Source organism: Elgaria multicarinata, chromosome 3, assembly GCF_023053635.1.
Source record: "Elgaria multicarinata webbii isolate HBS135686 ecotype San Diego chromosome 3, rElgMul1.1.pri, whole genome shotgun sequence".
Classification (NCBI taxonomy): domain Eukaryota; kingdom Metazoa; phylum Chordata; class Lepidosauria; order Squamata; family Anguidae; genus Elgaria; species Elgaria multicarinata.
In genome coordinates this window covers 51754894-52014196 of record NC_086173.1, presented here as the reverse complement: position 1 = coordinate 52014196, position 259303 = coordinate 51754894, and the positions used below count along the sequence as shown (strand labels likewise).

Sequence of the window (259303 nt, the reverse complement as noted above, 5' to 3'; positions counted from 1 at the left end):
TGAGGTAGAAAAATATAACTTCTCCCCAAAATCCACAAAGAAAAATGTTATCTATTGAAGACTGCCTGTCTAGATATCACTTTTAGCATGGTGTAAATTTCTTCCATGGAAATAAGTGCTGCCTACTTTTCAAAAAGGAATTAATAATTGCCCCCCCATTTTAAGATCCGTCTGATTGCCAGACACTTTTCAGAAGTGGAGAATCCCTCATGGAATTACCCCCCAAAAGACGCAAGGCTCATCCCCCTCAGTTGCAGTGTTTTTAAAAGTTTTTAAGAACCCCACTTCTAATGGAATTTGTTTTATTGGTCATGATTTGTATTATTGCTGTGGCTCTAGAAATGTTTTATACGTCTGAATTATATTTTAATGTATCGTTTCTTGTATTTTAAAGTTTTATAGTATCATTGTATTTTTATACTTAAATACTTTGTTCACACTTTGGGTAGCCGCAGTCCAGAAAAGCAGCTGCCAAACATCAAGGAATTGGTCTCTCACTTTCATTTGAATTTTGAATACATTGCATGTGTGTCATTGGGGACAATGACCCTAATCTATATTTTGGCACCTTACCACCTGTGTCAGATTTAGTCCTATAGTAGGAGACAACGCTGGTACCCATGTTCCCAGATTAGAGACAGGAGCAAGATATTCTTCCCCTACCTTCCTATCTTTTGTTTGCTCTACTGCCCTCTTTCCACTCCTTTAGAAGCAGTAGAAGAGCACCTAACTGTTGCTAGGCAAAAGTCTCTCATATCTACATGCACCTCTTTTCTCCCAATCCTGGCAGGGGAAGGACAAAGATATGGGGTGAAAAGGGAAGCAACTGTGTCTTGAAGATGACTTTGTTTATTAGGTATGTGAGGACCCATCATTGCCCCTTCAACTTTCCCAAAAAATTAATTCCTGACCTTATATATATACATATTTCCTTGACAGGTATGGTTACTAAAATAACTGCAGGGAAAATGTTGCTCATAGGTTGGGTTTGAACCCTGAATCCCTGGCTTAGGAAAACAATGGTTTACTTATTCGTGTTTACTAATTTCAACAGTATAGATTGGGGTAGGCCACTTATTGCCTTCCAGAGGTTTTGGCCTATAACATCCATCATCCCTCAACATTGGCTTTGCTGGCTGATGGGAGTTCTAGGCAAAAAATTCTGGCAGTGGGGACCAGAAGATTCCCACTTCTAGTATACATGTTGTGTGTCTTAAACAGGAACATAAAACATGCTAAACATCACACCATACTTCCAGACAAGTATGTTGCCTGCTCATAAGCTCTTCCAGCTGCTTTACTTGCCTTTTCCAGTGGGAGTAGGGTAAAGCCTGGAACTGCCCAACCCTCTTCATGTTTATTCAGAAGCACGCTCCGCTGAGTTTAGTGAAGTTTGGTCCCAAGTAAGGACACATGGGGATACAAGATTTGCATGGCCACTACAAAGAACTCCAAACCAAACAAACCCGTATTTGCAAGCACAAGATTGTATATCCAGAGACAGATGATGGAAATTGTGGTCCAACACAGCTAGAGGGCACCAGGTTGGGGACAGCTCATCTAGCCTCTGCTTGATTATTTTCCAACTTCCTCTCTGCTAAGGTGTTATAAGTAGTAAACCTTAAAAGTCCCGTTATCACTTCATTCACTTGTCAGGGCCAAAAGTCTGGCACTCCAGCAGATGTCATCGCTCTTATTCTGAAAAAAATTCGAGAGCTGCATTCCTCCTTCACTTTACCACTGAAGGCCTCCTTCTAAGTCATGATCTGTTTCATATGTGCCTTGGAATGAAGATATAACTCAGCTCTTTCCCTTACTTGGGCAATGGGTCTCATTCAAATAAGCAAAACAACTTGATGCTGGTTCCGTGTAAGTTACCCTTTCTTCAAGTTAGCTTCTTGCGTTTCAAATTACTTTTAATATGGGGATTAATACCCATGTTAGAAAAACATATTCAATTTAATGTCAGAATGGCCATACCATTATTAATACAGGTTGGAGAATTCAGATTTTTCTTAGTGCAAAACGGAGTTCATGCAGGTTCAGAATTGTGCCAGAATGGCCTTTAAGACATAGAAAATAGGCATTTTCTATTATTGCTCTTCAGAGCCTTTCTGGAGCCTGTTCAGCTGTGCCAGATAGCGTCAGACGTTTTGGTTCCAACTGACAAGGACCAAAACATCTGGAGCTATCTGGCCCTAGATGGTACATAACACACTGGGAGTGGGGGTATTTTCCATTATAGTCCTCCTAAAGCCAGGATGGGCAGACTTCATTGCATGCAGGATCTACTTTGGTTTTTTTTTCTAGAACCGTAAGACCTACCAACCGGACCCGGGTGCAAAACAATGGCCCAGGTTGTGCCGATATACACTAAGAATTAAGTTGAGCTACATGAGCGCTCCTGAGCACATGCTCAGCCCAGGAATCACAAAACCAAGCTCACAAAACCCCACTCATGTTTATGCCCCCATACATACATACATACTTTTTCAGCAATCTAATTCAGTGACGGGGGTAAGGTGGGGGAAAAAGCTTTTTAGTTGTTGCAAGACAATTGGGAGTCACCAGAGATCTACCAGGAGATCCCAATCTGCCTTCTGCTCTTCCCTGCTCCAAGTCACCATTGCCTTAAAGTATCTAACTGCTAAGTACTAGTTGTCAGATGGCTTTGCAGCCTGCTGTTAGCCAGAAAAGCAGGATTTGAAAAGCAGATACATTGGGAAATGAACAGATTCATTATCCATATTGCCTGTATATGGAGGATGTGGGGGTCAACTGTAGCTAAGGACACATGGAGGAAAGTGGTGCTGGAAAATTACAGGATTGTGGCTCAGCAAGTCCAACAGGAGTAACTTGTTCACACTAGTACATGCAAACAGCTCTAGAAAAAGCTGGCTGTGTAAATATAGTCTTACGCAGCAGTTTATCTTTGCATACATGGGCAGATAATCAAAAGCCCACAAAACAGCACTAGGCCAACAGCTAGGACTAGAGGGCAAATGAAGGAATAGAGCTGTATACCTGGATATGCTGAATAGGTAGGAAATGGATGAGAACAGATTACAGAAGAGAACAGGGAAGACACACATGAGGCAAGCAGTAAAGTTCTTTGTTGTGGAAAATGAGAGTCTTAAAAAGCGGACAAAAACCATGCTTATGATAGCTGATCATGAGAAAGCTAACCATTGCCGTCAGTATGCGTTTGCTGAATCTTCATAGTCCACTAGTTAACCTTAACAGTTTTAGCGAAAACATCCATACCTATTTCATTAAATGCAAAGAGCAGCTTTTATGGCATAGGTTTTACTTTTCCACAAAGAACTCATAAAAATCCACGCCCCCCCTCCCAATCCAAGGAATAAAACAGTCCAAGGAAGGTGTCCCAGGCCACCTCTGTTTTCTCCTCTGGTTAGTTTAGTCAAAGTCCATACGCCTGCTTTGCTTTAGGGAAGAGTGCTGTTTTTTTTGTCGGAGACGTTCACGGTTCATTTTTTCCACCCTAAAATAAAAAAGAGAGGTAGATAATGATGTCTGTAAAATTATTCTTTATTGTTATTCTGACATGGAGCTGCCAAATTATTCTTTATTGTTATTCTGACATGGAGCTGCCCTTAACTGGTTTTTTTTTAAAGCTACAAGTATCTTTGAACAGAATTTCTGGCATCCATAGCCTACTTGGAATAACACAGTTATTTTGTGGGGCTTCCAGATCCATAAAACAGGAAGCCTTTTGATACATTCACTTTGCAAGGGATAGTTAAAGCCACCTCCATTTTAATTAACACTTTGATGGTCCATCTGTTACTGTTTATGTGCCACTTCTCTGAAGTTCCGCTCCGTATGAGTGGTCATCCCTGTCCCCTCAAATATAATAAAAATGGAATATAGTCTTTTATTCCTTTGTCACCTGGCCACTGCATCACATTGGTCTCCAATTAGTGCCAATAATCACAGTTCAAACACACTCACTAACCATTTGGTGCGAAAAGGTTAGTGGCCTAAGCATGGCTTTTTGTGTTGTCGGAACAGGCCCATTGTGTGTAGCAACTCTCAAGGTGACCTCAAAGAGTTTACCATACAGCAGCAAGCGTTTTACTTTATTTTCTAGTAGCCACTCTGCTTTTCCTCTAGTAAATATCTTCTTTCGATTTGGGCCTGAGGTTTGAGTGTGAATTTCTGGTGATTCCAAGAGAGGCTTTTCTCCCAACCTGCCTAGCCACTTTGCTCACCTACCTATGCTTACCTATGAGCACCAACAGGGATGTAAAACAAAAATAGGCTGCCTGCCCGTGGTGATGGGAGGTCTCAGTTGGTTGCTATCTCATCCCAAGCAGACAAGTAGCTCATAGCTCTGGAGTCTTTCAGCACAATGTAAGAGAGGGAAAGGGGGTGGCGGCACCATTCTACTGATCAGGAAAAAGCATACACAATTGGCCCTCCTCAAAAGGCAGTTGTGGTATAGCGAGTTATCACAAATTTATACCAGATGCTCATTATATAACATTAACATTTCAAAGAAGCAGCAAAATATTACACAGCCAAGGTATGTCTGTTCTAAGCCCAAAGTAGCTTTGACTTTCACAAAGAAGTAGTACCCACTATATTTCATGCAAATACAATATTTTGAAAAGTGATAACCTTTCTAAGAAGGAAAATTCAATAACCCTAGTTCAGGTATATATATCCCAATCCCAGAGGTCTTGTGCACTGTAATACATATAAGGAGGTCCTGTACAAAACAGAAACCCTCATTTATTTCAGTGCAAAGAGCTCTGCACAAACAAGGAATGTACTCATAGATCAACTCCTTCTATCAAAATGAAGCCACAGCAGATGGGAGAATTTGCATTTAATGTGCAGGTTTTTAAAATGCAAAAAAGTGCATGGGGTGGATAATTAGCAGATCACAGCAGGCATGGAGGGGGAGTATTATAATATTTGCCCTGTGGGGAGAATCGCCCCATTAGTTCATATAGGACCACAACAGGAAAGAGTTAAATTCCCCCTGCATTGATCATGATCAACTCCCTGCCCCCAGCGGATACAATCTGCATAAAAATAAACTCTGCACCTCAGATGCAAAGGCTCAATTTAAGATCACCTAGCTTTATCTTCTGAGCTAAATAGCTGATTAAGGAAGAAAATAGAAGTTACATATTTGTCCTTTTCCCACTCATGGCTGTGGTCCCGAACTGTATTTAGTTTAAATACAATTTAAACTATTGAACATGTTGCGCCTGGTGGTAGCCATCTGAAGGAATCCCTAATTTTAGTTGGTAAAGTCAAATTAGATTCATCAATATCTTAAATGTTGGACTTTTCAAGATGCCTCTTAGTGTGCTACCCTAAATCAACAAACACAAACTGCCGGTGCTTCTCTAACAGTAATTAAACAAAATGAAGAACGTGGATGCTTTCCTGGTTAGTTGAAGACCTTCTGGGCCTTTTACTACATTACCAGTATGATTTTGTGATGCATCCTGGATAACTGGAGACAAGAAGCTCCTGTACTCTACAGGTGGTTCCACTTTGCTCTAAGCAAGGATCATAGGGTGACATTCTGGTATGCATCAGCTGGGTGCTATAGGTGCAAATAGATGCTAATTAGATGAACTGTAATCTGAATAGTGGACTCATACCTTTCTCTGATCATCTCCACAGTCTCTATGGAATGAACTTGAGGCTTCGCAGTAGCTTCGGCAATCATGTCTCTGATTTTTTGCAGGCAATCTGCCAAATTCCTCATCTGGTAGCGACTCATTTCAGAGGTGACTATCAGCTCTCCAGCTCTATTGACCTTATTCCTGTGCTGGGAAAGAAAATATTTTTTACTATGGAGCTTCTATTACATTTGCATTCTTTCCTATGTTGGAAATGTAAGTTTCCTTCCCCCCCCCTTTTTTTTTAAAAAGACAGTCAGGAAGGGTAGACACAATTGCTATGGCGGGAAACCAGTCAGTGGTTGGGATGCAGTGCCGAGTGCTCTATACCTGTGGTCCTCAATACCTCTACTGCTCCATAGATTACATTATCCACCACAGTGCTTGTGGGGGGGGGGGGGAATCCAGATTCTATTATGGCATAAGGCATTTTTTTTACATCAAGGTGTTATGCAACCTAATAATACTCTGTAGGCAAATCTTCAGTATAGGATTGCACCTGAACATGATACTGACCACAATCATGTGTGCATTTGTTCATTATGCAAGTGGCGCCTGAGGACAACCTAATTTCCTTGTACACTAAAACCACACTAGCTCATGAAGGACCTAGAAATGGAAAGGTGAATAATAAGAATTACCATCACTGCCATTTTCTGTCGCACGTCTTCTGCGATCCAGTCTGCTGATGACAAATGGAATCGAACTTCTGCCTTAGTATTCACTGTGTGTGAAACAAAAAAAAAACACATTACTACTCCCAGGGACACAATAAAGGGATTTCAGGTCTTACACAAGTTGTAACTTTGTGCTTCCAAATTGCTAAAGGCACTGCCTCCCACCACTAGCTCATCTTGCTACCAGGCACCCCAGGTTTTGCTCTCTAAGTTTGCACTTTGCAGGGCATTTCATTTCCAGAAACAGCTCTTGTCATCCTAAGCAGCATAGCAGCTCCCTCATTTCACCAGTAGAATTTCCTGAGCAGGTGAAAAGGTTAAAAAACAACAACAACAACAACTTTTGGCATTATTGCTAAAATAAGATTTTCAAACCCATGAAATTGGAAAATATTATTTTGAACTGTTTGCTGGGCACAGAACATTTCTTCAAGAAACACACGTTTTCAAAATTATCTGTGTAGGTCAAGGGTTTTCCAAACCATTACAAACATTATTCATGTTGAAGTAGAAACTGATCCAGCACTGGCTCTACTTTCTATTTTTAGGAATGCCAATAGAAACATTATTCCCAAAGCCTTGATCACCCATTTGCTGGTTGCAGCCAGATGGGAAATTGCCCAATTCTGGAAAAGCGACAGACCTTTTGACCATCAACGCTGGTTTGATAAGATTTGGAAACTAGCTTTAAATGATAAATTGACACAACATAGCAGGTTAGCAAGAGGAGAAATAACATCAGACACATTTGTGGAAAACTGGCTGGACTTTTTCACATTTATTAATGTGAATCCTAGCGAACCTAGACCCCCAATGACTCAGGAATCCTTTTGGTCAGAGGTTCTAACCTAACCTGCATCTTTTTCTGTACTAAGTGCTTATTGAAGGAATGAACACCCATGCTTTTTTATAGTGGTGCTGTGGGAAGATTTATATTGTTGTTGAGTGTTTTCTTTTACTCTCTGTGTGTTTATTGTATTTGTCCTTACTTGAAAAGTAAGGACAAATACTAAAAATAGTATTAAAAAAAATTATCTGTGTAAACATGGAACATAATCCAACAGGGTGCTTGTACCCTGGCATTTCTCTTATGCCCTGCTAATTCCCGTTTCACAAGCAGCCCACACCACTTGTGCAATACCGATTTAACACTTTTGGGACAATACGAAGTGAACAAAAATACTTATTTCTAGAAGGGCGCAGGTCAGCGGTGCTCACATAAGGGAGCTCCGCCAATCTGCCTCCTTCCAGAAATAACATTTCAGCTTGTTTCAGGGCTTCCCTTAGGAAGAACTAAATCTCTCTTGCATAAGCAGTGGGTCCCATGTGCATCAGAACTGGCAAGACCCACTGCTCGCAGAAGGGAATCAATGGGCAGAAATGAATTGGCAGGGGTATAAGCATCCAGTTGGATTCTGCCCATTGACTGGGATTAGATCTTTTTTTAAATGCTCAGTTCTAATTTGTACATACAGGCTTCACTGTAGTGCCAAAGTCATTTAGGTTAATATGCTTAAAGTTTGTCAACATTTTACTTACTGGGGTAATTTCACCTTAAATATAACAAAATGCAGGAGAGAGAAACATCACTGACCTCCTTTCAGTACTTGTTAAAGTCGTAAGAGATTATTATGTTGAAGATCATATCCCAGCATTCCCAAGCCAGCCACGTCTAAACTTTTCTGTCTAAACATGCATAGGATTGCACCTTTTGTCCTCAATTTTAGAAGGACAAATATTAACTTTATATGTCAACTGGCATCACTGAAGTTAACAGGAAAAAATGCAGCTTGGCCTTAGGTACACTCAGAAATATGTTCAGTGCTTTCTCATAAATAAATATTCACAGGATTGGAATGAATTTACAATTTTTCATATCTGATTTGATAATTTCCATACCTTTATTAACATTCTGGCCTCCTGGGCCACTACTCCGGGAATAAGATATGGACAAACGAGCTAGAAATCCAAAAAAGAAACTGTGAATAGACATTTTATAGAAAGAGCTATGGGTGTGTCTGGAAGGCCATGCTTGGAATGACCTGTTGAAATAGGAAGGTAACTCCCATAAAAGACTTCCTGGGAACATTCTGATAGTCATGAAATAGTTATCCTGCATTTGCTGAAACATTAATACAATGCAGTGCTTTTATTATTCAGTAGCGGCAGCCTGTCCAAATATTTAAGGCCAGACAGAACATGCTTGTGTTGATTTTATGTGATCATAACACTTTTTAGGCCAATCTACAACCTCAACAAGAGGTAGAAAACTAGAAACAGGAAATTTTCATCAGTCTCGTCTGTTTTACGTTTAATCGGTTTTAAAATGAAAAATAAACGCTCAGCTGAATCCTATGTATTGTTACTCAAAGTATTTTCCACAGAGTTCAGTGAGGTTTACTTGTAAGTAAGGATGCATAGAATTGTGACCACTGCTTTCTTTCTTTCATATATATCCCTTTCCATTTTTCAAAATGCAATAAATACTATGCTAGAGCATTTTTAAAAAGCATATAAATTGTCAAGATGATAAAATAAAAGGAACTTTGCACCACTGGTTTCTTTTCTAAGATGTGAATCCTAAATATCTCTCTATATGAGGCTGGCTACTGAAATATGTTACTATTACTTTAAATAATAGCAATAATTTCCTAACTGAGATGAAAATACATTTTGCCAGCAACCCATGCACTACAAACCAATATTTTGTTAATGGTTTGCTATTTTGGTTTTCGGCAGTTTCTGTGCCATCAACTCAACCCCCTGCTTAAAGAACTGTTTTAACAGTGCAACCCTACGCACAGATGTAAGTCCAATTGTATGCACTGGGACTTACTCCCACATAAGCTGCAAAAGATTGCACCCTGATTTATAGCACACACACCTATTTAGTTGGAAGTAAATTCCATTAAGTTCAATAGTATTTCATTCCATGTAAGTCTGCAAAGGACTGCACATTTACAGGCAAATAAAATTAATAAAATGCTTGGGATAATCACTTTAGAGAAAGGGAAGACACTTGTCTTATATTTTGCACTCACCAATAGGAATGTCAGCAGCAGTCTGGTTTGCCCTATCCTGTAACACAGAGATGCAAATAGGTGAACACTGCAACGTAGTACTTCACCAAAAACTCTGTAATAATTAGTTTATAAACAGAATATTAAAAAACAAACCACAGCAGTCTAATATATTTTTAATTGTAATACCACAGACAGAACTGATGATTTGAAATTTTGCTTTGTACCACCTAGGTTCTTAAGCACTTAAGGGTGTAATCCTATGCATGTTTAGACAAAATAAAAAAGTCCTAAAACTCCCAGATTCCCCAGCCAGTTAAGAATTGTAGGACATTTTTCTGTCTAAATATGCATAGGATTACACCCTAAGTTATTTTGTTTCCCTCATCTTTGACTTCTTAGAATCATCTCACATAGACAATTTTTCAGCGGGCCTGTTCAGAAGACAAAATGCTAAGCCATTGTAAGGCCGCTAACCCTTTTGCAGAAAATGGTTAGTAAGCATGTTTAAACTGTGGTCATATAACCACCATGGTTAGGAATGGTTCACATGGCATGCTATATCATGGTTCATATGACACACTATGCCATAATATTTAGTTCAAAATGCTTACCCACCGTGGCTTAGCATCTGAACAGGGCCAGTGTGGTGAAATCACCATGGTATTACTCCCCATATGACTTGGCTTGTTGAGATGTGGATCATCAGATTCTGGAAAGCCTTCAAGTAACTAATAGCAATAAATTTTAACCACAATTATCAAGTCATTCACAAAACAAGTTCATCACCTTCAAAAAGAAGGAACTCGATGCAAATTCAACATGCAGTATTGCTGCATATTCAGTCTTGAAGGAATGATCTCTTCAACACCGCCTTTTCTTTCTACTATTCCACATGCATATATGCAAGACTCTTCTGCTCTCAAGTCCCATCTCTTTGACCAAGATAGTCTTGCTATACAACAGTTGTACCCCTCCATTCTTCACTGCTCCTCTACCTCCTCCTACTTACAGAGTTTTGAAAAATTAAGAGAGCATGATCACATTGTCTAGATATGTCATTTTCCAATTCACATTCAGGAGGTATTTTTTAATGTTGTTAGGGCTGAAGAGAGAGCTATTGAGAGAAACCAGTGGAGAACTTATTTCAATGTAACTACGATTCAAGCCCAGCATTTCCACTACAACTTGTAGCATCAAAGAAAGGACTAATTTTGTGTGAAACAATTCCTCACCCCAACGTTTTTAAAAATAGAGCAACTGATGCAAATTCTAATGCATATGCAGTCCATTATGCACATAAGGCAGATTGAAAGTGGCTGCAGCTGGGAGAGAGAAATGTAATTCATTCTGAATGTTGCTGAGAATAGTTTAAAACAACCCTGCAATGTAAAACAGTATTACATCCCTTATTAGAGGTTGGGGGGGGGGGGGGAATACAATAATCCTATTATAATGTCCTGTGCTACTATCCCCATATTGCAAGTTGAAAATCAGCTGATAATGGAATACACAATGTCCCTACATTGTAGTCAATATGTATGATACCATTAATGTAGGCTGCCCGGGGGCTGGGGGCTGTGCTTAAAGAGTTGATCACAGCAGCTAAAAAAATCCATTTTTAATAAGGCATGGTATGGACCTCCAGCCAAAGATCACTTGTACAAAATATCCCTAGAGTCCAGAAGAAGTTAATCTACTTAAATTTATTTCATTTGTCTATTAAAAACATTTCTTAGCCACCTTTCAGGGCAGAAGTCCTCACAAGGCAGCTTACAACATTGACTCCTCAGACCCCCTCCAGTCCTAGTGCAGCGTTCAATTGCACACAGAAGTGGTGAACGAACTTGCAGGTAGGCGTGTTATGCCTTACAGTAGCATATAAAAAGTATCCTCGCCAGCATCACACATACAGAGTAAGACTTGAGTTGGAAACAGCAGTTACTCGCTATCCTTGCTGGTGCCTTTTGGAGGGGCGGAGGGGCACTGCTAAATCGCAGATGTATTTTTAAAAAATCTCGGATTTCTCCACTGATTTTTATGGGTACCTCTCACTTCCCGACCTGGGGTGGGGGAAAACAACTGAAACAGGAAATTCAGGGAATGCGCCTGTTTTTTATATCTCTATGCCCCTTCCAGCCCCAGCACCTCTCTTCAGACTCCAACCTTTGTTGTGTCGGTTCCTTTTTGTGACGACGGATAGAGTTTGTCCAAGCTGTATTCGCTACGGAATTCAGAATTATAGACCGGGGGAGCGGAGGCGACAGCTCGACCTAGGAACCTGCCAGGTGCCTCTGAAGGGAGTAGCCGGTACAACGGCGTTCGCCAGAGCCAGCGCAGTGCGGACGCCGCCATTTTCAGGTGCGCTGGTTGCATCTCTAAGGAGTCCGGCTGCAAAACTGCACCCTGTCGTCGGAGTTCCGGGGAAAGTGTGTTCCTTCCGTCCTACACCCCCGAGGCTGGAGGCAGGGTAGAGCAGAGCGGATATTATTCAGAATCCAGGAGAGGAAATGGATTCCCTGCAGTCATGTGATTTAGGATAGCCTGGTAATTTTTGGTGACATTTACACAAATCGATGTAATTTCTTTTTATTCAGCCCTGAGTTCCGCTCAAAATCATAAACTTGTCTCAAGGCAGACTATGTATTATTTTTGTTTTTGAGTGCCTCAGCTGTTATTTGCAATAATCACTGCAATGTTTCCAAGCAGTCTTGTTCAAATTTCATAGTTAGAAGCATGATGCAGCCCAATCCTCTTAAGTGTGTTTACGAGGAAACAAGTCCCATTATGTTCAAGGGGGTTTACACACAATTAAGAATAGGACTGCTCCTTACTTAGGAGTAAATCCCACCGAACTGTGTGGGATCTACTTCTGAGTAAACATGCATAGGATTGAACTGTGAATTACTTTAACAATTCGAAGCTGTGGCTGAGTTCAGACGAATCAACAACGGTCGTTTCCCATCCCCGCCCAACCCCCCCCCCCCGCTGATTACCGTGTCGTCCGAACTCAGCCTGAGTGTTGGTCGGTTTCAGTTGTCAGAGGATAAATTCTAGCGTCTAGGTAAGAGGAAATGCTTCATCAGAAGTAGGGTGACCATACGAAAATGAGGACAGGGCTCCTGTATCTTCCACAGTTGAATAGATAAGAACATTTCAGCAGGTGTCATTTTTATGCATGCAGCACCTGGTTTAAATTCCCTCTTCATCACAACAGTTCAAGCTGCAGGAGCCCTGCCCTCTTTTGTATCTGGTCACTCTTAACAATATTCCTGCAGGTTTAACTGTGGTGATGAAAAGGAGATTTCACCAGGTGCTGCATGCATAGAAATGACACCTGCTGAAATTCTCTTTTCTATTCTACTGTTAGACTAGGCCTGTCCTCCTTTTCATATGTTCACCCTAATCAGAAGAAAAGTCAGAAACCAGGTTGCAAAGCATGACTGATGAATCCTTATACATATTTACAAATCTTATTATTGTAAATATCCAATTTAGTGAGGGGACAATAACGCATCATTTTTTTAAAAAAAGGTGAAATTCCCCCCTTGCAGTAAAGCCTGTTTGTAGTGAATAGTCAGGGTCCAGGACATCAATGGATAGGGTCATTTAGAATGCTGGCAAGGTTGCTAGATGTTGTACATTCATAATTTTAAGGAACTTCATTTATTTTTACTTGCTGTGAACTGCCCAAAGAGTTTCAGCTATTGGGTGATATAGAAATGTAATTTTAAAATATTCACAATATCTGCTAGATCCAATTAACATAATGAAGGTATCTTGTCTTTGGGAATACTCCACCTCAGTAGCAGTTTGGGTGTGTGTGCGGGGAAACTTATTTGTTACATTTATAACTTGCTTTTCCTTCAAGGAGCCCAAGGGCAGCATACATGATCCTCCTTCTCTCCATTTTATCTTCACAACCCTGTCAGACAATTTGACTGAGAATCAGTGACTGTCCCAAAATCACAGTGAGATTCATGGCTGAGTGGTGGATTAGAAACCAGGGCCGGATCTACACTACTGCTTTAAAGCACTTTATAACAGTTATAAAGCGCTTTAACTGCTTTAAAGCACTATAAAAATGTTATAAAGCGCTTTAAAGCAATAGTGTAGATCCGACCCAGGTCTCCTGAGTCCCAGTCCAACACCCTTACCACTATAGCATGCTGTAAGTCAAATTCTCAAGATTTTCTCATGGCTTTGATATGTTGATGTAGAAACACTTGTAGGGTGATGTGATTCTGCTGCCGTGTTCATTTAATTTTCCTGTAGATGATGCATAGCTTCAAGTCCCATAACTCATAATGTTATTGCAGCATTTTTCAGTAATAGCTTAAATTAAACCAGATGTGCTAATGTAACAGGGATTCTTTAAAGACTAGTAGCAAGATTGTTCAATCTTTTCACAAGAAAAGATTGAATATACATCTGTACAAAATTTCTATACTGCCTTTTAGACAAAGACTCTCTAAGATTTATGGACTGTTATATTTTCAGATGGTGCTGAGGTAGAGCAGATGTAATAGAGGCTTGGGACCAGATTCTGCAAAATGATTGCCATTAAGTCAGCTAACAGTGCAAGCCAATGCGTATCTACTCAGAAGTAAGTCCTATTGTTAGTCTGGCCCTGCTAGGCTATACTGCAAGCTCTAGGACAGCCGTGATGGATTAAGATGGATGACAACTGTGGAAAGATTCAGCTCTGATGAATGGAAATTTTGCTGAATCTTAATGACAGCTAATATGTAACCTTGGCATCTAAACTGATGGCAAGACATCACCACACATGATGAAATATTTGGGCTGCTTTGGAAGTTGTTGTTGAGTGTGTTTAAGAAAGGTGATGAAAGCAGCACTGGTGACTTCTCCCCTAGAAATATTACAGGTTGTGTGAAGTGGAATAATTTACATGTCTGTCAACATGCTTCATTTTGTGATCGACCACTTCTAGAGGGGTTGCTGTGTTAGTCTGTTGCAGTAAAAACAACTTTTGTGACACCTTAAAGATCAGCACATTTATTATGGAATAAGAGTTTGTGGACACTTTCCACTTCCTCAGATGCATGAAGTGTCAACTTTTTGTAAAGCCTATAATAGGATATGAGCCCATCCCTGATCATTATAAAAAGGGCTTCAGGATCACTTTTAGGGAAGGGAGGAGGCTACACACTTCACTTCATTCCTCTTCTCTGGTGTTCTAATTCCCCATTCCCCTTTCTTGCTTTTTCTTCCTTCCTTCTTTTTGTTCTGACTCTGATGAAAGGATGTGACCCACTGCACTGGATGGCTAAATGCATAATTTGCCTATTACAGTGGAATAGTTTGAAAAAGAGCCAGGGAAGGTATGACATGTGGGAGATGTAAGTCTAGGATTATTATTCAGATTGCTTTAACATTGTTTTGTTGATTGCTTATTATGACCTTCTCTGACCATTTATAATATTTTCTAGCTAGTAATGTTACTACTATGTCTTAAAGTGTTTTTTTTATTTTAGGTGTTATATATAAATAAACTGATAGTTAATCTGTAATATTTAACACAAGTCATGCTTTACCCCGTTGCAAATTCCTACTCAGGTTAGACTATCAGATTAACAGGACTCCCGGTTAGCATTGCAATGAATAGCACTGCAGCCTAGGTGTGTTCTTTTAATGTTTTGTATGTGCCTTTTTGAGTACAGGGCTTCCAGAGTGAAAACATCATATGCGGATATACTTATTTTTATATGCAGGGATAAATGGTTTCTATAGCCTTTAGAACTGACAATTTTGTAGTTTTCCAACTTTGGTTTGCCCATCCTGAATTTACAGGAGTATTAGCAGAGTATTAACAGGCCCTTTGCCATTTGCTGCCATCAAACAAAGCTCAAATTAGTGTCTTCAAGGTTATAGGATATGAGAGGTCTCCAGTGCTTGCAGTTTTCATCACTGATGATGCTGGGGCCTCTTGGAATAAACTGAACTTTGGAATAGCAAACTAAATATTAAGTGAACAATCCATTTAATGATTCAGCATGTCCAAATTAATTCTGACCCAGGACAGGTGGAGTAATTTCAACTGATGACAAATTTTCATTTTCAAGTTGAGGATCAGGCTGATCCATAATACATCAGAGAGCCTTAAATTACACATATACTATAGAAGCAGGAAGTCTATTTTATTTTTTAGTGGAAAGACTGATTCACTAGATCGTGTACATAATGAAGCCAGTATTATTTTTGCACAAAGATATGATGCTCTCAGCATTTTGCCATACTGACAGTGTTCTGCAGCTGTTCTTTTGTTAAGCTGTGTTAATATCTTGTTGCTTGTGTGAGTAATTACTTTGGAATCGGCTCAAAACAGACATTTGCATTGCAAGGATGTAAAAAAAAATGTTTCAAGCCACTGGAGTGTTCTGAATGTCTCTGTGTGTAAAGTGGTGTTTTTTAATATGGTGAGTCCTTGTCCCACTGTTACAGGAAATATGTTATGTAATAAATAATAGGAGCAGTATGTCCATTCTGGTGTGTTTCCTCCACTTTCTATCATGCCTACAGCATTTTCATGACCTAAATCACGTTGAGAGTTCAAACCAGCACGCCTATTTCTGGAATACAAAGAAATATACTCAGGAAATTTCAACGTTCAGAATACTGGTGTTTCTTTTTTTTATTTAAGAAGAGAATAAAGCATTTTAAATATATTAATTTTAAGTATACTACACTTAAACTGGGATGCTGGTTTGCACAATAATACTGTTCAAAACCAAAGAAGATTGCAATGGCCCCCTCCCACCCCAAATACTGATGCAACAAACAGATGACTTTAGAACGAACATCAGCTCAAAAGTCCCTTAGTAGAAAGGTAGTAAAGGAAAGTTAATCAAAACACCAGCAGTAATGATGGCAGCAACACAGAGCAAGGTAAATGCTCTTAGAAAACCAACTTCCTTCATTATTTTTACAGATTACTGATTTTTTTCCACTGTAAGGCATGAAGGTTTGTTGTATGGTTACCAGATTGGTAGCCACAATCATGTGTATGGCTCCTAATACTTCAAAGTTTGGGCCACATCAAGGGTACAAAAGAAGTTTTGGCATTAAGTAGTAAAGGAAGAATCTATCCAGAACAAGAGCTCTGAGGCAGACTAACCCCAAAGTACTTTCACACATTACAAAAGTGACTTCAATTGGTTGAACACAAGGACCCCAGAGAGTTTCCCATGGCAAAAATGTAGCAAATACATAATGAGATGACAATCTGGTGGCAGATGAGTGAAAATGCTCACACTGTTTTACTTAACTCGCATGACTGCCTTCTTAACTTGTATTTACTGCGTTCACAACACTGGCTTTATGTCAGAACCAGGCCTAGCATAATGAAATGTAAAAGCATGGCAAGAGGCAGAAACAGTTACAACTGCTATGGTGACAACCATTTGTAAGGAGCCACAATCCTCAAGCCACTTGCTCAGAGGCTTAGTGGTATAGATCACTACAAAGAGCCTGGCTTGTGGATCATAGTCAAAGAAAGAACAGTGTTTAAACACAAGAGGACATGATGGTAATATGCTGAAAATAATCAAAAGGCAGATTGAAATCCCATTTACACTAGCATAATTCCAAAGAAACATCACAGACTTTGGGTTTGATTTAGATACAACTAAAACAAGAAACTGGTCCAAAATTTCTTCAAGTATATAATACTGCTTGGTAAGTTAATAAGTCATTGCTACTATTGTTCTCTAACAGATGAGAACTCTGGAATATGTAACCTAAGCTTAGTGAAATATAATACTGCTTATCTTCATATATGCAGGTGACCCTAACTAAATATCACTTATTAGTATGTGACTAATGGAGCCCAATTTTGCATTTCTGTGAAATGGATACTGATGTTTCCTGAGACTGGAGAGAGGCCTTTTGTGTATAAATATGTGGTATATGTACGTATGTGAGTTGTATGTATAAATGGAGTAAAGAGAGCCTTTGGGAAAGGCAACTTGGCAATGGAGGTGTAACTAACAAGTGAATATGTGGATCAGTGTGATAAACGACAGTGTTAGTGATGACAACTGATCTTGGTGTTTTGCTGATTTACTCCTACTTACATGAGTCACTGCTACTCAATTTTTGCAAGCCCATGCAAATCATGTCTTAAGGAGCCAGCCACAAAAGACAATAAGGATAACCACTTGAACAGCAAGGCATGGAAAACCAACACCCAAATGAAGAGGAGGGTGTCTCTCCAAGCCAATAATAGCACTTCTTGTTTGGCTTCTGGAAAAGCCCAGGTTAAATGAGTGAAGTGATGACAACTTACTTACTGAAATAAAATATTGGAGGAAGTGTAAATCCTATGGACACTCTGTCCTATGTTATATGAGCAGAACAATTAAGTATGCTTGATGGAGACGTAACAGCAATCAGTCTGAGATTTCTCTTCAAGTTTTTCCAGTTGCAATGAACTTTCATTGTAAATATTGAAAAACCTGACTAATAAGAGAATGGCTTAAACAGGAAGAATATACTCCCCTTCAGGAAAGAAAACAGTCCAGTTAAAAGTCTCACTGATTCACTATATGGGTTCTTCATGGGAAGGGAAAAAACGCAAATAGAAGAGTAAGATTGCATGTACTGAAGTTGACTCTGGAAATTGATTTTTTTAAAAATTATTGGACATTCCACGGCATAGTAGGAAATCAGACTTTGATCTTATGTTGTCTGTAGGAAAGAAAACACTGGTTGTGGGAGAAAGCGAGGTTGTGGCTGGTCGGTCAAATTTCCTGCTTGTAATTTCTGGCTGCTGCAGCGATGTGAAGGGATTCCTTTTAAAACCTTGGATACCAACTACAACTACAATGTACAGCTTTTGCAGCACATTCAGATCCAGGCAGCTTGAAGCACTGACTTAAGGAATGTGGGCTTTGGCTCTTCCCACTCTCAAAACTCTCCAAGAGGCTCCCTTTCTCTGCAAGACATCAATGTGAGAAGCTTCCAGGTCTTGGAGGCAGGAGGCCATATAATGATTCCTGGGGCTAAAGAGAAGAGCTTGATGCTGCATTTGTACATGACGTGAAACAAAAATGGTAGGATTCACTTGCTGGTCTTCTTTTTCACCTTGGTGGCGTTGATGTCTGCTTTCGTCTTCTGGATTCGGGAGAAGATCTCCTTGAACAGGGCTTTGTACTCTGGTTGGCTCTGCTCAAGCCTCTTGTCCACAGCATCCACGTGTTTGCTAAGGCTCTTCTCCATTGTCTTGAGCTCATCTAGCTCATAACCCTCTCCCCGGAAGTCTCTAAAGGAGCTGTCGCGAGAGATGGGGCGGGAGGTTTGCACGCCAGCATGGCGCACGCTGTCCTTGTGCTGTCTGCACTTGCTGAGGAGCTCCTCATATTTTTCCAGCAGGGCATGGTACTGCTCGTCCACCTCCCTCAGGATGGACATCCCCCTCTTGCGTACATTATTGGCATGGAGTGTGTAGTTGCCTTCGTGGCGGCTCACAGCATCCTTGGTCACAATGGCATTGAGGGCTGTATCACTGCAGCTTTTTCGTACAGGGTGGCTTGGGGAGGCTGCCATTGAGGATTCGTGGTGTTTACCTCCATCTTCCTCAGATAGGTCAATGTAGTCGGCTTCTGGGGCATTGTTTAAGGGCTCCAGAAGTGCTTCTGACAGGTTGTCCTCTCTACTGAGGAGATACTTCTTGACTTGTTTCATCTGCTGGAGTTCCAGTAACTCTGCTTCCAGCTCTTTAATGCGCAGCTTGCAGCTCTCCATCTCGCACACCCGCTGCTCAAGGTCTGAGTACTCCTGGATGACAGATGAGTACTCTCTTTCCACCCTTTCCTTACGCTGCTTCTCCTGGTTGACTTGGGACCGGAGGGAATTTACCATTGCTTGCAGTCGCTCATTCTCTCGCTCCAAAGGCATCTGACTGAACTCCATTGAAGAGCTGTGAATCTGGAAAGCATCCTCGTATCTGTTATCCAAAAAATAACAATTGTTAGTGAATATACAAGTATAGACTCCTAGAGTGGGTAGTATACTATTAAATCCAGCGAAAACCATGGATGAGTTATCTCAGTGTAACAATAATACACTGTTTGTTGGACCTTACACAGATCTCTCACACCGCATGTAAACATATACCCAACTCCTATCATAATGTACTAGCTTTCTTTGTGTAGGGAGTATTTTTTCCATGGGAGAGCATTCAAACCAGTGATCCCCTACCTGCACTTTGGATTCTGGTTGTCACAAATCTTAAGCTCAGTGAATGAAACAATATGTGACTTGCTCATACATAAGAGGCTGCTGCTATTGCCTGTCCCTTTCCTGTACTAAAGTGCCTCTAATAAAGTGATAGGGTTAAGCTATAATTTCATAAAGGTGTATTCAGAGGAAATGAGAGAGAAAACCAGCAGCAGAAATGAATAATTTGGCCTACAATGACTGATTTATAAGGTGCAACCATAAGGACGTACATCTGTGCTATTACGTGTTTCCAGGCCCCCTTGCTCCATCAGAAAAGAAGGTTGGTTGGGGGAATGGGGTGGGGTGGGGTTGATAGAAGCCAGACTTGGTTCAAATCAAACAATCTCTGGCCCTGGTCAGCTGATTGCAGGATGGGTGAGTGGTTAAAGGAACCATGGAGTGGGGAGGGGTAAGGGAACCATGATGCCCACTCCCACGACTGTGGAACAACACAGGGTAGCATGGTTCCCTTATCCACCCCCTGCGACTGCCTATCACAGCAGCCACTGCAGCAGGAATGGGATTGTGCTGGCCACTCCAGATGTCGCTCTGTGACCCGACCATAAAATTTGGGCGTCTCTATGGTCGCTGGGATTATCTATGGGGTGGCTGGATTTATCCACACAGCACCAATCACACAACATGGTAAGCCATCCCAGGTCTTGTTACCCCCATTGCAGAGGGTGGGTACTCAGGATGGGTAATTTACTAATCGTGGGCAGGGAAAATTCACCACACGACATGCTAAGCCCATGTGGGTTGCTTCTGAATGCAGCCCATGTTGGGTTAGCATTACATGTGTACCCAGCCACCATGTTTTTAGTTGGGCAGCCCTCTTATGGATGGATGGGGTGGGTTGGGTAGGGAATGGGGGAGTGGATGCAGTTCCTGAAATTAAAGCCACCTGGATGAGCACTGAGGATGTGGGAATCCCATATCTCTGCTCATTAGATATCTGACTGAGCTTAAAAAGGAAGAATAAAATGTTGAAAAAACACCTCTATATATCTACACATCTTTTAGAACACTGTAGAGGCAAATTGGGCTGCCTGCAATCTCCAGACATAAAACAGAAAAGAGTTCTGTTATATCCTCACATGGCTAAAGCATTGCACAGATGTCTATTTCTGTAACTACATGCTCCCATTCCCCCTGCTTTTCTCATAGCAACTGCTTCCTTGAGTTTCATACTGGGCCTGTTCACATGTCATGACAGCCCACATGGTTAATTTCCCTGCAGGGGCTGTTGCAATATGGAGGTGGCCATTTTGAATAGTCATGCCACAATTGTTCTAAACAGATAAGCTGTGCAAGAGTGACTTGGTCTGAATTGGACAATTAACCAAAATGTTTTTTAGTGTTTTTGGCTATAGTTTTGATAAAACCCTTTATCCCACTGATGAAGAGCCTTGGGGAACTGCGTCTGGAACAGGTGGATATATACTAGTATAACCTACTATATGATTATTAGAAACAAGTAAAGTCACTATGTCTGTGGGCTGTTTAGTTTCCATTTTGGTATGGTTTTATATGGTTTGTTATATAATTAATTTTTTACAATTACTTTTTATACTTTGTAGCATGGATTAATTAAAGTTTATTTAATGGTAGCTCCATCTGAAGTTTGCTCTTTACAGGCTCTCTTAAACCCATTTTACTTTGTGTGTTGATTTTGGTTTAAGATAAGACCTTTATTAATAATTGTTGTTGTGTTCAGTAGATGACTGCAACATTTATAGCAAAATATACAGATCTAACGTAGCAGTACTGGATATGCTTCTGGGGACTTGTTTTGATTTTTCAGGGTACTGCTTGAAGCCTTAAGGAAATCTGCTGAACTGATTTGACTAGAGGCCATGGAGAGACAGAAAAAATTAGTATATCACCACAGAGTTGGACAAGTTATCTTTGGAAGTTCGTTTTCAAGTCTCTAAAAAGTTAGTTCTGTAAACAGCCTTTGAAGCTGTTCAAAGTGAGTGGGAGGATGGTTATAAAACAAGGATGGAGAGAAACATGATCCCACTGGAATAACATTTCCCTCAATTATTATGTAATATGGTGGTGGTGATGAGGAACTGACTTATCTCTTCCAGCATATTTTTTTCCGTGTCTTCTAATAAACAGCCTGTGGCGCATTCATTAGTTAAAACAGATGTGTGTGTGTGTGTGTGTGTGTGTGTGTGTGTGTGTGTGTGTGATGAGCCATATCATCTTGCCCTTCTCCTATTCCATCTAGATCTGGAATTGCTGGGTGGGAGGGGGTATTGAAAATTCTCCTTAGTTGTTACCTACAGAAATCCAAATGGAAATTTTATAGGGCAACATACACAGTCCTAAGGCATTCTAGGTAAAGTACCACAGAGTTATTATGGGAAAATATTCACATAGGCACTGAACAATTTTTGCCTAGGGTTAGCTTATGGCCTAACAAGATCTTCCTTTCATTATAACAGTAGAAATTGCTGAACCAAGTATCCCCATCTTGTAACTGTGCATTAGGTTTCTTTTTCCTAGGTGTAGAAATTGGCATTTATCTCTATTAAATTTCATTCTGTTGTTTTCAGCCCAATTCTCCAGCCTATCAAGATCACTTTGAAGTTTGTTTCTGTCTTCCAGGGTAGCTATCCCACTCAATTATGTGTCGTCTGCAAATTTGATAAGTATTCCCTGCACCGCCTCATCCAAATCATTAATATAAATATTGAAGAACACTGGGCCCAGGACTGAGCCCTGTGTACCCCACTTGTTACCTCCCCCCAGTTTGAGAAGGTACTGTTGATAAGCACTCTTTGAGTCCGATTCTGTAGCCAACTGTGGATCCATCTAATAGTTGTTCCATCTAGCCCACTTTTAGCTAGTTTGTTAATCAGAATATCATTGGGCACTTTGTCAAAATCTTTGTTGAAGTAAAGATATATTATGTCTACAGCATTCCCACAGTCCACAGGGGAGGTTACCCAATCAAAAAATGAGATCAGCTTAGTCTGACAAGATTTGTTCTTGACAAATCCATGCTGGCTTCTAGTAATCACTGCACTATTTTCAAGGTCCTTACAGACTGATTTCTTTATAATCTGCTCCAAAATTTTCCCAGGGATGGATGTCAGACTGACTGGTCTGTAGTTCCCACGTGCCTCTTTTTTGAAGATAGGGACAACGTTAGCCCTCCTCCAGTTGTCCGGCACCTCACCCGTCTTCCATGATTTCGCAAAGATAATAGACAGTGGTTGTAAGAGTTCTTCTGCCAGCTCCTTTATTACTCTAGGATGCAGCTCATCCGGCCCTGGAGATATGAACTTGTTCAAAGAAATTCGGTGTTCCTTGACCATTTGTTTATCAATCTCAAACTGCAATCGTGCCCCTTCAGCTTGTACTTCACTTTTTCCAGGGGAGTCATAGACCCACTTTTTGGAAAAGACTGAGCCAAAGTAGGAATTGAGCACTTCAGCCTTTTCTTTGTCATCTATTATCAATTTGCCATCCTCATTAAGCAGCTGAACCACCATTTCATTCCTGTTTTTTTACTATTCATGATTAGCAGCACAATCTTATACATATCTACTCAAAAGTAAGTACCATTGAATCATAGAATAGCAGAGTTGGAAGGGGCCTACAAAGCCATCGAGTCCAACCCCTTGCTCAATGCAGGAATCCACCCTAAAGCATCCCTGACAGATGGTTGTCCAGCTGCCTCTTGACTGCCTCTAGTGTGGGAGAGCCCACAACCTCCCTAGGTATCCAATTAGGTTTACTACCAGATAATTGAGTATAGAATTGCAGCCTAAAATTTCATTCAGCAAACTTCTTGGTTTATTTTTATTTAAAAAAAAATTCTATCATTTTTAAGTGTTCTGGCAAGAAGGGATTGTTGCACCAAAGCCACTAGCCAATCAATGTGCACAAGAAGCTTCTGCTTTCAACCTGTAGAACTAGTTTTCTCTGAGCTCAGCCCTGGAATGGGATATCTGACAATGTGATCTGTAAGCTTCCAAAGTGCAGTGACCCTTTGCTTTCAGACACATCTATGTGCACCTCTTATTCACAGGGGTGCCATTTCGGGAGGGGACAAGGGGCAGTCTCCTGCAAATTGCTTTTCAAACCACATGTGATTATTCCTTAGCAGCATCTATATTTCTGGCCAACCCACACTGTGAGTTACTATTGTTATCACCAATTAAATGGCCTCCATGCTAGATATGCACACCAAGGTCACAAAGTCCTTAGGTTTATAAACAAAAAGGCAGAGGGTGGTTGTCCTGTGGTGATAACACTGGTACAATTATTGTTATAAGTTCAAAGATAATTGCAGGAGACACTCTTGTAATACATTGTTTTTTTTGTAATCCAAGAAAGGCATATGGCCTTGCTGAGTGGTCTTCTCTTTTACTAAAATCTCATTATGTCTCATCCCAAGCCTAGAATTTGAAATGCCATCTCTATTTAACAGTGCTTTTATCTAGGTAAGGGAAGGCCATTCATGCCTTTTCTCATGCTGTCTTTTGGGCAGCAATGTGGGAATGGAAAATGGGACTTATTTGCATGCCAAAATCAATTATCTGGATTTTTATTTTCTGTTTTTTTCATATTTGTGAAGGAGTGTTAGGCAAGAGACCTTCAAGTCTGCCATATGTGATGCAGCATAGATGCATCAGGCCTTAATGTATGGAGCTGCAATGAGAAATCCCTAACTGACCACCCCCCAAAAAACAAATTCATTTATTATTGACCCCACTTTTTAAATATACATTTTCTCCCCTCTCCCACTCTGCCCCTCAAGCTAGTGCTACTCCAAAAAGTATTGAAAGCTTTCTTCTGTCTGTTTTTTGCCACCAGCAATGCCCATGTTCTGCTGTCAATAAAAAATGCTACTTCAAACTTGGAAAACTTTTTTCCTTGTTGAACTATTATGCCATTGTGTTGACACAATCAGGGCACAACCCTATCCATGTGTAGATAGTATAGCAGGCTGGGGGATGCTGAGAGTTGTGCCCTAAGGTGCCAAGCGTCTTCAATTTCCTCTGAAACTGGAACTGGAATTTGATAATCCTGTGAATTGTTGCACAATTGAGAACCACACATTATTACAAGTACAGCTGGTGAAGAAAAAGGCAGCTGCCAGAGGGCTAAATCTAGTAAAAATCACTGGCACTCAACATGTAATACCTCTCTAAATTAATGGATGGACCAGGCTGGAATATTTAACAGAAATGAATTACATACAGAGTACCTGGGACTTGAGCACAGCTCCTTGAGGCAAGGGAATGTATGGATGGTTCGGCGCCTCTCTCTCTTTTCCCGCCGGACACGCAGCTGGTCTAGGCTCTGCAACTCTTCCACCTGCTTTTGTAGCTCATCTACTTGGTTCTGCAGCCCCTCAATGGTTTCTGTCAGGCTATATGTACATCCAGAGTTGATGGGGGGGGGGGGGGAGAAAGAGAAAAGGCTACATTGTCTTTAGAATGAGGTACAGATTCACTATAAGGACATAAGTAGTGCTGTGATGGATCAGACCAAAGTCCATCTAGTCCATAGTGGCCAGCTGGATGGCCATGGAAAGCCACAAGCAGGATATGAGGGCAACAGCAGCTTCTTACTGATGTTCCTCATACAGAGGTATACTGTCCTTGACATTAAAGGTAATATATAACCATCAGAACTAGTAGTCATTGATAGCCTTAACTTTCATGAATTTGTCCGATCTCCTTTTGAAGCCATCCAAAATGTTGGTCATCACTACATCTTATGGAAGTGTGTTGAAGTACTTATTTATTTATTTATTACATTTCTATACCGCCCAATAGCCGAAGCTCTCTGGGCGGTTCACTTCCTTTTATGTGTCCTGGATCTCTCACCAATCAGCTTTAGGGGATGAGCCTGGGTTCTAGTATTATGAAAGAGGAAGAAAACAATCCCCCTATCCACTTTTGCCACACCATGCATAATTTTGTACACTTCTGTTACATCTCCCCTCACTCACTATTATGGCAGATAAGATATACCATAGGAACTGGGCAAACTACCCACCTGCCTCCTTTTTCTCCAAATCCAGTTGTCTGGAACTCCTGGAGAAAGTTTACATACATCCTTAAACAAAACCATATTAGGATGCTCCTACTTTTTTGGCCCATAAACTGCAGTCCTTTCTTATTACCATTCACACAGAGGTAACTGCGCAGCTGCACTGAATGATCAGGCACACTCAAAAACTAGATCTCTTTGACCTGCACATCCTACCCTGGAAATATGTTTCTGTATAGAGAGTACAGGAATGCTGCTCTCCAGGCTGACTATCAGCCAGTGACTGGATTCGCATGATCACAGATGGAAAAGAAGCCATGGTGGTTTATGAGCCACTTAATTAGCATAATTACCCTTGCTGGGCATGGGTTGTCATGATGTCTGAACCCAAGGGTGGCTGGTGAGGGTGGTTACAAACTCATGGTTTGTTTTAGGGTTTCAGGGCTTTTTCAAACCACCCCAGTACCCACGCTTCCTGGATTCAGACATCACAACAGCCTGCGCCCGGCAAGGGTAATTATAATAAATAGGCAGCTTACAACCAACATGTGCTGGGAAGGAAAATAAGACACCATGGCTTATTTTCCCTTCGGGACTGTGCAAACCTGCCCAATGGGTTTCCTCACCCATCACTGTCGGGCAGCTAGCCAACAACATTCTTATTTAAAACTGACCTGCTAATAAAGAGAAACAAAGGTTGAAGACTGATCCTGCATTCCATTCACATCCCACATGTCACCATCTCAGACATTCTTGTTGAATTTTGATTGAAAGAAGCTACTAAATGGCACTGTATTCTTATAATCCTAACTTTTGGGGGTGAAATAATTCTGACTCAGTTTGGAATGCTTTTTTCAATTGTCAGAGATCCAACCTCTACCTCCCAACATCTGACATGATAAAGGCAGACCTGTGTTTGAAAATACAGTTCTAATAATGTCATGAGTACTTTGGGCTCAAGACAGGCATGTAGAAACACACTCAAATAACTCTTGTGCTCTAGCCTTTGGGTAGAGTACTTTTTTATGATGGCATTAAGGCTGGAACATAAATTGCAAACATCAGGGTGCAGCCACTTAGCTTTGCTTTTCGTTTTCTTCTCCATGATCATCCATGCACAACTCCATTCTGAGGTGACAACACAATAACCTGGTTCTCATTATCATTTTCAGCCACATTTTCACAATCATTAAAAAGGGTACCCTGGTTTGCAGCACAGGCTGGGCGCCTGTTCCATAATCCAACTCCTACTTGTAGGTTGTCGGGTCGAACCCAGAGAGGGTGGGTTGTTAAGAAGCCTAAAACAGTCCATGATAACCCACAAATGGGGATTAGGTTATGGAACCACATTGGCTTATTTAAGTCACCATGCCTGAAAAGGATCATGCAAACCTGCCCATAGTCACCTCAAAACTGAAATCATGGCTCAGTGAATCTTTCTAAAGGACCCACCAGATGAAGCATTACCATTGTATCTTCTGCTGGGATGTCTTACTCTCCAGCACAAGCTTCTGATTGGCCAGTTCCAGGTCCCGTGCTGTCATATCCAGCTGCTCATAGACCTTAGCATGTTGTTCATTCATATGCCGTAACATTTCCAGCTGTTTTGTCAAATACTGGAAAGAGAAAGGATAAGAAGCCCACGAAGTTATTAGGAACATAGTACTATGAAAAAAGTATTCATTAGGGCCATAATGTTTAGATGAATGAATAATTAGATCAGCCTTTTTGAACCTGTTGGTTTCTAGATGTGTTGGACAACAACTCCCAGCATGCCCCAGCCAGCCATACTGGTTGTGGGATGCTGGGAGTTGTTGTCCAACACATCTGGAAGGCACCAGGTTTGGGAAGGCTGGATTAGATGAATCAATGAAAATATTTTGATTGACTAAAAATGTGCTCCTGCTTAATTGGGACACATCTTTTAAAAAGTAATTATCTTTTAATATAAGTAATTATAAAAGCTGCAGATGACAGCTGCTACCTAAATGTCCCCTTCTCTCACACAAAGGAGAGAACACTCTCTTCCAGTTCATACAAACATTTGACATGTGCATGTATAATCTAAGAACAAAGTATGTTTTTCCCTGGTGAAAAATGTTCATATGCAAATTTATGCAGATTTAATCAAATGATGAATCATTTAATAGATTAAAACAGATATGATTAACTAAGATCTCTTTAACTGGGTGACAGCCCTGTTGTCTCGAAGAATAAAGGATAGCTAGATCAGTCTATTTCAGGTCCCTCCTTTTGCTGCTCTTGCCAGAGAACTCTGTACCCAGGTGGGAAAAGTCAACTCAACGGAAAACTCCACGGAGCCTGCCACACAACACGCAACACAACGGGTGTATAGGAACTCTCCTCTGTACAGCATGTATATTCTGTGTGGAGTGTTTTCCCAAAAAAACTCCACCGTCGTGTGGAGTTTTCCCGCCAGACAACACATTTATCAACGGTGGTGTAAAAAGTCCACTGTGGAGTTGTAAAATCACCATTGAGAAACATGTTGTCTGAACTGAGCCAGTATGTAAGTTTTGGGGAAAACATAGCTACGTAAAGCATTTTACGTAAAGCTGCCACTTGTTTAAAAGCCCAGAAACAGAACTTTGGGGGTGGTGGTGGAATATATCAGTTTTTGTTTTCCCTTCTTAATCCCTATTTATTTTTTTATCTCAAATATTTCTAGTAGAGAACAGTCAATTTCCCCCTCAAAAACAAACATTTCTACCACTGTCTTTTTTTTAAAAGAGCCTTAGAAGTATGGAGGCTTTAAGAATCCCTTATTCATTTTCATATGCTTTCCCTCCAAAATTTGCTGTTTTAAAAACAAGGCAAATTACTATTAAGCGTATCTTAACACTTCTTTAAGCTAGAAATATGGTTGGAGAGGGAGAAAACTTAGGGGGAAATATATACATTGTGTCAAGAAAGGACAGAACAATTTAGCCCCGTTTCAGGAGCTTTGTTAGAAGAAACTAATCTGGGGACACAAGCTCAAAGTGACCCTTGCTAAAGCTGCCGCTCAGAATGAAAACATATGGGATGGGGGCGGGTGGAAGGGCTTCCCTGGAGTGTACAACTGTGTCTCACTGAATTGCTGTTTTTGCAGACCTTAATCCACCTCTGTTTTAGCCCCTTCCATATGTGCTCGTTACCCCTCCCCCTAATAACATGTCTCCACGGCTGTGGCTCACGCTGACGATACTGAAGCAGCAAAAATGCCAGCTAAATTCTCCTATGCATTTTCATAGCCATGCTCAACGTGCACAAAAAAGTGCAACTGGGGTTATGCATTCACGAGTGTCTGCCGTTAGTACCTCTATCTCTTGTACTTGCTCCTCATTGGTTGTGTACATCTGTTGCAGAGAATCCTCCAGCTCTTTGTTGCGCTCCAGCAGTGTCTTCCCCAATTCAGCTGCTAAGTGCAAGTCTGAAAAATAAAAGAAACAAAATGTGCTGAGGGTCTTTCCTCCAAGCTTTTTACAATAACATGTGTGAAGTAGTCATTTGAAACATTTTAACCTCTCAAAGCCAACCACCACAACACATAATTCAACCATATAAATTTTGCAAACATCTGAAATTAATACACTAAGACAAAATAAGCAATTTTATATAACAGCTCAACCATGGCAAATGTCTTTTAACTGCAAGGACTCTTCCTGTAGTATTTTATGATAAACACACTTTCTCCCTTCCTAATGCTTTGGAGACTATAGAGAAAAGTTACAACCAGTGAAGGTACTTATGTTTCTCATGTAGGGTCAACCTGGAACCCAGTGCTTTTAAGAGGAGCTATGGCATCCATGTTTCTGGAAATTCCTTTACTGACCCAGTCTATACTGGGGAACCAAGGTTTTTGATCATGGTCACAGAGCTGAATGGAGTCTCCTTCTAATGCAGGATTTTTTTTTCAAAGAGGGGAAATATGTTATTGCTCTGTTTATTTATTCATGAGTTATTTATTATTATTTATGATTTATTTAATGGCTCAGCTCTAGGGCACATTATCCTAATTATCCCACCCTGGTGGGAGTCAGAAGGACAGACTGAAGTGAGAATTGTATTTTACTGTTTTAATGTTATGTTATGACTTGTTAGCTACTCTGAGAGCTTGTGCTGAAGTGCAGTAGTTTTGCTGTGTGGTTTTATCCTGGTTGTGCTTTTTATATTGTATTTGTGTTTTTAGATGGTTGGTTGTTTTTATGCTCTTCATTTTAATTTTTGTGAACCGCCCAGAGAGCTTCGGCTATTGGGCAGTATAAAAATGTAATAAATAAAAATAAATAAATAAATAGATAAAATCCATGACAATGATAATGACGACAACAGCAGCAGCCATGTTCATTCCAACGTAAATGTCTTGCAGCCTTTACAGAAGGCCATGAGAGAGGAGTGTCTGCATATCATCAGGGAAGGCATTACAAGGACTTGGGGCAAATAAAATAAGGGCCTTGCTCCTCGCAGCTTAAGTTTTTATCCTCTGAAACAAAGGCACTTGGAGTAGGGCCTGACTTACAGAACTCAGAGAGGTGGGGGCTGTCTAGACGTCGTCTTTGCCCAGTGGTAGCTGAGAATCAGCGCTGCGTTGGTTATATGATGCAGCCACAGAGTCGCAGCCACCGCGGGGCAAAGAGTCGATGCTTCACTTTAGAAAAGTCGTGGACTTACGCCAACTTTTTTCTTCAGAGCGAGGTCACCAGACTCTTCCGCCATGTGACCTTGCTCTAGTGTTGATCCAGGGGGTGGTCTGGGTGGATGGCAACAGCTGATTGGTTGTTGGAAGCCAAAGAAAATGTGTGTGTGTGTGTACCCAGATGACTGCTGGAAAACCCTGCACACCTTCCAGCAGTCTGTATTATGTGCCACCACCCAGCAGCATGGAAACCGCAAGGTTTAGCAGCAGAGCGGTGCCGTGAAGGCAGGCTTGTGGTCTTGAAGGTATGAGGGCCCCATGCTATGAAGGACTTTAAAAGCACCAGCATCTTGGATTCCATCTGGAAGCTAGTGTAATTCTTGCAAAACCAGGTGAAAGGAGCCCATATCCATCAGAAGGGGAACAGCAGCTTTAACGGCTGTAACTTTTTCCTGATCTGAGGAAGATAATTTGCATCTTCTACACTGCAGCTTGAGAAACCACCAGATGGGCTTTAGAGGAACCATCCTTCCCTGAGGGGATGGGAGAAGGAGCAGACACAACTTGGTGGGCTGCCACCATCCAGCTCTCAGTGGTGAGTCCCTCTCCCAACCAACTGGCACCAGAAGGGCTTCCGAAGAACCACCTTGCCTGGGGGGACAGGAGAAGAAGCAGACTAAGCCTGAACAGAATGGAAAAAGGAGAAGAGAAACAGCACAAGAGAGAAGAGAGGAACAGGTCAGCAAAGAACAGGCCAACCCAGAAGGATAAGAGATGCAATGCTAACCTCACTAGAATCAGATCCCTAGTAGACATATTCCCATCAATGTGGGCAACTGAATCAAGCACCACCATTACGCTTTCCCCCTCCTCCCTCCCAATCTCTTTCCTTGTGTCTCATGACTTTTTAGATTGTAAGCCTGAGAATAGGGAGTATCTTATTTATTTGGCTGAAGAACAAGGTAAACATGTGTGAAATAATAAATAATCCCCATGTCCTATCAGTAGCTGAGGTATGATTGGTTAGGATGGGGAGAGGGCCTTCTCTGTGGCCGTACCCAGGCTGTGGAACTTGTTACCTAAGGAGGTTCATTTGGACTCCTCTCTCATGGCCAGCTGCTCCCTGGACAAGATACTCCTATTCTGGCATTTAGCTTGCCAGGCTGAGCTTTTAGTGAATCCCCCGTTGTTTAAAAGGCATTTCATCTGCTCTAATTCTCATTTGTTGTCATTGTTAGATGTGTTGCATATTTTACAATGTGATTTTATCATTTAAAAATGGCCATAAGCTGCCCTGAGCATTGTGATTACAACGGAAGGGGCAAGATATAAATAATGCTAACAACAACAGTAATTAATGCAATAAGGGGTTCTGCAAGTGCGACCCAGGAAACTGAGCTTTGATTTCAGACTGTTAAGATAATCTTCTCTCACAGCTTTTCCTAGCTGATGTTGATGGAGATTGAAACTATCCAGTCAGTGTTCGAGTCAATAGGAATGATGTTCAGCACCTTATAGGACCAGCCGTGGAGCAAACAAAGCACTTGCAGATGTTGGGTTTATAGTTATTTTGCAGGGCTGGCTAACCTTCTTGCATTTCATCCATCTCTCGTCCCGACAGAGCTCCCCTGAGCCTGGTGATATGAAACCGTCTCTTTCCACCAGCTCTCTCTCTCTCTCCACAGCTGCCTTTGTCCCTGGCTGACTGATCACCCTTTTTGTCCAAGAACATGTGAGAAGACTGTGGAGTGTTGGTGGCTGCTGCCGGAGGGACCCGCTGCCACAGAAACCTATGTGTGTCAAGACGTTCGACTGCACCTGCCCGTGTAAGTGGCAGGCCTCTCTGAGGCAGCACAGCTGTAGGGTAAATTGTCCTAATTATCCCACCCTGGTGGGAAGCAGAAGGGGGCAGTGCAGCCACTGAGGTGCTAATTGAATCTTCTCTTGGTTTCTCTAGGCTTTAATGAGCAGCGCTTCTGGGTAACTATTGTTCGGAACCGGTTGCTATAGCAGAAGGTGGAGACCGGAGACACCCCTCCCTCCCCGCCCCACTTCCCAGCCGCACCATTCCCCTACATGAATAGGCCTCAGGCTTCAGAGCAAAATTAACAGGTTTGTAATCCAAATCCCTTTCCTGTAATTAGTACTTTTGGAATTGAACAAGCACCTCAGCTTACTTGAAGCAAAGGCTGCAACAAGAGTCCACTGACCCTGTTAATAATACCTGGATAAAACTCTGTGTGTGTGTGTTAAACAGGAGTAACTAAATCAGGGTCAACACGTTGCAATGGTATGCAAAAACAGAATTCTGTCATTAATAAATTGGCTTTGTGTAGTTCTCCTTTACTGCTTAAAATCCATCAGGAAGTATATAGACGGCACCATATTACCAGTATATAGGCTGATCTAGGACTTTGGCTGTATTCCTGAACCAATATGTTGTTGATTCTTGAACTACTAGCTATATGCTGCTGATTCTTTCTCAGAATCCTGATCTCCAGTTCTGAATACTATACCCAAGAGTAAACTCTGACAACTGACAGGCTCTTAATTTTATTAATCTAATGATACAAAATGCACTGGTCGGGCAGCTGCACTACCAGAACGGGTCTGATTAAGAGAGAGTTGCAATTACTGTTGGAGAGACTTTTATAGAGCTATCTCCAATTTTCAAAATACCCCCAGGAGACTGAAAGTGTGATTGAAGACAGGGATTAGGACTGGAAGAAGAAAAGGGAAATGCCATATTCATCAGCTCCTTTGGTTGTGACTAAGATCCTTTCTCTCTGACATCATACTTTTTCTTTTGCAGCTGACAGAGATTATATACATTTTATCCTGTACAAGGTGATCTGGCTAGCATGATAGGTGCCAGCCCAGAAGCATCCCTGCTACCTCACTCCAGGTAGCAAAGCTTAGGGTTCTCCCAGTGTCCATGAGAATTACATCAACCTCGTCCCACCATATGGCATCCAATTTAATCTGCTGGGGTTGATTTAAGTGGCTTAGGAAGCTCAGGATTCAGCATCATGTTTTTAAAAACTCCTTCAGCAATAATTTGTGCAGGAGCCAGATGATGTATAAATGGAGGAGGAGGAAATACATTCAGTTCAAAGAAAGAAAAATTGTTATTCTTTTCTGGGACTGAGTAAAGTTAATAGGAAGGCGAGATGATTTTTCATTTTACTTTTAAAGTACTTTCTTGGCTGCTTCTTTAAACCATCATATCGGTTCCATAACTCCACATGCATGCGCACGCACACACACCCAGTAGAAATGACATGATAAATTAAAAATCTAAGATAACCTTGATCGTTCTGCCATTTAGCTCCATTTACTGGATGTGCCCTTCATAAAGGTATAAAGCTCCTCTCCCAAAAATTAACCCCATAAAAATGTGGGTTTAAAAGACATTTCTAAGATAAAATCAGCCTCTTATTTGCCATAATAGTTTGCATTTTAAACTTTTAAATATTTGCTCCCATCCTCAGTTGTTTCCTGGTGTCTCTATTTTAGACTGTAAGCTCCTTGAGTTAAGGATTGGGCATACCTGTTCTTTGTATAGCCTCATGTGCATAGATGCACTATATAAATGATGATGACGATTATGATAATGATAGTAATAAGGTACCTAACCAGCTTCAGTCCCAATTTTAACACTGGGTATATTTGTAATTATAGTATGAATAAAACATAATCTTTTAAAACATCATTAAAACAATATTATTTTAAGTGATACATTTTATAGTTTATTTGACAATTATACGCCATCCCATAATTTTTCCTTTCCAGCTACACAATGGATGAGTTTCAATGAATAAGTGAAGATATGAATGAACCTTGTTTCTTGTGCATGCAACTCGTTCCCTCCTCCCCAAAACACTGTAGTCCCCCCTAGAAATCTTCAATTAATATTGTTTCCTGTTTCCTCTGAGTCAGAAAACTACCAGGTTCGGAATAACCCAGGACCTTAAACCAACTTCAAATCATGGTTTATGATCCTGGCTTGTTCCTAGCTTGGTGAGCAAAGTTTCCTGGTTCAGATAAAATGGTTAATTGAAGGTTTTCTGGCTTATCACTGCACACCAAGAAGGGAGGGAAGGCATGGCACAATCACATAGCGTGCGAGCAAAAGGCTCATATGTATCTCAGCCTATTAAGCTAATATATGATTGTTTAAAGTGAGCCCATCCAAACTTCCATCCCTGGGAGTGTTGTATCAGAACTGGTTTGGCAGATTTGTTTTTCAAACTATTGGAAAGATGATACATCCATCAAACAGTGAATGTACTTGATTAAGAGTGCAATTCTATGCATGGTTACTCAGAAGTAAGTCTCACTAGGTTCAGTGGTGTTTAGGCTGCAATCCTAAACCCACTTACCAAGATACCCTCATTACAAACTGACTAGGTGGCTTTGGGAAAGTCACTACACCTCTTCTGTAAACTAGAATTATTAACACTACCTTGTAGATATCACACTACCTTGTAGATATCATACAGGCACTAGGATAAATGTATTATTTATTATTCAATGGGCTTTGTAGAATATGGTAAAGGTTGCTTCACCAGCGGGTCTTTTGTCAAAACAGCTAAACAAATTATGTCAAGACAAGTAAGAAAGGAAGATAGCTACACAGTAAGAAAACAGAAAGTCAGAATGCAATAAAACAGTAACAGTTCAGGAACCCATGTTGTCATGGTAACAGAGATTGCTCTGGGTGACCCAGCACATTTGTCACACTCAGACCAGCACTAGAGCAACCTAAAAAATAATAATACTGTAGTAATTGTTTGCAAAAAGTGCAACAGCAGAAGAGAAATCATATCAGTCCCATTAGCTTACCTTTTCCTACTATTCCGGCTCCCACTCTACTTGTTTCCTTGTTGAGTCTATTTTAACCTCTAATAATAAAACTCTATATTGAAGAATGTTTTAATACATATGCATCCTTATGTGATCATTCTCCAAATATGTAATTATAAGTTACATATAAGTCACCATTTTGCCATAAAATCATCTTTTTCCCTCCCAAATTTAATTTGAATTTGTTGTATAAGTTTGTCTATTTATCCGAACATCAAATAGTTTATAAATCCAATGTTTCTTTTAATGGCTTAGAGCAGTGTAGGTAACTTGGTGTCCTCCAGACATTTTGCATTACAATTCCTATAATCCTTTGCTCAAAAACTTCAAATAAGCCATGGTGGCTTGTTGTGAGCTGCAGTGTGGTTTGCATAATCATTGCCTGGTTGTAGCTTTTTGTGTCATCTGAACCCTGGTGGCATGGCTTGTTGGAAGGTTAAACAATTCTCAATAACCCATGGACTGTTGTAGAGATCTTGAGATCTGAAGGCTGATCATTATCTCCTTCTCCACTTTCTCATGTTGGAAAGCCACTCCTTGTATTTGCAACTTTCCCTTTCCTTTTATTCTTTAAAACGAGAAAGCTGCAATTCTTCATCAAGTTGGTTCTCTTCCTTTACTTTTTCTTCAACAATATCTTTTAGCATTTTCATATCTTCTCTAGAATGAAGCTTCAGCCTGATGAATATCAAATATCCTTTTCTCATCCCCAGGACTATATATGTTTGAATTTCTTGAGCTACTATATGTTTAAAAGGGAAGAACTCAGCCCCATTGTTACTGTAATTCTTTAGCTAAAAGGACTGTTATTAGATAAGGACTATCATTCATCATTTTGCAATCGTGCAGCATTTCCAAAGAGAGAACTCAAAATTTTGAAATGCAGTGCCCTTCATGCTTTAACAGCCTCTGCTCTCTTAATACCATTTCCTTGTCATGAAAATGCAGAAATATTAAAAAAGAAAATCAGAAGAGGTTTGTGGACTGCTCTGTGTCCATCTTCTCTGGTCCTATACAATTGAAATCACTTTAACCCAGGTGGTAAAATAAGCTTCTATATTTTTATTTTCAGCTCCTTCTTTGAAGTCTCCAAAGTGAACACTGCTCTTGCACCCTCTGGTGTTCAGTAACACCCACCTTATCCACTTTGTTGTGCTTTATTTATTTAGTTTTTTGAGTTTGTGCTCTCTGCCTTATCTCAGTCAACTATGTGATTAGCAGAGACTTCCAAGTATCTTGCTGTTCAGTTCTCATTTGCTTTCTTAAGTATTCTTAAAAAGGCATCTGTTACTAACTTGGAAATCCTGCAGATTTCATCGCCCCCACCCCAGCCATTACAGGCCTGTTCAGTGCTCTGTGCTTCTCTGTAGTGGCAGGCATAGGTGAACCGTTTTTGTGTTCCACACTGGAGCATTGGTGTTAATGATGGTTCTGGCTCAGAGCATCAAACTATTGTTATTCGTTTTGTTTTCAACCCCCCACCTCAGAACACTTAGCAACATGCATGCATGTTGATTTTAAGGATTAGGCCATCTGAGCAAGTCACATGTGATAGAACCACCACCACCACCCCAATATGATTCTAACCAATATACCAATGCTTAATACTTTGGACTTATAAAAATTCAGACTGCCTAGTCCATGTTAGAAACCAAAGTAAGGCTCTCTCCCAGGTTGGTTGCAACACCTTTCTACTCAACCCCCTCTCCCAATGTATATGCAAACGAGAAAAGGGATACTGCTTGCTTTTACAAGAACAATACTGATTTGGGGATGTGGGGGGAGCAAACTTCTAAAGTTGTGAACGCATTGTGGATTTGTATACTCAAATGAAAAAGGTGTTACTGCTTGCTTTTACAGGGACAGTACTGTCTTGTCCACATGGGGAGCAGCAGACTTCTAAAGTTACTTACATACTCTAGATTGTATATAGAAGTTGCCAAAGTTGAGATCGGAGGCATCAGAAGTGAAAATGGAAGGAAGTTGAAATGGAAAAGTTCATGCCGAGAGCGAGGAGGGGCTACTCCAGTCCTCAGTGGGCCTACTATGCTGCTGACATCCAATAACATCCCACCAGGCTCCACCCAGCAGTCCCCTGCAACTCCACTGCCCTAGTTTTCAGGAGGAATCTTGCTGGTGAGGGGAGAAGTTGCAGCATGTTCTCTTCTCATCTGGCCTGAAGCTTCTGGCATTATTGTTATTGTTGTGATGTGGGAAGGAGCTGCACGTTATTAAGTAAAATGTTAATATTTCTGTTGGCCTTTTGCACTAGGTACTCCTAGTTCCCATAGTCTTCAGTGCTCATTGTAGTAATGCTGCACTTTGTGAGGTGACTGAACAGAAACAATAATAATCCTTTGGGAAGGAGCCAACAGAGCATTTATTTTTCATTCTATTGTGCTCTCTTCCAAAACACACATTTGTTGGGAACCATCTAACCATTTACTTCAAATATACATAAGAATTCCCTTTGTGCTTTCTGTTGGGTGATAATAGTACATTAAAGACACAAACATGGTAAAAAAATAGTAAGGAACAACAGTTAAAGCTGCAGGAGCCCTACCCTCTTTTGTATCTGGTTATGCTAGGCCGGGATTCTACAGCTTTAACTGTTGTGATGAAGACAGAATTTCATCAGGTACTGCATGCATACAAATGACACCTGCTGAAATTCCCTCTTCCATACAACTGTTAAGGATACGGGAGCCCGGTCCTCCTTTTCATATGGACACCCTAGCTTTGAGTTCCTTGCAAGAGGAAAAAAGGTGGGATATAAGTGCAATAACAACAATAATAATATGATAAAAGGCTAAAACTACTGGGTACAAAAATGATTCATAAAAGGAAAATACTGGGGTTAAAAAAAGTCTGCTTAAAGAAAAAGGTTATGGCATATTAATGATTGAGCAAAATTTAAGTCCCACTGATTTCAATGTTAAGTCTCATTTATTTCAACGGGGGAACTGAATTCTGCCCAAAATGTTTAATTATTACATGCATATATACCAAGGAGCTTTCATAAGATGCAAAAGGATTTATTCTCAGGTTGCTGATGTGGCATGAATGACTAACACAGGGATGCATTACTAGCTGGAATGGTATTTAAACTTATGAGGCACAATTTTCCAAATACTTATTACTCCAGATACACACTAGCCATGTTCCAGCTAGGTGGCATTTCCAGGGTCCAAAAGATCAATCTGTTTCCCCACCCCTCTTCTCTGACTGCAACTTTCTTCTCATTCTAGTCTCTCCTGCATGTGGAACCATGTGCTAAAATGATCTTCCATTGAAGGTTCATGAGTTTGTAGAAGAAAGTGTATATATAATCCCAGTCTACATCATATTTAGGGTGGGGTTGTTGTTGTTTCGTTTTATTTGCCTTTCAGAATACCAATTTGGAGCCAGTGTGGTATAGTGGTTAGAGTGTTGGACTTGGAGTCAGGAGATCCGGATTCTAGGCCCCACTCAGCCATGGAAGCACACTGGGTGACTTTGGGCCAGTCACAGATTCTCAGCCCAATCTACCTCACAGGGTTGTTGTTGTGAGGATAAAATGGGGAGGATGATGATGATTATGTACCTTGGGTTCCTTGGAGGAAAAAAGGTGTGATATAAATGTGATAAATAAATAAAAATAAATACATAAATAAATTTTCAGAATTCATTAAATTAAGAGTGCCCTACTCCATGGCACGAGCTGCTTTCCATATTATATTTTTTCATTCATGGGAGTACTGCTACAAAACTCAGAGGACCGAAGGAATCTTATTACAACAACTGGAGGGCCCAAGGAGCTATTTTAGGTGATCAAAATGCAAGGTCTTTCATGTATCCAGTAGAATTTGTAACTTTTCTTTCTTTCTACAGCAGATGACACCTCTCAGTTTCAAAAGTTGTTTGTTACTAACCACAAAGGACTGTTGTTTAAGCGGTGTTACATCCAAAGCCCGTTGGGTGAATCAGGTTATTTGTATGGTTGTTTGAATCCTGACCAAAATTTAATCATGAATAGAAACAAATCTAGTAGCTTTTGTGGAATAGTTTAGCATACTTAGGGCTGACTTAAAATATATATGTAGAGACATATTTCCTATAGTACAATGTAATCAGAAAAAATATTTATGAAGCAGTTCTATGCCCACAAATTTTAATGCTGGAAGATGTTCTAAAATGGACTAAATATAATCCCTTCTCCCATATTTTACTTAGACCATTGGTCCGCCGGTACAGTGGCTCAGCAATTAGTCAGTGAAAAACCTTCCATTAGCAGAACACACCTGCAGTTTCTGACTCATAAATAAGTAAGAGCCAAAGATACTGCAGAGATAGTCAGCATCCTTCCAACTGTGCAGATTTTGGGTCAGACAACAACCAGCCAATCACAGCAGTACAGCCCATAGTGTCAGGTGATCTGCATCACACTTCTACAGAGCAATGCTTCAGATTAGTGACAGAATCTGGTAATTTTTCTGCCACTCCACAAGGTATCTTTTTCATTCCTCAATGAAACAGGAGTTATCTGTAGCTTTAAGCAGAATGCTTTAATTTGGCATAGTTTTATTGTTATTGTTAATTCATATATAAAACCTTGTAAATAAAATAAGCCAAATGTTTCTTGATTCATGGCAATGAACACATGTGATTTTCAGAGGAGTTACTGAGTGCAAATAGACTCTGCCAAAAGTTTTAGCCCCCCATCAATTCCACACCAAACATCTCCCTGCTAAACAAGCAAGCAAAACAAAAGGTCACCCCCCCCAAATCCCGCAAATTAATTGTCCAAAATATATTATGAAGAAATAATGCCATTGTGCAAATTTAATAAAATTTCCCAACTGTGACAGAAAAAATTGTTTGGGTAAGGAATTTTTTTTTGGAGAATGTCATGTAAGCCAGCCTTGAGGCAGGAAAAGTAGTGGGAGATAAAACATGGAATGATGTGAGCAACTACTTAAAAATGTCATCAGGATGGTTTAAAACAATGAGGCATGTCTTTTCTTTGCCTTTAATTCAACCTTCTTATCTAACATGGAGTATTTAATTTTTTTGGTGGGGGGGAGGTTAAAATAAATTCACATGTTCACATGAGCATAGCCTATCTCAAGTGGCAAGTTAGCCAGATCCTGCTGCTTGACACAACTGAACGTATTTGCGCAGGAATTCTATACAATGTTGAATTCCAATGCAAAGATCTGGAGTTTTAGCACTGCTGAACGCACAGGAAGTTTGCCCACACTCTCCATTGTTATTCCAGGATAGTTGCTATCAATATATTAGCCCTTGGTAGATTTAAATGCATACTTTAAAAAAACTTTTGAATGTACAGACCAACATAGCTACTGTTCTGGAATGAAAGATTTATAGACACCTCAGGTACTTCCAGACAGAGGCAGCTATTCCATCTTTTCCTCCTTAACAGATTTTTCAGGCAAAGAAAATAAGAAGGAAGAAGCATTTGGAAAATGTGGGAAGGTTAGAAAAGGAAAACAACATCTACACCCCCAGTCAAATTCCATGATTGAGGCAGGTCAGTTGCATAATAAAAACCTTGTTTGGAAGCGCCCCTAATACAGCAGTTACATCGTGGTACATCAAGGGGTAAAGGTGCAGTCCTATGGGGATGGTGTGTAAGCCTCCAACCTCTGAGGCTAACTGCCGTCCAAAACAGAGCAGGAGGGATGGTGGAGGCGATCTTTGCCTCTGCACTCCTCCCATTCTGTATTTTTGCTAGATGGGCTTTTTTGCCCATCTAGCTGAAGCGTCAGGGAGGGGGAGGGAAGGAAACTGGGGAGTACTGGGAATATGGCATAAGCTGTCCCCTCCACTCCCCGCCCACTGTCATGCCCCCTTTCCCTTCCCTCTGAGGTAACCTTGGAGAGGCAGCCAATACGATTCTCTCCACTCCCATTGTGAGGGGGTGGGGTGGGGAGCTCGGACTCCTGAGTCCGAGGTCAGAGTGCTGCCTCTCCAGGATCCAGGAACCCGAAGTATCCTATGCCCCCCCACCCCAGATCTTGTCTGAGGGCTATAGGTTTGTTCTCTAAAATGATGAATGCCCAAGCCTTTACTGAAAAGTATAGGAGCAACATGGTATCATCAATTTTTGTCATTACATGTATGCAAAACAAATAAATCATGTACTACAAAAGATTGTTTTAAAAGATTGCATATTTTGAGGGAGAAGAATGCAAGACTTTCTAAATCTTAGATGCTGTGTTAAGATTATACAAAAAGAATGTTTTGAGTTTGGACTGTAGCTAATTCTGTCTTCCTGGGTGCAAAAAATAGTTGGATAGATGGGCTCTTTTGAAAAACAGAATCTTCCATCCAACTTTCATATCACATATTGCAAGAAAGAACCCTGCCTTACCTATTACATATAGCTATATAGTGATTCTTCTCAGCCTGAGGACAGAGCGGAAAAACAATACTGAAATGGCCCACTGAAGTGGCTATACAGAAATGAAGTACTTTATTGCTGGAGCAAACTATTGTTATTTCAGAAGGGAGGAGCAAATGAAGGCTAGTGGCTCTATCCTTCCTCCTTACAGGTTATTTGCCATCTGACTGCATTCCATTTTTTAAAAAGCATTTATTCTGAAGCAAGCAATATGAGAAGGTCTAGAAAACGTCCCTGCCTCTTTACAGTTTAGGTTTTGTAACTCACTCCCTTGAGCTTTCATAGCAAACATTCCTTGAGAAACTGGTGTATTATGTCAGTACAGCCACATCACCTTGCAGCTGCCAGAAACAAGGCTCACTGTCTCCTTTTCTTTCCATAGCTCTACCTTCAATTCATACATTCCAATTGTAGGACTTCCTTAGAGGAAGAGGCTGTGGTCCCAGAATGCCTTTCTGCAGCAAAATGGGAAAGGGGGTTGTGGTTAAATCCAATACGTGAACACAGATGCTTGCTCCCTGAAACTTTTTTCCCTACCGGCGGACATTTGTGTTTGGATGCAAGCACTATGGGCATTAGAGCACAATTTAGTTGCACTACTTTAAATGTGCTGTTACAATACCATCACCAGCTGCTTGTTATATCCTGACTTTTAACCAAAAATGACGCTCAAGGTGGCTAATAATAAAACCGAGATTAAACCAATAATTTAAAACATCACATGAAAACAAATACATTAGAAACACAAGCGTAAAATAAATAAACAGCACCCAAAGTGACACATGAAGTTTAAAGACGGTTTGGGAAACTGATCTCCAGTGCCAAATAGACAATGACAGTTGGGCCAAACTTTGGACCGAACTACCTTCGGAGAATAGCTCTGCCGATATGAAAGTGTTGACAATTAAAACAATATACAGATGGCACTTCACTCCAACAAGACTTCATTGGATGAACCTGTCTCTGTCTCTACTTTTCTGGAGGGGATGTGGGAGTGTTGAGATGCTGGTCCATATGTGGTGGGACTGTCTCCAGGTTCAACACTTCTGGTCTGGAGTATTTGGGGTGATTTCAGATATTGTTGGTTGCATTGTTGTGCCAGAACCCTTCTTAGCACTTCTATCTCTAATGGATAATGTAAAAGGCAATTTGCCACACTGTGAGGTAATCCTATTTTTGTTGTGAGCAGCACGCCTAGAAATAGTACAACATTGGAAAACAGGTGCCAGCTGCACGATGCAGGGCTGGTTCACCAATATCTGGAAAACCGCACTTTCAGAGTGATTAACCCGCCATAGCAGAGTTCTGAGAGGGGTGGCCAAACATAACCACTTCATGGAAATTGGTTTTCCCTTCTTTGCATTGGTCAACAAAAAGCTAGTGGCCTATAAGCCTCCGATATTCCAAACATCATTCTGGAGGGAAGTAATTAAACAAGGACTGCTCTAAGAACATTCTACTGTTAATGTAACTCAAATAAGAATGGGAACACCATTTCTTTTTTAAAAAATATTTTTTGTTTGTATAGTTGACCGTTATTATATTTGTTGACTATAAGCTCATTATATTATGCACTAAAACTCTTTTTAGGTTGATGTTTTACTATCCAATCTCAATGTCTGAATTAAATGTGAAAGTATATATGGAAGCAGATCTTAACCAAAGAAGGCTACTTAAGACTACTAAATCATAATAGCAAATCTAAAATCAATTAATGTTGTTTTGTCTATGCAAAACACGTTTGTAAAAGCAGAGAATCAAAGAGCTAGAATAAGCCCGAAAGTCATCTACTCTCACCACCACCCACCCACCCACAGAGACAATTTTCTCAGGAATCCAATCCTTCTCACACAATAGTCTATAAAATTAAAAAAAAAAAAAACAGCCTATATATGATAATCTGGATTAGAATCAAGGTTTCTGTTCTAAAGTGTCCTATTTTGCAAATTTCAGAAAACATAAACTCTGCCAACAGCATGCACTTCTCAAATTTGCACATACAGTCTTAATATATTCCAGTTTCAAAATATTATTAGAATGTTGATGTTATAAATATATTGTGGCCATTGGCAGGCGATAATATTTACCTAGCATGTATTTAAAGGCAAGCTGGGCAGCATCATGGGGAAGACCAAGGTCATGTGTAGAGGGCCATCTCAAAACAGGAAGTTCCATGCCAACTCCTTCCAGACTCAGAGTCACTGCATTTTATTCTTTTAAGTATTTGTACTGTATTTTATGTTTTAACTGCTCAATGGCTCTTATGTTTTTTAACTGTTTGAAATCAGCACAGAGGACATTAGTTATTGGGTGGATTAGAAATGAAATAAATAATACATAAATAAATTAGAACACGAGAAACATAAACTTGCTTCCACCCTTTTCTTTCTTTTCTTATTTAACAAAAAGAAGCTGGGATTACAAATAGAAACTGAGGTTCATAATGTGCTGCATAGGTTACCAGAGTCTATGTAGAATTCTAACCACTCTGCACACTACAAGAAGAGAGCAAGAGGGCAACACAGAAAAAGTGCCTTTAGATAAGGGCAAATTTAATTAAATGTATGTGTGTATTTGTGCACACAAAAGCATCAAACCCCCTGATATGTTATGCAAGCAAATTCCTTGGGGCAGAGATGAATACTCTTAAGTAGCTGGAAATTCAAAGAAAATAAAAGTAGCTGGTATAGGCTTTGATATATTTTAGGAAGTGGGTATAATTCACCAATAGCCAAGTAGTTAGTGAGCATAGTGATCTCCGACTTAAAAGCACTGGCTGGTTTTATAAACCCAACATATAATACACCTTTGACGAGCTAGCAAAATCATAGTAAAATATTCACTATAATCTAGGTCATCAAAACAACTATGATTCCCATATTACTTTGCCTTTAGCTGTTTCTGCATTTAACCTGAAGAAAGGGTCACTGGCCCTATCTGAATCTGCTGCCAAACACTGTCTTTCTTCTATGTACCCCAGGAGGCTGGCACCCAGATCGTCTTAGTAATGTATAATGCCTAATAACCACATTCTGTATCTTCCTTATTTCCCAACTAAAATGACAACTCCACAATTATGTTAAACTTGGAGCACTGACCAATCAGAGACTGTTGCTCTGGCTCAGTGCAGCTGCATGAAGTACAATAGTGTCAATACTTGACAGCTTTGTACATCATGCAAATTAACTGTAGCTGTAGTTACTAAGCAGTAAAAGTCCATTGTGCTAGCCTCAAAATCTTCTCCATGTCCATATTTCTAGTTAGTTTAAGCTTATTTATTATCACCACTACTTTCTTGGAACCTATTCCTCAGTAATGGCGCCAGTTTTTCAGTCTGGCATGCCTCCATCAAGTCTCTGCAATGCCAGTGTAAAATTATTTTTTTTTGATGTTGTGCTAATGTTATTGCTGGCAACATACAGATGGCATGTTCCCATCCTAAGCGAGCAACACTTAGGTGTTGGCTCAGCAAGTCTTAAGACTGGTATGTAAGGATGTGGAAGCTCTCCAAATTGTCTTCATCTTGTATGCATATTTTTTTTCATATCATACAAATTCATTCCTGATTTACACCATAAAGTAGAAGTACTTGGGTACTGTCAGTTTTGAGTTCAATATCATGAAACAAGCCTTCTTGGTGACCTCACTATTGAAAAATATATTTACTTTTCTGATTCTGACTCAAGGAATTGGGCCCAATGTGTATGCTGTTATTGTCTACACAGATTCCTCATTTAGGACCCTGAGTTTCTGTAGATGGGTTGAAGCAAGTTGTAACCCTCAATTAAGTAAGGATACAATTTGCTTGACATTAAGCACATTTAAGCCACACTTATTTTAATGGGAGAGTCAAGGACATGCTTAACTCAATGGGGCATGCTTAATTCAATGGGACCTAAAAGTGCTTAGTTATGTCCTTATCTCCACAACACATGAATATTGATCTCCAATTTCATTTAGTTAGCTCAGGGCTCAATAATTTGCAAATCTAATGTCTACACAGCTTATTTTTTCCATCTGTTTAAGTATGTATTGTTGAAAATGAAATGCTTAAAGCCTACTTCATCATCCTTCTCTCATTCCAGTTCTGTGATTGAAGTTGCAAAAACTTTTACATTTCAGCAAAATGAAACACAGAATTTGCTGCAGCTCGATGAACCAATACTGCCTACACGCATACATCATACAATTGTGCCTGTGCATTTATTAAAAATGAATATATTTTTGCCTTTTAAAAATGGTTCATTTACTTTAGAGTTGTTTGCCACTCAAAACTTGCTCCACTCTCATTAGATGTCTGATTTAGCACAAATAATTTCTGTTTACAATTGTCTGTAATCAACTCTACTCAATAGCATCTAAATTTAAAGTAGCATTAATAGCTAACTCACTGGACCCAAAACAGCCAAATGTCATGACAGTTTTACAGGGGTCTAACACCTTGAGCACTAATGACATCACAACAGATTTATCCCTTTAGAATAACCAGGGACAAGATGTATTTTTCTCTAGGTCTACAGAAGCATTTTAACTAGAAGTTGCCCCATGATGAGCCATGAATTATTAACTATACAATTTGGTAAATTTATATTCCCCAGGAGATGTTGCAGCTAGTGAGAGTGAAGCTAGTGAGAGTGGGGTTTCAGAGGTATGGGCGGGAATGTTTTTTACCCCACTGGACAGCCAGTTTGCTTCTGATCCGATTCTCTTATGCTAGATGATTTCTGCCGCTGTGTGAAGATCATCCTGGCTATGCTGCTGCTAGTGTTTATACATTTCCTTACCTTGTTCCAAGTCCTGTTGGTCGTACCAGGGTTCCTCTTCCTCACTCTGAAACTCTTCCATCCTGTCCGCACTCAGCATTAGCTCTGTTCCGCAAACATCCAAAACAGAGCTGTAAGCAAAGCGAGATTGAGCTCTCAAAGAGAATACTGCGGAGATACAATCAAGGGTGAGAAAAGACCAGCCGTGGGGAAAGGGGAGCAGAGGGGATATTCTCCAAGAAACCAACTGATGAAGGCAGGAACCAGTTGCCGGACTTTTAAGGCTGCGATCGGCCAAGATGGGCCAGTGGAGCTGATCTTGAGCAGACCTGAGGTTGGGACAATGGCTTTGCAGATGTTCTATTGTGATCAGTGCTGCTGCAGTGGTATCAGGCTCCAAGCTCTGTCATCACCTTCCCGCTCTCTTTCCATCTGCCTTTTGCGAGGGAGGGAGCAGAAGGGCCAGAGATGTGGCGTACGAATCTGCCCGGCCTTATTGTCCTCTACGTCAAAAAAAAAAATTCCTGCTTTCTGGAAGGGGCGGTTAGATAATTTGCCTTTGTTATGGGTGGAAATCAGAATCCGAAGACTGCAGGGCTCTTACTTGCACCGAGTTAGCTGGGTGATGCACAAAAGGAAGAGCAACCTTCCTATACAGCCAGTTCCTATTTGTGCAGCTCGGTGGAGACCTCTAGCACGGAACTGCTGCAAGAAAATCCATGCAAAAGACATGGGCGCGCGGGGGTGGGGGCAGAGGGAGGACAGAACTCCCTCCTTTTCCCTTTCCCCCCGCAGATCCTTTTCATCAGAGGAATTCCAGATGCATTTTAGCTGCTAGGCGGATTTGAGGCTTGCATTCCTCCAGGATCCAGAGAGCAGGGGCGGAGTCCTGAATGGTGCCAGTCTGTGTAAAATACACAAAACGGCGAATATGCTCATAAGAGGGAGGGCTCTTGACGACGACAGCCTGCTCAGCTTTTAATTTGCACGCAGAGGATACGTATGCGAGTAAGAGCCAGCGACGGCTTTCTGATGGCAGCCTGCTCCTCTTTTGCTGGTAGAATACTTCGCCATTGTTCCTTTGGAAAAAAAAATCTCTGTTATTGCTCCTGCTGCGATAAACAAACAACCCAACTGGAAAACATGGGTCTAGGTTTCTTATTAATTAAAGTAGGTGGGAAACAAAAAGGTTTCTTAAAACTGAGGAGCCAAATAGTCTTCCTCAATAGTTTGGTTTGGAATTTGGGGAGGGGGGATGGAGACCCTAAATCAGCCGCTGGCAGGAGCCATAGTTCACTGGTTTAAAAGAGTATCTTTGAGCATGTGTAGAGTATCTTTATTTTCTAAACTAAACCTAGTCACCTCCCCCACTCCCAATAAATCTGGAGTTAGGTGAAAGAGCTTACCTGGTAAGCTTACCTAACACTCTTTTTAAAAATCAAGCATCAGCTATAGGCCCACTTAAGCAAATTACTATTTCTCAACCTCTATTCTCCATCTACATAATGAAAATCATTTGTGAGGGTCAACGAAAGTTGAGCTTTTTATGATGCCATTGCCTGGCCTCATTCACATAATTTTACAGAGGGTCCAGTCATCTTCAACTAACACCCCATCTCCTGTCTTTTCCCACTGCTTCTTCAGACTTTTCTCTTTCCACACGTAGTTCAACAGATGAGTGTTTTATTGCACACTCGCTACTGCCCACTCATGGTTTTTCACGTGTCTTTTAGACAACAGTGTGCGCCTCCTGCTCCTTCTTGCCTTTCTTCCGTCACAAGATGGACCCCTTTTAATCCGACTTATTTTAGGAAATGGAATGTGCTGCCATTTCGTGCTGTGTGCAGGAAAAGCGGTGTGATAAAAATGGCCACCTAATGGGTCACATGGTCTTTGTTTACTTCCTTTCTTCTCCGGGAAGAAAGAGGAAATATTGTGGGACAAGTGGAGATGGAGAGGCGACTGTAGGGAACCATGATTCCACCCCGTCTGTTGATGCTTCCAGATGGAGGGATCCTTGGGCTGCCAATGAGAAGGAATTGTGGAGCTCTTTCTTGACCGATTATCTGTACTAAGAGAAAAGACAGACATACTGGTGGGAAAATATGGGAAGTTTACGAGTTGAAGAAGATGACGTCTGGAAACCCACCCACCCCCCAATAATAATAATAATTCTGTGAATGAGAGTGATGGTGCCATAAAAGTCTCATCAGGAAGCTTAATAAAGAAAGACAGAACAGCTGCCCAATTGGTGCTGCAATCTCATTGGAAGCACTAGAAACCCTCCATCTGGAAACATCCTAACCTCATACTTGCAGCAAACAAATCTACACAAATCAAATAAACAAATATAACTACCTTATATAGAGAGGGGGTTGGATTAAATTGTTATTGTCTGAGAGCCTCACAATCATTTCATAGCTTCTAGTTACTTTTAACAGAACCTATGATTCTCTCACAGGCCTGAATCTTGGTTTCTTTATGCGCAAATTCTACTGATCTCAGCAACCCATTTAGGATTACTGCCTTTTGCCACAGGAGCAAAACACTGCTTCTTCTCCTGTTCGTTCTGGATTGTATGGAACCCTCTTTGTAAGGCACAGAACGGATAACTCAAAACAAAAACTACTATTATCTTTTTATAAAAATAAAAGGAAGTGCTTGTTTGTATGTCCTCAAACGATTTTAAAACTGTACATCAGATTGTTATGAAACCTTTAGGATTTGTTCTACAAATCTCGGATTGTTCTGCAAATCTGGGATGGTTTTAGGCATAGTGAAAATTTCGACCACCATCTTGAACCAAAAGGGCGGCAAGTCAAAATTTATAAAGATATACTGCTTCAGTACCATTCGATTGATTTCAATCAAATTTTCCATCATGATTTAGCACTGCAGTGAGCAGATTTTAATCATACAACACTAATGTTTTTGAGACAGTGAAAAAAAGCAAGCCCCAAATATTGAAGGAGGCCCCCCACATGTTAAAGTAAACAGGAAAAGAAAAGAAAAATAACAAGCACAGTTTGAAGCTAGGGAAGATTAGTAGGTCAAGTTATAGGTCTGCCCCTTTCCCTCTTCTGTGGGACAGTTCCATCTAAGGGGGATGGAGTGGACAGACTTTTCCCTTTGGGGGCTAAAGGGGTGGACTATGGCAGGGGCTGTGTCTATGGGTTCCAGCAAGTATGCCTTCACTCTGGAGGGGCAGGCACAATGTGTCCGACTGTGACAGCTGTGCAAGTTTGCTTGAAAGCTTCTGTATCAACCTAAAGGCAGTTCCAACCCATGTAAATATGGGCCCATTTGCTAGTATTGGCTAAACTAGGAATGCAGTTGCAAGAGGGAATTACACTCTGACCTCTGCTATGGACCAGAGGAACAAGGGCCAGGGGAGGTTACACCTCTCCCTCCTAGCAAGGGAAAGACTAGCCTGGCCCTTACCAGATGTAAATGCTTGTTTATAGTTCAGTACATCCTTATGGCATTGTCAAACTGATCTCCTTCCTCTGTTTTCTTTCTACTCTTCCCTTGAGTGTCTTGCCTGTTTTTGTTTGTAAGCCTGAGGACAAGGCCTGCATCTTATTTTAGATTAACAGGAACTGCTTTGGAAGACAATATTTGTCTGAAAGTCAAGATTAAGATATTATTAAATAAACAAGATATCTTTGCAAATCATGTTAGGCAGACCTTATTCATTTCCAGTGTGATTGTATGATTACCTTTTTGTAAGAGAATTATGATATGGAGTCCTCTGAGAACAATATTCCACCTCTTGCAGTTGTTTAGGTAGTAAATTATATTCTGAGATCTGACTTTCACTTTCTTTTCATTCCCTCATTTGGGCAACAGATTTAAAGGGACAGTTTGCACATCTCAGAAGCAAATTGTGAATTAATTAATCCATGAATTGCTGGGATATGAGCCACTTCCATTTTCTGTATACAAGGTTGCGTGCTTGTCATCTGAAGCCGGATACTGTAGGTTTCTTATGGGCTTTGGGGGGTTAACTCTGGGTTATTTAACCCATAAAAACAGGACTCTCCATGTTCAGGCAACATGCTTACAACCTACATTTGGGGTGATCATTAGGTAATTTACAGAAAGATAAAATGGCTCCCATCAGTACATACTCCCCCAAATCAAGGGTTAAATAACCCACAATTTCTCATTGTGACATGTGAATAACCCACAATTTAAATAACTCATGATTTGCTGCTATGATATGTAAACTGGGTGATTGGCAATTCTGAACATGATACTAGTTAGACATACTCACTTTAACCGAGGTTCCCCCCACTCAAGTTAAAGAGATCCACATTCATGTATGAAGATTGTAATGTTATAAAAGACATTTGTGCAGCTATTGCCACATCCCCTTTTATATAACTGAAGAAGCAATCCTGAACCTCATTCGCCCCCCTCCCCCATCAAATAATTTGCCTAGAGATCCCTGAAAGAGATTAGACTGGAGCTCTAACAGAATTCTTTGCAGGAAGACACCCATTTGCTTATCCAGACAGATCTTACTTATTTTGATAAGAAAATACACTATATGCTGCAATTAATTTCCCTTTTGAAATATCAAACTGCAATTTCAAAATATGAATTTTGAAGCAATCCAACTGTGAATAAGAGAACTGCTAATAAATTATATAGCATTATGAAAGTTCACATGTTTTACAATTCTTATTACATTTCTCTTCCCAAGAAATTGGGAAGGTCATTGTTATTTAACTGATAACAGTTAACTGAGGCAGATCATTGTTATTTAACTGATGGAGGAAAGAGAGAGGCTGAAAGATAGTCACATGTTAGAGACAACACACTAGCAGAGGAGGTCTTGAATCAGACCTAACTTTCTAAATATTGGACTACACTAGCTCAAAGTAGGCTTTAGAATTTAGCCTTCATGAATTCCTGATAGATAGTTGTGATCCATACTATGCAATCTGTGCAAAACCTCCTTTATGTCAACAAGGCATATCAAGTATGTTTCAGTGGATTTCCTTCCAAAATTGGGTGCTTATTTTCATTCTCATGGTATTTTCACACATGAGGTTTAGACCAGGATTTACTTACATCAATTTCAAATGCACATATGAAATCCACATTTGCTGGAATGTGCATTTGCTATTCAAATTTGCCGTTTTGCATTCTATCCTGCATTAACAGCATTTGAACATAGCATGAGATAGGTTCATGGGTGCTTCGAAAGAAAGCATGTAAAAGCAGTGTTTCTCAAAGCATAATACAATGGAGAGAAATTAGAATATTTCTGGTTTAAGTATATATTGGACAAAAAGCTCGCTCATTCTTCTGTAGAATCTCTACTAATCAATACATGAAGGATTTTCATGAATAATGCTGTTTGAAAAACATGGGCATATAGAAACAGGAGGGATAGCTTATGTAAAATGATGTGGTAGGCAAAAGCAAGACATCTCAAGGAAGAAGGAGCTGCAATAGAGATAAGTCCAAACCTAAAAGGGTTAGAAGTAAGAGTTGAGAGGTAATCCTTGTGGGTTATAAAATGCTTTGCATTTTAAATCTCACAGAGGGAAGAGACACTTGGAGAGGCAATTTGGAGAATGAAAACAGTAGGCAATTAAAAGTAAAGGCCTCACCTGCTGCTTCTCTGCTCCTGATCATACTCAATGAGAAGAAGGCTGCTGCATAATAGATAATAAATATATGTAATATAAGTGGTGAGTATACAGAAGGTGGAATATGAATGCTAAAAATGGAAAGGAAGAGAAATTAAGAGAGGATTGTGGAAACAGAAAGGAGAAATGTCATGTTTCATATATACACGATCATGCTATTTTACTATAGGAAAAGTTGAGTAACTACCACACTTGGTTCTATACTCTCACAGCACAATCTTACGCATATTTACTCAGAAGTAAGTCCCACTGAGTTCAATGGAGCTTACTCCCAGGTAGGAGTGTATAGGATTGCTGCTATAAGTCACTAATATGGATTCAAATTTCTTAACCCCTCATAGATACATTAAAAGAGGAGAAATAAATCCATCCTTTAGGGCGCAATCCTATGCATGTCTAGATAGAAAAAAAGGCCTAAAACTCCCAGCATTCCCCAGCCAGGCTAGGGAATGCTGGGAATTGTAGGACAATTCTTTCTGTCTAAACACTTATTTTTATTTAGTTACATTTCTATACTGCCCAACAACACTCTTAACCACTTTTTAAACCATTCTAATTAGGAGTATAAAAGGACAACAGTGTGTCTTAAGGTAGAAGGAACATGTTTAAGCAATTCCCTATTAAATGTAGGGTTGTTGTGGGGTAAAGGGGATGGGGTGGGGATATACAATATAAATTGGAATGTAGGAAGCCCTCACCAACGGAAGTGAGGTGGGTAGCTCCTAAGAAGAGGGCCTTTTCTGCTGTGGCACCCTGGTTGTGGAATGAGCTTCTCAACAAGGCCTGCATGGTACCTACATTGTGCTTTTTTTGGTGCCAGGTACAGACTTTTTTGTTTTTCCAGGCATTTTAGTTTTTCAGTTTGTTTAAAATCTGATGCTTTATTTTAAATTTAAATGTTTGCACTGCTGTGAGGTTATATTTGGCTATTCTTTTTATTTTAAAACTTTGATATTGTATTTTATCCTCTTGTCACCTGAATTTTATAGTTTTAATTGTTGTGAACAGCCCAGAGGACTTTGGCTATTGGGCGGTATACAATTGTAATAAATAACATAAATTATAAAATAAGCTGCCTTACAAGCAGTCAGACCATTGGTCCACTTAGCTCAGATTTATCCACTGACTGGCAAACATTTTCTGGAATTTCCCAGCCCCATCTGGAAGTGCTAGGGATTGATCTTGGGGCCTTTTACATGCATAATATGCTTCATGTGAATGTTATCAAACTATATGTGTGCATTTTTAATTTTGCAGACCACCAGGTGCACACTACCTGAAGACAGAGTAAATGGGCACCATTTTGTTATTATTTTGCCATAGGTGCCAAAAATGTCTTTGGCCAGCACTGCCACTAAAAATTTAGAAGGGAAGGGAGCATGGGCAAGATGTCTTTACTTTAGAGTTATCTTCCTCCAGTAGACTAAAAACACAACTACAAATGGACAATTAATATGTACAAGACAAAAGGAAGGGCATATGTAGGATTCTGAATATTTTCTTGGGATAATTGAGAAGAGGGGCTGCACTGCTTTGTGCACTTACCTGGGAATAAGCCCCATTGAAAAAGGTGGAAGAGGGACTGATTACATAGGTTCCAGCTGTAAAAAGGTGTGATAGAACTAGTAGGAAAAAATATGAGGGGTGTGAGCGGAAAAATGAAGACACAGCACTGAACGCTAAGAGGGCTGGGTGGGACTTAAGCGGTGTGGGAGGTTGCACGCTTCTAATCCGGAGCAGTAAGGTCTAAGTGTCGAATAGCCTTTGGCAGTGTGGAAGATGGAGGGACGAGGACGATGGGAGAGAGAGGATGACGTGGGAAAGGATGCGGGCATGGGTGGGATTTATGACCAGGCACGTCTGGGGACTAGAGAGGCGATGTCATGATGGGAGAGGAGGCGGGCTTGTGGCTGTGCCTGCCCTTGATAGGGGAAAAGGCAGCTTTCATGCGGCCGGAGGGAAAGGTGAGGAGGAGCCGCGGCTCTGACGAGGGAAGGCGGGATCAGGGCCAGCATCAGCTGTCTGACAAAGCGGGGGGAGGGGGGGGAGCAGCCAGCCAGCTAGCTAGCTAACTAACTGCTCCAGGGAGCAGGTGAATGAAGCAGCCGGCAGGGATGGAGCCCGTCGCGTCAGGGAGAGGAGGTGGGGAGAAGGAGGGGTATTAGCGGTGACGGGCGGCGGGGGAGGAGACGGCCAGGTCTGGCCCGCCGCAGGGAGGGACCGCGGGCGAGCCGGGAGCCGGATCCAGGCGCGGGAGGATGGGGAACGCCGACTCCAAGCTCAACTTCAGGAAGGCGGTGATCCAGCTCACCACCAAGACCCAGGTAAGGCCGGGGATGAGGGGAGCAGCCCCTGCGCTGGGCCCTTCTTCTCACTGGGGTTGGCGGGGGGAAAGGGACCCTGGCAGGCGGTGGCGGGAGAAGCTTCGGGCTGTTCCTCCTCAGGCCGGCGAGGAGGGCGTCTGGCTTCGAGGAAGACGAGGCGTGTGGAGGGAGGGGGCTTCGGAAAAGGCCTTGCGAGGGGCGGGCTATGTGAGGGTACCGGCCGTGGTGGCTTTCGGAGAGAGGGCTGTTGTGCTTGGGCAGTGGGCATTGGACTGGGGAGCAGCTGTGGGGCTGAGGTTTGGCCGGGTCAATCCCCCTCCACCCCGTTTAGTTTCGGGGAAGGGGACCCCTAGATGAAAGCTCATCGAGTCCCTCCCCCCCCGTCGTGGGGGCATTGTAGCGACTCTCTGAGGTGAACTCAACATCCTAAGGCTCTAGATGGGGAAGGGCTTTATGTGGTACAGTCGTCTTATTTCTCAGGCCTCTGGGAGTTGGCTGCTGTATCCACAGGCAATGCTGGGCTGCAAACCCTTTGCCTGGCTGCAGCCATGGCTCTATTATATTGCTCTATTATCGCCACAGTCCCACATGCTTTAGACTTGGCCTCCAGTATGACACCCCTTTTAAAAACTGGCAGTGGGCACAAATCCATATGTAAAATCTTTCTCGAATTTGGGTATAGGCTGGCAGAGGTGAGCTGCATCATAGCCTTTGGGATTTGGGCCTAACAAACAGAAAAGGCCTGGTGGGAGCAGGAGGCGTGACAAGAACAGTATGGAGTAATGGGAGTGAAGAAGCTGGGCAGCCTAAAATGGGATGAAAGGAAATCTGCATGTGGCCAGACCTGAATGAGAAAGGATACATTCTGATAATACAGTGCAGGGAGGTCTGATGGAAGACATCCCCACCCCATGACAATATTCAGCAACCACTGAAGTAAAAATAAGTGTGAGTAAGATCGAGGTTCAAATCCTTACCTTTCTACAAGTTGTACCATTCTTTTCTGACATGTATCTATTTTCGTTGATTCCAACCCTTAGGATATGCTTATATTTTATCCATGATGGGTAATCCTTTCTTTTACCGTTTCTGGGAAGTAGCACAAGGCCTTTGGCTAATGGGTTCTTGTGTTTCGTCTACTTGCACTTAAATTTTAAGTCAGGTGCATGGGTACAGAAATGTTGTCATGAAGAGACACTCTAAAGTAATAACTGGTAGCCTACAGGCAAGTGGAGTAACTGAATACTGGAAAGTGCAACAGCTGTTGCAACTTTCGAAACCTCCCACAGACCAGAGACAGCCTGGTTTGCCTGGAGTGGTGCTTATTGACAGAAGAAGAGGAAGGGCTGTAGTGCCGGGAAAACAGGTGAACACTATAGTCAAGGGAAGATTCTTTGAAGTTGGAAAATGCCTTCAGCAAAAGTATGCTCTTTGCTTTGTAAGAAGCTTGAGATCGGAATCTAGAGTTTGTAGGTCTAATATAAGGGTATTAATCTTGTTGCCAAAATGCAACAGCTGGTGATTTATTTATTTTTACAGTTCACAAAAGCATGGGCCTAGTAACCATAGTTAGAGACAGGTATGGTGTGGGAATGTAGACAGGCTGTAAAAAATCTCTCCATTAGTTGGCACATACCAGTGCAGATTAGGATTGTCAGTATAAATTTCCTTCTACTTGAGTTGGCAAATCAAAATCTATGGAGTTGCTGTAGAACAAAAGGTCATAGTTTTCTACAAATTATAATATTCAATCATTTTTATCATTAGCCACTTTGAGAAGACTGTTGTATTAAACAGCAGCTAAGAAATAAGTTAACTAAATAAATATGCTTTGTACTATAAATGCATATTTATCTATTTAATGTTTTAAAAGGCACCCCTCATACTTTAAAGCTTATAGTGAGATGAGTGCTTTTTAAAATAAGGGCCATTTGGGAATTTTGATTGAGATGAGTGATTATTGTATGATTAATAAGTCATTGATTTTATGGGATGTGTCTTGACAGTAATCCTATGAGTAATTCTTTTAGTTATGTTGGAAGCTATAGTGTTAAGGCATTTAACAGATAAAGATATCCCTAGGTTTAGGAAGCTGGTCGATGTCTGTAGAATTAAATTCTTTGTTTTCCCTTGTGTACAATATGCTCTTTCACCCCTCATGCTCCCCACTAATAGATCATTTTGAAACATTGAATTTAGCCACTGCTGGAGACAAGGCTGCAAAAGTGGTAGACCATTCCACTGAACTCATAGAACAAGTCCTGTTTCCTAGTGTTTTTACCTGCTAAGATGCCTCTGAGATAGATCCACACATTTTCAAATAATCTCTGCAGGAGAATCCGTTCTGTTACCTAAGGGTGACTAAGTGAAACTAAACCATTCTGATCAGCAATCTGGCTGGGAAAGACTGCTTGTAGCAGAATAGTGATATTTTCTGCTGAAATGGGTTTGTGATAGCTGTGTAATGAAAGGAGGGATGAATAAACATTCAGCATCAGATATGTACAATCTTGTGATACTAGTGGCTCTGATTCCCCCCCCCGATCTCCCCCCCCTGCCTTGATGGCCGCAGTGCTCCTGTGGAGCGCTGCACCCCGTCCTCCACTTTCCCCGGCTACTCGTGAGTAATTGCAGTAGCCAGGAGAAGTCAGAGGCTGCAGGAAATACCGGGCCAAGGGAGGGTTACCCGTGCCTGTGCCCAGGATCCCCTGTGCGTCATCTGGATGCACAGGGGTGAGCCCGGGGCTCGCACCGGGCTAAGGCATGGTCTAGCAAAGGCCATACTGTTTGACTATTAAAGCTTGAGCTTTGAACTTGCTTTGAATTTTCAAAATTTTCTGCATGTCTATACTGCTCCAGATTAAAACAAAAATGAGCAAAATCAGTCTATTTATTTATTTATTTATTACATTTCTATACCACCCAATAGCCGGAGCTCTCTGGGTGGTTCACAGTCTAGTCTATCTCTAGTAATAAGCTTCACAGTACTGTATTCTTATATATGATGAGGAACAAGCTGTCTATTTCCATTGGTTCTTTTTCTCCAGGCGCCTCTGAAAGAGAAGAGCAAGGCTAATAAGGGCATCATTTTAAATTAGTAAGAGATTCTGCAATCCTCACATTCCTTGTTCCTTCACCAAATAAGAATTGGGGTTTTAAAATCTGTGAGAGATCTTGGGTTTCATTTGAATTTTGGAAAAAGATCTGAGAGGCAAGAAAATGGAAAAATCAAGTTGTTAATGGAGCTTTAATAGGAAGACCTTTGCTGTGTTTTTGTTTTAGCGGTAGTGTAATTTTCTGCATTATGTCCTTAACCTGGCAAATATAAAAAAGTTTGTATATAGTTTATAGATTGGCTTTTACAGCCAGCCAATCTACTGAAAAGTAAGCTCCACTAAGCCCAGTTGGTCTTATTCCCAGGTAAGTGATTGTAGGATTGCAATATTAATATAAAATATCTTCTCTGGTTTCACAGTCTGTCCTGGTGCACAGCATGGAAATAGGAGTCAGCTTATTTTGGTTTGTTGACCTTAAGTCCATTCTTTTAAAAGTGAACATAGTATGTTCCTGGCTTGGTATGTTAAAAGCCTGAGGAAGTTGGGCTATGAGGAAAAGTGGATGGGTGGAGAAGGTGGAACACCCATATTTGCATACTTGAGGAGGGCTCTACTTGTAGGTGCGGTAGGCATGATTACGTTTTCTTTTAGCCGGTCACTGAAAGATTTGTGTTAAGATCTTCCACCAGTCCTGCAAATTACATTCTGTAAGTAACATTTCAGTGTTACTGTTTTATGTAATTATAAGAAAAAGGCAAACCCTTCATATCTGACAGGGACAGATGTGTTCTAACACTGTTGGTTTTTATTGTTGTACTAAAATGAAATCATATCACATGTGTCTCTTTTTATACTGACTGTCAGATGTTTTCATCAGATATAATAGGGGCTATACACCACTCTTATGTTTGTGCAAGCATGGCTCCTAATATTTCAAATTTAATTTTGTTAGTCAGGCTGCAAATTTAAACTCACTCGCAAATAACACTGATACTGGCTGGATTTTTGAGCACATGTACAATTACTGTGAGTTGGCTTATGTTTTTATTTGGCAGTATGTATATTTGTGTGCAGACTCTTTATTTTTTGCACTGTGCTTTTCATGACAAAGATCTGAGAAGTGACTATTGTGAAAAACAATCAAGATCAAGACCACAGAATTTCAGGGTGTATGCTACCTGAATACTGGTGTCTACTATATTATTAATAACTAGGCCCCATGGTGCATATATTGCTCATTGCATTGTACAACCCTCTATGTATGTTCAGACAGAAAAATAGTCTACAACTTCCCCACCTTGGTTGGGGAATGCTGGGAGTTGTAGGACTTTTTTTCCCTGTCTAAACATATATAGGATTGCACCCTGATTTTTGTTTTTGGTCCTATCTGAATCCTTTCCCCAGAAAAAGGGATTCGGATTTCTCTTTCAGTCAATAATGTCCTCTTCCTAACCTGTGTAGCGGTGGGTAGAAGAACAAATGGAGGGCCATCCATTTTAGTTGTTAGAGCTCAGCAGTGCCACAAAATAAGTGGCACCTTAAGTATGAGAAGGAAAAGTGATTTGGGTTGCTAGGTTCAATTTGGGTTTTCTTGCTTGGCAACATTATGAAGAAGCTATCAAGCTAATTTGTAGTGGGGTTTTACTTTGCATGTACATCCCACTCTGGTAGTCTCAGGCAAACTAGCTATCAACATGCATAGGGTCCCCTCTTCTCTTTATACAGTTCTAGGTTACTTTCCTTACCAACCCCAAGGGATCTAGGAAGTTATTATTATTATTATTATTATTTATTTATATAGCACCATCAATGTACATGGTGCTGTACAGATAACACAGTAAATAGCAAGACCCTGCCGCATAGGCTTACAATCTAATAAGTTGTAGTAAACAATAAAGAGGGAAGGAGAATGCAAACAGGCACAGGGAAGTGTAAACAGGCACAGGGTAGGGCAAAACCAACAGTGTAAAGTCAGAACAAACTCAATATTTGAAGGCTATAGGGAAAAGAAAAGTTTTGAGCTGAGTCTTAAAAGCAGTGATTGAGTTTGTAGTTCTCAAGTGTTCTGGAAGAGCGTTCCAGGCGTAAGGGGCAGCAGAAGAAAAAGGACGAAGCCGAGTAAGGGAAGTGGAGGTCCTTGGGCAGGCGAGAAGCATGGCATCGGAGGAGCGGAGAGCCCGAGCGGGGCGATAGTGTGAGATGAGAGAGGAGAGATAGGCAGGAGCTAGGCAGTGAAGAGCTTTGAAGGTCAGTAGGAGAAGTTTATATTGGATTCTGAAGTGAATTGGAAGCCAATGAAGAGATTTCAGAAGTGGAGTGACATGGTCAGAGCGGCGGGCCAAGAAGATGATCTTAGCGGCAGAGTGGTGGACAGAGACCAGCGGACTGATGTGAGACGAAGGAAGGCCAGAGAGAAGAAGGTTGCAGTAGTCCAACCGAGAGATAACCAGTGCGTGAACGAGAGTCTTGGCAGAAGAGACAGACAAAAATGGTCGAATCCTGGCAATACAATATCTCTTAGCCTAGCCTATGCACAAGTTTATTTCAAATAATAAAAGCAAGGATTGGAACTGAGATTTGCCACATCCAAGCCCAACATTCTGCATTTTAAGCTACCAAATATGTGTAAATCCAGATAACTTTAATAACTGGGACAGTACTTTGTGGTATTTTCCTGTTTCAAAGGGGAGCCCTGTTCTCTTGTTTCTGCAGATGTATCCTGTTTCCTTAGGAAGCTTGCTCAGAGTTGTTGATTCTCTGGAAATTATCAAGGCAACTGGAATCCAAGTTGCCCCTTCTTTACTTTCTTTCATGTTAAAAGAGAAATGGATCGAATCCCCAAATCACTTGATAAAAACATTCACTTTCTGTAGGTGTAGGGTAGAAACTGCGGTGTTCTTTATCCTTCCCAGTGCCAGGATAGGTGAAATTGCCTGACAGCCAATTATTTAATTAAAACACCTACATCCTGTCTTTTCCCAAAGAATGGATTCAAAGCAGTTTATAAAGCAAAATATACAATATTTAAAAACATATACAACAAACAGCACTCTTTAGAAACAGCAGCCACAGGAGACCAATGTTAACATACTAAGTCAGAGAAGAAATGAAAATAATTCATGAAAAACAGCATCATAAACATGCAGAATTAAACAAGATAAACCAAAATGTGTGGGGGTGTTACCAGTTGCCTAAAACAATAAAGTGATATTGTCTGACAGATCTCATTTGGAAGGGTATTCTATAAGATGGATGCCACTACAGAAAAGGCTCTACTCCTAGTGGCTACCCATCAGGCTTCGTGAGATTGAAGAATCTAGAGTGAGACCTCCAAGGATGAACATGAAGGAACATATTGAAGAAGGTGGCCCTTAAGGTACCCCAGTTCCAAGCTTTAAATGTTAAAACTAGTACATTGAATTAAGCCTGGAAACAAATTGTCAACTAGTGCAGCTCAAGCAAAATGGGTGAAATATGTTCTGAATGCCTGCCTACAGTCAACACCCTGGCCACAGCATTTTCTATCAGTTGCTGTTTGTGAATGCTTTTCAAGGCCAGCCTCATGTAGAGCCCAGTACAGTAGTCCAATTTGAAGAGCATCCATAAGTTGGGAGTACTCTTTGACCTAGTACTGTTGTTATATGTACAAATGATGCAGGTGGCAAGGGGCGCCTTTTTCCAGCTCCATATGGTTTGTCAACTATAGTTCTTCCTGGTGAAGTTGGATACCAGGAAGAACTATAGTTGACAAACCATATGGAGCTGGAAAAAGGCGCCGCTTGCCACCTCCATCATTTGTACATGTAACAACAGTACTAGGTCAAAGAGTACTCCCAAATTGTTTATGCTCTTTTATGCAGAATACAAGCCCATGAAAAACAGGCTGCAGATGGTCCATCCACTAACATGACTTCAGTTCCGTCTGATTAATTTTCACCTTGTTCTGATACAGTGACTCAGAATTTCTACTGCTTCCCTAGGATTAAATGAAAATGAGGCATAAAGCAGGGTATCATCTGTATATTGATGACTCCTTAGCCCAAATCTGTGGATGACCTCATCCAGCAGTTTTATGTAGGTTTGAACAGCATGAGGGACAAGATGGAATCCTGCAGAATCCCATAGTCCTCTGGCCCAATGGAAAAAACAGTACTCACCCAGTGCCACGTTCTGGGTTCTTCCTCCAGAAATGAGCAGAAACAACCCAACACAGTGTCCTCAATCCCCATCTCCCTGAGATGACACAGAAGGTTACCATGGTCAATGGTACCAAATGCTAAGAATACCAAGAAAACCAGCAATGTTACAGTCCCCCTCCCAGGAATCCACTTGGGCAAGCAAGGCAGTTTCCATTCTGAAATCAAGCCAAAAGTGAGACTAGAAGGCATCTAGAAAATCAGTTTCATGCAGAGCCTTCTGGAGCTGTATTGCCACCACTTGTTCACTTACCTTGCCCCCAAAAGGGTGTGCTTGAAACTGGTTGGCATTGTTCAAGTCACAGAGGTCGAAATGTTTTTGTTTTTTTCTAGCAGAAGTCATACCACCAACTCCTTCAGTACCCTAGATCTGTAGCCCTCTCTAAGAGAAGCATGACCTCATTTGAATGGCCAATTCCAGAAAGTGGTGCTGGGGATTATTGCTCTGTGACATGGCACGTAGGCCATCGGATTCCACAGGGCTCTATTTTATCCCCTATGCTGTTCAACATTTACATGAAGCTGCTGGGAGATGTTATCTGGAGATGTGGACTGAGATGTCATCAATATGCAGATGACACCCAGATCTACCTTTCCTTTTCAGCAAACCCAGGAGAGGCAGTGGCTGTTCTGAATCAGTGACTGAATCAGTGACTGGGCATGGTAATGGACTGGATGAGCGCCAACAAACTGAGACTCAATCCAGCCAAGACGGAGGTATTGTTAGCGGGTGGTTCATTTGTCCAGCGAGGTGATGTTCAACTTGTTCTGGAGGGTGTTGCACTCCCACTAAAGCATCACGTTCGTAGTTTGGGGGTGCTCTTGGATCCAGAACTATACACTTGAGGTGTAGGTGGACTCAGTGGCAAAGAGCACTTTTATCAGCTTAGGTTGCGCCCAACTACACCCTTAGCTGGACAGAGATAGCCTAGCTACAGTTATCCATGCTCTGATAACCTCTCGTCTGGATTAATGCAATGCGTTAAACATGGGTCTGCCTTTGAAAACAGTCCAGAAACTTCACCTGGTACAAAACAGGGCAGCACATTTGTTAACGGACTGGCCAACGAGATCACATCACATGAATCCTTTTCCAACTTCACTGGCTGCCAGTCCAGGCCTAATTCAGAGTGCTGGTACTAACATTCAGAGTCCAAATGGCTTGGGACCAGGTCATCTGAAGGAATGCCTCTTCCCATATGTGTCTGCCTGGACCCCAAGATCATCCTCAGGGGTCCTTCTCCATGAGCCCCTGCTAAAGGAAGTGAGGCTGGTGGCTACTTGGAGGAGGGCTTTCTCTGTTGTGGCACCCTGGCTGTGGAATGAGCTCCCTAGAGAGGTTTACCTGGCACCTACATTATACTCTTTTCGACGCTAGGTGAAGACCTTTTTATTTTCTCAGTATTTTAACAGTTTATCATCTTAATTTTTTAACTTTGCTATTTTAAATCTGTATTAATCTCTGCATTGCTGCTCAGTTTTATTCTGGTTGTGCTTTTATATTGTACTTTTATATTGTGTTTCATACTTTGAATAGTTCTCATGGTTTTAATTTTTGTGAATCGCCCAGAGAGCTTCAGCTATTGGGCGGTATAGCAGTGAAATAAATAAATAAATAAATTTGTAGTGGCCTGGCTTGTTGGGACATTACATCTTGTTTGTGGTGGTTGTGTGGCAAATCTGTCTTTGTGCCTGGGTGTATAGCACAGAATGCATTTTCATTTCATAACTGGTCCAAGGCTTTTCACTAAGAATCTTGCCTTAAACATGCTCATGATATCCAAAGGATAACTTAGAAAAGTTTATTACTATAGAAGTCAAAAGGTTTTGTGCAATGCAAAAGTTGCTATCCTCTTCAGTAAGTCTGTCCAATGTAAAGTACTTCTGAATAATGTGGGTCTTCTCCATGAAGCTTTTAATTGTTTTTAGAAATAATGCATTGGGTCATCTTTTGAATCCATCTACACGTTGTGGGTTTGCCTCAGGATCATGTTGAAAAGAGTTTTATAAAGGTCTAGTAACTAGTATTTTTGTCAAGGAAATAGATGTACCAGAGTTATGCACTCCAGTTATGTTAATAATATTCATTCTAGATAGTGGTTACTCTTTTCAAATCAATAGCCATTTCCACTCATAAACTTCATCTAAAAAGACTTTGTTAGATGCTTCTGAATGTCATTCTATGTGCATTCTTGGATTGCTGTATGGCTGGGCACATGACCTATCAAAATACCTGAGTCTTGGTTGTTTTGCTGCCACAAATATGCTTTCCTGCTGAATTTATCTGAAATGGCTGCCCCTTTTTCTCCCTTCCTGCTGAGAGGAATTAAATGAAGCCTTGCTGTGTTGCCTATTGGCTAACCGTGCAAATATTTTCTGTATTAAAGCAGCCACCTGTGACTAAGTGCCTACTTTCACAGGATTTAAAGGGGGCAATGTAGATGGCTGTAAGGACGGTGGCAGAGAAGTTTTTGGCATTAGTCTCTCACAGGAATATAAAACCACTACAAAACAAACCTGCTCTACCAGTTTATGCTTTGCTTGCCTGCGTTTGCTTTCATGTGTTAGTGACACATCACCTATTCCCAGATAAGGTGGTGTTCCTTCGTTGCAATTATTAATAAAGCATGGTAGAACCATCTCTTGCTTTCTAAACCATCCTTTTAACAATGCATTCATTGGATGTCTGCTATAAAGCCAGAAAACTGTAAGCCAGGAAATAGGTTTAGGTTAAACAAACATATCTCTTTCCTCTGCCCTCACCCTTCCCAAACACAATTTGAAACCACTGACTGCTCAGAATAACTGCTATTAGGCAAGTGCTGCTGTTTGCTTTTTGAGCATTTATTATGTCAAACACAAAGGGGTCAGGAATGATAGAATGTTTTACCTAATGTTTTGCCTTATTGAGCATCATTCAGTGAGATTGTAAGGACTAAAATACTATATTTGCACCGTGTGATAGAATATTTCTTCAAAGTATTCTTACAAAGAAGAGTGTAGTTACAGAATAATTGAGTATCCTCAGAATGGCTTTTGTGGTTGCCTGGATGACAGTGTTATTGACGTGTATATGTAGATATATAACCCTATGCTGAATGCTGTCCATTACCTTACCTGTTACACCCACCATAGGTCCTTGTCCCCCCTCATTGCCCACAGTATCTGTCTTCACGCTCACAGTTCCTTGTTCCTCCCCTCCAAGGCCATTTATTGTATTAATAATGCACTCACACTGGTTCAGTTCAATATAGTATTTTATATTCTCTAATCATGGACTTTAATATGTGTGCTCGGGTCTGCTTGATAACTTTATATGCTTACCAGATCTTGTTCTAAACCAGTAACTCAAAACCAATGTTAGGTTATAATTGAGTCTGTTCAGACAAAATGCTAAGTCATGATGTATAAGCATTTTGAGCTAACCATGGTGGCTTAGTGCGTTGTCTGTAAGGTGTTTTTCCTAACCATGATGGCTATGTTACCACAGTTTAACCACCTTCACTAACAACGTGCTGCAAAAGGGATTTCAGCCCTAACCATGGATTAGCATGTTGTCTGTCAGGCCCTTATGGTTAATTGAGTGCTACCATAGAGCTGCCATTAGCTCTGCCATTAGAAGCATGAATAATCTCGCATAAATGGCAGCTATATGATTGCCATTTCCATAAAAGACCTTCTATGCAGAATAATGAGCTGCTGTTTTTATGTATAATGTCGGTTAACTAAGGAGGCGGCAGTTGTGTAGACTCCCCAAGCACTTGCTGAGCTACCCATTGGCTCTTAGCAAGGGTTCACTAATCCCAGTAAAACAGACTGAGTGTGTGTGTTGGGTGCCCATCAGACACCACCCCTCTATCAGATGCCCATGTCATCTCTAGCAGGGAACAAAGATGTTTTCGATCCCACACTACTGTTATCAACATAGTGACTTTGAGCACGCCACACCCAGGCACAAACACATGTGGCTGCCACATAAGAAAAAACATCTCCATCTGATGGCCAAGAAGAACAAAAATCTCTTCCCATGGTTCTCCACGCAGTTATAGAAGAGTGACTACTCCCACACCCGCATCAGTGCAAGGTGAAGCTACATGCTCTCGAGAAGGATGGTTAGGTTGAGGCTGGTTAGGCAGGGTGGTTAGTGCACGTGTGGCGGGAAAACTCGGCATGGTTAATGCTAATCACTGTGCACCATGGTTAGCTTAACTACACTTTCCCCAGGTTATGAACAGGGCCAGTTGTTTTTTTTACCCTACTCCCTGATTGCCTTGTGTGTGTTTTACCAAAGTGGTTCCTGTTGTATTTGTGTTTCTTTAGCCTGTAGAGGCAACAGATGATGCCTTCTGGGACCAATTCTGGGCAGATACAGCTACTTCAGTCCAAGATGTCTTTGCTCTGGTTCCTGCTGCTGAAATCAGAGCTGTGAGGGAAGAATCTCCTTCAAATTTGGCCACTTTATGTTACAAGGTAAGGTGTATTCTCCTTCCAACTGAGCACAATATCTGTTGAAATCCAGCTATACAAACACCTGCTTATTTCAAGAGAGCCCTCTAGCAAAGATGACCTCATTCAAGATGAGATGTCCATCATTCTTAGTGTCAAACTAGATGTCACTTTAGCTACATCTTTGAATCCAATGATTAAGATTTTTTATTTATTTTATTTACTAAATTTATATAATACTCTTCATAATAAATCACAAAGTGGTATTCAAATAAAAATGCAAAAGACATTGGCAAATAAAACAATACTATAAATCCCAATACTATACTATAATAGAAATGTAATAAAATAAAAATCCCTAAAAAAGTCAAACTGGCAGGTAGATAATAAATACAAATAGACTGTTCAAACAAAGTACAACCCTGAACCCTCTCCTCAAGAACATCAAAAGGAACCAAATGCCTGGGCAATGAAGTCCGTCTTGAAATAAACAGCAGCTGTGCAGTCCCCTAATCCAGACTGGGACAACAGTTCAGGGGAGAGATTTTTAAAAAAATTAAAAAAAAAAACATTTTCTGCATAAAATCACCTTCCAAGTTGTTGTTTTTTGCCCCTGAAGCTTCTGTTATTTGCAGCTGGGACCTAGGAATTTTCTGTGGGGAAACAGAGCAGGGGAAAGGCCAACTCCCCCTCCTCCCGCACCATGATTCTAAACCAGCTTGGGTGTTCTGTGGCTGCTGTTAGTTTAAAAGAAGAGGAGACTCTCAATCAGAGGATTCAGATACTTGGCTACAGTCATGTCTAGTTTGACCTTAATGTCTAGTCTCCTGTGGTTGTGTGTGTGTGTGTGTGTGTGTGTGTCTGTGTCTGTGTGTGTATGTGTATGTGTATGTGTGTGTATATTAGATAGGTGGCATTCTAGGTTTTGGGATCACCATGGCAAATCTGAATCTTGAACATACTTTCTTGAATTATTTAAAGTCTATGATCCACGTTCATATGCATTTATAAGTGTCTGTAGCAGAAACACCTGCGAGTTGTATAACTCGAATACAGCTCCCTGCACTTGCTTTTTTTGTCTTACAGACTAGAGGTATCCAAGGCTGATTGCCATTGCTAACCCTCTTGAATTTTAACTACAGATTTCATGTTTGTAAAAGCTGCAGGGTATTGGTGGTTTGATTCTATGTCCTCATCTAGTTTACCATTAATCACAGCTGACAATGAATCAACTGATCTACCTTTCTATTTCTTGGTGCTAATTTAGGGTGTTTTAAACCCTTGGAATTATTGGATCCCTACAGAGACCATGGCTTCCACAGGTGCAGTGGTCTCTGCTTCTCTTTAACCCAGGGTGAGGCTGTGGTGTGTGTGGCTGCCACTTTGAATATGCAACCCCCCTTGGGGTTATCGTGTCGTGTGAACCTTAAAACGATCCATGGGTTATGCAAGGCTTGTTTAACCCTCACATAACCCATACTCACTGGGTCTGCACAACACAACAAGCTCCAAGCAGGGTTGTATATGTAATCTGTCTGTCTGTCTGTCTCATATATTCAATAACTGGCAGTTATTGAATGTATGAGATATACCTTTCAGAGTTGTCTGAAGACTATTTTAATGAGACATTAGAAGAAAATTCCAATGAAAATCTGGGCTGAAATGTGTTGGGCTTTTTTTAAAAAAAGAATAAAACAAGTTTTCTAGTATCCTGAGATGTATTCTGTCTTTGTGGATAATCAGAGAGAGGCCAGCAGGAATAAGAAATAATTACACATTTCTGTAGTATGATGAGCCTTTAATAAAAAAATTAAAATTTTGGTTTATTTGTGGCAAGGATTGCTTCCTATATACCAATAGTCCATGTCATTTGTTGTATCTCATTTGTTCCAGGCAGTGGAAAAGCTGGTGCAGGGAGCTGAGAGCGGCTGTCACTTTGAGAAGGAAAAGCAGATTGTTCTGAATTGTAGCCGCCTCTTGACCCGCATCCTACCCTACATCTTTGAAGATCCTGACTGGAGAGGGTTCTTTTGGTCAACTGTCCCTGGGGCTGGACGAGGAGGGGTGTGTATATCTACTAGATTATATTATTACTTTTCAGGGGAATTGGAGGAGCTGCAGTAGGCAGAGCTCCTCATTAAACAAAGAGAAATCAGTAGAATCAGAATTTAACTGCTAAATTACATTTACTTAAAGATGAGAACCTCTTATCTAGGTCTGTGCATGTTTGCATCGTGTAGTTTGCTTTGCTCTGATTCTTGTGGCACTCTACCTTTTAGAAATGAGCATTGCAACATATTTAATAGAGGATTTGTGGAGGAGGCTCTTAATAGGAAGGCTGGTGAGGCAGGAACGTTTTCGACAAGCTTACCTTTTTTACCCATGAGCATTTCACGAGAACGTTCCTGACATTAGCAGAAGGAAGCCTGGTTATCCTTGCAGTCTCCCCGAGTGTTGAAAATTGTCTTGAGGGGGAGTGGAAAGGAAGAAAGCTTCAATGAACCAAGATTACTGCTGTCCTAGGAAGGACAACAGAAGTTGCTTTTTGTTGTGTTCCAGGCAATACCAGTTGCTGAGTTTTACATCTTACTCAGCATCTGCATTAGCCTATTCAGAGTATATTTGGTCTGCAGTGTTGGTGGGAAATGACAAGGACTGACTGTATTATTGATCAGTTGTTTGAAGTCATACATATTCAGGACCAGTGGGCTGGATTCTCAATAGTTTAGTGGTTCAGACAGAATATAGGTAATTTCACATGTTACGAGATGGCACATGTTTCCATGGTAGGTACAATCTTCACATCCTGGAGTTGGTATCCCTATCATACACCATTTACTGTACTGTCAGATCTCCTTTCTGACCTTTGTATAAGGGTTAAGCAAAAGGACCTGCTAGCTCTTGCCAAGTTAAAGTAACAGACGCTTCAGTCTAAGTCTCAGGAGCTTCAGGTAAGTCTCAGAGGCTAAGAGTAGCAGCATGTGTTTCCACACTGGCCTTCTCTAATATATTAGGCCTGTTCAAACAACACGCTAAGCCATGGTTAGGTCTCTAACCCTTTTGCAGCAAATGGTTAGTGAGCATGTTTAAATTGTGGTTATGTAGCCACTATGGTTAGGAATGGTTCATACGACATGCTAAGTCATGGTTCACAAGACATGCTAACCCATCATGTTTAGCTCAAAATGCTTAACCACCATGGCTTAGCATGTCGTCTGAACAGGGTCATTGACCCCATATGCTCATGTATGTATTCCTCAGAATCTAGATGATATTTGTCCCAAATAGTTGCATTTTCTTGTCCCATATGGTTTACTGGAATTTTTAAATTTTCGCTATAGTTGCCACACATTCTTTGCAGGTGTGAACTGACTGACCCACCATTGTCTTACATGATGTGGAAGTTTTGACCTGGTTGATTATGGTTGATACCTTTCTGTTTTTGCGTACCGCTCCAAGCAGCACAAAATGTAATTCTTGTCAGTGATGTTGTTTGCATGTCACAGTAAGCCACCATGGGTTAATTCATCTGCAGGGCTCCGAGATACATGCTGGCTTGTATCTTGGATATGCAAGCTGAAACAAGGGCGTGGCACAGCTTGTTGTGTTGTGCAACCTGGATGTCATGGGTTATTTGAAGGTTAAATAGCCCTCAGATAACGTAGAACAATTCTCAAATAACCCACAATGCCTGGCTCATGCAACATGACAAACTGTGTTCCCCTGCCCTGTGGCCTGCAAATTCAAAATGGCAGCTGGTTCGCGTCTTGGACCTCCAAAGGTGAATTAACCCACAGTGGCTTATTGTGAAGTGCAAACCAGCCCAGTGTCCTGTACCTTGATAGTTTTTTATTTTCTTTTTAAGTCATGTATGTGCACATGTATGGTCCTTTGAACAAAACACACACATACATGTGCACACCTACACAAAACTCCTGGTCATTGAAGCAATAACAGCAATGATAGCGGCTTCAAAAGAGTGCCTTTTCAGAAAGGTTAAAATCCCACCAAGCATCTTTTTGATGTGGAAGGGCAGAATCCATTCCCTTGTTCCCTTGCCTAAACAGGTGACTGATGAAATGCCAACTTTTTTTTCAAGGACTGCGTGTTGCAGTGGGATGGTCAAAGTTTTGAACTGCTTTGATTGCCTCAAATGTGTTCTCTTCTGGAATTTGTTTTAATGTGAAATTAGCACTGAACAGGATTAGAATTACTATAGCATTAAGAGAACAATGTTGTTGTTTTTCTATCATCTGGAATTACCCAGCTTGTGAATTACTCTGTCACACATTTCCCCCAATACAGTTTCTGTGCTTTTAATCTCGAGACTGCCATGATAGCCTCCAACCATCCCAGTTCCTGTGAAGGAATCCAAATTTTTGTGGGGAGGGTAATTCATTTGGTATGATTTCTCTGTTGGGTTTTCTTTGTTACAAAATTTGGAACATGTTTGGTTGTAGAATTAGCCATTCTCTAGCTAGAAACCATAGGGGAGGGAACAGAGTTGTTTGTTGTTGTTTTTCTTTTTTTCCTTTTAGCAAAAATGTGTTAAATTGAAATTGCCCCAGAAATCTCTTTTTACAAATCTGTTGTAAAAATAATGAAAATTGCCCCTATGGACAGATACAGCATATGTATGTGTGCTACCAGCTTGGTGAATCTATTTTGCAAACCAGTCTGCCTTGGGGCAGTTCATCCTCATGCAGACTGTCAACTCACTTAAAAATGTTGCCTTCGTGATAGAATTTTAAGTGATTAATTGATTAAATAGTTCAGTAGTTGAAATGTTGGCAATAACTATGATAATAGTTTTTCTCGACTAAATAACGTTAAATCATTTATTGGGGAAATTATTTTAAATTTATTGGGCTCTGTTCTTTCAGGAGCTTCTTCTGGACTAGGCCTATTGAAATTAGTAGGAATTATAAGAGCACAGCTGCCTTTCATCCATTCATTTCAGTGGGTCTTGAGCTGAAGAAATTCCTGCAGGATTGTAACCAGCGTTTGTTTGTTTATTTATTTATTTATTTATTTATTTATTTATTTAAGAGCTTTGCATTGAATATTATATTGCAAAGCATAGATGAGTTTTAAACATCCTCATTGTTAACATGGGCCTAATGCAGTAACTGATTGAAAATTAACAAATTAATGCTTTTAGCCTTTAAGATTCTAAGAGACTCTATTTTTCCTTCTCTGATCTTGAAGCTGGATGGAAGTGTCTGCAGCCAACCTGCTTTCATCTGTTGTGTCTGTTTCTGTACTTGGGATGCTTTTATTGGTTGCCCTAGTGTGGCACTAGACAACGTCAAATCAATGCAGGTCATTATTGTAGACCAGCCCATTTGCCATGAGTGAAGGGCTCTGTGTCGGGCACAAGCTGATACGGGCCTGGCTGTCACAGATAAGCTCCTGTCGCTCTTTTAGCTGAGAGGGAGGGTCTGAGAATCCAAGATGAGCTTTGAACAGCAGCGCTATAGGCCTGCAAACAGGACATGTGGTTTCCTTGGAAACAGTTGCAGACTTGTGACTGAAGCATCAGTATCAAGATAAAAGAATAGGGCTTGATTTGAATCCCTGGAAGCAATCAGGACACTCTGCAGGAAGATGCCTGTTCTGCCCCAGCAAGCTGAGAGCATCTCCTCACTGAGTAACTCCTGCTTCTTCAGCACATTTTTCACAGACTTCCAGCACCATATAAAGTTACACGCTTTGTTTAAATTCTCCTCATGCAATGAGTAATATAATATAATTGAAGCTAAAGGGGTCCTGTAGGGGTCCTGTAGTTAGATTATTTGGCCCATTTTGCAGTCATCCTTTTCTAATGCACAGTCTGCGGGAATTTAGCCTTAGAGTGTCATCACACAGGGGAAAATCGTGTTTGCTTACTGCCACTTCTCTGCCCATGCGTTCGTCCCTCATTACAACGTGCACGTGGCCCATTCAGTGGGCCGTTTTGATCCTGCTGCTTCGCCTACACACAGCAGGAGATAGCGGCAAATTCCATCTTTCAAAATAAGTTGGACTTACTGGGCTGCTTTTTTGTCACGCGAAGAAGGCTAGAAGAGGCAGGCAGGCGATGTTGTAAGAGGGACCCGTGAAAATCCGCAAGCATGCAATAAAACGCTCATCTGATGAAGCTGTCAGTACTTTTATTTCAGGGATAATGCATTCATAACTTTTGTAACTGCGATGTAGATTAGGGGTTGCTTGAGAGTAACTACTTTATATTCATAGTTTGTAGTAAAACATAAGCATTGATTTGTTTCCACACACACACACACACACACACACACACACTGGTTGGCAGATGCCCTAGGAAACTCACGTAGGAGGTGTGAATGGAGATGGCTATCCCTTGTGTGCACATAGCATCCCGTAAGTAGGGGTGTATTGCCATTGAACATGAAAATTCCATTCACAATTATGACAGCTAGTAGCCATAATCATATTCTATTATTTGCTCTTACACCATATTATTTGTGACTTTTTAAAAAGCTTTCTTAGCTGTGACATATTTCCCCCATTTCCCCATCCAGACTTTTATTTCAATAAAAGTATTTTATACAAGTTTGTGTGCTCAAGCATCCTACCATCCAGGATTATTTGGATGTCTTTTTGCAGACTCATAAGTTTTGAAGTGGTAATGTGTACTTTCAAATTCCACCCTGCCCCATCCATCAGGTTTCCTTTATCTTTTCCTGAATTCTGTTGTATAGTCAGAATATACACAACACATCTGTACATGTGAACTTAAGGAGATGCAATGCTTAGGTCTTGAGATTTTAAATTTCAAAGACAGAGGGGGGATTGCAGAGCAGCTGCAGGGCTATTTATTTGCCAAAGAGACCCTCTTGAGCATTGCAATGTTATTTGGGGTTGTAGGGGGCAAGGTGCAAAGCCCTGCTCACTCATGTTGGCTAAGGAAGGAAGTGTGTATGGGGAATACTTACTTTCTGTTGCATGATTTTGCCTTTTCTTCATTTTCTCTCCCATCCTCCATTAATTCCAACAGGGAATTAATTACACCAACCTGAGGTGTAGAGGGGAAGCTTGATTCTGGGCCTCATTGGAGGGCAAAGGGGCTTTGGATCCAGTGGATTCAAGGCCATCCTGCTCCCAGATGGGTCTGTAAGGCGATTAGACAAATTCATGGAGGATAAGGCTATCAATGGCTGCTAGTCATGATAGCTATATATTACCTCTAATATCTGAGACAGTATGCCTTTGAATACCAGTTTCCAGGGAACATGAGCAGGAGGGCGCAATGGTGCTCATATCCTGCTTGTAACCTTTCCATAGGTATCTGGATGGCCATTGTGCCAGCAGAATGCAGGGCCTTTGGTCTAATCCAGCAGGGTTCTGCTCATGTTCTTATTTCAATCCTGATTATTGTTGGTTTGTGTATCTCCAAATGAAACCAAAGGAAGCAACTCTTTTTTCTTTTCTCTTTTGCTTTTGTAGTCTTTGGTCTCTTATACTTCCCCAGCTGTTTCCTTATCCATCCTCACTGAATTCCACATTGCAATCACTACTACTACCAGCATGGTTAACAAACAAAGCAAAAAATGATTGTTTTAATTTTGCTCTGCAATGGGTGTTGGATTCAGACTGAGAATGCTGTAACTTATTCATGATTTGCAGGGAGACGAAGATGATGAAAATGCTAGGCCTCTTGCTGAGTCATTACTTCTGGCTATTGCAGATTTGCTCTTCTGTCCAGAATTCACTGTCCAGAGCCATCGAAAAAACAATGTGGTAAGTTGAACAATCTATTGTTTTGGTTCTATTCTAACTGGTTCAGTTTCAAATAAGGTCCTGCTCAAAATGTTAACTGAAAATGCATGCACCTACAGTATACTCCGAAGTAATTACTTGGATCGCTTTGATCAGTTTGGAGTTTCCAATAAGCAAAATGGTGGTTGTCTTGGGTCCATCAAAGACTGAGGTTAGGCTGCCATTGGCAAAGTAGAATTCTGACACGTCAGATTCAATTACTGCCTTTCTCTTGCGAATGTGCCATGGACAACTCTGGAGCATCAAGATCTACTTTGGGAGAATATGTTGTATGTAGGGTTGCCAATTGGCCAAAAAAAATTGTATAGCCTGCTCTTGTGCCGTTAAGTGAAGTTTACTTGCTAATTGAATCCCTTGCTAATTGAAGCAGATCAAACTGCTGTCAAAGGGACAGCTACAGGGTCTTGTTCAAAAATTGGCATTCCTAAGTATGCTGGAGGACCTTAAATAATCTGAATATTTGGGACATACATTTTAGAAGAGTTAATATACCATTTGCATGTAGCATGGTGGACATCCTGCATTCCACAAATTTATCTTTGCATATATTTTCTTATGGGGGTTATTATTGTATTTTTATATTCTGGAGTTTTACATTGTAACACACCTTAAAGCCATTTGGTGAAAAGTGGAATGGAAATGCAATAACTAAATACACAAACCACAAGGGCTTTAAAAAAGCTGCTGGTGTCCTTAGGCTCTATCGCCAAGCTTTGGAAGAGTGCTTGTAGCCTGTAGTCTTTATGGGCAAATAGTATTGCACGGATCTATATATGTTGAAAGGAAATGACCTTTAGCACATTGAGTCAAAGAGCTTCTGGCAAAATTGCAGAGAGCTTGCCTGTAGAATAATGACATGTATGTAGAACTTTGTGTGACTAATGCTGAATTTTCCACCTGTATCTTCCTATTTCTTGGGATACATTTGAAAATACTTTTTCTTAGCATCAGTAATTGTATTAGGGAATCCACACTGGATCTAAAACAACGTGGTGTGGACTTTTTGGCACCACACTCTTCCTGCTGCCTTTCTGCCTCTCTTATTTCTTCATACTGTTCCAAGCTGCAGAGGTGTAAGTGATGTAGGCACAGCCTTAATCTTCACCCTGCTTTGCTAAATTAGGCAGTTTCTTTCTTTCATGAAAGGTCTTCTGCTGTTTTTGCTAAGCCCAAATTGGAGTCGCTTGGTAGAGGCTGTACGAAGAACGTTGTTGGCAGGACGGTCTGGTACTGCTTGGTGAACTGTAACTAAAATGGTGACATTGGCACATGATTGTATCTCAGACCATTGTGATCGTTCTAGGAAAGACACACTCTCCCACTGTTGGAGAGAGAGGCTGTACACATCTTGTTTCTTTGACATTCTGACCTACTTGAGGCAAGGCTAGCTCAGCAGCAATATCTTTCATGAGGCATTTAAGCACATGTCATTAGAAAAAACCCTTTAAGGCCTCTAAACATCCACTCTGACTTTTCGAAGTTATGTTGTAATACAAAATTGATAATAAAGCCTGGATTCTGCACTTACGTGACAATCACGTGTAGAAATATCTACCAATTGCTGTATTTTATGCCACCTTTCAAGGCCAAGGAGCCCTCTTAAGGTGGCACACAATAACATCATAAAAACATTTTAAAAATATCAGCCCAGTTACTATGGGCATTTAAAGGCTAGTTGTATGTTTTTTAAAACAGAATTACTTACTGTAGACCTACCCTAAGATACAGAAGTATAATCTGTGATTGGCCAGTATAACAATCCTCTTCATCAAAGAGGTTTTAATGGGAAAGTGAAAACATGTATTTAGTCCTGGTGAAAAGGGTAAGTGATGCGTGCCTTGCACTGTGTTCCTCAGGCTTCTATTTAAAATTTTGAGAATTACACTTTGGTTTTTAGTTTGGAAAATGTATTGCAGTTTCTATACTAAGGCCTTAATGCTGCTGATGCATTTCTCTTTTGCTGTAAGTGAAACTAAAACTGTGGTTCTGCAGCACAACAATCCTGCACAGTTGCACACTTGTGAGCTACAGGGGAAGCTGAAAATTTGTATTATTGTACAGTTGTTCAGAGAATAAGCAAGGAATGGCAGCAGTGGAGCAGGGAATTTGGTGCAAGATACAAACTAGATTCCTCTGGGTAGTGTCTCACCTTTTGAACGTGGTGGGAGGTACAAAGGGTGGAGGACAAAAACAGATGGCCACAAAGGAGGGCATAACAGAGGGGTGGGCAGCCTTTGTGTGCTGTGGGCATGTTTGGGAATTTGAGAAAGATTTCGAAAACCTTGAGCATGACCTTTTTCTTGTTTTGTTCTGAACAACTTTGCAAATCTGATTTTATTATTTACACAAGGAAGCCTTGCATAACAGAAATCAGTGAACTGTTGGCTGCTTGGGGAGATCATAACTGTTCTAGTTGGAGAGTGCTTAGAAGTTATACTCTTTTCCAGCATGATTTGCTCTGTGTAATGGTGACTTAGCAGACAGGAGAACCGGATGTGTTCCAATCACTCGAACTGGTGCCCTGCCTTTGTGCTTTAATGTGTGAGATTTATCATTATATAATGGAACTTCAGAAGCATTAGGCAAAAGTTTCAATGTGAATCTGTATGTGCCAGGAAAAGGACAGCTCAGAGAACTTGCTTAATTAAAGCACTAAAATAACTTTCCTTAATGATGTCAGGCAACCTCGATTTGAGCATGTTAATCTCGGGCACCATTTACCCCAGCTGCTCCTGGAAAGTTAAAAACGTTGCTTTTAGTGTCTGCTTGTCCCCACAAAATTGGTCTTAGTGATTTGATTGCGGTATAGTAAAGGGAGTAATGCCACCAAAAGAGAATTTGACTCCCCTACTTAAGGCGATCAGTAGAATAAAGGTTCCATATTGTTAAATGGAAATCGGGCGTGGGTGGGTGGGTTGGTCATTCTAACCTGAATAAGTTTGAAAGAGTTTCACTAATCTTCCTGAAATTTGCACATGCCAAAAAGAACTGTCTATTCTACATCACCTGCAAATTTCAGGAAGATTGGTTAAAGAATGAGAAAGGGAATTTAACAGTAAAAAGAAAAAACAACTTAGTCATGCAAAACTATTCCTGAAAACATGTCTTGGCTTTTCCTCCACATGGAATTATGCTTCTGCTTTTCCTCTGCATGGCAGTTATTCCCCCACCCAACATTCTGAGTGCTATGTTATTAACTCCCATAGAATTTCATTATAAAATAATATATATATATATATATATTAAAAATAAGTAAATTGAATAAAAAAATGAAAAGAAGATCCATTCCCATCAATTACAATTGATGTTTCTTTCTCTACCTTCCTTTCCAGGATACAGCCGAGGATATCCACGCAATTGATAGCTGTGAATACATCTGGGAAGCTGGTGTTGGGTTTGCCCATTCCCCATCACCCAACTTCTTTTATGATTTAAACAGGTGAGATTATTAGAAAATGTTCAGGACAGGCTAAAGAGAGAAGGTTGAATGATACAGAAACAACAATTGGCACTATGCAGTTAAGTGTGATTCCACTCCCAGTAAGCCATTATGGGTATGGGGGACTCTAGGTGCTCAGATCCTTATTGTAATGAAAGCTAGGAAACATTAAGTTTCAAGATCCTTAATTTCAGAAAAGAGGAAGCCTTTGTTTCCTGTTCAGGATCACAGTCTGGATGGTGACTGATAGGATATGAAAAAACCAAGACAGGATTAATTTATGAAACAGCATGAACTGACAATGCTAATACAAAGGCCATATCAATTGCTACATTGTCTTTTATCTCTTGCTGTCATTATTTAGCTTTCTGTAGTGAGATGGACTCTGTGATTGGGATGGGGCCAAGCTGGAGATACTACCCTGCCATTTTAATAAGCTGCTGTGCTAATAGCTGTTCATTGTGAACAGTTTTGGCTATGGTGACACATGCCTTAGTTGCATCACATCTAGCTCATTGTAATGTGCTCTACTGATGGCTATCTTTGAAGATTATTCAGAAACTACAATGGGTCTAGAATATGACAGCCCGATTGTTAACAGGGACCTTGTATAGGGAGCAAGTGAATCTCTTCTTGAAACAACTGCACTGGATTCCTACTTATTTTCAGGTACAGTTCAAAGTGCTGGTAATGACCTTTAAAACCCTGAATAGCTTAGGACAAGATAACTGAAAGACCATCTTCTCCTGTATGAGCCTATCCACTGATAATTGTGATAATTATCTGGAGGCTTTCTTGTATGTCCCAACAACCCTAGACATATGCTTAGATGGGACTAGTCTTTTGCTGAGAGCTCCCTTCTCGGGGATTCCCATCTCACTTCCTCCTCATTGACCTCCTGGAAGCTGATAAAGACCTTCCTTTTTGGGAAGGTATTTGGTATGTGATTTTAACTCGATGTTTTTAGTTTCTCTCTGCTTATAAATATGTTATATATTTTGATTCCTGTTGCATTGTTGTTTTCTGCTGCTGTTTTTATGTGGTGTTTATTGAAAATAAGTTTTTAATAGTGGCAATTATTTTGATGTTGTTAGCTTGGTGCTGCTAGGAGAAAATATAGGTTAGAGCCAGTGTGGTGTAGTGGCTAGAATGTTGGAGTTGGGAGATCCGGGTTCTAGTCCCCACTCGGCCATGGAAGCTCACTGGGTGACTCTGGGCCAGTCGTAGACTCTCAATCCAACAACCTACCAACAACTTACCTCACAGGCTTGCTGCTGTGAGGATAAAAATCCAGATAAAGAGGATTATGTATGTTGTCTGGGTTTCCTTGAGGAAAAAAGGAGTGATATAAATATAATAAATAAATAAATAAATGTTTTAAAATAAATGCATAAATAAAAAGGAGAATATATTTATGGCCACTGGCTCCTGATAGTTCAGGCAGCAGCACTCCTAGAAAATTATTTCTTTGATCAGAGGAAATTATGCTGATAAAAGTAGTAAATTCCAATACAGCCTGAATACAATACAAAGTATATCACTACAGCTGGGATATCTTGCTGCTGTGTTTTTCAGGTCAGAGCTGTTGAAACTCCTGCTGACATGTTTCTCAGAGGTTATGTATCTGCCCCCCTCCTCGGATAGCAGCAACACTAATCCCTGGGTCCAATTCTTCTGTTCCACTGAGAACAGGTGAGAGGTAGTTGATTGTATGTGATGGACACTTTGGAGCAATTCTGGTTTAATTCAGACATTTTTATCCTTTTATTAAGAGGGTTAAATAGATATGGCATCTCTCTTTATCATCATCATCATCATCATCATCATCATCATTTATTTATTTATTTTATTTATTTATTACATTTCTATACTGCCCAATAGCCGGAGCTCTCTGGGCGGTTCATCATCATCATCATCATCATCATCATCTCCATGTTCTTCTTCTTTTGTGGGTGTTTCAAAACCTACTGTTCACTTGTTTCCCATTGCTTCACTACGCCTGCCTTAAGTACAGCAGCACTTGTCTAACTTGATTTATATCTTACACATTTTACCCAAATAGTACGTATGCTTTACCCTTACTGTAAGTTGAAGTTGAGTGTACTTCCATTTCTGAAGTACAAGATCGTGTTCTGGATAGATCTTCTCTTTCCCTCCCTCCCTCCCTCCCTCCCTCCCTCCCTCCCTCCCTCTCTATTTCCCAATTGTATCCTCAAATATTTATTAAAACTGGCATTTTGACAGTTCTGACCACTGCTGATTGTTGTATATCTGGTTTATAATCCTTTATTCCTGGTGAATGCTGCCCTCTTGTGTTAATCTCTTGGTGTCTCCCACCTCTCAAAATTACTCAAGCAGTTTTATCAGGCTAGGTGATTGGATTTATCCCACTTCCACTCATGTTTTAGAAGAGTCTACTGATTTTGTTTTCCAAAGAACCTTTTCAGTGGTGGTGCCCTAACTGTAGAATTAACATGCCTGGTGCTTATGTTATGGTGAACATCTTTTTATTTTCCCAAGTATTTTAAGATAATTTTGACATCCTCACAGATTTAACTTTGCTGTGTTAATATTTTGGTGCAGTTGGTTTTATGTAGTTATTTTGTAGCATGGCTGGTTTTATTATGATTGTTTTCAGGCTGGCCCAAGACATTTTGCCACCTGAGGCAGAGCAGCAAATGGCACCTCAGCCTCCAAGTCAAAGTGCATAGTATCCTAAGACAGACAGCTTATTTTGTACATAAGGCAGAAAATCCTGTAAGCACCTGTCCCCATTGCTAGCAATAGAAATACTATGAAAACAAAGTAAATAACAATTTGCTGCCGTTCCACGCACCTAAAATCTGTTGGCTGAGACAACTGCCTCACTCTGCCTTATGGTAGGGCCGGTCCTGTTTCTTTTAACAGTTTTGAATTTTTATTTTAACTGTCCAGAGGGCATTGTTAATTGGGTGATATACAAATGACACAAATAAAATAAAATAGATAAATAAGTAAACAGCCAGATTTTTGGTGTGATAAATTAATCACTGATAGCATTTTATGTGTGCATTTAAACTATGACAGATATACAGCTCAACTGTTTATGAATGTTTTGCCTTTTATTATCTGCACTTAAAGAAGTGCCTTCTCAGATTATTCAAAAACACCTTCATTCTTAGCGCAATGGTTCTGCTAGCACCAGTCCAATGCCAGTAATGCCTTTTCCCATGTAATGGAAGGGAGTAGTGCCAGTTCTTAAAAAAGAAGATGTAATACAGACACTGCAAGTGTTGGAGAGGGATTGTGCATAGCTTTCAATTTAAAAAAAAATAGTCAAAAGGCAGCTTTTTGTTGGCTGGGGAAGAAGAACACTTGCTGGTGTTCATTGCCCCTCCCCTTTAGAGAAGAATTAGAGCAATATGAGCATTTGTTTGTTTCCATGGTCGGTGGCCCCTGTCTTTGAAGCAGTAAAATAAATAATTGCACAGTATTAATGGATTTTGTTTCATTGGTTATTTACTGAAAATGGTTTTGGGCAAATATTTTTGGAAAGAGATCTGATACGTTTTAGAATATGTTTGTGTTGTGTATTGCTAAGTGCACTCGCACTGCCATATACTACAATAGGATGCAATATTCTTGCAATAGTAACACTTAAGGAATGGTTTTGAGGAAAGGTAAGGATAAGGATGGTTCAAGTCTCGTTTATGCTGCCACACATATAGAATATTACTTCATTTTTCCAAATGGCTAGAAAGAATACCCCAAATAATCAGAGGATTCCTGAAATGAATTGCCTCTCTCCTCTTTACTAACTCATGATCTCACCGTAACATGTAGGTATTGTATCCACTCTTTCATACAGCGGTGAATCAATGTTAATGGAACGCACATCTTGTCGAAAGTCTGGTTTTCTTTGGAAAGCTTTTAGTATTACAAAGTTTTTTCTAGTGCATCTTTTTGAGCATGTTGGATCATCTTTCAGGCACGCACTACCACTGTTCACTTCCCTCTTGAATATCGTCTGTGCTTATGATCCGGTGGGCTATGGGATCCCTTACAACCACTTGCTCTTCTCGGACTATCGTGAACCCCTGGTGGAGCAGGCTGTCCAAGTCCTGATAGTCACATTGGACTATGACACTTCCACCAGCTCCAGTCCCACAGTAGATGGTACTACTACTGGAACAGTCATGGATGATGCAGATGTGAGTTGCTCCCAGATTTAGTTGCATTTCTAGTATGGGGGGGAGGGGGAAGTACTGTTAGTGATGTTTCTTTCTTTCTAGAAAAAATTGTAGTTATATAATAATTAAAATCTCTAGCCAGACCATTGTGTTTCTGTTTTATATTATTTTATTTATGTGTATATCATGACGACAGTCCTGTACACTTCTGAGACCCACACAGAATTGTAATCTGATGGTCTGGGTGAGGGTTATGATGCCACCACCAAAGCTTTTCTTTCCACCCAGGTAACTCAGGGGACCTGATAGTGGGAGGGGCTTACCTGAGCATATGAATGGATATGAACTGAATGGATATGAATCTGAAGGGCTTTCCAGTAGACACCCAACTCCTAGCATAAAGCTCTTTTGAATATTGAAATCAAGCAGTATAGGCAGTCACACTCCCAAATATGAGTGGTATGTCTTGAACACAAGGTGGATTTTCACATTTCACTACCGTCGCTATGGCCTCCTGCTGCTGTCCCATAATATTAAATGGTCTCTTTACGCGGGGATAGAAAGAGGAAGCAGTAACAACCATGTGGCCCATTCAGGGGCTGTTTATATCACGCCGCCATTTCCTGCACACAGCAAGAAATGGCGGCACATTCCGTTTCCTTAAAAAAAGACGGATTAAAAGGGGTCTATTTTATGGTGGAAAAATGAGCAAAAGGAGCAGGAGGCGTGTGGGAGGCGAACATCATCTAAAGGGCGCATGAACATCTGTAAGTGGGCAGTAGCGACTAGCGAGCGTGCAGTAAAACGCTCGTCTGATGACACTACATGTTTAAGTTTAAATAATGAAATGTTGATTTGAAAAGAAAAGTACAACAATAATAGAACAAAAAATAAATAGCTAACAAAAAGAAATTCTACCTCAAGTCTTCAGATAGTTCCATGTAGGGCTGGGCCTGGGTGGCCTTGTGGAGAAAATAAACCTGTCTCTCACAGAAATCAACAAACTAGTCACTGAATCTCCCTTCATGCTGTGTGAGGCCCAGATAGTTTGCATTCTCCCCTAAAGGCGATACTATACATTATACATTGCACCATGATTCTGCCCCCTCCCCCATGGCATTCATTTTCAGGTAAAGCACCTGCAGGTAGCTTCAGATTGAGCAAAGGGGAGAAGCAGGAGATGTTTAAACTTTTTTTAACCAGCCACGGTTGGCTCAAAATCACACCCCATGCCACAGTGCTTTTCTTCCCAAGAAATAAAAGATACAGAACCCTACTCATTCCTCTTCTCAGTTCTCAGACCATGCTTGGTCTGAAGCTACTTGATAAAAGAGAGCCTTGAGGAAAAGAATCACTGTACTACATGTAATGTGCAGTTCCAATTGAACTTGCTTAAAGTTAGACTATAGAGTGGATTAAGTTGGGAAATGGCTCAACACCTATTAATTATAAAATGCAAGCTCTTGTCAGACATGAAATGTAGAGTAAATAAATGAATAAATAAATAATATACATTGTGTGCAAGTAATTTTTTAAAAAAAGTTAACAGCATTTCTCACGTAATTAGAATTAGTCTAAAGTAGCCCAGTCTATTGATGCATTCATGTGAAAACATTTGGTCACCAACAGTGATGTAGGTTGCATCCTCAGAATGGAAGGTGTCTGCCCTTGTAATGTTCATCCAGCTGGCTGCTGCCTTCTAGAAAGTGAAGTGCTTTCATAACTCTGGCATCAAATTCTTCTCTGTGCATTATTTATCCCTGGTTGACTGGATTTGGCATGCAAGCTTATTGTTCTTAGAATTTTTCTCATATTATTCCAAATCCTGTATTATATTTTATAAATGCAGAGGAAGAAGTCAAATAGGCCTAATTATATTTCCCTACATTCCTGCTTCACTCTTTCTGTTGTTTCCCCATTTTTAAGCTCTTTGGGAGCAGGGAGCTATTTCGGCTATTTAACTTTGTAAGGTGCCATTTACACTGATGGCATGAAATAAATAATGGGCAACCTTCTGGTTATAGAATTGTCATAGAATTTTGCAGTATTTGTAGGTACTGTGGGAAATGTAGGGGACAACTGTGAGGCTGGACGTGAGGAGGAATTAAGTGTTGGTGAGTAGGTGAAGAAGTGACATAAAATGTTAGACCATTAGTAGTGATGTTACTGATGAGACATTTTGGTTGGAAGATGGCCAAAATAAAACTTGAAAGTCCCTGGTATATTCCAAAGGAGCTTCAGTTTTTATTCACGAGGCTGACAGAAGAAAGGAATGGCATTGCATTCTCCTCTGGAATATATGTATGCTCACATGAAAACAATCTTTTCCATTGCCACCACAGAATTAAAATATACATGTAGTGCATTGAAACTTTGCTTTGTGTATGTGACATTTGGACTGTGAATGACTGAAGATGCTTTTTCTTGATTTCCCTGAGATTGAAAGTGGCCATTAGATCCTTGACAGTCAGAATTTTCTGACAAATCTGGTGAAAATGTCACCTGTCAGAGAATTCAAAGAGCTTCATACATGCAACAAATGCTCATATGGTATGTTTAGTGGTATGAAGTAAATGTTAAGAAGCACTAACTCAACTTCCTTTTGATGCAGCCTCCAGGACCAGAAAACCTGTTTGTAAATTACCTGTCTAGGATACACAGAGAAGAGGTAATATGCCATATTCTCCTTTTGACTGCTTATTGTGCAAACTTAGGTCCTCCATACAATGTGTTTCATTTTTACATTCTCTGCATTGGCAGGATTTCCAGTTCATTCTGAAAGGAGTGGCTCGTCTCCTCTCCAATCCATTGCTTCAAACCTACCTGCCAAACTCTACCAAAAAGATTCAATTCCATCAGGAACTCCTGGTTCTCTTCTGGAAACTCTGTGATTTCAATAAGGTGCATATCGGCTTGGTGCTGCTAAAGAGTCAAAGTGGGGTGGGGGATGAGGAAGAAGGATCAGTGCCTGTTGAAACAGAATGAGCGACAGAGATGGGTGAATCTGAGTGACTGTGGGCTTGTTCAGATGGCAGTTTTGCCTATGGCTGGTTTATCATTGTAGCACTAAACTGAAAGGCAGGAGAGGTTAATGAAGGAAAGCGGTCTCAATTAATACACGGATTTCATGCACTGGTGATTGTTTGGGGCATTGCCACCCTTGCTGATGCTGCTAATCTCTTGATATGCCATTGGACTTGCCTGGGTCTGAACCCAGTTTCTGTGTAGGCTCCAGGTGTCAGGCATGCTGAATCTGCATACCTGAAAAGCCTCCATCTGAAAGCAATCTATTAAAAAAAAACACTCTGCAATTATGCTTCCATCTGGTTCCTGATTTCCTCATATCAGAGAGAAATTACTTGCAGTGCATGCTTTGTTGTTCAAGACATTTAACATAACAAGCATGGAACTAAAGGTGCAATCCTATCCATATCTACTCAGAAATAATCACGTTGAGTTCAATGGGTCTTACTCCCACATAAGTGTGTATAGGTGTTTATTTATTATGTTTCTATACCTCCCAATAGCTGAAGCTCTTCATTTTTGTTTGTCCCATCAAGCTTCTCACAAACTACAGTTATGAAACATGAAGTCACTGAAAAACTAGCAGACCAGTTTGCATGATTTCCTCTCTATAGACACAGCTTCATGGTAGCATTTTCTCAGGCCACTACATGTGCCCTGACACTTTAGAGAAGAAAAACTGTATGAAGGACTTCAATTCTTCTTTCTCCATTTCAGAAATTTCTCTTCTTTGTGCTGAAGAGTAGTGATGTCCTAGACATCCTGGTGCCAATTCTCTTCTTCCTTAATGATGCCAGAGCAGATCAATGTAAGTTCTCAAAACGTGGACTGAAATGGTTTGCTTGTACACTTAGGCAATAATTCTGATTGGCTGTCTCATACTGGGAATAATTCCACAGATGTAGCTGTAGGTAGGCCAAAGTCACCTTAAGTAAGGTGGGAAGAGAAAGTGGGAAGCCAGAAATATCCAGTTTGCATTCACATAACTGTAGGTGCCATCACAAACAGCCTCCCCCTGCTAATAGCTAACATTGGGTAAGATTGCAAGTGCTGTATCCCAATGCTGCTCAATTGGCAACTGGGATTTATTTATTTATTTATTTATTACATTTCTATACTTCCTAATAGCCAGAGCTCTCTGGGCGGTTCACAAAAATTGAAAACATTCAACGTATAAAACAACATTATAAAACCATAATATAAAATACAATATAATTCCAGATCTCTTTGGAGATCTGGGAACTCCAAAGGTGTGGCTAGAAAAGAAAAGGTGAATGTGTTACATTAGGATATGCCAGAGAGGTGGGTATCTTTAGTTCACAGACTCCAGGGGCCAGGCTAATGTAATCAAATGAAATCCATGAATTGTTTCATTGTGTTTTTATGGGATCAGCCATAATTATTTTAGAGATTCTAGATGAAGCCATAGGGCCAAACTAGATGGGCAAGCATGTGTATTTATTTATATGTCTGCTCTGATCCTGAATAAAATGGGGGCTTGTGATACCTGTCGTCTTTTTTCATTTTTTCCCTTAACGTGAAAAGGACTGCACAAGTGAAAAGTGCTAAGCCCCCTCTCACCTTACCCTGCTTATGCTTCAGTGTTTCGAGCATATTTTCAGCTTGGCTCACTTCTAGTAGTGGAGCTGGGCCATGGAAGAAGTGCAATGGCGCACAATGAGGTGAGGCAGGAGGGGGCTTAGCTCCTCTCAGGCATGTTTTCCCCCCAAAGCCTGTTCACCCCTTCCTTCATACGCGAACAGGGAAGACATGTAAATACATATTTTCCATACAGGTACTCTGGATGCAGAACTTCCTCCCCATTCATATATGTGGCACCACATCTTACAAGTTTAAAGTCCTATTTGTTTAATCAAGCACGGATTGAATCTTTTCTTTTGCTGCACTGAGTTATTTATCTCTTACTGTTCTCCCCTTTTGACTATGGTTTTGTCAATGTTGTATTACTTTACAGCACTTTATTGTTTATATCCCACTTTGGGATTATTTTATAATGAACAGCAGATAAGAAATTCTTTAAATAAATAAATATGTCCGGCTGTCCCATCACATCTGGTTTGGCCGTCAATCCCCATTTTCAGTGCCATTATTAGTGTACATTATGGTTCTACTTATAGTGAGGATCACACTACCCAACTGCTTGGGTATCAAGCAGCACTACAGGTCATTTTGATCCTTAGTTTCTTCTTTAGGGCTACTGTAGTAGTGTCCATGTACTGGAAATTCATTTATGCTCTGTTTTCACTTTTAGTCTTGCTTTATTTTAAAATTTCAGGTTGTTTCTTTTGGTCATTTCAGTGAGTGAGTTTCAGCACTGTTATTCTTTCTACAGCTCGAGTTGGGCTTATGCATATTGGTGTCTTCATCCTATTACTACTGAGTGGGGAGAGAAATTTTGGGGTTCGCTTGAACAAGCCGTATTCTGTACGAGTACCAATGGATATCCCTGTATTTACAGGGACGCACGCAGATCTTCTAATCATTGTGAGTGTGGCCGTTTCTGTAGTGCCTTTGCCTTTCTAATCAGAATCAAGAAGAGTATATTTTGGGAGAGGTGGGCAGTTAATATATTCTCTGCTTCATGACAGACTTGAATAATGTCAGGTATTGCATGATGATGAACACCACTACAGAAGTTTTATTTATTTATTACAGATTTGTATCCCATTTGCCAATAAAATGATCAAAGTGGTTAAAATGATAATGATAATTAAAAAACCAATAAAATCCAATAAAATAATCATAGTTGAATAATACAACTATAGTTATAACTGGCTGGGTCACACTTCATGGAACACTTTGCTTAAAGAGGTAGGTCTTAAGCAGGTGCCTGAAAGTTAAAACTGTAGATGCCTGCCTAATGTTAATAGGGAGTGAATTCCAGAGGGTGGGTGCTGCAACCCTAAATTCCCTGTTATGAGTTCTCCTGCGGTGAACCTCTGGAACCTGCAGCACCATCGGAAGCGCTCCTTCTGATGGTCGCAATGACCTACAGTGAACCTTGTTCCAAGTTGTAACATCTTAACTCCTATCTCTCTAGTTCACTTACTCACTTTCATTCCATGCTCCAGGTCTTTCACAGGATCATCACCAGTGGGCACCAGCGGCTGCAGCCCCTTTTTGACTGCCTCCTTACCATCATTGTGAATGGTAAGCTGCCTGTACTAAGGCGACACCCTGCCCTAACTATTGAGATTTGTATTTAAACCACCATTAAAAAAAATGTTGGTAGCAAGTCATGCAGCAGCATTTTCCTGATCTGAGGTATGCATGGAGAATAGATGCAGATGTTATGTCCATTCAGTTGTTCACTTTTCTCAGTCTGGCTTGAGATATGCTATGTTTCATCAACGAGTTTCAAAATAGTTTTATGTGGGCTGACAAGGTGCTGCTGCAATACTGTCTTCTCTGCAGTAGATGGCATTAGCGATCTTCACCAATATGATGCAACAGTTGTTTAAGAGGGTTGGAATATAGATTTTGTTACCCATGGGGAAGTAGTCCATAGAATCTTTGGTGGTGCTGTTTCTTTATATTGACTGAAGTTGTTTAATGTATTATTAACATTTGCACCTTTCTCAGTTCAGCACTTACTAATAAGCTAAAAATGATTTAACAGTTTTAAAACTTCCAATAAAAGAGTATGGTCAGGACTAAAGTAGGGTTGTCTGAACTGATTTATTTTGTAACATACCTCCATATAAAAGATGTGTTCTCTATTTCAGAAGATAACAGCTGTTGAATTCAGTGTAATTGGACACTACAATTCTGCTATTTCCCCTTTTTATGAAATTTGTACCTGGAACCCCTAAACTAAGCCTTCAGAATGAGGCACAACACAAGAGTTTCTTGCTGCAGTTGATCAGTCATTCCTAAACATTAAGTGTAAACCTGTTTATCCCAATTTATCCCAAACTTTGCCTAGTCTGGAAAGTTTCTACTGAAGGAATCCTACTTGCTAATACAAAATCCAACCTTTGGCCTTTATTTGGTCTATCGTTCTAAAATACCATAGTTAGTATTTTTTTCATAAAGGGCTGAGACCAGTGAATAAGCACCATCTCAAACTCACTTATTCTGTCAAGTCTTTGGTGTAATTCTTACCCCCATCTGCTCATATTCATCCCTTGCTATCCTTGCTTCTTCCTGTGGCTCTACACAGGAGCGAAATAAGGCAGGCTTGTGACTGGCCACTCACGGAAGTTTACAGGTCCTTTTGATGACATCAAGTTCCTTCACGTCTCCTGTGCCTTCCACCGGTTATTCCATTCTAAACCCACCCACCCCAGATATCCTGATTCATCTGAAATATTGTGGCAGACGAAGTTGCGCTACAAAGCACACACTAGAGGGCACTGACCCATTCAAGGCTATGAGCACCAGGAGAAGGGGAAGTTTTCAGTTATAGACCATGTGGTTGCCCCTCTCTGTCCATGTAATGCACAATTTATATTTGCACAAGAGAAGCAGGAAGCAAAGCCCTGGTAAAGCAATGCGATTTCCCCTTAATCTAAAGAAGCCCCCTGCCTCTGTTGCATTCCCCACTATCAAAAGTTACAAAATTGTAATCTCTTTGGGATGGTGATGGGGCAGGGGGGACCTCTCTTTTTTCAGTTGTGAAACTCACTCAAGTGCCCTGTAGACTGTCAATGCTGTATGATTAATTATAATGGACATTTCAAGCCTTTAATGAGTTTGATTTCCCTAATTGTCTGTTCCCATTCCTAATTTTTATTGTTCCCTTTCTCCAGTATCTCCATACTTGAAGTCTCTTTCCATGGTAGCGGCTAACAAACTTCTGCACCTGTTGGAAGCCTTTTCAACCACCTGGTTCCTCTTCTCCACTGTTCAGAACCATCATCTTGTCTTCTTTTTGCTGGAGGTTTTCAATAACATCATCCAATATCAGTTTGATGGTGAGTTGCTAAACAATAAGCCAGCCCTATATACCTTTTTGATAACTTATGCCAATAATAAACATGTCAGGAAATGCATTACTTTAAGTATATAAGCTGATCATTCTCCATTATCCATGATAGAAATGATGCAAGTTTCCATCTTCCTCCCCACCCCACCCCATCCTAGATTTCCTATCCCTAATAGTAAACTCTGATTTTCACTGGCATTTGAGCTAGATATCTGTTGCTTCATTTTGAGAACTACTTGGATTTACTATGTGAGTTAGTCCCATCCTTTTTCTTTTCATTTTTAAGTGGAAGAGACTTTAAAAACCACCACCACCACCAGAGTAATAGCTTTTTGATAGTTTCAGCTGCTAATAGAAGGACCTCTGTTGTCTTTAACACATTTTGCCAGTACTTGGTGGCACTTCTGATATACAGTGACCTGGTTCACCTCATCAATATAGCGCTCCGGGGCTTATTTAAGCCACAATGAGCTATAGTGCCCATGGGTACCATGTTGCCAATTCAAGATCCAGCTAGGGCTTGTTGTGTCCATAACCCATAGTCTGGTGTAGGGTTATTTGAGGATTGTTTAACCCTCAATCAACCCCTGTCACCGAGGTTCAGACGACACAACAAACCATGGGAACACTCCACCGGGGGTTCAATATTCAAAATGGCTGTCCAGATGTGCTGCAATCCACTGTGGCACCATGTGCAAACTGGCCCACTGTGTACTGTAATCTACTTTTTCCCTTGTTCGTGCAGAACTTTTTGATGCGAGTTACTGCAGCTTTCACTTTATGCCTAAGTGTTACTGAGATAATAGCCAAATATCTCGAACCCAAATTCTGCATGCTGGACAATAGTCCTCTTTCTTTTATTCTATTTTTTAAAGTAATTAATTTATTGGCAGTAACAACCAGGGAATCCTGTAGAAATTGCTCCTGAAATAATGCCCAAGCAGCCATAGTTCTTTTGTAGCTGACCGTACAAATTTGTTCTTCATTAGCTTAAGTGCCTTGACCTATTTGATATAGAGCAAGTCACTTGGGGGAAAGTAACAGTTCCAGAACTGTGCTCTAGCTTTGTGGGATAGAGTTTGTTTCTACAATTAAGAAAAGAGAAAAGATGTTAAGTTCTTGCCTTAGCATGTAAATCTAAGTACAGCTTTAAATATTTGTGCTGTCTTGCTTCTGGACTGTAAGTAAGTTTCTTTTTGCCTCATGACATCCCCTTGCTTATTTACTGGACTTGTTCACTTTATTTCTCCCCCCCCCCCCCAATAAAGATGGTATAAATTTTATATGTCTTTTTTCTTTCCTCTTCTTGCTGTACTTACACAGGCAATTCCAATTTGGTGTATGCCATTATTCGCAAGCGAAATGTGTTCCATCAGCTGGCCAATCTGCCTACTGACTTGCAGTCCATCCAGAAAGCTTTGCAGCGCAAAAAGAAAGCTCCTGAACCTATATCTCGCACCAACTCCCAAGAGGGAGTGTCCATGGAAGGGTCCCGGCCAGCTGCACCTGCTGAGCCGGGGACGCTGAAGGCCAGCTTAGTAGCAACTCCAGGTCAGTCCAGTTTGTTGTATGGAAGCTTAAATAAGGGGTAAATTCAGCTCAAGGTGTTGAATTGGTTCAGTCTTTGATGTCTGTTCTGGATGGACAAAGAGAAGGATCTGGGTTCTTGCAGGGAAAGAATCTTAATTTCATGGTATGAAATGGCAAGTAATCGTTTTTTTCATGAGTCCCTTATTTTATATGCAGTTTAATTTTTCTGGTTACATTGTGGAAATGTGTGAAGTATTCTTCACCTCGAAGAATTTGGATTTTTTTTTTAATTATGTTTGAACAAAGTTGACCACAAAAAACTGTTGTAACTTGAAGGGACTGATCTGTGTTCACTTGAACTGGGTTGTTTTGTAAGTTATCCACAAATAATCAAATATATAGGTGAACACTTCTTGGTTCCTTAGAGCCTAAGCTTAATTCTCACTTCCCAGGGACCCTTCCCTAGAAAGACATGCATTATGCTCTAGAAAGAGAAGAGGAATGTAATATATAGAAAGATAAACACTTGGAATTTTATCTTTGGTCTAAAATCTTGTTGCTGATCCCCGTTTAGGTTTTGCTAAGTTTCGTCCTAATGCTGTCTCTCAAAAATCCAGGCATCGACAAACTCACAGAGAAATCCCAGGTATCAGAGGATGGGACAATGCGCTCCCTAGAGCCAGAGTCTTCAGAGTCTCCAGCAGAAGGCAGCCCCCTTGGCATTGTCAGTGACACAGAATCTTGGAGTGGGGTAAGGCTGACTTGCTGTTCTTGTGTGGCTAGGTTTTGCTTGTTGAAAACGTCAGCGTTGAATGATTCAGAATAGTATCTAGTGTTATAATCGGTGCTTCATACCCAGGCAATCCAAGGACTGCATTGCCTTTCACATTAAATCCACTAAACCCATACCAAAGGCGTGTGCAGAAAGTAAAGTAATCCAAAATGAGTTTAGAGGCATACAGTGCCTTGCATAAGTATTCACCCCCCTTTCACTTGTTGTGTTACAACCTAGAGTTAAAATGGAGTTAACTGGCATGTTTACCATTTGATTTACACAACATACTTAACACTTTGAAGGTGCAAAATATTTTTATTGTGGCACAAAAGTTAAATAAACAAAAACAAACTGTCACTTGTTGGTTGCATAAGTATTTACCCTCGTGAGTCAATACTTGATAGAAGCACCTCTGGCAGGAATTACAGCTGTGAGTCTTTTTGGATAAGTCTCTGCCAGCATTGCGTTTCTGGATCCTGCAATATTTATCCATTCTTCTTGGCAAAATTGCTCAAGCTCTGTCAGGTTGAATGGGGACCGTTGATGAACAGCAATTTTCAAGTCTTGCCACAAATTCTCAATTGGACTGAGGTCTGGGCTTTGACTGAGCCATTATAAGACATTCAGGTTCTTGTTTTTAAGCCACTCCAGTGTAACTTTGGCTGTATGTTTAGGGTCATTGTCCTGCTGGAAGGTGAACCTCCACTGCAGTCCCAGTTTCCTTGCAGACTGAAACAGGTTTTTCTTTAGAATTGCCCTGTATTTGACTCCATCCATCTTACCCTCAATCCTGACCAGCTTCTCAGTCTCTGCTGATGAAAAGCATTCCCACAACATGATGCTGCCACCATCATGCTTCAGTGTGGGGCTGGTGTTCTCAGGGCGATGAGCCCTGTTGGCTTTGCGCCACACATAGCGTTTTATGCTAAGGCCAGAAAGTTGAATTTTTGTCTCATCAGACCAGAGAACCTTTTACCACATGTTTCCTGTGTCTCCCATATGCCCTTTGGCAAAATCCGAATGGAATTTGATATGTTCTTTTCCTCCTCAGCAATGGGTTTTTTTCTTGCTACTCTTCCATAAAACCCAGCTTTGTGGTGTCCAGGTGATAGTTGTCCCATAGACGGTTTCTCCAATCTCAGCTTTGGATCTCTCCAGCTCCTTCAGAATTACCATTGGCTTTTTGGCTGATTCTCTGGCTAATGCCCTTCTTACCTGTCATTAAGTTTTGGTGAACAGCCTTCTCTAGGCAGATTCACGGTTGTGCCATGTTCTTTCCATTTTGTAGTAATGGATTTAATGGTGCTCTGGGGGATGTTCCTAGTGTGGGATTTATTTTTTATAACCCAACCCTGATTGGTGTTTCACCAGAACAAAAACAAACTGGCATTTGTTGATTGCACAATGGAGTTTCAGATCTAGTTGTTAAACTCAAATTATTTCTCCTTATCAGTGGGAACAATCTAGCAACTATTTCTGTATCACGCACTGTTGTGTCAACTGCATTGAATTATGCTGCAATAACCTCTTAATGTGTCAGCTGGTAGTTTCTCAGGATCTGGGGTTGGGAGAGGGCATAAGTGGGGCCCAAAGCAGGTATTTTTATGGATTTATTTTAGGAATTTTATTGTAGGGGTGATACTAGTCTCTGAGCTTATAAACCATAAAGTTGCTGTAATTGTAAATACAGCAACAATAAATAACTTCCAGAGGCAGCAAAGTTAGAGAACTTCCAGTGTCCTGTTTGCTTCCTAGATAAACAACATTAAAATCTTGTAGGTTTAGAGATTTCAGTGTTTTTGAAGATGAATGATATCAGTGAGGGTTTTTTGCACCTACCCAGCTTGAAGCACCTAGATGTGGATGCTAAAGTATAGCCTTGTCCCATGGGTGCTGCTGCTGTGGAGGCTTAATGTAGAGCAAAGCATCAAATGTCTAGTACAGAAGACCACGCAGTACATCTTACGGACTGAAAGCCTCCTAGTATTGTGTTTAGTTCGATATAGTCAATAGACAAATCTATGATAGATGTTAAGACACAGCTGTTAGATCTCTACACCTTAATCTGGAAGTGTAAACCCCAAATATGAAAAACATTCAAGAAACATGAGAAACATTAAAAAACAAAATACCTCCCCACCCCCCATGAATGAAAAAGATTATATTGGGGGGAAACCACAATTGTAATTTGGGACTACTTTGTATTTGTTTCCTCATTTCTGCTTCCCAATCATGTACTTGTCTTTCATTTCAAGTTTATCCTGCCACTTAACCATCAATTAAATAACATTTGAATTAGTCAGGCAGCAGTGGAATGCTTGGGAGTGGGTAAGCAATGAGTTTGTGTCTTCTCCTTAGGAATCCTCACAGCCTAAGCGGGATCGACGGCGTCTGTCCAGTGTATCCACAACTGGGCAGTGGAATCCAACTCCTGAATGGGTGAGTGAAGCTGGAAACTGTTGTTTGTTAACAATTAATAATTGTGATATTACTAGCTTTTTATCACACGTGCAAAGTTCATTACAATTGTTACTCCATTCAGTAATGAAGAGAGCAATGATGGGGGAATAGAAACCATAGTGATCCATCATGGGGGCTGAAAAGTGTAGCACCTGCTTACAATTCTCTGCTCAGGCCCCTGCGGCAGCAGCACATATCTTTCCCCATTCCATCATGCAAGCCGTGAAAGGGATCAGGACATGCAGCTGCTCTGATAAGCTCTGAGGCACATAGCACTTTAATTTATCTGTGCCTGTCGCTTTAATTCTAATTGACCCAAAACAACCCTAGTTCAGCTTCTGCTGAATTAATAAGGGGTGCAAGGAAGAGAAATCTTGGAGCTTAGGCTCTTGTAAGTCTATATTATTCTGTCTGCCTGAATGGCAAGATTTGTCAGGCTTGTTCTCCCTAGTGTGGGGGAAGGGGTTGCAGGGGGTCAACCAGACTCAGAATTTGAAGAAGAAGAAGGACCAGAAATTTACCAGCCAACACAGGAAGCACAAGAGGAGATTCTCTAAGACTCTTCAGGAGTTAAGGACGACTCTTTCCAGCAGATGGCCCAGAGACCATTCCCCCTCTCTCTGAGGGAGAGGGGAATGCTGCATCAAACTTGACAAATCCCAGAGTCTGCCACAGGATCAAGAGGGTGGAGTTGAAAGGAGGTGGGAGGCAGTCTCTTAGGGCAGCGGCTTGTGAGAGGCTTCTCAAGAAAGACCCTCCCTGATGAAAAGTGTCTGTTGGAATGTTGGGAACAGCCCTGCTTGAATTGAAGGCAACAGCCTAGCTTTGTTAGTCAAATTAAGCATAAAGCATAGCTCCTAGCATTCACACACTCTTCAGGTGAGAAGAGATGCTTGTTTGTTGAATAAAGCTTTGTGGATTTCACAGCAGTCAACTTTATTGTCTCATATCGGCAGGGGGGCTTGGAATCATGACAGCATTGCTCTGTGTTAATTCTAAATGATAGGAGGATTTCTCCCTGTTGTTGCTTGTGGCTCTTCTTTCCCAGCAGTGGAGGGGTAAAGAGGTTACCCTGCTGTTCCAAAAATGCCCCCCACACCAGTAATTTTCTTTTTGAAAACTAACTTGTGTGCTTATATTCAGAGACTTCATTCTTGTATACAAAATAGAGTGCAATCATTCATTTCACAGAAACCCTGTGTGTGTTAATGAGCCATGAGGCAGTGAAAACATTTTACTGGAACTTACAGAACTGGAAATAATTCATTTTGACTCAGAGTTTGACTGTAGTTGTATGCCCTTATCTTCACATTGCAAAGCTAGATGTCATCTAGCAAAGCTATCCTACTACTGAAATTCCTAATAATGTTGTAATTGCCCTTGCTGCATATGCAAGGCTACCTAAGTTGGGATACTTGGTATATTCTGAATAAATATATTCTCCCTGTTAGATATGTGATGCTGTCTTTCAAAAGTTCTGATCTTATCTGCTACTCTTTCCCTTTGCAGGTGGTATCTTGGAAATCAAAGCTGCCCTTACAGACAATCATGCGGCTCTTACAAGTCCTAGTTCCCCAGGTAGAGAAGATTTGCATTGACAAGTACGTGTCTAAAGTCTCCTATTTTGGGGAAGTTGTAAGGTGATATGAATTTCTTTATTAGGGTACTAAAGGTATCATTTTGGGAAGTTGTAAATTGATATGGATTTCCTTATCAGGGTACTAAAGGTATCATTGTAGTGATAACGACTCCCCCTCTGCTTACATTTCTGCAAGAGATGGGGAAAGAGTCACCGTTGATGGCTAGGGAGTGCTTGGAGCATGGATAGCACATTCGGCAATAAATAGCCAAGAAAGTCAGAGAACATGCAGTCATGAACTGTAGGATGATGTTCCTTGTTATCTCTGGCCATTTTTACATGTGATAGACTCTCATTGATACATCCTATAGGAATTCCTGAGAGTTCTAGAGAATTCCTGATGCATTCTCATGATCACCCTTGTCTATTTGTATAAGAGGAATGTATGTGCTTTAAAAGAAGCAAAACATTTGTATCCTTTTTTCTGCTAGCACCAGAGATAGTTTAAGATATGAGAGCATGTGTTCTCTCTATCTGCAGGGGCCTCACAGACGAGTCTGAGATTCTGAAATTCTTGCAACATGGCACATTGGTGGGGCTACTTCCTGTCCCTCATCCCATCCTGATCCGCAAATACCAGGCTAACTCTGGTACTGCTATGTGGTTCCGTACCTACATGTGGGGAGTTATTTATTTGAGGTAAGTCCGTGGATACACTCCAATGTTCTCTTCCTCAGAAAACAGAATATTTGAGCAATTCCCAAGAGTCAGAAGGAGTGGCTGAAGCCTGCTTTGTTTTAAGTTCAGTGGTTGGGACCAAAGGCTATCTTCATACTGTGAGCTGCAGGAATGCAGCTAATTTAAAATTGTATGCATGCAGTTGACATAATATTTGTGGTAAGTCTTAAATTGATTAGTGCTGAGCATGTCATGATTCTACTTTGTTTAAAACAATATGAGACGTGTTGCCAGATTTTCTATATATGGTATAGCATTTTATTTTAAGTAAACAGTTCTTAACGAATTGTAAAAAGTAGCCAGACTTTTCTTGCCACCTCAGAGTAAAGAGTATTTGGGGTTGAAATACTAGAACATTTGAAAACATTTGAAAATGCTTTTCATATATTGGAAACAGAAAGGGAGAAGTGTTTTTCACCAGGTCCATTGCAAATAACATTGGAAATACTGGATTTAAATTACCAGGTGGTAAATATAACTTAAACACTAGTAAAATCTTTTAGGTATAAAAGAAATTCCAGAGTAGATCAAGCTGCCTTGAGGAGATGAAAAAAATCTTCTTTCAACCATTATATATTATATTTATTATTAATATAATATAAATTATTCATTTATATTAAAATGTATAGGCCACTTCTCTCCTAAAAGCCTTTCAAAGTGGTATACAATAAAAATAATAATAATAAAATAATCCAATAAAAAAACAAATATTAAACAATTGTAAATAAGATCATTGTAGGCCAAACTACATTGTAAGCCAAACCCTGAGTGCAGGTGGGGGCCCCAGTCTGAATTGCTGGGGAGAGGGGTATGTTTTTTAAAAAAAACCTTTGCTTTCCCCCTGAGGTTCCAATCCAACTCAGACCCCTGCATCAGCAATATGCATTGCCATAAAACATCCCATAGATCTTTTTGAGACCACAGTGGGCAAAAGGTTCAAGTGCTCTGCCATTCATGCTAGAATCTCAATTTGGATTGTGGGGACTATGCTGTGCGTGTGTGTGTGTGTGTCAAGGCCAGAACTATGCAGCTTAACGTGTAGTGGTGTGGCCCTAAGTAGCACAAACCAACAACAGAACTAGCAGTCAGTGCAGCCAAGAAGGATACAGTGGTTAATGGTATCAAAAACTGCTGAGAGATCAAGTAGAGCCAAAAGATATAATACACACACACACACACACACACACACACACACACACACACACACACACGCACCCTGTCAAGTTCTGTCTTGGTCCAAAAACCAGGTCAGAAGCCAGACTTAAACAAATACAGTTAATCACCATCATTCAGGAATACCTGGAGTTGAGTCATCACCATATGCTCTAGCATCTTGCCCAGAATTTGAATGTAAAGAACAAACCAATACTTATCCAAAATAGTGAGTCTAAAAATGCTTCTTCAAGAGACTTACCACCACATCTTTCAAAATTGTTGGTTTCTTGAATTCCTGCAAGGAAGCATTTATACTGTCCTCAACCCACCTAACTAGTCTACCTTTGGTTGCTTTAATCAGCCAGGATGGCAAGGGTCAAGAGGGCAAGTAGTCAGCCTCATACCTCCAAGAATCCAGTCCATGCCTATAATAATGACATTATAGATAATTCCATTTAGAAATTGGATGCTTGATATATATATATATATATATATATATATATATATATATATTCTCTCAATTAAAAATTAACACTTTTAGTATTCTGACAAGATAGCACAACACAGTTGTCCATCCTGGTAGTATGTAATAGCAAAAAAATTACTACCTGTAGTGATCCTGCAATGACTATAATATTTTAGTGAGAACTATGGACAGATGCAATGCAGAAAATCTTCCTGCAGGTGATATGCGCTTGAATACCACTTGCTGGGGTACCCAAGTGGGAAGATGCTATTGTGCTCATGTCCTGCTTGTGAACCTCCTATAGGGATCTGGTTGGCCACCGTGCAAACTGAATGCTGGATTAGATAGGCCTTTGGTCTGATCTAACACTGCTCTTCTTATGTTCTTATAATTGTTCCAGTGTAACTTGTATGGATATGATCAAGACCTGCTTAAAGGTTTACTTGTGTTAAGGATCTCTGTATATAAATTACAAGAGGATCTGAGGGTTGCTTCTGAGGAAGGACTACAAATGACTTAAGTATTAAAATAGTTTGGCCCTCTGTATGTTTGGATGTATTTTTATATTTTGCTTGTAAATGTATAAGAGTGCTGGGGACATTGTGATTGTCTTAGGTGGAGAAACCAGGATTTGTGTTACACACAATGCAATTAATTTTGTTTTTCCCTTCAGGAATGTGGATCCTCCCATTTGGTATGACACAGATGTAAAGCTATTTGAAATTCAGCGAGTCTAAGGAATGGGAACTTGCCTCTGTTTGGAGGAAAACACTGGAAACAAGGATCTTGCTGTGCGCTTCTTCATCACAGCTCTTCCTTCATTTCACTGCCTGCTGAGTGATCCAAAAGACAATCGCTTTCATTTATTGACCTGCCACTTTAAAGCTCAGAGACCTTTCCTAACAATCTTTTTCCTAACTCCCTAGGAACGTTGATGGAAAGATATGCAAGGAAAGGCAGCTTTGATGGTTACACTGAAAACCAAACAATCTCTCATCAAGTTCTCCTTGTGGTTCTGGGTGCAATTCTGGAACTGACTAGCTAGAGAAGCAGTCTTTTCACTTCCTAGTCAGATCCAGCCTTTAAATTAAAAGGACACTGAATGTAAAGAGCTATAAACTGGACCAGTGAAGGAAGTGCTACTACAGGAGGTAGCTCTGTGGTTCTTTCCCAAAGAATGTATCCTAACACCTCTTCATGTTGCAGCCCCCTTGCTGCTGTCTTGCGTTATTGTACCTAGATAGAGTGAGGTAGTAGCTTCACGTAATAGTGACTATGGGGCTCTATTTATTTAAGTCACTTCAGGTCAATTTTCTGGGTTTGGTTGGTCCTCTCTTTCCTGCCATTGCAAATGTGTTTAATTACTTTGTACTGGTGCTGTAATGCAGCATCCACATTTCTAATTCCCTTGTCCTTCCTTGCCTTGGAGGTACTCATTTAAAAGATGGATGCGTGTCTAAGAATCTGTGTTTATCACAAGAATTGTTGTTGGAAAGCTGAACTAATGTGGGATGAAATGGACACATGTTATTTTTCAGGGATTTAGAGAAAATCTTTTTTGTTTTGAAATATAAAAAATGTGGGCAGTAAGACTGCTGGAATGGAGTTTAATTCTTTTGGAAGCTGCATAGTGTGGCTTCTATTCTAGGTTGATTAAGCTAGACTGTAATAGAGTCAATGTTTTTAAAAATGGGAATTTCTATCTAGCAGAGTTTATAAGAGATTGGTGAAGGGGGATCAATAGAATGTGAACCCAGCCCAAGTTATTCCATTTTCTAATTTTGTTTCTCATAATTCAGATATGGGCCATGGAATGGCAAGTCCATTCATCACTAGCTTATAAGATTTTCAGACAAACTTTCAAGGGTCCATAGGCCACAGTTTGAAATCACAGCAGTATACAACTGCTGTTCCTCACTATTGCAGATGGCAGTCATCACCTCTTTGACAACCTTATCTGACTCCTAACCTGAGATTCTGAGATTTGGCAGGCCATTTTTCCTGTGGTCCTTCATTCCCCACCCTCTTCTTACAAAGTTTTACTGATGCCATAGAAAAGTATGACTAGGTATGCCAAACTTAGTACCAATGCAATTTGCTTGTTTAGATATTTTAGATAGTAGTTAGTAACTTGTAGTCCTCCGGATGTTTTAGCCCACAACTCCCATCAGCCCTAGGCAGCATAGCCAATAGTGAAGGATTATGGGAATTGTAGGACAAAACATCTGAAGAGCCACATGTTGCCCACCCCTGTTTTAGGACATTCTATCATTGAATGAAGTAGGAAATTTCTAAATATTATCTAGACTTCAATATATAGATAGAAGGTGAAAAATAGATTCAAAGGCCATTTTCTCTCCTTGAAATCCTTCCATTTCACCCTTTCCTCATTGACAAAATGCATCTATTTATTTCACCTTACATCCCTACTGACAGATTGAAGTCTATATTTTCTTTGAAATTATTTTGGTTTTTCAAATGTGATTCGGTAATGCCCTAGTAAAGGTCTGGCTGATTGTACCACATTTGCACCTCACAGCAGGGGGAAAACTTCCTTTATGAGACACTGATCTCACTTTCCTGATCTCTCCCTCTCCCTCTCCCCCTCCCTCTCTCCCTCCCTCTCTCCCTCTCTCTCTCTCTCTCTCTCTCTCTCTCACACACACACACACACTTTGTGACAACACCCCCTCATATTTTTATTTTATGTTAATGTGTTTTTTTCTTGTGGGTTTATCTTGACTTTTTCATTCTTTAGTGTTGCAGGTCTGCTCTTTGTTCCATTAAAATCAAAATTGCACTGTAAACTATTTGCTTTACTTATAGAGATAAAATTATCTTAAAACACTGCAACTGGCTTTACTCTTGTCTTTATCATAAGAGGTTTATGAGCTTGTTTGTGTTACGGTTTGATTTATGTGACCTGACATCCTTTGCAACATGTACCTTTCCATTAAAGGCATGGCTGAACTGGTGCTCTTCGTTTGACATTTTAAAGGCTAAACTAGAAGCAGCACCTGGAAGTAAAATGGTGTAGCAGAGGACAGAGCGCACAGTTCTTTGTATGTGATGAATATGGACTGTTCCTGGATGCAATATAGATTTCTAAGATTAAGGTGTGTAGAACGAGTGCACCTGCACAGCAATATGGAATTCAAGGGCATTGACATGAATTTGCAAACTGTTCTGACTGAGGAATGGGAGTTTTCTATTTTCAGGATTTGAGTGGTTTGCTTAGATGCTGGCTAGCTGATGCCATGAATCCGTTTGAACTTGGCTGTGATAGAACAGGTCCAAGCCTCCGTAGAAAGGCTCCAGGCTGTTCTCCTTGCATGTGCAGAGTTCTTTTTGCAAGATCTCTAACTGTTTCCCTGATATTTCATTTAAAACAACTAACCTTTGGAAAGTTCCTTTGATGGGATCCTGTGCTTCAACTTGTGAGGAATGGGATAATAATTAACTTTTAAGAGTAGTAATTTATCCAGCTCTTATTTCTTCTGACAACTCATATTGACATAAGGCTGAAATAAAATTGGCAGAGATACAAAGTCCAAACTCATAAGAACCTTTTGTCCTTCTAAGTTTGAAAAAACTGGCCACAGTACTGTTGGGCAGAAGTTCCGTGAAATGGGAACCTGAGTAGCCTCTTGCACTCTATTTTGGCTTCCTTTTTTAAAGATAAGCGTACTGAGAAAGCCAGCCCCCAGACCCTAACCAAATAGCTCTCGGGAGTGATTTATTTTACAGGAGAGCAATAAAACAAGAAGTGTTTACACTTCCATTTATTAGCTTTCAGCAACAAGAAGGATTTAGATAGTGGTAAAAGATGAATTGATCAGAACGTGGCGACCAGCTTTTAATTCTTTATATAATCAACCACCTGGCTAATTCAAGGCCTATTATAATTTAGAGGCACTATCCCATCCCATTTGCTTTGCTGTACCCTAAACACAGGGTGAACCACTGACGGCACACGCAATAAACCTTGAACATTTAGCCACGTTATCTGTTTGGAGATGCCGGGGGCCTTTTAAGGTTTACCACAGTTCTGTCCCTGTTCTTTCCATTGATCAAATTTAATGCCTTCAATAATTTTGATCAGACCCCAGCCTGTATACATTGCATCTCTTAAATCTTTTCCCAATTCAGTATATACTATTTGTAAGATAAATCATGAAAATAAAATTAGAGCATTTGTCTATCCTAACCTATAAATTGTATAATTGCAATCAGGACACTTGACAGCCATAGAAGAAGCAACTATTTCATTGTGCCAGGCTGGGGTGGAGTGTTATATAAACAACACTTCTGAGTCTCTATAGGATTACCCATGCATCCCAAAGGTTTGACATATTCATGGTAGTTTACAGTTTTCCCCAAAGGTTTGCTATACCTAGCTCACTTTTCACATCTTCTAAGCTTTGTATTAGTCTTGTATTTCTAGGATTAATGATAATTTAGCATGACTGTAATTCAAGAGTATAATGTATACAGAATCATCAGTCCTATAATAAGTTGCTATGGGGTGTGCGTGTTTCCATTAAAGAGATTATTTACCTACAAGGTTACTTTGTGGTTTTCTAGTGAAGTAAATGGTTCAAAATGAGATCACAAATCTCCCCCTTTAAAGTGAAATCCTGATAATACTTGTGCTTAATGCAGCTTTGGTTCCCATGATAACTTTATTTCAGTTTTTAGTCTGCTATTATTGTAAGAAAACTTGGTTTTACTTTAGGCAGACCGATAAACCTCCAGGAGACCACCAACAGAATGCATTCTGTAGAACACACCCAAAGGAAGCCCAAAATTGACAACAGCAAACCAGGTGGAGTAGCCATAAAACGACTTCCCTATTCCATTCTCAGACGCTGGATGTGCTCCGAATGATGGCATGATCCATAGCTGGAAAAGGATGTTAAAAGAGAGCAGAAATCAGAGGATGTTAATCTTAGTTTGGTTGGGGACCTATCATGGTAACTTTGCCTAGTTCCCCCTTCCAATGACTGAAAATAATAACCCTGGTTCCTTGAAGAGGTGCTTCCAAACAAGGCTTTTATTGCTTCATCGCCTTGCCTCGTTCATGGAATTTAGAGGTTCCAGACAGTGCCTTCCATTTGTAACCCATGTTTTCCCACCACAGTCCCCACTTCCTTTTCTTACTGAAGAAAATCTGTTAAGAAGGGAAATACAGAATGGCTGCAAAATGTCTTTTGGTTGGTAGCTCTAGGAGCACTCCGTCTGGAATCACCCATTGTCTCCGGCACCCACTGCTGCCTGAGTAACCCCATATGCAAAGAACCATCAATCTGCTTGTGGATTCTGATCAGAATCCTATATTAAGGATTAGTTACATTTGTCCAATGTTGCTGAGAGTGCTTGAAAGCTTATGGCACATGCTGCACTACAGACTATCCATAAATTAGACAGCCATTAGAAGGAGGGCTCTGACCTTGGAGTCCTCCAGCCATTGTATATCCTGCTGGCAAGGGCCTTGCAGGGTGGGAGGAGCAACAGAACTTCTTTGCTTCCTGTTCCTTCTTAAACGTAATTAGACATCTAACTCTGTTACCTTGCTGTGGACAGGGATAGGAGCTGAGAGGCTTGTGGATCTGGCAGATCTATGTCCTCTCTCTTCCTGCACCACCACCAAAATGGCCATATCCTCCCCACCCAAGGCTGAGATGCCAATCTCGTGAAGAATGGGTTGTCATAGAGCTTTCCTCAGTGGGTGAGGAGATCTACAACTGGATCTCCTCCTCTGAGATCAGAGCTCTATCACAAGCCTTGGAGGAGGTGATGTGTAGCATCCTATGGCCTCTCAGATGCTGCCTAGGGGCCACCAGATTGTTTGCTTAATTATATGTACTGAAGTCAAATACTTACTATGATGTTGCACATGATCAAGAAGCTGGAGATCTCCTTCAGAGCTTTTTGTTTCCAATTCAAATGACTGTAGGTCTGGATGTAGGCATGTGATAACCTCTGGATATCCTGTCTTATTTCTAGATTGTAAACTTTGGGTGAACTCTCTTCACATTTCTCTTTTTCATTTTTCTCTATCTCTTTGTTCATGGGTGGAGCAGGTTCTTGACAGTCATAAGATGCAATCATGTGTTCATCCGGTGAGTTCTGGGTTGAGGTAGACCCTTGTGTCAAATCTGTAGCATGGTTGGTGCCTTCCTTTGCCCATAGCGCCTGCCTGTGGAGCCCCTCAATGATGAAGATGTTCTGGGTGATGTGCTGAATAATGAGGCTCACTGAATAGGCTAGGATGATACTATTCAACAAATCTGTTGGATTGGTGGCCACAATGGCTACAATGGAAAAGTAAGAGATACCAATCTGGCCTAAGGCTGCTCCCATAAGCAAAATCACATCAAGGCTTCGTGTTGGGTTTTTTAGAGTATCCAGCTCCCTCTCTTCTAAGCCATGGATGAAGGTTCCGACTAAGGCCCCTACGGTCATCACAGGCAACAAAAAGAGGTAGTAGGAATAATAGAGTATGAATGCTTGGTAGCTAGGGGAGAAACCAGTGGCTTGGATCTGATACATCATGAAAATGCAGATACCAATGATTATTGCAGAGATGCCAAGCAGAGGCCCAAAAATGACTCCATGGAGTTTGAATTCGGGCTTGGTACAAGTAGTGTGGTGCTGATGAATGCGCCGGCCCACGTTCTTCCACATGACAAAGAGCATGGCGCAGCTGATCAGGCAGTATTCCGTGTTGAAGGGGTACAGCAGAACATAGCCTTTCCGGAAGACCTTGCAGACCATTGAGTTGCCGCATTTGCAGGACGTGGTCCCGTTTCCTGGAGCAAGACAGGTAGAATGGCAGGATCGTATAGAAGGCTGCTATGAAGTTTCTGGCATAAGCGATTTCTTCATAATCGAATGCATCAAGTTATGAGATACTAAAGCTCAGCCTGCATAGGGGAGATTCCCGCTGACCTGCCAATATTGGCATTAGTCTCATTTTGGAAGGTGCAATAATCTGTTCCTTACCTCATGAATGTTGCCTAATCAATTGTTCTAGCTGTTTTCTGTTCTTGTCTCTGTCTAATACCGAAAATTCGAAGTTCTTAGAAGAGGCATAGCCTAGGTAATCCATTGATTGGATTAATCTGTTCCTAAATTAGCACAATATGACAAAGCTGGCCAGATCTGGAGTCCCCTAACCACAGCACTGTTTTATACACTTGAGGTGCAGGGCTGGAGCCCTACATTCTAGAATAGATTGGGAAATTTTGGGTTGCTTCCTAAGAGTCTGTGGGGTCATATGATAATTCAGATTACTGGATCTGTGGTCAGAGATAGTGTTCCAACCATGAATATAGAAATCCATGCCAGCAGATGACATATCCCAAGGCCTTCCCAGCCTCCCCTCCTGCTCTGAAACACCCTAATTAGATGGGCGAAAAAGCCTGTCTAGCCAGGAGGAACGTGGAGGTGAAGACCGCCTCCACTGCTCCTCCCATTCTTCGTAGGATGTCTGGAAGCCTCCAAATTTGGAGGCTTACGGGCATTGCCATAAGATTGCATGTGTAATCATATAAATAGCAGAGTCCACTGCAGGGGCAGGCAAGTTGTGGCCCTCCAGATGTTGCTGAACTGCAATTCCCACCAAGCCTCACCATTGACTATGCCATCTAGAGCTGATGGGAGTTGCAGTGTAATAACATTTGGAGGGCCTCTGGTTGCCCACCCTTGGAAACAAGACCCCCAGAATTGGTTAAGATACCTATGTATTGCTACTGAACAACAACAACATCTTTGCAACCAGCTCATCTGTGATTAGATGTAATGTAGGTTTACACCTTGCTGAGTGAGATGTTTTCATAATCACAACTGGTTTGTGTGGAAATATGCATGGTTGAACAAGTTCTACTTCGTATTCTCTTGACATATACTCCATTTTATTTGCCTATCTGCCCATATTTTTTTAAAAAAGTGAAGAATGAGCCTTGCCTTCCAGTTCGTGCACATAGTGGTTACGTTCTGATTCAATTTCCATGTGAACTGAGTCATTGGTCACTGCTAAGAGCCACAGCAGGAAGTTACTGGCCAAAGTCAGCATTAGCCCACATCTGTAAAAGAAGAAACACATTTTTATAGTCTTTGCTATAGGACTTCATTAATAAGGTTGTATTCATGGAATATTGGCATTCAGTTCTCCTGATCCACGACACTTTACCAACTCATGAGAGCTTCAGCTATTGGGCAGTAGAAAAATGTAACAAATTAAATAAATAAATAAACCTGTAAGTAACTGAACCGAGGACTTTTAAATGGGAACTGTGTGAGCTGCTGTGTAGTTAGGCTGTGTGTGTATAACCATGCCAATTCCGTGATCCCACTCCACAAGTAAGGTGTTCAGTTTGGAAACGAGAGTTCAGCATCTTGAGAACGTGATCTTTCATTTAAAGAAAAAGAGAAGAAAAAGATCCCTGGATCCTAGCCTGAAAAGATGGGAGGGGTGGGGGTGAAAGGGAGGGGCTCAGCGGAATCTGCCCTCCACTCTGCTCTTCACCCTCAGGAGACCATTAAACATTATGTTTAAGAGAGTGGATTTGGATTGTGACCGGCAACAGTGTTTTTTACTTGTTTATCTGATAGGCTGTCTTATCAGGATCTTCTATTTTATTTTAGCTTTAATTTATGTGATAGTAAAACATTTGTGCTTTTATACTTTGTATTTGTGTTGCATTGCTTTTTTAATGTTGTTAGCCACCTTGGGCGACTTGGATGGAAGGTTGGAAACTGGATTGTGTATGTGTAAATATATGCCTACATAACCCAAGATAAGCAGCATAAACTCTTGAATATCCCAGTTTTGTTGGATTGCCCTCGGGCCATGTAAATAAACACAGTTGAAACAGATCTATGCTAGATCTCCAAAGGATAAAGGTGTGACCCACGTGCAGCTACCACCTGACCTTTCTAGTCAGTTTGATGCTACTTCTGTTTTCCTACCTGGTGAGGTTGTGCTGAACCTGGGTACAGTCCTTTGCATGACACCATATGAAGTAAGTCTAAAATCCAACATAGAGAGTAAAATTAGTGTGCAACTTGATGACAGTTCTGCGCAAATGCATTTTTCAAATGGAGACGGGTCAATCTGTTATATTCTAGGTCAAGCATTGGTTTAGCTATCTTAGGATTTCCCAGAGATGAAGATGACATTTCTCTATGTATCAGTTATACATACTGGGATACTTAGGGACAGTTGTGTTCAACTGTGTGTATGTATATGACCTTGTGGAGACAACACTCTAAGCCATGGTAGTTAAGCATTTTGAGCTAAACGTTATGGCTTAGCATGTCATATGAACCATGTCTTAGTGTATCCTATGAACCATTCCTAATCATGGTGGCTACCAGGTTAGGGAAGGCTGCTTGTATAAAGTGTGTGTATGTCTGGCTGCATGTATATAATGGGTTGGATCCAGGATATGCCTACTGTGGATAGAAGGGCTCCATTCATGGGAGGTGCCTCCACCTGATCTTTGGGGGTGCCCTTCCTTCCACACTGCAGCTCACCCCATTCAGCAGGGTCCCCCAACCCTCTGTGTAGGATTTTCATGGGGCTGGCGAGGCTGCCATGGAGAGCCGGAAGTCTTCCCCCCCCCCCAGCCCAACTGCACGTGCCTAATCTGGATCCAACCCATTATTCATAATAAGCCACTGATCTTTGACCGACCCTTTTGTTAGTAGGAGAGAGTCTTTCCCTGTTCTCTTTCCTTTCTACACACTAGGTAAGGAAGCAGGATCTAATACCTGAATGCAGATGAAGATTATCTGTATGGATGGGAAGAAGAATTCCACCTGGGATTTACACTGCAGATGGCTGACTGTATATCCAATCCGAAATATGTTCAGGAAGATGCTGAAAACACCAAACAATAGTAGGGATCCTGTATGAACACACAGACCCCCCATGCTTTGTTAAAAGCAGACTAGTCATGACAAAAAACAACCAACTACACTGGCATCTTTAGAAAACAACCTAAGCACAAATGAAAAGGAGATGCACCAAACAGATTTGCGTTTGTTTCTAGAACCTGCAATATGTGTCCAGTTGCAGCTGGTTCATTTTTTAGAAGCAGCTTGTATTAGCTTTCGAATACAAGCGAATTTTATTGCAAGGCACCCCCAGTGGGCCCCTTCCCTCAGGGAATGTACCTCCTCAACCCCAGTGTCACCAGTTGCTATTGCTCCTCATTCTCAACATTGCTGCCACTTCCTTGCTTGCCAGCCAGTAGGCCAGGGCATCTGCTGCTGCTGTTGTTCCTTACCCCCGATGCTCTCTGGGCCAGAGCGAAAAGCAAGTGAACAAACACCTTAACCCTGACCCTGCCTATTCTTTGTGCCTACCCTGCCAATAATAAATGACCAAACACCTATCCTAGAGCTCACAGTAAAACGTCCCTCTTAGCTGAAGACATCTTTGAGAGATATTGGAACGAGTGTTTTGGGCTTATGTCTATAAAAGCTGCTGGTGTTTCGTGACTTTGCATCCAAATGTAGTTTGATATTCACCCTAGGCCTGTGGTCTAGACAACATCTAACGCCATGATTGTTTAATCATTCTGGTGACCTGTGGACTCTGATGGAGGTGTGTGAATTGTCCAGAACATGAGACCACAAAAGACTTTGTCAATATAAATGATCATGCAGCTCTATGGTGACAACCAAGGCTGTTCAGATTGTAAAATGGCAGGCTTTTATAGAGTTCATGTATGCTATGCTCCTCCACCCTACTGTATTCTCTTTCAATCTCTTGTATGTCAGAATAGGACTTGGGACCAGGCTACCCCAGGGAGCCCCTTCTCCCATTTCAATCTGCCCATTACAGCTGCCCTGCCTTTTAATAGCTGCATGACAGAGAAATTCAGCAGATGTAGTTTTTCCTGGCAGGGGGAAGCACTGATGGTGTCATGACTCTAAGCCCTTCCACTGAGATGTGAGACAATAAAGAGGTCTGCTGGCAACCTACAAAGTTTTATTCAGTAAATAGGAATCTCTTCGCACCTGAAGGGAGTGTGCAGGCTAGGAACCATCTTCTAAGCTTTATTAGCCTAAAAAGCAAGGCAGTTGCCTATCAACTAAATGGTCAGTTTTCCACCGTGGAGAAATTTGGTGAAAATGTTCCCTCAAGTTCTCTGTTCATAAATTCTCTGGGAATTTTTGAGAGGCCATTTGTGCTTAGCTCTAATTTACACATCACAATCTCTTAAATATGTAAGTTTATACTATTGCATGGTACATTCTCTCCAACTATTGTCAATTCCAGTATGCTGAAATTTTGTCCATACCGGCAAACATCGGAGATCTAACGGTCTGTTAAGATGGCCTGCCTCAAGCCAACCAAAGGGTACTGTTGCCTGAGCATTTAGTGCATAACAACACCCACCCATATGCAGAGTGAGAAAGTAGGTGGTGTGACTATTTGATTTGATTTATTACATTTATATACCGCCCCATAGCCGAAGCTCTCTGGGCGGTTTAACAGGCACCCTTGGAACTAGTAGATAAAGCACTATAAAACTTTGCAAAGAAGGTGCAATGAGTGGTGGTTCTTACCTTTAACCCACATCGGCCCTGCATGGGCATCCCGAAACACGATCGCATGCGGCTTCCGCCTAGTGAATAATAAATAATATGCTATCCAGCTTAAGGACAGGATGTGGAGGACAGACAGGAAAATCCAGACATCGTTCACGGTAATGGCCACCCCGTTAAAGATCATGCTGAAGATGAAAGCACTGCCTAGCAACACCACATTCATGGCGAGGAGGCCTGAGAAAAGCTGCCCAGCTTTCTGAGCCTGTTTGTCTCTGCTCAGGAGTGAAGAGCAGTGCCGGTGTAACCAAGACGTCTCATAATGGATCTTCAAGTCCCCGGCTTCCGTTGGAGTGGGCTGATCTGCTTCCTGGGCCTGATGTCTCTGGCATGCTGCTGCTTTATTCTCCATGGCTAAGTGCCTATTGGGCTTGGCTGCTGGATAGGATGGAGTTGGTGCTTCCAGTTCTTCTACGGCATTAAACAAAGCTGGCTTATTAAGGGCATCAATTTAGGGTCAAGAGGTTGGATTGGATATATTCAGCTCTTGATTCCAAAGGGAAACAGAAAATATCAATGAGATGGGTTTGGAGGGCTTCAAATGATGCTCCCCAAGACCAAGTCAGACCACTAATCAATTGAGCTCAGCATTGCCTACACCAGGGGTGGGGAACATGTGACCCTCCAGATGTTTCTGGACTCCAAGTCTCATTATCCCTGGCCATTAGACATGCAGGCTGGGGTTGATGGGAGTTGGACTCCAACAACATCTGGAGGGGCACATGCTCACCACTTCTGGTCTGCACAATGGCTGGCTGCAGCTCCCCAAGGTCTTTCCCGGCCCTGTCTGGAGAAGAGACCACATTGGATGGCTTTAAAAAGGGATTGTGCAAATTCCTGGAGGAGAGGGGAATCTATGGCTACTAGTTGGGATGGCAATATGCTACCTCCAGTATCAGAGGCAGTATGCCTATGTACACCATGAGGAACATAGGTGGGAAGGTACAGTTATGTCCTGCTTGTGGGTCTCCCATGGCCATTGTTGGTTGGCCACGGTGAACAGAATGCTGGACTAGATGGACCCCTGGTCTGATCCAGCAGGGCTCTTCTTATGTTCCTATGAGATACAAGGGGTTGATGGAACCTTCTGTATGCAAAGCACGTGTTCTACCGCTGAGATCAGAGCAGGAGGTCCCAGGCTTAATCTCAGCTGGGTTCAGCCAATGCAAATGCCCTAAGCCTCTTTATATGCCCTATAGATCAAGTGAAGAAATAGTGCTTTAACATGTGAAGAGTTCTGCCCTCTTGCCACCGAATAATCAGCTCCAGCCACCACATGTCTGAGATGGAAGGCTGCCCTGAGAAGAGAGAATGGATTTCATGCAGCTTTGGCTTCTCTCATTCTTTTTAAATATTAAGTACTTGTGAATTGCCACAGCAGCCCTGGTAGGAATGTGGCACTGTCTCTGCAGGGGCTGAAGTGGGAGCATCTTTTGAAGCTGTTCCATCTTCCACAAAAAACAAAGAAGATCCTGGGGCAGGGAGGAAATCTTGCCTAAATTTCCCAGGTTTTTTTTTTCTGGGCCTTTTGACATCTCTATTTGTACCTTCAAGAAAGTATCCTGACTAATGTTAACATGTTCTTAAACAATGATGCTATTGGCAATTTAAGACTGATAAATAATAGAAGATTTTGGCAAGAAACAATTAGATTGAAGTTCCTTCACACTCTGCAAGTTCAGTCAGATATGATTTGATAAACCTCAGTTTCAAGATAATTAAGATTTGAACTCACAGTTAGAGTGGCAGTGATCTTTAATTCGCTTTTGGAGGTTGGTGGTGGTGGGGGTCAGGCTATTACAGTACTAGCTAAATTGGGCACTATTGCTATCAGCCAACATTATTAGAAACGTAAGATGTATAGCTGCAAATAGAATATCAGACAGAATGCTTCCAGGTGGAAGGCTGATTGCATTTACTAGGAATCAAAAGCAGCCCTGAACATCTTTTCAATAAGACAATTTTTCTTAAAGGCAAAAAAACCAAACACCATCCTGAGTTCATATTTTGCTTCTAACAAAATTGATTACACTTTTTGTTTGACAAAGTTGCATCATCATCATACCTAAACTAGGTATAACATAGCAATCACTTCTTTAAAATCATCATCATCATCCAACACTGTTAGCACTGGGACTTCTTCAACAGAGTTCTGCTTAATTTTAGCGACCGACACAGCAAACAGAGCAGGGGTCAGATATGTCATGGCCACTTAACAGAAAAGTTAAGAGTGGATAGCCTATAGGAAAATCCCATCCATGAAACGAGCCAATAACCTGTATGGAAAATGCAGAGAGAGGGGAGCAGTCCAAAAGATAACTAAGAAGAACTTCAACAGTCAGAGGTCTGTAAATAAACACCTCAGACTTCATGTACAGGGCAGCTTTCCATATCCTGCTGCTTTCCAGATGTGTTGGACTACAACACTTATCATCCATATCTATGGATGATGCTGACAGTTGTAATCTAACACATCTGGAGGGCACCGGGACGGGGCGTAGCTCAGTGTGGCAGAGCCCATCCTTTGTATGCAGAAGGTCCCAGGTTCGATTCCCGGCTTCTCCAGATAGGGTGAGGACGGAATCCTGCCTGAAACCCTAGAACCCAATGTCAATCAGTGTTGACCACACTGGGCTAGATGGACCAATGGTGTAACTCAGTATAAGGCAGCTTGCTATGTTCCTAAGTTTTGGACCATGAATCTTCCATCTTTTCATACCCCAAATCCACCTTTAACCCCAACCGATGACATGGAATTTGCATTGTATTTATTTGTTTGTTTTGCCCTATATGTCCAAATTTCTGCTTTCTGTAGGGTTGACCAGAGATAGAAAGGACAGCGGAACTCCTTTAGCTTTAATAATTTTTGCCAGGGCTGTTTTTCTTGTCCTTGTATAACAAATTGCAACTGGCATAATCCCCCTTTCTACATAACTATTAAAGGCAACATTATTCTGTTCTCCATTGGAATTTGTTCTCTCCCAGGCTGCCTATTTTCCTTTTAAAACAACAACCAATGTCCTAAAAAATGGTGATACCACTGGTGCAAACTACCTCAAGTAAGGTGTAATCGGCTTGTAGGTCTTAGCCTACAGGTTGAAGAAAATCTAACATGGGCAGCTTTGGCACTTCATAGCACTCTAATGCCACAGCAGTCACAATTAAGCAAGAAAAAAACCTGCGAATGCCCAACGGATGCAAATGCTCTACACATGCACAATCCATGCATTATTATTTTGACATGACAAAACCAAAGAGCCCATTTAGGTGTTGAATTTTAACTGTCTCCTGCATGCTCTGCCTTGGAATTTAGGCTTGGTTTGGGGTCTGTCTTGGACTTTGGGTTTGGATTTATTACAAGCAGAGTTCTTCACATTGCTTGACATGACCAGGCATGGCCTTTCAAGGGCACAGTATAAAAACCTGACCCATCTGTTCCCCAAAGGTAGTCATCGTAGAGTTAAAGGGAGTAATCTACGGATTGTGTATCTATGCAACTACCACTCATTTCGATATGGGTTGTTGTAAGAGTCCCGAAGGGAATCCCTGAATGCTGACAGTGCTTGGCAGATGTGCTCTTACGCTTACACCCTACACCTTCAGATTTAAATGCTCAGATCCACTTTGGGTGTGACTCCAGTGTTAACAACACCCACATATGGAGAGTAGGTACAAGCCCTTCTTTTGTGGCAGTAGTAATTACAAACCTCAGATAGTCCATTGTGTGAAAATTTGGAAGCAGGATTTTTCAGATGAATCCACCCTGCACCGAACTCTTCAGATTGTCCTTCGATAGGCCCTTTGTCTTCCCTGTGCAGCCTCTGTGGGCCAAGCTAAAAAACCCAGCAAAGGGGAGGGTGCGGAAAATGCAGTCCAAGGAACCTCACCTCATTCTGCTTACCTCAGCACTGACCACTGGCCGTTTCTGCAGGAAAACCCGAAGAGCAAGAGGCTGTCTGTTCTACATCTCCTGGGAAACAGCACTAAAAACAGGCAATCAAAAAAGCCATTTCTCCTCCAGAACGGAGAAGCGCTTTCTTCTTGGAAGGACTGAGACGTAGTCACAGGCAAGCGGAGCTGCCAATGGAAAGTGTGGTTTGCATTGATTTTCCCCCTGTTTACTTTGGGGATAGTCTTGTCATTATATTAATTACCAGGCTGAGAGGTTCATTAGTCCTGGAGAGCCCAACCAATGGGAATCAACCACCTTCTCCTGCACCTGCCTGGTGCTCTCATGTCAACAGGCTTTGTCTGCAGGACTGGATGTGCAGCATGCAAAACCGCAAGCTTTCATGACTAACACCACAGAGGCTGCAATTTGGCTGTCAGGCAGGTGTCCCAGAAATGGCCCTGCTTTTGGGAAATTGGATCGGCTAAAATAAATCAACATGAACTGCTGCACCCAGCGCAGACCAAAGTGCCTCAAGGATTTGCCACCTCCCTCTGTTCTCTTCCATTTCATGTTCTTGTGCGTAATGTCTTCGGTTAGGGGTTGGTCAAAACTATGGAAGGGTGACAATGAGACGGTCTTGTGACAGGTCGGGATTAAAGACACCAACGTCGCAAGGGCGAAAAAGAATTTGATTTCAGACAGCACGCAGGCAGGGCAAGAGATTTTTATTTGGAATGTTTCTAGGCCACGCTTCAGCCCAATATATCAAAGTGGTACAATAAAACAGAATAAGACATGATCGCAGCAAGAACCAGCAATTAAGAGCAGCAGCTAAAACAAACTGAAACTCAGAAGATTGTGTTAAAGCCTAGGAGAATAAAATAGCATTCATCTGGTGCCAGAAAGGTAACAAAAGTAGGATCCCAGTGAGCATTCCTGAGGAGATCACCATCAAAAAGTTCCTCTCCCTGGTCACCACCCACCTGGCTCAGATGGAATGTGGAGCAGAGTCTCCACAGATGATCTCAATACATTGGCAGGTTGATGTGGGAAGGAACAGCCATTCCTCCAGGTACCCAGTTTCCATCCCCTGTAGGATTTCAAAGGGAAGCCATTAACTTAGGATGCAGTAGCACCTCTGGTTTGACCTGAAACAGGTCAAACCATGGGGTGCTACTTTTGTGACAGCACTCGAAAGCGCCCTCCTCCATGATCTCCCTTGTTCATTGCCTCAAAGCCCAGGAACTAACTTTGGGGCAGGGGTTGTTGCCAGCAATGGGGCTGCAGCATTCCAGGAGGAAATTTGTCAAGATTCACTTTCTCCCTGTGATGTCAACAGCATCTTTTTCCCTATAGAGATGCTGGGACTGATAGTCTGAGTCCCATTCCCAGCAGGAAAAGACACTCCACCAGGGGCATGGGAGTACTCACCACTAGTGCTCTGCCAGAAATTTGTTCCTCATGTTTTTTTGTTTTTATATATATATTATCATGCAATTTGATAGAAAAGAAATTCAAAGGAGAAGAACATTTTGGAGAAATTCTTATGGATTGGGTTCAGTGTTCTTGTGCTTACCTTACCTATGAGGTAGCTGAGAAGAGTGTGTGTGAGTGTACACTCATCTCTCTGGCAGCCGGCAGCCTCTTCAGCTTCTCCCAATTAAAGCTCAGGGAAAGTCATCATGAGGAATCCCTCTTGTAGGGCTGCTTGGAACAGGGAGTGCAGGCAGCCGGGCTGCAGAGCAATGGAGAGATGTGTAATAATAGAAAGAAAGAAAAAACACTCACTGCACTCTTGGCCACTGCCAAATTTTCTCCACCATTTTTGTGATCCCCTGCCCTGGCCTTGTACAGCACTAAATATGGGGCATAGGGAAGGATGCAAAATGGCGACCAGGCTGCCAACACATTTTGTTGGGGCTGGTCCGATGGTAGTGGGTTATTTCAATTTCAATTGATTGTTCACAGTCAATTACAGATTGATATCCTTGTTCTCTCTTCCCCCCCCTCTCCCCACTACTGCACTTGACTAGTCTTTTCCTCCCTCCCAATCCCCTTTCCTTTTGTGTCATGTCTTTTAGATTGTAAGCCTGTGGGCAGGGACTGTCAAGAAATACTTTTCTAAGCCGCCGTGAGAGCCTTTTTTTGGCTGAATGGCGGCATAAAAATGCTTAAATAAATAAATAAATTGCTGCTGTTGGCACTTACACATGCAGCAAAATAAATAAATAAATCCCTTGCGGAAAGAAGAAGGAAACTGTGCTACAAACACTGCTAATAGTGAGTTCCACCTCTGTTTGAGAATTTCTCCGTTGCCTTGTCCCCATACGCAGGCCGCAATAACTGAAATTCATCCCACAAACCAAAACCAAATGGTTCTTTGGAAAAATTCACTAAGTGAACTATAGAACCTCTGTCATTTATGTCATGATGGACGTGAATGTTTTATCCGGAGAACATCTTGCACCATATTACAGCATGCTTCTGAGGACTCTTGTACAGGCCTTGTGGGATCAGCCCTGCTGGATCAGGCCAAGGGTCCATCTAGTCCAGCTTTCTGTTCCCACTGTGGCCAACCAGCTGCCCACATGAAACCCATAAGCAGGACATGAGTGCAACGGCACCCTCCTGTCCATGTTCCCCAGCAATACTGGAGGTAGCATATAGCCATCAGGACTAGTAGCCATTGATAGCCTTTTACTCCAGGAATTTGTCTAACAGCCTTTTAAAGCCATCCAAATTGGTGGCAAACTCCATTTTATTCCTGTAGTCATGCTGGAGCTATGATTTGAGTGGGTTTAACATGCAAAATTTCATCTTTTTTATCAGGGTCAGGAGACAGTGCTGCTGCTGCTGTTCTAAACTAATAAGGCGGCATGTAGTAGTAATAAAGCATGGGATGACTGAGAAGAGAAATGTTAGTTGTGTGCTTCACAGTTGAAATTATATGCATGGTTATCTAAAGGGGAGTCCCCATTACATCTAGGGTCTAACATTATCTAGCTGCATCACTGACCACAACAATGGAATTGAAGAACATTTTCTCACATCCAGAACACCAGTTTTCTGTCAGTCAAGAACACCTGATCAAGGCCTGGTAGAAACAATTAAAAACAGGAATCCTGGAGAGGGAAATGGAATCCCTATAGACTACCGCAGAATTGATATTCAGCACTATACTGACTGCAGAAGGCATATCCTGAATCCAACCCATATTACATATTATATATACACTTCTGAGCTTTTTGACAGAAGGGTGTTAATTTGCTGTTAATTTGTATCCACTTTCAGTTTCGTTGCAGAATTGAGATCTGAGCACTACACAAGGAGCATTTCCTTTCCTGCATTTCCACTATATAGTCTCTAGATGGCAATGCAGTATAGTGAAATACACAAGAGGAAATGGCACTTTCTTTGCTTCACAATTAAATGCTGCATTTTCCCTGTTCTAAAAAAACACAACCCACCCAAAGTGCTGGTTAGAGACATAAGCAAAACTGGAAGGTCACACTCTCACCTGAAGAGCTTGTAAACAACCACGAGTAGGGAATGAAGAGCACACTTTAAAGGTCTCTTGTAGAAAAGCCCTACAACTATAACTATGCTCTCTGCCTGACATTTGAGTCTTCTGGTGCTGTGCCAATAGCCCAGGTGCTCACAGATAAGAGATATCAACTCCTTCCAGTTCATCCACCCAAGTCTTGGTAAGGCAAGTCAGTTTGGCTCCTTAACCCATAATTAAATCATGGATGATCATTGCTTTTTTCATGGAAAGATTTTATTATAAATTTGTAATCCTGCCAATTATCACTTTGCAGAAAACGTTTGAGCTAATTGAGATCAGAATGCTGGAGTAGCAGGTAGAAGAACCTTCCTGCTTCTGGTTACTTGTTTCTCTGATTGAGGTATCTGTTGGGACCAGCTGCTGAAGAGACGAGATGCTGGGAGCAGGCAAGCTACACATTATTGTAACTGGGCAATGAGACAATCAGGATTTTCTTCAGGGTAACTAGAGAGGTTTCCAAAACCCCTGACTGTCAACCCCCTGGAATTTCTGTCATTTTCCTCCTCAAAGTTGGCTTTGGGGTCTAATGCACATGCTACATTCTGACAATGGCCTCATGAAAATCTTCACCAGATGAGATTTCCTTCTGTTATGTGACAAAACCATTATTATGGGAGCTCCCCCAGGGGGGTTAAACTGCTACTTATTTACCACATTAGATGGAGAGATGTCTTCTCAGTAAAACAATCTTGTGCTGACTTCTAAGATGCTTAAAAGCCACTTGTGAATCGGCTCCATTGTGTGGGCAAATGAAGTTCACATCACATTTTCAATTTTCTCATTGCAACTGTAACATTTTAAGCCCTTTGCTATAAAGAGGCTTCAAGAGGTTTAATCAGAGCATTTTTTTATTTTTCCTCAGAGCCAACCTCCTTTGAGTCTGACCTATTAGCTTAGATTTAAGAATTGTTGTTAATGATAAGCTTAATATGGTTCAATCTAAACTAGTAATACTAAAAACAATTGCAGTCATAGTGATCTCTCTCTCTCTCTCTCTCTCTCTCTCTCTCTCTCTCTCTCTCTCTCTCTCTCTGCTGAGGCGACATAGTTAGATTTAAAGTGACTGGTTTGAATGGGACTAGCTCCCGACTCCTACGGCTGTGTAGCTCAAAAAACACCTTGCGCTGAATAAAAGCCAGTCTGCTGTCACAGCTATGTGACTGTTCTCACAAAGAGCAGATGAGATGGTGAAACTGTTCTGGGTCTTTAACTCACACCTTTACTGAGGCCAGATTCTTTGCTGGATTAAGAACAACTCCTTTACGTGTGTTTTTTCTGGTTCATTTTCCCTCTGCCTTTCCATATGTTTCATTCCACAACCACTAGATATTGCTGTAGCATAGCAGAATTGCACAAATACATGACTGTCTCATTCTGCCATTTCTAAATAATACCTCACCTTCCTTGATCTAAATACAGAGAGGGCAAAAATGTTGCAAAGAGTGGAAGAGGTCCTGGAGGAGAAGGATGTTGTGTAAAGGACCTGTGAGTGTGTGAGTGAGCAATCATGAGTGCACAATAAAAACTTTATGTAGAAAGGTTCTAGGAGCCACACACGTCAGAGTGGGTAGCACACACACAGGTTACATATTCATGCATGCACACAGAAACGCAGATAAGGTGGCACAACTAATATTTTTGTGATTGGCCTCTCATCCCCATACAGCAGTCAATTTTTGGTGATACCCAGGGTACCTTTTCAAAACGCTAGGTGTGTCCAGGGCCCCAGAAGTTTGGAGCCCCCTGTTGTAGATGATCCTCCTCTCCATTTTATCCTCACAACAACCCTGTGAGGTAGGTTAGGCTGAGAGTCCCTCATACTGATGAAATCCAAGTTCTTTGGGCTTAAAATGCTTTGTGTATCATGTTGCCCAGATAATGCCAGGACAGCAAAGGCAGGAGCAGAGCCTCCCAATTCCTATATTTCATAAAGGGGCAATTCTGTTACAAAGGTTTTCTTCATTTCTAGGGCATTGTAGCTGTTGATGACACTCTTTCAACCTTACAAATAATCGCCATTACTACTTTCTATAACAGCAACCTTTGGATTAATAGCTTTGTTTGCGCACTTGGTGCTAAGAATGCCGCACAATTTCTCGGCTTGTTGTCATTGCTCGGTAGATAAAGGGCCAATAAAACGCAAGATGGTAGGATGTTTATGTAAAGCACCAATATTTGCCTGAGAGGCTTCCATAACCTTCTCCCAACTTGGTGCCCTCCAGATGTTGCTAGATGCAAGTCCCAACATTCTTGGCCATTGACCATGCTGGCCAGGGCTGATGGGAACTGAAGTCCAAAGCGATTTATTTATTTATTTATTACATTTCTATACTGCCCAATACGCAAAGCTCTCATGGTAGTTCAAACACACACAAAAAGCCTAAAATACAACATAATGAAACCTAATGCAAAATATCCAGAGGGCACCAGGTTGGGAAGGCTGGAATATCATGTGCAGGTATCATCACACACACCCTTCCTGCCCACAGAGAAACGCTCCAATCATGTTTTGTCACTTAAACCCAAATAAACCACACTGTTGTTGTTGTTTTATCCTGTGAGAAGGCCTGTTTGCAGAAAGCTCCCCCCCCCCCACAATGTCAGCCTTCAGATGTTCATAGATATTCAAATCAAGCCTGCCACAATAGGAAACAACAGAAAGGCATATCTATTTTTTTTTAAAGGGCTTTGGGGATGACTCAAAGATTATGTTTTCTTTTCTCCCAAACTGTTGTTGAAAGTTGCATTCAAATTCTTGTGTCCTTACCAATCAGTCCTGCACAACTGGTGACCCCCCCCCCCTTGTACATGCCTTTCCCATAAACAAAGGAGCATGGAGAAATGGTACATTTGGTTAGGAAATACTAGGCAGTTAGCTCATGTCCAGGACAAAAAAGAGTTACACTGTGAATCCCATGCCAGTTCACAGTGTCCTTTAACTGACTCAGTTTTGAGACTGAAACTGCCTTGGTCACTCTGACGGATGACCTTCATTGGGAAAGACCAACAAGTCCCTGTTGATTTTCCTGGACTGCTTAGAACAAGGCTAAGCAATGGGGGTGGGAGGGAGTGAGACAGATGCAAGAGAAGGGAGGAAGCCAGCGGCAATGGTGAGTGGCGGTGGCACATTGGCTCTCCCACCTCAGGTAGTGGGAGAGCTTGTGCCAATGCTGCTGAAACCCTGGAGAGCCATTGCTGCCAGTCAGTGCCAACAATACTGGGCTAGATGGACCAATGGTCTGACTCAGAATGAGGCAGCTCTGTTCTGTTCCTCTTCGTGTGGCCCATGTCAAGCAGTAGGTAACTGACTCTGCTATTGCTTATTTAACCCATCACGGGTTGTTGTGTCTTCTGTCAGGAGTTATTTTAACCCACGATGGCTTATTTGGCCAAAATAGCTCATTCTGTTAACCCACAGTGTGCAGAGTGGGTTATTTAACCCATCATACGTTATCAAGTTGTGTGGCAGTCACAGTGGGCACGTCTACACCATACAGTGTAGAGGGGGGGGGGAGGTGGAATGATCCCGGACTTACAAGCTTCCGGGATTGTTGCAGGGTGTCTAGACGTGGCGTGCGACATCCTGGGAGGAAGAGGATGTCGCCCCTGCCATTTTGCTTTTTTTTTTTTTAATTGGAAAAGAATGCAGGAGCGCTCCACCGAAAAAGTAAGTTTTTTTTTTAAAAAAAATCCCACTCCTCCCCCACCCCCGTCCTGGCTCCTCGTGGTTACTCGTGAGGAGCCGGAATGAAAACAGGATGCCCGGCCACATGTCCCACGGTCTTGGGATCATCCCGGGACTGTGGGGAAAGTCGGGATAGAAGGGTAGGGCAATATCCCGGGGACCTGGGCTCCCCTGTGCGTCATGTGGACGCATAGGGATGATCCCCGGGATATCGCCCTGTCTAGCCATGCCCAGTGTTATTTTGCTCACCTACCGAGTCGCTTGGCAAGAGCGGTCAAAAACTGCTGTCGCCGCTCACCTCCAGCCGGGAGATTTCTTTTTCCATGACCCTAACCCTCCCCCGCCCCCAGGAGTGCGTTCTGCAACTTCCCCAAACACTGTCTCCGTCAAGTGGTGGCAGCTGCGCAGGGTTGTCATTTTGTCTCGTGTGCATCCCTGCCAGGGGTGCCAGTATGAAGTTTTGACCCGCTGGTGCAAACCTCTGTGGAATTATAGCTGCCACCCCCTTTTTCGTGAAAAGGTGCTTTCGTTTACATGGCTTTGTCAGCGCGCAGGGTTTTCAATGGGCCTCATGTGCGTCCCTGCTAGGCGAGGAAATGCATGACATTTTGTCCCAATCCTACAAAATTCCAAAGGTTTATTTGTGTCACCCCTTTTTGGTGCACCTGGGGTTTCACTTCTTTGTGCGTAATCACACAGGGTTTTAGTGGTACATTGGGTGCCTCCTGACTGGGGCAGGCTGTGTATGAATGTTTGTCCCGATCCCGCAAACTTCCAGTGCTTTAGACCCACCACCCCTTTGTCGGGGTGATGCTGGAAGCGCTGAATTAAGCCCCTGTACTTTACTCCACACCTCTCCCCTCTCACTGGGATATTGTAGAAGGTTAAAACAGGCTGCTGCAATGTTGGGGCAGAGGATACAGCGGTACAGGGCAGGGAGGTGACTCAGGCACAGAAGCTTAATAACGCACAGTAGTTTATTTATCTGATCGTGTAGGGGGATAACAATAGTTTATTTTCAAAGGAAGCTACTGTGAGTAGCTTATTACCCCATCATGGCTTAACGTGATGTCTGAATGTGGTATTTTGCACTGTCTCTGATTAGTGGACTTTGATGTTCAAGGAAAAAGTAGATTCCACAAGCTCAAAGTCTGCCCACCCCTGCTGTAGCATATTTAAACATAATGAGCAGGCTTCAGTTAAGGTATGAAGGAGATTTCTTATCTTTGGTTACTTACAAGATTAGAGCTGTTGTTGTGTAATGAGAGCGGCGAAAGGTCTTGGCTTTTGTGTAGGCCTTGACTGAGTCTCAAGAGATCGATGGGCCCACCTGGCACACCATTGCACTTTCCCCCATGTGTGTGTGTGTGTGTGTGATGTGGGCCTCTCTCCTCAGCTCCTGTGCCCCCACCGCCTGCTCTCCCAGCCATACATCAAGGGAAGAGCTAATATAATTTCAAACCACAGGCTTTCACCTTAGCCACCGTACCTGCAGGTGAATTGCAGCATGGACTGCTACAAAACAGCTTGTTGCTTGCCAAAGGCCAAATGGAACACTTGAGCCCAGGCTTTGTCAGTGCTTCTGAAAAGACCCCCATTCAAGTGTGCCTATGGCTACTAAAGTGGCACAACACTGCTCTTTGAGACACTCTTTGGCAGGACAGAGGGAGAGAGGAAGTTGGATGATCAATCATGTTGAACCCTAAAAGCTTTATAGGGCAAGAGCGCTACTGAACTGTACAGAGAATGCTACAGGGATCCCATGTGTACATAGGGCAACCTTCTCCAGATGTTTTAGACTAGGGGCTGTCTATGTGGCCTATTTACTAGGGTGACCAACTGTCAGGATTTCCCTGGATTTGTCCTGGTTTTTGTTCTTTCCATGGTGTCAGGGGGGATTTTCTATAATTTTCAATAATGTTCTGGAATGACACACCTTCCCCTTTAAGGCTACCATTAGCATGGCAGGAGGGAATGACATGCTTTCTTGAGGCACGTCATTCCCCCACCCCGAGCTCCAATTGAGGTCTTAAAGGGGAAAGTGGGTCATTCGTGGACATTATAGAAAAGGCCCCAATTGGAGTGGATGGTGGTGGTGCAGAATGAAATCCTTTCCCTTCCTCCACTCCAATCGGGTTCTTTAAGGTGGCGGGGGAATAATGTACTTTCTGCAGGACTCAGAAAGCTGCTTCCCCACACACACACTAGGTGTCCTCTTTTTCGGTTTCCCAAATATGATCACCCTATATTTACCCCATTGTAGTTGTGCAGTAGCGCTGCATTGTTTATATGATGCAGCTGCCAACTCACAGCCATGTCAGGTTCCCCCACCCCCGAAACAGCGTTTTTTTGTAATGCTGTTTTATTGCGACATTTTCAATTGCCCCGATGTCACCATGTTGTTTCCTCTGTCTGTCCCTGGTGGCTTCGCTTTGGATTAGGAAAGTGGGTGTAGCTAGGGGCAGTTCCAGTGCAGAGTAGGCGCAGGAATGCAGGGCAGGGGGTGGGTTGGACAAGCCGAGTAACGGCCGTTATCGCTGTATTACAGTCTGGGGAATAAAAAGTAAGGGCAGTTCCCAGAAAACAAAACAAACAACAAGAGGTTTTCGTGGTTTTCGATCTTCTGCCCATTCCCGCTGTCTGACTACAGCGCTGTGATTTTTCCTCTCCATATAATCTACGCTTAATCCTGCCATTTAAACGTAGCGATGCCGCTTTGCAGCAGCGATGCCGTGGAGTTTAAATGTTTGAATTAGTTTTATGTACTTTATGGTGTTTTTATTTGTGTTATACCCCGCCTCGATCCAGAGGGAGAGGCAGGTAACAAATAAAATTATTATTATTATTATTATTATTATTATTATTATTATTATTATTATTATTATTAGGAATCAGGATGCAAAGCATTGTTGTATAGACACAACCCAGGGGTGGGGAAACTCTTTCAGCCCAAGGGTTGAATTCAGAGAAGCTCTCAGGGCCAAAAACAAAAGGGGCAGGATCAAAACACCCAAAACACCGGCATATTTTCCTTCAGAACCCTTACTGCTAGTAACTACTGATGGGTTGGAGCTAGGGAGGGAAAGTAACTAATTTTAAGAAAAAAGCCTAAGGCAAAAGTAGAGAGGAGGAGGAGGAGGAGGAGAAGGAGAAGGAGAAGGAGAAGGAGAAGGAGAAGAGAGAAGGCAGGAAAGAAGGCCAGAAAGAGTAGTAGCTGCTAGAAATGGAGAACTGGTTGAGAGAAAGCTGGCTTTGCGACAGTAAGATATTGTTTTGATAAGGAAACTGGATAAAATAGGGACATCATCCGATTAGGTTAATTGGATGCAGTTTCCCCTGGTTATTTTATTACTCTGTTATCGTGAGTTATTTTATTACTTTATGATTCTCTGTGTGTTGTGTGTATATCTATTTTAAAACCTTTCCCTAGTAACATTTTTCTTCAGTAAAATGGCAAACTTTGTTGTTTAAAACTTTGCGGTCCCTTTTCTTTTTTGGGTTACCCTCTCCATGTCTAACAGCCAAACCCCGTGCTACCTAAAGTAGATACCTGGGACCCAGAGGCCATGGCTAGACCAGGCCTATATCCCGGGATTGTTCCGGGATCATCCCTGTGCATCCAAATGACACACAAGGGATCCTGGGAGCAGGCAGGGACGACCCCTCCATTTGCCTGGGATAATCCTTAGGTCTAGCTAAGGCCAGAGAGTTATAGGACTGGTTTGGTGGAGGCAGCTGGGGAAGAAAAAGAGAGATTTCCACCTGAGGGCAGCAGGAGAGGTCATAGGAAGGGCAGGGCAAAAAGGAGCCAGGATCATCTCTTTTGCTCATTTCCCCTTCCACTCACAGAACAGGACGTTGCAGGTCCGTGAGAAGAACATATTGCTGTAATCCCGTCTTATTGTGTCATTAAGCCATGTGTCACCATGGGCAGATGTGTCACAGCTGCTGCACCGGCCTTTGCTGGTAAAAAGTACTCCCGGGGGGATCTACACTACTGCTTTTAAAGTGCTTTAAAGCACTTTGAAAACGTTTTGAAAACTGTATATGCAGTGTGTCCTGGGCCCCAACAGTTGTCAAAACTGTTATAAAGCGCTTCAAAGCGCTTTAAAGCAGTAGTGTAGATCCCCCCTAGCAACGGTCACTATCTAAACATCCAAGAGTCACCCAAGACTCGAGATTTCAATTTTAGTATTTATGACACCTGGTCTCTGCGGTGCTGCCTCCACGGGTCCTTCCACACGTCGTACTCAGGGTGCTTCCATCCGCCCCCAGTGCACCCCGAAAACGATTGTGTAACTTGCCTGTAAAAGAGACGAGGAAGAGCCGTCCATGCCGCCGCCGCCGCCACCCACCTCCCTCCTCGCCGGCCGGCTCGGAGAGCTCGGCAGAAGAAGGCGGGGTGGAGAGCTTCTTCCCGCCTTCTTCCGCCGAGCTCTCCGACCCGGGTTGCTCTTACCCCGGCAGCAGGAGGCCGGCGGGGAGGCGGCAAGGACGCGGCCGGATTCCCCAGCCGCCTCCTCCTCCGTCTCTTCTGGGCTGCAGTCTACACCATCGTTTTAGGGGCGTACTGGGGGTGCGCGCATGCGCCTTCAGTACGACGTGTAGACAGGCCCCCTATCTCCTAGCAGTGCTGTTCTAGGTAACTCAACAGTTATAGCAATAAGCTTGCATGTATATCAATGATGGGTATAGCTGAGGACCTTGTGGGGTTTATGGGCTTACTCCCCCGCTGATTCCTTCCCACTCTGCCAATTCCCTTCTGCAAGCAGTGGGTCCCATTGATTCCGTTGCGTAGGCGGGACCCACTGCTTATGCAAGGGAGATTTAGCGCTTCCTAAGGGAACCTCCCCAAACAAGCGAAATGCTTGTTTCTGGAGCACCCTTGTGTGAGCTTTGCCAACCTCCCTCATTTCAGGAATGAGTGATTCCACCTGTTTCAGGCTGACCTGGAACTGCTAAATTGCCATTGCACAAGTGGCAGAAGCTGCTTGTGCAACACAATCAGTGAGGCTCAAGAGAATCAGTGGGGGCGTAAGTGCCCCATTGGATCCCGCCCCATGTCTCCAGTGAGGGTCTGAAGCCAGCAGTGGACATGGCCAAAGGCCCAAGTGGGTGGCTCAGCCCTTTTCTCTTTCTCCCTTCCCACCCAGTGGCCTGCCAGGCAAAGGACAAATTGCTCTTGCCCGAGGTCTGAACTAGTTACGTGCAGAGGGATTGCTTTTGCAGTTAGGCTGAGGGCTGTTGGTTCCCCACCCCTGGTATAACAGTGACAAAAATCACTTGAACCTCTACCTGCCAATATTCAACAAATCTTATGTGCATCATGTGTATTTACGCCCTGGTCGGAAATCTCTGCTCTTCAGCCCTGTCCAGCCTTGCCTTGGACTGGGTTCTCGCTCCATCTTCTTTGCGTACTTTGGCTCTGGCAGGAAGAAGCTGCATGCAGGCTGGCCAACAAATGGTGTTTATTGATTTGTTATGTTTATATCCTGCCTTTCCTCCAAGGAGGCTTAACATGATCCTCCTCTTTTCCATTTGTCCTCACAACAACCTCGTGAGGGAGGTTAGGCTGAGAATCAGTGACTGGCCCAAAGTCACCCAGTGAGCTTCATGTTGGAGTGGGGATTAGAACCTGGATCTCCTGAGTCCCGGTCAACACTCTAACCAATGCACCACACTGGCTTTCTGGAAGGAGCTCCTTGTCCTGTGCCTGTGTTTGTATTCCTGAAGCAGCCTGCTTTGTTTCTGCTTCCCTTCTGTCATCCCGTCTCTATGGTTTCCCAACCCTGTTATTTGCCAACGCCGTGAGTCCTGCTCTGTCCTGTTTCCCTGTTCCTTTGCCGGTCTGATCTGATCTTCCAGTCATAACCCTGCCCTAACACAACTCCTTTCTCTTGATCCAATTACACTGCCCACACCACAGCTTGCTCCAAGACAACCTGCTAATAATGTAACTTGCGATGGATAAATCTCACCTGCGATCAGATCTGTGCCTGGGTAGTTACTATATTGGGGGGCACCAGAGATTCCTGGGTCAGATCTATCCACTAAGAAGCACCACAGATGTGCCTGGCTGCCCAGTTCCAACATTGAGTGACTGAGATGGTAGAGTCCTGGGATGCCATGCCACCTTAGATTTCATTTGGGAGTTTCCCTGTTGAAAATGGCATCCTTGATGATAACTACTGATGGGCAAAATTACCCTAAGTAAATTTGTTATTTACTCAGAAAGTAACGAATTCATCGATGTGAGCTCAGATGAGATTTCTCCTTTAATACGAAATCTTTCTCTCTGTGCTCATGGGGTTTGGCACATGCGCAATATCAAAGTGCATCTTGGGAACTGTAGTTTGGAATCACATCGTGCGGCATAACATGTCACCACATTATGTGACCCCTTTCTGATTGTTTGTTCTCACGTGGCCTGCCTGTGTGATGATACGGTAGGATGTTTAGTCACTGTCGGCAATTGCCTGCAGGAAGGTAGACCTGCCACGTTGTCGTCCTCCTCAAAGACAGAGCCATGGAAGCTCTGTCTTGGGAACCACTTCAGGTAAGTTTATGGGGGAGTCTAGGTGGTCGGGCAACTAAAAATTTAGTGTCTGTGAGCTGGTGGAATCTGTGTACTCCTTTCCTGTGCACGCTTTGAAGCTCGCAATCATTCCGGACTCAATAGTGGATTCATAATACATCGATCCAGGCTCACTACAAAGCTGAGTGTTATGAATGGACGAATTTCGACCAAGGAGGCAATCACGAAATTTGGTGCCATCAGTAAAACATAGCACCATTGAACAGGATGTTTTTGGGAAGAGCAAACTGAGTACAAATGTGTCCTTGCCAAGCTACTTGTGAAGAACCTGCTGTGATTCCCCTTTCATTGCTACATTTGTCTTCACTGTGAGTTTTCTACAGCCAAACTCAACATGCTCTAGTCTACTGGCCCCTAGTAGAATGGTGGTAGGCTCAAATACTATAGTAACACATTTCTCTCTAGAGGTTTAGAATTGTGCCAGGGAGTAAATCCTGGAAAATTAGGCTAATGAAACAGTGAACTGCAATTATGAATTTCAAAAGAAGAGAACAAGATCAGCAGGATGAAGTGGCATGATTTTATTTTATTCTTTGATCTAAGGTTTTCAGACTTCAAGTGGAGAATAGTTTTACAATCTCTCATTCCCCCCACTCCACCCCAACCACCATTTTCTGAGCAGCAAAATTACATTTCTTTCCATTGTAAATACAGTTTCATAAGAAAAAACCTCCAGGCAGTGTGGGTAGGTAACTATTGTAATTATCTACTTTCCCTTCCAAGTTACTACATAACATAGGCTACAGGGGTTCAGCCAGTTTCTTCTTTTGGTTAGAAGATATTGAGTGAGGGAGAATTTAGCACAGCCCTCGTTAAACTCTTCCACAATTTTAAATGTCTTTTTTTTAAAAATTCACTCCACCAGAGATGACGTTGAACACATTAGCAACATACAGGAATCCAGTTTAGGAGATTGCACAGAGACTTCCTGTGCCAACATGACACAATGCTGTCATCTTGCCATGCATTTGCAGAGTTCAACTGGGTCAGTGGAGCCTCTACACCTGCCAGAACTACATAGATTCTGCTAAATCCATGACCTTAAGAAACCATAACAAGCTGGAACAGGGAACAGAGATCTAACAGGCATCCAGCTAAAAAAATCTTTATCTAATGGAACTAGGTGATTGCAAGCATCTCTACACTCTTAAGTGTGCAATTACTGTTTCTAGCCAAGGAATGCCATTGACTCATAGTGTCATCACACAGGGGGAAATTGTGTTTGCTTACCGTCACTTCTCCACCCGTGTTTGTCCCTCATTACTTCCTCTTTTGAAAGAGGAAGTAAACAACCTGCATGTGGTCAATTCAGTGGGCTGTTCTGATTGCGCTGCTTCTCCTGCACACAGCAGGAGATAATGGCAACTTCCGTCTTTATTTTAAGTGGGACTTACTGGGCTGTTTTTTTGTGGCGTGAAAAAGGCAAGAAGGGGCGGGAGGCAGATCACGTTGTGAGAGGGACACACGAAAATCTGTGAGTGCCCAGTAATAAGCGTGCAATAAAACACTCGTTGAGTGTTCCACGCACTACAGTTGAACAAGGCTTCACTCTGGACCACCTGCATACAAAATCAAGCCAGGGGTGGCATGTCTTTCCCAAGCCAGGGGTGGCATGTCTTTCCTACTCTCTCCAGATGTATTGGGTTACAATGCCACCAGTGGAGGCTGGTGGCTCCAGTGTCATCCAGAACTTACTTTGTGGCTTGGATTCAGCACCTCGGATAGTTGCTTTAGGGTTCTGACTGAAACCTGGAGCAGATTCACTGCCCCACTGATACCTGAGCTACCAGTCACCACTGAATGTCACTCATCCCTAGCAAGCACTGCCATTGGCTCTGCTAGCTGGGGATGATGGGAGCTGTAGTCCAACACATCTGGAGAGCACCAGGTTGGGAAAGAAATGTTCTAAAGAAATGAGCCCCACTCTTTTCGTTGATAGCCAATTCCCCTTTATAGGGTTTATGAAGGATCTGGAACATGATGACCCTAGCCAATGTGGAAGAATGCCTTGAGTAATTACACTTTGGAAGTGACACCATCACCCCAAGTTTCACATTAGATTGAGACATGTGTGTGTGTGCTTGAGGTGGGGCAGACTGTGGGAGCAGAGCCAGCCAACCCAGCTGCACCCAGGACCTCAGCGTTCTTGCAGTACCTTCCCACATCATCATAAACATCCTTCAGTGGAGTTTGATGGGTTGAAGGAAACAGTGCCCAGCTTCCTCCCACATCTGAGGTGCATCTGCCCTCACACGAGCGGAGGAGGCCTGGACAGCCTCAGGCATTTAAGCACTGTCCATGTGCCGAGTTCAGTGGTGACTGCCATTTGATTCTCTCTTCTTCTTTTTTACTTGTCACAATGAAAACAATAAATATATTTTTTTATATAAAAATAAGTTCATTAAAAAAATGAGTAAGCTACCTTTAAAAACTAGCATATCTTAATACCCTCTTGATAGCATAACCGTAGGCTCTTCTAGTCTCCGGGCCCTGATTCAGGACATCAAGTTCCACAGAAACCTGTGACACCTCAGGACTGTACTTATCAAGTGCGAGCTCTAACAGGGTCATACGCTTGACGCCTTCATGAAAAGGCATGAAGGGGCAGAACAGGAACTGATGAAGCCATCTGAACTACAACAAGGTACAATGGCTTTGATCGTCTTCGACGTATACTCAATCCTTCTTTCAAATTGAGCTTCCCCAGAATGTTCTGCTGAAGTTTAAGGGTCCTTAGAGTGACCAGGAATTAGTCCAGGCATGTATAGAGTCCATGTTGGCATTTCCTGGTAGGGAAAAAACTAAACTGGAGATGAACAGCCCTTAGCAGGATGAAGAAAAGGAGTCACTTAAATAGAAAAAAAGAAAAAAGAAAAAAAAAGACAGAAATGAAACAAAACCCCTATTTGGGCTTTTGCCAGTACTACTGAGTAATGTCCACTAAGCAGTAGGGCCTGACACCCAAGTAAAGCTCAAACCCCCTCAGTGCAGCAGTTCAGGATTTCTTTCCTGGGAGATGTGAGAAACGTGGGTTCTTCTAACAAATTCTTCATTTTTCCCATTTAAGACATGATGTAAACCTCCAGCAGGCTAGCTACTGCATGCATCCTGTAGAAGATGCCAAAGGGCAGGCAGATGTCCACAATGGCAGCCCACATGGGGTTTCCATAGAATTTGAGCTCTGTGTCGTTATCAAACTGTGGCCGGGCGCCAAACGCTGGCATGATCCAGAGCTGTTTGGGAAAGAGACAAAGAGAACAGCAGCGTCAGCGAGAGAAACAGGAACTGATGACTCAAAACACCAGATAGCATGAAGTCTAACAGCAAACCCTATTTGGCACACATGTCAATCCGGATGGCTGCTGCTATTCCACTCTGTTTGAACTCTAGTTGCCTAGGATGGCCACTTATGAATTTCCCCCCCCCCCCGCCCAAAAGGAAATCCATCACCAAAAAAGAGAGCCATACCATACTTCTTTATTGCGATCCATGAAAAAAAAGAAGAGAACAGTGATTTGCATAACGTTTGCATATGCTAATTTATGCCTACCTGTTTAGCCTCCTGTCTAGTGCCAGCTCTTAATGGGCAACAGTTCTTATGTTTCATTACCTTCACTTAGAGGACATCTTCAAATAGAGGATTGTCCTTTGTAAAAGACGATGCCTGGCCAACATACTTGTAGTCTACCATGGCTGTTAATTATAAACATTCATTGCTATTGTGAATGTCCAAACGTGAAGGCAGTGGGCATAATCTAGAGCAGGAGTGGGCAGACTTCAGGCTTGCTGGATCCACTTTGTTTTTACTGGAATCCAGAGATCTGCCAACCAGAGCCTGGTGCAGAAGACATATAAAATACTTAGAATGCAAGAATTCTGAGCCCAGGAATTTGCTTTCAGTACCAGAACTGAATGGAGCTCATAGTCTCCCACAAAAAAATCCACTCCTGTTACTCCAAGCTTTCTTCATTTCAGCAGTATGATTTGTGCTGTAGAGAGGGGAGTAATTTTGCTGCTATTGCTAAACATCTGGGATGTCAGAAATCCTTGGCGATCTACTGCACAATACCCAGAGATCTACCAGTAGATCCAGATTTACCTTCTGCCCAGCCCTGACCTAGGGCACTATTTAGCATGATGACATTTCATGGACTTTTGTCTTCTGGATTGTGACCAATGAATGATTGTTATGTGTGCCATAATCCCAGGCATCTATGCCAACACAGGCAGCAGAGCTCCAGCAAACTCCAATGAATTCCATGGGTGTCACATGGTCAGCAGTGGAACTACTACTGCCATTTCCCCATTCCTAACTGAGATAATACATTTCCCCATTTGGGTTTGACCCTCTAGTCCAGGGGTGGGATATGTGTGGCCCTCCAGATGTCTTGGCCTACAATCCTTCACCATTGGCGATGCTGGCAAGGGCCGATGGGAGTTGTAGGCCTAAACATCTGGAGGGACACAAGTTGTCTACCTTTGTTGTAGTACCTTAAGAAAATCCAGATGCTGTAAATCCCAAATTTTGCCTTAGGTTAAATTAGAAAAAATTAAATAGCATTACAGAAATATAGAGCTGTGCATAATTGATTCTGACCTCTTGTTTTCGTGTGCCTAATAATCTCTAAAAACGCATTTCCTTTCAAACTTTTCTTTGTTTGAATCATTTGAATTTGAAGCCCATGGAGGCTCCTCCAAGTCAGCTCCATTTGAATCTACATGGAGAAATGCTGATCCATGAGATGGAGGTTTTTTTGGTTTTATTTACTTCCACAAAATAAGGTGGAAGAACAACACTGGTCTGCATGTTTTCCCCAAACCGTGTAGGGTGTGGTCAAAGGTGCATGCAAAACAGGACTTGGTGCATTCCTCCCTCCTGCCCACAACTCAAACTCAGCTCCCCCCCCTTTGCAATGCATTTCACAGACGTACTGGATAGCAAGCCCAATGTTCATTCAGTCCTCTGTGCTGCCTCTCTGCCCATGCTTCAGGTGAGCCTTTAAAAAATGCTACATGTACATTTATTTGTTAAAATGTTGAAAAACTCCCTATGGAGATGGAAGATGATTTAGAGCAACCTTCCCTGAATTGGTGTCTTCCAGACATTGACTACAACTCCCAGGATTCCTAACCTTTGGCCATGCTGGCTGGGGCCAATGGGAGTTGCAATCCAAAACATTGGAAAGTTGGGGAAGGGTTAGGGTTAGAGACACAGGATTCGTGACAATCAGTGCTGTGCACAGCCGGCTTCTACTCTGTTAGCACACAGAATCGATTTCTCCTGAGCTCAGTGTGGGAGAATGTGCACCAAAACACAACTCAGTATGTGCTTCCGCAGTGGAGTCACCATTCAAATTATGTCCTTCTGTAAACACCCTTAGAATTATGCATATCAACTACTTATATGGGCGAAACTAGACATTACAAGAGACATGGGGCTGCTGCTCTGTGCCTCTTTCTCCCCACATCCTTACCCAACCTGATGGAGCTGATGGGACACACATCTGGAGGGCACCAGGTTGGGGAAGATCTAGTATAACACAACACAAACTCTGCATTTCTCTCCCTTCACCCACACTGGCACCAACAGCCACTGATGTGGCGGCTGGGTGGGGAAACATTACACATTTTGTTACAAGGAAAGACAGAGATGGAGCAGTGATGGCAGCTCCATGCCTCATGTAACATCTACTTCCACTAAAGTCAACAAAGCTACATCCTTTGGCATGCAAATATTTTGGCTCAATAGCACAGCTGCAACTAGCTCTGGATAAAAAATAAAATAAAATGAGACCATCGAGCCTCGGGTGTACGTATTTCCCAGAACTGGAGTTCCTGTCATGCTTTACTATTATGCATTTAGAGGTAGGGATGGGAGAAATCAAAATTGTCTTCATAACTTTGCTAAATGACCCAATTTAGGCCCAAACAAAATGGCCTTACTTACAATTATGTTACACATGAGCAGGAACATTGAGCTCTCCTTTAAGAATCTTCTCCTCCAATTCACTTTCTTGGGGATCGCTACTGACTGCGTTACTTCAGAATGGGCCTGAATTGCTCCTTCTGGGGGTGTTGTGGATGACAAAGCATTTTCGCTCTCAGGGACGCGGAGGGAGAGGACATTTATGTTGACAAAAGTGAGTCCATAGATGTCCCTCTGCTGAGAGTCAACTTTGTGTTCCTCTTCTGGGGGTTGCCGGTGGAGGCCTTCAATGATAAAGATGTTCTGGAAAGTGTGCTGGGCAATCATCAGCAAGGCATAGCTCAAGTTGAGGGCATTGATAGTGTCCCGTGGTGAACTGGCCACTGTGGCCACAATAGAGTAGTAGGAAATGGCATATTGTCCCAAGGCTGCACCCATCAATAAAGCAACGTCCAACGTTCTAGTTGGGTTCTTGTGACGGTCCATGTCCCTTTTGTCATAGCGATACACAATGGAGCTTCCAATGGAGACCACGGACATCAGGCTCAGGCAAATGATGTTGAAGATGTAATACATACCGAGTACCTGTTTGTTCTTCATTTGGGGTTTGTCCTTCGAATTCACCTGCACCTCATACACGATCAGGACCGCTATGCCCGTCACCAGGACCAGGAGACCCATGATGAAGCCCAAGAAGTACGTCTTTTTGAAAAGCTTGAACTTGCGGTGGTGCGTATGGTTGGCGTGGCTGTCGATGAGGCGTCCGACGTTCTTCCACATGACATAGACCATGGCAGAAGCAAAGAGGCTGTACTCGATGTTGAAGGGGTAGAGCCAAAAATAGCCGTTCTGGAAGATCTGGCAGAGAGGACTTCCGCAGTGACAGCTATGCGACGAGGCGGCCTTTAACCCAGCTGCAGAGAGGGAAGACAAACGTATGAGGTTTACTTACTTGTTCAGTAGAAGCTTTGGGTTTGGGTTTTTCGTATACTTTTCTTTTTTTAAAAAAAGAAACTTGGATATGAAAAAGGCAACGTTTTTAACACCTGTGATACCTGAATGCCACTTCAGACCCAACTCCCCAATCTTTTCAGTCTTTTAAGATTCAAAATGTGTTTATTTGCGTATTATATTCAGTGGGGGAGTACAGCCAGGGCTTAAAGTGACACTGTGCCAGCACATTTTTTTTTATTAGCAAAGGCACTGATGTGATCCTGCCACTCCCAGGCTTCTGTGTTCTGAGCTTAACAGTAATCCACATGGGAGCTGGGTGGGGAAAGACTCTCCACAGTAACAGTGTATTGCTTCCTGTTTGTAATGCAAAGAAATTTGGGGCATGTTGGTCTTGAATGGACAGTAAGGATCAGTGCCTGAATTTTTGGACCCTCCTTTGGGGCATAGGGGTGTGTGTGTGTGTGTGTGTGTGTGTGTGTGTGTGTGTGTGTGGACTATCATGATGAGCACCTGCACTTCAAAATTTACCACCACATCACTGATCATATTTATCAACCGCTCCTTTCCTTCATGGAAGTCAAAATGGCACGCATGGTACTCCCCTTCCCATTATATTCTCACAACAAAACTGCAGAGTAGGTTAGGCTAAGATGTGTGTGTGTGTGTGTGTGTGTGTGTGTGTGTGTGTGTGTGTGTGATTATTTAGGCAGGGATGAGAAACAGGTGGCCTTTCAGATGTGGTTGGAGTACAACTCCCATTATCCCTCACTACTGCTGGGAGTTGCAGTCCAGCAACATCTGGAGGGTCCCATGTTCCTCATCCTTCAGTTAGGGCTCCTTTGGGGAGACTCTCGAAGGGGGCCTTGGAGTTGTGGGATCTCAACACACCTTCCCTCACTTTGGGGGAATATCTGTAACCTTTATTTCAAGGTTCTACAGGTTGTTGGGTACTAATTACAAAAATGATCTCCTTTCAGTTAGCTTTAAAGCCTGTGTCTTGCTTAATTTCCATTTTGATGTCATTTGTCCTAGGTAAAAATCAGTGGAACACAACTTTACTTTGAGGCAACGTTACTGATCACTTAGCACTTCAAATGCTGTAAACACAGTTTGAATAATAATAAAATAAAACCATAAGCTGTAAGAGGTCAGCTGGTTATTTATAACTTTTTTTTCTTATTTTTAAAAGTAAACAATGACCATGTGGCCCATTCAGCGGGCATTTTTATTGCTCCGCTTTTCCTGCACACAGCAGGAGATCATAGCAAATTTTGCATCTAAAAATAAGTCGGGGGTCTTATTTAGTGATGGGAAGAAGGCCAGAGGGAGCGGACAGTGCATGGGAGGGGGACGGCAGCATCGAAAGGACCTGCAAAATACAGTGAATGGGCAGTAATGGGTGTGTGATAAAACACTTCATAGAATCATAGAATAGCAGAGTTGGAAGGGTTGGAAGGAGCGTTTGATGACGCTCTTTGTCAAGGAAAAAAGACCAGAAGAAGCAGGAGAGGATGATGTTGTCAAAAGGACGCGGGAAAAGTTGTGAGTGGGCAGTAACGAGCAGGCAATAAAACGCTTGTCTGATGATGCTCTGAGAGATCCAGGTTTGGAGCAATGTCGTTCTCGAACCTCACACCTGCATTGGGCCCAACAAATTCTCTGGGTGGCCCTCCAAAATTGACTATGGGGGTGGGGAGCCAAAGGCACTCCTCAGCTAGGGCACTATTTATCCTAGGGCTGGCCTTGAATCCTCTTTGTGTATATAGATGAGGGACAATGATCAATGCAGCCTCTCAACAGGCAAGGGAGGAAACGTCCAACGGAACCCTCTCAGCTTTACGAACATGAGAAGAGCCCTGATGCTGGATCAGACCAAGGGCATGTCTAGTCCAGCACTCTGTTCACACAGTGGCCAACCAGCTGTCGACCAGCGACCCACAAGCAAGACATGGGTGCAACAGCACCTTCCCTCCCATGTTCCCCAGCAACTGGTGCACGCAGGCTGACTGCTGCTGATACTTGGAAGTCTTCAGGAGGTAGGAAAGACATGGGGCTGGTTGAGAAGAGGCAGCCCTCATTTCAACTTGGGACTGTCCACTGCCATCAGCTTTTGGGTTAGCTGCTCTTCAATATTAAAATGCATCAATAAAATCTCCCCCCCCCATTAAAATGCAGTTCTCTTTTGTGAGCCACTGACCCATTCTGTGTGCCTGTGTGCCATTTGCATTTGGGTTCTTGGTTTCAGCCTTATGCACTGACTCATCTGTGACAGCCGACATCCACACTGCGAGATTGGTGGTCAAGGTGAGCATCAAGCCACATCTGAAAGACAAGAAAGGAGACGCGGGGGGTTAAGGGGAGAACCCTGTTCATTCTAGGATTACAAATTGAAAATGGTGGAAAAGCGAGTAAGATGACCTGCTTGAGCCCAAAAGACCCCCTTATAGCATTAGGTGTCATGGGCCAGGAGGCATTCCAGCAATGTGTGTGTGCGTGTGCGCGTGTGTGATTCAGATTGTTTCGGTAGCGCGGGAAGAGATGCTTACTATGGTGGTGACAGAAACTTTTCTTTTTTTCCTATCCTTTCTTCCGTTCAAATCTAAAAACAACAGCATGCACTTTGCAGGGTGGCGGTGAGAGCACAGCTCTCGCCGCCTTTCCCTCTCCCAGAATGCATCTTGAATGATGCAATCTAGCTTCATTCCATGATGCATTATAGGAAAAGGGGGGGGGGGAAATGTTGGCCAGAGTCACATGCAATGTTTTAAAAAAGTAAATGAAGTGTTGCCACTGCCACAGTAAATGGGCTTTTACTACACCCCCAAAATGAATGAAATCATTTTGCCTCCCAAGCATTTTTGAAATTGCACCTTCCTTTAGGGGGGAAATAATAGAGTAGGGGGACAGTTTCAGGAGTGTGGGAGAGAGAGAAAAATGTTGCCTTGTGCAAGACCCAAAGAGAACTGTGGAGCGCAAACATTTGATGGCAGGTTCCCACTTGTCTGTCATAACAGCTACTGATGTTGTTCTAAGTGGTACGTTGGGTCCCCCACCCTGCCCCCGTTTGGTCTCAGTTTAGCCAAGCAGGTCTGCAGTTCAAGAAAAGAATGAAAAATAGCTTGGAAGGACTCAGCTAGGAGGTCCTGATACTCACCTGGTAAGATCCAGATGTACGTGTATACAATCTCTGGCAGACACCCAGAGGAAGTATGTCTGGAAAGAAACAAGTATATATTTAAAATTCCCTGTCAAAGCATGTCTGACACTCTGCATGAAAGGCAGGTGTAAATGGAAAAGAAGCAGAAGTGAAGCCATTTTTTTTTTTAAAAAAAAATTATATTCTCATGCCATTTAGCTTCTCATTCAACCACCTCACAGTGGCTCATTCTGCTTCTACTGATGCCAGTCTCATCAATAGACACCTCCGATAAAATTGCCACAGGATTACATGTTTCATCCCTGCACTACATTTTTCCTCCCTGCATTCCTGCAAAACAGTTTTAGATCTGGGAAGTAGCTAGAATCGAGTCAAACTTTCTCCACTAACATTTATTGTGCATCAGATCAAATAGAAAAGGAACAGCTTTCACCTCTTCAAATCCTTGCCCCAAATAAACTTGAAGGCCATTTAGAAAGGTAAATTTCAGATCGTGTGAATGTTACACGAGGTCAAGAATATAGTTAATAAAGAATGAAAACTGAAGTAAAGCTTTTCTGTATTTCCTGAAGTATCCAATTATTTTCAAATTTTCATTTCACCCCCAAACGTTGTGGAAAATGTGGTGTTTGAGAGAGAAAATAAAAACATAGGATTGAATCCCAAGGTGTCATTGGGCAAACATTATTAATGCAAGGAGGGTTCTTGATTTTCATTTTTCCCCATCACACAGATCCCACACCCCCACATCCTCTATCGTATTCTCCAACTCTCAGGAGAAGCTTTTTGGAGGCGTGAAGAAGAGGTACAGCAAGTAGAGGGAAATCAGCAAAAATTGGGGGCTCTGTCCTGTGCATTCATATGTATTTACTGCTGGTGCAACAGCAGCAGTGGATCCAAGTCATAATTTTGGGAAAGGACATAACAGAGATGAGAATAATGTTGACTTGGTTTGTGCGCTCTACTAAATAAAAGCAACAAAGTTGGTTACTGGTTCCCAGTTCCCATAGAACCATGAAATGGAATCGACTGTGCTGAATGTCACTTGCTGCGGATCTACACAGAGTCGTCGGGGCGCCCTGAAGGCGCTTGCGTGCGCCTCCAGGGTGCCCTGAAACTCCTAGTGTAGATACCTGTAGATACTTGTCCAGAAGAGGCGGAGGAGGTGGCGGTGGCGGCGGCGAAAAGTTCCCAGGGCTCCCGTCAGATGCGAGTGTGCCTAGAGCGTCCTTGCCGCCGTCGCCCACCTCCCCGCCGGCCTCCTGCTGCCGGCGAAAGAGCCACTCTTTCACCGGCAGCAGGAGGCCGGCGGGGAGGTGGGCGACGGCGGCAAGGACGCTCTAGGCACCCTCGCATCTGACGGGAGCCCTGGGAACTTTTCACCTCCTCCTCCTCCTCCTCCTCCTCCTCCTCTTCTGGACAGGTATCTACAGGTATCTACACTAGGAGTTTCAGGGCGCCCTGGAGGCGCACGCAAGCTCCTTCAGGGCGCCCCGACGACTCTGTGTAGATCCCCTGTACTCTGCTGTGTCATTCTACAGTTTCTTGCGGAAAGCACTGGTCTTGCAGTTCTCCCTATCTGCTTCGACTGCTTGGAAGCACCAAGGCACTCCAGTGCCTGCGAACTGACTAGTGCTCGATTTCCCTGCATTCAAGAATTGTCCTGTATTCCTGCATCTGCTTTCTGCAGGACAAGGCCTTTCCAGATCGAAATGCATCCAAAAACAAACTGGCAGCTCCAAGTATTCCTATACTAACTGGACTGCCACCAATTATTCCATAAAGGAGCTTTAGTCTATTCCCTGCACACTCAGAATGATGAGAAGATCCAAACTCACCTGGACGATCACGAACACCGCCTGCACAATTGGGTACATGATTTTGATGACTGACAGGCAGTGGAAGAAGCTGGAGTAATATCCCGTCTTAAATACGTCCATCACCAGCGTGAGGATTGCAAACAGGACCAAACCTCCTGGTTTGGAAAGCAAATGTCAGTATATCACATTACAAACAAGGTTTCTAGACTTCTAGAGTTCCTATTTTGTCTGTTAAACACAGCCACAAGGAACCTTTTATACCTGCAGCCCACAAACACAACAGTGATGGTGTTTCAGGTGCAATGTATCACTTTTGCTGAAACCTGAGCTCTATCTTGTGATCCGACTGCACCGTCAGGTGCGTTTAAGATGGAGCACATCATTGTGTAAGTCTCGCCTCAAGCAAATCTGGAGTCCAAATTCAAGTTATACTCAGGGGGGTTGGCTCCAAATTTTTGTTGAGACCTCAGGCAAGAAATCTGTCATACATCCTTTCCTATTCGCCCAGACAAGGCACCTGAGCCTCCCTGACCAAAAGCAGGCTGTCTGCTTACTCTGCCACCCTTAATCCACCCCAGGCACTTCTCCAAAGCACTGGGAGAGGTGTGCATGCACATGTCCACACAGGACCCAAGTCTCAGTCTGACTGACCCTTTGAGCATCTGTGAGCCCTGGCTAGGCGTCTTGATTTTGCCAAAGATGGTCACCTACTGTGGCCATTTCAAACTTGACTTCGCTTTTTAGGGGGTTCTTCACTCTCTTGAAATTCTTGCCTGCTTGCAGAGCTCAACATTTTGAGTCTTGCAGAACTCAGACAGGACTTGAATACTTCAAAAAAAATGCAAGCAGGGCTCTTAGAGCTACGAGTGGGACATCCATTTCCTATGTTTATCCCACATGGCTATAGCACCCACTGGGCCATGTTCTGCTTTGCCCCTCCCACCCAACACATAGCCATTAGCTGCTCCTTACCTCTTAGCCAGATGGGCCCTGCATGGCGGTCTTTGCAAGGGATGGCTTCCTGCCGCCTGGAGGTGCTGAAGATGTAGAAGAGCATCCAGGCAGTGGTGATCAGCATCACAATGGTGAGCATGAAAAAGACGTCATAGTCATGAAGGGGCACATTTTTGAAGGCCCCACCGCTGACCAGGGTGCAGGCCAGCAGGACCAAATTGATGGCGAGCAGAACGGAGAAGACACGTCCTCCTTTCTTCCAGATTTCTTTGGGGCCGTGCGACGAGGCAGAGGGGAACTTGTGGCAGCCAGTGGGAGATAGCGGCTCAGGTGCAAAGTTGCCCTTGTCATCCTTTTGACCAGCGCCCATGATAGAGTCTTCACGTCTGATTTCACTGTCTTTCCACGTAGACACTTCGGTCATGATTTAATGGGCACTGTTGTGTTTCTGCTAGCATGAAGCACATGCAAACACACACATGCACACACACACACACACACAGAGAGAGAGAGAGAGAGAGAGAGCGCACATCAGGACAATATGTATTATTTCATGTCAGTTGTCCAGGTTTCATTCAACCAGGGGAGGTTGAAGGTGATGACATGATTAAACAAAAGGCAGATGCACAAAGGAACAACAATAACAGAGTGTGAAATGTCCTATTTGGTCTCCTCCTGTCACAATTTTGATGAATCCCCTTTCTTGCTGACCACACCTGATCAAGACAGCAGAGCCTGTGAGCTGACGTTTCATTTTAGTGTATTGATTTTTAAATTCATCAGTTCGTTCTTTCCAAATTCCCTTTTAGCAGCATGCTTCTTAGCAGTGTCTCTTTTGATGAGCAATGTGCAGTTTAGTGGATTTTTTTTAAATAAAAAGCTATGTACCCCCATATTTCCAGATCCTGACTCAAACCTTATCATTATTACTCAAAGAGCAAATGGTGGCAGTCTCAAATCATTCTGCATACCTTTCAGATCTAGCGAAGGTCAAAGTACGGCTCACTTACGACCTCCTAAGTCAAACACAGCCCAGCAGCCATAATAGCATACTAGAGAAATAACCCCAATGGAGACATTGCACAGGCTTCCTAGCCCCTTCATGCCCTCCTCCAAGTGTCTTGCATTGCAACCCTATGCATGTTCACTAAGTTCCATGAGACTGGCAAATGTGTAGATGATTACAGCCTTAGGTTGCAATCCTATCTGGAAGCCGTGGGACTTGCATCAGAATAAACAAGCATAGGATTGTCCCATTAGATTCTTTGCTAATATTAACTATTTACAGCACAGTCCTGTGCACGTTCACTCTGAAGTAAATCCCATTGTGCTCAGTGGGTCTTACTTCCAGGGAAGTGTGTATAGTGGCTGCACTCCTTAGGCTGCAATCCTATATATCTTTACCAGAGAGTAAGTCCCATTGAACACAGTGGGAATTCCTTTTGCGTCAACATGGATATCATTGCACTGGTCATGTCATTATAACGAGGCTCATGGAGACCAGAACAGTAGCCATAGCCAAGGGCTATTCCACCAACCTGCTTTCCGCCTGCAAGTCGACTTTCTGTCCTCAGCACTGCTTTTGCACAAGCTTCTTCTTTCCTCCTCTCAGAAACGTCCAGGGATTTATATCTGTTCGGATGCCTTTGTGATTTACACCATCGGTGGGGCAGACAGTGTGGCTTCATAAACTTCTCAGGAATGCTGACATGATCCATTTTGTGCACAAGCTGTTTTTAGGGAAGAAAAGGGTGAGAGAGATGGGCTCAAGGTCACTCGGCAAGGAAAATGGGAAGAAGATGACAGCTTATCATAAATCATATTGCAGATGAGAGCAGAGGTTCTGACATGGTCATGTTTTTTTTAAAATATATATATATTATAAAAAGGAGCACATAAGCTGGAATTTGGTCTGATCCAGTGGGGCATTTCCCTTCCAGGCCTTGAATAGGCAGAAGTCAACAAGTGCTTTAACTGTCACCATATCTCCAAGCTGATAAAAGTTTCAGCTGTTGATTTCTGTATAAGAACATAAGAAAAGCCCTGCTGGATCAGACCAAGGGTCCATCTAGTCCAGCACTCTGTTCACAGTGGCCAACCAGCTGTAGACCAGGGAACCACAAGCAGGAGATGGTGCAACAGCACTCTCCTGCCCATGTTCCCCAGCAACTGCACAGAACCCCTTTCCATAAAAGAGTGTCAAATGTATGCCCCTATGACTTTATCTGAAGTTGGTCACCCACCTTGCCCAGCTGCAATGACTGCTGGGTCATAAGGTGGCTGTGATGTGCCCCCTTTATAGAGGGCAGTCCTCTGTTGGAAAGGTTGCCCAGTCCAAGTCTGCTATAAAGATAGTAAGCTATCAGAAGGAAGAGCTGGACCTTGTAGTTGTTCATCAACATCTAGCACCTGAACACACTCTTCCACACCTTAACGCATTCCATTAACCATTTTGTGGTTAAGCAGCATGGTTTAGTGTGTTGTCTGAACAGGGCCATTATGGTGAGATGGACTGTATTTTTATTTAAATTATAATAATGATTTCTAAATTTGCATCAATACCTATAAATTGGCATAGACACATTTTACCAAGCTTGTCCTCTGTTGGTGATGCATATTCTTTCTTTAGGTGATTTGCAAGTGGCCACCCTGCTGAGCAACTAATCAATCTTGGCACTGGTGGTTACAAAACAAAAGTAAAGACATTTGTTTTTGGTTTTTTAAAGCCAACAGTTTTGTTCCAAAAAAAGCTGCTGTGATATAGTGGTTAGAGTGTCAGACTAGGATGTGAGAGATCTGGGGCCCTTCCACACGTTGTCCCCAGAGCGCAACTATTTGACCCCAGTGCACTCTGAGGACGATCGTGAAACTTCCCTGTAAAAGAAACGACGAAAAGACGTCCTCTGCGCCGCCGCCGCCGCTACCCAGCTTCCTGCTTCCCTCCCGGGACGATAGCTCGGCGGAAGAAGGCGGAGGAGAGAGCGGAAGAAGCTCTCTCTCCCAACGTCTTCAAAAAAAGCTCTCCGAGCTGGCTGGGGAGCAGGAATCTGGGAAAGACGTCCTCGGTGCCGCTGCTGCCGCCGGCGCCACCCAGCTTCCTGCTACCCGGCCGGCTCGGAGAGCTTTTTTTGAAGACATTGGGAGAGAGAGCTTCTTCCGCTCTCTCCTCCGCCTTCTTCCGCCGAGCTATCGTCCCGGGCGGGAAGCAGGAAGCTGGGTAGCGGCGCCGGCGGCGCCAGCGCGGAGGACGTCTTTTCGTCGTTTCTTTTACAGGGAAGTTTCACGATCATCCTCAGAGTGCACTGGGGTCGAATAGATGCGCTCTGGGGACGACGTGTGGAAGGGCCCCATGGCAAGCTCTACGCTACTGCTTTATAGAGGTATTGAAGTACACTGACAACGGTTGGAGCCCATGAAACATCTATACCAAGCAGAATATAACACTATGGAAGTGGTATATGGAATGTGTCATGGGCCCCAACCGTTGTCAGTGTACTTGTCTCCATATGTCACTTTATGGATATGGATTATTATATATATATAATAATCCATATATCAGTCCATGTATCCATATATGCCTCCATATATCACTTTCAGACCACTTTCCTAGTGCTATATCCTGCTTGGTGTAGATCTAGCCCTGGGTTCAAATCCCCACTTGGCCATGAACCTCACTGGGTGATCTTGGGCCAGTCGCCAACTCGTAGCCTAATCAATTTCACAGGGTTGTTGTTGTGAGAACAAAGTGGGCGGGGAGTGGGGGGGGGAGCTCAAATGCCTTGAGCTTTTTAAAAAACAGGCAGGATATAAATCATATATACATGTCTGTGTGTGTGTGTTTATGTATGTGTATGTATGAAAGATAGAAAAACTAACAACGGAGTATTTAAAGGTATTTTTTAAGCTAAAAATTTCGGCTTCTTCTGCCCTAATCAGTAACTTTTAGCCTAAGACTAACCGCATCCACAATAGATCCAAGAGCCTCCTTGTTGCTTTGCTGTTGTGCCGCTTTACACCAATCTCTCTCTCTCCTCTCTCTCTTCCAGTTTAGCATACAACTACCTAACCATGAGACCATAAAAGTGACAGCCAAACAGAAAAAAGTAAATTTACTACTGATTTTTTTTAGCCCAGCTTGCTCTTCTCTGAGTTCCATCACACCAGTGTTTTATCACACTTTTGTCCTGCCTTGTTTACCATTTTGCCCTGAGACCCCCACACAACGTTGTCCCTGTCCTGCAGTCATCTCGCCTCTTCCCCTCCATTTTCCGTGTTTTTCTAGGGTGCAGAAAGTGTGGTATTTTTTCTCCAGATGGGATAAAACCATCCTTCTGTCTCCATGTATGCCCTCATGCTATGTTGCAGAACCTCCCTTCTTGTGGGCATGTGCATTGAAGGGTGGTCTTGCTGATGAAAGAGGAGGGTGGGGGCAGTTCTCCTCCAGTGTGCCAAGTCAGTCGAACGGACTTTCGCTGCTCCAACCCCACTCTCATTGCTCTATCATCCACCCGTTTCAACTACCCTCTTTTTTGGCTCGCTGTATGAGGTGCCCAGCTGATGAAATGCTAAATTACTAAACTTTAGACAACAAAACAAGAACAAGGAAGGGGGGTGGGCAGTGCCCACTTCTATTAGAATGTCCATCAACATCAAGAACCAATGCACTGGAGGGGGAAGGAGAAGGGACAGGGTAGGGCGGTGATACCAGGAAGCGCAAGCCAGTGCAGGTGAAAAGGTAAATAAGGCGAAATAGCACAACAATGCACACACGTGAAAGTGACCAGTGCTTGATGCGCTAATGAAGTGGAGGTGGAAATCGCAGATGCATACCAGGAAAAAAAAGTAGGTGTAATAGAGCTCTCTGTCTAACAGCAGCTTGAATGCAGAACTTAACCACTGAAGCTTTTCCTGTAATGGAGATACTCATCACCTACTAATGTCTGCCAATTAAGTCACTACTATAGGCACAACTACAGAGGCTGGTTAAAAAGGTGGCAACCCCAATTCCATTTCATTCCATTGCAAGAAATGTTTATACTCTTGAAGTAAGTATAAAGCATTTGAAATACCAGTGCGGCTGCGGATCTATATTCCTGTTTGGGAACTCCTGTCAGAATTTCACTTTTCTGATTAGCTGGGAGATTACTATTGTTACACTGTAGACAAAGAATGCTGAAGATGAGTTGACATGACACCTTTTTATCTTAAGGAACTTGCAGGGTGGGGGTGATGGGAATATTACTAACTCAAGGCTAGAAGAAAAGAAACATTTCTAGTAAGTATTTCTGGTGAACTTCATTCTCTGAGCAACAGATGGCGCCAGAGGACCAGGTATTCCCATGAGGGGAATTGTTTGTCTGGTATCCATTGGTACAGTTTTTTTGGGTTTTTTTTAGGTGTGGGCCTAAGCTTTGTTTGTTAGTTTGAAGTTTATCTAAAATTCAACAAGCAAGTGTTGGAAATCACAGGTATCATGTAGGTACACCCAACAGATATCCAGGATTAGCTCTGGAACCTTGTTGAATAGCAGATACTCAATGGCAAGCCCAGGTTTGTTGCTATGTAATGTGTGAAACTGCTGTGAGCCACGACATGTAGGCCAGGTTTTTTGTTTAAAAAAGATGGGTGTACACTGGTGTGCAGGGTTCCCGCCCTCCCCCTACGCCAGTGTCCATGCATATGTCTTATTTTACCAGGCATTCATGGGAGGTAGTAGATTCCCAGTGACTCTGCACGCCCATTCCCACAAAGTGTACACTCATATACCCATAGCCATGGGAAGATGTTTACCTTACATGCATTCCTACCCTATGATCTGTACACTGGGTAGAGTGAGCTTTAGTTCTACTTTACAGAGAGCAGTCCTCTATTTGAAGAGCTGCTCAGTCCCGGGTCAGGATAAAGATAAAGGATCTCTTCTCAATCATCCCAGAGTGCAGGACATGGATTAATGGGCTCAAGTTACAGGAAGCCAGATTCCAGCTGGACATCAGAAAAAACTTCCTGACTGTTAGAGCAGTACGACAATGGAACCAGTTACCTAGGGAGGTTGTGGGCTCTCCCACACTAGAGGCCTTTAAGAGGCAGCTGGACAACCATCTGTCAAGTATGCTGTAGGGTGGATTCCTGTATTGAGCAGGGGTTGGATTCAATGGTCTTATAGGCCCCTTCTGACTCTACTATTCTATGATTCTATGAACCAACAGAAGGAAGAAGTGGGCCTTGAAGATGCCCATCAACAGCAGCACCTGGATGGCAGACTGAGCAAAGCACACAGGTCGCCTGGCCACAGTCTCCCCCACCATATGCCGTTTCTATGTAAATGATAGTGATGATTTCTACATTTGCATCTGTGCCTATAAAATTAGCACATGCACATTTAATGCAAATCTGTGCTTCCTTCTGTCCTCTTTTTTTGTTTTTTGGTGATGCATTTCCTCCTTTTTGGTGAAGTGTAAGTGGACACCCTAACACTGGGGTATCAGGCATAGGGCCTTCCAGTCGGGATCTCTATGCAAAGAAGGTGGTCCAACATGTAGCTGTTTGGGACAGAGATAGTAACCCAGCGGTGGCCACAGACATTCTTACGCCTGAGGTGAAAGACAAGACTGCATCCCCGCTCTTCCTCCATGTTCAGAAGCTGACCATGCTGGCAGCGGAATATTTCTTCTGCACTGGCAGAACACCCTTCGCTATAGCTGAGGGCAGCAGGCTAGAAGGGGGTGAGGGGCAGGCTGCATGGCACACACGGCCCTGCCCTCCAACAGAGAGAATGCCCGGGGGCTCAGAGGAAATGGCTGCTGTGGCCGCCACTGCCCCCCACCCCACCCCAGCATCTGTCACCCGAGGTAGCTGCCCCACTCTGTTTAATGCAGTGGTGGGCAACTTGTGGCTCTCCAGATATTTTATTTATTTATTTATTACATTTCTATACTGCCCAATAGCTGAAGCTGTTTGGATGGTACACAGCAATTAAAAACATAGACTATAAATGCAATATAAAGATTTTAAACTGTGGTCTAAACAACAACAACAGCCAAAGAGAAGCTAGCAGTAGTGCAAAGATTTAAAATACAGTATCAGATTTAAAAGAGTAGCCAAAAAACTAAAATGCTTGGGAAAATAAAAAGATGTTCACCTGGCGGGGAAAAGAGCACAATGTGAGCGCCAGGCAGGGCTCTCCGGGAAGCTCATTCCACAACCGGGGTGCTACAGCAGAAAAGGCCCTCTTCTTAGTAGCCACCCATCTCACTTCTTTTGGTGGGGGCTCCCAGGAAAGGGACGCTGAAGATGATCTTACGGTCTGGGCAGGTATATATGGAAAAAAGATGATCCTTCAGGTTACCTGGCTTACAACTCCCATGAGCCCTAGCCTGCATGGCCAATGGTGAGGGCTGATAGGAGTTGTAGGCCACAAGTTACCTACCCTTGGTCTAATGGTAGGGCCGGTGTGGTTGCAATGGGGGTGGGGCAGGGCATGAGTGTAACCCCCATCTCCCCAAGTGTAGACTCACATGTCTGCAGAGCGACAGTGTACGCCAGTGCACAGGGCCCTTCTCCCACCCCTGACAACAGTTTGCACTGCGCTGGGAACAGGTATAAAGCACTCCTGAGGAGCAGCACAGCTCTTACTGTCTAGCACCTGAGGCTGAAAGATTGTCAAGGCACCCTAGCTTTGGCACATGTCACTTTGCTACCTTACATAGGTGATGTCATTCTGGGCTAGCTGGAAATACTAAAGGGAGGTCAGAAAATTTGGAAAGGTTTGTAAGCCTCTCTTCTAGAACTTTCTTTGGAAAAGCTGAGCACCCAAGCTTTGAAGGAGCCAAGGGAGGAAAATCATTTCTCAGAAGAACTGGGAGAGTCAGCAGACAGAGGAAACTTCCCTGAAGAATATGTTTGGCGAGGCAACCATGTGGAACAAAGAACCCACATGCCACGGCATTCCCAGTCAATTTCACTGCTGGGAAGAGGGCAGAGCGAGCCTCTTTCTACAAGGGGTTTGCTAAGGCGAAGTCAATGCCAGGGAGAAAACAGAAATCCTTAGGACCCAGGGGAGTCTACAGAAAACCATCTCATGCATTCAATATGAGGAGTTCCTCCCCTCACTGGTCAGGGATTCTCAGGTGTCCTAGTAACAAAGCTCCATCTTTCCCTCCTCCTCTCTTCTCTGGTAGCTGCTTTCCTGGAACTCTGTCATCCGGCTCAATGCTCATTCTTTTACTCTCCCTTCTCTCCCTCCCCAACGACATGGCCAGGGCGTAAGGCTGCACCATGAATGACCAGTACCACCGAGCAGCCAGGGATGGCTACCTCGATCTGCTTAAGGAAGCCACCAAGAAGGACCTAAACTCACCTGACGAGGATGGCATGACCCCAACCCTATGGGCTGCCTACCATGGCAACTTGGATGCGTTAAGGCTGATAGTTAGCAGAGGGTAAGTCCTGCTGCATTTTGCCCTGTCTGCTTTGCTTTCTCCGGCGGAGTCCAGTGAAAACTTCACATTTCTTTCCCTTGATAGGCCACGCAAACTCCAGGACACTATAGCAATAGATTAGACACCCTTTGCCCTCACACAACACAGGGTCGGGTGAGTTTCTTTCTTTCCTTTTGGCGAACGGCTGGATTTCATCAGGCGTAAATCTATGTGAGTCTGAACTTACGCACAAAGTTTGTCTCCCACATCAAGATGCTTTAAAAATAGAAACGCCCTGACTGGATTCAGTGCCACGAGGAGCAGTGGACACCCACCCCTAAAGGGACACAAAATGACACATGTGCCTCTTTATTTTTGTGCCAGACTGTGCACTGGCATAAAATAAAGACACACTTTTGGGAATCTGTGCCATTTTTGTTTGTTTAATTGGTGCCCCCCCTGTTTTTGGCTATGAGAGGATCAGTGGACAAGAAAGCAACCCCCCCTCCCCACCGCCCAATCCCAGCTTTTAACAGCTGTATCTCTCTCTGTCAACCATGTTGTCCTGGAATAGTCTCCACTCCATCACTCCCAAATCGGACCCTCAAAATCTCATGTGCGAAGCCCAGCGTTGTTTCATCTCAATGTTTGTTAAAACTTTGGGCTTGGCAACCCCACCCCCACCCTCCTTCTTTCCTCTGGTTAAGGCACTTGCTGCCCCTCTTGTTATGTATGACTGGAGAGGGGCAACTGGTTTAAAAGAGAGCTCAATCTGGGTTAAGAGAGGCATTGCTTTCAATATTCACATATTTCCTTTGTCCCACTACTTCTCCCTGAAAAAAAAAAGTCCCAGCCTTGCTCTTCATTATAGTCCGAAGAGAATTTAGCACCCCTCGCTCTCTCCCCCCTTCTAAATTCCAGTGAGGGTGGTGTGTTGAAAAGGCTGGAGAAAGCCTGTCAAATAGATGGGCTAACATGCAGCTTGGATTTATACTCTTATTTTCTCTGTCACAATCACTGGTGGTGTTAATTATAGAAGGGGAGGGAGCTGTGAGAGGAAGAATCTGAGAGATGCAGAGGTAACGGGGTGATTGGATTCCCTTTCTAGATTATGCAGCGTGAGGCAGACCATCTCTGCCCCCAAAGGCTGAACTTTACAAGACAAAAAGCAGTTGTCGTGATTATTTATTGTATAGGTATAGTCTGACGGTGTCTATTGGATGATGGATTCCTTCCTTTATGATTTAAGTGGCAATTCTACTGTGAACATATTTTGAAGCACTTGTTTCAGCGACTGCCTTAACAGCTCTGTGAGATAGGACCACAATTATTCCCATTTTACAGATGAACTGAGGTGGAGAAATCAAAGCTTGCCTGAGGTTTGCTCAGATCTTTGGGGCTGTAGCCACAGCAGCTACCTTCACTTCTAAAGTGCAACAGCTGTATAGAGGCCTAGAATTTTTAGGGCCAAGGCTGGCCTCTTTCACAAGTCCTTTTAAATTCTCAGTTTTACAAGTAAAGCAAGGAAAGAACACATCATTCTGGAAACAATGACTGCCTTTATGCTAAGACCTTTTGATTTCCGCAATTGACAATTCGGACATTTTTGCAAGTAAATGTTCCTCCTTTGAGTATTCTTCTATTATCTGATGTGCATGCTGTATTCCTCTCATTCCCATGCACTCTTTCTTGGGAACAAGCCCTGTTAAAACTCAGAGGAAGGATGCTTCCAGACCAGGCTTTTATTGTGCAATCACCCTGCTTTCATTCACAGAATTTTACAGGCAGGGTTATTTTCCATTTGAAACCATCCCATGCTTTCTTACCTCTCGTGCCTTTTTTCTTAACACTGAAAGGGAGGGACTATGGCTAAGTGGTAGAGCACCTACTTTGCATACAGAAGGTCTGAGGTTCAATCCCCAGCATCTCCAGGTGGGGCTGGAAAAAAAATCCTGACTGAAACCTGGAAATCTGTTGCCAGTCAGTAATGCTGAGCTAGATGACCCAATGGTGTGACTCATTTAACACAACTTCCTATGTTCCTAACGCATGCTTCCAGACAAGGCATTTATAGTGCTATTGCCCTGCCTCCTTCAGGAAGTTTAGTGGGGTATCCAGATGACATCCTCTTCCACTCGTAACCCTCTCGTATTTTCCCACTGCTTCTCCTGTCTTTTTCCTCAACACAGAAAAAACATTAAAGAAAAAAAAGAGAGAGAGAGAGAGCGATGGAATTGCTGCACAATGCTTTCTAATTGGTAGGGCTAGGAGCCCTCTGTCTGGAAGCACCCAAAAGTGGTAAAGGAGGTAAAGATGGAAAATCTGCACAATGTCCTTTGATTGGTAGCACTAGGAGCCGTCTGTCTGGAACTACCCTAACTCGCTTTCAAGTAAACATGCATAGGCTATATTTCACAGATCTGGCTGCATATGACAACTCTGATCTGGCTGAACTGCTGCTATTCCTTTCTTTGGTTTCTGGGTATCACATCCCTGATTAGTAACATCCCCAGTTTACAAACCTCTACCAGGACCTAATGTTCGGTTTTAGCACCCGCTTGTTTTGGAGGTGAGGCTCCGATGTTCACCTGATTCTGCCATCACAGAGGGTCTTGATACATTCAAGCTGGAATAGATGATCCCAGCAGAGAACCTTCCTTGCAGCTCAGCAAGTGTTTAATGGACTGAAAAAAATGTGCTTGCTGTCAGCTGGAGGACATAGTACAAGATAATGCTCATGCCCTTTTGGTGATGAATGTTATTAGGAAAAGATCGATGGGGCCGGCACTTTAAAAAGTGCTTTCATCATGGACCACAGTTTATGAGAGAGAGAGAGAGAAGGAATATACTCAGATGCTTAATTAAAACAGTACAGAATTTACGAGAGAGAGAGGGAGGGGGATTTGCTGCAAACAGAGGAGCAAAATGATTTAATCTCAGTATTGGCTGGGAGCTTTTTATGTATTTGCATTTTCACTTGCTTTTCTTAATTAATACCAGTACCATCTCCTGTGTTAACACAGCTGCCTAGTCTGTGGAGCAGAATTGGGCAGGGAACTTAACTCTGTTGTAGGGAACTGTGGGCTCAAGCCATTTTACTATGGGCAAGCAATATCTGTAGATTTCTCTGCGTCTGAATTAAGTGACTGAATGTGCATTGTTGTGTTCTGCTAGAAACACAGACCCAAAAAGGAATTGCAAGGGTGCAGTTCTGGCCTGCTTCTCTAAGCCTCTCTGAAAACGTATATCTGTCTTTTTATGTACCTTAGACATAGTGGCTTTGAACATCGGCCTTAGCCCCCAGTGTTCATTGCTAATGTTTATCCTCTTAGCCTGACACACGTGGAGTGTGTGTGTGTGTTCGTGCCTGCGTCTGTGCATATGTGTTTTGAATCCAGCACAGCCCCTGGATGAAGGCACAATTGTGTGGAAGACAGAAGGCTTTAGTGGTAGATCTGCCCTGTTCATTAGTCAGACAAAAGGCCTCTTTCATCCTTCCGGCTGTGCTCTAATGAGGAGAAAGACGACAATTAATGTGATGGCTGGGAAAAGAGAGGCAAGCTGGCATTTGGTGCCACAGCCTCCGAGAGACAATCATTCTTCAGTGCAAGACTTTGACAAGCGCTTCAGAGGGGGTGCCTGAGGTGGGAGATGGGCCAGTTTATGATTAGCTGGGCTCAACAAGGGCGGGCTTCAGGGGATGAGACGGAGAAGAGGTCACCTTCTGTCAGAGTGGCAGCGAGCTGGTTTGGCAACAACCCTCTCTTATGAAGAATTGACGTTTTCTTCTTGCTGTTTTATCCCTGGGTGAATGCAGGAGATTCTCTCTTATTCCAAAGAGACATAATTCAGTTCAACTGTGCACTAAATACAGTATGGAGTTCCAGTTGCAGGATGTCTAGACCATGATCTCACCTATCCTTCCAGCTCTAAATTTGAATTTCTACTGCTTCTGTTTGCTCTTACGTTTTTTGTAGGAAACTTCAAATCCCCATGAGGCAGGATCTGTAAAGTATTTCTTCTTATTTATCTATTATTACATTTATATCATGCCTTTTTTTCACGACAGTTTACTTGATCCTCCTCTTCTCCATTTATCCTCACAACAACTCTGTGAGGTAGGTTAGGCTGGGAGCCAGTGACTGGCCTAAAGTCATCCAGTGATCTACATGGCCCAAGTGGGGACTAGAAAGCAGATCTCCTGAGTCCCAGTCCAGCGCTCTAACCACTACACCGCACTGGCTCTCTACATCTGTATCTCAAGCAAAAGAGCGAGTTGTGATTATTCAAGGTCAAGGGGGCATAGAGGGAAGTTATTTGCACAGGTACCATGACTAAGTGCACCAACTGAGCAGACCGTAGGACACACCCTGATATGGATAGGACTGGCAAATTAGAAAGTCTGGACTCATGATATTTCCACAACTTGGATACAGCCCTTGTAGAGCGGAAAAAATTACACATGTGTACAATGCCATGTGAGAATCATGCAAGTATGTGTTTTTCTACGATGTCATTTGCTTTAAAAACTGCTGGACTAGGGCAGTGTTGCTTATTCCTCATCAACCCCACCCTCCTCTCATACCGCCTCTGTCCCAATTCTCCATGTTCTCACAGCTTCTCTCCTCTGCCTCTCCATATCTATCTTGTCTGGGTACTGCACATGCAATCCTCCCCCTCCCTCCCCTTTCCTCTGTCCCATAGCCCATGCACACCTGCTGCCTCCCTTTCCTCTGCTTTAGGCCACAGGGAATAAAAATATAAACATCTATGTATAACATAAATACAAGCATTGAGGCTGCTGTATATATTTTAATAAACTGACTATATTAGACCTGTAGGCAAACCTGCAGGGGTCTTGGAGATTTAAGCCTTAGCTAGACCTAAGGTTTATCCTGGAATCGTCCCGGGGTTGTCCCTGTCTGCTCCCGGGATCCCCTGTGTGTTATTTACATGAACAGGGATGACCCCGGGATGATCTCGGATAAATCTTAGGTCTAGCTAAGGCCTTAGATAGAATCCAGGCATATGGTGATGTTTTTTCTTGCGCAGTTGTACATGGCAATGATGGTCCCTTCATGCCTGATACTCTCATGACAGTGGGCCCATTCAGACAACATGCTAAGCCATGGTTAGGCTGCTAACCCTTTGCAGCAAATGGTTAATGAACTTGTTTAAGCCGTGGTTATGTAGCCACCATGGTTAGGAATGATTCATATGATGCGTTAAGTCATGGTTCACATGATACACATAATATTTAGCTCAAAATGCTTAACCACTGTGGCTTAGCGTGTTGTCTGAACAGGGTCATTAATTGATTCTTGTCCTGAGGCTCTCCAAGCATGTGAGTCATTCAGTCTAGAATAAAGACATGATTACATTGCTTAGTTATAATATTTTGAATTACTGAATGGTGGGAATTGAAAAAGGAGTGAAAGGAAGATGGTGATTTGTTTGCTGACTGATGATTTCATAAAGACACTGAGGCCTATATGCCCAGAGAATCTTGTTCAGTCCTCTGCTCCAACAATTCATACGCAGGATACTTTTTCAGGTAAAAGATTGCATATTTCAGAATTTTAATTTATTACTATCCCATCTTTCTCAGCTTTCTGGTAGCAGATTTTTGCCTGTGCCAGCAATGCAGTTTAGGAGAAAAAAGATGAACATAGAATGGTAGAGATTCATGTAGTTACATCAATCCAAAAATATCAAATGCACAGTGAACTTGTAAACTAAGGCTACTATCTTGCTAATGCTAATATTATACTTTCAATGATAGAGGTGTATAAAGTTATGCATGAGGTGTAGAAAGTGAATAGGGAGATTTTTTCTCGTTTTCCCTCTCTTATAATACTAGTACCCAAATGGGGTCATCCCATGAAGCTGATTGGTGGGAGATTCAGAGCAGATAAAAGGAAGGACTTCTTCACACAGCACATAATCAAACAATGGAATTCTGCACCAGCAGATACAGTGATGGCCACCAACTTGGATGGCTTTAAAAGGGGATTAGAGGAATTCATGGAGGAGAAGGCTGTCAATGGCTACTAGTCCTGAGGGCTATGTACCAGAATACCAATTGCTGAGGAACAATAGTGGGAGAAGGGCACGAACAGTGCGCTCATGTCCTGCTCGTGGGCTTTCCATTGTGGCATCTAGTCAGACTCTGTGGGAAAGAAGATGCTGCACCAGGGCATGCCCCCTGATCCAGCCAGGCTCTTCTCATAGTCTTATATAACTCACAACTTAGCTGCAGCAAATTCCTGCCAGGGTAATTGCAGGGTCTATTTCTGTATTAATTTTTACATTTAAATCCTGTTTCTCAGTACATAGGCATTGAATGTGGATTATGAAGTTAAAAAATAAATACATAATTTACACAAACTAATTTAAAGTGAGCAAATTAAAACAGTATTAAAATCAGTGTTAGTCATTTAGCAGCCCAGAGACATTCTTAAAAAAACTGAAATGTAAAAACAGAAGGCCTTGGCCAGTCTCCTAAAAAAGCTTACAATAAAGACCACCTTTTCTTCTGACAGTAGTCCAGTGCTTTTCATAGCAGTATGACAGAGCAGAAATTCAACAGATAGTGTTTTCCCATGTCATGACAGTATCACTAGGCTGGGAAAGCTACACCCATTACATTGATATCTGTCAGGTATCATTAAGGTATAGGAGCCCTGCCAGAAAACAAAAACAAAAAAACGCAATCCTAAATAACCATGACGTTTACTCAAATACTGTGCAAGGAAATAATCAGGGCCTAATTTACAGTTGTTACATCACTATCTGTGGTAACAAATGGAAGAGTTGAGTATCATAGTGATAGGATAATGTCGTGACTCAATGTAGGGCACTTGCTGGTTTATCTAAAAGGTATTTTTTAATCAAAACTGAGCAGTGCAAAGGGCTTTGAAGTTGGGAAGTGGTGCAATGTATAAAAACATTATGCAAGCATTGTGGCCTATTCACATGAGTATCCCGTGTTTCTAAACCTGTGTTCTCATTGATTGCAATGCTGTCTTCTCACGCACTTCATTAGATGTCAGTCTACTACTGGTGTACCCTGCAATGGGATTTTCCCTGTATAGCGTCCTAGTACTTGCTGATTCCTGCTTCGGTCTGTTTTGCAATTTCATAATTGCACGTAATTATGTTTTTTCTACTTGGATGTTATTAGTTGGGCTTACCAGAACAGCCCTAGAAAGGAGGATCTAGTATTAGCCTTCTACTCGCTTGGGCTGCTTTGGTTTCTCTGTCCTTCTTACTGCCCCCTTGCCTATGATGCTGTGGTGACGGAGGACCGCACATCGTTCTACCAGGCAAAGGAGGAGGCAGTGCAGATGTGTTACAGAAACCTTATGCTGGGGTAGAAAGGAAGGTACACCAATTTGTCACTTGGCACTGAAATCAGTCTCGGGCATGTAGTCTTTCTGCAGCATGAGGTTCCTTTCTGGATGGAAATTGGGCAACCCAGCACCTGTCAGCAAACATTCCCCACTTCAGCCTTCTCCAGCTTGGTGCCCTCCAGGTGTGTGGGCCATTATTGCTAGCCATGCTGGCTAGGAATGGGAGTTCTGGTCCAATGCATCTGGAGGGCACAGATTTGGAGAAAGCTGCTCCACCTCACTGCTCCATGTGTCAAGTACTAACCCACACATCACCCTGCCATGCATGATATCTATTTCGCAGCATGGTGGTGGGTGGGGGTATAACACTTGGATTTTATTTCTCAGTCATCAAGATGTCACGGTTGGTCTCTGTAAGTCGTGAGCAAATGTATTAGAGAATGACATTGGACATGCTGATTCTTTCCAGCCCTGAAACTGTATGATTTAGTGGTTAAATCTGATAGCAATTTTCCCAAATAAGGGCCTAATTCACAAAATATTTTTTTCTCCTGCAAAAAGAAGCATATGGTACAAGTTGTTTTGCCACAGGATACCTTGCCACAGGATGTTTGAGTGCACAGGTCAAGAAATCAATATTTACAGCAAAATAAACAGTTGTACTGTACTTCACAGGTGATGGTGTACATGTTTCTTCCTACAACGAGATTAGCTCAGGGTAGGAAAAAATGTTATGTCTGACATAGGGTTGTGCAAAATCTGTTCCATCTGTGTTTTGCAGATTGTCAGGAGCCTTTTGTTCCACCATCCGCCCTTCGACGGAATTGGATTTGTTTTACATTTCCCAAATTTGAAAATGTACAAATGTGAATCTCACCCCAAACTGTGCAATTCTCCCCAAACTGTGCAAATCTCCCCAAAATGCATATTTTTGCCCTAACAATTTATTATTTTTTTTGCCTACTTTCCTACGACGGAATTTGCACAAATTTCCTGAAGGTTAGGAAAATGGTCTGCAAATCTGTGGACTCCCTGACAGTGAAAAAGCTGGTCCACTGTGGAATTCCCTGGTTAGATTTATAAAAATCTAAACTCATTTGGTTCCATTGTGGATTTCTCCGACACCCTAATCTACCTTACTGCCAGGTAATTGTCATGCTTAATCTTTAGTGAATTCACATTGTACCAAATGTAATGTGGAAAGGGATGCCCACCCTCCCACCCACACCCATGGGCCAAACACAGTTTTATGTGGTGTGATGAAGTTGCCTGCAGAGAGAGCAAACCTCTATAATACCCCTGCTGTCTTACCCCATTCGCCCTTATGGCCATAAATAGCCCAATGCTATGAGGCTGATTTGAGACAAATGAAATAGTTATTTTAGTGGGAAATAAGCAATGGCTTGCAATGAGAGAGACAGAGAGAGAGAGATGGGAGAGGAGAAGAAATACTACTGTTGTCTGATTCCCCTCTTCTGGCTGCAGACAGGGCTACACACCTAATTGCAGTATACATGTGTTCATTGAGAACAAACATAAACAAAACCTCGCACACTACACTCACAGCCGGCACTGGCATTTGCAGTTTCACTGGCTCTTTAAACCAAACTCCATCCATAATTTATTCCTCTCTTGCAATTCATCCAATATTTATATTTCCCCTGAATTCCCCACGACTGATAGGCTGGTATCAAGGTGAAGGGAAGAGGGCGGGCTAGCCAAGGAGTCGGAATGAACCTGTTGTCAGGTCCTGGATGGCTCTGTTCACCAAGGCCACAAAGCAGGAGAAAAACTGCTTGCTCCCACATTGTGCGCCCAGGCAGCTTCGTAGTCCTGTCCACACACATACACACACACACCCCGGCACGTTATTTCTTGCTGGGTCTGGCTGGCCATATACGTACGTGTGGAAAATGCCACTGGAGTTTATGAGATGTCAGGGTTAGCTGCCATAAGCTCAGAAATCATGGCTCAGCCACTTTGGCACCTGACTCTCTGAGAAGCCATAAGACTGTGTATTTTTTTATTATTATTATTTTAAAATGTGTGTCTCCTGCTTTAGCCTAGAAAATTCAAGGTACTTGACAAGCATTACACAAACCTTCACTATATTTATCTCCTGCCTTTTCTTCCAAGGAGCTCATGGCAATTTGATATCTACCCCACCATACCCCATTTTATCCTCACAGCAATTTTGTGGGATAGGTTAGACAGGGAGAAGGTTACGTCCCAAGGATGAGGGTTCTAAGTCTGGTTCTACATCTTCTCAGTGGGAAAGGATAAGTTGGGGCATGAAGGAGAACCATGTATGTCACCTTGTGATCCTGAAAAGGCAGCACAATAAGATACAATAACAGCATTATTTTTAATTTAGTTAAGTATAATTTTTTGCAGGGTTGAGCCTATTGGTTTACATATTAAGTTGTCTTTGCCTGCTTACAACCACGAGTTTAGCCTTTCCCCAACCTGGTGCCCTCCAGATGTGTTAGACTACATCTCCCAGCATCCCCAGCTGGGAAGAGGATTGACTTCATCACAAATTCAGTCAGTGAATTTGTAATTTGTAATCCAAAACATCTGGAAGGCATCAGGTTGGGGAAGGCTGGTGCACGGAGTTTAAAAATGGTGATGGACCCTTCTCCAAGTTGGTGCCTTCCAAATGCATTGGATTACAGCTCCCATGCTGTACAGCTAATCATAGGCCATGCTGGAACTGTACTAAACATCTGGAGAATTGTTGGGGAACCAAGTAAACCAAAGATTTAGAGCTTCATCCCACATACCTGTTTCCCTCAAATTATCCCCTACAGCACTAAGCTGTCAGCGTTGTTGTTGTTGCTACCGGGTGGCAAAATCCTTTGCATACGAGGAAATGGGTTTAAGGGGGGAAATGTAAAAAAAAATCATTAAAAAATCAACGGATGACCCAATCCGATTCAAATTTGGTATGCTTAAAGCTCTCCTTAATATCTATTACTGTGCCAATTTTGATGTCTTTATCTTTAAAGCTTACGCAGATGTAAGCATTTGTTTAATTTTTCTTCAAATCCTGCTCCTGCGCCCCAGTGGCCGCTCGGATGATATGCTCGAGAACTAGTATCAAAATACAGCGAGTCTTTTGCCTTTATAGCACAATTAAAGCAGGGTGCATGGGAGTACTTCACAATAAAAGCAGATTATAAGCTGGAAAACTTTGCAGTGATTGCACAGTATAACGCTTGGTGTGATAAAGCTCTTACTCCTGTGAGGAGCATACATTCCCTTGAGGCCCCTATGATAACCTTCCATTACAGTATCCTGAATAAAAAAAATCTCACACCTGACCCTGACGGTTCTGAACAAAAACAAAAGGTGCTGAACTAGGCCCATGGAAACTAGAATCTATGGAGAAGATGTTTTCCAAGAAGAATGATTTTATGCATATGAAAGCATTTACTGATTTTATGCTCAACTAGAACTTTTAGTTTTGCAGTTTTTGTGACATCATCTATTATGGTAACTGAGTTATTATGTCAGCCACATGAGTGCTTCTGTTGATGTTAAGTGTTAATAACACAATATCCTGTGGTGGTTGAACAGGTATTATTATTATTTATTTATATAGCACCATCAGTGAACATGGTGCTGTACAGAGTAAAACAATAAACAATAAGTGTTTATTGAGAAAGTGATGTCACTGGTAATTCCTACCAATCCTGTACTGTCAATAGTTTAACCATTTTTCTCATCATTAAAATGTGTTGAGGACAAAGCAGTCCTGGAATGGCTATGGTTAAATTATAAACCATGCATTCATGAAAACAAAGGCATGGGGTGACCATGTGTTTGGATAATCAGATGTTTCGACTCAGATTATTGGGTGATGAATTGCAGGTGATGCATCTAAGGAGAGAGACCCATAATAGCAAGCTTCACATAAACAGTAAATCCCATAGGGCTGAAGACAGTAAAGTGATGCATAATCAAGTGAGTATACAGATGAATATGCGGTATCCCTGTGGGAAGTTAACGGTTATAGTTCAAACAGAACTAGTTAAGCTATCCTCCTTCAAGAAAAGACTTTCAAAATATTGTGATAGATCAATATCAGAGGAATGGGTAAAGTGAGCACTAGAAAATAGGAATATCTAAATTAATTGTTTATGCTGACATAAACTTGTGACCCTACAGATGCTGTTGGACTGAAACTCCCATCATCCTTCACCATTGGCCATGCTGGCTAGGGCTGATGCGAATTCCAGCCCAACAACATCTGGGGCCCCACCAGTTGCCTACCCCTGGTTTATACATTTCCTTAAATCCTTATGCACATCTACTTGTGAGATATACAGGTAGCACTAATGATCTGTTTCCTTTGTTGTTTTAGGGGTGACCCAGACAAATGTGATATCTGGGGGAACACGCCTCTCCACCTGGCAGCTGCCAATGGTCATTTGAACTGCCTCTCCTTCCTTGTCTCTTTTGGGGCCAATATCTGGTGTCTGGACAATGACTACCACACGCCGCTGGACATGGCAGCCATGAAAGGTCACATGGAATGTGTGCGTTATTTGGACTCTATTGCTGCCAAGCAAAGCAGCCTCAACCCTAAGCTGGTAGGCAAGCTGAAGGACAAGGCCTTCAAGGATGCAGAGAAACGTATTAAGGACTGTGTAAAGATGCAGAAAAAGCACCACGAGAGGATGGAGAAGAGGTACAAAAAAGAGATGTCTGATCACTCGGACACCATGAGCTTTTCCAGCTACTCCAGCAGCACTTTGAGCAGGAGGTTGCAGCACATGTCTATGATGACATCCTTGCCATATTCTCAGGCCACCATACATGGCACAGCCAAGGGCAAGACCAAAATCCAGAAAAAACTGGAGAAAAAGAAACAGGTAGATGGGACATTCAAGATCTATGAGGATGGGAGGAAAAGCGTGAGGTCCTTGTCTGGCTTACAGCTGGGCAACGATGTCATGTTTGTGAAACAAGGCACCTATGTTAGTCCCAAGGAGTGGACCCGGCGCAATGTTAGGGATATGTTTCTGACTGATGAAGATACTGTCTCCCGTGCCATAAGTGACCCAGGTTTGCACATGGACTCAGCCCATTCTGAGGTCAGCACTGATTCTGGGCATGATTCTTTATTCAATCGGCCTGGACTTGGCACCATGGTTTTCCGGAGGAACTATGTCAGTAGTGGGCTGTTTGGGATCGGTCAAGATGAGTCCAGCATGCTGGGAGAGGGTAATATGGATAGGTTGGGTGTTAAATTCCACAACCACCTGCAGCGCTCGCCAAGTCTCAACGACAGCATCGGCAGTGCCAACAGCCTGCAGGAGAGGAATGTGGAGGATCTGCCGTGGGATGAGGTAGAACTGGGCCTGGATGATGATATCGAACCTGACACCAGCCCCTTGGAGACCTTCCTGGCTTCCTTGCACATGTTTGAGTTCATTTCTATCCTTAAGAAGGAGAAGATTGATCTGGAAGCTCTTATGTTGTGTTCGGACAATGATCTGAAAAGCATCAACATTCCACTGGGGCCCAGGAAAAAGATTCTGGATGCTGTCCAGAGGAGGAAACAGACTTTGGAGAACCCTGACATTATAGAAGACACTGATTTGTAAGCATTAGAGTCCTACATACATACTCATGGGATACGCACAGGTCTTCAACACATGCTGAGCATAACTTAGATGTGCATTATCCCCCCCCCCCCCACAAAACATATCTTGTATTGACGAATAGGAGATTATCCCAGTAGATCAGGGCATACCTATGGCAGGAAATTGCCAGCAGAGCTGACAAAACTAGGTTGACAAAATGGAATTGATACCATGTTTCAGTAGTTGCAAGTTGGGTATATAAGAAGGGAGATGCTCAGCATCTTGAGGTAACATTCTAGAACCTTCTTAGATTTTAGTGCTATATAGGTTAGGGTGCTTTGGGGATCGTCATAGTTCTTTACTCAGTGAAATCACAATAATTCTGCCATTAAAGGCAGTGGAAACAGGTAGACGGGATATTGAATCCAGGAAGATGGAGAAAAAGCTTTCCTTTAAAAAATCCTAAATGTGGCACAGTGGAGTGGGGGAGGGGGAAGTAGGGAAAACCTCTTATCTCCAATCACAAATAAAAGATTTTAGTCTGGGGGATAGAGTGGTCGGGCCCAGGGGGAGAAGGTGGCAGGTTGGATGAGGACCTCTTGCAGGTCAGATGCAGCCCGTGGGCCAGAGGTTCCCCATCTGTGCCATTAGGTCATCCAGGGGGGGATCCGCACGTCGTACCCAGAGCGCTTCTATGCGACCCCAGTGCATCCCGAAAACGATAGTCTAACTTGCCTGTAAAAGAAACGAGGAAGAAGCGTCCTTGCCGGCGCCGCTGCCGCCCACCTCCCTCCTCACCGGCCAGCGAGGAGAGCTCGGCGAAAGAAGGCGGGGTGGAGAGCTTCTTCCGCTCTCCACCCCGCTTTCTTCCGCCGAGCTCTCCTCGCCGGTCGGCGAGGAGGGAGGTGGGTGACGCCGGCAGCGCTGGCAAGAACACTTCTTCCTCGTTTCTTTTACAGGCAAGTTAGACAATCGTTTTCGGGGTGCACTGGGGTCGCATAGAAGCGCTCTGGGTACGACGTGCGGATCCAGGACAGACATTATTAAAGTCTCTTGTGTTCATGTCATGCTTTCTCTCTTCCCAGTCTCATTGTAAGCCTTCTCTCTCCTTATAAAAAACAATTTCTGGCTAAGGTGGCACAGTGATGGGGCTGTACTGTTTCAGACTGCAAATGAGGGCTGACATGACTGAGTTTTCCTTCTTACAAAAATTATAAATAAATCCCAGAATTTAGAAAATGAGGTATCTCGAGAGAAGGATTCTAGCCTAGCATTCCCCTGACACACTGGTATTCCAAGTACTGTTTGACTGCTGATGGAGACAGAATGAACACGACTACGGTTTTGTAAAAAATATTCAGAAGATTTTAAATTTATAATTACTTCAAAAAGTAATTTATTTCATTGTACAGCTCCTGATGAAGGATCTCCGGATCCGAAACGTTGAGCGTTGTACAAGTTTGATTGAATTTTTTAAAAAAACATTTTTATATTTCGGATAAAAATAAAGAAATTTCTTTTGACATTTCTTAGCACCAGAGCTAGTAGCCTATTTTTCTTATAGCCAAATAAGGACTAGAACCAGGGTCTCCAGGGTCCCAGTCCAGTACCCTGAGGTAAAGAAAAGCACCCCCCCCCCCATTTGCTTACTGCCAGTAGCTCCTAATTCCTCTCCCCACACACCTGCTTACCGCCTCACTGGCTCTATTGGTAGCTTTAGTGGAATCTTCCGCCGAGCTCTCCGACCTGGGTGGCTCTTACCCCGGCAGCAGGAGGCCGGCGGGGAGGTGGCGGCAGCGGCGGCAAGGACGCGGCCAGTTCCCCAGCCTCCTCCTCCTCCTCCGTCTCTTCTTTCGCTGTCTACACCATTGTTTTGACGGCGCACTGGAAGCACACGCAAGCGCCTTCAGTACGACGTGTAGATTCCCTCAGGCCACCCATCTGGAGAGTGTGGAAGTAAATTTGGCCTTGTAAATTGGTTAGGTGAATGCGAGGCTATCAGGAAGGTTTCTTACTGGACGATGTTAACACAGTAGCCTTCAGCTAATGGTAGTTTTGGAATTGCATTGGTAAAATGTGTGTGTGTGTGTGTGTAGCAAGCCAGTGCCACTTTATAAACCGCATGCCCCTTCTCCCATTCGTATTCCCAGCATTTGGTGGTTAATTGTAAATAGTTCTGAAGGTTTAAACACACACCTTTCTTGTTACAAGGAATAAAGGGCCAGCCTTAGAATAAATCGCGCGCCGGGCAAGGAGTTCCTTTGGTGCCCCCCCTCCCCATGTGATCACCTTTGCAAGGCTACCAAGAAGGTGTATGAGGCCTGGTGCAGGTGTGGTATTGGACCCCTCAGCTCACCATCCTGGTCGGCCGCCCATCTTGCCCACCCCTAATGCCAGGGCCCTGAGGGCAGGGCCTTTAATTTCATAAACAGGATTGAAATGCATTATGTGGAATCAGTTCCAGTGGATTGCACCCTCCACTTCTCACACAGAATGTTCTTGTTGCTTTTTTGCTTTTGTATCAAAGATTACTCCGTAGCCTCTTTATGCACCTGCTGGGTAATTGTATCCTGATGTCATTTTATGTTAACATACTGTATTTTCTCTGTTACAGATAGTCATTTGTATGGAACAGGAAACAACAGCAAAAAAGTTCTAAATTGCCAGAAAACATCTTCCAGTGATCCTAATAGTGGGAAACCTGAACGCCACAAGAAAAGGCCCAGTTCTAGCCATCTCTCTCTCAGCTTCCTTTCTCTGCTTTTCTGCCTGCAGAAGTCTGCCAGATAGCAGCCTGGTGCTAAGAAGGTGTTGTTGGGTTTTTTTGGAGACATGCATGGCATCAAACTAATCTAATCTAAGAAACTAATCTAACTGGGGAACTAAGGTGCAAACTCAAGACCATATAATAAAGATTATTTCCTAGCCACTTGGCAAAATAGTGGAACCTTTCCACCCTTTCAATAATTGTAGTGTAGATTAGAATCCCCACTCATGACTTTGAATACAGAATCTGAGTTTGGTACTCTAGAGACAAGAGCAACAACTTGTAGAACAGATAGTAATTAACCCATACATTAACTTCATTTATCCCCCCCAAAAAAAACTTTTGGAGAGGGGAACATTAAAAATAAATAAATCAGAGTTTAAATAAATGGAGATACCATTTACAGAAAGACACAGGCTACATGTGATGGCACAAAATGGATTTGGATGACGAGGAATGCATTTAGGCTGGGTTCTTAAATGCTTTAAATTACTAGGTTTTTTAAAAATAAATAAAATCATTTACAATTATGTTTTCCTTTTTTAACATTTTAAAATTACTTCAATTGTTTTAAAATTATCAAAAGTCATCTACAATATCAACATCTCAAGGAGGTTTGCTACATAAACAGTAATTTCCTAGTGAGCTTTTGACAATTTTGCCTCAGGGCATGTGAGGTTAGTCAATATCCAGGGTGTTGAAATAATACCATTTCAGCACTTAACAGGTACTGAACTCTAAACTACCTCCAGAGCCTTTAATGTGGATTAAACACAATATCTATTAACATCTACTCATGCTAAAGTGCTATAAGCCATTTTAGATGCTTTAATCCTACTCCTCTAATTCCTCTTTAATAAACATTGATAACCAAGTTCATGCTTCTAATATAGGATCTAGTCACTGGAAAGGCAAATATGTGGTTTATGCCAGAAGGTTTACAAATTCTCTCCCAAGTAACATAATCATTCAGCCATGGAGTTGGTGAACCCGTCCTATTCCAGGCACTTATTAGAAAGCAAACTTGCAGTCCTGTCCTGCGCATGTCTACTCAGAAGCAAGTCCCACTGAATTCATTGGGACTTATTCCCAGGAAAGTGTGCTTAGGAGCTCAGCCTTAGTTATTTGGTGCTTTGGGGTTTTAGTGCTGGCCTTGAGACACACTCTAAGTAACTGCACTTGAATTTGACTTTGTTAATTTTGTGAATGTGAATATATGAATCTAATTCACAACTAGTAAAAGTCCTGTTTATTTTAATTCTCCATTTTGATCAGGAGTGGGCAACCTGTGTCCCTCCAGATGTTTTGGCCTACAACTTCCATCATTCTTTACCATCAGCTGGTTAGGGCTGATGGGAGTTGTAAGCAAAAACATCTGGATGGCCAGAGGTTGCCCGCCCCTGATTTGCAGAAAAGAATCCAAACACCTAATTCAAGTGTTGGAGTCTGCCAAGAGGGTTGCACTCAAACAGAGAGGTCAACAATGGTGTGTAGAGGTGGATCTGTTTCAAAACAAATAATATCTTGAAAGCCAATGCACTTTAGAGTTATATATAGTTCTTCAGTGGGGTAGTGGTTGTTGACATAAAGCATAAGTGAGAAAGCTAGAACTACAACTCCCATCACTACTGACCATTAGCCATCCTGGTTGGGGATGATGAGAGTTGGAGTCCAACAGCATCAGGAAGCACTACAAGGTCCCCACTCCTGACATATCAACAGGTGACAATATCACTCATATATCAAGAGTGACAATATCACTCTTATATCAAACAACTTCACATAGCTTCATCAATCCACTACTCGTATGAGTAATGTCAAGACAGACAAATTTAGAACAATGATTTTTGAACTCATCCAGAGGGTAGAACTAGACAAAACATTGGCAGTCCCATGTCTTCAAATGGAGGATGAAATCAAACAGTTGTCAAACATGGGCAGGGAAGGCCTGAGTTTCCAAGTAGAGAAGCATCAGGTTGGGGGCGAAGCCCTTCCTCGGCTTGCTGCTTTCTGCCTGCATCTTTTCTCCTTCTGCTCCTTCCAGCTGTTTCTCTCTTGACCAGGCTTAGTCCTGGTCTTGGAGCCTGCCTAAGAGAAGGGTGGCTTCCAGAAAGAGGGCTCCTAGTGCTGACTGCCAAAGGCATTGTGCAGCTCTTCCATCTTTCCCTCAACGGGAGTGGTGAAAAAACATAGGAGGGTTACAAGTGGAAGACATTGTATGGACCCCTATACAATTCTGTGAATTAGGCAGGGTGATTGCACAATAAAAGCCTTGTCTGGAAGCACCCAGGAACAGAGAGGAAAAGCAGCTTACTACATCTCTTCAGATGTTTTGGGTTCCTAGATATTATTAACAGATCTCATTGTGCATGCAATTACTGACGGGGTGCAAGTGTTGCAGGGACCTTGCCAATGCCCAAGAATCTAAAATTATGGAAAGGGTTTAAAAATCTTGAAAGTGAGAAATGCATTCACTTTAGGGGTGCTTGATTTTTCTTTTGCATCTCTGAGATTTGATAAGTTTGATCCCAAAGTGCAATCCACCAGGAATGTCTCCTCTAAATGCCTTATTGCTATGAAGGGGAGTTTCTCAAGAGCATATTCTTGCTCTTGTGCAAGGTGACCAGATGCAAGAGACAACAGGGCTCTTACATCTTTAGTTGTGCAGCTTTTCTCAACCCCTGCTGCAACCTCACGCCATGACAAGCAGCACTAGCCTAAATTCTACCAGCTATACTACGAACAAAGGTATAGGTGCACAGGTCTCAACTTCACACGCTCACCTGAAAGGTACATTCCTTTCACACACCCAGGTAGACAGGGGCTTCATTTGCATTTACCTATGAACCATAATTCCAAGGCTCTGAACGCTACCACCAAGAGTTGCACCAGAATTGGAAGCTCACCAATATTGTAACATTTGTTAGGGTTTGTCACATTGTGGATCTACTGTGATTTAAAGCAAAGCTAAAGCTGAAAGAACCAGCAAATAAAAGCTTATTTGCACACTTGCATGGCTTTAAAGATGGGCAAATGTCCCCCATAAAATCCAGCAAGGTACAAAGAATGTATGGAGAGGGGCATTCAGTTTAACCCATGTTTATCCATCAAGGTTGTTCTTTAAAATAGTTATGCCTCTCTTGCCTTTTCTCCTGTGCCTTCACTTGTTCCAGTTGGACCAAAATTGATTTGATCTCAAGCCTGTTTTCCATCAGGTTCGTGACTTTGTTGGAGAATGGGTCATTCTACCCCACTACAGCAGTTTTCTCTGAGCTATTTCATCAAGAGTTTTGCAAAGCTTTTTGTCTGTGCCTGCGACATTTAAGTAAATATAAAATAGAGCAAGCACAGATAGATGAAGAAAACCCCACTGGCAAAATATGGAATAGATTTTTTTAAAAAACACACTGGAGAAATATGGGGTCCAGTTGTCATCTGGCAGCAGTTAAGAGTAGATGATCACATTCACACCGAGTGCACATCCTAGGGATCAACACTGGGCAAATTTGAACTGTGGTAAACTGCAGTATAGCCAAGCTCTTTTTTATATTAGCCATTAAAGTAACAATCCAACCTTAGCTGCAATTCTCAAGCTGCTTTTATTCAGTGGGATTCCTCTGGAATAGGCATTCTGTGGTTTGTGATCATGGTGAAAAACTGTTCCCTTTTTGCAATTTACATGTCTCTCTTGCACCAGGTTGTTTCTGCATCTTGTATCTTTTAAATGGAATCTTATGGACATCTACTTGGGAATAAGCCCCAAAAGTAAGTGGGACTTACTTTTGGGTAGATATGCATAGGATTAGGCTGTCAGTTTATAAAATGTACATGCACATACAATCTCTACCTTCTTCTTGGTATGTATCCACTGTATGTGCTCATTGTGTGTGCGTGCATGTGTGTACATGCACGTGTGTGTATGTGTATGTATGCATGCTGAAAAGGAACTTGTTGTTTACTGCTTATTTATTAGAAAACCTGAATTCTGCTCCCTGCCACTGCCTGACTACAATATTTTTTAATGAAAAGAACCAAGTGTATTCTGTCTTTCTTGACTCTGACTTTAATGTGTGGTTATAGCTTGAATGCAGGGGTAGTTTTCAGATGTGAAGTTCTGATTCCTGCAGGTTTCAAAGGCATGCTGCATCCCTTGGGAATAGAACAGGGGCAGTATTTTAGAGCAGCCAAATCTCAAGAAACCCTCTTAAAGCCCACTTATTCAGATACTATTTTGCTGTTAAGCCAGCTTGTCCATTGTCTTCCCCATTCCACATGCTTTGAAACCTTTACTGAGCGCAATACTGGCCCCCATCCCCTATAGTCAGATACTTTACTATGATGGTCAAGGCATTCCAGGGTGCCAATTCTCACTATCAGGTGCTTCAAGAGTGCATCTCCAGAGTGGTTTTGATTTGTTGCATGCAGTGGATGTCTGCAGGCCACAAGCAACAGTAGCCTGCATGCATTGGGGTAGCAGGTTTCAATCCCTGCTCCACTATACATCTCATTTCACACATTACTCAGAAGCAAACTTGAGCACACTGTACCAGAATTTGCAGGCCATCCCATTTCCTTGTACTTGCATGACACACGTACCAGCTCATAGTGTATGTCACATTCAGACTTTATGGGTTAGATCCAAAACCCTTGTTATGCACACAGGATGCCACTGGCAGAATGGGACTTCTGCATCCTCTACTACCCCCTGCAGCCCCCTTGCCCACCGCATCACCTTGTGTAAGTCTCTTTCTGCCCACGGTATCTTTTATGAAATTGTATCCTGCATGGAAAAATCCATGTGTTCAGTATGGCAAAACAAAGGCTCTCCTAGTTCCTATAGGTTTCTCCTCTATTTTCTACATTTCCAGTTTTGTGTTAATCCTATGAATTGAAACCTTGGAAAGCTGCTGTGCTCAGACATGCAGTCCTTAAAACTGCACAGCTGGCTGGTTAGAGGTTAAAACTGTCTCATGCTCTCCAGCCTAGCTAATCATGGTGGTTGGGGATGCTGGGCATTGCAGGCCAACCCATCAGGAGGAACAAGGTTGAGGAAGGCTGCGTCAAAAATACTACCACCCAACATTGGGGTGGGGGAGAGCTGCAAGCCATCTTCTGAAAGTTTTGAAATGTTTTTACATTGTGGCAGAGCACATCCCCAGAAACGTTCAAGATGGTGGCTGGGCCAGGAGGTGAATCCCAACCTTTACTGGTACAATCCCAAGACTGGACAGTATGTCCCAAAATATCATCTCATGGTAGCTCTGTATTATCATCAACAATGTAATACATGTTAGTGTGAACTGGCCCTTCCACTCAGGAACTGACAAGGAGACCGTGTGTGTGGTTTCCACATTTCCCCTGCCACTCCTCTTCATGCTGGCGCTGCTAAACTTTGCACAACACAAACACATTTCCTTTCTTGGAGCTCATTTTCTCTCTACCATTGTCCCTCGTTGTTTCTAATGGGCTTGAGAGTCTGGAGTGATAGGCCTGCAGTTATGCATCGGTACTTATCCATATAGTGACATAAGCAATGTGGTGCTCCAAGCCTCCAACCCCAGCACAGGTGGGTCACCTTGCCCAGAAACTACCTGGCAATAACAGGAGCATTACTATGCAATTCTGAGAATCTAAAACCAGGAGATCATTAAGAGAGAGTGGGTGTGGCTGGATCCTTAGAATAGAGGGTTGCAGTAGCGATGACCTGCTTTGGGCTCTTGGACAAGTCATCTGACACTCTCCTGTCTGGGAAGATTAATAAACAGTCTCTCTCTCTCTCTCTCTCTCTCTCTCTCTCTCTCTCTCTCTCACACACACACACACACACACACACACACACACACACACACACACACACACAGAGAGAGAGAGAGAGAGAGAGAGAGAGAGAGAGAGAGAGAGAGAGAGAGAGAGAGAAAAGCGTTTAAGGTTGCTACAGCAACCGGAGAACATCAAGAAGGGACCTAGCAGCCACCTCAGCCAGCTAAATTCTAATTCTAACCCTTTCCCCCAAAAGAGTTTTAAAAGAACTTCAAAGAGCAATTTCTGCAAGCAGAAAATGACATATGGTGACAATTGCCAACATTCTGCCTTAGGTACATCTATAATCTCACTGATTTCAAAGAGATGAATGTTTAGAAAGTAGCCAAAACTTTGAACTGCAAAACAAAACAACCATCTTAGCTGCTGAGAACTGGCCCTGGAGTTCCTGGAGAACTGGCCCTGGAGGCCCTGGAGATCAGAACTGGCCCTGTTTGTATATTGCAACAAATGGTCTGACCGAATTATTTTCCCGCTCAAAGCAACAATGGGGATAATGACACAGCAGACATCAAAAAAGGAAAGAGGAAGTCTGAAACATCAGAAGATAGATGATGACCAATTGCTTTTCTAGAAAGAATAATTTCACCCAAGAAAAGCACTTCAGCATTGCTTAAATTTTAAAGTCAATTTCTTCAACAAACAACTACAACAAGAAGTCTTGTGGCTTGTTAAAGAAGAACAGATTTATTGTGTCGTAAGCTTCCAATTTCATGGACTAAGGCAACAGTGGGCAACTTGGGTCCCTCCAGTTATTTTGGCCTATAACTCCTATCATCCCTCACCATTGGCATTGCTGGCTAAGACTGATGGGGGTTGTAGGCCAAAAAATCCAAAGGGCCAGAACCAGCCCACTCCCGTAAGCCCACTTCAGCAGATTCATAAAATGTTATCTTCAGTTGGTAGATATAAGGGTCCAGATGGGAAAACACACACTTTGTAAACAGTGGGATCAAGTAGACATGAATTGTAACAAGTGCAACTTGTGACAACTCTATGGTATTCTATGGAATAGTGAACATTCACAACAGCAGTTATCTGATGACTCTCTCTGTCTCTCTCTCTCCTGCTCTTTCCAGATCATAAATAAAGCAAGCACAGCCTGCCTTGCACCAACCCTATGTAGTAGAGTCCCTGCTTTAACCTCCATTGCTGTTAAATTACTCCCTGCTAAAGAACTACAGGTGCTTCCAGACAAAGGGCTCCAAAGGCATCATGCAGCTAATCAATCTTTCTTAGCAGTTTTTTTTCCTGGTATGAAAAATGATGGAAGAAACTGTAGGAAAACACAAAAGGGCTACAAATTGGAGACAGCAACACCCAGATGGCCACACATAAAATGCCTGGAATAAGGCAATGCGATTGCACAATAAAAAAAACTTGTGTGGAAGCACCCTAGAATTAGTGATGCAGTTGCTCCCTCTGGCGGAGAAAAATAATCAGTAGCAAAGCAAAACCCTGCCAAGGATTTGTCCATACGGTTTAATAGCTTGCAAATAAAATATTAAGGGAGGAATCCTATGCATATTTAGGCAGAAAAAACTCCCCAACCTCCCAGCATTCCCCAGCTAGGACTGCTGGCTGGAGAATACTGGACTTGTAGGACTTTTTTCCTGTCTGAACATGCATAGGATTGCGCTCTAAGTCATTTTGTGTGATTGGGGCATCTTTCTCTTGTGTATCACTTGTTAGGCCTGCTTGGGGCACACTTATAAAGAATCCCAAGACTCCACCCAAAACATGGGAATGACCTTCCTTTGTGATATGTCTAGCTTTTTTGGTTACTGATCTATTTATTTTTATCTTATTTATTACATTTCTATACCTCCCAATAGCCGAAGCTCTCTGGGCGGTTCACAAAAATTAAAACCATGAGGAACATAATAAAATAACCAACAATTATTATTATTATTATTATTATTATTATTATTTATTTATTTATTTATATAGCACCATCAATGTACATGGTGCTGTACAGAGTAAAACAGTAAATAGCAAGACCCTGCCGCATAGGCTTACATTCTAATAAACTCATAATAAAACAATAAGGAGGGGAAGAGAATGCACTAAACAGGCACTGGGTAGGGTAAAACTAGCAGTATAAAGTCAGAACAAAATCAAGTTTTAAAAGCTTTAGGAAAAAGAAAAGTTTTTAGCTGAGCTTTAAAAGCTGCGATTGAACTTGTAGTTCTCAAATGTTCTGGAAGAGCGTTCCAGGCGTAAGGGGCAGCAGAAGAAAATGGACGAAGCTGAGCAAGGGAAGTAGAGACCCTTGGGCAGGTGAGAAACATGGCATCAGAGGAGCGAAGAGCACGAGTGGGGCAATAGTGTGAGATGAGAGAGGAAAGATAGGAAGGAGCTAGATAGTGAAAAGCTTTGTAGGTCAACAGGAGAAGTTTATATTGGATTCTGAAGTGAATTGGAAGCCAATGAAGAGATTTCAGAAGTGGAGTAACATGGTCAGAGCGGCGAGCCAAGAAGATGATCTTAGCAGCAGAGTGGTGAACAGAAACCAACGGACTGATGTGAGAAGAAGGAAGGCCAGTGAAAAGAAGGTTGCAGTAGTCCAACCGAGAAATAACCAATGCATGAACAAGAGTCTTGGCAGAAGAGACAGACAAAAATGATCGAATCCTGGCAATATTATAAAGGAAAAAACGACAGGATTTAGCTACTGCCTCAATATGAGGAATAAAGGAGAGCGAGGAATCAAATATAAAGCCAAGACTACGAGCTTCCTTGACTGGAGTAAGTGTAACATTATTGACAGTAAGAGAGAATGAGAGATGAGGAGAAGGTTTAGGAGGAAAAACAAGCAATTCAGTCTTTGCCATATTAAGTTTCAAACGACGATGAAGCAACCAAGCTGAGATATCTGAAAGACATGCCGAGATGCGATCGTGAACATCAGGAGAAAGATTCGGAGATGAAAGATATAATTGTGTATCATCGGCATACAGATGATATTGGAGGCCATGAGATTGAATAAGATTACCCAAGGGCAACATGTATAAAGAAAACAACAACGGGCCAAGCACAGAGCCTTGCGGAACCCCTACTGAAAGGGGAAAAGAAGAAGACGAGCTGCCATTAGCCAACACGCTGAAAGAGCGACCTGCTAGATAGGAGGCAAACCAGTTATAGACAGAGCCACAAAATCCGAGGTCATGAAGGGAATCTAAAAGAAGATCGTGATCAACCGTGTCAAAGGCTGCGGTTAGATCAAGGAGAATAAGAACGGAATAAAGGCCTTTAGACTTAGCCATAAGAAGATCATTGGTAATCTTAGTAAGGGCTGTTTCAGTGGAATGCAAAGGACGGAATCCAGATTGAAAAGGATCCAGAGCAGAGTTACTAGAAAGAAAATCAAGACAACGAGAGTAGACCACACGTTCCAGGATCTTTGAAACAAAAGGCAACAAAGAGACAGGTCGGTAGTTAGACAGAGATAGCATATCAAGAGTAGGTTTCTTGAGAATAGGAGAGACTGTAGCATGTTTAAAAGCAGAAGGAAATGAACCAGAGGACAGAGAAAAATTAATAATATGAAGCAAGGAAGGGAGGATAGCAGGGATAAGATTAATAAAGACGCAAGAAGGAATCGGATCACGAGAACAAGTGGAAGGCTTCGAAGAGTGCAGTATTGTAGACAGTTCATCAGCTGAGACTGAAGGAAATGCAGAGAAATTTGCAGGAGGAACTGACAGATGAGGAACAGGAACTGGAAGAGGAGCAGAGCTGGCCAGATCAGAGCGAATAGTTTGGATTTTAGCATTGAAAAAAGTGATCTAAAAACCCAAATGCAAAATACAATATAAAAAGATCTGTAATATTTTCAGTGCAATCCTGTGCAGGTCTACTCAGAAGCAAATCTTATTGCGTTCTATGGGACTAACTCCTAGATAATTGTGAATAGGATTGAAGTCCTAAAGTATTGTTGTCTGCAGTCATGGGATCTAATAACAACGAAGTGTGTCTATCTGTCTATCCATCTGTCCATCAGTACTAGCATCAAGTCTATGAAATCTATGCACCTGAAACTTGGCATGCATACTAAGGAACCTCTAGGGGGGTGTACCCTGGGATTATTTTATTTTAAAAACACATTAATTTAAATTAATATAAATGTGTCTGTATGATTGAAGTCCGAAGTAACATTTCAGCCACTAGGGGCAGCCCTCCCTAACCAGTAGATAACTTTACAGTCCATATAGTTTGAAGCCACAGGAGATTAGTAGGCTAAGGGACAGAGTTATATGCTACCCCCTCCCGTTTGATGTGGGGGAAACCTCCCCTCAAGACAATGGAGTGAAAAGACCCCTCCCTTAGGGGGCGCTATAGGGGTGCACCAAGGCAGGGGCCGTGCCTAGGGAAGTCAGTGGGCATGGCCTTACTCATTTGGGTTGGGCACAATGCATCCAACTCGGACAGCTATTTACGTTTACTTGAAGGCTTTGCTATAGCAAACTAAGGGCTGTTGCAACCTATGCCGGGTCCGTTTGCTAGCTAAACAAAAAGTCTTTATTTATTGTACCATGCATGCTTGATTGTTTAAATACTTAATACACTCTTCCATCTTTACAATTTAATGAACTAAAGCATTCATGCCTATTTGTATATTAGCACATATATTATATATATATATAGAGAGAGAGAGAGAGAGAGAGAGAGCTGATTATATATATCTATATATCTCCTAGATTATCGTGGCAGACTTCAGTTGAGTGGTCCTTTGGAAAACTCAGATCTGTCCCTCCCCCAGAGTCTCTCCGTTCCATCTCATGATTTGTTCCATGACATGATTCTCACTCCACATGCAATGAGGTGAAACCAAAACTTAGCAGTTACTTACACCCAGCAGGAGTGTCTTCAATTGAGGAAGCATTTTAGATCTTAACTGACAGGCTAGGATAATCATCAGCATAATGAGGTGGTGTGAGACAAAAGGAAACTGCGCCCATTTTGCACAGCATTTGGAAACCTCTGGAGGTGTGTGCATGCATCATGAGTTAATTCCTGACACCAAAGGAGAAGGAAGGCATTCCTGCAAAATGTTGAGCAGCCCCACAAGAGCTACTGTCCTGCTGTTAGGGGCTTGATCACTGCACATATCAGAGAGGTGGGTGGGATGACAGCACACATATCAACCATGTATTCCAATGTGAAATATATGCAGTTGAAGTCTCACTATTGTTGGTGAGAAATACCCGGGTTCCAACTTACGTTTAAATCTTAAATGCTCATGATTGGCCAATCATGGAAGTTTGCACGTCCTTTACAGGACACCGTTAACCTCCAGGACATCTCCTTTGCCTTCCCCTGGTAATCTTGTTTAAAACAGATAAAGGAGTATTTAAATAAATTGTGGGATTAATTCTGCCACTCAGGTGTTTCACTGAAGTTTATGAAACATTGCCCAGAGAGGAAGTTTTCAATTACCAATCACATGGTCACTGTTGGCTGCTGTCTAAAGAAACCCGTAGTGAATGTGGAAAGACCTGAGAGAAAAAAAGCCTAGTAAGGATGTGGGTTTTTTCCTTAACATAGAGTTGTCCACTGTCAACCTGAAATACTTGGAAAATGGAGCTTCTATCATCTTTGGAATTAGTGGTGCAGGTAGGGGTGGACTCAAAGTCCAAAACCCCACAGCCCCCACCCCCAGCAATTAGCACTCGGAGAGCAGCAGGTGATGGAGAGCTTTGGCTATTGGGCTGTATAGAAATGCAATAAATTAAAAAATTAAATAAATAAATCAGAGCAGCAGAATCAAACTCTATTTTATTCCTGTAGTCATGATGGGGCTATGATTAAACGAGTTTAAAGTGAAAAAAATGCATATGCTCAGAGGTGTTTTTTTAAAAAATCAGGGTCAATACAGTGCTGTTGTTCTAACTTAACATATCAGGAATGCAGAAGAAGTTGTAAACCACTGAATGGCTGAGAAGAGAAATGTCAGCTGTGTTCTTCAAAACTTAAGTAATATGAATGGCCATCCAAACGGGAGCCCCCAAACGGCTATTAAGTCTAAAACTGCCTAGCTTGCTTGGAATTTGTATTCAAGCATCCAGAGAAATGTACTTATACAAGAAAGATCTGGCTGTAACGCCTTTGTTACCAGATCAGCAGAGGAGACCACTGAGGTCCTCCTTCCTCAAAAGAAAAGGAATTAGGACAAGGCAGGCCTCATTCAAAGGTGTTTCCACTAGAAATCCCCTGAACTGTCAGGTACTGTCTACTAAATGGGCTCCTACCATGACTCTTGTTTATCACCCTTTCCCAACTTGCTCAGGAGGCTAACAAAGCACATTCAGTATAATGGCAGGCAAGAAGGCAAACTCTTCTCTCTATATGCCTAGCAGATCTTTGACAATACAACAAAACAAAATCCTGCCCTGTAACAGATCTGATTTAACATTGGGGAGCTGTGAGTATGTGTGTTTCCTGCACTCTTCCGGTTGCAGAACACCGTAATGTTATTTTTGCCTGAGATGTTGTCCCACCCCCGCTTCTTACTTATAGAGCAGGTCTTGGCTCGTAGCTCGTGCTCAGTATGTTCACACACAGCAGCTTCCCCAGAATGAATTGTTGCTGCCATGAACTTCGCAGGCACGCCACTGACACAGGTGACTCTCCTTACTTAGATGAGCCACCACAGGCATGTGCTTTCAGCTGGCAGCCAGGGAGCTAGCTTAAAATGTGACTTAAGCAGTTAACTCAATTAGTCAACTAGTTCTGCCCTGGAAGTCTCTCACAGAGCAGTTGCCTCATAACTTGGAGGCAGGGCCTGCAGAGTCTGCTTCTCAGCTGGTTCTCTTACAGAGGCATGTGCACCTGCATATCAGAGCTTGACAGGAACCAACTTTCCTTTCCTTGTCATCCCCAGGTGGGTTACACAGCTATGAGTGTTTGCATGAGGTTGCTTCCAGACCGAGGGCTCCTAGCACTACCAGTCAAAATAGCTTATGCAGCTGTTCCATCTTTCTCTCTTAAACAGATTTTTTTTTTGTGATAAGAAAAAAGATGAATTGGTGAGAAAACACAGGAGGGCTACAAATGGAAGATGAAAATCTCTCCACCCCCCCAACTGCGTAAAATTCTGTGATGACATAGGGTGATTGCATGATAAAAGCCTCATCAGGCATCACCCCATTATTCATTTGCTGTCTATCTGTCTTTCAGTATGTTAGAACTCAAGGGTTCATCTAGTGATATCAGTTGGCAAAAGGTTTAGGACAAATGAAAACAAGTACACTTCTTAATTTCATTATGAATTTTGCCACAAGATGTGCTGTTGGTCACTAGCTTAGGGCACAATCCTCTGCATGTTTAGACCAAAAAAAAAGGCCTATAATCCTCAGCATGCCCTAGCCAGAGAGTAGGGGCATGCTGGGAATTGCAGGACTTTTTCCTGTCTAAACATGGAGAGGATTGCACCCTTAACTAGGAGTTTTAAAAAATCCAAAATGGATTCAACATATTCATCAGATGACAATCTATCAACAGCAGTTAAATGTTGCCCAGAAATTTGAGGCTGCCTTTGGAGGGGGTGGGCAGCATACCTCCACCAGTTGCTTGGGGGCAAACGTGAGTGCCTTTCGCTATCACTCCTGCTTTCCAGGAACATCCAGCTATCATCACTGGTGGAGAGACCGAATGGCTAGAACAGATGACGTTTAGGTGTGATTCTACAAAGCCATGCAGATGTTTTGTATTTCTGTGGTTACGTTTGCATGTGAAAAACAGGCTCCCTGGTTGTTGTTGAGGGCAAGTGGTTTTGATGGCTCAGCCAAGCAGGGTCATCTACACGTGCTAATTACATGTCTAAAACCTACGGAAGAGCAAATCCATTCTGCTTGTGAAGCCAGCGCACAGGTCAGTGCAGGCTGGAACCTTTCTAACACCCTTCTGCCTCCAAGGCAGAAACTGCTTCAGAATATACACGTGTCCTTAAGTGCCCTCTTTTCCTAACAAGGGGGAAAGAGTTGTTCTTTCCTACATGGAACATTTCCTGTTTCGTCTTATTAATAATGCCCATAGGCTTTTTTATTGCCTCATCTTAAATATGTGTCGCAAGGAGTTCAATTAATTTCATTGATGAAATTAAGTATATGTGGGGCTGCACCCAAAGTACTTTACAATCGTCTTAGGGATCATCTACACCAAGCAGGATATTCCACTATGAAAGTGGTATAATTCTTGCTTGAATTAAATCTTTATTGCTAAAAGCGATAAGCCATCACAATTTAACATAGCTAGAAAAATAAAATACAAGTAAAAAGATGAGCTGTACATAAATGGAATAATCAAAACAGCAGTGGAGACTAAGGGCTCATCTACATCAAGCAGGATATTCCACTATGAAAGTGGTATATAAAAGGCAGGATCTACACTACTGCTTTATAGCGGTATTGAAGTGTACTGACAATTGTTGGGGCCCATTGACACTGCTTTCATACTGCTTTCATAGTGTTATATCCTGCTTGGTATAAATGTGTCATGGGCCCCAACAGTTGTCAGTGCACTTCAGTACCATTATGAAGCAGTAGTGTAGATCCTGCAGTGCACTTGAATACCGCTATAAAGCAGTATTGTGGCTCCTGACTTTCATATACCGCTTTCACACCACTTTCATAGTGGAATATCCTGCTTGGTGTAGATGAGCCCTTAGTCTCCACTGCTGTTTTCATTTTGCAGGTGAGAAACCAAGGCTCACCCAAACCTGATGCTGAACTGCGATGTGCATGGCTGTCTCTCCCACGGCCTAACCCATTCCTCCAGTCTACGAGCTTTATCACACCAGTGTTATACTGTGCAATCACTGGGAATTGCATGCAAAGGACTCCGAAGTTTTCCAGTTTATAATCTGCTTTTATTGTGAAGTACTCCCATGCATCCTGCTTTAATTGCGCTTCTTAACCAAAAGAAGTGCAATATTTTGCTACTAGTTTTCGAGCGTATCATTTGTTGTTTTCTGAGCGGCGTCTGGGGCACAGGAGCAGGATTTGAAGAAAAATGAAACAAATGCTTACATCTGCGTAAACTTTAAAGACAAAGACATCAAAATTGGCACAGTAATAGATATTAAGGAGAGCTTTAAGCATACCAAATTTGAATCGCATTGGGTCATCCGTTGAATTTTTAAGATATTTTTTACATTTCCCCCCTTAAACCCATTTCCTGGTATGCAAAGGATCTAGTCGCCTGGTAGCAACAATAACAACATTGACAGCTTAGCGCTGTAGGGGATAATTCAAGGGAAACAGGTACGTGGGATGAAGCAATGTAGTAACTGTAAAAATACCAACACCAGGAACACTGGCTTCTCCCGAGGGAATCTGCGGGGTTGCTGCGGATTGGCAACAATGTTGTGTGTCGCAAATGACCTCAAACTGCTTCCCCTCCACATTAAATGGGCCTTGTAGACTTGCCCCAGATTTCCCTACACTTTCTTTTTCATGGAAGCTACTTGACATCTAAATTGGGGGAAAAACAAAATTCTGTTTGATTTCAGTCTCCTCCAGCTCAGTTTCCAGAGCAGACTTGAACAGTTGCAAGAAAGTATTCCATTCAAGTTTCCTGATCATAAAGGACTGAGAGCTCCATCTGACAAGCGTTTTATTGCACGCTCGTTACTGGGCACTCATGGATTTCTCGGAGGTCCCTCACATGACGTCATCTGCCTCTTGTGTGCCTTCCGCCCCTTCTGGCCTTCCTTGCGCCGCAAGAAAAACCAGAAAAAATCTGGTTGCTGCTCTCCCCTGCTGAGTGTGGGAGAAGCAGTGTGATTACAACACCCAACTGAATGGGCCTCAACTGAATGGGCCTCGTGCTCCTTGTTTACTTTCTGTTTACAAATAGGAAGTAACTGAGCGACAACAGAGAAGCGATGGTAGCTAGCGTTTCTTTCTAGGTGTGACGGAGCTCTGACTCTCAATGTGTTAGGCTAGCATGTATAACTGTAGAATAAATCTTTACTCTGGAATAAGCTGGAGGAAATTGAACTCAATCAATATTAATTTAAATGTTGATAAATAATCCCCCCCAGAACAAGTATGTTCAAAATGCAATGGGAAATTTGGACATTAGTTTGTTAGTATTTCTTTCTTGCACCCACCACTTTTGTCTTTCTTATTGCAATATAGTGTCCAATTATTTATTTGTGGAGTGAGAACTGTATATTAGGTTCCCAATAGATCATAACTCTGATTAAGGTAATAATACAAGAACAATATCCCCAATTAAAGAAACCATAGCCAATTAATTGTATTAGTAGACAATCTATTAAATTTGCAGATGGGTAAAAATAATCATTCTGAAGCAAGGAACATAATTTGCAGCTTAACCCTATGCAAAAGTATGTCCCACTATGTTCATTGTGACTTACTCCCAGGTAAGTGTGTATAGGATTGTAGCCATATTTATGTTTAGATGATGGACATATTTATCATAGACATCCTCTTAGGAGAAGCCTTTCCTCCTAGGGAAGAGAAATAGAGGAATGCCACTTTGAGGATGGTGCTTGCCATTTGCAGTTTGCATAAGTAATATTATTAAAACAATAACAATTATGTTGTTTCAGAAGGTGCACCTTTTTTGTTCACTACAATATTGTTCAGGCCTATATTTCAACCTTCCCCAACCTAGTGCCGTCCAAATGGTTTTGGATGCAACTCCCATCATCCCCAGACAGGCCATGCTAGCTGGGAATGATGGGTGTTGCACTTCTACACATCTGGAAGTTTAGCAGGTTGGGGAAGGCTATCCTGTTGTATACAGAGATACCACATTAAAGAGAAAAGGGGAGCTGTCTATATAGCTTATTTGCCCCATGGTGACTGTGCTGTGGCAATGTGTCGGTTATACGACGCAGCTGCCAACTCGCAACCACCGTGGGGCTTTTCCCCAAAGCTGCGCATTTAAAAACTCAGGGACTTGCCTCAGTTTTTTCTTTTGAAGTGAGGTCACCACAGCCCTTTCACCATGTGATCTCACTTTGGTGTAGAGCTGGAGGCATCCGGGGCAGATGGTGACCGCTGATAGGTTGCCGGAAGAGGAGCAAAGGGCAGGGCAAATCTGTACTCCCTGCTGCCATGGGGATTTCCTGCTCCTACCCTGCAGCAGTAATACCGCAGGGTTTTTCTATGAAGGAGCAGCAAAGTGGAGCTGTGAAGACACCCCCAGGGTTAAATTTGTGTATATCATCACATCAACCTTGAATGAGGACAACATTGACTTTTGTGGTTGTGGACTATCTTTTGCTTGGTGCATGGATGCCAAGAAGAAGCGATCCAGCCACAAGAAAAACAGGCAACTGACTAAGGGCATGTTTACACCAGCCCTTTTTTCCAGGGTTTCCCCTGGATCGTCCCTGTGTGTCCAAATGACGTACAGGGGGGATCCTGGGGGCAGGCAGGGATGACCCCTGCATTTTCCAGGATAACTGGTTGCCTACAAACCATGTCTACACCTTAAGGGTGTCGAGGGAGGAAGGGAGGGGGGAGGATCGCGGACTTACCTGCTTCTGCGATCCTCCCCCAGCGTTTTGACGGCTGCTTGACATCCTGGAAGGAAAGAGGGACGTCACAGCTGCCATTCTTTTTTTTAAAAAAGAGGAGCCGTGTGTGCAGGGTGAAAAACAAGGTAACCCTCCCCCCCACCATCCGTGGGATGGAGAAATTGCTGCCCCCCACCCTGGGCATGGAGCCACCTTGCACAGCTCCATGCCTGTTTCAGGCCCAGGGAGCGCACAGCTCATCAGCCACAGTCCTCGGTATGTGGTGAAAATCAGGATAACTTGGCAACCTGTTATGCCAGGAAAATGCAGGAGTCATCCCTGCCTGCCCCCGGGATCCCCAGTGCATTATTTGGACACACAGGGACGATCCAGGGACAACCCCGGAAAAAAGGGCTGGTGTAGACATGCTCATAGTCAGTTGCCTGTTTTTCTTGTGGCTTGAAACGGGCAATTTCACCATCCCACCTTGTTTTTCGACACGTGCGCGGAAAAAATGGTGGCTGCAATGTCCCTCTTTCCTTCCGGGAAGTGGCGTGGCCTTCAAGATGCTGGGGGAGGATCGTGGAAGGAGGTAAGTCCATGATCCTCCCCATCCCTCCCTCTACACCCTTAAGGTGTAGACATGTCCTATCTTGCCTGACGAAATGGATCAATGCACTAGAACTTTACTTGCATATTATTCCCACATGTTGAAAGGCTATACTATATATACAAACACATGTGAAGTGCTTCGTTCTTGTGGGTAGGGTTAATCTAATCTAAATTAATCTATTTTTTCCATATTAGATTAACTTTCATTATACTCTCCATAGCATGCCAGTGTTGAATGGCCTACTGCTCACTTCTTCACTTGCATACTGTTGGCTTGGAGTACCATTACTGAGGAAAAGTGACCACTGGTAGTGCTAAGCAATTCAAGGTTCTTCCCAAATTGAGCAATTCCAACCTAGCTATTGAATCTCCTGCAGTTTCAATACACAGTTCTCTTTCTCCCTCAAGTGTTGTGCAATTTTGTGATGTGTTCATAAAGAGTATTCCGCCCCCAGAAAATACTTACTGGAATTCCGTGGGTGAAGTGGGTGAAGTGAACCTGGAATAGGCAGATTACGAGAATTTCTGAGGTAATTTCCTCATTGCTAATGAATTGCACTTGTGAAGTGGGTATGTATACTTAACACATGAAGGAACACAATCTGTTATGAATGGGTCATATTTTCACTGTTTCAAATACAAATGAAGGGCCACAAATGAAGATGAAGTAGAATTGTTAGAACAGGCAACTGACTAGAATTCTCAACCTGGTGCCCTCCAGACATGTTTGACCCTGTTCAGACGACATGCTAAGCCACAGTGGTTAAGCATTTTGCGCTAAACATTATGGCTTAGTTTGTCACGTGAACCATGGCTTAGTGTGTCGTATGAACCATTCCTAACCATGACGCAGGCCTGGCCGAATCGAAGTTGTCACCTCAAGCGAGCTGTTGCCGCTGCCGCCCTCACCCTGCTTCTTTCCCTTGTGCCTTCTTTCTCCCTGCTCTCGCATGGCAGTGGCGGCGATTCCCAGTTCCTGGTTCCCCCATCCCCTTAGCTCCTGGCTCTAGCATCCCTCCAGCTCCAAGCTCCCTCCTCCCGTGCTATGGTGGGAGCTCACGGCTCGCTGCTCTAGTGGGATGGCAACTCCTCCTCCCTTTATTGGTAGGCTGGGACACTCTGCCAAACCAGGCAGAAGGTGGGAGCCCCAGCCAGAAAGGAGGAGCTGCCACCACCAGGCAGCCACAAGCTCTTGGCTGGATGGCCAAGCAAGTAGGCAGCTAGGGAGGGAGGTGTTAGCAGTGGGATGAAGAGACTGGCTGGCCAAGCAACGGCAGACCCTTTGGGTGGTAGAAAAAATTGCCGTTCTTTCCAGCCTGAGCTGCCCGCTGTGCCCACTTGCTGAATTGTAGGGCTGGCCCTGCCATGGTGGCTACCTAACCACAGTTTAAACACACTCACTAACCATTTACTGCTAAAGGGTTAGCGGCCTAATCATGGCTTAGGGTGTTGTCTGAACAAGTCCATTACCTGGGCTTGATAATAAACTCTTGGGTGAGTGGCAGTGGCTATTATTTGCTTTATAGAGTCACATTGTTCAAGATGTTTGCCAGTGTCAGAGCTTCTATGTGCTACTGAAGCATTAAAGTACAATAATAATTGTGATTATGGTAATAATAAAGATTCAGGTCCAGCCTGCAAGTCGTGATTAGCCAGTTTATTGTAACTCATTATGCATGTCTCTCCTTAACAGAGTAAGAATGAGAGGCAGTGCTGCTTATAGCACTGGGTCACAGCTTGTAAGAGAAAAATGGGGCTTAATGGAAAAGGACAAGGGATTTTTGGATACATTTAAGATAATTAATCCTGGATTGGGAGGAATCAACAGCATTCCTAATGTTGGTGATTTGAAGTGGAACTTCTACTTCATTATTTGAAGGTGAAAAGAGTTGTGTTTGACCTAGTAGAAAGGTGGAGCAAAATACACCTCACTGGATCACTGTCTAGAATGGGGGTGGGCAACTTGGGGCCCTCCAAATGTTTTGGCCTACAGCTCCCATTATCTCTAGCCAACATAGCCAGTGGTAAGGGATGACAGGAGTTATAGGCGAAAACATCTGGAGAGCTACAAGTTGCCCAGAGAAGCAAATAGCCTCCAAGAATCCAGAAACTGCCTATCCCTGAATTAAAATCCCTTTCAGATTGTTTCCTAGTCATTTTCTAAAGTAAATTTCTGGAACAGATTTCCAAACCCAATTTCAGGAGCCGTTGCAGACTGGAGTTGTTGCTTTCTAAGCCATCCCTTGCCTTACGAGTCACTCAGACATGGTTGCTGCTGCCTGTTGGGTATTCAGCGCATGCTGCAATCTGAATATCACACACCCACATCTGAAGGACATTTGAATATATGGAGCACCTTGCTTGGATCAGATGTCTGCCTGGTTTATTTCAGTTTCAACCATTCTGCAGTTATTTATTTATTTATTGCATTTCTATACCGCTTAATAGCTGAAGCTCTTTTGTGCTAAGAGTTAGAGAAGCAGCCCTAATTAATTTTGTACACTCCTAGAAGACAAAGGCTAAGGGTATCAGGACTGTGATTTAGCTGGCTCCCCCAGTTTCAGGACAACATCGAGCTTTCGTCTACTAACAACTGGAAAGCAGCCTGGCCTTCGAAAGAGCAGAAGTATCTCATCCACAGTCAACTTTGGGTGTTATCTTGGAAAGTCCAAAAATGTTGCAAGTGATCAGAGGGAACAGAAGCTCTTTGAAGTAATGCCAGTGGGAGAAGAGGGTTCCTATAGGAGGAAAAACAAGGCAAGGCAAGGCAAGGCTGAGATCATTCTGGCAAACTTTTCAAGCCAACAAACCAACCAATGTCAACCCACGTGAGCTAGGCAATGCCTGCTCTTTGCCATTAGATTCTACACTCATAATTCCTACTTCTCATTTCCATTTTCTGTCTCACAACAACCCTGTCAGGGGGGTTAGGCTGAGAGACATTGATTGTCCCAAGCTTCATGGCCAAGTGGGGAATAGAACCTGGATTGCCCCAGTCCTGGATCTGACGTAATTATTTTTAGAGAACGGGCATGCTGCTGTGGAGTGACGGAATAGACAGTCGTACCCTCTATCTCCATTTCTCAAAAGAGCTTCTGGGAGCGCAGAAGGAAAAGCAAGATGGAGGACATAACTGAAAGGGGCTTGGCTTCATACCAGTGCTCCCACTCTCTAAAAACAGAAAAGAAAACAAAGACATTAGAGCAATGGCCATGTTGTTTGGCGGGGGGGGGGGGCGGGATGGGGTCCTGGAGCTGCACCCAGTAGCCTGGCTTTAGGGGCTACACTGTTCATTATCATGAGAATGAAAGGTCAGCTTGACAAGGAGGAAGCAATCAAACAGAAGCTAGAAAGCATGCTGCAGGCAGTCAACACAAACACGAACGTCGTAAAGTGTACAGCTCAGCTCAATATTTCTTATACCGAAACCGGACAAACGTGTTTGGGTAGGATCATGGAATGCCGAAGTTGGCAGCTCCTCAGTATGCCTTGCCTTGATATGATACTAGACAGAGGAAGATCTTGGAAAGGCTTCTAGCCAATCGAAATCTCATCGGTTCCCCCTGCCCTGCCCACCGCCAAGTGATTCTACAAGTAACGAAGGTACAAGAACCATGGTGTGCAGAGACAACAATGAAATCAGAAACAGAGAAACAAAATCCTAAGTATTTATCGCAGAAATGTGCCACTAGAAACACAGCCTTAAGTCACAACTAGATTGTCCCCTGATTGTGCAGTCACATAAGATGATTTAAGCACCACAGGCCAAGGTTGGTCACATGGCCCTAGAAACATTCGGAGCATATGGTTCACCTTTCTAGGCTTAAGTTTCATTAATTAAACCTTTATTTAAATGATAAAACATATGTATTTATAATCTGCTCTATTCTGAATTCTCTTGTGACCCAATAAATAACTTAATATAATAACCAACATTCCTGAAAGATTTTTATTTCTTTGGATCTAGCTTTTCATTCTGGCACCACTGATTTACAGATATCAGACCTTCTCTTGTTAACCAGAAAGCCTCCTGCCCAGGGAACAAATTAAGACTTTACTGTGATTAGCTGATGGGTTTGTTCTTTTCTTTTCAGCTGCTCTCTATTTCAGTTTCACCCCAACAAAATGCACGTACCAATGCATAAGTTTTGAAAAATGTTACATGAAAATAAGTACGAGTTTTCGTGCAGGTTAATCAAAATTTGCAAGCTGATATGGAAATGGGGTGGAATGAACTTCACAGCGGACGTGAGAATCTGAGCAAACTTGAGCTACATAGATTCACCTATACCTATATCCTGCATCCTGAGACAGCTGTGTTATAATACTTCTATGATTTTCCATGCCTCTTCTTTATCTTCCTTGGGATGCTGAGTTTAATCAGCTCCAGGTGCTATATAAGTAGTGTGTGTGTGTGCAGATGCATGTGTAGGGCGTTTGAGAAGAACTTTAATCACTATTCCTCTATACTCAACGGTTTAAAATAAATTTTTAATTTATTCACCTCTCTCTCTGAAGTTCGACCTGTGAATAAAATCACCTGCTTGATTATGTAATGGCAGTTTTGTTATGTTTTAACCAGTCATCTGTCAACACAAGGGGCTCTGTGCAACATAAACTGGGCAGGAACAGGAGAAACACTTAATCCAGCAGGATTATATTCTTTAGCAAATGCAAAGACATAACACTGAAATATGCCATACTGCTCTTCATTACACTAGCTTACTTCTAACCCTTCCCTTAAAGGTACCGTTTTCACGGCCCAGTGAAGTGGAAGCACTTGGGAGAAAGCCCACTGAAATTCCAATATAGTTGGGATTTGCTACAACTGATTTACTTGAGTTTGAGTGGGTTGAGGACAGGGATGTTCACACAGGACTACTGAAACTTCAGTATTATTCCAACTTCACTCTGGGTACCAATTTGGTTTCAGGCCACTGGTGTTCACCTTTAAAAGTCTTAAAATGGTTTGGGGCCAGGATGTCTGAAGGACAGCAACTCCTGTGCTCTGATCAACAATGCCCTGTTCCATGTTCCCCACTGTTAGAAGGGAGGCATGGGTAGGGCGACCATATGGAAAGGAGGACAGGGCTCCTGTACCTTTAACAGTTGTATTGAAAAGGAAATTTCAGCAGGTGTCATTTGTATATATGAGGAACCTGGGGAAATTTCCTCTTCATCACAACAGTTAAAGTTGCAGGTGCCCTGCCCTCTTTTAAATCTGGTCACTCTAGTATAGCTCCTGCAGCTTTAACTGTAGTGATGAAGAGGGAATTTCACAAGGTTCTCCATATATACAAATGATACCTGCTGAAATTCCCTTTTCTATGCAACTGTTAAAGATACAGGAGCCCTGTCCTCCTTTTCATATGGTCGCCCTAGGCATGGGGGTCTAGTCACAGCTTGCTTTTTGGTGGGCAGGGAAAACCTGGCCGTTTAAGCATTTGGGTGCTGATGCTGTCTGCTACTGGATATTATTTTTTATTTGTACTACATGACTATTTTATTTCTGTTAATATAACAGTGCAATGTTTTACTAAATAGTCTTTTATTGTTTTATATCTTGCTGTTATTAATTCACTTATGTAAACTGCCTTGGGGATCAAAATGTGAGCTACTAAATATAGTAATATTTATGGCATATATTGATTTGGGGTGCCCCCGTTATAAATGCAATAAATAAAATAAATATTAATTAGGTATTCCTGTATTTGTCTGTGTAAATCACTTTAGTACTGCTTTTTGCATTGGGAAGTGACACATAAATTTAAGTAATAATAACAACAAATAATACATAAATATAATTGATAGTCGCAGACTACCTTCCCTAACCTTGTTTTGTAATTTTTACTTGGACCATTTTAGGTTGAGGAAGAACTTTAGGGTTTATTTGTGGCATTTGCACCATACTATCCTGTGCCACTGGTTTTGGCTGAGCTGGAGACTGTGGCAGGGCAGTGTGGTTAGGATCATGCTGTCGACACTGATGGAATGCCTGCTGGGCCTTGGTATCTGTCAGCACTCTTGAGCGGCATCATGATTCATCTCATACAGCAGCTGTTTGACAGGGAATTACTAGACTAGCTGCTTGGGTGATTTCATACAAGACCTTTGTTATTTCTGGAAGAGTAAAGGAAGGAAAGGAAAGTGTGACAAGAGAGGCAGTGGAGCATTGTGGGCACCGATGGTTGGTCTTCTGGGTTTTTGCACAAGGTGCTTTATGCTAATCGATAAAGCCACTAAGAATAAGAAGAAAATCACTCATGTTCTAGCCCAACCTTCCCCAACCTGGTACCCTTCAAATGTTTTAGACTACAACTCCCATTATCCCTTACCATTGGTGATGTTAGCTAGACTGATGGGAGTTGAAGTCCCAAACATCCGGGGGGGGGGGCAACCTGTAGAGGAAGGCTGTGACAGACGTTTATGGAGCAGAGAGTCCCATCAAAGACACATTAATCCCTCCCCTAGCCTGGCCCAAGTCGGGTGTGATAGCTAACAAGACAAGCCACATATAAAATGAAGTCACTTCCTTGGAATTCTACCTGTTGTCATTTAACTAGTGTGCAGTTAAATGGCAACAGGTGGAACACTGAGGTGGAACACTGCCTGAATTTCCTGACTCCTCACTGTCTTTTCTGTGTGACTTTGTGGAAGGCACCAGATTGGTCTCTTGCTCAGTTTCCTTATTTATAAAATGAGAAATTCCACAGAGAGATGTGTTGATGATTAGCTGTCTGGTTCATCTATCAACAAGTTAGCTGTTAAAGTCACAGGACCAGTGTTATTACCATGAGCATACTACTGGCTTATGGGATCTCTATTTATTGTGGGGGGAGGGGGAGGAAAAAGGGCCCAACACACAAAAATGAAATGTCAGCCAAAAAGGCCTATGTTGATCCCCTATTGCTTTGGAAGCATCTGTGGGAAGGACAAACCAATCCTCTTCTATAGTGAACAGCTGAGGGCTGAACTACATGTTAAGCACATTTTTTGAAAAAGGGTGCTTAGCATTGCTACTTTTATTTTGAAGATAATGCAGCCCATCGAGTGAGCAGGAGCAGTCAAATAGAAAACAGGAAGTAGCCATCTTTCTTCCTTTTTCCTGCCCCTTCAAGGGAGGAGACCTCACAGTGGCACTTTCTCTGAGTTTAGTATCTTCTAGGGGCAGGCAGGGAAGAGGGCAATTGAGAGATGGCAGTGGCTGCTGCTCCTACTCCCTTTTCCTTGCTCACCCTCTCTGGGGCCACAGTGCCACCTACAGAGAAAGCACCAGCTTAATTATCTACCTTTTGGCCTGCCATCTCCCCCTGGGCAGAGGTCTGGTCATAGAAGGCGCAGCCAGTATACCTGCTCTCTCTTTTTGAGTGGTGTGGCGTGGATTGGGCCCAACTAGCCCAGCCCTTCACACCAGCCAGTGAGAGAGGACAAGTGAAAATACAAAGGTAGAGACTCCTTCTCCATGGAGCAGCCAGCCTTTGCTATTTATTTATTTAGTGACTCTTGTATACTGCTGAATATAATAAAATTCCTCAGCGGTTCTCAAAGTGACTGGATGTGCCAGCAGGAAGAGTATTCCAGAAGGAGGGGTGGCTGTATAGCTGGAGGGAGCGGCTCAATTTCACTTGCCCAATCTTTCCTGCAGAGTGAAAGAAAAGCTAGGCAATAGTGAGGAGGCAGGCAGCTGTTCCTGAAAGAAGCACCCACTGTTTCCTCTGGTTCACCTTCCCACCCATCCCATTTCTCTATGCAGGAGGTTTCTGGAGGTGGGCGGAGAAGCGTGAAAGCAGGGGAAGAAAGCAACTGCTCCTATCTTCTTTCTGGTGGTCACCCTCTGGGCACTGAGGATTGGGCCTGTGGTACTGTCTAGGGAGAGTATGGGAGCAGCTGCCTCAGCCCACCCACTCTCCCTCTCTTTGCGCAGTGCACCGTTCAGAACTGGTCATGGAAGGTGCAGCCACCTCATCCTGTCACTTGCTGACCTCCACCTCTGGGCAGCACAGTAGTGGGGATTCTACCCAGTGAACCAAATCCTCCCTGTGATGCCACCCAAAGAGACAGGGAGGCAAACACTGCTTATTACAAGACCAGCCGCGACCTTCACATGACTGCTCAGCTCCTTTTCCTCTTGGTAGTAAAGAATTGGGCGAGCGATGGCTGCTGCTGCTGCGTCAGATTGCTCTCCTGCTCTCTATCACACTAGTCCTCTTTCTTTCGCTGCTGCAGCGGGAAGGATGGGGTTTAGCAGGGCTGTTTCGAGGGAACAAAAGGAGGAGGTGGCCTGTTTGCTTGCTCTTTCTATGGCTGCGTTTTCAATGGACAGACCTATGCTGCACCACCCAGCGCGAAAGAGGCGAGCAGGAGGAGGTAGCTGCTTACACACTCCTTCTAGGCAGCACTGTGGGGGCCTCCTCCCTGCTGTGATGCCCAGAGAGGGTGAACAAGAGGGAGGAGTAGCCACTACTTTCTCTTGCTTGCATGATCCTCTGCCCCCAATAGAAGCAGCAGAACTCCAAGGAGGAGGCACTGTGAGGGGAGAGATTCTAAGGGCTTCCAGGCTAGTTGCATGGTGGGTCCTTTTTTCTTGCTCTTTTTTCTATCTCTGATGCAAGACAGGGCAAAAGAGGAGACATTGCTATTATTTACTGTATGATCAGCTCACTTCACTAATGGGCTGTTTAAAAATGGCAGACTTAAGCACCCCTTTCCAAACACTTGTGTGGTCTGGCCTTGACTCTCAATTCCACCTTTATTTCTTTGCCAATCTCAATTTTATTTGCTAGGTGTGGTGAGAAACTCTGCTATTAATTATTCTTCCCATTCTGAAGTCAAGAGGAAGTTAACAGGGACATACGGGTCAAGAACAATACAAGGGTTGGACCCAGATTCCCCACCCTGCATTATCTTCAAGTCACAATAGTTTTTAGAATGGCCTTTTTTGTAGGTGGGGTGGGTGGGAATTGTAGCATTTGCAGGGAATACAGAAACGGTATGTTGATTCAACAAAAATATTGTGGGAATATGGCTAACGCTTCCAGTCACATTGCTGGGCCGCTTTAAAATATCTTAAAGCTAGCTGATATATCTGGCATCAGGGTCCCTAAGATATATGTCTGTGAGGTAATCATCTTAAATTAGTAGGCCAGAGCTAGGCCTCTGAGTTAACTTGTTAGCGAATTAAATTTGTTTCTCTCCCCCCCTCATCCTCCCATCAGCCCCGCAAGGTAGGCCAGTGCTAGACCTGTGAGGTAACTTTAAAACACATTAAATTTGTTTCTTTTCTCTCTCTCTCACCTCTGATGTAAGCCAGGGCCTCCTTGAAGCTGCTGGTTTCCATGACTTGCTCGACCATCTTCTGCTCAGGGCTCTTGAAGGGTGCTGGGAAGCCTCTGAGGGCGGCCGGGTCGAAGGCCTGTGCCTGCCTCAGCCCACGCTTCTCACTCACCTAGTGCTCCAGCAGGAGGCTGTATTGAAGTGCTGGGGCCGGCCCGGGCACTTGCCCCTCTTTGTTGGGCCTACTTGGGCCTGTGGAAGAAGCCACCATGATTTTCCTTGTTCCCACAGAAAATGAAAACTACAACTCCCAGCATGCCTTTCGCTATGGTGCCCAACTTGCCCAGTGGGAGTCCAGCCACCAAGGCTCATTGGAAGTGAAGTCTGGCCCAGCTGGTCCACGCTGCCCTGTGCAATTAGTGTCCAGAGGTAGGCCATGAGGGAGCCAGACAGTTGACTGACTGACGGTTAGCTCAGCCTGAAGCTGCACCCTCCTTCCCCCCTGCTCCTGATGGTGCCTAGTGACTGAGGCAACAGGCCCCAGGAGCTCTCCCTTCAGGCCCAGCATGGCGAGCCACTTCCAAATGATACCTACCAAAGCCCAGTAAGTCTTCCCTCTCACCCAAGGCATGCTGGGAGTTGTAGGCATAAGTCTAGGTCCCTGAATACCTTGTTAATCTTTGAACACCATCTGATGTGTGGTAGGAGATTAGAGAGCGGGCCTTCTTAGTTGTGGCACCCTAGTCATGGATTTCTTTTTCCCAGACAGGCTTGCCTAGTGACTGCATTAATGGCTTTCTAGTGCCAAGTGTTTTTTCCTCCCTGTTGTAACTGAACCAAAACTTTCCAAGACAGATCCAGGAATTACTGAGTAAAATTTATGATTTTTTTCTGTAAAAGCTTGACTATACCCTTGAAACAGAAGAGTGAATGGAGGAATGACTGATAGATGAGGCTAGAATAGAATGGTGGGCAGTTGGAGAAAGTCAGGTAGAAGGAAGACAGTGAAACTCAGGTCACGAAAATGGGAGCTGTATTAGGACTGAGAGATAGTGACCTGGTTTGTACATGGTGACCTGGTTTCCTAAGCCATGCTTTATTTTAAATAATCCACTCTGCATACCAGTACTATACCTCCCAGCATGTGTTTGGCAACCTACAGGTGCCTGCGTCCTCTGAGAGGCTCTTCCCTTATTTATTTATTTATTTATTTATTTATTAATTATTACATTTATATCCTGCTTTTGTTCCTGCAAGGAACCCAAGGCGGTGTACATAATCGTCCTCTCCACTATCCTCACAACAACAACCCTATGAGGTGGGTTGGGCTGAGAGTCTGTGACTAGCCCAAAGTCACCCAGTGGGTTTCCATGGCCGAGTGGGGACTAGAACCCGGATCTCCTGACTCCCAGGCTAGGCCACTACACTACACCTTCTCTTGTTGCTGATGCTGCTCCTCGATAGAGCATCAAGAAGTAGCATCACCGAGGAAGGGAGATAAGTGGCTGTCAGTGGACATGTCCAGCTCCAGTCAAGTCCTGCTGGGACTGCCTCGGCCCACGCTTCTCACCCACCAAGTGCTCTATCAGGAGTCTGTACTGAAGGACACTTACCCTCCTTCGTCAGGCCTATTTATGGGCATGTTCCATTGTCATTAGAGCTACAAATTCCAGTTTTGTATAGCTGCTTTTTGGTTTCACACAATTAAAGAAGCCAAAGAACAACTCTACACATGCTGTCTCATGCCTCCTGTGCTTCATAAACAAATTAGAATTTGGCAACTGGATGATAAACATCTCTAGATTTTTATGGTGTAAACCTAAACTGGTTCCCACCACTTGGATGCCAACACTAGAGTGACCATATGTAAAGGAGGACAGTGCTGCTGTATCTTTAACAGTTGTATAGAAAATGGAATTTCAGCAGGTGTCATTTGTATGCATGCAGCACCTGCTGAAATTCCATCTTCATCACAACAAATCAAGCTGCAGGAATCCTCTCCTGTTTTGTATGTGGTCACTCTAGTAGGGCTCCTGCAGCTTTAACTGTTGTGATGAAGAGGGAATGTCACCATGTATGTGCATGATGTTCTAATTGTGGGAGAAGTAGGAGTTTGAAAGGTCGCATGTTTTTGCGTTTGTAGCACAAGCCCATGACACAACCCTAAATATAGTACTGCTACTGTGGGGGAAAGTTCCCCCTGCTGCCATTTCAACTTCCTTTTCCTGCACTGAGGCAGGGGCCCATTACAGGTGGAGGGCCCTCAAAAATCTGGAAACCAGCACTTGGGCCTACTCAAGCCCAACTCTGAGCATTTTTGGAAATGATGTAAAGTTTTCTTTCAGTGATAGCGCCGATTTTAATTCTATGGGGGATTTTGTATGTGCCATTTCACAACTGCACTAATCTTGGGAGTCAGCTGTTCATGTTGAATATATGATTTCAGTGTATATATTATGTAAGATACATTACTTGGACATATATTCTTGTTATGCTTAGGGAGAGGCAAAGAGCTATGTAGGGCATTGGACCCAGCCTTAATCATTGGACAACTTAGTCAACCTCCCACTCACTACAAATGTTAAGTCTTTCTTGACATTCTCAAGGTCTAAAAACTTTACCCCCCTTTTTTCTTCAAATAAGCTCTGAGATGAAATTAATGAATTCTGCATCAATACTTGATTCAATGCTTATGTGGTGCAGCTATGGAATCACAAACCCATGCTCGAATCATCTATTAAGATTGTAGCTAGGCCTATACAGAAAATAATCATATTTTCCCTTGTGGGTTATATTAAACATAAGTGGTGGCAGTGATGTGAAGTTGACTTTTGCATGAATATTGGACATTTGCAATACACACAAGGAAGGACAACTGCCATTGCAGGTTAAGACCACGACATGTGGATTCTTGGCATTTTGCCATGTAATCACTGATCACATTAACGACCTTCTCTTTTTAAAGGAGCATTTGGAAGCCAAACATTTTGAGCTCCATCAGATGGAAATCACGCTTGCCTACTGTTGCTTCTCCATCCCCGCTTTTGTTGCTCAATACTTCCTCTTTCTCTCAGGGAGAGGAAAGAGGAAGTAAACATGTGCACGTGGCCCATTCAGGAGGCGTCTTTATTATGCAGCTTCTCCTGCACACAGCATGAGATATCGGCAACTTCCATCTTTAAAAATAATATGGACTTACTGGGGCTTTTTTGTAGCGAGAAGAAGGTTAGAAAGGGTGGGAGACACACAGGATGCAGTCAACATCATGAGAGGGACCTGCAAAAATCTGTTAGTGCCTAGTATGCAATAAAACGCTTACCTACATCTTCTTATTTCATAAGCATGGGGTCAACTTTGTGGCTATGGCACTTCCAAAGACTCATAACAACCATCCAGGGTAGCCTGCTGTCCTATAGGAGTTGGATCCAGCATAGTGGTCCCCCAACCTTCTGGATCACATTTGGAAGGAGCATTGGGGGTGGGGGTACAGAGGAGGAGGAGAGGACATGGAAGTCCTGTTCCAGCAGCAGTATCCTTCCACTGGTGGAATCATGATGCTGAATCCAACCCCAGCTTTTTGCAGTGCAGGTCACATTAGCCCCAGCTAGCATGATGGGACGTAGTCTAAAACATCTGGAAGGCTGACCCAGAAAAATGGTGCAGTAAAATAGATCAGCCTTTGGCATTTTCAAACACCCACTGCTCCACATTATTTGAAAAAAAGTGCCCTGACAGCTGGTGTATTAGTCTGGAATCTGGATGACCCAGTCTCTAGTTCATAGCTCTAGGTACCTATGTAGCCTTAGTCTTGGGGGAAAACAGCACCCCATAATCTGATATAATTGCAAGGATTTCAAAATCTTGTTTTCACCATGCTTTCGTCAAGACTCTAGAGTGTCTGTGGCAAGGAGATCAGATTATGATGATAATAGGAGCCATGCTGGTATATATGATACGTATGACAGGAATGCTTGGTATGATGATTCTGGGAGTGGACTTGCCAGGCCCAAACCTGGACAATGGCTCTCTCTCCTTTCTCTTAGACAGGAGAGAGAGCCATTACAGGACTTAGTTAGGCCAAAACCTGATAGATGTCAAATGCTGGAAACTAAAATGTCATAGAGTTAACAGAGAAGAAAGGGAAACCAGTACATCTTACAACTGCATCCTGCTGCTTCTACCAGTGTATAAAGTGTAAACACTACAGCATCCGGAATGGGATCTGGAAATCCACCTCCCTTGGCCACTGCAGGACAGACAGAATTAAACCTCAATTTAATGAGTCTTCTTACCAGGTCAGTGCAACTGCTTGTTGAGTGATGGGTGGCACGGATAGAGAAACCCCATGTACTTATCTTTGCAGGCAATATGGGAAGGCCCATATTGCAAAAAACAGCCCCAGAGCAAATGGCATTGTAGCCGAAGGGGTGGAGTGATGCCAGCTTTGTCCCCATGAGCGCTTCCAGGAAACAGAAATGCCTGAACCACTGACTCTTGGCATCTCAGCTAGTGTCACTGCATGTGCTACTCACCCTAGTCATTTCGTTGTCTCCTCCCTGTTACTCAGCCCTTGCTGATATCTAGCAACAGAGAGTGCTACCAACTTAATTACATACATTGCAACTGGAAGTATTTGCAGCATGCTGGAGGCTCTGCAAGAGCTCTTTCGGTCATACAGAAATACCTGCGTTACAACAAACCACTCCCCTCTGCTTTCAATTCCAGTGTTAGCTTCACGTGGCAGTGGAGGGTTGGATGCACGCATGCACGCACACACACCAAAACAATGGAGCTTCTAAAGCCGTAATTTACTTTAGTCTTCACTAGCAAATGATTTAAACCAGAAATAAATTTAGATAGAGGATTCTTTTGCTACTCAGGTAAGAAGCTGGCATGGGAAATGGGTTGTATAGCTTAAAATGAACCAGAATTCAATAGGAAGCGCTCTTGAGCATATATGTGGGCTACATCTCTTTCTCATTCTCACTTAGTAAAAAACTCTCCCCTTCCTGCATATAGGGATTAGATAAAATGGTCTTTATATGTAAAGGAGGGATAGGGAACCTATTTGGGCCATCAGGACATCTGGCAATTTGAGAAACTGACCAGGGTACTACCACAAAATGGCTGTCTTGGGAGGTATGGCAAAGGAGAAGCCACCTGCCCAAAAGACTGAGTACAAGACAGAGATGGGGTCTGAGCCCCAGCTCATTAAACAACTCGTTTGAACCCACAGTTTTCAGCTCCAACAGAAACCTATTTCACTGCAGTCCTAGCTGCTAGCAAGAAAATGTGCTCATTAAAAAGAAGTGGGAAGGGTAGAGCACCATGACATAAAACCTTGGTTAGTACCAAGAAAGGTGTCTGGAGGGGGGCACATTGGTGTCCATGGACACCATGTTGTCTACCCCTGATGTAAAGAACATGACTTCTAAGACAGGTTCGATCCCCAGTACTCTCCTTTTTAGAAATAATCAATTTTGATTTATTTATTTATTTATTGCATTTTTATACTACCCAATAGCCGAAGCTCTCTGGGCTGTTTACAAACTTTAAAACCATAAAAACTATTCAAAATATAAAACAAACAGCATGAAAGCATAATATAAAATACAATATAATGACACAACTAGGATAAAATCAAGCAGCAATGCAGAAGTTAATACAGATTTAAAAGGCTCTATAAATAAAATCATAAGCTGTACCATTTTGGAGCTCTTAGGTACTGGTCATCTTCAGTTTTCTCGAATAGGGTCCTCTGCCTCCCTCTACAATCTCAAAATGCAGTGTCCCACACGCCCCATGCAGTTCATCGCTGGATCTGCTCTCAGCTCAGTGCTACTTAAATATGTGAGATAATTCACCAGTTTTCCAGGGGGAAAACCATGGGGCATTGTGGTCACTGGGCAAGCTTCTTAAATTAAGGTTTTATGCTGTCCTGCTCCTTAAAAAATCCACTGTAATGTAAGACTGGCTGATTGAAATGGAGAGATAATACCTAGGAGTATGGAACCCAAGGCTATAATTCTATGCTTGCTTACCTGGGAGTAATGCAGTGGCACATTTGAATGTAGTATACTCAATGTAGTGGCACATTTGGGTAAACTCACATAGGGTTGCACTATAAGATTGTAATACTAAATAAACTTACCTAGGAGTAAACCCACTGAATCCATGGGACATAGTTAGCATGGCTCTGTATGCCTATAATCCTTTAAAAACATTATTCTGTAGCCTGTTCTTCCAGAAGTTAGTATTTTGGATCTGAAAAAAAACCCTGCTAACTAGAAGTCTGCTGTTATAGTTCCCCTGTGAAGAAAGTGTACAACTTTTGAAGCAAGTGGGGGACGGGAATGGGACATGACAGTGCCGTATATAATTTTGTAATATGTGAAGGAAGTGGATAATAAAACAACATGGGGTCATACCATGAAGCTGAATGGGGCCATATTCAGGACAGATAAAATGAAGTACTTCTTCATCTAGCTCATAGTAAAACTGAAATTTACTACCTCATGATGTCATGATGACCACCAACCTGGGGCATGTCTACAGAAGGGGAGGGGAGGGGGAGGATCTCGTGATATGCTGATCGCGAGATCCTCCCTTTTGTCCACACGCGGCGCACCATGTCCCGGGAGGAAGGAGGATGTCACGACCACTATTTTTTTTTAAAGAAAAGGAGCTGGAGCGCACCTGCGCTCCAGTGCAAAAGTAAAAAAAGAAGCTCCAAGCCCGCTCCCTTCCCCACCCCAGATGGGCACAGAGCACTTGAAGAGCTCTGTGCCCTGTGCCCGGATTCCAGCTCCTCGTATTTACTCGTGAGGAGTCAGGATGAAACTGGGACAGCTGCCCACACGTTCCACGGTCTTGGGATGATCCCGAGACCGTGGGAAAAATCTGGCAAAAAGCTGTCCCGGTAATTCCGGGGAAATGGAGGGATCATCCCTCCCTGCCCCAGGATCCCCTGTGCATCATGTGGATGCGATCCCCGGGATAAGGCATCATCTAGACATGCCCGCAGACAACTTTAAAAGAAGTTAGAGAAATTAGTGGGGGATAAGGATCTCAATGGCTACTAGTGCTGATGGCAATATGTTACCTCCTGTATCAGAGGCACTATGCCTCTGTATACCAAGTGTTGGGGGACATGAGTAGGAGGGTGGTATTGCACTCAAATCCTGCTTGTGGGTTTCCTGTGGGCATTTGGTTGGTCACTATGGGAACAGACCAGTGGACCAGGTAGGAGCTTTGGTCTTATCCAGTGTAGCTCTTCTTATGTTCACTTCAATAAGAAGGCTTATACTGCATAGCCTTCCCATAGGAATTAAGATTCCTATGCAAATTAGAGTTCACAAGTAAATTAAATGAGTGATCTGACCTGCAAGACACTTGACGTGAAAGCTGCTGCCTTATGTTTCAGGAGCCTTATTGCAATCTACCAGGGCAGCACATTTGCTAACGGACTGGCCAACGAGACAAGGGGGGTGGGATCTACACTATTGCTTTTAAAGCGCTTTAAAGCACTTTGAAAACGTTTTGAAAACTGTATATGCAGTGTGTCCTGGGCTCCAACAGTTGTCAAAACTTTTATAAAGCGCTTTAAAGCTGTAGTGTAGATCCCCCCCACATCATACCAGTCCTATTCCAGCTTCATTGGCTGCCAATCCAGGCCCAGGCCCGATTCAGTGTGCTGGTATTGACATTCAAAGCCCTAAACAGCTTGGGGCCAGGCTATCTGAAGGAATGCCTCCTCCCATTTATACCTGCCCAGACCCTAAGATCATCTCAGGGGTCCTCTGTGAGCCCCTGCCAAAGGAAGTGAGGCAGGTGGCCAACAGGAGGAGGGCCTTCTTTGCTGTGGCTGTGGAAAGAGCTCCCTAGAGAGGTTTGCCTGGCACACCTATGTTACACTCTTTTCGATGCCAGGTGAAGACCTTTTTATTTTCTCAATATTTTAACAGTCTATCAATTTAACTTTGCTGTTTTAAATTTGTATTTTAAATCTGTATTAATTTCTGCATTGCTGCTCGATTTTATCCTGGTTGTGTTTTTATATTGTATTTTATATTATGTTTTTGTAGCATTTGTTTTATATTTTGAATGGTTTTCATGGTTCTAATTTTTTTAAACTGCCCAGAGAGCTTCAGCTATAGGGCCATGTAGAAATGCAATAAATAAATAAATAAAATACCATGGCTGCAATCCTCAAACCATTTACTTAGATCTCAAAGAATGCAGGATTAAGTGATATTTAAATATTTTATGTCCAAACTATCATGCTTCATACTCCTCCATTTATTCTTTCCTTGCAAGTGTATTTTGGTCACTATTCCTCTTCCGTGCCTCCATATACCACTATTGATAAAAAGTTTCTCTCTCTCTCTCTCTCTCTCTCTCTCTCTCTCTCTCTCTCTCTTTCTCATCTTGGTATTTATTGCATTCTTTAGTTACCTACATAGGGAGGAAGAAGAAATTCTGGAGGGAAACATATGGGCTTCAAGGATAAATTTTTCCCCCTAAGGAATTTCCCAGCATTCCAAACTGTGACTCTTGGTATCTATTTAACATCACAGCTACTGATGAGGGCAGAAGCTGAAATGTTTAGCTCTCTCTCTCTATTTTGAAATTATTATGTTGTTAGTCTTTGATTTTCATACACACACATGGGCACACATGTAGGAACTAAGCATGGAAATACATTTGCTGGACTGCAGACATAAAAGCTCCAATATTTATGGTAGAGGAAATTGATGTAAGAGTACTCTCTGTGAACTGCAAGGAAGGGGAAGGGGGAAAGCCTTTCTGTTTGATATCCTGAAAGCCCTGCCAAATAGCCTTGCACAAAATTAGGATCCAATAACGATCTAATGTCTAATTTATGTTCTGCATATCATTTAGAGCAGAGACAGCAACAGAAAGTGATGGCTATGGAACCAAGTCACTATGACCCTGTTCAGACAACACATTAAGCACCAGCGGTTAAGCATGTTGAGCTAAGCATTATGGCTTAGTGTGTCATGTGAACCATGATTTAGCATCTCATGAGAATCTTTCCTAACCATGGTGACTACATAACCATGGTTTAAACACGCTCACTAACCATTTGCTGCAAAAGGGTTAGTGCCTAACCATGGCTTAGTGGCCTAACCATGGCTTAGCCTGTCGTCAGAACAGGCCCTATCTGTTTTGAAGAGCAACTCCACATTTCCAGTTACATGAGACCTGATTCTGGCCTGATAGTTTTTTCAGGATGGAGATAGCCAATAGATTCCCACCCACCCCATTGCCAGAGAATGGGAAGTGGTAATAATAGACACTGATGCTCATGGGTGGTACAAATACATTTTGACCCCTGATACCACTCAGGGCTGGTATCAGGACCACTAGATGCCTGCTAAGTTCTCTATACCCTGCAGAGAGCCCACAGCCAGAGTCACCAGCCCTGTGTGCTCCACCATGCTGTTTCTGCCTGTCAGCTACATTCTCTGAGCATTTAAGCAGTGACAAGAGTTAGGAGATGGAGCAACACTCTTCCATTGGACAGTTGTATGGGTTGGGCCTGGAGGGACAGGGCAACTGAAAGGGCAGTGGTGAGAGAAAGGGGTGCACTGGGCGAGGAGGGAATTAAGGGTACCTTGTCTAAGTCCCCCCAACCTGGATCTGGTACTACTATTGTCCTTTGTCAAAATGATTTTGTGCTTCAAAACCCCACTAAACCCCTTTGACAAGAGACAATAGAGGAACTAAAGAAATGAGTGAATATATCAGGAATCAATGGATCAGTCGATTCCTGATCTGTGTTAATTTCACATCTGTTCGAGTCTGTTCACTCCTGTTTCTACATTAATGTGTGATTTAAAAAAAAATCTGCACAAAAATCCATATATTAATATGATTTAAAATATGTATTTTTGAACTTATTTTCACATACAATATGCATTTATAAATCTAGTTTACCTAAATGAACACATTTCTAAATATACATTATCCTAAAATACGTTTTTGAGTTGAGAGCTGCCTTGCAAAGTTGGGGCAAGAGTGAAATCTGAAGGATAATCATGTTTTGATCTTCATATTAGTCCAGGATGTACAGATCAGGGCTGTTCACACTGGAATTCAGAAAGACTGACTTGCTCAAGCATCCCTACGTACATTACTGGGAACCTCTCTATCACACCACCTCAGGTATGTACAGGCTCAGAGAGATGTCTAGCTCATGCTTTTATTTCAGCTTTTCTGCTCAGAAATCAAGGAAGCACCCCACATGGGTGTCCTGGATGAGTCCAATTGCGCCACCATGTGCTTTGATCAAGTTTCAGAAAAGCCCCCATAGCCATGATTGCAGCCTGAGACCTGATTTGTTCATCTGACAGATTAGCTGAAGGGTGGCCTTGCTGTATGGCTACCACTGATGCCCAGTCATCTTCCTGTGTAGGCAGGCCAGGGTAGTTTTTTGGTTATAAATGAAATAATATATGAATCACCCCTATGGCTCAAAAATGGGCAAGGCAAAAAGCATGGAGATCCTTTAGAACAGAACAACAATGGCTGCTTAGGAGGAAGAAGGTACTGAAACAACATCAGCAAGGCAAACTAAGGGTGTCTGTATCTCAGCATCTTACTGCTCCTTTTTATACTCAATATTCATCAGTCAGAGCAAGTAAAACCAGAGGAAAGCTCACTAAAACAGAAACAGTTATACTAAGGAGATGATTTCAAGGAGCCTTTTTAGGCATGCGTTCTCTGGTTAGTGTTTTAGCAAGGTCTCCCTTTTAACAATGGCTCCAATCCTGCATATTCCAAGGCTCTGTTTTAAAGAAAGGAGAGGAAGAAGCCACCTGTTTCACTGACCTTGCTCCATCACTCGCTCCTCCAGTGTGTAGCAGGTGTAATATGGAAGTGACGGGGGTGATGTCTATGGTTCGCAGTCGGTGTGCCAGAAAGTCAGTGGGAGAAGAAGGAAGCCCAGGTGTATGTCTTCATTCCAGGCTGACTAGGAGATCCAGCAAGCAGCTTCAGGATGAAGCACCTAGCAGCTTAAGTAGAGACACTCAGAACACAATGACTCTGTCACCTGCTTTCTATACACTCCTGGTCCTTACTGCATTCCCTGCCTCCTTCTCAGTCAGAGCTCCACCCCTTGCCAGGACCGGCAGGAGTCCTGCCACTTGATTCAGTTTGGTGCTGGTTGAGCAAGATCTGTTGCAAACTCTTTACCATCTTCCTTCTACAGAAATGGCAATAAAAGTTTCCTTTTTTAAAAAAAAGGAGAGCTGTGAAATAAGTTATGCATTTATTGCATTATTATTATCATCATCATCATCATCATCATCATCATCATCGCAATGTCCAGATAGGAATTCTGTCCTCACTTCGGCAGATTAAATTCTCCTGAAATTTGGATAATAAATAAGAATAGAAATGATTTAGCCCTTCAAAAGTCAGGAGCTGTGCCAGTGTTCAGTAGCGCAATGAGAGGGGTGAATTCAAGCTACGCAATGAAGCCAATCAAAGGTATTGCTGAGAGCGAAGCAGATGTATCATAAAAGTGATGCTAAAACCCACGTGTTCAGACAGGTTTATTATGATGATAATCTTGTCCTATAAATCTGAAATGGATACTTCTTATGTATAAAGAAAAGCAGGATTTTAATGTTTGGATTTGTTTTATGTTTCTATGCACTGTTTTGCAATTTCTTGTTAGCCACTTTGGATATGGTCTCCATAGGAAACACCATATACCTTTATTAATAAAGCTGATTAATCATTTTTAAAATCCCAACACATGTCAAGCTATGTTTCACTCTTCAACAGAGAAAAACAGAACATTGAACACACACCTGTAATATAAATTATTTTAAACAACTGTTTAAAATAATTTATATTTGCAAAACTAAAGCCAATCCTGTTTCTTGCATACAGTTGAGCAGGAACACAAATCCCAAGGAAATGGGTTTGCAACGTAATCCCTATAAACTGAAAGAGAATTTCTTTTTTAATCTGGTCATCTCCCATTGATAATATCAAAGGTTTCTCTTGTATGCCACATCCAGCAAAACCAGTCCTTTTATTTAGCTAACCGGGCATGCATTTCCTTTGAGCACCAAGCGGAAAACTGCCTACCTCAATTGTGCTCTGTAAAATCTAAGCCACAGATCTGCCCAGTCCTGCCTTCTGTTCTGTACTATATGCAGTGGGAGTCAGAAAACACACTCCTTTTCTCTTAAGCATTATATGCAATGTGTAGCGTGGCTTTTGGTTGCTTGCTTCTCTGGTTCCATTTATGCTTCCTGCCTTATACCACTAGAGGTCAGTAATGGGCTTGAGCTGGGCCGGAGCTCAGTGACATAATTAAGCCCTGAAACCGGTTCACATGTCAGAGTAAGGTTGAGCCATTAATCACATGACATAATTATAAATGAAAAAACACTCCTGAGAATGACCAGGCTGCTTTATCCAATCACCGCACATACAGCAGGCAGTGCTGGTGCCAGGATTTTGGGAGCCTTGAGGCATAGCACCCTGGTGGGCCCTCTAACCTAGATGGTATGGAACATGCAAATGGCGATTTTTCTTAAGATGCATCTGATCTTTTGGGAATACCCTATGCCAAGTGGAAATGGTAGCACTATTAGAGCAGTGGCCCCACTAATGGTCTTGGAGCCCTGGCAGCTGCCCAAACTTGCCACCCACTGAGCCAACCCTGACATCTTCCTGGCTCACCCATATCTGAGGTTGCAGGCAATGCCTCAGGCATATGACTTTAGCCCTGCTATTTCAGTATTCAAGTGAAGAAGGAGGAATATATTTGGCATTTACATTATAGTATGCTTTCTGAAGGGTCAAAATTCTTTGTATACATTAAACCTTTCCCAAACTGGTTCCCTCCAAAAGTTTTGGACTACAATGCCCAGCATTCCTGGTCACTGGCCATGCTTGCTGGGGTGAAGTACAAGAAATCTGAGAGCCAGTGTGGTGTAATGGGTAAAGTGTTGGACTGGGAGTCTGGAGATCTGGGTTCTAGTCCCCACTCGGCCATGGAGATCCACTGGGTGAAAGACTCGGTCACAGACTCTCAGTCCAACTTACCTCACAGGGTTGTTGCGAGGATAAAATGGAGAGGAGGATTATGTACACTGCCTTGAGTTCCTTGGAGGAAAAAAAGGCAGGATATAAATGATGATGATGATGATAATAATAATAATAATAAGAGCACCAGGTAGGCAAAGTCTGGCATACATGATATTAACATTATCCTCATTTTGCAGAGGGCTAGGCTGAAGCTAAAAGTATTCAAATTGACACCACATTGAAGGGCTTGCTTGCTTACTAGTCCAATCAAGTGGGTGATTAATTGATTGATTTTTAAATCACAAAGAAGTTGTGCCTGCCAGTTTATGAAGCTTTGTTATACTCTCAGGCCTTATCTCAGGGCTCCCCCTACCCTTGGGAGGAGTGAGTCAGTTGCCTCAAGCAGCAGAAACTAGGTGGCAGGGAATAATGGTGAGGTTTTGGAGGGCAGAGCTGTATGTAATACATTGCCTGCCATGGACCTCCTAAATTAGCTTCCTGTTCTCAGGTGTGGTGGAGGATGCTGTCCCATTACAAGTGTTGCCAAGTCATCTTCTGTATGTGGAGTGAGGGGGTGCCATTTAGTCTGCCTCAGTCTGTCTTGGGCCATCTCTGCTCCATTCCAATCAAATGTTTCACTGGACTGTGTTGCCAGAGTCTCAAGCAACCAGCTTCCTTTGCTTCTGTTTGATGGTGCTCACCTTAACAAAGAAAAATAGAGTTTACAAAATCAAACAGGTGTCAGGGAGAAAGTTTCTAGCTAACCCATCTCCCTGACAAGCCAATTTTCAATGAGAAGACTTTGTTTGTTTGTTTGTTTTGGTATGAAGAAACATTCAGTTGCATGAGCCTCCATTAAACCTTGCTGCAGATTGTACCACTTCAAATTTAGTGGTACAGTCTGCAGCGAGTTTTAGCCCGTCCTCTGTTTGTGCCAACTACCATGTCATTTACCATGTTTGATTAACGTCTGTTAAAAGATTAACATCTGTTAATCAAACACTGCTCTCAGAGGGCAAACAGGGAAAAAGGAAAATTCAGAAGGAATTGGGCGAGTCTGTTTGATCTTTGAAGTAATCGTTCTGGCTTTGGTGAGTGACGTGAAATGAAAGCGTAAACCATTTCAAAACCATTCTTCAGAAGACACCAACTTTTAAATGATTGTTTTACTTATTGAAAGTTTCTGAGAAGAACAGCATAACTGCACACCTTGTTAGAGCTATGTACACATTGTACATGTACATGTACACACTGAATTTCTTTTTAAAATATAAAGTGCAACTCTTCAATACGCAATATCCATTCTCTGCCCCTCTTTCTCAAGGGGCATGACACGAGAGTGGGTAACAAATCACAAGGGGTTGTTAACCACCCCAGTGCATGCTGGTTGTGCGTTGGCTCACCTCCCACTTGGTGTGGGTTCTCATTATGTGTGAACCCAGTGAGGGTGGCTGGCTGAGGTAGTTAACAAACCACCTCACAACCCTACAACAGACTGTGGGTTCTGGGTGGTTTGTTAACCACTCAAGCCACCCACCCCCATTGGATTCCCACGTCATAACTACCCACACCCGGCGAGGGTAATTACCAGTGGAGGCTGGTGGCTCCGATGTCAGTGTGGTGGTGAATCCTCTATGGGTTTAAGTCAGAATTCTGAAGGAGCTATCAGCTCTTTTAGAGTTCTGACTGGTTTTGACTAAAACTCAGAGTGGATTCACCATCCCACTGGCAGAGGAGCCATCCGCTTCCACTAGTAATTAGGGAAATGAGCCAGTACATGACCGATCGGCATATGTGGGGGTGGTTAAAAATCTAGGGTGGGTTATTAACCACCTTCATGTCATGCAGATCCAGTCTGTACCTTAAAGTGTTTGAGTAATCCTAACTAGATTCTGAATGCTGTACTTTCTACCATTTCAGCATTCTGGCCTGGTATACATATGTACCAGGATGAGGCGGCCACGAGTCTTACTGTATAGAGGTCAGTCCTCTATTTGAAGATGTCCTCTATTTGAAGGACTGTCAAGTCCAGGTCTAGTTTAACGATAAAGAACCATCAGAACGAAGTTGCCCATCAACACTTAAACAACAGACTGAACAGTGAAAAAGGCCATTGCCATTTGCCTTCCCAACTGTGGTGAAATGTGTTGTATGTCTATTCTAAATTTGGATCTTAACATGTAAATGTAAATTTTATGCAAACTTGTGCCCTCTTTTGTCCTCTTCATTATTCTGTGCAGGACACGGAATAGTGGGCTCAAGTTACAGGAAGCCAGATTCTGGCTGGATATCAGGGAAAACTTGCTGTTAGAGCAGTATGACAATGGAACCAATTATCTAGGGAGGTCACGGGCTCTCCCACACTAGAGGCCTTCTAAAGGCAGCTGGACAGCCATCTGTCAGGGATTCCTTAAGGTGGATTCCTGCATTGAGCAGGGGGTTGGACTTGATGGCCTTATAGGCCCCTTCCAACTCTACCATTCTATGATTCTACTTTTTTAGTGATGCGTAACTAGCCACATAAAGACAGCATGTTCCAAAGATGGTAGGACCAACTATGCTGCTGTAAATTGTAGGCAGCTCATATTTTTGAATATTCCCTTGTGTAAAATAACAACAATACCCTCCCAGTAAATAGACAATTAGTACAGCAGGGAGCGGGCTAGCCTACAACCTCCTGCCATGCAAAGTTTGTTTTAAAATGGTAGGGATATTTTATATAGAGCTGGGTGAGAAATTAGTTAAGTTCTTCATTTTAATGGAATTTTACCTAATTGTGCACTTTCCCAACCAATACATGAACTGAAACTCAAAATTCACACTTCTCCAAACTTTGCAGTGGAGTTCTCTAATCACAACAACAACAACAACAACATTTTAGTGGAAAGTATACACATAAAATGTGTATATTAGTGAAAATTACCATAAAATGCATTATTTTTGGAAAAGTTTTTTGCAAAAGTATGTATATTAAGAAATGTGTGTATTGAGAGAAATGTACTAAAATGTGTCTGAAATTTGCAGGCATTTTTCTTTAATTTAAATAAAATTTCAGGAGGAACTGAACAGAAGATTGGGAAAAATGAGAAAGAATAAAAAATATATTAGTCCATCTATTATTTTACATAGGGTACCATAAAAACAAACAAACATCCAACTCACAGCCAGAACTGAAGTGTTACAATCTAACATCTCAGGATTCTATCATCTAATTGTGCTACATGTCAAGACCACACACTAGACTAGTGCATGGTGAGTTGTTGTTGTTGTTTTCAAAAGAAAAGTACAGGAAAAAAACTATTCAGGTTGGGAAGTAAGCTCACATAAGTATTTGTGGGTAATCGACATTTAAAGATATACTAATAAGAAAAAAGAAAGAGGAAGTATTGTGAAATATATTTTTTTAAAAAAGATTTGTTGGTTTTGTGTATGAGATAAGAAAGAACCAAAGGAATGAGGAAAATGGGATGGAGCCAAGGGGATTTTCTCTCCAGTATCCATAGAAAGAGTTAAGCAATGCAGGAAATGGCATGCAAACCAGATGTAATAATAACTGTCTACATCACCATTTTTGATGTAATTTCTCCTGCAATAGATCTCCTTGCCTGGGTGTCATTCCATATAAGATTCAGCAACATCCAGCAGTTATTAAAGCATCCTGAGCTGAAATCAACATTATATGTCTAGTCTGGCCCTATCGATATTCAAGCAGAATTAAGAGCTTTTCTACAGAAGGCTGTCCCACTGGGCTCAATACAGCTTTTTTCTGAGGTAATAACAAATAATAAGTATTACCTCAGAATATTACCTCAGAAAAGGCTGCATTGAGCCCAGTGAGGTGTGTGAGCTGGCCCCGCCCATCATCGGAACTGTGCACTACTTCCCCCTCCCTCAACTGCGAGAGGGTTCTTTGCATGTATGTGAATGAGCACAAACAACTCCTACACTCAAGGAAAGAAACTGAGCTGGCAGCATCCCTCTCTGTGTCTACATCTGCATGCACAGAGAATTCCTTGCCACAAACATTCACTTGGATCCGAGGAGACAGAGGTGGTACAAAGTTCCAGTGATAGGCAGAGCTAGCTTCTACAGCCCCAAGAAGCCCTTCGTTCATTGATTGTGGAGGGGTTCGTGTGAATTCTCCCCTTCTGCTTATTCACAAGTGGAATATGAGCCAACAGTGTGATGTGGCTGCAAAAAAAGCAAATGCTATTTTGGAAGGCATTAACAGAAGTATAGCTTCCAAATCACATGAGGTACTGGTTCCCCCTCCGTTTGGCACTGGTTAGGCCTCATCTTGAGTATTGTGTCCAGTTCTGGGCTCCACAATTCAAGAAGGATGCAGACAAGCTGGAGCGTGTTCAGAGGAGGGCAACGAGGATGATCAGGGGTCTAGAAACAAAGACCTATGAGGAGAGACTGAAAGAACTGGGCATGTTTAGCTTGGAGAAGAGAAGATTGAGGGGAGACATGGTAGCACTCTTCAAATACTTGAAAGGTTGTCACACAGAGGAGGGTGATGATTTGTTCTTGATCATCCCAGAGTGCAGGACACAGAATAATGGGCTCAAGTTACAGGAACCCAGATTGCAGCTGAACATCAGAAAAAACTTCCTGACTGTTAGAGCAGTACAACAATGGAACCAGTTACCTAGGGAAGTTGTGGGCTTTTCCAAACTAGAGGCATTCAAGAGGCAGCTGGACAACCATTTGTCAGGAATGCTTTAAGGTAGATTCCTGCATTGAGCAGGGGGTTGGACTTGATCGCCTTATAGGCCCCTTCCAACTCTACTATGATTCTATACGTGATGCATGGGAGGAAAGGTGGGGGTGAAAAGGGGTGTGTGCCTGACGTTGTCCTTGTTGCGCTTGTGTCCTAGCCCCTCCCCATAGCTGATTGTCAACAGAGTCTGTTCCTCCCTGGATGAGTCTTGAACGTTTGTCCCAGAAGGGTTGTGCCACTGTGTGTGCTTTTTGTAGGCTCTTGCCCAGGGAGCTATGTGAGTGCCATGTTGGGTGTCTTCTCCTTCCTCCCCTTTGTATGTGATGCTCCGATAAATGTGGTGGTGAGGGGTTTTGAACCTGCAGAGATGCCTGCTGATTTGCCGCTGTAGGGTCACTGTTTCGTTCCCTCCATGTATGGGCAGCATGTGGGTGTGTCATGGCTGGCACAGTCCTTGATTGGTTCCCACTGACAGGGTTTCTACCATTTTGGTATTTTCTGCTTGTGTATCCCCCCCTTACTGGGATGAGCATGAATTGGAAATGGTACCTGTACCAGTGCCATAGTTAGGGTGACCATATTTTAGAAACCAAAATAATCATAATCATAATTTTATTTGTTACCCGCCTCTCCCTCTGGATCAAGGCAGGGTACAACACAAATAAAAACACCATAAAATACATACAACTGATTCAAACGTTTAAAACCAGTGCATCATTAAAAACAGCACACCATTTAAAAAGGCATCTTAAAATTCAACTGGGTAGGCCTGCTGGAAGAGATCAGTCTTTATGGCTTTCTTAAATTCTGGAAGACTGTTAAGTTGACTAATCTCTCCCAGCAAGTCATTCCACAAACTGGGAGCGGCAGAAGAAAAGGAAGACAACATGGCCACCCAAGGGGGCATGCCCACCAACATGTCCAGCCCTGTGACCAAACATGGCCTTGGTCACAGGTCTCATTTCATAGCACACAATTAAGACAAAGCTGTTCTACATAACATCTTAATGTTAAAATCACTGGAATAAAGAACAAGTGAGGCATTCAATGTATCTGAAATTAACTTCATGCATTCCTACTTTTGTAGCTTTTGCTGTACTTTGAAGCTTTTGCTATACTCCGTGGGATACAGTCTACCCCTTTCCTGTAATGTCTTTTCTGACTGCAAATCCTTCACTGGATGACTGTAGTCTAACCTTTCCTAACATTTAACACTCTTTCCCCATCACCTTTCTCATATCCATACTCACAGATTCAGCATACTGCTACCACTGCACTGAACAAATGAAGTAGTTGACAAGTACAGAAAAATCTAGTACAACAAACAAGCAATCATGCATTCAGAAAAAGTATAAAATACTTTTACCCTGCAAACATTAGCCATGGAACAAAATGGACTAAAGGCTAGCACCTCTTAGCTTGTTTCAACTTCAACCAGACATAATAGTCAAAAACAACAAAGAAAAACCTACCTCATTGACATAGTAATACCTAATGACAAAAATGTTGCAGAAAAGAAAGACGACAAGAGAGAAAAATATACACCACTGGCTATGGAAGTTAAAGAACTATGGCAACAGGAAAAAGTTTCAATTATTCCTTTAGTCACGTCACCAGCATCACATTATTATTATTATTACAGAAAACCTTCAGAGATTAGGCCTACCAAATACATGCACACCAACATCCAGAAAGCAGTCATACTTAAAACATGTTCAATAGTCAGGAAATTTCTGAATCAGTAAAAGACAGCATGACTTGGCAAAGCCCATCATGTTCATCTAGAAAAACCACCACGAGCAAGAAAAGAGATGATGATGATGATGATGATGATGATGATGATGATGATGATGATGGCAACCCTGGGGGAAGCCCAGGAACACGTCCTCCAGCCTGCCCACCCCAGCTGATCCAGGCCTTCTCCTTGGCCGGCACAATCGCGCCATCCAAGGAGAAGGCCAGAACGGCGCTGGGGGTGGTAGAAGGATGTGTTCCAGGAAGTCTGGGAACACATTGTTCTAGGCCCTCCTAGTGCTGATTCCCGCCTTCTCCTTGGCCGCTGTGATCATGCCAGTCAAAGAGAAGGGCAGATTGGCGCTGGGGGCGGGGGCTGGAGGACGCATTCCTGGAAGTCCGGGAATGCATCCTCTGGGCCTTTTCCCCAGTAAATTGGGGCCCAGCCTCGGTTGCCCCGGAGATCCCCGTTTTTCTGGAGGTCTCTGGGGGTTTTCTGGTCATCTGGTCACCCTAGACGTGGGCTTTGATAACAACAAAAACAACTAATTTTATTTTGTGTAGCAAAAGCCATTACAAAAAACAGGACACATAAAAACGAAAAATAAAATGCACATCAGTTTAAAATAATGTTAAAACCCAACAGTAATGGCTTACTCATCAATACAGATTAGCTTATCGCAAATTTCTCTCCTTAAAATTGCTGTTCAGAAGGTGAAATGGGCCACCTTTTCAGAGACCTGATGCAATCTATCCCCCAGTAAGAAGTTGATCAGATACCTATCAGAACTGCCTAATGGCAGATTTAAGTCCCTGAACAAGTCTGTTCTTAAATCTTCATAAATTGGGCAATAAAGCAGGTAATGAGGGAGATCCTCAGGCACATTGACCCCACAAGAGCAGACTCTTTGTTCTTAAGGCATCTGACGAAAGTGTCCAGAGATTATAGCAGAGCTCATGGACTGAAATCGTAAGGCTGTAAAGGCTTTCCTCCATTTGAAATTTGTAATATCCTTTATGCATTGTGGGTAGGGAGTCTGAATGGGTAATTTGGCATACCAAGGAGCACATTTCGAAAGACATGCGGAGATACGATCAGCTTGGAAATCCTGTTTTAACATATGAGCTTTCGAGTAACTATATGCTATTTCAAAGTTTGAAGAGCTCAGGATATCCAAGGAGAGACCATACATTTCAATGATTTGTAATATTTCCTGATTCCAAGATAAAAATGCTCTGTTATTAAAGTTCAGCATCTCCTTGAAAGCAATTAATAGTAAGGTGGGACCTAATCCCTTTTTCAGTTTCAGCCAGTATCTAAGGGCAAGAATGTGTGCTTCTGCCTTCAGCGAACAGAGTCTGGCTTCCAGTTGGAGAATGGAGGACTCAGTTGCCTTGGGCAGCTCAAAAATAGTTCATAGATATTTATTTTGTGGGGTTTCAAGATTGACTTTCTGTGTAGACCCCCATATTTGAGCACCATAACAAACTTGTGCTATAACTTTGGCCTCATAGGTTTTGAGAGCTGGGACAGTCTGTCTACCACCTTTGCCCCAGTAAAATCTTGACAGGGAGTTCACTGTGTTAGTAGCCATTTTTTTTTACATTATCTAAACGAGTATACCAGTTTCTGGATGAGGAAAACCATAAGCCTAAATATTTGAAAGATTTCACCTGTTCTGTAGGGCATCCGTCAATTTGCCACTTGTATATTTTAGATCTATTGATGAAAACCTGCACTTTAGTCTTTTTATAATTGATTTTCAGCTGTTCTTGGGAGGCCAATTGATTGAAAGATTTTAATAGTCTCCTTAACCCTTGTTGAACTCTTTGCTGAGGAAGTAGAATAGTGTCATCAGCATACATTAGAACTGTAACTTTCCTAGGACCCATTTTGGGGGGCACATAATCATTGTTACTTAAGTCAGTTATTAAAGAGTTAATGTAGATGTTAAACAGTGTTGGTGCATCCTTGACGGACACCTCGCATAGTATGAATCAAATCAGAGAGAGAGAGAGACAGAGAGAGAGCCTGAAAGATCTGTCCTGACCTGAATTTTAGTATCAGAATGAAGTTTCTGCATCAGCATCAGTAATCCTTTATTAATTAAGGAATTATTTAGTTTATCCCAAAGTCATTCATGGTTAATTGAAACAAATGCCACTGAGAAGTCAATAAATACCACAAATAAACGTCTGCACTTCAATTTTACATATTTGTGAACCTAGTGAGAAAGAACAAAACAGTGGTTGGTTGCTGATCAATTGCAGCGGAAGCCTGCCTGTTCCTCTGCAATCCACTTGCTAGACTCAAGCCAGTGGTTTAATTTCTTTAAGAGATAGCTGGAATAAATTTTAGATGAAATATCCAGCAAACTAATGGGATGGTAGTTAGTTTTCTGTAATTGCTCAGTTTCAGGCTGCTGTACTATTGTATTTGCGCAGAAATAAAATAATAAAAATAACTGCAGGGGAAAGGAGAACATAGGGGGTGGGGTGGGAGATTTCACCGGCATAGTAACGCTCTAGGGGAACAGATACATGAGCTGAAAGAGCGCAACAATGCACAGGTGTGTAAGTGCCCAGCGCTGGACTTGCTAAGGAAACAGAGGGAGAAACCGCATATGAAAACCGGATAAAAAAAGTAGGTGTGATGGAGGTCTAAATCTGCATCTATATGTATGTATAAGTTAGGATATTGCATTTTTTGTGCTGTGTCCTCTTTTTGAGTGTGTGCAACATGTAACTAGTCACCCTACTTCCATCTCAGACAGGCAGTTGCAGGGTTCATTGTTTCACAGCTGGGCAGGCAATTGAGCAGGGCGGAGAAGGAATGCCAATTTAGTGATGGATTTGTTGGTATAAAAAGGGAATGTTAGTATAAACATAGAACTGTCAAGACATTCACAGTTGTCATTATTAATTACATCCATCTTCAGCTTAACAGGGGCATCTGTTACATAAGTTATCGTTCTGTAATAAACCTTGTTGGAAAGAACATACCTTTTGACCTTCTGCTACATACAGCACCATGTACATTGATGGTGCTATATAAATAAATAAATAAATAAATAAATAAATAAATAATAATAATACATGATTTAGAAAAGTTATGCATTCAGGAACTTGGGTTGCAGCCTCAGTGCACACACATCTCTGGAGGGGTTGTTGCTTTGGAATAACCACTCTGAATAAACAACCTATGCAACTGCCATGGAGCTGATGGTTATAAACCTTGCAAATGATCACAATAGCGAGCAATAGTAAGTTCTGACGACAGCTCTGTAATTTACTGCCGTTTCTGTGCTTCATCAGAAGAATGAAGGCTATTGTTAATGCGTAATCAAAATGAAGCCAGACTGTACTCCTTTCAAACACCATGCCCAGCTCTGGAGAAACAAGATAAGGAGGCAAAGGTAACTTTCACAAGAACCTAAAGCAGATATTATTAACAAATTTCTTATATCTTGGATGTTTACCTGAAAACTTGGAAGGAAATTTTTGAGACAATGAATTGGAATGCTTCAATGACCATTTGTCAGGAACTACGTAAACACCAAGGAAAGAAATACTTCTGTTGTCCTAAGACAATAAAATAATGAGTTAACATCCAGAAGTTTTAATCTTACTAAGCATATAGAAGAAAATAAATCTGAGCAGGTGGGAAGTTATCCGTGGCTTGTACAAGAGAGAATGCTACCAGATAAATGTATATGGAAACAAAGCCCTATGAGGAGAGACTGAAAGAACTGGGCATGTTTAGCATGGAAAAGAGAAGACTAAGGGGAGACATGATAGCACTCTTCAAATACTTAAAAGGTTGTCACACAGAAGAGGGCCAGGATCTCTTCTCGATCATCCCAGAGTGCAGGACACGGAATAACGGGCTCAAGTTACGGGAAGTCAGATTCTGGCTGGACATCAGGAAAAACTTCCTGGCTGTAAAAGCACTATGGCAATGGAACCAATTACCTAGGGAGGTCATGGGCTCTCCCACACTAGAGGCCTTCAAGAGGCAGCTGGACAACCATCTGTCAGGGATGCTTTAAGGTGAATTCCTGCATTGAGCAGGGGGTCGGACTTGATGGCTTTATAGGCCCCTTCCAACTCTACTATTCTATGATTCTGTGGTGTAAGTAATGCTAGTATAACAATTAAAGAGACCAGGTAGCTATTTAGAGTGAAGCCATTGACTGGGCATGTGAGTTAAGGTCCAATTGATATGAGGGACACATGTTGATCTCATGGCTGGAAAGGAATGTGAAAAAATTAAAGAAAAATTCAGTTACAGAAAAATAGACAGATCTATGTTGTCATTTAAGCTGACAAAGGCGGTAGTTAGCTAACCTCTGCAAACGGCTGCTCAAGTGGTCTACACATGGGACTGCCTGAAGAATAAACCCATGCATGAGAATGTAGGTCCTCGTCTGTAAATAGAAAAATGTCACCTTGTCATTTTCCTGTTCAAGAAGAGACGGAGGAATCTCTTGCATGAATTCACTCTTCTGACACTCTTAGTTTGTTCCTATGATTAAAGGCTACTCATATGAGCAGATAGTTGAAGGGGTAACTTGGCTGCAATAACATCTGCCCTGATAGGTTGTTGTTGTTGCATACCACACCTTGTAATATTTTTTTTTAAAGCAGCTTGCAAAAACAGTTAAAATCAGAACTGATAAATTTAACATCAACTTAAAATATGACCAAAGGTTATTTTTAAAAACACACACACTATAAAGCATAAACAAACATTCAGTTACAAAAATAAATAATGTGCATTAAAAAGTCAAGAATTATTAAATGTTTGGCCAGGCACTTAAAACTCACAACAGACTTTGCCCCAGGCAAGTAGCCCTGGTCAAAGCAATCCAGATTTAGAGTGCCACCACTGAGAAGGCCCATTTCCTGGTCACCATCCTTTAATATCTGATCCAGGGATGCCCAAAGAAGGTCCTATCCCCATAGGCAAAGGAGATTGGGGATATGGAGTAAATGCATTCTAACAAAGACTCTTTAACAAGGACCTGAAGGTCTGAAATGCGTTGGAGTTCTTTCATTACATTAAACAACCTCTTTTCCTACCCCTTCGCCTTTGGCTTTTTTGGCAAACATAGGTTAGCTCATGCAAATGTTATGCAAATCACTGCCCTCTTTCATCTTTTTCTTCTCTTTTGGTGATGCATGTCCTCTTTTTTTTGGCAATCCATAGGTGACCACCTTATCACATAGCCTTCAAAGGCAGTGCCATGTATATTGCTTTGCAGTAGTCAAACTCAGATGTTATCATGCTGTGCATGCACAAGTGACCAGGCTTTCTCTGTCCCAGAGGAGCTACAGTTGATGCTCCAGTCCTATTGAGTAGAGGCGTGAGCCCAGTTAATAGTACTGCTTCATCCAGGTTCTCAGAGATACATTCAAGAAACAAGGGTTCAGATCCAATAGGCAAGTTCTTGGATGGTCAGCACGGGAAAATCCAGAAGCAAGGTCAGACAATGCCAAGTAAGACACCAGTTAAAGAAAACAAGGAGCAGGTAGTACCACAGAAAGCTCCAAGTGGGCCTAGGCTGGAAACCAACCTACCTCAGCTTGAATGTTGCTCTGGCAACTTGCAAATTCTGAGTGAGCTTTAAATAAGATTTGGTCTTCCTAGAGGCAGCTAGCTTTTCCCACACACTGCTTGCTCTGGAAACGTCAGCATGGGGGAAACTGGGCTGCCTGTGGGCGTGGCTTCTCCCTCTTCATCACAACAGTTAAAGCTGCAGGAGCTATACTAGAGTGCCCAGATTTAAAAGAGGGCAGGGCACTTGCAGCTTTAACTGGTGTGATGAAGAGGAAATTTCACCAGGTTCTCCATATATACAAATGACACCGGCTGAAATTCCCTTTTCAATACAAGTGTTAAAGATACAGGAGCCCTGTCCTCCTTTTCATATGGTCACCCTACATTATAGGAAGAGCAGACCTGCCACAGAAGTCCTGTTTACAATAAACAGCCACCAGAAGGACATTCTCTTTTGACTACTCCAAGTCCTGATGCAATTCATGAAACAATTTTGTTGTTGTTGTTGTTGTTGTTGTTGTTATTATTGTTATTATTATTATATTTTATTATTTTACATTTATATACCGCCCCATAGCCAAAACTCTCTGGGCGGTTTACAAAAATTATGCTGGTATGTAGGTGATACATGTCTGCAGATTTTTATAATATAAATGATGTGCAGTTTTGTGTATGTGTTTGTGTATGTATGATCAAGTATGTTTGTTTATTATATACATGGAGGCCTTTGGGCGATGGATATATTTCTAGAAATATTTACAATGGGAACAATCCATAGACGTGAAGCACATGCTTAATGGTGCAATCCTGTGTTTACATTATGCCAGGACAGGAGAGATGCCACTGCCAGGTGTCCCCCTTGAAATTTCTGTATTTTTACACTGGACTTGGGCTGTACAATCATTCAAACAGAGGATGCCTTGGACTAAAAGACTGTCCTTTCGCAGCCCTTCAAATAGAGAACTGCCCCTCTGTAAAGTAGGATGCCTAGAAACTTTCAGTTTGGAGCAAGAGCAGCCTCTTTCCCTTTCATTTTGGATACCAGAATAGTGGGGGAGAATCCTTTGGCACTCTGGCCCAAAACAAGCACACTGGTTGGGGTGCAGAGGCAGGAGAAAGCTCATAGCTTCCCACGCAATGGATGGCATCCTCTGAGGAAACTTGTCTTTTATTTGCTTACAGCATAGAGGCCTTGGTTTGACATACCTATGAAAGAGATGCCTGAGAGAAATTCTCCTAACTACTCTGACCCTCAGTTTCTCTACTTCCTCTCCGTTGGGCGGCATAATTGAATGCTTGCCCTGCCCTTTGAGACAGCAGAGAAGGTGCACAGTAGACCTTATGAGTGGCTATTACTTGATGATGATGATGCTATAAAACACAGGGATGGCTTCTGCTCTCATCTGAGGATATGCCAGAGAGATGACCAGCCTGTGTCAGCCATGCAAAGTATATTTTTAGCCTGCCTTGTGCAAGCCCACGTGTTACATAGGTCTGAGGCTGGCCCTTCTGCACAATAACCACGATTGCATGCTTATTTTAAAGGAACAGGAAACTCTTCCAGCTAACCCTACTTAAATTCAGCAGCAACCTCAAAATTCTCTTTCTGTGGTTCCTTTCTTATGTTTAGCAATAAACAAAACAAAAAAGATTTGATCATTGTATCACCATAACAATGAATGTGCAGCACAATCCTAAGTGCATTTTTACTCAGAAATAGGTCCCACTTAAGTTCATTGGGGCTTAGTAGCCCCAGTACCAAATGCTAGGGCCTGGGAGTTTCCATTGATGCTGCTGCTAGGGATGTCAGTCCAGCCGATACTGCTCATTTGGGTGTTGTTGTGATTCCAAACCCTCCTGTCGAGGTGCGAGACAATAAAGAAGTCTTCTGTGCAATCCACAAAGATTTATTCACATCTGAAGGGAGTGTGAAGGCTAGGAGCTATCCTCTAGGTTTAATTAGCCTAACAAAGCAAGATGGTTGCCTATCAACTAAGTGGACAGTTTCCTGCAGTGCCCAACAGGCTTTTACTGAATCCCTCCTTCAGGGAGGGTCTTCACTGTGAAGCCTCTCAACCTTGCCCATTTGACCCTGTCACAGACTCTGAGGTCTGTCAACTCTGATGTTCCTTTCCTCTTTGACAAACAGTGAGTTTTAGGGTTGGAGGGTGATCTCTGATCCTAGGTGTCCTGTGAGATAAGCTCCTAGGAAGATTCCTCATTGACACCTGTAGAGTCCTGAAGAATGTCCTCCCCCTCTTCCTGTTTTGACTGGTATATGTCTCCTCCTCTTTCTTCGTCTTCAGCCTCCACGTCCAACTTGAGGCTCCGAAAGCCCATCCCCTGCACTAGGGAGAACAGGCTTGGTCCTGAGAGGTGGTGGAAGTGCCACAATTTGGCACATGCAGTGGCTGACACTACCCAGTTAATGATGCTTGCATGACAGGGTGGGGCCAGTGTCATTAACAGAGTGGTGTTGGCCACTAATGAACTCTTAATGGGCCTCAAGTTCCATTTGGAGCAGCCACAGATGGGTCAACCCCCAAAAAGTGTTTGCTAGGCACCAGCAGGAATGGATGCACCTAGTGTGGAAGGGGCCACCATAGACAACTTGTCCAGCCCTCTCCTAAACCTGGAGGCAGGACTGGGTCTTAGTCCATAGTGAGTGGGTTATGGGGATAGGGCTACAAGCTCACTGCTAGATTTCTTACTTTGCATGCAGAAGGTCCCCAGGTTCAATCCCTGACATCTCCAGGTAGGGCTAGGAAAGAATTTAGCCCCAAACTGTGGAGAGTCATTTCTGAAAGTCAGTGTCAACAACACTGAACCAGTCTGACTCAGTACAAGGCAGCTACCTATGTTCATATGGATTTAGGATTGCAGCCTGTTTTGACTGTAACATCATGAGCTCTCCTGCACTATAATCCACCTTGTCAGATGACTTTACATATTTGCTGCTGACCTCTCCATTCTACCATCTAACAACATAGACTGCAGTCTATGAAAGTTCATGCTCTTAAAATAACGTATTTATTAATTACATTTAGATCCCACCTTTTTTCTTCCACTGAACCCAAGGCATACATAATCTTCCTCTTCTCTATTTTATCCTCACAACAACCACACCTATTTCTTTGTTTATTTGCCTTTCAAGTTGCTATAGAGATGTACCTCCTCCTCCTTCGTTCAACAACCACAGGCAAACATGACTCTGAACTGGCATCTTCAATAGCAACGACTGCATGGCTAATAGAAGTGATTTATGCAGAAATTGAAAACAAACAGAAAACATGGGGTGGTGGTGGTCTCTGCCTATCAAAGGCTGATTACAGCATCTATCGCTGAATAACTCCAGAAGGATTCATGTTTATTTGGAGCCCCTAATATATGTAATATTTTGTAGTATCTACAGTAAAAGTGTGTTGGGTAGCAGAGAAAGAAGGAAGGATCAAACAAAACTGTACTTTGCTTTTACAGAATGGCCGGATCTACACTAGTCTTATAACGTTGCTAGTGTCCCTTTCTAACGTGGTTCTCTGTATTGGTTCTCTGTATCACGGGGCACACTAGCGTGACTTACGTTTAGCTGTAACGTTACTGCAGGGCACATTGTTAAATCCTTTCCGTTGTTCTCCCTCTTCTCTGAGAGTAGCAGAGTTGTTGGGTTTGCTCCGCCCACTGTCTGCCTCATTCCTAACCAGCAGTGCAGGGCAATAGTCATAAGCACACACAAACCCCCTCCCAAAACATTTTAACACAAGTCCCAGGGAATTGCCTGAATGCATAGGAGCCAGCCACTTTGCTGAAGCTAAGCTGGGCTGGGCTGGGTCTGGTCAGGGTTTGGATGGGTGACCAAATTGAAAAGTTTTAGCAGCAGCCCCGTTTTGGACTGGGAGCAGAGACCCGTGTTAATTTTCCTGCACGGAGCTACAGCGATCCTTTGAGCGCTCCTCAGCTCCTTTTCAAAGAGGGGGGAAATGTTAAAAAAACCCCATAAAAAATCAACCGATGACCCAATTTGATTCAAATTTGGTATTTGAATTACTGTGCCAATTTTGGTGTCTTTATCTATAAAGCTTACGCAGATGTAAGCATTTGTTTAAAATCCTGCTGCTGCGTCCACAGCAGCGGCTCGGGCGAATCTTTTGCAAAAGGAGCACAATTAAGGCAGGATGCAATAAAAGCAGATTCTAAGGTGGAAAACTTCTGAGTCCTTTGCATGCAATTGTCAGTGATTGCACAGTATAACGCTGGTGTGATTTATCTGCTGTAGTACATAAGATAGCAAACGGGGCGAAGGAAGGAGAACAGGAAGTGGGCGGAGCAAACCCAGCAGCTCTGCTACTCTCAGAGAAGAGGGAGAGGAAAATTACCAGTAGAACGAGGCACATGAATCTGTAGCAGCCCTGGAACTAAGAAATAGAACCTGTAAGTACAACTCATTTACAACGTTAGAGACCCAGGGTCACTTGACGCTCTGCGTCACAGTAACCCATTCAAAATGTTAGAATAACATCAGTGTAGATTCCCACAATGTGTCTGGAATAATCTTCAGCCACTGCAGCAAGCAAACTCCAGCCAAGAGCTCAGAAGGTTAAAAACAAACAAAAAAAGCACTAATATTGAACTATACCACCCCTGCATGAATGTACAACAAAAATAGTAACAGATTTATTGTGCTACTTTAAACTATGAGATGTTATACCTGGAAGTGATAAAAGAAACTTCCTGTGTGTGTGTGTTTGTAGTGACAGATCAACATGGCTATCTCTCTGGAATGTGTCACCATAGAAGCCAAAACAATAAAGCCTTTCTTTATGTGAAAACATCTCCTTCTGTCAAATGCAAGAGGTTTGTTCCCGCAATTGGCCATATTTTCCAGGAGCCCACTTCACTTTCTGTCATCTGTCCCTAATAAATCACTGAACATATTTTTGCATTTAGATTTAGGCTGCAATCCTAAACTGATTTTCCTGGTAGCGCTTGAGGTGCTTTGAAGAGTTGCTTAGAAGGGAAAGTTTTGTCAGATGTGGCTTCTCCCATCCCTTCATATTATTTATTTATTTTATTTATTACATGTATATACTGCCCCATAGCCAAAGCTCTCTGGGCGGTTTACAAAGATTAAAAAGATTGGATTAAAAAGACTGAACATTAAAAATAAATATACAAAATTTAAAAACATAAAAAACAGTTAACATTTAAAGCAAATTTTAAACACTCAGCCCAGCCAAAGCTATTGGAGTCAGTTAAAACTCAGCATATGCTATTGAATGCCTGGGAGAAAAGGAAAGTCTTAATCTGGCGGCAAAAAGATAACAATGTTGGTGCCAGGGGGGGCCTCATCAGGGACATCATTCCATAATTGGGGGGCCACCACAGAAAAGGCCCTCTCCCTTGTTCCCGTCCTCCAAGCTTCCCTGGGAGTAGGCACCTGGATGTTCAACACCTTAGACGTTGAACACTTTGTATGAAAACAACATCGGGCCTTTTAGGTCACCATTGTGGTTTGCCACTGACATTCGGCGGCAAACCACCCATTGCTATGCACTGTCAACATTCATCCGTGCACAGCAGCAGTGCAGGCATTGTTGGTTCCAGGGAGGGGTGAAGTTGCCGAGCCCTCATTTAGATGCTCTGTTCCCATGAGCTAGGTTGGCAAGCTTTAAGGAAATGCACCCATGAATAAAAATTTAAACACGTGTGTCTCCTTCCAAGTTCTTAAATGACCAGTTAGTGATGAAGGCTATGAACCAGATGGTTGATGTGCCTCTCCTAAATCTTAGTTATAGGCAGAAAGAGTCTTAAAGCTAAAATATGGTGGGATTTGTGGGAATTTTCAATCTGACACATTTTGGCTTTGGCCCTGCCCACCATTGGAATGTGGCCTTTGCAAACTTCCCCAAAACTGAATTTTGCCATCGGACTCAAAGAGGTTCAACATCTCTGATATAAACGCTAAGTATTACTGAAACAGTTATCAGCAAGTCAATAAAGAAGGCAGTATATGGTATGCATTCTCAAGTCAGCTGGCAAAAAACAACCAACCTTGCAGGCATTCTGTTCATTAAAGAAAGCATCCAAACTGCACCTTGTTTGTTTGTGAGTTTGGGATGCTGATGGTGTTTCTTTCATGTACATGGAAACATTTGTTGTTGTTTTTAAAAATGTGTACTGTTGCAGCTAATGATTTGGCACTGATTCTGTCTGTCAGAACTTTTTCTTAAAGCAGATTGTTGTTGTTTTTTTAAAAAAAGTGAGTCTACCAAGCCTAGCATAGTTTTGACAGGAAGGATGTTGCCTGGTATTGCTCAAATGTTGGCAACCTTGGGGCCATGGAGTAATTGGGAAGTTGAGAGCTATTATTTGCAACTTTTCACTTTATATGGAAAGTTATCTGAGAGACATCAGCTCTTATAATTGGGATGGTGTTAGTCAGAAAGCAGAAAATTCCTCCTTTCGTTATCTTTTACAAAACAAGACTGATAGGTTGCGGAAACAAAATCATTATTTTGGTGTTATTGAGAAATTCTAAACTCTGAAATAACTTGGGATAAACAACATGGTAGTTTCACAGGGAAGGCTCCTGGCTAGCCCTCTGGGTGGTGACACAGGCAATAATTTGTTAAAAGCCCCTGAGAGGCATTGCAAACTCTCCAGGATAACCTGTCCATAACTGAAGAGCTTATGCATAGCTCCTAAAGTACTGTTTCCCCCTTGTACTATTGCCTCAAACTTAATTTTGAGGATGTATCAGACTGACTATTGCTGCAGAGAAGAATAACAATGGTTTGCTTAGGTCAACATTAGACCATGTAGTAAGACTTCCTGTTTCACCAAGTGTGTGGTAGAATTGGGTTATGTAACTTCTAATAACAAAAGTGATGTCTAGTTGATGGATGAACTTGTTCACTAGGTTGATTCAGTACTTCAGAGAGAACTGAAATATTGTTTTGCTATCTAAACTTGATCAACTGCCGTGATTGATAGGCTTATTTGGTTGGCAAATTGTAGATGCCTGTCTCTACTTCTTAGTTTAGCAAAAGCTGTAAGGACTCTGACAGGGGCCGTTGCTAGACGCGAGGCCCGGGCTCCCTGCTGTGTGTGCAGATGACACACAGGGGATCCCGGGATCAGGCCAGGCTAAACCCTCCCTTGACCCGGGATAACTGGATCCACTTTTGGGCCGGTTTTTCCCGCGGTCCTGGCCTTAGGTCGGGCTGAGGCCGGAACCGCGGGCGTGTGGACCGTTCCGCCGCTTTTCCTGGCTACCGCATTTATGTGTGAGTAGCTGGGAAAAGTGGCAGATGGGCCACAGCGCTCTTGCCCCCCCGTCCCCCGATTCCCCCCACCTCCCCTGGCCTTCGATCCCCCCTCTCCCCCCCCATGTCCCCACCTGCTATTTGCCGCCGATGTCCCCAGAAGCTGTGTGCTGCCGCCGATGAGGACGATGTCCCCAGCCGGTGTTTCCTGCTGTCGTCATGTCCCCCGGCCTGCAGGCATCACAGGCTGGGGGACAGACAGCAGGAAACGCCGGCTGGGGACATCGTCCTCATCGGCGGCAGTGGTGGCACACAGCAGCTGGGGACATTGGCAGCAAATAGCAGGTAGGGACATGGGGAGGGGGGGAACAAGGCCAGGGGAGGTGGGGGGCCTTTTTTTTTTTCTAATTATACTTATATTATATATATATATATATATATATATATATATATATATATATATATACACACACACACACACACACACACACATATATATATATATATATATATACATATATATATATATATATATATATATATATACACACACACTCCTGCGCACGCGGCCGCTTTAAGGCGGGGGGGAAATGGAGGATGCGACGGGGCTTCCCTCGGCCCCATCATGCCTCAGGTGTAGACGGGGCTGACAGGCTGCGCTACTTCTAGCGTGGCCTGGCCCCTCCTCACCGCCGGATTCGGCGGTAGGTCTAGCAAGGCCCAGGGTCTTCTAGATTTGAAAAGGAGATCTACCAGAACACCAAAAAACTAACCAGAAAACTGAACTGCCTGAACAGTGATACAGACCAAAGTGAGATGAGTAACTCATTCTTGCTTTATTTGACTAGCTTGCTTCTTTCCTTTTTGCACAATTGTGTCTGTGACTCACTTGACCAAGAAAGAAAACTGTGGCTATATGGATAGACTCTGTTCAGTGACTGATGTGTAAAAACCAGCTGAGTGTTTTGGGCATCAAGAAATAATTTATATGGGTTGTGGTCTACACGAAGTAGGATATGACACTTTGAAAACAGTTTGAAAACTGTATACGGAGCATGTCCTGGGCCCCAACAGTTGTCACTACTGTTATAAACTGTTATAAGCAGTAGTGTAGATCCTGCCAAAATGCTCCAACATTTAGGGAATAACTAATCTTTGAGGTGATGAAACAAACAAAACATATTACTATATGAAATACAATTAGGATGATTAGAATTATAACAGAAACAGTTTCTCAACTAACAAAACAGTTATTGTTAAGATCTTATAGTTACCTATCTATCAAGCATAGCTGCAGAGCTTAGGTAATCATGTTTGGTAGGTTTCTTGTTTTCCCAGGATCTCTCTGGGCAACCAGATCAAACTCTTGTCTTGGCTTTATGTAGCCAGGTTTGCCATTGGCACCAGTAACACCTAGATGAAGGTATCCCTGCTAAACTAAGCAGCTTTCTGCTTCCAATACTTATTTAACTTCCATGTGGCAATCTTGCTCGATTTCTTAGAAGGTTTTCTATTCACAGTTATCTCACAATACACACAGATTAATCATCCCTGAGCCAACAAACACAGTTTATTAGGAATAGCACTGCTATGAAATTCAATGAATTGTAATCAACAATACACATTACATTCATGCTCTGTGACACAAGAGGTCAAAAGCTAGAACAACTAGCAGACAGAAAACATTATGCTTTGCATACAGCAAGATTTGTGAATTTAAGCAAGTAAATTAACTATTAAAAATGCTAGAATAACGTATAATCAAAAGGCATATTCACAGACCAATGAATGAAATGGTGTAGAGTAGAGGTCCCCAATCCTTTTGGGTTGGTGGGCAACTTTGGAATTTTGAGTGAGTGTTGTGGGTGCTCTCACAAAATGGGTGCCATGTGGGGAGGTCTTGTTCATTCGTAAAATGCCTGCTATAGCAGATGCAGTCGATCACAACACACTCATTTTCCAAAAGTCAAAATACTGAGATTAAAGAAAAATCACTTGCCCAAGAAGCTAATTACAAAGAGATGTGGTCTGACCTCCAAAACACTTATTTGAATCCAAATAAAAATGGTGCTAGCAGCAGGCATCACTTTGGTTTGCAGCATTAATTTGAAAAAAAAAATAACGAAATACCGTATTTCTTCGATTGTAAGACACCATTGATTGTAAGACGCACACTAATTTCAGTACCTCCAACAGAAAAAAAAAACCTAAGACACACCTGCGATTCTAAGATGCACCCCATTTTTAGAGATGTTTATATGGGAAAAAAAGTGCGTCTTAGAATCGAAGAAATAGGGTAGAATAAAAATCAGGAGGGGGCAAGCAAGTAAGCCTAGTGGAGGCCAAGAGATGTGCCTGTGGGCACCACATTGGAGATTATCAATGTAACGGATAGGCATGTTAACTATAACTAGGGATGGGTGAGAAATGTATTCACTTCATATTTCGAAATCCACACTTCGCAGACCTAAACACAAACCAGAATGAAGTTTGCCACCAAAATCTGTTTGCAATGCAGTTTGCAGAGAGAGAGAGAGAGAGAGAGAACATTTCAAAAAATGCAGACAACTTTTATATTTCAAATAATGTGCACAAAAATATGCAAAACACTTTGTTCAGTGGGGAAAACTACATACATTTGAAAAATGTGTACAAAAACTGGATTTTTAGAAAATGTGCACAAAAGTGCATACAATTTTTCACAAAACAAATACAAAAATTGCAGTACAATAGGGAATTGGAACTGAATGAACATAGCTTTGGAAAAATGAGAAGCTGAGATTTGCCCATCTGTACCTGTGACTAATGAAAGGAAGGCCATAGCTAGACGGGGCAATATCCTGGGGTGATCCCCGGGATTGTCCCTGTGCATCCACATGATGCACATGGGATCCCGGGAGCAGGGAGGGATGATCCCTCCCTTTCCCTGGGATCTCACCCTCCCCTTCGAGACCACGGAACGTATGTACAGGCGTCGTGGTTCCCCGCAGTCCCTCGTGAGGAGCCGGGACCCGCGCATGGGGGTGGGGTGGGGTGAGCGGGAAAAAATATATGAAATAAAAAAACTTACCTTTTGTGCACGAGCGTTTCTGTGCTCTTCTCCTTTAACCAAAAAAACCACTAAATGGCGGCAGCGATGTCCTCTCCCTCCGAGGGGGAGATCTCGCGATAAAAATATCACGAGATCCTCACCCCCTCCATCGCACTAGACCTGGTAGGTCTGGCTGAGGCCTACGATTTCAAATAAATTTCACCATAGTTGTGCACTCAACATCAGCAGAAATTACTCATAAAACATTTTCTGGGCTTTAACAATGCAGTGAGGGGTTTTTTTTTCATGTCTGAATGCTTTTCCATGAGGGAAATACTGTCTGCATGTAAAAAAATAGTTAGAGGGTATTAGGCCTCAGCTAGACCTATGGGTCTAGTGCAACAGAGAGGTGAGGATCTAGCGATATTTTTATCGCGAGATCTCTCCCTATGTTTACACGTGGCATGTGACAACCTTTGATGGAGAAGATGTCATGCCCGCCATTTTGTTTTTTTAGAAAACAACAGAAGAAGCAGTGCATGAGCGCTCATGCGCTCAAAGGTAGGTTTTTTTAAAAAAATAAAAATAAAATTTCCCTGCTCCTCCCAGCCCACCCCTGATGGGAGCAGAGCTCTTGAGGAGCTCTGCGGCCTGTGTGCGGTTCCCGGCTCCTCACAAGGAACCGTGAGGAACTGTGACAAACCGCGATGACCGGCCACACATTCCGTGGTCTCAGGATCAGCCCAGGACTGCAGAAAAACCGGCCTGCAAGGGTAGGACAAAATCCTGGGGAAATGGAGGGATCATCCCTCCCTGCTCCCGGGATCCCCTGTGCGTCATGTAGATGCACCGGGATAATCCCATGGAGATCCCCGGAATAAGCCCTCATCTAGCTATGGCCATTGTCTCACTTAAAACTACGTGGTGCTTTCATGGATGAAGTGAGATTTGAACTGGGGACTTCCTGGGTCACCCAGTTCATTTTCTTGTCCTTACCCTTAGAGAGAGGGCACACTGAGAAAGGGACCACTAGTGTTGGCTTAGGATGTACCTGCATGGTCCAGATGATGGAGAACTTTTACATGTCACAATAGGGTGACATGGAAGAGGAAACTATATCTTGGAGTCCATCATGAAACAGCAAAATTTGAGATATTAAAGCCGCAGTAATCATAGAATGAAATAAAGTCTATGCTCTTATGAAATGTCTGGCATTTCAAACAGGTACAAAATGAAACACATTTTCAAATGATTAGCTCTGAGTGACTGGATGTCGTATCTAGGAGCATCGTCACGCAGGGGAAAAGTCCCGTTTGCTTACGGTCACATTACTTCCTCTTTTGAAAGAGTAGGCAAACAACGTGCACGTGGCCCATTCCTTTTTGATCCCGCTGCTTCTCCTGGAGATAGCGGCAATTTCCGTCTTTAAAAATAAGTCAGACTTACTGCGGTGTTGGCAGACGACATTGTGAGAGGGACCCGTGAAAATCCATGAGTGCCCAGTAAGGAACATGCAATAAAATGCTCATCTGATAGAGCTCTAGGTATAATTAAAAACAATTATTGGCATGTGTGACAAGATTCAAGGATGGTCCTTAATCCAAGAAAGCAAAAACGCATCAGAACAATAGAAGCTAACAATGGGAGCTTAATTAGCATCCAGTAAAGGTGGTGACACCCAGGAAAAAGGTGGGAGAAAGCCTTGGTTTCACTAGGACCAGAATAGTTATACAAATTATCAATACTGTGCCTGAGGTAAGTAGAGAGAGGAAATAACTGAAGAAACTTTGGGTGGATGATACTTGGATCCATGTGTTATTCATGGATACATGTTGATGGACAAGTGAAAACATGAAATGGATATTGTGTCATGCGCCGAATAGGACTCCATAAAGCCATGGTTCCAAAAATGTTTGTGTCCTAATGGCCTCAGGGATGTGTTAGCTTCAGAACACACAAAAGAAAATTCAAGTAGGGGAGATTTGCACATGAAAGGATAGTGTGAGCTTGCATACAGAGTGGCTGCTTTGTTTCCTTATTTATTTTTATTTATTTATTACCTTTTTTCCTCCAAGGAACCCAAGGCGGCATGCATAATCCTCCTCCTATCCATGTTAACCTCACAAGTACAACCCTGTGAGGTAGGTTGGGCTGAGAGTCTGTGACTGGCCCAAAGTCACCCAGTGGGTTTTCATGGTTGAGAGAGGACTACAACTCAGATCTCCCGACTCCCAGTCTAACACTTTACCCACTACGTAGCAGTGGATTACAGAAATTCCACTGCACAGATGTGTCTGAAATTTGGTACACATAAGCAATTCTAGGGCATCTGTAAGGTCACCAACTTTTATGTTTGTCTCATGAAAATTGAGGAAGTTATAGTACTTTGCTTTGACTGATTTGCTCAAGACTGCCATCTCCCATGGCTGCTTTTGATTAAAAACAATGTGTATGCAAGCTCACACTATCCTTTCATGTGCAAATCTCCCCTACTTGAATTTTCTTTTGTGTGTTCTGAAGCTAAGACATCCCTGAGGCCATTCCCATTCAGACAAGAAACAGAGAAAGTAGGCTGCCTGCAATGCACACATTACCTGGCTGGGAGCAATATGCCTCAGAAATTGAGTCAAACCAGCCTTGCTGGACCAGGCAGGTAATATTGGAGAAGTGTGTAGGTGCTCAGGCAGGCAGGCAGGCAGGCAGGCAGCAGGTAGCTATGCGGGCACAAGTAAGTGAGCTAAGGATTGTCGTGATTCAAGGCCGGAAAACAAACCAGTCCTGCAAGGTGGGACCAGGTAGGTAATATTGGAGAAGTGTGCAGGTGCTCAGGAAGGCAGGCAGCAGGCAGCTATGCGGGCACGAATAAGTGAGCCAAGGATTGTCTTGATTCAAAGCCAGAAACACAAACCAGGCAGAGAGGCAGCTATGTGGGTGGACAAACCTAGAGGCCAGCAGAAAGCAAAGAAACCCGCCCTGCAAGACAGGCACAGATGATAATAATAATAATAATAATAATAATAATAATAATAATAATAATAATTAATAGAGCCTGCCTAATAGGAAAAAGGGATTGCAAAGCATCTGCTTAATCAAAGAGGCTAGGAAGAGGATCGATTTTGGTTCCTTCCTTCAGAGTTGAGTTACTGAACTGTAAGCACAGCCAATAATAATAATAATAATAATAATAATAATAATAATAATAATATAATAATATCATCATCCTGAGTTCTTATTGAATCTCTCACTGTCTTCTACTTTGTGTGTGTTTCTGTTGTTTGTTGTGCACAATAAAGCACACATAAAATTCCATCAAAAAACAAAGGTTGAACCGATCTGCTTCAAACTTGGAATGGCTGAAGCCCTACTGAAGACCTACCATGGTGTTAATTTTCATGTCTTTATCTGTAATTTCATTTCTTTTTTGAGAGACTTGGGCCATAGCTAGACCTAAGGTTTATCCCTGGATCGTCCAGGGGGTCAAACCTGTTCATCTAGGTGACACACAGGGGATCCAGTGCTCAGGCAGGGGCGAACCCTGGATGATCCCAGGATAAACCTTAGGTCTAGCTGTGGCCTTGGTTACTTCTCAAGGTGCTAGACCCTAATGAGGTATGAATTTGAACTTTAAAAATTCCCCCCAAAAAACCAAGGGATGAACTGATATGCTTCAACCTTGGTATGCCTAAAGCCCTATTTAGGAGCTATCATGGTTTCCTCTCTTTATCTTTAAAAATGACAGTGTATTCTTGAAAAAATAATTTTAAAACCTCACACTTAAAAAAAATTCCTAAAAATTAGGGGATGAACTGATATGCTTCAACCTTGGCAAGCCTAATTTCCTACTTAGGAGCTAACATAGTGCTGACTTTCATCTCTTTATCTTTAAAAATGACAGTGTATTTTTAAAAACTTTATTTTAAAACCTCAAATTTTTAAAAAATCCTAAAAAACAGGGGATGAACCGATACGTTTCAAACTTGGCAGAGATGAAGCCCTACTGAAGCCCTATCATGGTGCCAATCTTCATGTCTATTTGTGCTTGGAAAAGGGTCCAAATCAATCCAAATTGATCTAAATCGATTCGGATCATGCTGATTTGCTTTGGACTGCTTCGGACTTGTTTTAATTTGCTTTAGATCTGTTTCAAAGCCCTCCGAATCACCCTGACTGGCCTGGGATTCAGGATTCGGATCTGAAGTGATGCACAACCCTACTTAAAATGTACTACAGCATTATACAGCTTGTCCTGAAACAAACTGAAAGTACATGAAAAAGCACTCTTAAGGGGCAGTTATTTGGTATTCACATGTCTTGTTTCAACTCTGGAGCTCAACTGAGAGAATACAGATGACCACTTACTGAGGTAACTTGCCATGTTTTGCATATAGCCATGTGGAAAGCTGGTCTTTATCCTCTCAAGTGCTGAGAAGTATTTTACCACTCCCACTGTTTCCCAGATTTTTAATTAGGTACAGAAGCTTAATAAGTTCCTCCTCACCATTTGGCAAGATGGCATAATTGTTACCCGTGGCTAATGAGCTGTACTAATATTCATCTGTGTTTCTCTTCTCTAAGGGCCAATGACACATTATATGAGAGATCCTTTCCTGGATCTCCTGGGGTAATTTTATTCTTCTAGAAGCAGTTGTGGAGGCGGGATGAAGGAATTTGGATTGGGGCTATGGCATGCACCACAGCCCCAATCCCAATCACACACATAACCACAGTTCAAATTACACATATGCACAGCCTAGTTAAGCATTCACTCTTTACTTCTTTTACTTTTGTACTCTGTAATTTTGCGTCTTGTGCAACCATGTGATTTTATTTTCATAATTCTTTTCTTATTTTATAATTTAGTAAAGTTTTCAATTGTTTTCATGTGTCTACATCCTCATTTCTCCTTTGGGGCTAACCACTATGCCAATCTCTGGTCATGTCTAGAAAGGGCGATATCTTGGGGATCATCCCTGTGTATCCACATGACACATAGGGGATCCCTGGAGCAGGGAGGGATGATCCCTGCATTTCCCTGGGATATGACCCTACACATTTTTTGTGTTTTTTCCTCGTGGTCCCGGGATGATCCTGAGACTGCAGGATGTGTGGGCAGCCATCACGGAATAGTCCCGGCTCCTCGCAAGTAAATGCATGGAGCCGGGAACCAGGCACAGGGCACGGAGGTCTGCAAATGCTCTGTGCCCGTAAGGGATGTGGGGGGAGCAGGGTCAGGGCTTTTTATTTTTATTTTTTAAAAACCACTCACCCTGTTACTTTAAAAATAATAATGGTGGGCGCAACGTCCTCTTCCTCCTGAGACGTTGTGCACCGTGTGTAGTCGAGGGGGATGATCTCATGTTCATCATATCGTGAGATCATCCCCTCCATCTCCCTTGTCTAGCCATGACCTCTGAGTGATATATAACTGCAGATTTAAAAAGACAAGATCTGAACTTGAGAACATGTTATCATTTGGGATCTCCCCCCCCCCTCCCCTCTCCTCTCCCATGCATTACTTGGCTGCTACAAAAACCAGCTTAAATGTTTATACATGCACCATGGTAGTTTACCAGTTGGTAAATGGTTGTTTGTATTCACCCACTGTCTCCATCCCATTGGAATGGGGTGTTGGAAACATTGTGTGATCCAGTTCCCAAATGGTTATAACCCAATGGTGTGTTCTGACCATTTGGGATTTGCCATTTTATAAGAATCTACATATTACCTGTAAGAATCTCTGCTAGATGGAGTGAATGATAACATTATTTTTCTACTGTGTTAGGGTGGTTCTAGATGAGGCTTTTATAGCACCATCACCCTGAATCTTTCATGGAAGTTTAGGGGGGAAGTCCTGACAGCAGCATCTTTACCCATGTTCCACGGCTTGGGACCACAATACCTGACAGAATGACTCTTCCGACATGAACTTACCCGTACACTGCGCTCAATATCCAAGGTCCTCCTCTGGGTGCCTACTCCGAGGGAAGCTTGGAGGACGGCAACAAGAGAGAGGGCCTTTTCTGAGGTGGCCCCCCAATTGTGGAACAATCTCCCTGATGAGGCCCACCTGGCACCAACATTGCTATCTTTTCAGTGCCAGGCCAAGACTTTTCTCATCTCCCAGGTATTTAACAATATGTAATTAACCTGGGTTTGCTTTTGTATGTTTTTGTGGTTTAAATTGTATGTTTTTGTGATTTAAAATTTGTGTATATTGTTTTTAAGTGTTTTTATCCTATGTAAACCGCCCAGAGAGCATCACCTATGGGGCGGTATACAAATGTAATTAATAATAATAATAATAATAATAATAATAATAATAATAATAATAATGTCTCTTCACACCTAAATTAGCCTAACAAGGCAAGGCAGTTGCCTATAAACTAAAATGGACAGCATAGCCACAGTGCCAACAAGCTTTTACTGAATCCCTTCTTCAGGGAGGTTCTTTGAGTTGAAATCTCAGGTGAGCGTCTACCCTAGTGGACCTCCTTTCACCTCCTCTCAACTTTGCCTGCTTGACCCTGTGGCTGACTCTGGGACCTGTCATCTCCAATATTCCCTCCCCCTTTGACAGAGACTGAGTTCCTGAGGGAGGGGGAGGGATGATGTCTGAGTCTGGGCATCCTGTCCAAAAAGCTCCTAGGAAGATTCATCCTTGACTCCCGAAGAGGCTTTGAGAATCTCCTCCCTTGCTTCCTGTCTTGGCTGGTGTACTTCTAGTTCTGCTGCTTCTTCCGCCTCTGAGACTGATTCAGCCCCCAAAACCCAGTCTCCCACACTAGGGAGAACGGACTTGCTCCTGACACTAAGGCTGCTTCCTTCCTGCACTGTCATGCCAGCTTAAAAAGAAGAGGAACCACTCTCTTTCTTTCACCTGTGCTGCTGTGCCAGAGTGTGATATTGGAGCTGGGATCAGGTGACACATAGGAGCCTAATATTGTCCCATTTGATCTTTCCTCTGTTTTGGGTCCCCAGATGATGTTATACTACAGTTCCCATCATCCCCAGATGTTATTTAGCCAATAAGGGGATGGTGGGAGTTGCAGCCCAATAACATCTGGGGACCTGACATTGGAGAAGGCTCCTGACTCTACGCTGTTTTCCCAGCCTGTGCTGCAATTCTGCTTGCCTGGCATCACTCACTTGCAGCCAATTACAATCTAAAACAGATTTTCATATCCTGAAAAGGTACTTTCCACCACATCCTACAGTTCTGTAGAATAACGATCAAAGGTTAGAAGCTAGAATTTCAACAAGGTGCATTACGGAACTGTAAACATAATCAGTTATGTAAATTAGCTCTGGTATCGGCCTTCTTGGTCCAGGAAGCTCTCCTTATTTCCTATGGTCTCAGACTTTGTTGTTGTTTATTCGTTCAGTTGCTTCCGACTCTTCGTGACTTCATGGACCAGCCCACGCCAGAGCTTTCTGTTGGCTGTCGCCACCCCTAGCTCCCCCAAGGTCAAGTCTGTCACCTCCAGAATATCATCCATCCATCTTGCCCTTGGTCGGCCCCTCTTCCTTTTACCTTCCACTTTCCCTAGCATCAGCCTCTTCTCCAGGGTATCCTGTCTTCTCATTATGTGGCCAAAGTACTTCAGTTTTGCCTTTAATACCATTCCCTTAAGTGAGTAGTCTGGCTTTATTTCCTGGAGTATGGACTGGTTTGATCTTCTTGCAGTCCAAGGCACTCTCAGAATTTTCCTTCAACACCACAGTTCAAAAGCATCTATCTTATTTCGCTCAGCTTTCCTTATGGTCCAGCTCTCGCAGCCATAGGTAACTATGCGGACCTTTGTTGTCAGTGTGGTGTCTCTGCTCTTAACTATTTTATCGAGATTTGTCATTGCTCTCCTCCCAAGAAGTAAACGTCTTCTGATTTCCTGGCTGCAGTCAGCGTCTGCAGTAATCTTTGCTCCCAGAAATACAAAGTCTGTCAAGTTTTCTCCCTCTATTTGCCAGTTATCAATCAAGCTGGTTGCCATAATCTTGGTTTTTTTGAGGTTTAACTGCAACCCAGCTTTTGCACTTTCTTCTTTCACCTTTGTCATAAGGCTCCTCAGCTCCTCCTCGCTTTCAGCCGTCAATGTGGTGTCATCTGCATATCTGAGATTGTTAATGTTTCTTCCTGCGATTTTAACTCCAGCCTTGGATTCGTCAAGCCCAGCACGTCGCATGATGTGTTCTTCATACAAGTTGAATAGGTAAGGTGAGAGTATACAACCCTGCCGTACTCCTTTCCCAATCTTAAACCAGTCCGTTGTTCTGTGGTCTGTTCTTACCGTTGCTACTTGTTCGTTATACAGATTCCTCAGGAGGCAGACAAGATGACTTGGTATCCCCATACCACCAAGAACTTGCCACAGTTTGTTATGATCCACACAGTCAAAGGCTTTAGAATAGTCAATAAAACAGAAATAGATGTTTTTCTGGAACTCCCTGGCTTTCTCCATTATCCAGCGGATATTGGCAATTTGGTCTCTAGTTCCTCTGCCTTTTCTAAACCCAGCTTGTACATCTGGCAATTCTCGCTCCATGAATTGCTGGAGTCTACCTTGCAGGATCTTGAGCATTACCTTGCTGGCATGTGAAATAAGTGCCACTGTCCGATAGTTGGAACATTCTTTAGTGTTTCCCTTTTTTGGTATGGGGATATAAGTTGATTTTTTCCAGTCTGATGGCCATTCTTGTGTTTTCCAAATTTGCTGGCATATGGCATGCATCACCTTGACAGCAGCATCTTGCAATATTTTAAACAGTTCAGCTGGGTTACCATCGTCTCCTGCTGCCTTGTTATTAGCAATGCTTCTTAAGGCCCATTCAACCTCACTCTTCAGGATGTCTGGCTCTAACTCACTGACCACACCGTCTGACCTATCCCTGATATTATTATCCTTCCTATACAGATCTTCCGTATATTCTTGCCACCTTTTCTTGATCTCTTCTGTTTCTGTTGGGTCCTTGCCATCTTTGTTTTTGATCATACCCATTTTTGCCTGGAATTTACCTCCGATGTTTCTAATTTTCTGGAAGAGGTCTCTTGTCCTTCCTATTCTATTGTCTTCTTCCACTTCTGCGCATTGCTTGTTTAAAAATAATTCCTTATCTCTTCTGGCTAACCTCTGGAATTTTGCATTTAATTTTGCATATCTCCCTCTATCACTGTTGCCTTTTGCTTTCCTTCTTTCTTGGGCTACTTCCAATGTCTCAGCAGACAGCCATCTTGCCTTCTTGGTTTTCTTTTTCTTTGGGATGTTTTTTGTTGCCACCTCTTGGACAATGTTGAGAACTTCTGTCCATAGTTCTTCCGGGACCCTATCTACTAAATCTAGTCCCTTAAATCTCTCTGAAAAAGCAGTTTTCCAGCCTTGTAGATTACAGGCAGCACAGTATTTAATTTCTCTCCCCCCCTTTTTTTTTTAACCATTCTCATTCAATTTGATAGAAAAAGAATATCTTTTGAAAAGAAATTCAGTGGTGAAGAAAATTTAGGAGAAGTTCTCTTGGGTTGGATTGGTTTCTTGCATTTACCTTACTTAGGAGATAGCTGAGGAGTGTGCACAAATGTTCTGTTTTTCATTGTACAATCATCTCTCATTGGCTACCCACATTTCAGCTAAGCCCCAGGGGAAGGCATCATGAGGAATTCCTCCCAGAGGGCTTTTTCATATCAGGAAACAGTTGTGATAAAAAGGGAATTTCACCAGGTGCTCCATGCACACAAATAACACCTGCTAAAATTCCCTTTTTATACAACTGTTAAAGATACAGGAGCCCTGTCCTCCTGTTTCATATGGTCACCCTAAGAAGCCCTGCTAGTAGACTTTCTCACCAGATCTTCTGTGTTATCCTGTGTTACCCTGCTTATGGAGACTGAAGGTCCTCCTCAGACTTTATTGGCTCAAATAAGCCATTGGCCTGGTTCAGACAACATGCTAAACCATGCTGCTTAACCACAAAATGCTCAAGGGAATGCATTAACCTTAATGCACTCCATTAACCATTTTGTGGTTAAGCAGCATGGTTTAGCATGTTATCTGAACCAGGCCATTGTGTCAGGTATAAATACAAGGCCGGCCTTGTACCTAGTGGTTAGATTTATTAGGAAATAGTTCAACAATGCCAGATGTTCTCTTGCAAGTTTCTCTCTGTAAGAAGTTCCCATAGAAGTAGCTTGTATATGGTGACCATATGAAAAGGAGGTCAGGGCTCCTGTATCTTTAACTGCTGTATTGAAAAGAAAATTTCAGCAGGTGTCTTTTGTATATATGGGGAATCTGGTGAAATTCCCTCTTCATCACACCAGTTAAAGCTGCAGGTGCCCTGCCCTCTTTTAAATCTGGTTACTCTAGTACAGCTCCTACAGCTTTAACTGTGATGAATAGGGAATTTCACCAGGGTCCCCATATATACAAATGACACCTCCTGAAATTCCCTTCCCTATGCAACTGTTAAAGATACAGGAGCCCTGTCCTCCTTTTCATAGGTCACCATAAGCTTGTACACTCCTTTATGTTGGCCTTGAGGCAGCTAGTTTTCTGGGAACTTCGTACAGAGATAAGCTTGCAAGAGAACATCTGGAATTGTCGAACTATTTCCTAATAAATCTAACCACTAGGTACAAGGCTGGCCTTGTACTTATACCTGACACATTGGATGTACTGGTTCTCATTGCTGGAATAAATAACATGACAAATAATATGGATTATGCAAAAGAAATGGCCTTGGTACTAATTTTTGCTTAAGATTGGCTGCTTCAAGATGAGTCTTTTATTGCACCATTACCCGGCCTCATTCTCAGAATTTTACATGGGGTTCAGATGACAGTGGTTTCCACTCCTAACCCTCCTGTGTTTCCCCACTGTTTCTTGCATCCTTTTTCTTTTCTTACAGCAAAAAATCTCTTACGGAGAAAAGGGGGCTTATATAGCGTGACCATATGGAAAGGAGGACAGGGCTCTTGTATCTTTAACAGTTGTATTGAAAAGGGAATTTCAGCAGGTGCCATTTGTATGCATGTCACACCTGCGCAGTAGCGCTGTGTTTGTTATACGACATGGTTACCAACTCACAGCTACCACAGGGATTATCCCTGAAGCTGCAGGTTTAAAAAGTCGGGGACTTTTTAAGTGGCTTTTTTGCTTTGCTGCAATAAGGTCACCACCATATTTCCTCATCTGTTCGTGGTGACCTCTCTTCAGATTCAGGCTGGGGGTGTTCCAGGGCAGGTCGTGACCTCTGATAGATCACCGGAAGTGCGGGAAGGCTGGGCAGAGAGCAGGAGGCGGGCTCGGTGGGCCAAATGGCTGCTGGGAAGCCCATGCTCCCTCTTGCCATGGGGAATAACTGTTCCCACCCCACAACTACGATGCTGCAGGGTTTTAAGGGAATACGGGGCTGAAGCAGTGCCATGAAGACACCCCCAAAGTTGGCATCACTGCACAAGGCCTTCTAGTTAGTAATGGTAGGAGCCTTAATTAGGGTGACCATATTTGGGAAACCAAAAAAGAGAACACCTAGTGTGTGTGTGGGGAAGCAGCTTTCTGAGTCCTGCAGAAAGTACGTTATTCCCCCGGCACCTTAAAAACCCGATTGGAGTGGAGGAAGGGAAAGGATTTCATTCTGCACCACCACCATCCACTCCAATTGGGGCCTTTTCTATAATGTCCACGAATGACCCACTTTCCCCTTTAAGACCTCAATTTTAGCTCGGGGTGGGGGAATGACGTGCCTCAAGAAAGCATGTCATTCCCTCCTGCCATGCTAATGGCAGCCTTAAAGAGGAAGGTGTGTCATTCCAGGACATTATTGAAAATTATAGAAAATCCCCCCTGACACCATGGAAAGAACAAAAACCAGGACAAATCCAGGGAAATCCTGACAGTTGGTCACCCTACCTTAATGCTAGAAGCCCTCCAACTGGAAGCACCCGTAATATCAATGGTATTAATATATGGCTGTTCTCTTTCTCTCTCTCACACACACATGTCACCACGCCACATTTTTGCATAGGCCGTGATACTCAGGCAGTGATGGACAAACCAATCTATATCTTGTCCATGTCCGTCTCAAGGCCATTCCACCAAACTTCTGCATCAATCTGCAATTTTTTTATTTTATTTTTATGAAATCTCATGTAACATTTTGTACACATTCTTCCCTAATACACTTTTTTTGTATGCAGCTTTTTGGCTGAGAACTGCATCTCGAAATTCAGGAAAGTGCATAAACTGAAAGATAATCTTATTCTATTTGAAATATTAGTTTAGGAAGTGCACGTGTATTAGATTAGTTCACTTAAAAATGTGAACTAAATGAAATACTCTCACATCCCTAGTCTTGGGGAGGTGGCAGGGCATGAAAAGGAGTGGATCCATTGATCATCTCTGTGTGCTCAGCCTGAAACCTTCATTACACCCACACAATCCTTTCAGTTACCTACATATTTCTTCCTCCTAAAACATGGCTTAATCAATGCACCCTGTTCAGCTAATGAATGGGTGTTTCTTTGACCAGACATGTATCTGCAGTGGTTCTCTCTCTCTCTCTCTCTCTCTCTCTCTCTCTCTCTCTCTCTCTCTCTCTCTCTCCATTTCTTTCTTTCTTTCTTTCTTTCAGTGCAGAATATATATATATATATATATATATATATATATATATATGTATATATGTATGTGTGTAGTTGAATGGGAAAGTGGGAGTTGGCAAAAACTATCCTCGAAGCTCCTCTGATGCAATGATATTGGTTTCAACACACAGTTGGAATGATAGTAATACACAGTCGGAATGATGTTAAGTGAGAGAGGAACTAGGCTAAGACACGTTCCTCTTGTGTGGATGCAGGAGAGCTGGAGGATTTGCACATATCACTGGGTCAGGTCAATCCTTAACCTATTTTCATTTGAGTCAGCTGGGAACATTGAAGCATGCTTTGCTGATTCAAACTGGTTTTTCAGATAAACATACCTTGAGCTAGAAAGGCTTAGGCTGTACATGTAATAGCAAAGAAAGCATGAAGCATATGTGGGGGAACATCATGCAGTTTAAAATTTAACACCTATAGGTCTATGTTGCCCCTGCAAAGGAAGAGCAAATCTGATTTCTACATATTATTCCCTGTTCATTATCCTGTGCAACTTGATGCATTATTTATTTATTTAACACATTTGTATCCCACCCTATATCATTAGGATCTCAGGGCGGCGTACAGATAAAATCATATAATATAAATTAAACCATTAATTAAGTTAAAACTAATATATAATTTAAAAGCAGTAAAAACAATTAAAACAGTTCAAACAATGTGCAAGCCAGGTGACTTTAACTATTGAAAGGCTTTATTAAAAAGCCATGCACAGAGTAAGAGCTTTTAGAGCTTTTCTACACGAGTCTGATAACCGACAGGTAATCTGCTGTATGTACTTTCGGTTTCATCGCAGAATTGAAATCCGAGCACTAAATCAAGAACCTTTCTTTTCCTTTCTTGCTTTTCCACTACATAACCTCTAAGTGGCACTGTGGTATAGTGGAATACTGCAATTAATCAAGAGGAAATTGCATTTTCTTTCATTTTCACAGTTAAAGCTGCTGGAGCCCTGCCTTCTTTTGTAGAATGAGAAGATACAAAAGAGCGCAGGGCTCCCGCAGCTTTAACTGTTGTGATGAAGATGGAACTTAACCAGGTGCTGCGTGCATATAGATGACGCCTGCTGAGATTCCTTTTTCTATACAGCTGTATAGAAAAGGGAATTCTTTTCTATACAGCTGTCTACAAGAGCCCTATACTCCTTTTCATATGGGCTGAATCTGCATTACTGTAGCTGTAACATTATAGATAGCTCTGGATGACATCAGTGATCACGTGATGTGTTCCTTATATCGGTATACAGAAAGGTTTTGTACCGTTTTACCTTTCGTTGTAACACTTCTGCGTCGTTAGACTTCTTTCAATGTGCTCCGTTGTTACGATGTCTTCTGTGTCGCATTGCGAAACTAATGTCACATGATCCCTCACTGGGCTTCCTGTTTGATGTAACTTCCTCTACGCGCCTTCAGTAACCGTTGTTAGAACTGGTGAATGGAATGTGTTAAATCTTTCTCATTTTTAAAACATTATTTCCGTGGCATTACATGCAACCTACCTCGGGTAAAAACTTTTTTATTATTATTAAAGGATGCACATATGCACATCCTTAATTTATTTTTTTTAAAAAAAATAAATTAAATTAGATATGTGCATATGTGTATCCTTTAATTTATTTATTTTTTAAAAAAGTTTTTACTCGAGGTAGGTTGCATGTAATGCCACGGAAATAATGTTTAAAAAATGAGAAAGATTTTTCCGTTTTTCCATTCCGTTCACCAGGCATCCCTACACTTTCCTCAAAAGACAGACAACTCCGACAATCCACAAACCACTATCTCTGAAGAACTCCCGCCACAAAGATTTGAAATTAAGAGCATATGCATAAAGGAATGTTAGCTAGAGAGGTGCGGAAAATACAAAAACAAGGAAGTGGGAGATGCAGAGAAAGGACAGTCTGGGAATTGCAAGGATCACAGAAACGAGAAGAAGAAACAGCACAGACAATGGGGCAATGAACAGTGTGCTCCACAACAACATTACAAGAAAAGGTAAGTAACGCTACTGAGCAACGGTATACAAGGTAGCGATACAAGTTACAATGTTACAAAGGCTCAAAAAATCGATATAAGCAGAAGTGTAGATCCACACAGGGTCACCCTAACTGTCAGAGATGTGAAGAAATGCAGGTTTAAAAATAATTTCTGTGGCTATTCTCACCTGGGTTACTCTGTAGGCACACAGGGAAAAATATTCTTCAAAAATCTTCCACAGAATCCCTGCCTGCAAAACACATGAAAATCTGTGTGAGGAAAAAGGAGGAGAAAGACATAGGGCAAAAAGAAGATGGGAAGGTCAGGCTGCTGTTTCAGGTTGCTTTCTCTCTCTCGTTTTAGTCTGATAACTGCATGCACACCATCACCGCTGTGTAGGAATGTCAACTTAAAAATAAAGTGTATGATTATTTACAGCTTTGTAGGTGTGCAGTGAAAAATACACTAAAAATTTCAAGGATTTCCTGGCTGCTGATCCCTCACGCACACACCTAAACAACTGAGGTCAACTCAGACAAAAGTCTTGACTAGGGCAAGGGATTACCCAATCTGATTTAAACTTGGCATGCTGAAAGGTCTCCTAAAGAGCTATCACTGTGCCAATTTTGATCTATCTTTAAAAGTGAGGGTGCTATGGGCAAGGAGGGTGCATTTTCCACATTGCTTTTAAGGTGAAAATGCCTACTCAGGAGTAAGAACATAGAGTTCAATGGGACCTCTCTCTCTCCCTCCATCTTCACGGTTGAGTGGAGAACCACTCCGCCCCCTCTTTTGTTAGCAAGACCACCCTTAGACACACACGCCCCCCCCCAATAAAGAACAGGATGGTTGATAGAATGTAACTACAGAAGTACATGGGGGGGAGGAGGGCATTTATTTTGCAGGGAGGGAAAATAATCCAGTCTTTCTGTGCTTCAAAAAGAAATGAAACATGGATGATAAGGACCAGGATGTGGACGACGTCATGTGGGTATCATGCTGCAAAACTGTATACCAGGCATGCAATAAATTGCTGGTGTGATGGAGCCCTCTGTGTGTGTGTTGGTGGGCTGTAGCCTGTTATACAATCACTGCGTGTGGACAAAGCAGCACATACACACACGTTGTAGTAAGCAGCAGCACATTATTATTATTATTATCATCATCATCATCATCATCATTTATATACTGCCCAATATCTGAAGCTCTCTGGGAAGTTTACAAAGATTAAAAGATGGAACATTAAAAATCAATATGCAAAATGTTAAACCATAAAAACACCTAACATTTAAACAATCAGCCAGGCCAAAGCTAGTTCTGGAGCCAGTTAAAACTCAACATATGCTGTTAAATGCCTGGGAGAAAAGAAAAGTCTTCGATGACCAGCCATTCAGCCTTGTTGAAAATTCAGGCTTCAAGAGGCTGATGGCTCTTGTGGTTCCCTATTAAAGGCTGCCGTGTCACACCACCCTTAGCAGGCAGGTGGTGCCCTCCCTGTACCGGGCATGCAGGGAGTTAGTGCTGGATCATCTGGTGCACTTTACATCAGATGGTGCACTTTACCTTGGATATTTGGTTTCCCAGCGTCAAGGGAAGTAGGTTGCTGCGGGGGAAGCTGGAAGCGTTGGGACTCCCGCAGCACTGGCTAGTGCAGGACGTGGCAACATGCTGGAACTCCACCTACCTCATGCTCCAGCGTATGGTGGAGCAACAGCGTGCTGTCCACGAGATGTGCAGGTTTGGGGACATTGTCATCCAGGCACCACCGGGCAGCCAGCAGTGGGGCGCCATGTCCCAGCTTGTGGTGGTCCTGAAGCCGTTTCTTTTGGCCACCAAGATCCTGAGCACCAGCACTGCCCTCCTCAGCCACGTGATCCCTGTGGCCAGGCATCTTCAGAGACAGATGGGTGAATTTTTGGATGCCGGGGATCCTGTCACCAGCAGGTGCTTCCTGTAAGATGTGTGGGAAGTGGTGACAAAACTGAGGGATGGCCAAGTGTGGCAGGTGGAGCCCCTATACAAAGAGAGGATGTACACATTGACCACCATGTGCGACCTTCTGCTGAAGGATGGGCTTTGTAGGAGAATTCCAGGAGGAGGTGGCAGGAAATCCTGGTGGGGCAAGTTAGAGAGGCACAGGCCTCTTTGATGCTTTGCAATCCCTCTTTCCTATTAGAGCCAGGCAGGCTCTTATTTAATTATCTTAATTATCATCGTCATCATCATCATCATCATCATCATCATCATCATCATCATCATGTGTTTACCATGCAGTAAGTTAACTCTAGAAGACTCTGAAAGGATCCTCCTCCTAGCATTTCTGATTAAGGGGATGCAAAAGCATCTCTCATCATCTATGTTTCAAACTAATGTGCCTGCATTGCAGGGCCGGTTTGTGCATTTCTTGCTTTGAGTCAGGGCATGAATCATGCATTGTCATGTAACATCTACTGCAGTTTGAATGTGCTTCTGCCATCATGAGTGAATCCTCTTCTACTATGATCACTGGGGAATGTAGCTGGGCTGGGTGGGTCAGCCCCACAAGCCTCTCTGCCTTCCTGCAGAGCAGCCTTTCTGCCTGCCTGCCTATCTCTGCTCATGAGGCAACGTTGTGGAGTAGCTGGATCTAGTGAGACAATCCCACGGATCTATTGCTTACCCGCTCAACTCGTGCTCCCGTAGGTGCCTGCCCACCTCTCTGCCAATCTGCCTGCCTATCTCTGCCCACTTCTCCAATATTATCGGTCTGGTTCCGCCTCGCAGGGCTGGTTTGTGTTTCTGGCTTTGAATTGACACAATCCTTGGCTCACTGACTCATGTCCACACGCATAGCTGCCTCTTTGTCTGCTTGCCAGCCAGCCTACCTGTCTCTGCCCACTTCTCCAATATTATCGGTCTGGTTCCACCTCGCAGGGCTGGTTTGTGTTTCTGGCTTTGAATCGACACAATCCTTGGCTCACTGACTCATGTCCACACGCATAGCTGCCTCTGTCTGTCTGTCTGCCAGCCAGCCTGCCTGCTACTTCTCCAATATTATCTGTCTAGTTCTGCCTTGCAGGGCTGGTTTGTGTTTCTGGTTTTGCTTTGACTCAATTTCTGAGGCACATTGCTCCCAGCCAGGTAATTTGTGTATTGCAGGCAGCCTACTTTCCCTGTTTCTTCTCTGAATGGGAAGAGGCTGAAGATGTGCGCTCACACAAACAAAAGAAAACTGAAGTAGGGGAGATTTGCACTTGAAGGGATAGTGTGAGCTTGATTACACACACACCTAAATCGCTTTGAGTGGCTGCTTTGTTTCCTTGAAAAATCATATTTTAGTAGTGGAATACAGGAAAACCACTGCACAGATCTGTCTGAAATTTGGCATACACGAGCACCTCTGTAAGGTCTCCAACTTTCATGTTTCTATCTTGAAAAATAAAAAAGTTATAAGCATTTACTTTTTCCAATGCAAGTCTATGGGGAAATGAAAAATCTGAATAATTCGAACATCCAAATCTCGATTTGGATTCGGATCTGAGGAGAAGCAAACCAGGTCTTAATCAATCCAAAGCGAATTGGGCTGGATTCAGAAGGTCTGAATCGGGATTCAAAGCGAATGAGGGGGTCCGTGCGCAGCTCCAGTCTTGACTGCCTTGCAACCCTGAAATTCTTTCTTTAGTAATTAACCCTTTGCAAGCACCAACCCCACTGGGCACTTCTTTGCTCTCACCTTTTCCTCCCCCCTGCCATCTTTCCCAGTCGAAAGTGACACAGCAGCCCCAGCCCCAGTCACTGGCAGCCACACAGGTAGGCTCTTTACATTTGTCCAAGCAATTTTGCAAACAGGTCTACACCTTTAAAGCCACATTCATTGGTAAGAGTTATGATACTGCAAGTTTGGAACACACATGACTTGTAGTGCACAGAAATTGCAATCCGTAAAAAGCGATATGTACGCAATTCCATGCACATGACGCAGCACTCCAAAACAAAACAAATGGCCAACAATAGCACATCCAGCTTATATATATATATATATATATATATATATATATATATATATATACACAGATTTTAAAATTTGAAATGTTTCAGCATAAAACACCAATTTCAGTCACAAATAAGAGTATGCTACAATACCACTTATAGACTGAGCCAGAACCAATCAGGAACTTGCCTGAGTTTTGAGTGAATGGGGAAAATATAAGTACAATTTGGAAAAGCATTTGTGAAAGGCAGAAAGTTAATAATGACTTAGAGCAATTGTTGGATAATAGTAAATTCTTGTTCCCCAGTTATCTACTTTTTGTTAAAAATGCATAAGATTATGGAATGCATGATAACAGCACAGAAGCAAAGACATTTAAAGTAAGACCTATTATCTCTGGCTGTGATGGGCCAGCAGACTGAGTTAGTTGGCAGATTACAACAGTGTTAACCCCTCTGATAAATAGAGGGCATGTCTACACCTCCTGGCGGAGCGGGGAGGAACTTGCGATATGATGATTGCGAGATCCTCCCCCTAAGTCGATATGCGGCACGTGACGTCCCTGGAGGAAGGACGTTGTGCCCACCTTTTTTTAAAAAAAGAAAGGGAGCTGGAGCGCATCTGCACTCTAGCTAAAAAGTAAGTAAAAAAGAAAAGGAAAAAGCCCCACCCCCAATGGGCACGGAGTGCTTGAAGAGTTCCATGCCCTGTGCCTGGTTCCAGGCTCCTTGTGTTTACTTGCGAGGAGCCGGGACGAAACCAGGATGGCTGCCTACACCTCCTGTGGTCTCAGGGCAATCTCAAGACCTCAGGAAAAATTGGGCTAAAAGCTGTCCCGGGAATCCTGGGAAAATGGAGGAATCATTCCTTCCTGCCCATGGGATCCCCTGTGCGTCATGTGGACACAAAGGGATGATCCCGGGGCAATCCCCGGGATAAGGAATCATCTAGACATGCCCTGTGTCTCAGCTCATTTGCAAAACACAAAGCAGTTATTAGATGAGTTGCATCAGATGGAGTTTGTTGACACACAACGCATACGGAAAGCTTTGATGCTGAAGTCCTGTACACCAACCTGGATAACGAAGGCACAAGATCCAGTTTGATAGAACTTTTAAAAGAAAATTATGACATGCTATGGTTTCCTGATTGAGAACATTGATGGATTAATACAATGTAATCTCTTTTGTTTTAATGATGAATATTTTTCACAGAGATGTGGCTTAGCAATGGGAAATCAATTGGCACCACTGTTGGCCAATGAATAGTATGAGCTCAATTGAAGGACACTATATTGATAGTGACATCCTCCTGTATTGCTGAAATATAGATAATATAATTATAACATGTTCAGTGATGGAAGCAGATAAAGAGTTTCATGCAATGGATTGGGTGGTCAGTATAAAATTAATATGGGAACAGCCCTTTTTGGATGTGGAATTATGGCTGTCTTAAACTGTCTGGGGCAGCAGACGAAAACATCCTCTGGGTAACAGTTGTCAGCCTAGTTGTGACTGACTGGAGTAAGCCCTTCCCAGAGGTCCTGAGTATGCGGGGTGGATTGTACAGGAGAAGGCAATCCCGCAGGTAACCTGGACCTAAACCATGTAGGGCTTTAAAAGTAATAACCAACATTTTATACTTCACCCAGAAACTAATTGGCTGCCAGTGAAGTGATTTTAAAGTTGGTATAGTATAGTCACCCCTAGGTCTACTGGTGATCAACCTGGCTGCCATATTTTGAACTAGTTGATGTTTCCGGACTAGGTACAAAGGTAGTCCTATGTACAGTGCATTGCAGAAGTCAAGTCTCAGAGTTACCAGTGCATGCACTACCATTTTTAGGTCTTCTAACTCTAGGAAGGGGCGCAGCTGGTGTATTAGCCAAAGCTATACCCCTTCCTAGAATTAGAAGCAGCGGCCGATTGTATGGATGAGGCGGCCGACGATTACATGGAGGCAGCGACAATGGCGACAGCTACTTCCGGTACCCCTGCTGCTTCTGGGCCCTGCTAAGTACAGCCCTCCCAGGTACTGGATCCTTGGAGGTGTAGGCTGTTTGGGGGGCCTAGGGCTATGCAATAAAGTGGCGGATCCATCCTAAAATGGCGGATCCATCCTAAAATGGCGGAGCCATCCTGAAATGGCAGATTTGTCCTAAAATGGCCTCTGTGATTCAGATTTCCAAATCTGAGGCCCGAAGCTTGCACAGCCATATTTTCCCTCATCCAGCCCATTACCGCCTCCAAGCATTCATTCAGAGGAGACACACTATCCTTAGATGACACTGTTGTTGAAGGCTTAACAAAAGATATTTGGGTGTCATCAGCATACTGATAGCACCTTGCCCCATGCCTCCGGATGATCTCTCCGAGTGGTTTCATGTAGATGTTGAACAGCATTGGGGATAGGATGGTGCCTTGTGGTATGCCATACAACAGCTCCTTCTTTGAGGAGCAGCTATCCCCAAGCATCACCATCTGGAACCTATGCGAGAGGTAGGACTGGAACCACTGGAGCACAGTGCCCCCGATTCCCAATCCTCTCAGGTGTTTCAGAAGGATACCATGGTTGATGGTATCGAAAGCTGCTGAGAGGTCCAAAATACCAGCAGGGACACACTCCCTCTGTCAACCATAGTGGTCTCAACTCCATATCCTGCTCTGAAGACATTTTGAAATGGGTCTAGAAAATCTGTATCATTCAAGACTGCTTGGAGTTGGAAGGCAACTGCCCTCTCGATCACCTTGCCCCAAAATGGAAGTTTTGATACTGCTCTGTAATTATTAAGGTCCAGGGAATTATTGGGGGAATGCATGGGAGATATACAGGATGTTGCCAAAGTCGTCAAAAGGACCCACAGTCTCCTGTGAAAGGCCAGTCATGTGTGTGCCTTATTTCACTCATGTGAAGAAGCCCATGGTGTTTATTAATGTGGCTTGATTGGTTGCTGAATACAGGTGCTGTTTGTTAATCTTTGTTTCCCTTGCTAAGAGTTGACCAGTTCCTGATTGGTTCTGACTCAGTTTATAAGTGGTATTGCAGCCTACTCTTATGAGCAACTGATGTGTTATGCCAAAACATACGTGTGTGTGTGTGTATGATGCACTATTATTGATCATTTGCTTGGTTTTGGAATTAGCAAAAATGGGGGGTGGGGAGCCATAAAAGTAGTTTTGGAGAAAACAGAATACTGATGAAGAAAAAGTGGAAGGATAATGGCTAGAGGAGTACATCATGTGCATGTGAGTAAGGCAGTCAGCAAAGTACCAGGATAATGTGCTAGTGTAGATATGCCCCTGGTTTTTTTCTTGATCCTTGCTCTCACAGCACATTTGCTTAGACTTACTTTGCTTCAGCCCTCTGTAGAATCCTCCTCTTATCTTTTCTCAGTCCATGAAATAGCCATATGCCTGCACTAATCTTAATATTAATGCTGCAAATCCCATAGAGAAGCAAAGTGTTGCCCTAGTTTTGTCTGCTACTCTCTTTGTAATCTTTCCCCACTGCTCTGGAACAGCAGGTCTCAATTCTACAAGAACAAAGGCTCCCAGCCAGAAGACCTACAATACAAAATCTATGTTGCCTACACTATCAGTCTACACTAGCATTTTATCCTGGGTGTTTAATGACAGGCTGCATCCCCCATACTTGTACAACACTGTTCATAAGTGTGTAGACAAACATCTCATGCTCCAGTGCTTGCATCCATAGCCCTGATACAGCCATCAGCCTTCCCACTACATGCTCATTTGGGGCAGGTGAAAGCTTTGTAAAGATAAAGGGTGTTGCTGCAATATTCTTCATAAGCAGGCACATGACAGTACCAATTTGATTACAATCTGTGAAGACTTTCTGCCTCTTAAATAATAATAATAATAATAATAATAATAATAATAATAATAATTAATAAATGGCATACTTTTCAGAAGGAAATGTACTCCTCTTGTGTAGATCACAATCGCCACAGGTCTTGATTGATCACTATCGCGGGAGCCCAAGGGAATGAGAATTGGCTAATGAGGGAGGAGGATGGAATTCATAATGCAAATGCCAGGCTTTCCAAAGGCATATGGGAGTCGGGGATGACAAGGGGTGTATGAAAGTGATGTTATCTTAATGGCTGTTTTTTTTTTAAAAAAATAAAAGCATCTACCCTCAAATAAATGAAATATAGTAAACCAGGACTGAAGACATCACAGCCATTGCAGACGCAAGTGATGTTTCACCACCTGGCACAAATGTTACAAGCTGAAACAAAGTGGGGATGATCCTAGCTCAGTGGTAGAGCACCTGCTTTGCATCCTAAAGCCTCAAGTTCAGGCTCTGGCATCTCTAGGTAGGGTTGGAAAAGAAGCCTGTCTGAATCCTGGAGAGCCAGTGCCCATCAGTGTGGACCAGGGTGGGCACCATTTGAGGATCGGGGGGGGGGCATATTGCCCTATCCCCTGTTGCTGCCCTACCACCAAATTTGCTGCCAAAATTCAGGGGCATAGGACAGTGGCAGCAGCACCTCCACCTCGATTTTGCTTGAAAAAACGGTGGTTGGGGAGTGCAGGTGCCTTCTTTTTAGACATGATAATTCTCACAGGAGGTTTCTGGGATGTAATCTCACCTGAAAACAAGGTGTGTGCTCCCCGTCTGCCTTATTTGCAAACAATATTGATGCTTGTTGTTGCTGCTGCTGCCACTCCACCGAATTCTGGCAGCAAATTTGGTGGTGCGAGGGTGAGTACAAACTACAAAAATGGCCAGGGAGTGCCTCATGCAACCTGTGGCTTTCATGTTGCCCTTAGTATAGTCAATAATGAATCAATGGCCTGACTTAGCATAGTGCAACTTCCAGAAAAATGGAGTGTAAAATCCAAGTGACTCCTGGGACCATGGTCTTGACAATCAGTTCCATTCACAAATTATGCTCTCATTGTTCAAAGGTTTGCAGTTGCAAGCCACTTCAGTTTCAAGTGAGGAAAAGCATGACCCATACCCAAGAGACACCAATTAAAAACTGCATTCGTTTAAAGTTAGAATTTTAATATGCACTTTCTCCCAACTCCAATGCTTCAATGGAAGAACATGGAAGCTACAGCATCAAATACGCTGTAATCATAAATCTTCATTGTTACTCCAGTGCTTGGACAATTAGGATGTTGTTCCTAACACAATTATATGGAAGAAGTCCATTTCAACGAGAGCATAATTTTTTTTTGTTCAAAGTATATGTATGTATGTATTTTAATCATTTACTCACCACCTTTACAGTGCCCTGCCTGGTGTACAGTGAGAAATAAAAGAAGTGCATTTACTATCAAGATGTTGAAAACATTCATCAGGAAATTCTATGACTGCAGATGGGTGAAGCCTGGACCACCCAAGATAGTTTGCATGACCATAAATTTATTCATCTTTATTGTTTTTGTTGCAATGGGCTAAAATAACTCCCCCGTGCAGGAGGACAGGTTGTACTCTGAAACAACCTGAAACAATTCACGTTGGTCATTGTGAAGGTTTAAAATCATCAAGATAAAATACCTAATTAAAATATAAAGTATTTATATAAAAACATAATAAAACCAATAAAGCATAATATTTGAGAAGCCTTGCTTTAGATAGCTTTAGATTGCTTTAGATAGCTTCAAAAGAGATCGTTTGACTTGCAAACAAATAGAATGCCAAGTAGGCAAGTTAACCAAAGGCCTTGCTTTGCTTGACCTGTGATCTCTCACCGGCTTAACTGCAGCAGTTAAAAACTAGCCCTGCAAAAAAGAAGACGGTATTACAGCACTCCTGAGAAATTAGCAGGAGTGTCTTCTGGGGAAGAGAGTTCAAGTTGCAGGGCAACCATAGAGAATGTTATTATTTATTTATTTATTTATTTATTTATTTATTTATTTATTTATTTATATAGCACCATCAATGTACATGGTGCTGTACAGAGCAGGATGCCAGAAGAAAGTGCATGGGATAGCTATGACAGTATCGTTCTCAATTGATCTTAAAGACCTTGATGGAGTATAAAAGACACTAAAACTGTAAGAGAATCCAAAAGGCAATGGTGTACCAGTGTACATGTTGGAGCTCTTGTAGCTTTATCAGTCTTAAACCTTTCTGTTCCCCAAAGCTACATATTTGCATAACTTGACAAAGGGAGATCTAAGCTATATGTTGTTGTTATTATTATTATTATTATTATTATTATTATTATTATTATTATTATTATTTATTGCATTTGTTGACTTATCAATGCCCATCTCCTCTCCCAAGATTCAAGCAAGATGATAATTTGTCAGGAAATCCAGGGTAATCTTTTCGAAACCAAATTTGGACTGCTTGTGCCTTCATTTCTACATTCTAACGACAGGATGTCTTCCAGCCTGTTAAGATAAGATGTCAAGATAAAGCATCTAGTGTGGTTAGACCAAAGTGGATAAAATACCTCATCAAAGTAAATGTTTGTTTAGGGTTCTTATCAGGTAGTGTGCAGAAGCAGGGTGGAAGCAACAAGACAACAAGGTGATGATGTAAACAAAGCTAACCACACCACCTCAGTTATGGTGTATACTGCATCACTGTCTGGTGTGCCAAACTAATATGAATTCTTCAAGGATCATGGCTAGAAATCCTGAGACTTGTAAAGTTCCATCTGATGAGCGTTTTACTGCATACTCTTTACTGCGCGCTCATGGATTACTCACATGATGCCATCTGCCTTTTGCGCATCTTTTGCCCCTTCTGGCCTTTGTTGCACCGGAAAACTCCCAGAAAAAGTCCAGGTGACGCTCTCTCTTACTGGACTGAATGGGGCTAATTACTTCCTGTTTTCAGGAAGTGATGTCGGAACGGCGACAGAGAAGGGATGGGAGCTGTGCATTTGACCTAGATGTGATGGGGCTTGTTAGTAAACTCCAGAAGCAGATCATGAACAACATGTGGCCATGATTTATTTCACAGAATGCTAGGGTGTTTGCAGACTAGCCCACTTGTAGCAATTAATGTATGATACTGTTTTAATACTGCAGCTTCTGCTGCTCTGGAGTTGGATCCAGATTTAGTCAGTGTATACAGATTGAAATCAATGGGACTTAAACAACTATCTTAAATCCCATTGATTTCAATGTGTCTACCCTAAATATGACTAAGGCCTTAGTTAGATCTAAGGTTTATCCTGCCCCGGAATATCGTCCCTGCCTGCTCCCGGGATATCCTGTGTGTCATTTACATGAACAGAGATGACCCCGGGACAATCCCGGGATAAACCTTAGGTCTAGCTAAGGCCTAAATCTGGATCCAACCCATTATATTTTTAGATGTGTATCATGATTGTACATGTTGATATTTTGTGTTTTAATATGTTGTGAGCTGCCTTAGGGGTAATCCGCCTGCAATTAATTAATTAGTTAAATAACTTTGAGTTTTGTCCTGTGATGTTCTGGCAGTCATCTTTTTGCGTTATCAGTTCATATGCACTTCCTCTTGCAGTTGTATGCCGGGGATTTTAATTTTAAGAAACACTGGATTTGTGTGATTGCACTTGTTCCCACATACATATCCAAATAAAGCAGAGGCAGTGGGCTAGAGAAGATGTATTAAAAAGCTGCTTGGTGCGTGGGGAGAGCCCCTTGAGCCCCTAGAGTGGAAGAAGAAAGCTCCATCCGGCGAGCGTTTTATTGCATGCTTGTTACTGGGCCCTCACGGCTTTTTGCAGGTCCTGCTCATGAAACTTAAGCATAAACTACTTCATTTGTTTTATTTATACCCTGCCATTCTTTTTAAAAGAAAAGGCTCAATGTGGCTATTTGCTCACAGTGCTCTCTTTCTTATCCTTGCCGACAGAAAGCTCTGGTGTGGGCTGGCCCATGAAGTCACGAAGAGTCGGAAGCGACTGAATGAATAAACAACAAAATGTCATCTCTTACTCTGTTGAAAGTTATAGATATTGAAAGTTTCTCACAGCAGAACATATAATACAACATAGCACTGAAGACTAATGCTGGTATCTGGATCCAACCCTCCCCCTCAACAATTGGCCATCATAGTCGAAGGTAGTACTACTTATTAGTAACACACTTTACAGAGACATGTGCCCAGCTAACCAACTTACAGCGTCTCCTGCCCCTTTTAGCCTTCTTCACGCCACAAAAAAGCACCCCAGTAAGTCTGACTTATTTTTAAAGATGGAAGTTGCCTTTATCGCCTGCTGTGTGCAGGAGAACTGGACCACTGAATGGGCCACGTGCAAGTTGTTTACTTCCTCTTTCGAAACAGGAAGTAATGAGGGACAAACATGCGGGTAAGCAAATGAAATTTCCCCCTGTGTGATGACGCTCATAGAGGGGAATGAACACATAGATGCAATAACACAAAACTGACCATTTAAGGAAAGAGAGAGAGGGCGGGAGGAGAGACAGATTGTTATCATGATGGAAGAAACATGGCTGGGAATAAGGACAGTATGATACTTCCGACTGCACCAATAATTGGAAGACTTGTGCAATTTAGTGAGATACAATTTTTCCTGGAAGCCCTGTAATAATGCAAGATAGAAATATGCCCTACATATATAAATGGGTTGTGTATTGGGCAATGGGTTGGGTGTTTTACCATTTGGAGATAAAGTGGCATGCCATATAGAAGAGAAGGTCTGTATGGGGCATACCTAGGAAACAGCTGCCTTAGTCCTAGGAACTTATACTGAATCGGACCCTTGGTCCATTTAGCCCAGTATTGTTGACACTGATTGGCAGCAATGGCTCTCCAGGGTTTCAGGCAGAGGTTTTTCCAGCCCTACCTTATTATTTATTTATTTATTTATTTACTACATTTCTATACCGCCCAATAGCCAGAGCTCTCTGGGCAGTTCACAAAAACTAAAAACATTCAAAGTATAAAACAATAGTATAAAACCATAATATAAAATACAATAATACTTTCCTCCTCCCTCCCAATCCCCTTTCCTTTTGTGTCATGTCTTTTAGATTGTAAGCCTGTGGGCAGGGACTGTCAAGAAATACTTTTGTAAGCCGCCATGAGAGCCTTTTTTGGCTGAATGGCGGCATAAAAATCCTTAAATAAATAAATAAATATAAAAGCTCAACCAGATAAAAACAGCAGCAATGCAAAATTACAAATTTAAAACATCAAGTTAAAATTTATTTATAGACTGTTAAAATGCTGGGAGAATAAAAAGGTCTTCACCTGGCATCTAAAAGCATATAATGTAGGTGTCAAGCGAACCTCCTTAGGGAGCTCATTCCACAGCCGGGGTGCCACAGCAGAGAAGACCCTCCTCCTAGTAGCCACCTGCCTCACTTCCTTTGGGAGGGGCTCGCGGAGAAGGACCCCTTAGGATGACCTTAGGGTCCGGGCAGGTACATATGGGAGGAGGTGTTCCTTCAGATAACCTGGCCCCAAACCGTTTAGGGCTTTAAATGTCAATACCAGCACTTTGAATCGGGCCCGGACCTAGACTAGCAGCCAATGAAGCTGGAAAAGGACTGGCGTAATGTGGTCTCGTCGGCCAGTCCCTGTTAGTAAGCGTGCTGCCCTGTTTTGTACCAGTTTAAGTTTCCGGACCATTTTCAAAGGCAGCCCCACGTATAACGCATTGCAGTAATCCAAACGAGAGGTTATCAGAGCATGGATAACTGTAGCTAGGCTATCTCTGTCCAGATAAGGGCGCAGCTGGTATATCAGCCTAAGCTGATAAAAGGTGCTCTTTGCCACTGAGTTCACCTGTGCCTCAAGTGACAGTTCTGGATCCAAGAGCACCCCCAAACTACGGACCCGATCCTTTAGGGGGAGTGCAACCCCATCCAGGACAGGGCAAACATCACCTCGCCGGACAGATGAACCGCTAACAGTACCTCCGTCTTGTCTGGATTGAGTTTCAGTTTGACATGTCAGGGACTAAACTTGGAACCTTCTGCATGAAACTCATGCCTGAAACCCTGGAAAGCCATTGCTGCCAGTCAGTGTCAACAATACTGGGCTAGATGGACCAAATAAGGCAGCTTCCCAGGAATAAGGCAGGTGCTTTTCCACTGAGGAGGAATAAGGCAGGTGCTTTTCCACTGAATAAGGCAGGTGCTTTTCCACTGAGGAGGAATAAGGCAGGTGCTCTACCATTCTTCTGATGAGTGATACTCCTCCACCCCCTCTTTAGCTCAAAAGTAAAGCATGTCACTGATCCACTGGTCTACCAAAGGAGAAATGTGCAGCTTCCAACATTGTAAAAATATTTACGAATTCTCCGGATCTTTCTCCTGATGTTCACGATCGTATCTCGGCATGTCTTTCAGATAACTCAGCTTGGTTGCTTCATCGTCGTTTGAAACTTAATATGGCAAAGACTGAATTGCTTGTTTTTCCTCCTAAACCTTCTCCTCATCTCTCATTCTCTCTTACTGTCAATGATGTTACACTTACTCCAGTCAAGGAAGCTCGTAGTCTTGGCTTTATATTTGATTCCTCGCTGTCCTTTATTCCTCATATTGAGGCAGTAGCTAAATCCTGTCGTTTTTTCCTGTATAATATTGCGAGGATTCGATCATTTTTGTCTGTCTCTTCTGCCAAGACTCTTGTTCATGCATTGGTTATTTCTCGGTTGGACTACTGCAACCTTCTTCTCTCTGGCCTTCCTTCTTCTCACATCAGTCCGTTGGTTTCTGTTCACCACTCTGCTGCTAAGATCATCTTCTTGGCTCGCCGCTCTGACCATGTAACTCCACTTCTGAAATCTCTTCATTGGCTTCCAATTCACTTCAGAATCCAATATAAACTTCTCCTGTTGACCTACAAAGCTTTTCACTGTCTAGCTCCTTCCTATCTCTCCTCTCTCATCTCACACTATTGCCCCACTCATGCTCTTCGCTCCTCTGATGCCATGTTTCTCGCCTGCCCAAGGGTCTCTACTTCCCTTGCTCGGCTTCGTCCATTTTCTTCTGCTGCCCCTTATGCCTGGAACGCTCTTCCAGAACATTTGAGAACTACAAGTTCAACCGCAGCTTTTAAAGCTCAGCTAAAAACTTTTCTTTTTCCTAAAGCTTTTAAAACTTGATTTTGTTCTGACTTTATACTGTTAGTTTTACCCTACCCAGTGCCTGTTTACCCTACCCTGTGCCTGTTTGCATTCTCTTCCCCTCCTTATTGTTTCATTATGATTTTATTAGAATGTAAGCCTATGCGGCAGGGTCTTACTATTTACTGTTCTACTCTGTACGGCACCATGTACATTGATGGTGCTATATAAATAAATAAATAAATAAATAAATAATAATAATAATAATAATAATAATAATAATAATAATAGTTGGTGTTATGGGAGCATCTATAAGGCAGGTTTGTGTGGCCTATAATTAAATTATTGAACAAACAATTTAATGAGGCAGACAATCCAAGGTTGATCTTTCATAGAATCATAGAATAGCAGAGTTGGAAGGGGCCTACAAGGCCATCGAGTCCAACCCCCTGCTCAATGCAGGAATCCACCCTAAAGCATCCCCGACAGATGCTTGTCCAGCTGCCTCTTGAAGGCCTCTAGTGTGGGAGAGCCCACAACCTCCCTAGGTAACTGATTCCATTGTCGTACTGCTCTAACAGTCAGGAAGTTTTTCCTGATGTCCAGCTAGAATCTGGCTTCCTTTAACTTGAGCCCATTATTCCGTGTCTTGCACTCTGGGAGGATCGAGAAGAGATCCTGGCCCTCCTCTGTGTGACAACCTTTTAAGTATTTGAAGAGTGCTATCATGTCTCCCCTCAATCTTCTCTTCTCCAGGCTAAACATGCCCAGTTCTTTCAGTCTCTCTTCATAGGGCTTTGTTTCCAGACCCCTGATCTTCCTGGTTGCCCTCCTCTGAACACGCTCCAGCTTGTCTGCGTCCTTCTTGAATTGTGGAGCCCAGAACTGGATGCAATACTCTAGATGAGGCCTAACCAGGGCCGAATAGAGAGAACAAGTACCTCACGTGATTTGGAAGCTATACTTCTACTAATGCAGCCCAAAATAGCATTTGCTTTTCTTGCATATCGCACTGTTGGCTCATATTCAGCTTGCAATCTACAATTCCAAGATCCTTCTCGTTTGTAGTATTGCTGAGCCAAGTATCCCCCACCTTGTAACTGTGCATTTGGTTTCTATTTCCTAAATGTAGAACTTGGCATTTATCCCTATTAAATTTCATCCTGTTGTTTTCAGCCCAGCACTCCAGCCTATCAAGATCACTTTGAAGTTTGTTTCTGTCTTCCAGGGTATTAGCTATCCCACCCAATTTTGTGTCATCTGCAAATTTGATAAGTGTTCCCTGCACCTCCTCATCCAAATCATTAATAAAAATGTTGAAGAGCTCTGGGCTCAGGACTGAGCCCTGCGATACCCCACTCGTTGCCTCTCCCCAGTTTGAGAAGGTTCCATTGATAAGTACATTGATAAGTCCGATTCTGTAGCCAACTGTGAATCCACCTAATAGTTGTTCCATCTAGCCCACTTTTAGCTAGTTTGTTAATCAGAATGTCATTTTACTTTGTCAAAAGCTTTGCTGAAGTCAAGATATATGACGTCCACAGCATTCCCACGGTCCACAAGGGAGGTTACCCTATCAAAAAATGAGATCAAATTAGTCTGACGGGACTTGTTCTTGACAAATCCATGTTGGCTTCTAGTGATCACCACATTGATTTCAAGGTGTTTACAGATTGACTTCTTTATAATCTGCTCAAGAATTTTCCCACGGATGGATGTCAGGCTGACTGGTCTATAGTTCCCAGGTTCCTCCTTTTTTCCCTTTTTGAAGATAGGGACAACGTTAGCCCTCCTCCAGTCGTCTGTCACCTCACCCGTCTTCCATGATTTTGCAAAGATAATAGACAAAGGTTCTGAGAGTTCTTCCGCTAGCTCCTTCATTACTCTAGGATGCAGTTCATCGGGCCCTGAAGATTTGAACTCATTCAAGGAAATTAGGTGTTCTTTGACCATTTGTTTATCAATCTCAAACTGTAATCCTGCCCCCTCAACTTCTGCTTCACTTTTTCCAGGGGGTCATAGACCCGCTTTTGGGAGAAGACTGAGGCAAAGTAGGAATTGAGCACTTCAGCCTTTTCTTTGTCATCTGTTATCAATTTGCCATCCTCATTAAGCAGTTTAACCACCATTTCTTTCCTCTGTCTTTTACTACTCACGTATCTGAAGAAAGCCTTTTTATTGCTTTTAGCATCCCTTGCAAATCTCAGCTCATTCTGAACTTTAGCCTTCCTGACGCCATTTCGGCACTTCTGCGCCACCTGTCTGTACGCTTCTTTTGTAGCCTGGCCTTCCTTCCACTTCCTGTATATATCCCTTTTTGTTTTCAGGTCATCTCTAAGCTTTTTGTGGAGCCACATTGATTTCCTCTGTTGTCTTCTGTCTTTTCTCCTTGTTGGAATTGTTTGTAACTGTGCCTTTAAAATTTCCTTTTTTAAATACTCCCACCCATCCTGCACTCCTTTTCTCATTAGGCTCATTTGCCATGGGACCTTACTTATCATAGTTCTGAGTTTATTAAAATCAGCTTTCCTAAAATCCAGAGTACGTGTATGGCTACACTCAACTTTTGTCTCCTTCATAATCAAGAATTCAAGTATGACGTGGTCACTTTCCCCCAGAGTTCCCGTAACTGCCACTTTATCCACTAAGTCATCCCTATTGGTCAATATCAAGTCAAGGATTGCTGATCCTCTAGTTCCTTCCTCCACTTTCTGTAGGAGAAAGTTATCACCCACACATGTCAGGAATTTCTTGGAAGGGC

At 42.6% G+C, this 259303-nt stretch overlaps 7 protein-coding genes across 9 annotated transcripts in view; 2 read left to right on the top strand and 5 right to left on the bottom strand.

The window, feature by feature from the left end:
• LOC134395341 (5-hydroxytryptamine receptor 3A-like) overlaps positions 1–622 on the bottom strand; it is an 18548-nt gene extending 17926 nt beyond the window's left edge. The window contains exon 1 of the mRNA XM_063121502.1: positions 574–622. Coding sequence (XP_062977572.1) covers positions 574–622 — 49 coding nt within the window. The remainder of the gene's footprint in view (positions 1–573) is intronic.
• Positions 623–2106: 1484 nt separating this feature from the next.
• On the bottom strand, positions 2107–11738 carry MRPL58 (mitochondrial ribosomal protein L58). Of its 2 annotated transcripts, XM_063120296.1 has the most exons (7): positions 11527–11738; positions 9975–10091; positions 9382–9418; positions 8240–8299; positions 6305–6387; positions 5643–5812; positions 2107–3502 (listed from the first exon to the last, which is right to left on the bottom strand). In XM_063120296.1, the coding sequence occupies exons 1-7, from the start codon at positions 11734–11736 to the stop codon at positions 3418–3420; spliced, it is 762 nt and encodes a 253-aa protein (XP_062976366.1). In that variant the 5' UTR covers positions 11737–11738; the 3' UTR covers positions 2107–3417. The 2 variants fall into 2 exon arrangements, with proteins under 2 accessions (XP_062976366.1, XP_062976367.1); XM_063120297.1 differs by lacking the exon at positions 9975–10091 and having other exon boundaries at positions 2111–3502.
• A 6362-nt stretch (positions 11739–18100) lies between these two features.
• On the bottom strand, positions 18101–47034 carry CDR2L (cerebellar degeneration related protein 2 like). Its single transcript, XM_063120260.1, has 5 exons — positions 46313–47034; positions 28941–29053; positions 27088–27236; positions 24830–24994; positions 18101–19327 (listed from the first exon to the last, which is right to left on the bottom strand). Exons 1-5 carry the CDS (start codon positions 46389–46391, stop codon positions 18442–18444), a joined length of 1392 nt encoding a protein of 463 aa, XP_062976330.1. The 5' UTR covers positions 46392–47034; the 3' UTR covers positions 18101–18441.
• Positions 47035–54150: 7116 nt separating this feature from the next.
• HID1 (HID1 domain containing) lies at positions 54151–101045 on the top strand. Of its 2 annotated transcripts, XM_063120258.1 has the most exons (19): positions 54151–54278; positions 65851–66000; positions 67870–68040; positions 73621–73734; positions 77106–77212; positions 78788–78904; positions 81180–81402; positions 83993–84049; positions 84142–84282; positions 85123–85213; positions 86759–86910; positions 87498–87576; positions 89178–89342; positions 90677–90904; positions 91501–91634; positions 94017–94097; positions 95628–95719; positions 96238–96396; positions 98730–101045. In XM_063120258.1, exons 1-19 carry the CDS (start codon positions 54213–54215, stop codon positions 98791–98793), a joined length of 2391 nt encoding a protein of 796 aa, XP_062976328.1. In that variant the 5' UTR covers positions 54151–54212; the 3' UTR covers positions 98794–101045. The 2 variants fall into 2 exon arrangements, with proteins under 2 accessions (XP_062976328.1, XP_062976329.1); XM_063120259.1 differs by lacking the exon at positions 98730–101045 and having other exon boundaries at positions 95628–95696; positions 96238–96343.
• Positions 101046–102787: 1742 nt separating this feature from the next.
• Positions 102788–111884, bottom strand: OTOP3 (otopetrin 3). Its single transcript, XM_063121501.1, has 9 exons — positions 111771–111884; positions 110687–110707; positions 109640–109946; positions 107834–107970; positions 107030–107088; positions 106025–106143; positions 104233–104868; positions 103940–104112; positions 102788–102958 (listed from the first exon to the last, which is right to left on the bottom strand). Exons 1-9 carry the CDS (start codon positions 111882–111884, stop codon positions 102788–102790), a joined length of 1737 nt encoding a protein of 578 aa, XP_062977571.1.
• Positions 111885–130320: 18436 nt separating this feature from the next.
• OTOP2 (otopetrin 2) lies at positions 130321–141939 on the bottom strand. Its single transcript, XM_063123223.1, has 7 exons — positions 141765–141939; positions 140245–140674; positions 139291–139427; positions 137450–137508; positions 136493–136617; positions 133363–134255; positions 130321–130648 (listed from the first exon to the last, which is right to left on the bottom strand). Exons 2-7 carry the CDS (start codon positions 140648–140650, stop codon positions 130478–130480), a joined length of 1791 nt encoding a protein of 596 aa, XP_062979293.1. The 5' UTR covers positions 140651–140674; positions 141765–141939; the 3' UTR covers positions 130321–130477.
• A 6486-nt stretch (positions 141940–148425) lies between these two features.
• Positions 148426–161607, top strand: USH1G (USH1 protein network component sans). The gene is made up of 2 exons (XM_063123222.1): positions 148426–148664; positions 160362–161607. The coding sequence occupies exons 1-2, from the start codon at positions 148501–148503 to the stop codon at positions 161605–161607; spliced, it is 1410 nt and encodes a 469-aa protein (XP_062979292.1). The 5' UTR covers positions 148426–148500.
• The last annotated feature ends 97696 nt before the right edge of the window (positions 161608–259303 follow it).

Bases quoted from the DNA above. Each gene is read 5' to 3' on its own strand.
- OTOP3 (XM_063121501.1), bottom strand. From the start codon at position 111,884: ATGACATATCTGACCCCTGCTCTGTTTGCTGTGTCGGTCGCTAAAATT. The intron at 110,708-111,770 runs GTGATTGCTATG...CTGCTGGATCAG, and splicing joins ATGATGATGATTTTAAAGAA to ACCAGGGGTCCATCTAGTCC. The intron at 109,947-110,686 runs GCATTCTGTTCA...GGGGACTTGAAG, and splicing joins CCAGGGGTCCATCTAGTCCA to ATCCATTATGAGACGTCTTG.
- CDR2L (XM_063120260.1), bottom strand. From the start codon at position 46,391: ATGCTGAGTGCGGACAGGATGGAAGAGTTTCAGAGTGAGGAAGAGGAA. The intron at 24,995-27,087 runs GTAATGCTTCAT...ATGTACATATAG, and splicing joins TCCCAGCAGAAGATACAATG to CCTGACAGAAACCATTGAGG. The intron at 19,328-24,829 runs GTACTCTGTATG...TTTGGATAACAG, and splicing joins GAGCTGTGCTCAAGTCCCAG to ATACGAGGATGCTTTCCAGA.
- USH1G (XM_063123222.1), top strand. From the start codon at position 148,501: ATGAATGACCAGTACCACCGAGCAGCCAGGGATGGCTACCTCGATCTG. The intron at 148,665-160,361 runs GTAAGTCCTGCT...TTGTTGTTTTAG, and splicing joins AGGCTGATAGTTAGCAGAGG to GGGTGACCCAGACAAATGTG.
- OTOP2 (XM_063123223.1), bottom strand. From the start codon at position 140,650: ATGACCGAAGTGTCTACGTGGAAAGACAGTGAAATCAGACGTGAAGAC. The intron at 136,618-137,449 runs GTGAGTATCAGG...CTTGTCTTTCAG, and splicing joins GTACATCTGGATCTTACCAG to ATGTGGCTTGATGCTCACCT. The intron at 130,649-133,362 runs GTAAGTAAGGCC...TTTCCCAAACAG, and splicing joins TGCTCATGTGTAACATAATT to CTCTGGATCATGCCAGCGTT.
- MRPL58 (XM_063120296.1), bottom strand. From the start codon at position 11,736: ATGCAACCAGCGCACCTGAAAATGGCGGCGTCCGCACTGCGCTGGCTC. The intron at 9,419-9,974 runs GTAAGCATTTTG...TCTGTGTTACAG, and splicing joins CAGATGCTAAGCCACGGTGG to GATAGGGCAAACCAGACTGC. The intron at 8,300-9,381 runs GTGAGTGCAAAA...TTGGATTTCTAG, and splicing joins TGCTGCTGACATTCCTATTG to CTCGTTTGTCCATATCTTAT.
- HID1 (XM_063120258.1), top strand. From the start codon at position 54,213: ATGGGGAACGCCGACTCCAAGCTCAACTTCAGGAAGGCGGTGATCCAG. The intron at 68,041-73,620 runs GTGTGTATATCT...CATGATTTGCAG, and splicing joins CTGGGGCTGGACGAGGAGGG to GGAGACGAAGATGATGAAAA. The intron at 91,635-94,016 runs GTAAGGCTGACT...TCTTCTCCTTAG, and splicing joins ACACAGAATCTTGGAGTGGG to GAATCCTCACAGCCTAAGCG.